The 269,729-nt window shown below is 39.1% G+C and overlaps 1 protein-coding gene across 1 annotated transcript; it reads left to right on the forward strand.

Annotated features, from left to right (window-relative positions):
* The first annotated feature begins 96,471 nt into the window (after positions 1-96,471).
* On the forward strand, positions 96,472-215,003 carry MEGF10 (multiple EGF like domains 10). Its single transcript, XM_061188116.1, has 24 exons — positions 96,472-96,587; positions 103,963-104,064; positions 104,407-104,507; positions 133,521-133,613; positions 157,847-158,093; positions 159,753-159,873; positions 163,684-163,820; positions 170,767-170,979; positions 177,285-177,459; positions 178,755-178,875; positions 179,682-179,845; positions 182,151-182,253; positions 194,801-194,947; positions 196,135-196,269; positions 196,796-196,924; positions 198,292-198,420; positions 200,600-200,728; positions 202,924-203,052; positions 205,146-205,382; positions 206,468-206,595; positions 207,961-208,084; positions 211,825-211,869; positions 212,703-212,909; positions 214,819-215,003. The coding sequence occupies exons 1-24, from the start codon at positions 96,472-96,474 to the stop codon at positions 215,001-215,003; spliced, it is 3,417 nt and encodes a 1,138-aa protein (XP_061044099.1).
* The last annotated feature ends 54,726 nt before the right edge of the window (positions 215,004-269,729 follow it).

Genomic DNA, 269,729 nt, shown 5'->3' on the forward strand with positions numbered 1-269,729 from the left:
CAAGAGGGTGCATACAAGAAAGGAAACCATCAACAAAATAAAAAGACAATGTACTGAATGGGAGAAAGTATTTGCATATGATATGACAGATAAGGGATTAATATCTAACACATATAAGCAGCTCATACAACTCAACATCAAAAAACAAACAACCTGATTAAAAAATGGCAGAAGAACCGAATACACATTTTTCCAAAGAGGAAATGCAGATGGCTAACAGGCACTTGAAAAGATGCTCAACATTGCTAATCATCAGGAAAATGCAAATCAAAACCAATGAGATATCACCTCACACCTGTCAGAATGGCTGTCATCAAAGAATACAGATAACATATGTTGGCGAGGATGTGGAGAAAAGGGAGCCCTCCTACACTGTTGATGGGAATGTAAATTGGTACAGCCACTGTGGAAAACAGTATGGGGGTTTCTCAAAAAACTAAAAATAGAACTACCACATGACCCAGCAATTCCACTCCTGGATATATATCCAAAAAAAAAGCAAAAGCACTAATTCAAAAAGCTACGTGGAGATGTGGAGGAGGGGAGGGGCAAGATGGCGGAAGAGTAAGACGCGGAGATCACCTTCCTCCCCACAGATATATGAGAAATACATCTACACGTGGAACTGCTCCTACAGAACACCCACTGAACGCTGGCAGAAGACGTCAGACCTCCCAAAAGGCAAGAAAATCCCCACGTACTTGGGTAGGGCAAAAGAAAAAAGAAATAACAGAGACAAAAGAATAGGGACGGGACCTGCACCAGTGGGAGGGAGCTGTGAAGGAGGAAAGGTTTCCACACACTAGGAAGCCCCTTCGTGGGCAGAGACTGCGGGTAGCAGAGGGGGGAAGCTTCGGAGCCACGGAGGAGAGCGCAGCCACAGTGGTGCGGAGGGCAAAGCGGAGATTCCCGCACAGAGGAGCGGTGCCGACCAGCACTCACCAGCCCGAGAGGCTTGTCTGCTCAGCCGCCGGGGCGGGCGGGGCCTGGGAGCTGGGGCTCGGGCTTCGGTGCTAGCTGGGAGGGAGTCCGGGAAAAAGACTGCAGCTGCCAAAGAGGCAAGAGAATTTTTCTTGCCTCTTTGTTTCGCGGTGCGCAAGGAGAGGGGATTCAGAGCGCCGCCTAAACGAGCTCCAGAGACGGGCGCGAGCCGCGGCTATCAGCGCGGATCCCACAGCAACAGGGACGCAGAGGGAAAAACGGAGAGATTCCCGCACAGAGGCTCGGCGCCGAGCAGCACTCACCAGCCCGAGAGGCTTGTCTGCTCACCCGCCGGGGCGGGCGGGGGCTGGGAGCTGAGGCGCGGGCTTCGGTCGGATCCCAGGGAGAGGACTGGGGTTGGCTGCGTGAACACAGCCTGAAGGGTCTAGCGCACCACAACTAGCTGGGAGGGTGCACGAGAAAAAGTCTGCAGCTGCCGAAGAGGCAGGAGACTTTTTCTTGCCTCTTTGTTTCGCGGCGTGCAAGGAGAGGGGATTCAGAGCACCACTTAAACGAACTCCAGAGACGGGCGCGAGCCGCGGCTATCAGCGCGGACCCCAGAGACGGGCATGAGACGCTAAGGCTGCTGCTGCCGCCACCAAACAGCCTGTGGGCGAGCACAGGTCATTCTCCACACCGCCCCTCCCGGGAGCCTGTGCAGCCCGCCACGGCCAGGCTCCCGTAATCCGGGGACAACTTCCCCGGGAGAGCGCACGGCGCGCCTCAGGCTGCTGCAACGTCACGCCGGCTTCTGCCGCCGCAGGCTCGCCCCGCCTCCTCCTTACCGCTCCCTCCCCCCGCCTGAGTGAGCCAGAGCCCCCGAATCAGCTGCTCCTTTAACCCCGTTCTGTCTGGGCGGGGAACAGACGCCCTCAGGCGACCTACATGCAGAGGCGGGTCCAAATCCAAAGCTGAACCCCGGGAGCTGTACGAACAAAGAAGAGAAAGGGAAATCTCTCCCAGCAGCCTCAGAAGCAGCGGATTAAAGCTCCACAAACAACTTGATGTGCCTGCATCTGTTGAATACCTGAATAGACAACGAATCATCCCAAATTTAGGAGATGGACTTTGGGAGCAGGATATATTAACTTTTCCCCTTTTCCTTTTTTTTTGTGAGTGTAGATGTGTATGCTTCTGGGTGAGATTTTGTCTGTATAGCTTTGCTCTCACCCTTAGTCCTAGGGTTAGGTCCGTCCTTTTTTTTTTTTTTTTTTTTTTTTTTGGCTTAAAAAAATTTTTTTTCCCCTAATAAATGTTTTCTTAATAATTTTTTCCTTATTTTCTATTTTTAAAAAAATTTTTAATAAGTTTTTTCATATTTTTTATTTTAAAAAATTAAAAAATTTTTTTTCTTAATAAATTTTTTCTAAATAATTTTTTTCTTATTTTTAGTATAAAAAATTAATAAATCTATTTTTAAAAATTAAAAAAAATTTTTTTTCTTAATAAATTTACTCTTAATAATTTTTTTTCTTATTTTTTATTATAATTGCTTTATTTTATTTTATTTTATCCTCTTTTTTTCTTTCTTTCCATTTTTTCTCCCTATTATTCTGAGCCGTGTGGATGAAAGGCTCTTGGTGCTCCAGCCAGGCATCAGGGCTGTGCCTCTGAGGTGGGAGAGCCAACTTCAGGACACTGGTCCACAAGAGACCTCCCAGCTCCACGTAATACCAAACGGCGAAAATCTCTCACAGATCTCCATCTCAACATCAAGACCCAGCTTCACTCAACGACCAGCAAGCTACAGTGCTGGACACCCTATGCCAAACAACTAGCAAGAGAGGAACACAGCCCCATCCATTAACAGAGAGGCTGCCTAAAATCATAATAAGGCCACAGACACCCCAAAACACACCACCAGACGTGGACGAACCCACCAGAAAGACAACATCCAGCCTCATCCACCAGAACACAGGCACTAGTTCCCTTCACCAGGAAACCTACATAACCCACTGAACCAACCTTAGCCACTGGGGACAGATACCAAAAACAACGGGAACTACGAACCTGCAGCCTGTGAAAAGGAGACCCCAAACACAGTAAGATAAGCAAAATGAGAAGACAGAAAAACACACAGCAGATGAAGGAGCAGGGTCAAAACACACCAGACCTAACAAATGAAGAGGAAATAGGTAGTCTACCTGAAAAAGAATTCAGAATAATGATAGTAAGGATGATCCAAAGTCTTGGAAATAGAATAGACAAAATGCAAGAAACATTTAACAAGGACGTAGAAGAACTAAAGAGGAACCAAGAAACGATGACAAGCACAATAAATGAAATTAAAAATACTCTAGATGGGATCAATAGCAGAATAACTGAGGCAGAAGAACGGATAAGTGACCTGGAAGATAAAATGGTGGAAATAACTACGGCAGACCAGAATAAAGAAAAAAGAATGAAAAGAACTGAGGACAGTCTCAGAGACCTCTGGGACAACATTAAACGCACCAACATTCGAATTATAGGGGTCCCAGAAGAAGAAGAGAAAAAGAAAGGGACTGAGAAAATATTTGAAGAGATTATAGTTGAAAACTTCCCTAATATGGGAAAGGAAATAGTTAATCAAGTCCTGGAAGCACAGAGAGTCCCATACAGGATAAATCCAAGGAGAAACACACCAAGACACATATTAATCAAACTATCAAAAATTAAATATAAAGAAAACATATTAAAAGCAGCAAGGGAAAAACAACAGATAACACACAAGGGCATCCCCATAAGGTTAACAGCTGATCTTTCAGCAGAAACGCTGCAAGCCAGAAGGGAGTGGCAGGATATACTTAAAGTGATGAAGGAGAAAAACCTACAACCAAGATTACTCTACCCAGCAAGGATCTCATTCAGATTTGATGGAGAAATGAAAACCTTTACAGACAAGCAAAAGCTGAGAGAGTTCAGCACCACCAAACCAGCTTTACAACAAATGCTAAAGGAACTTCTCTAGGCAAGAAACACAAGAGAAGGAAAACACCTACAATAACAAACCCAAAACATTTAAGAAAATGGGAATAGGAACATACATATCGATAATTACCTTAAATGTAAATGGATTAAATGCTCCCACCAAAAGACACAGACTGGCTGAATGGATACAAAAACAAGACCCATATATATGCTGTCTACAAGAGACCCACTTCAGACCTAGAGACACATACAGACTGAAAGTGAGGGGATGGAAAAAGATATTCCATGCAAATGGAAATCAAAAGAAAGCTGGAGTAGCAATTCTCATATCAGACAAAATAGACTTTAAAATAAAGACTATTACAAGAGACAAAGACGGACACTATATAATGATCAAGGGATCGATCCAAGAGGAAGGTATAACAATTGTAAATATTTATGCACCCAACATAGGAGCACCTCAATACATAAGGCAAATACTAACAGCCATAAAAGGGGAAATCGACAGTAACACAATCATAGTAGGGGACTTTAACACCCCACTTTCACCAATGGACAGATCATCCAAAATGAAAATAAATAAGGAAACACAAGCTTTAAATGATACATTAAACAAGATGGACTTAATTGATATTTATAGGACATTCCACCCAAAAACAACAGAATACACATTTTTCTCAAGTGCTCATGGAACATTCTCCAGGATAGATCATATCTTGGGTCACAAATCAAGCCTTGGTAAATTTAAAAAAATTGAAATCGTATCAAGTATCTTTTCCGACCACAACGCTATGAGACTAGATATCAATTACAGGAAAAGATCTGTAAAAAATACAAACACATGGAGGCTACACAATACACTACTTAATAACGAAGTGATCACTGAAGAAATCAAAGGGGAAATCAAAAAATACCTAGAAACAAATGACAATGCAGACACGACGATCCAAAACCTATGGGATGCAGCAAAAGCAGTTCTAAGAGGGAAGTTTATAGCAATACAAGCCTACATCAAGAAACAGGAAACATCTCGAATAAACAACCTAACCTTGCACCTAAAGCAATTAGAGAAAGAAGAACAAAAAAACCCCAAAGCTAGCAGAAGGAAAGAAATCATAAAGATCAGATCAGAAATAAATGAAAAAGAAATGAAGGAAACAATAGCAAAAATCAATGAAACTAAAAGCTGGTTCTTTGAGAAGATAAACAAAATTGATAAACCATTAGCCAGACTCATCAAGAGAAAAAAGGAGAAGACTCAAATTAATAGAATTAGAAATGAAAAAGGAGAAGTAACCACTGACACTGCAGAAATACAAACGATCATAAGAGATTACTACAAGCAACTCTATGCTAATAAAATGGACAACCTGGAAGAAATGGACAGATTCTTAGAAATGCACAACCTGCCGAGACTGAACCAGGAAGAAATAGAAAATATGAACAGACCAATCACAAGCACTGAAATTGAAACTGTGATTAAAAATCTTCCAACACACAAAAGCCCAGGACCAGATGGCTTCACAGGCGAATTCTATCAAACATTTAGAGAAGAGCTAACACCTATCCTTCTCAAACTCTTCCAAAATATAGCAGAGGGAGGAACACTCCCCAACTCATTCTACGAGGCCACCATCACCCTGATACCAAAACCAGACAAAGATGTCACAAAGAGAGAAAACTACAGGCCAATATCACTGATGAACATAGATGCAAAAATCCTCAACAAAATACTAGCAAACAGAATCCAACAGCACATTAAAAAGATTATACACCATGATCAAGTGGGGTTTATTCCAGGAATGCAAGGATTCTTCAATATACGCAAATCAATCAACGTGATACATCATATTAACAAATTGAAGGAGAAAAACCATATGATCATCTCAATAGATGCAGAGAAAGCTTTCGACAAAATTCAACACCCATTTATGATAAAAGTCCTGCAGAAAGTAGGCATAGAGGGAACTTTCCTCAACATAATAAAGGCCGTATATGACAAACCCACAGCCAACATTGTCCTCAATGGTGAAAAACTGAAACCATTTCCACTAAGATCAGGAACAAGACAAGGTTGCCCACTCTCACCACTATTATTCAACATAGTTTTGGAAGTGTTAGCCACAGCAATCAGAGACGAAAAAGAAATAAAAGGAATCCAAATCGGAAAAGAAGAAGTAAAGCTGTCACTGTTTGCAGATGACATGATACTATACATAGAGAATCCAAAAGATGCTACCAGAAAACTACTAGAGCTAATCAATGAATTTGGTAAAGTAGCAGGATACAAAATTAATGCACAGAAATCTCTTGCATTCCTGTATACTAATGATGAAAAATCTGAAAGTGAAATTAAGAAAACACTCCCGTTTACCATTGCAACAAAAAGAATAAAATACCTAGGAATAAACCTACCTAAGGAGACAAAAGACCTGTATGCAGAAAATTATAGGACACTGATGAAAGAAATTAAAGATGATACAAATAGATGGAGAGATATATCATGTTCTTGGATTGGAAGAATAAACATTGTGAAAATGACTCTGCTACCCAAAGCAATCTACAGAGTCAATGCAATCCCTATCAAACTACCACTGGCATTTTTCACAGAACTAGAACAAAAAATTTCACAATTTGTATGGAAACACAAAAGACCCCGAATAGCCAAAGCAATCTTGAGAACGAAAAATGGAGCTGGAGGAATCAGGCTCCCTGACTTCAGACTATATTACAAAGCTACAGTAATCAAGACAGTTTGGTACTGGCGCAAAAACAGAAATATAGATCAATGGAACAGGATAGAAAGCCCAGAGATAAGCCCACGCACATATGGTCACCTTATCTTTGATAAAGGAGGCAAGCATATACAGTGGAGAAAAGACAGCCTCTTCAATAAGTGGTGCTGGGAAAATTGGACAGGTACATGTAAAAGTATGAAATTAGAACACTCCCTAACACCATACACAAAAATAAACTCAAAATGGATTAAAGACCTAAGTGTAAGGCCAGACACTATCAAACTCTTAGAGGAAAACATAGGCAGAACACTGTATGACATAAGTCACAGCAAGATCCTTTTTGACCCAGGTCCTAGAGAAATGGAAATAAAAACACAAATAAACAAATGGGACCTAATGAAACTTAAAAGCTTTTGCACAGCAAAGGAAACCATAAACAAGACCAAAAGACAACCCTCAGAATGGGAGAAAATATTTGCAAATGAAGCAACTGACAAAGGATTAATCTCCAAGATTTACAAGCAGCTCATGCAGCTCAATAACAAAAAAACAAACAACCCAATCCAAAAATGGGCAGAAGACCTAAATAGACATTTCTCCAAAGAAGAGATACAGATTGCCAACAGACACATGAAAGAATGCTCAACATCATTAATCATTAGAGAAATGCAAATCAAAACTACAATGAGGTATCATCTCACACCGGTCAGAATGGCCATCATCAAAAAATCTAGAAACAATAAATGCTGGAGAGGGTGTGGAGAAAAGGGAACACTCTTGCACTGTTGGTGGGAATGTAAATTGATACAGCCACTATGGAGAACAGTATGGAGGTTCCTTAAAAAACTAAAAATAGAACTACCATATGACCCAGCAATCCCACTACTGGGCATATTCCCTGAGAAAACCATAATTCAGAAAGAGTCATGTACCAAAATATTCATTGCAGCTCTGTTTACAATAGCCAGGACATGGAAGCAACCTAGGTGTCCATCATCGGATGAATGGATAAAGAAGATGTGGCACATATATACAATGGAATATTACTCAGCCATAAAAAGAAATGAAATGGAGGTGTTTGTAATGAGGTGGATGGAGTTAGAGTCTGTCATACAGAGTGAAGTAAGTCAGAAAGAGAAAAACAAATACAGTATGCTAACACATATATATGGAATCTAAGAAAAAAAAAAAAAAAAAAGAGGTCATGAAGAACCTAGTGGCAAGATGGGAATAAAGACACAGACCTACTAGAGAATGGACTTGAGGATATGGGGAGGGGGAGGGGTGAGATGTGACAGGGTGAGAGAGTGTCATGGACATATATACACTACCAAATGTAAAATAGATAACTAGTGGGAAGCAGCCGCATAGCACAGGGAGATCAGCTCGGTGCTTTGTGACCACCTAGAGGGGTGGGATAGGGAGGGTGGGAGGGAGGGAGATGCAAGAGGGAAGAGATATGGCAACATATGTATATGTGTAACTGATTCACTTTGTTGTAAAGCAGAAGCTAGCACACCATTGTAAAGCAATTATACTTCAATAAAGATGTTTAAAAAAAAAAAAAAAAAAAAAAGCTACGTGCACCCCAATGTTCATAGCAGCATTATTTACAATTGCCAAGATGTGGAAGCAACCTAAGTGTCCATGAACAGATGAATGGATAAAGAAGATGTGGTATAGCTATATACAATGGAATACTACTCAGCCATAAAAAAGAATGAAACTTTGCCATTTGCATCAACATGGATGGCCTTGGAGGGCATTATGCTAAGTGAAATAAGTCAGTCAGAGAAAGACAAATACTGTATGATACCACTTATATGTGGAATTTAAAAAATACAACATACTAGTGAATATAACAAAAAATAAGCAGACTCACAGATAGAACAAACTAGTGGTTACCAATGGGGAGAGGGGCAGGGGGAGGGGCAAGAAAGGTGTAAGGGAGTAAGAGGTACAAGGTATTAGGTATAAAGTAAGCTACAAGGATATATTGTACAATATGGGAATATAACCAATATTTTATAATAACTATAAATGGAGTACAACCTTTAAAAATTGTGAATCACTGTATTGTACAACTGTAACTTATGTAATATTGTACAACTATACTTCAATAAAAGAATAAAAAATGTGTGCAAAAAAAGAGGATGCATATATTTCTCAAGTGGGTTGCAGAAGGGTCAGCAAAACTTTTATGTAAAGGGATGGAGAATAAATATTTTAGGCCTTGATGGCCATACATTGTCAGAAATCCTTGACTCTGATGGTATAGCATGAAAGCATCATAAATATTATGTAAAGAAATGAGCACGGCTGAGTCCAGTAAAACTTTGTTTACAAAACCAGGCAGCAGGCCAATCTGGACTTCACGTGCAGTTTGCCAACTCCTGGCTTAGACAATACGATCCCACCCAGTTCCTTGGCTTGATGTACACCTCTGTTCACCTCTCTAGACTCATCTTCTACCCACTCCTCCAAACCTTCCCTGTGCTCCAGCCACAGGGAGCTGCTTGCATTTCCCAAGCATGTCACAGTTTCCCTGATTCCATGCCTTAGCAAATGGTCCCTGTGACTTCCTTACCCATCTTCTTAAACTGACTAACTCCTACTCACCCTTGACTTAAAAATCACTTCCTCTCAGAAGCTGTCTCTGGCCCCTTGTGGCTGAGTTTTTGTTCTGTCTTCTCCCTCTGATCTTTTTTATATTCACTCTGCTCCCCTGACACTCTCATTGGTCTTGTGATTGGGCACTTACTGGACTATTTCACTGTCTTCTCTTTTAGACTGAACTCCCTCTTCTCTGTAGTATGTGCTGCTCCACCCTTATAATTATGGGTTCCTACCCCCACATTTAGAGGATCAATGGAAGGAACAGAAGGAAATAAGAGTGTGAATTTCTTATTGACTTTGTATTTATCCAAAGAAAGTGAGAAGAACCAGAAATGTCTGAGTTTTCCTTAAATTGGCAAAGTTAGGTATTCTTCCATCTATGGAAATGGGGGCTTGTGAGCTAAGTCAGTTTTGAGGAAATGAAGATTTATGTACATCTAGGTTTTGTGACTGTTAAATTTATGCCTGTGATGGAAGTTATTTAACTTTGACAAATGGAAGGAATCAGATGAAAAATAAAAGACGACAATGAAGAAAAAGAAGACATACGGTGTATGTTTGGGGTATTGGTAGGTGGAGTGGGTTGGAGGTGTAATAGTCGAGGTTTGGGGGCAGGAGGACACCCAGAGCGGGTGTTGAGGGAAGCAAGCCCAAGAGTGGTCTTAAAGGGTAGGGCTGGGGCAGTTACCTTGAGCCCTGGGAAGGGTGAAATTTTAGGAGTCAGGGACCAGCCATATTGGACTTTCCCTCCCTCTGTCTCTTTACTTCTCCCTGCTCCCTTCCTCTATTTCTGTTTTCTCTAGATGTTTTCACCCTGCCTGTCTTTTCCTGAGCCATCCAGGATATGGTACTAAAGTCAATGCTTTGTTACTTACATTTTCTTTTCTTTTCCCTATTCTAAAATTTTAAGGTAGGTCAGTTGACTCCTTTGTTCCTAAACGAAATAGTAACAATTCAAGTCACTTCTAACTTTTAGAAATTTTCATTTTTGTCTATATCACTTGCAAGGGAAAACAAAAAGATTTCCACTATGGCTACACATTTTAGGAAAAACTCAAATCATAAAAATGCAAAGTTAAGGATTACTCTTTTGTTCTACTTGATATTATAATTATTTCACTTAAGGGAAACGAAAGTCCATATATTAAAAATTGGATAATTTTATTAAGCCATGAATGACTAACAGTGATATTCCCATAGGGAAAAGAAAGTTATTGTTTCAAAAAAGGGTAATGGGATACAATCAGGGAAAACAACTAGGGCTGCCATCACTGTCAACACCACACAGACAAATACAAATACAAGACAGTGGGTAAGCATACTGTAGCTGAGTTCCCTAAGCAGAAAAATATCTTAGAAAATTTAAAACCACATTGTAATTGTAAGGTTTAAGAAGTGATTCTGAGACTAGGCTAGATCTTTGACTAGACCTCTGAGCAGACCTTTTTCTAGTTGTGATTTAGATCTTTCCATGAGAGTGTAAATACTATATGTACACTTACTCACCAGACAGATCACATACATATCACTAATGAACAGGAGGTAATAAAATCCTCAATGGGAAATGTCACTGGACACATTTTGTTGTTAAGATTACCATTTATTATTTGGGAAATACAAGTGCTTGTTATCGGATGTGAAAATCAAACTCTTTTGCCCTAAGTAGTCCTCACTAGATGATGATGTTAGTGATTTTATGCAAACATGTTGGCATTTTACCACATTATATTTCTAACAGGGTCCAAATTTCAGACAATATTTTTATAAAGAAGACCTAGGTTCTTCTTTTAGTCAACACATGGAGTTTAGTGGTCCTTCACTACAAACATCATCATTATCGCACCACTGAGAGATTGTTGTGTGCATTGCATGTGTAGTACTCAAACCAGACATATGAGTGCTATAGATTACCCATGTCACAGATGTGGAAGCAGATCCAGAAAGGGCAGGTAACTTGTCTAAGGTCACACAGGTGGTGAGCAGCAGGGCCAGGATGACATCCCCGACAGTCTGGTTCCTGAGGCCACAAGCTTCACCTTCACACTTTACTTCTTAGGATTCTAATTCCCAAGTGTGCCAATTTCTAATTGCTGCAGGATATTCATTCCCAGTCCGTGTCTATTTATGATCTATATCCACCTTCCGTGAATAAAACCGACAAAGCTTTGTCTGTGTAAATGACCTATGTTAATGTCTCTTGGCATCAAGATGCTCATGGGGAAATAGAAATTATATTTTGCAGTCCTTGTCTGGTTTCCTTATTAATGGATTATGTCTATAGGATATGAATTCAAGCAGTTGAAAAAGTGAAAGAATCATCATTAATAGCGGTACGACTGACATCATATGGCTCCCGATGTGATACACGGAGAGGGACACAATACCCTCTATGTGATGGTACTGCCAGATGTTTCACCTGAATCTAATCATGAGGAAACAGACAAACCCACATTAAAGGACATCCTGCAAAGTAGCTGGCCTGGACTCTTCAAAGGCATCCATGTCATGTCAGACAAAAAGTCTGAGGAACTCTTTAAGATTGGAGGATAAAGAGGCAGGACCAAAAAATGCAATGCATAATCCTTGTTTGGATTCTGGATCAGGGGGAAAACCACCTATAGAGGACATTATTGGGACAAATGGGAAGTTTTTGAATATGAACTGTATATTAGATATTACTTTTCCTGAGTGTGATAATTGTGTCGTGGTTGTTCAGGAGAATGCCTTTGCTTTTAGGAGATAGATGATGAAATACATATATTTACACACACAAACACATATGTAGAACAAGTTAACAAAATGTTAACAACTAGTGAATCTAGATTAATGATAAATTGGTGGTGGTGTACTATTCTCACAACGTTTCTGAAGGTTTGAAATATTCATAATTAAAAAAATATATATATGTATATGGGAGTAGGGAAATGAGTGGAGATATAGATAAAACAAGATTAGCTGAGTCGGACATGGTTAAAGCTAAGTGTTGAGTACAGAGAAGCTCATTATATTATTCTGTCTACTTTTTTAATATATTTGAAACCTTCCCTAATGTTTCAGTCAGATTTCATGGTGCTGATTCTCAATACATGATGTGTGTAAACTGCCATGACAGATTCTGTCTCTCCCTTTCTGTGTCTTGGCCTCACCCCCATTCCTACCTAGCCCAGCTACTGTTTTCCCTTGCCAGCATCCTGACTCCACTTCCCATTTATTATCCAGACTGAAGCCAAAGGGTTGTTTTTTTTTTTTTTAATGCAAAGTTGATCTTCCCAGGCTCCACTTAAAACCCTTCAAGGTCTGCCCATTGCTTTAGGAGAAAACTTACCACCCCTGCACAGCCTGCCCCGAGAAAACTTACCACCCCTGCACAGCCTGCCCCTCCTTACTCTCCACCTCCTTTCCCTAGGTCCGGGGCGCACAGTCCTTTCAGGTTTCTGATTTTTACCCCATGCTTCTCTACTCCCATGGAGAGGCTCGTCCCTCTCACCAGAATGCGCTTTTCCCTCTTTACCTCCTTAGTGCTTATTTGTTCTTCAAATATCACTTCTTCACAAAATCCTTCCTTCATCTATCTGTTTAGAGTAAAGCCCCCAGTATTGTCTTCTATGGTGGTAGGCATATTTCTCTGGTGACCTTTATCCCAATTGGAATTATAATTCTCTGTGATTGGATTAATGCTTCCTCTCTCACTAGGTTGCAAGCTCTCTCGTGTATTTGTTTTGCTTACCATTTGTTCTGCTTACCATTGTGTCCAAAATAGGTGCTTGGTATTGATACATAACTTTTATACATATTTTTTAAAATAAGGTTTTTCCACTAAAAATATTTAGAATTTTTGTCATTATAGAATTCTGGTGTGCTTATCTTCAAAAGGATAGGAGATTGTCTCCTAAAGTTTAATTTCAGTTCTTAATTTGTTGTGATCCCTCTGACAATATAGAAACATTACTGTCATAATGCTCCTTGAAAAATTGGTTGTCACTTGGCCTCTGTTTCCTTTCACAATCAATATGACTTCATGCAAAACGATGCAGCAGTTCACATCATTCTGTCGGTCCCCATCAAAGAAATACTGCTTTCCAAAATTAAAATTGCGAATCAACTCACAGGAGGATGTCGTCAAATAAACAAAGAATCATTACTTATATTACACTGCCAAGTGTTTGATAAGCTTAATTCCTCTAAATGCATTTAACTTTAATGAAGGGTCATACAATTTAATAACAACATAAAATGGAATCATTTATCTTTCCAGTCCTAGACATTGGGCACATGTCTTCTCCTTAATACATTGTTTCAAAATGCGAAAGTTTTCTTTTCTGTCTCCTTCAGATTCGTCTCTCCTTATTTCTATGTATGTAGCTTGGGGAGTGATCTATATGTACGTGTTTAATTAAATCACTCATCAGGCTGTAGTTTTCACGGTTGGAAATCCCAGGGATTTGTTGTTTCAAGTTCCCGAGGCAATGATATTTACATAACCCAATAAAATTTGGTAATTATTAGTATATTAGTCAAGATTATTTCAGTCGCAAGTGATATAAAACCAAATTTGAACTGACTAGCAAAAAGGGAAATTTACTGGCACGTGCAACTAGGGAGACCAAAGGTGATTGCTGGTTTTGGGCTAAGATGAGGAGGATGGGGGCTCTCCTCATCTCCTCGCTTGCTTTCCTCTCTGCTAGCTTCATTCTCAGGTAAGCATGGCAATAGGATATTCATGGAGCAATAGTAGGTTATTCATTGATAAGAGGTGATCTTTGAATATTTATAAATGGGGCAAGGGGCTCCAGCTGAGCAGAAGCTGGGAGTCGGAGTCTGCCTGGGTGTCTGTGTGATTTGTACTTTTTCTTTTCTTTTTCTTTTTTTGGTTTAAAGAGAGGTTGTGTTAAAGGCCCCTGGGAAAGGGACAGGTGGGGAGGCATTACTTGGTGCTGTCTCTCACATGGCCCAAGGACTAGTTTTTGATCCCTGTGGAAAGTAGAATTACAACAGATGATGAAGTCATTGTTTTTATAAAGAATTTTGTAAACTATGAAGGGAATGCAGCATGGTTTTTTGGTGTATTAAGGGCGTGATAGCTTTGAAATGCTCCCAGGAGGCAACATTAGTGCAAGATAGGACAGCATCTCACAGAGAAACAGTGATGAGTCGAAAGTTTCTTTTCTGAACACCCTCTGGAGGCTTCCAGAGCTACTTAGGCGTCTGGTGCACAGAGGCAGAGCAATGCAAATTACAGTGACAATAAATTCAGCCCCTTGTTTTGTGGAGGATGTTTCTAATAAGTTTTATACGGATAGATTACTTGACCTCAAAAAGTTTCTTATAGAGAAGAAATAGTGCAGAAGATATTGTCAGAATTAAAACAGTGAGTGAATGTGAAGGTACAAAGAAATAGGGTATTATGTGTTGACAAATAATTTGATAATTCAATAAAAATGCAACTTATGTAGCAAGTCAGTGGCATTATCCAGGGGTGTTTTTCACTTATTGCTTCTACGAAGGTCATGTTATTGCTCTGTATGGGCTTTCAAAGACAGAACCAGTGTTAGAAGAGCCATTTCAGACATGCGGCAAATAACTGAGCAACATCGAGATTCCTCACATGGAGAACACTCTTCCTGTATAACCTCTTCTCTGGTTAAAAGCATTCAAATTTTTAAGAAACATGTATAATGGAATTGTAGGGATTTATACATTCAAATCAGTCATGTGGTCTGCAAAAGTTAACTCTAAATTGTAATCTAGGTAAAAGCCTTTGTTACTTTTGTTTGTATAAGCTCGGATCCTAAATAAAACAGCTGCCAGCAGAATGCTCATTAAAGTGGATTTAAGATCCCAAACGAAAAGTTATTGATTTCAAAAAGGATAAATACCTCTAAACCATCTGAAGTTATTAAATTACCAATCATCTGAAGTTATTAAATTACCAATTTAGTTATTTTTGTTTTTTTTGTTTTTTTTACTATCTTGGTTGTTTCGTAAGTAAACAGTATAAGGTGTTATGCTTGAAATGAAACTGAAAGATATCAGTCAATAGTTATTTTCCACAGACATTTAGAAATTAATGATCTGCTGAAAAATGGTGATCAGTTTTGGTCTCCTTTGCTCCAAATTCCTGGCTCTAATAAAAAATATAGCCTACTTCATGTCTATGAGAAGGAAACATTAGGATGAGGTTAGATGATAAATTTTTAGCCACCAGCATGTAGCCAAAAGAGCCTGGCTTGGTCCTATCACATTTCCCATGTATATTTAATTACTGTACCATTTGGGTATTATAATAAAAATTTTTATCTGTCCCTGGAGGCAAAATTGAGTTATATATTAAATGGTTATTTTCTTTGTTTTCTGCTTAGGTATGCATGTAATGTGGTAGCATAATATATATTCCACACTTGTTTCATTCCTGCAGAGAGATAATATTTTCGCAGCTGACAGAGGAAAGACAACCTGTGCCTCCAGAATAAGAGAGAACATATTGGCAGTATAAAATACAGATGTTCCCTGTGTTTTTTCTACTTCATGGTTGTATTCAGCAGGGGTTAACTTTCATGGGCGTATTTCCCTATTTCTTGTTTAGGCAGTTGGACACAGAAGTCCACAGTAAATTCAAGATTGCAAAGGTGGTTTCAAGGAAAGTATTTCAAAATGTTTTCAGTGGGAGGAAAGTAACTTAAAAATGTGTTCCCCCTTCCTCCTCACAAGAGACTTTTCATAAGATTGTTGGAACCAGAACAACCTTCCTACTTCTCTATAAGGAAGGAACTTGAAGTATATCCAATTTTTCTTTTAAAGAATTTTAAGTGGGAAACAAATGTAAAATTTTCTTGTCACAGTCTAGGGAAAATAAGTGGAAACTGCTGTGACAAATATGGTATCCTAATCACATGTTTGATGCCTTCTTCTTTCCAGTTTCAGAAAGAAACAACCCAAGGAATGTAAAAGGAATATAGAAAGATCATTTATGCATCATAATCAGAAACTTCTCATCTGCATCCCTGAACCTAAAGAGTTAGAGATGGAAATGGCACAGGTAGGAGTAAATGAAGGGGACACTGATGAGCCACTATTCACATTTTGGGTGTTCATCTTGGAAAAACTAATTCTTACTCTAAGAATAAGAGAAAAATTGCCAGGTAAATTGAGAAATTCAGTGGTTCACATGAGGGGGATCAAATGTTGAGTATTCAGATTAAATAACCTCTAGTAAAACAGTTGCTATAGAATAAAGGGAAGAACTTGGGGGTGGGGAAGCTAATTTTCTTAGGTTCAAAAGCATCATATATTAATTTTGTTTGAAAAGTAAAGTAAAAATCGAGAACCAAAAAATAGATCTTAGAGGTAAAAAGAAGAGTAACTATGGGACATTCTTCTAGAACTCTGAGAGTTGGGAATTAAGAGAAAAGTTGAGAGGCAGAAAAGATTGAAGCAGGAGAAGCAATATTGTTGTTACAGAAGTTCCAGAAGGAGAAAATAGTATGAATGAATGTCAAGCAATAATTAAAGAAAAAACATTTCAGAGTGGAAGGATTCATTGTTTACATGGAGAAAGCTTACCAAAGACTAGGCAGTATAATGAAAAGGAATCATACCCAGATGGTTTTCCATGGCCTGGATAAAGAACAAACACTGGAAGCAGCCAACTGTGAAAAAAAAAGGTCACTAAAAAACGTCATTAGACTTTTTATTTGCAGCACTAATGCCAGAAAACCTCAGAGAAAATGTAAAGACTTCTGAAGAAAAAGCATTATGTTCCAAGAATTATAGACTGAACCAAGCTGTTACCTAAATGCAAGGACAAATGAAAACCTGGTTCAGATTTGTAAGAATTCAGAAATTATATGACTCATGTATGCCTTTTAAAAAATGTAACTTAAAGTAGACCTTCAAGCAAAAACTAATCAAAATACAGAATTTAATAAAGATAAAGCTATGTTTTTAGAAAAAAGAGTAGTGAGAAATAAAACCTTAGATTTAACACTAAAGAATTGTTTTTAATGTGCTTGTGAAACTAAGTTCAATTTATAACAAAGAATTTTAGAAAGAAAAATGTATGCTATAAACGTTCCCTAGAGATGTCAGGTGAGGAGAGAGGTGGAAAAGAGGAAGTAAAATATGATAAAGGTTTAATGTCAAACAAGGAGGATCCATATTTGTAACTATGAATTTGACATTGACATTGATAGAGAATAAATTAAAACATGTATAAAAATTTTTTCTAAAACAAAACCAATTTTAAGTGAGACCATGAGAGAAAAAAACACATAGCCCCATTATTCGAAAAGGTGCCAGAGTGTGTGTGTGTGTGTGTGTGTGTGTGTGTGTGTGTGTGTGCGGTTAGTGGGCGAGCAGCAAGAAAATACAGTGAAATGAACCAATGAAGTAAGATGCAAGGATTAAAAAGATAATAGTTTCCTCTATTAGATGTTTACTTCCAGGCTGTCATGGAGTAACTGCTACTGAATTTACTCTTCCATTTTAAAACTGAACAAAATACGTGGTGACAATTTTTAGGCATTGGATAATAGGCAGTACAGGATTAGAGTCCTGGAAAGTCTGTAAATATGAGATAAGCACCACATTCAACCTTATTTTATGTCTGGGGGCACTTCCCAGGATGTGGCACAAGGAGGTGAAGCCCAAGTGAAGAATATCAGTCTCACTGAGCTGAGGAGGCAGAAATTAAAACAGAGGGTTTGTAAAGGAGGAGCTGGAATTAGCAGAATAGGATTCCAGAGAGGAGTAAGCTGTACAGATGAAGGTCTCAGAAGTCAGTGTGCAGATTCTCCTTAGCTCTTTGGCTGAGCGCTGGTCTGGGATTTACATCTATAGGTTAAGATTCTATAAGAACCTGAGATCCAGCAAGACAGCAGCTGCAGTGGAGCTAAGAAATAAATGGAAATGCCAGAGGTTAAGATGTTGAAGTTTTGGTCCAGTCATAGTGGAAAGACTTCACTGAGCATATCAGTCATTAAATTGAGACCTCAGAAAGGTCACTTTTTAGGAGCCAGGAGTAAGACCATATCCCATGGTTAAGGTGAAAATTAATATACACTTGCCCAAACAAAGCATAAAATGAAGCCCAAGGAATCAAGAGAATTACCCAGCTATGTAGTTGTTGGCCAGAACAAATGCTACACCTTTAAAGGAGAGACAGCAAAATCCAGATGCTCTACAATATGTTATCCATAACATACAACATTCAATAAAAGCACTACTACATATGCACAGAAGTAGGAAATTGGGACCCATAATCAAGACAAAAAAGCAAGCAATAGAAAGAGATCCTGAGATAATTCAGATTTTAGAGTCAGGACATAATTTTTTAAATGGTAGTTATAAACGTGTTCAAGAATTTAAAGGAAAACATGGACATAATGAGCAAAGAGGTGGGAAATCTCAAAAGAGAAATATAAACTATAAAAAAGTATCAATTAAAAATACTAGAAATGACAATTTCCCTCGATGCCTTGAGATTAGACACTGCAGAATAAAAAGTTTGAAAACAGATCAATAGAAAATATCAAAACTGGAAAACAGAAAATAGATTTTAACAAATGAGCAGAGGCTCAATATCTTATGGAATAGTATCACTTGTCCCACATGTAATTGACATCTCAGAAGAAAAGGAAAAGGAGAATGGGTCAGAACTATTTAGAGAAATAATAACCAAAAGTATTAAAAACTTGGTGAAAAAAATCATTATGCAGATCTAAGAAACTCATAAAACCCTAAGTGGCATATATTTCAAAATATTCTTCTAGAATGGAGGCTAAAAATATTTTAAGATGAATGTAAACTGAAGGAATTTGTTTATAATAGTCACGGCACTAAGAGAAGTGCTAAAGAAAGTTCACTGGCTTGAATATAAAACTTAGAATTATAAGAAGAAATAAAGATTGTTGAAAATTGTAAATATAAATAAATTTTATTTTCTTATCTTTAAAATTTTTGAAAAGATAATTGACTGATTTGAGCAAAAATAATAACTGTGTTGTGGCATTTCTAACATATGTGATGGGAAACTATGACAATAGCATTAAGAGTTGGGTGGGATAAATGGAGTTCGACTGTTGGAAGATTCTTATATTTTACATGAAATGGTATAATATTAATTAGAGGTAGACTGTGATAAGTTAAGGACGTGTACTGTAACCCTAAGAGCAGTCACTAATACACACACCCACATACAGAAAGAAAGGGAGAGAGAGAAAGAAAAGGAGGCAATAAAATCGAGTATTCAAAAGTATTTTATTGACCCAAGAAAGCAGAAAGAACCAACAAAGAAACAAACATGAGACGGGACAAATAAAAAACAAATTGCAAGATGGTAGAATTAAATCCATTAAACCATATTAATAATTATATTCAATGTAAATGCACTAGATGTTCCTATTAATATTAATAAGTTTCACAATAAAAAGGTCAGTTTGTCAAGAGGATACAACAATCTTAAATGTGTATTCATAGCTCCTGGCACGCCTAAATATTATTAATTCAAGGATGACTCAACACAAGGAAATCCATTAATGTAATTCACTACATAAATAGATCAAAGGAGGAAAACCTCATGACATTTCAATATGAGCAAAAAATGCATTTGCTAAAATTCAATAATCACTCGATTAAAAACAAGTAAACAATAAATCTTGGCAAGCTAGCAATAGAAGGAAACTTCCTTAAGCTGATAAAGGTTAGCATATACCAAGAGCAAATATCATATTTAATATAAAACATAAGAAGCATTACTATTAACATTAGAAACAAGATAAATTTGCTCCTAGCATTGTTGCTCTTTAACCTTAAATGGAATCTGACTCTAACTAATGCAATAAGACAAAAAGAATAATATATATATGTGTACATATATATAAATGCTATAAAAGAAAGATACAAATATAATTATTTGCATAAGATTGCCTTGAAAATCCAAGGAAAAAATTATTAGAATCAATAAAGAGTTCAGTGTGGCTAGATACAAAATTAGCATAGAAAAAATAAATGCTTTCCTATATATTATCGACAATATATTAAAGAATAAAACAGAGAAATGGAATCCATTCTCAGTAATGATAAAAACCATAAAGTGCCTAACAAAAATATAAGATTCATATGTTGAAACCTATAAAACTATAGGAAAAAAGATATAAGAAGATCCAATAGATGCAGATACATAGCCCCTTCCTAAATAGACAATATTTTGAGATATTAATCCTTCCCAAGTTAATTTAGAAATGTAATACAATCCTAATCATTTTTATAAGACTTAACAAGTTCATTCTATAGGTCAAATGGTAGAGAAAATAATAAGTAATTGCCTGGAAAATTCTGAGAAGAAAAAAAATGGGGGAAACTTCTCTTTCAGAAATTAAAACATATTTGAAAATATAACTGTAAAAGTATAGGGTTGGTGCAGGTAAAGGCAAATTATTATAATAATTACTAAGATTGAATAGAACTTAGAAGTATACACTGCTATTTCACATAATAGTTAAAAAGCTCTGAATCACAAGCCAGGCCACATAGTAGCTGTGCATTCTTGGGCAAGTTAAATAAACTTTCTGTGCCTTAGTTTCCTTACTTGTAAAATAGGGACCATTATATCATCTATATCTTAGGATTGTTGTGAAGATTAAATAGGTTAATACACATAAAACCCTTAGAAGAGTGCTTGGAATATGGTCAGAACTATGTAAGTGCCAGCTGCTATCAATGACAACAATGGTAAACAAATCAGTTGGAAGACATTGAATTACTTCTCAAATCAAGGTGAAGTTCAGTTACCTATTTTGAAAGAAATACAGTTGGGGTAACTGGTTGTCCATTTTGAGAGATATATAGTTAGACACATACCATACACCATACTCAAAGAACTAAACATAAAATTATCAGATGAAAATATAGAAAAAACATTCATAAGCATGGGGTGAAGAAATCGTATCAAAGATATAAAATATTAAAGTCATAAATGAAAATCGTCACATATTTAAATATATAAAAACTAAAAACAAAACAATGTACACAAAAAACAACATTAATAGACAACCCACAGCCTGGGAATATATTTGTATTATATTAATAAAGGATTAATATAAATACAAATCAATAGGAAAAAGACAAACACTCCAGTAGAAAAATTAACAATACATATGAAAAGCAATTTACAGAAAAAGAAATACAAATGTTCAATAAACTCTACAAAATGTGCAAACTCATTGGTAAATTAATGTGATGCATTTTCATCAATTTTCATGTGATTAGCGAACATATAAAAGCTTGGTAATACCCAGGGTTGATAAGGATGTGGCAAAGGGGCACTTTGTTACTTTGTTGGCAGGAGGGTAAGAGGACAAACATATTTTGGAGGGAAATTTTTCAGTATCTACTAAGATAAAAACTACCCATTTTTGTTGACTTAGCAATCCCATGTTTAGGAGTTTATTCTAAAGACTACCTCACATGCACATGGACCTAAAGTTTTATGTATAGGAATGATCACAGCAGGAGTGTTTATTATAGTGAAAAATGGGAAAAAGCCAAATATCATCAGAAGAGCAGTTAAATAAATTATGGTAAAGTCATAATGTTGAATAACACACAATTATTAAAAAGGATGTAAAACATGAGTTTCATATATTTTTAAAAGATTTATTTATTTATTTTTATTTATGTTGTTTTTGGCTGCGTTGGGTCTTTGTTGCTGCACGCGAGCTTTCTCTAGTTGTAGCGAGTGGGGCCTACCCTTCGTTGCAGTGCGCGGGCTTCTCATTGCGGTGTCTTCTCTTGTTGCAGAGCACGGGCTCTAGGCGTGCGGGCTTCAGTAGTTGCAGCATGCTGGCTCAGTAGTTGTGGCTCGTGGGCTCTAGAGCGCAGGCTCAGTAGTTGTGGCGCACGGGCTTAGTTGCTCCGCGGCATGTGGGATTTTCCCAGACCAGGGCTTGAACCCGTGTCCCCTGCATTGGCAGGTGGATTCTTAACTGCACCACCAGGGGAGCCCAAATTTCATATTTTTATTATATATTAGTGGAAAGTGAAAAAAAGTAAGTTTCAGGATAATTCCTCTTATTTTTTACACACACATGCACACACACGTGTGTGGGAAGGCATAGGAAAAATACTGAAATGAAAGTATTATACTAAACTGTTAATCATGGTTAACTCTGGGATGGGGTGAGGGAGATAGAGCCTCACATTTTTAGTCTTTATTCGTAGGTACAGTTTTAACTTTTTTAAATGAAAGCATGCTCATACACATCTCGTGTAATAAAGAACAATGAAACATAATAGAAGAATAATGACTTGAGAAGTTGAAGAATCACCAGGATGCAGATTATTTTCTCAGTGAATGCTCTTAACTTAGCAGCTAATTCATGTAACCTTAAAACTGTTACAGAGCAAACATATGAAATATTTTAGTTCACTTAATATGGCTAACATAATCCTGAAACCAAACTTGACAAAGATAACACATAACAAAGCTACAGTTCAAGCTCATAACCTCAGATGCAAACATTTAAAGTAAAACACTAGGAAATACAGGTAACACACGACATTGAACTAATATTTATTCCATAAATGCAGAAGCGTTTTAAGACTATGACAGTTCTTAATGTTTTTCACGGGTTAAAAGAGACAGGACATCTGACTGTCTAGAGGTGACCTACCCATCACTGATCCATTCATTCATTCATTTAACAAATTTCTGTTGAGCCAGGCATTCTTTTCAGTTCTGGCATAAGACCAAACACTGATCCATACCACTAGGAACATACATTGTAAAGAGAATAATAGATAACTAGACAAATGCTAAATGGTAAATAATAAAGTATGAAGAAGTATTTAGATAGGAGAAGTACTAGAAATAGGAGAAAGAGATGGTCAAATTTTTACCTGTAATCAATAAAAATAATATTCATGTTGGAGAAACCTAGGATTATTTCCATTCAAGTTGAAAGCAGTACAGCCACTCACTCCCACTCTTAGAGCTGTATTCAACAAGTTCTAACCAATGCAATGGGATAGCTGAAAGAAATGTCATACATGTTTGAAAGAAAAATTATAATACACAATTATAATTGTACCTTTATATGATTATCTACCTAGAAAACTGAAGACAATCAGTTAAAAAAAATTAGAAGTGTTCAGTAAGGTGGCAGGTTACAAGAAAAATATAGAAATAAATAAATATTGTAAATAATTAATATAAATAAATAAAATAAATATAGAAAAATTGTTATATACTAGTAATAATCAGTTATAATACATAATGGAAAAAGATGTCATCATAATAGCAAAGAATAATATAGCATGCTTTGGCACAAACAATGGAAAATGCACAGGACATATAAAAAGATGATAAAGCTCTATCTGAGGATAGAAAAGAAGTCTTAACCATATTTTTAGAGAGAAATAATCAGAATGATAAAGGTGTCAGTTCTCCCTACATTATTTATCTATAAACTCAATGAAATTCTAATGAAAATAGTGATGGAATTTGGGGGGGAATTTAGAAATTATTTTTCTTTAAAATTCTAATCTTTATTTTTGTCCAAGTTACACATACTCACTTTAAATATGATGAATTCTGCTATCTTATAATAACAGTTCTCGGCTTTACTCTTTCCAGCTTCTGATTGCCACTCCCAAAGTCAACAGTTTCCAACGCTTTGAGTAGTTTTTACTAGAAGAAGATTTTTCTGATACTTAAGTTTTGCTTATTTCTTTCAGTTTTGAAGATTATCAATCCACTTCCTATTGTGAAAAGTAAGGTTTAGTTTTCTGACCTACTCCTCAAACCCCAGCAACACTTGCCCCACACAAATACACACCACACAAACGAGCACATGCTTCACCTTCTTCTCTTTACCCTGACAATATTTTTGACTCTATCAGTATCTAAGGTTAAAATTAGTATGTCTATGTAAATATTATATACACAGTGTCTACAATTTCCTATCATATACAACTTGCTTTTGGGGGGAGTTAATAATTGCTCACTTTTAAATTTGCTTTGTTTTTAATACAGTTGACAGAGAGGGGGAAGGAAGGAGGGATAGAGAGAGGAGAGAAGGAGGGAGCGAGGAAGGAAGGAAGGAAGGAAGGGAAGGAGGAAGGAGAGAAAAAGAAAACCAAAAGAATGAACCTCTAATTTCAGTCAAGCACTCAGAAAAAAATAAAATCTAAGAATTCAGTTCTTGAAAATATGCATTTGGACCATCTTTGTACTTCACACTGGACTTGGTTACTCTCCAGACTTGCTGCCCCACTTTTTCAGGACCTTCCCTTCATTGTCATCCTGGGCACATTCCTCTTCCTTTTCCTCATGTTGGAGCTTCCATTTGCTGGGTCCCTTGTCTCTTTCATGGTTACACACTGGTTTGTGGGGAGCACTTCATCCAGTAGATTCCAGGAAACTGTGACATGCAACTGGCCTAGGAGGAAATGCTACTGCCACCGCCCCACCGGACACTAGAGAGAACTGCTGTCACCTCTGCCACTCTATCTCAAACCAACCACTGGGAAGACTCTGGGAAGTCTGCGCTGCCATCACTGCCCCCCATGATGCCCATGACGTCTGTGCCTGCCAGTTCAAAACTCTACTGGAACAGTGTTTTAAAATTAATCTGCAGCCGCATAGCACAGGGAGATCAGCTCGGTGCTTTGTGACCACCTAGAGGGGTGGGATATGGAGGGTGGGAGGGAGGGAGACACAAGAGGGAAGAGATATGGGAACATATGTATATGTATAACTGATTCACTTTGTTATAAAGCAGAAACTAACACACCATTGTAAAGCAATTATACTCCAATAAAGATGTTAAAAAAATCTGTTAGAACCTTTAAATACATCTTTATAGGTCATGTTTATAAATGTTAAGAAAGGTTAATGTTAAGAAAATCTCCTGGGACTTCCCTGGTGGCGCAGTGGTTAAGAATCCGCCTGCCAGTGCAGGGGACACGGGTTCGAGCCCTGGTCCGGGAAGATCCCACATGCTGCGGAGCAACTAAGCCCCTGCGCCACAGCTACAGAGCCTGCGCTCTAGAGCTCACAAGCCACAACTACTGAGCCCGTGTGCTGCAACTACTGAAGCCTGCGGGCCTAGAGCCTGTGCTCTGCAACAAGAGAAGCCACCGCAGTGAGAAGCCCGCGAACCACAAGGAAGAGTAGCCCCTGCTCGCCGCAACTAGAGAAAGCCCGTGCGCAGCAACGAAGACCCAACACAGCCAAAACTAAATACATTAATTAATTAATAAAAAAGAAGAGAAAATCTCCTTCATTCCTCCTACTCAGGTTGGAATAATTTGAGATAGATCAAATTCAAATGGTGGTGGTGCCCAAATGGGTTTATTCTCATCAACTTGGTGGGTAACACCAACCTCTTAGGAAAAATATAGTTTATAATTTTAAGTAAACATATACAGCGAACATTTCAACAAAGTACTCCATAGCACATGGTCTAATTGCAAGGTTGTAAGTCAACATTTGGTAGAAATATTAAAAATAAACCTTCAAATATTATAAGAAAGCGTTGTCCGTAGCAAACAGACTTATGCAGAAGCTCAGCTTTTCGGTGACAAGATATAGAATGTCCAGTTTTCATTTAAATTTCTTTGTAATAGGTATGTACATAATTGCTAAATATTATTTATTTATAAAGCTGTAAGAGCTAGCACAAGGAATAAAAAGTTTTATTTTTTCACATTCATGAAAAATTAAGGTCTGCTTCTACTACTTCAGTAGTATTTTCTATCAAATGCTAAATAATATGTTTAACATAGTGGTGAAATATAGAAATTAACTTATTTTCTGCACATGCAAAGGTTTAGCTTTTTTTTTTTTAATAGAAGGATGATAACAGGAATCAGATAGAGACCCATCAATCTGATATTTAACTTTACTTTTCCAGTTATGTTCAGTATTCTTGGTTTGTGCAGTAAATTCTCTTCCCTATGGAATAAAAATGGAAAAATTTTCTTAATTTCAGAGTAGAGACCAAATGACATATGTGCTAGCATCAGTTGTCTCTAGAGACACCACTGAGGAAGTGAGATTGGTTTTAAGGGATTGGGACACAAATGAAGAAGAAGAAAATTAAGAAATAAATTATATGATGATTAACAGTTGTTTTCAAGCACTGTGCCACTTAAGTTCTACAAACTTAATCAGAGAAAAGAGTTGTAAGTACTTTCACATTCCAAGTTAGATCAACTTTGGGTTGCATATTATCCATCAGTAATGATTTAAAATCTATTCTCTGCTTCAGATTTGGAACAACATGACTTTGGAAGACATGGAAGGAAAGAGGCATACGGTTGCAGAATAGAATTTATAAGCATTTTTCTGAGTTTCTCTTACCTAATTGTATATCATTTTTTGATCAAGAAGACAGTGGTGGCGAGAGTCATTGCAGTGGTTGAAGGGCGGCAGTTCTACACTGAGCCCTCTAATCGGGATTGCACCCAAGAGCCTCTTGTAATATAAATTCCATTCGTGAGATAGTTTGAGCCTGAACTTTTAACAATTCCAGATGAGAATAGGTTGCAGAGGAAAATTTGACAAGGCTGACTGTGATTCTCCATGACGACAAGATTGATAAATGTGGGGTGGGGCTGGGAATCAGGGTGATCATACCTCCCCTGCCACCCAGTGGCCAAAGAATGAGTTCTGCGTAATTGGGATGTACACTCCTAGGATTATGATTTTCTCAGTCTATAATGTTTTTCATTTTCCCATGATCCAACAATCTTTATTTTGAACTTCCATTCTATTTGGTGGTGGGAAATTAATCCAGTCAATTCATCCTCCTCCTAAGGCTTGAGGGATGCGGGTGCGGGGAGGGGAGGGTGTTAAGTTGCCTTGAGGTGTCACGTGGAGAGGGTGTGGCCCAGGTCATCATCTGTCCTGTGTGGCATTTGCTGTGATGTAGGAGGCCATCTGGTTCCTGGTTGTCATTACCCTTCTGTCCTGATGTCTGCATTCCTACCTCATCTCTGGTTTTGCGTGGTTCTTGCCGCTGTGTCCCTCATCATGGCTGCAAGTCCCCTCCAGGTCCATCAGTCCCCTCTTGGCTAAATTTCTCAGTTTTCAGAGGTACATTTTGCATGATATTTCATGCCCCTCTGGGACTGTGGGAAACTGAGGAGTTATCTCATGCCCTGTCTGCCTGGAGGGGCTGCCATTTCAAAGTGGCTCAGGGCATAAATTAAGATGTTTCCAGCTGTAATAGGAAACTTATCTCAAACTGCCTTAAGGCAAGTTATTAGCTCACAGAAGAAGTCAAGAGGTGAGGTGAGCTTCAGAGTGTGTAGATTCAACAGTTAAAGAGTTGGGTTCGCTCTGCCCTGCCTTCTGCCTGTCATCTTCATTCTAAGGTGGGCTGCTGTCTTGGTTGTATGATAGCTGCCTGCAGAAATTAGGGCTTTCTCTTTTATATAATTGGTTTTTCATGCTTCTTTCTTAAGAATGAAGAGGAATGTTCCTAGAAGTCTCCGGCAAGCCCCTCTTTATCTGTTGTTGGCATAACCTGGCCATAGGCCTATTTCTAAACCAATTTTTAGTAAGAGGAATGGGATTACCCTTAGACCAAAATCAGGCTGAACCCTGAAGCTGAGGGGGGGCTCACCATCTCCTCAGGCATTTGTCTGTGTGTGGGAGGAGTGAGGACCTGAATGAAATATGGAATTTGTTAGGAAAAGAACAAGGAGGACAGATATTCTCTAGGCAATAATAACAGCCAAGATTTAGTTAGGAAAACAAATCACTCTAGGAATTTCAAACAGAGTGAGATTTAACCCAGGGAATTAAGCTACAAATCTGTTGAAAGGAATGAACGAGAAAAAAGGAAGGGGAGGAAATTGATGTTAGTCAATGTTCAGGAACTCCAGGAAGCTGCTGTAGCCCCTGTAGGAGACTGCACCTGTCTAACCCTGAATTGCTCTGAGCCAGTGCTCTTATGCCCCTGCAGAGACAGTGCAGTTGCTAGAGGGGTGCACTGCTGCCACACTCAAGGCCAGAAGATGTGGCTCTGCCTTTCTTCTTCCCTTTAATCTTTTTTTAAAAACAGATTTATTGAGATATAATTTATATACCATGCTATTCAACCATTTAAAGTGTATAATTCACTGGCTTTAGTATATTCAGAGTTGTGCATCCATCACCACAGTCAATTCTGGAACATTTTCATTAGCCCCAAAAGAAACCCATTCTCCTTAGATGTCACCCCTCAAGCCCCCATCCCCCTCCCCAACCCCAGGAAAACACTAATTGATTTTTTGTCTCTGTAGATTTGCCTATTCTGGACTTTTCGTATAAATAGAATCTTAAAATATATCGTCCTTTGTGATTGGATTCTTTTGCTTAGCATATTTCCAAGGTTCATGCATGTTGTAGCACGTGTCAGTATTTGCTTTTATTGATGAATAATATTCCATTGTATGAATATACCACATTTTATTTATCCATTCATCAGTTAATGGGCATTTGGGTTATTTCAGCTTTTTGGCTATTACTGATAATGCTGATATGAACATTCATGTATAAGCTTTTGTGTGGATGTATATATGTTTGGTATATACTTAGGAGCTGAATTGCTGGGTCATATGGTAACTTTAAGTTTAACCTTTTGAAGAAATGCTAAACCGATTTCCAAAGATGCTGCACCATTTTACATCCCACCAGCAGTGTATAAGGGTTCCAATTTCTATACATCCTCACCAACACTTGTTGTTATCTTATTTTTTTATTATAACCTTCCTAGTGGGTATGAAATAGTACCCCATTGTGCTTTTGATTTACATTTCCCTGATGGCTAATGATATTGAGCATCTTTTCTTGTGATTATTCATCATTTGTATATACCTTTTTTGAGAAATGTCTGTTCGGATACTTTGCCCATTTTTTAATTGGATAATTTGTCTTTATTATTGAGTTGTAATGTTTCTTAATATATTCTAGATACAAGTTCCTTATCATATATGTGATTTACAAATATTTTCTCCCATACTGTGGGCTGTCTTTTCACTTTTTGATAATGTCCATTGGTATATGAAAGTTTTTGATTTTGATAAAGTCTAATTTATCTGTTTCTTTTTCTTTTGCTGCCTGTACTTTTGGTATCATATTTAAGAATCCATTGCAAAATCAGAGATCATGAAGATTTACTCCTATGTATTCTACTAAGAATTTTATAGTTTTACTTCATGGATTTAGGTCTTAGATCCATTTTGAGCTAATTTTTGTATATGATTTGAGGTAGAGGTCCAAATTCAGTCTTGTGCATGTGAGTATCCAGTTATCCCAGCATTTCACTTTAATCTTGTGCAAGTCCTTTCCACTAGCAGGTCCTGAACTGAAACCTGCCCAGCAAGGGGAATTGGGAAATGTAGTTTCCAGCCTTCTAGCCCCTGTGATACAAGGGAGAGATTAGATGGGTGGGAACCAGCCTGTAGTATCCAGCAAACAACTAACACATCAGCCTTCTGTGGGGATTTGCTCTCTCTTTGTTGTCTAGACCAGCAGTCCCCAACATTTTTGACACCAGGGACTGGTTTCGTGGAAGACAATTTTTCCGCGGATGGGTGGGGCGGGGGAGGGGATGGTTCAGGCGGTAATGCGAGTGACGGGCCACTCACCTCCTCCTGTGCGGCCTTCTTCCTAAAAGGCTGCTGACTGGTCCCGGTCCGTGGCCCGGGGGTTGGGGACCCCCGGTCTAGACAGAAAGCAGGCCACAAGTCTCCTTTTATTCAAAGATCCTAAACCTGTCTAGGATCAGTTCATCACCCTCAGGTCTTCGGAGGGGTACAGGATATAGGGCCCCAACTCCCTTTATTCTATTTCTCTCCTTTCTGTTCTTCCCTCTCCCCAGTTAAGAGAATTCTTAAATTGAGTATAAGAAAAACTCTGTCATATATCTTTCCAGATATTTCTGTTTTACATGCTTTTGTTCTCTAGTTTTATCTCTTTCCTCTCCTAGGTTGAGCCTTCAAGCCAAACTGCCTGTACTAAAAAGTAGGGTCTTGATAGAGATGGGGACAATTTTGGATCAATACTTTGAAGTTTTATCCTGCCACATATGGTCATACTGCTGATGGGGTGAAAATAGAGGTGAGGCGGGGCAAATCCTCATAATAGTTGCTAAAAATAACAAAGTAAGGGCCATGCTAAGACAAAAGAGCAACAATAAAAATTTTCTACTGCTTTAAGAAGTATATATGGTACTGGGTATTGCCTACCTTTAAAGACGTATTGCATTGCTTTTCTGAATTTTGAAACAGTTTGAAACATACTATGATGAGCTTTTTTAAAAGAATGAAAAAAATCTTAAAGATGTATGAGATTATTTTAGATAGATTATTAGACAATAGAAAGTGGCATTTTGCCTGACAGATTGGGATATGGTTTCGTGACTGTGATGCAATGCTCCAGAGACAAGGATAAGACTTTGGGGAAGGGAGAGAGATTCTCAAGGAGGAGATGAACAATTACAGATAAAGAGCTAAAACTAATGGGTAAGCAAGACACTGATACTTTTGCTAGAGATTTCCAGTTATGACCATGCAGGTATTAGGGGTAACTTAGCAATGATTTTACAACTGTATTTTATAATAAACCATAGCATACTACTATAGACTGAACTGTTTAAACGTCTTGGAGACTTAAATTTATTTAGCTTAAGAGCTTAGTTGAAAGGAAAAAAATAATGGAAACTAAGCTGTAGGATTGCTTTTCCTGAATTCTAAATTTAGCTTAAACATATTTCTAATCATCTGTGCCAGGAATATTTTCCTGAAAATCATTTGAATTGTATAATCTGATCACCTTTATTAATACAGGGATGTAGATGGGCATAAACATACTCACTGTATTTTACTGTGCTGATTTTTAGCCTAGGTAATCCTGTAAATGATTAATTATATTCCATCTGATTATCAAACTACTTAACTTAAATCCAGTGTGATCATAAAAGATGAGTAAATCTTTAGTGCCAATAGAGGAGATTCTACACATGGTTACATTTAAGAAGGCAAAAGAAACTGCGCCATGTGACCAGTGCCTGAATAAGATTAAATCCCTATTACACTGGTGTCATAAACCAAAAAGGTATAGACTGTGTGAAGAGCAATACAAATTCACAGCCATCGTTTTGGGTCTGTATAACAGAATACAAATGTTCTTGCTCCCTAAACTGATTCTCTTATGAAACTAGATGGGGAACGTTACATTGCCAACTATATGAAATGTCCTTCTCCATTTTTAATTTAGGTTCAGATGACTTCACATTACATGTGGGTATAAATGGGGAACTTTTAAATGAGCAATAGAAAAGGAAAACGTTGTGTGAGAACTCAAGGGTGTGATATCAATATAGCTCCCAGGGAAAAGGGAACCCTCCTACACTGTTGGTGGGAATGTAAATTGGTGCAGCCACTATGGAAAACAGTATGGAAGTTCCTTAAAAAACTAAAAGTAGAGTTACCATATGATCCAGCAATTCCACTCCTGGACACATATCCAGAAAAGATGAAAACTTTAATTCAAAAAGATACCTGCACCCTAATGTTCATAGGAGCGCTATTTACGATAGCCAAGATATGGAAGCAAGCTAAATGTCCATCAACAGATGAATGGATAAAGAAGATGTGGTGTATATATACAGTGGAATATCACCCAGCCATAAAAAAAAAATGAAATAATGCCATTTGCAGCAACATGGATAGACCTAGAGATTATCCTACTAAGTGAAGTAAGTCAGACAGATAAAGACAAATATATGATTTCACTTATATATGAAATCTAAAAAAATTATGCAAATGAATTTATTTACAAAACAGAAATAGACCCAAAGGTATAGAAAACAAACTTATGGTTACCAAAGGGGAAAGGGGGGGGAGGGATAAATTAGGAATTTGGGATTAACAGATACACACTACTAAATATAAAATAGATAAACAACAAAGATCTACTCTATGGCACAGGGAACTATATTTAATATCTTGTAATAACCTATAATGGAAAAGAATATGAAAAAGAATAGATATATATGTATGTATATAAATGAATCACTTTGCTGTACACCTGAAACATTGTAAATCAACTATACTTCAACTAAAAAATACAGCTCCCAGGGGAAATTCAAAAAGGGAACCAGTATATTCAGTGTCTCTCACATGCAGATCATACTATTTCATTTAGTCCTCGTGGCAGGCCTAAGAGGAAGGCGTTATTATCTCTAGATGTGGAAACTAGAGCAGAGATATGTCAGAATCTAGTTTGTCTGATTCCAAATTGTATGCTCTTGTGGTTGTTACATTTTGACAGCACTCTTTCAGGTCCAAAGACAGAAAGAAACACAATTCAAATTAGCTTAGGAAAAACAAGGAATTTCTTGGCTTGTGAAACTGAAAAGTGTGGACATGATCCTCCTCATTCAAAATTGTCTGCTGCAGGCATGGTTGGATCCAGGGGCCAAGTGGATCTGTGTCTCAGTTATACTTTCCTCTGTGTTGTATTCACTATCAGGCAGGCTCTCAGGAGCTCCTGCTTCAATCCCATGGAAAAAGAGATCCTTTTTCTAAGTTGGAATAAAAGTCACAGTATTAAATCTCATTACCCTAGCTTGTTCTAAGTAATCCTAACCACACACTATAAGCAATTTGAAAGAAAAGTGAATGTGCAGGGCCAGCTATTTCAGAAAATGTGAATTCTAACTCTTAAACCTTATGTATATATGTTAAAGATGTGAATATAGACTGCAGAATAACTGCACTATTTCTGAGATATTTTTGCATACGGATCATGGATATAACCTGATAACTATAGCAATTGGTGCTGATCATAAGGATTCCAGAAGTAAACAGATGGCCTTTACTTCTCTACTGTTGGAAAGGTCTTAATCACACTATAAGGTCATACATACAGCTTCATTGGATATTCAATATATGAAAATACATTGCATAACATGCTTTAAAAAATACATTTAAAAGAGAGATGGGCCAACATTTATCAAATACCTGCTACATACACGCAGAATGTAGGCACTTTATATTCACTTTTGTGTTACACAAATGATTCAGTAGGCACTAGCCACATGTAGCTATTCAAACTTAAAACTTAAATTAATTAAAATTAAATTACAATTTAGTTCTTTGGTCGCACTAGCTACACTTTGAGTGCTGAATAGCAATGTGACTAGTGGCTGCCATGATGAATGGCATAGATGTAAAACATTTCCATCATTGTAGAAAGTTCTATGGGACAGCTCTGGATGTCTGTCTCAACTCTTTCCTTTTTTAGAATGAAATCTATCAATCTTAAATCATGGTAAATAACACCATGAAGAAATAATCAGTCCAGAATGTGGCATTTTCTCTAAGAAAACTGATCTGAGCTCTTAGAAGAGTCAGCGCCATGGGCAAATAAAGTTGGGGTAGAGGGTACTGTTCTAGATTTCAAAAGGCTTCAGAGAGATAACCACCAAATGTAATGTTTGATCCTGGTCTGAACAGAAACAGTTAATTTCTTGTTTGTTTCAATGAGGAAATTTGATAATGGACTAGATATTAAATGATAGTACGGAATAATTGTCAATTTTGTAGGTGTCATAAAGGTATTGTGGTATTTTGGAGTATGTTCCAGCTTTTTGGACATCTGTGCTGAAGCATTTAGAAGTGAAATATCTCAGTACTTTTCATTTATTTTGGAATGATATAATAAAAATAGAGGCATGAAGTGGCTATGGCACAATGTAAATGATTGTTAAAACTAGGTGGTGAGTACTATGTTTCTAATTTTGATATATCTTTAAACTTCTGAAATGAAAATATTATTGAAAAACCTATTTTTAAATTTCTTTTTTTTGCCTTTGGTGTCACACATAGAAAATGTTTTCATAGGAGTTAGAAAAATTAGTTACTGGGATTATCTTCCAGTATTTAATGGGTCATTTCTTTTAATACAATTATTTTTATCTGTTTGAAATTTATTTTGGTGTAGTGTACAAGAAAAATTACTTCTATTATTTTTGGGTAGGTAGATGGTAGTGAATATTTGCTGTTTGCTTCTCTAAATTCATTCACCATTTTTTTCTAGAAAGAGCCCTGTATTTTCATTTAGGGATCTACATTCCTTTCGTTTTCTGGTCATGTATTTTGGGTAATACAGAAACAAGACATTACAAGCCTGATATTTTAAAAATTACTCTTGACTGAAAAATAACTGGAGCAGAAGCCATAGTCCTTTTTGGTAGTTTAATGGGAAATTTAAAGAATGGGAGTCAGTTGAGATGTGAGCAGATAAACCCCATGCTAGCCATTACATCCTATTCATAGATAGGAAAACAGTTTAGAGAGTATTCACATATCTGTTACTATAAAATGAAAGTTAAAGCTCTATGTTTATTATATGTCTTATATTAAAAAGTAGAGTTTCTATGTCTCTTTCCTAAGAAGAATGTCTCAGTCACGGCTTAGACAAGAACATAAAAAGCATTGTAGGTGTTTCAGGCAGAGGCTTTAATACAAGAAATCAGGTGCTTACAGAACCATTACAGGGGCTGAAGGAGGAAAGGCAAAGGACTACCGCTAGCTTTTAGGTGTACCACTGCAGAAAGTTACAGAACCTCTGTTGGTAGAGTTAGGAACATGCAAGAAACTTGTACTCATCTCCTGGTACTTTGTAGCTTCAGGATGGGTGGAATACCAGGGGAGATAGAAGCCATTCCAGAAACTCGCATTTAGAAGGCTCCTGCTATGCCTTCTACTGTTGCCAGAAGGCAAAGAAAAATGACGCCACCCTCCTGCTGCCTTTCAAGTATCATGCAAGTTTATCTGTAAGATGGAGCCTAAAAATGCATCCCCAAATTTGCTGGCTAGGGTATCAGAGAAATATACTTCTCAGGCCTCCAGACTCTGCAATATAAGGAAGAGATAGAAAAGTTTTTCAAGTGGGCTGGATGTCAAATAGACAAATCCAGCAGAAGGAGTGAGGAGCTTTCCTATAATATTCAAATTCTTGTTTTAAAAATTCAAAGGATTGTTGACTTGAAAATTTGAAGTAAGCTATGTAAGAAAATATATTTGTTAGAATATTTGATGAAGAAAACAATTTGAAGTTATAAATTATGTTTGTCCTAGAGAATTGGTTTCACCCACAAATTGGTAAGAATTAACTTCCTATGACATCATCTAATCTAGCAAGAGCTTCTCAACAGGTGGGTCAACCAGCCGTAGGGGTGGCCAAGCAGGGCTGGGTGGCCACAGAAGCCTTGCCAAGGGCTCCAATTCCCTTGTGTATCCCAGTATGCTGTATAAACATAACTGTCACTTTAGTGTATTGTGAGAAAGGCTGCAAGGCACTGTATTTTAGTAAAGCAATCCTCTGTTGTTTTAATGTGAATGATATTCCTGAATATGAAGGCTCCAAAGTGAATTAATGTACAAGAAGTATAAGGAAAGACTCTTTCAGGGCACTTGCTCTTCACTTGTGTGAATACATCATGGCAATATAAGGCTGTAAATCTCAGGATATAATATTAATATTCCAGAGAGTAATGTTAGGTAAATAACAAAGCAGACTGATAAAAATTCCCTGGGTTTTCAGAAAAGTTAAAGGCTTGATTAATTAATTCTTTATCTGCATCTCCTCCTCCCTTTCTTTACTTTTATAGCAAGAGTGAGATAATTATTATAATCTGAGAGATAAGACTAAATCTACTGAGAGCAATATTTGTGCAACTCTGTGGTTTGGGTAAATGTATTAAATGAATTAAAGAAATTCATGTTCAGAAGCCTCTGATCTTAAAATAATTTTCTACTTAGAAGAGATAATTTCCAAGTAGAAAGTAAAAATCCTCTACTGAGTTATAAAATTTTTGCTTAAAATATATTCACTATTTTTGAGAAATTACTGTGCACAAGGACTCCACCTGGTGCTTGAGATATATCAGTAAACAAAACAGACAAAGATGCCTGCCCTTGAGAAGTTTATATTTGAATATGTAAAATATAAGTGAATTATATAGGATATTAGAAGGTGAAAAGCAATATGTAAAAAAAGAAAAAGTAGAGCATTTTAAAGGGGATTGGGTGTGCTGGGGGAGCAGGGATGAGTTATGATACTTGATAGGGAGGCTCACTGAGAAGGCACAATTTGGGTTAGACATGAGGAGATGAGGGAGCAAGCCACACATTCCAGGCAGAGGGAATAGCAAGGGCTCTAACGGGGAAACATGGCTGGGGTTTGAGGAAAAGAAAGGATACCAATGTGTCCAGAGTGGAGTGGGCAAGAAGACAGCAGAATATATAAAGAATTCTTACAAGTTAAAAACAACCCAATTAAAAAATGGGCAAAAGACTAGAATAGACATTTCTCCAAAGAAGGTATATGAATGACCAACAACCTGCAAAAATACTCAATATAACCAATCATTAGGGAAATGCAAATCAAAACCCCAGTGAGATATCATCTCACACCTATTAGAATGGCTACTATTAAAAAAAAAAGGGGGGGGGAAATAAGTGTCGCAGGATGTGGAGAAATTGGAACCCTTGTGCACTGTTGGCGGAGATGTAAAGTGGTGCAGCCACATGGAGAACAGTATGGCAGTTCTTAGAAAAGTTAAAAATAGGACTGCCATATGATCCAGCAATTCCACTTTTGGGTATTTATCCCCCCAGATTGAAAGCAGGGTCTCTAAGTGATATTTGTAAATCCATGGTCATAGTAGCATTATTTACAAAAGCCAAAAGGTGGAAGCAACCTAAGTGTCCATCCACAGATGAATGGTTAGCAAAATATGGTAGATACATACAATGCAATATTATTCAGACTTAAAAAGGAAGGACATTCAGGCACATCCTACAAGACGATAAACCTTGAAGACAATTGTGCTAAGTGAAATAAGCCAGTCACAAAAAGACAAATACCACATGATTCCACCTATGTGAGGTACCTAGAGTAGTCACATTCATAGAGGCAGAAAGAATGCCCAAGGGCTAGGGGCAAAGAGGAATGGGGAGTTATTGTTCAATAGGTATAGAGTTTTCATTTTGCAAGATGAAGGAATTCTGGCCATGGATGGTGGCTAAAACTAGCGAGAAACTCTCAGAAATAGTGTTAGAGTGACAGAGAGCAATTTTCCCAACCACACCGGCTCTCTACTGGGTCATTCCCAAGAGGATACAAACACATAGTAATTCCTTCCCTCAGAAAACCCTCCTTTGATCCTACATTCCTAAATAATTACTGCCTCATTTTTCTGCTGCAGTTTAGAGCAAAATTTGAAAGAGTTGTCAATAGTCTGTGTCAAATACCTCTTTTTCCTTTCTCTCTTCAGCTGCCTCCAAATAGACTTTCAATCCATTACTCCACTGTAGAAAGAAACTCCAGACATAGCATCTGTAAAATCAACCAACCTAGAAGCACTGACTGTGTAGTACATGCACAATAGAATTGATCTGATGCAGGAGGGTGTTACGTTGTTTCATTAAATCGAGTTACATTTTCCCCCTCAATTAGTCAAAATGGAATGATCTGGTCAATTTGCTTGCCTTCGCTATTTCTACTATTTTCAGAATAAAAATGGGAATAACTTACTAGTGTTTACTTTTAATTTTATAATGCATCTTTGGGCAAGAGAGATTTTATGTAATTATTAAACCATATTAAAATAATATGTACCTTTTCTTTCACAAATACTTGACTGAATTATTGTAGCCACTGTGAACAAATGATTGTTCATTTTAACATGAAAATATATAAACATTTTCATAAATCTCCTTTTTTGTTAAGCATGAGAAATTTACTTCATGAACTAGGAAGGGAGTTGATGTAAATCTTAGCATAGTGTACTTATTTAAACTTTTAATGGTTCCAACTAATTCTGCATGATGATTTGGATGTGCCTACCCTGGGTCAGTACCTCCATTCATTGGAGGCCAAATTCCACATGTGATGCAAGAAGAGAGACTTTCCTACTGATGGTGGTTGTTTTACACTAAGTGATTACTCAAGAAGGTCCAATTTTTGCCTAGCTTTTATTTACTTGTCTGGGTTCCATGATAACATTTCTTTACTGGTCTTCATCAAGCTATGTGCTCATTATCTGTTAACTGTATTTCTCCCTAAGATGGACATCTTCTTCTATATATCTGTCATCTCAGCCACATCCCCTTCTGTTTTTGAGAACTGTTCCCCTTATGAGCAGGGCTACTGCATAAAGTTGTGTAGTCTGTGCTCTACATAAAGGCTCCCAGCAGAGAGGGCAAGAGAGGCTAAAATCCAGGCATGCTCTGTCCCCTAAGCCCTGACAGTGGCCTGTAAGCACTGGAGAAAGGAAAGACTCTTTCTAACTTTGTCAATTAGAGGCATGCATTTTCTTCATTTGCACAAAGCACTGTAGAGGCTAATAATAATCCTGCTTATGAGACTTGATCAGAGGAAGAGCCTTTCTTTGGGGACAGAAGCACAAAGGACAAATATTTGCTTCTTTTTTAAAAAAAATATTTTCTTTTTTTTGTTTGTTTGAATATTTGAATTTTATTTTATTTATTTTTTTATACAGCAGGTTCTTATTAGTTATCCATTTTATACATATTAGCATATATATGTCAATCCCAATCTCCCAATTCATCCCACTACCACCACCCCACCCCCCTCCACTTTCCCCGCTTGGTGTCCATACATTTGTTCTCTACATCTGTGTCTCTATTTCTGCCCTGCAAACCGGTCCATCTACCATTTTTCTAGGTTCCACATATATGTGTTAATATATAATATTTGTTTTTCTCTTTCTGACTTACTTCACTCTGTATGACACTCTCTAGATCCATCCACGTCTCTCCAAATGACCCAATTTTGTTCCTTTTTATGGCTGAGTAATATTCCATTGTATACATGTACCACATTTTCTTTATCCATTCGTCTGTTGATGGGCATTTAGGTTGCTTCCGTGACCTGGCTACTGTAAATAGTGCTGCAATGAACATTGGGGTGCATGTGTCTTTTTGAATTATGGTTTTCTCTGGGTATATGCCCAGCAGTGGGATTGCTGGGTCATATGGTAATTCTATTTTTAGTTTTTTAAGGAACCTCCATACTGTTCTCCATAGCAGCTGTATCAAATTACATTCCCACCAACAGTGCAAGAGGGTTCCCTTTTCTCCACACCCTCTCCAGCATTTGTTGTTTGTAGATTTTTTGATGATGCCCATTCTAACTGGTGTGTGGTGATAACCTCATTGTAGTTTTGATTTGCATTTCTCTAATAATTAGTGATGTTGAGCAGCTTTTCATGTGCTTCTCGGCCATCTTATGTCTTCTTTGGAGAAATGTCTATTTAGGTCTTCTGCCCATTTTTGGATTGGGTTGTTTGTTTTTTTAATATAGAGCTGCATGAACTGTTTATATATTTTGGAGATTAATCCTTTGTCCATTGATTTGTTTGCAAATATTTCCTCCGATTCTGAGGGTTGTCTTTTTGTCTTGTTTGTAGTTTCCTTTGCTGTGCAAAAGCTTTAAAGCTTCATTAGGTTCCATTTGTTTATTTTTGTTCTTATTTCCATTTCTCTAGGAGGTGGATCAAAAAAGATCTTGCTGTGATTTATGTCAAAGAGTGTTCTTCCTATGTTTTCCTCTAAGAGTTTTATAGTGTCCAGTCTTACATTTAGGTCTCCAATCAATTTTGAGTTTATTTTTGTGTATGGTGTTAGGGAGTGTTCTAATTTCATTCTTTTACATGTGGCCGTCCAGTTTTTCCAGCACCACTTATTGAAGAGACTGTCTTTTCTCCCTTGTATACCCTTGCCTCCTTTGTCATAGATTAGTTGACCATAGGTGCCTGGGTTTATCTCTGAGCTTTTTATCCTGTTCCATTGATCTATATTTCTGTTTTTGTGCCAGTACCATATTGTCTTGATTACTGTAGCTTTGTAGTATAGTCTGAAGTCAGGGAGTCTGATTCCTCCAGCTACGTTTTTTGCCCTCAAGACTGCTTTGGCTATTTGGGGTCTTTTGTGTCTCCATACAAATTTTAAGATTTTTTGTTCTAGTTCTGTAAAAAATGTCACTGGTAATTTGATAGGGATTGCATTGAATCTGTGGATTGCATTGAATCTGTAGATTGCTTTGGGTAGTATAGTCATTTTCACAATATTGATTCTTCCAATCCAAGAACATGGTAAATCTCTCCATCTGTTTGTGTCATCTTCTATTTCTTTCATCAGTGTCTTGTAGTTTTCTGAGTACAGGTCTTTTACCTCCTTAGGTAGGTTTATTCCTAGGTATTTTATTCTTTTTGTTACAATGGTGAATGGGATTGTTTCCTTAATTTCTCTTTGTGATCTTTCATTGTTAGTGTATAGGAATGCAAGAGATTTCTGTGCATTAATTTTGTATCCTGCAACTTTACCAAATTCATTGATTAGCTCTAGTAGTTTTCTGGTGGCATCTTTAGGATTCTCTATGTATAGTATCATGTCATCTGCAAACAGTGACAGTTTTACTTCTTCTTTTCCAATTTGTATTCCTTTTATTTCTTTTTCTTCTCTGATTGCTGTGGCTAGGACTTCCAAAACTATGTTGAATAATAGTGGTGAGAGTGGACATCCTTTTCTTGTTCTTGATCTTAGAGTGAATGCTTTCAGTTTTTCACCATTGAGAATGATGTTTGCTGTGGGTTTGTCGTATATGGCCTTTATTATGTTGTGGTAGTTTCCCTCTATGCCCACTTTCTGGAGAGTTTTTATCATAAATGGGTGTTGAATTTTGTCAGAAGCTTTTTCTGCATCTATTGAGATGATCATATGGTTGTTATTCTTCAATTTGTTAATATGGTATATCACATTGATTGATTTGTGTATATTGAAGAATCCTTGCATCCCTGGGATAAATCCCACTTGATCATGGTGTATGATCCTTTTTATGTGTTGTTGGATTCTGTTTGCAAGTATGTTGTTGAGGATTTTTGCATCTATATTCATCAGTGATATTGGTCTGTAATTTTCTTTTTTTGTAGTATCTTTGTCTGGTTTTAGTATCAGGGTGATGGTGGCTTCATAGAATGAGTTTGGGACTGTTCCTTCCTCTGAAATTTTTAGAAGAGTTTGAGAAGGATGGGTGTTAGCTCTTCTCTACTTGTTTGATAGAAATCACCTGTGAAGCCATCTGGTCCTGGACTTTTGTTTGTTGAAAGATTTGTAATCACAGTTTCAATTTCAGTGCTTGTGATTGGTCTGTTCATATTTTCTATTTCTTCCTGGTTCAGTCTTGGAAGGTTATACCTTTCTAAGAATTTATCCATTTCTTCCAGGTTGTCCATTTTATTGGCATAGAGTTGTCTGTAGTAGTCTCTTATGATGCTTTGTATTTCTGTGGTGTCTGTTGTTACTTCTCCTTTTTCATTTCTAATTTTATTGATATGAGTCCTCTCCCTCTTTTTCTTGATGAGTCTGGCTAAAGGTTTATCAATTTTGTTTATCTTCTCAAAGAACCAGCTTTTAGTTTTATTTATCTTTGCTATTGTTTTCTTTGTTTCTATTTCATTTATTTCTGCTCTGATCTTTATGATTTCTTTCCTTCTACTAACTTTGGGTTTTGTTTGTTCTTCTTTCTCTAGTTCCTTTAGGTGTAAAGTTAGATTGTTTATTTGAGATTTTTCTTGTTTCTGAGGTAGGCTTGTATTGCTGTAAACTTCCCTCTTAGAACTGCTTTTGCTGTATCCCATAGGTTTTGGATCATCGTGTTTTCATTGTCATTTGTCTCTAGGTATTTTTTGATTTCCTCTTTGATTTCTTCAGTGATCTCTTGGTTATTTAGTAACGTGTTGTTTAGCCTCCATGTGTTTTTGTTTTTTACGTTTTTTCCCTGTAACTGATCTCTAATCTCATAGGGTTGTGGTCAGCAAAGATGCTTGATATGATTTCAATTTTATTAAATTCACTGAGGCTTGATTTCTGACCCAAGATGTGATCAATCCTGGAGAATGTTCCATGTGCACTTGAGAAGAAAGTGTAATCTGCTGTTTTTGGATGGAACGTCCTATAAATATCAGTTAAATCTATCTGGTCTATTGTGTCATTTAAAGCTTGTGTTTCCTTATTAGTTTTCTGTGTGGATGATCTGTCCATTAGTGTAAGTGAGGTGTTAAACTCCACCACTATTATTGTGTTACTGTCTATTTCCTCTTTTATAGCTGTTAACATTCGCCGTATGTATTGAGGTGCTCCTATGTTGGATGCATATATATTTATATTTGTTATATGTTCTTCTTGGATTGATCCCTTGATCATTAGGTAGTGTCCTTCCTTGTCTCTTGTAACATTCTTTATTTTAAAGTCTATTTTATGTGATATGAGAATTGCTACTCCAGCTTTCTTTTGATTTCCATTTCCATGGAATATCTTTTTCCATCCCCTCACTTTCAGTCTGTATGTGTCCCTAGGTCTGAAGTGGGTCTCTTGTAGACAGCATATATATGGGTCTTGTTTTTGTATCCATTCAGCGAGCTTGTGTCTTTTGGTTGGGGCATCTAATCCATTCACGTTTAAGGTAATTATCGATATGTATGTTTCTATTACAATTTTCTTAGTTGTTATGAGTTTGTTTTCGTAGGTCCTTTTCTTCTCTTGTGTTTCCCACTTAGAGAAGTTCCTTTAGCATTTGTTGTAAAGCTGGTTTGGTGGTGCTGAATTCTCTTAGCTTTTGCTTGTCTGTAAAACTTTTGATTTCTCCATCGAATCTGAACGAGATCCTTGCTGGGTAGAGTAATCTTTGTTGTAGGTTCTTCCCTATCATCACTTTAAATATATTGTGACACTCCCTTCTGGCTTGTAGAGTTTCTGCTGAGAAATCAGCTGTTAACCTTATGGGAGTTCCCTTGTATGTTATTTGTCATTTTCCCCTTGTTGCTTTCAATAATTTTTCTTTGTCTTTAATGTCTGTCAATTTGATTACTATGTGTCTTGGCATGTTTCTCCTCGAGTTTATCCTGCCTAGGACTCTCTGCGCTTCATGGACTTGGGTGGCTCTTCTCCTTCTGGGACGCCTATAATGTGAATATTGTTGTGATTAATGTTGTCCCAGAGGTCTCTTAGGCTGCCTTCATTTCTTTTCATTCTTTTTTCTTTTTTTTCTTTTTTCTTTTTTAACATCTTTATTGGAGTATAATTGCTTTACAATGGTGTGTTTGTTTTCTGCTTTATAACAAAGTGAATCAGTCATATATATACATATGTCCCCATATCTCTTCCCTCTTGCATCTCCCTCCCTCCCACCCTCCCTATCCCACCCCTCTAGGTGGTCACAAAGCACTGAGCTGATCTCCCTGTGCTATGGGGCTGCTTCCCACTAGCTATCTATTTTACGTTTGGTAGTGTATATATGTCCATGCCATGCTCTCACTTTGTCCCAGCTTACCATTCCCCCTCCCCATATCCTCAAGTCCATTCTCTAGTAGGTCTGCATCTTTATTCTTGTCTTGCCTCTAGGTTCTTCATGACAATTTTTTTTTTTTTTTTAAGATTCCATATGTATGTGTTAGCATACGGTATTTGTTTTTCTCTTTCTGACTTACTTCACTCTGTATGACAGACTCTAGGTCCATCCACCTCACTACAAATAACTCAATTTCGTTTCTTTTTATGGCTGAGTAATATTCCATTGTATATATGTGCCACATCTTCTTTATCCATTCATCTGTTGATGGACACTTAGGTTGCTTCCATGTCCTGGCTATTGTAAATAGAGCTGCAATGAACATTTTGGTACATGACTCTTTTTGAATTATGGTTTTCTCAGGGTATATGCCCAGTAGTGGGATTGCTGGGTCGTATGGTAGTTCTATTTTTAGTTTTTTAAGGAACCTCCATACTGTTCTCCATAGTGGCTGTATCAATTTACATTCCCACCAACAGTGCAAGAGGGTTCCCTTTTCTCCACCCCCTCTCCAGCATTTATTGTTTCTAGATTTTTTGCTGATGGCCCTTCTGACTGGTGTGAGATGATATCTCATTGTAGTTTTGATTTGCATTTCTCTAATGATTAATGATGTTGAGCATTCTTTCACGTGTTTGTTGGCAATCTGTGTATCTTCTTCAGAGAAATGTCTATTTAGGTCTTCTGCCCATTATTGGATTGGGTTGTTTGTTTTTTTTTGATATTGAGCTGCATGAGCTGCTTGTAAATTTTGGAGATTAAGCCTTTGTCAGTTGCTTCATTTGCAAATATTTTCTCCCATTCTGAGGACTGTCTTTTCGTCTTGTTTATGGTTTCCTTTGCTGTGCAAAAGCTTTTAAGTTTCCTTAGGTCTCATTTGTTTATTTTTGGTTTTATTTCCATTTCTCTAGGAGGTGGGTCAAAAAGGATCTTGCTGTGATTTATGTCATAGAGTGTTCTGCCTATGTTTTCCTCTAACAGTTTTATAGTGTCTGGCCTTACACTTAGGTCTTTAATCCATTTTGAGTTTATTTTTGTGTATGGTGTTAGGGAGTGTTCTAATTTCATTCTTTTACATGTAGCTGTCCAGTTTCCCCAGCACCACTTATTGAAGAGGCTGTCTTTTCCCCGTTGTATATTCTTGCCTCCTTTATCAAAGATAAGGTGACCATATGTGCATGGGTTTATCTCTGGGCTTGCTATCTTGTATATCCTTGCCTCCTTTGTCATAGATTAGTCAACCATTGCTGCGTGGGTTTATCTCTGGGCTTTCTATCCTGTTCCATTGATCTATGTTTCTGTTTTTGTGCCAGTACCATACTGTCTTGATTACTGTAGCTTTGTAGTATAGTCTGAACTCAGGGACCCTGATCCCTCCAGGTCCGTTTTTCTTTCCCAAGATTGCTTTGGCTATTCAGGGTCTTTTGTGTTTCCATACAAATTGTGAAATTTTTTGTTCTAGCTCTGTGAAAAATTCCAGTGGTAGTTTGATAGGGATTGCATTGAATCTGTATATTGCTTTGGGTAGTAGAGTCATTTTCACAATGTTGATTCTTCCAATCCAAGAACATGGTATATCTCTCCATCTATTTGTATCATCTTTAATTTCTTTCATCAGTGTCTTATAATTTTCTGCATACAGGTCTTTTGTCTCCTTATGTAGGTTTATTCTGAGATATTTTATTCTTTTTGTTGCAATGGTAAATGGGAGTGTTTTCTTAATTTCACTTTCAGGTTTTTCATCATTAGTGTATAGGAATGCTAGAGATTTCTGTGCATTAATTTTGTATCCTGCTACTTTACCAAATTCATTGATTAGCTCTAGTAGTTTTCTGGTAGCATCTTTAGGATTCTCTATGTATTGTATCATGTCATCTGCAAACAGTGACAGCTTTATTTCTTCTTTTCTGATTTGGATTCCTTTTATTTATTTTTCTACTCTGATTGCTGTGGCTAAAACTTCCAAAACTATTTTGAATAATAGTGGTGAGAGTGGGCAATCTTGTCTTGTTCCTGATCTTAGTGGAAATGGTTTCAGTTTTTCACCATTGAGGACGATGTTGGCTCTGGGTTTGTCATATATGGCCTTTATTATGTTGAGGAAAGTTCCCTCTGTGCCTACTTTCTGGAGGGTTTTTATCATAAATAGGTGTTGAATTTTGTCGAAAGCTTTCTCTGCATCTATTGAGATGATCATATGGTTTTTCTCCTTCAATTTGTTAATATGGTATATCACATTGATTGATTTGCGTATATTGAAGAAGCCTTGCATTCCTGGGATAAACCCCACTTGATCATTGGTGTATGATCCTTTTAATGTGCTGTTGGATTCTGTTTGCTAGTATTTTGTTGAGGATTTTTGCATCTATGTTCATCAGTGATATTGGCCTGTAGTTTTCTTTCTTTGTGACAGCTTTGTCTGGTTTTGGTATCAGGGTGATGGTGGTCTCGTAGAATGAGTTTGGGAGTGTTCCTCCCTCTGCTATATTTTGGAAGAGTTTGAGAAGGATAGGTGTTAGCTCATCTCTAAATGTTTGATAGAATTCGCCTGTGAAGCCATCTGGTTCTGGACTTTTGTGTGTTGGAAGAATTTTAATCACAGTTTCAATTTCAGTGCTTGTGATTGGTCTGTTTATATTTTCTATTTTTTCCTGGTTCAGTCTCAGAAGGTTGTGCATTTCTAAGAATTTGTCCATTTCTTCCAGGTTGTCCATTTTATTGGCATATGGTTGCTTCTAGTAATCTCTCATGATCCTTTGTATTTCTGCAGTGTCTGTTCTTACTTCTCCTTTTTCATTTCTAGTTCTATTGATTTGAGTCTTCTCCCTTTTTTTCTTGATGAGTCTGGCTAATGGTTTATCAATTTTGTTTATCTTCTCAAAGAACCAGCTTATAGTTTTATTCATCTTTGCTATCGTTTCCTTAATTTCTTTTTCATTTATTTCTGATCTGATCTTTATGATTTCTTTCCTTCTGCTAACTTTGGGGTAGTTTTGTTCTTCTTTCTCTAATTGCTTTAGGTGTAAGGTTAGGTTTTTTATTTGAGATGTTTCTTGTTTCTTAAGGTACGATTGTATTGCTATAAACTTCCCTCTTAGAACTGATTTTTCTGCATCCCATAGGTTTTGGGTTGTTGTGTTTTCATTGTCATTTGTTTCTAGGTATTTTTTGATTTCCTCTTTCATTTCTTCATTGATCTCTTGGTTATTAAGTAGTGTGTTGTTTAGCCTCCACGTGTTTGTATTTTTTACAGATTTTTTCCTGTAATTGATATCTAGACTTATAGCATTGTGGTCGGAAAAGATACTTGATAGGATTTCAATTTTCTTAAATTTACCAAGGCTTGATTTGTGACCCAAGATATGATCTATCCTGGAGAATGTTCCATGAGCACTTGAGAAGAATGTGTATTCTGCTTTTGGATGGAATGTCCTATAAATATCAATTAAGTCCATCTTGTTTAATGTATAATTTAAAGCTTGTGTTTCCTTATTTATTTTCATTTTGAATGACCTGTCCATTGGTGAAAGTGGGGTGTTAAAGTCCCCTACTATGATTGTGTTCCTGTTGATTTCCCCTTTTATGGCTGTTAGCATTTGCCTTATGTATTGAGGTACTCCTATGTTGGGTGCATAAATATTTACAATTGTTATATCTTCTTCTTGGATTGATCCCTTGATCATTATGTAGTGTCCTTCTTTGTCTCTTATGATAATCTTTATTTTAAAGTCATTTTGTCTGATATGAGAGTTGCTACTCCAGCTTTCTTTTGATTTCCATTTGCATGGAATATCTTTTTCCATCCCCTCACTTTCAGTCTGTATGTGTCCCTAGGTCTGAAGTGGGTCTCTTGTAGACAGCATATATATGGGTCTTGTTTTTGTATCTATTCAGCAAACATGTGTCTTTTCGTTGGAGCATTTAATCCATTTACATTTAAGGTAATTATCCATATGTATGTTCCTATTACCATTTTCTTAATTGTTTTGGATTTCTTATTGTAGGTCTTTTCCTTCCCTTGTGTTTCCTGCCTAAGGAAATTCCTTTAGCATTTGTTGTAAAGCTGGTTTGGTGGTGCTGAATTCTCTTAGCTTTTGCTTGTCTGTAGAGGTTTTAATTTCTCTGTCAAATCTGAATGAGTTCCTTGCTGGGTAGAGTAATCTTGATTGTAGGTTTTTCTCCTTCATGACTTTAAATATGTCCTGCCACTCCCTTCTGTCTTGCAGAGTTTCTGCTGAACGATCAGCTGTTAACCTTATGAGGATTCCCTTGTGTGTCATTTGTTGTTTTTCCCTTGCTGCTTTTAATATTTTTTCTTTGTATTTAATTTTTGATAGTTTGATTAATATATGTCTTGGCGTGTTTCTCCTTGGATTTATCCTGTATGGGACTCTCTGTGCTTCCAGGACTTGATTAACTATTTCCTTTCCCATATTAGGGAAGTTTTCAAGTATAATCTCTTCAAATATTTTCTCAGTCCCTTTCTTTTTCCCTCCTTCTTCTGGGACCCCTATAATTCGAATGTTGTTGCATTTAATGTTGTCCCAGAGATCTCTGAGACTGTCCTCAGTTCTTTTCATTCTTTTTTCTTTATTCTGCTCTGCAGTAGTTATTTCCACTATGTTATCTTCCAGGTCACTTATCCGTTTTTCTGCCTCAGTTATTCTGCTATTGATCCCTTCTAGAAAATTTTTAATTTCATTTATTGTGTTGTTCATCACTGTTTGTTTGCTCTTTAGTTCTTCTAGGTCCTTGTTAGACATTTCTTGTATTTTCTCCATTCTATTTCTAAGATTTTGGATCATCTTTACTATCATTATTCTGAATTCTTTTTCACGTAGACTGCCTATTTCCTCTTCATTTGTTAGGTCTGGTGAGTTTTTGCCTTGCTCCTTCATCTGCTGTGTGTTTCTCTGTCTTCTCATTTTGCCTACCTTACTGTGTTTGGGGTCTCCTTTTCGCAGGCTGCAGGTTCGTAGTTCCCGTTGTTTTTGGTGTCTGTCCCCAGTGGCTAAGGTTGGTTCAGTGGGTTGTGTAGGCTTCCTGGTGGAGGGGACTAGTGCCTTTGTTCTGGTGGATGAGGCTGGATCTTGTCTTTCTGTTGGGCAGGTCCACGTCTGGTGGTGTGTTTTGGGGTGTTTGTGGCCTTATTATGATTTTAGGCAGCCTCTCTGCTAGTAGATGGTGTTGTGTTCCTGTCTTGCTAGTTGTTTGGCATAGGTTGTCCAGCACTGTAGCTTGCTGTTCGTGGAGTGAAGCTGGGTCTTGGCGTTGAGACGGAGATCTCTGGAAGATTTTTGCTGTTTGATATTACGTGGAGCTGGGAGGTCTCTTGTGGACCAGTGTCCTGAACTTGGCTCTCCCACCTCAGAGGCACAGCCTTGAGTCCTGGCTGGAGCACCAAGAGCCTGTCATCCACACAGCTCAGAATAAAAGGGAGAAAAAGAAAGAAAGAAAGAAAGAAGATAAAATAAATAAAGTAAAATAAAATTTTAAAAAGGTATTAAAATAAAAAATAATTATTAAGAAAAAAAATTTTTTAAGTAATTAAAAAGAAAAAAACAATGGACAGACAGAACCCTAGGACAAATGGTAAAAGCAAAGCTATACAGACAAAATCACACACAGAAGCATACACATACACACTCACAAAAAGAGAATAAGGGAAAAATATTTATATATCATTGCTCCCAAAGTCCACCTCCTCAATTTGGGATGATTCCTTGTCTATTCAGGTATTCCACCGATGCAGGGTACATCAAGTTGATTGTGGAGATTTAATCCACTGCTCCTGAGACTGCTGGGAGAAAATTTCCCTTTCTCTTCTTTGTTCGCACAGCTCCTGGGGTTCAGCTTTGGATTTGGCCCCGCCTCTGCATGTAGGTGGCCTGAGGGCGTCTGTTCTTCGCTCAGATGGGATGGGGTTAAAGTAGCAGCTGATTTGGGGGCTCTGGCTCACTCAGGCCAGTGGGAGGGAGGCGTACGGATGCGGGGCGAGCCTGCAACGGCAGAGGCTGGCATGACGTTGCAACAGCCTGAGGCGCGCCGTGTGTTCTCCTGGGGAAGTTGTCCCTGGATCACGGGACCCTGTCAGTGGCGGGCTGCACAGGCTCCTGGTAGGGGAGGTGTGAAGAGTGACCTGTGCTTGCACACAGGCTTCTTGGTGGCTGCAACAGCAGCAGCCTTAGTGCCCCATGCCTGTCTCTGGGCTCCGCGCTGATAGCCGTGGCTCACGCCCGTCTCTGGAGCTCCTTTAAGCGGCGCTCTTAATCCCCTCTCCTCGCGCACCAGGAAACAAAGAGGCAAGAAAAAGTCTCTTTCCTCTTCGGCAGCCCCAGACTTTTTCCCGGACTCCATCCCGGCTAGCTGTGGTGCTCTAGCCCCTTCAGGCTGTGTTCACACAGCTAACCCCAGTCCTCTCCCTGGGATCCGACCGGAGCCGGAGCCTCAGCTCCCAGCCCCCGCCCACCCCGGCGGGTGAGCAGACAAGCCTCTCGGGCTGGTGAGTGCTGGTCGGCACCGATCCTCCGTGCGGGAATCTCTCCGCTTTGCCCTCCGCACCCCTGTGGCTGCGCTCTCCTCCGTGGCTGCGAAGCTTCCCCCCTCCGCCACCTGCAGTCTCCGCCCGCGAAGGGGCTTCCTAGTGTGTGGAAACCTTTCCTCCTTCACAGCTCCCTCCCACTGGTGCAGGTCCCATCCCTATTCTTTTGTCTCTGTGTTTTCTTTTTTCTTTTGCCCTACCCAGGTACGTGGGGAGTTTCTTGCCTTTTGGGAGGTCTGAGGTCTTCTGCCAGCATTCAGTAGGTGTTCTGTAGGAGTTGTTCCCCATGTAGATGTATTTCTGATGTATTTGTGGGGAGGAAGATGATCTCTGCATCTTACTGTTCCGCCATCTTGAAGCTCCTCCGACTTATTCTTTTTTCTTTATTCTGTTCCGTGGCAGTGAATTCCACCATTCTGTCTTCCTGGTCACTTTTTCTTTCTTCTGCCTCAGTTATTCTGCTATTGATTCCTTCTAGTGCTTTTTTCATTTCAGTTATTGTATTGTTCATCTCTGTTTGTTTGTTCTTTAGTTCTTCTAGGTCTTTGTTAAACATTTCTTGCATCTTCTCGATCTTTGTCTCCATTCTTTTTCCGAGGTCCTGGATCATCTTCACTATCATTATTCTGAATTCTTTTTCTGGAAGGTTGCCTATCTCCACTTCATTTAGTTGTTTTTCTGGGGTTTTATCTTGTTCCTTCATCTGGTACATAGCCCTCTGCCTTTTCATCTTGTCTCTCTTTCTGTGAATGTGGTTTTTGTTCCACAGGCTGCAGGTTTGTAGTTCCTCTTGCTTCTCAGAGCTCAGTAAAACTTTATTCTGCTCCTCTGCTGATGGGTGGGGCTGGTTTCTCTCCCTGTTGGTTGTTTGGCCTGAGGCGACCCAACACTGGAGCCTACCTGGCTCTTTGATGGGGCTAATGGCAGACTCTGGGAGAGTTCACGCCAAGGAGCACATCCCAGTACTTCTGCTGCCAGTGTCCTTGTCCCCACGGTGAGCCACAGCCACACCCCACCTCTGCAGGAGACCCTCCATCACCAGCAGGTAGATCTGGTTCAGTCTCCTATGGGGTCACTACTCCTTCCCCTGGGTCCTGATGCGCACACTACTTTGTGTGTGCTCTCCAAGAGTGTAGTCTCTCTTTTCCCAGTCCTGTCAAAGTCCTGCAATCAAATCCTGCTAGCCTTCAAAGTCTGATTCTCTAGGAATTCCTCCTCCCGTTGCCAGACCCCCAGGTTGGGAAGCCTGATGTGGGGCTCAGAACCTGCACTCCAGTGCATGCACTTCTGTGGTATAAGTGTTCTCCAGTTTGTGAGTCAGCCACCCAGCAGTTATGGGATTTTATTTTATTGTGATTGTGCCCCTCCTACCATCTCATTGTGGCTTCTCCTTTGTCTTTGGATGTGGGGTATCTTTTTTGGTGAGTTCCTGTCAATGATTGTTCAGCAGTTAGTTGTGATTCCAGTGCTCTCACAAAAGGGAGTGAGCGCACATCCTTCTACTCCGCCCTCTTGAACCAATCCTCCAAATATTTGCTTCTTTAGACTCCTTTTCCACTGGGTCTTGGCCCAGCCAATTGGATGTATTTGCCCTGGGCTTTGATTTGAGAACTGAGACAAAGGAGAATTCTTGTGGCAGCTCAGGAGAGGCAGCAACATCCCATTCCTAGAGGGAGTGGTTGCCTCAGTCAGGATCCAGGGTAGATGGTTTTGTTGGTGAGACATCTACCATCCCATATCCACTGGTGGGGCAGGGCTTCCCCAGAACAATTCCAAGGAGTGATTTTAGCTTTTAGTACGGAACCTCACCATCCCTGTGCGCTTTCCCAAGCCAGTCCTCTGGACTTCCTGGCATCTCACCAAGCACCCAGTAGCTTCTCAATAAATTCCTTTTCTGCTTAAACTACTCAGAGTCAGTTTCTTTTGCTATGTAACCAGTTTATTGGAGAGTCTGAACTCAGTGGGATCCTAACATGAAGCCCCTTTATTTTATTTCTCCAATAGTGTTTTCAGGTGTGCTTTGATGGAGACTTGTTTTCTGTCCCTTCACAATATCTCGGGTAGCTCCTGTAGCATTCCAGAGACTCTCAGCTTTTGAAACATCAAGGACAGTATAATCCACTGTACAGCTTGAATCTCACATCCAGTTTGACACTCTTCCCCTCCCCCCAAGCCCAGGTTTGACCAGTGGTGCGAATGGTCCCACCCTGGGGTATTTGGTGTGCTTTGCTTCTCTCTCCCTCCTCTACTTCCTTCTCTTTCTTCATCTTTTGGGTCCATCTTTTCCATCTCTTTCAGAGTGTTGGGTTCTGGAGGCAGAACTGAGGAAGGGATTGATGTCTCCTGCTGAGCTGCTGTGGTCCACATAGGATGGTCAGTGCCCCCTGCAGAGGAGATATCTGGATCCTGCTGAAGTGCAGTGCATGTGTGGGCTATTCAGGAGGGCCTGCAGGGTCCTCGGCTGCACAGGCCTCTGACATGGATGATTCTTCACAACCTGAGTTCTTCTGCACCCTGCCCTTTCAGCTCCTGCTCCTTGGCCACATACCCCCACTAGCAGGCAACCTTCTTAGGCTAGATTGTGACAAAATTGCTTAAGCCCAGATACCCTCCAGTGGTGTCCATTTGGCCTTAAGGAAACCCAGGTGTTCTTTTTTTTTTTTTAATTAAAAAATTTTTTTCCCAGGCATTCTTGTGTCACCAAGCAGTGGGAATAGAAGCTACACACTGTTGTCTCTTGACAGTTCCTTTCCTCCTCTTCTAATGTGTGAGAAGATATTCCTGTTCTACATAAGCAGAAGTCTGCCTAGGGGTGGCAATGCCAGATTCCACCTCTGGCCAGCTCTCCTCATTTTGTGATTGTTTTCCTTGTCTTCCCCTACATCTTAAGTTAACTTACCATAGGAGGGAAGACATATTCCCCTTCCCTCTAATATGGGAAGGAGAAAAGTCACCGGTTGGGTGACAGCTTCCATACAGCAGGAATTCTGCCAACTCTTCTGGAATTCTTTAGTTTTTTCCTAGGGGGGGTAAAGGGATAGAGATTGTGTGTGTGTGGTGGGGATGTGTGTAGCAGTACTTGATGGTGCTATCAGAGCTTGTTTTGTTTACTTCTTATTAAGTTCTGCAAGGGTTGTGTGTGCATGCATTCTTTAAAATGTGGGCCAATTAGCGTCTATGCTCTTTGGCTGTGAGACTATAGCCACAATTCCCAAACAATTGGAAAACCCCATTCACCATCCTGTTATACTTGCAATAACAAGTATAATAAGGGCCCTTACTGATTCACAGTGCTCTGTCATGTATAGTTTATTGGTGGTTTAGCATCTATTTCCTCTTCCCGGTGGCACTCCAATTTACTTCTGGGACATTTCCTCTCCCCACTTTTCTATGCTCTTAGAGGGATGGTGTATCAGGCACCTGCTCCCCTATAGAAGTTTGAAGGGACAAATACTTCATGTTGCCACAGGTCTGGCAAGAGGGAATGCAAAACCCAAGTTCAGCCAATGGATGTTCTCTCCTGTGACTTTGATCTTGAGAACATGTTGTGAGGACTAAGGAGAGAAATTGTTCAAGTTCATTAGTCTCAATGGAGACAGCACGACCAGGCTGTTTCCACTCTGAATCTTTGGTACCCTCTAGAGGAGTTCCTTCTTATATTCAACTTTAGTACCACAGCTTCCCACCTCTTTTGGAGTCCCTCAATAGCCTCCCCAGTTTTGTTTTTATTAAGTTAGTCAGAGTTGACATTTGTTACTTGAAACAAGAACCTTGACTGACGTAGTAAGCACTGATACTGCAGACAAAAGGAGATCACACCACAGGAATTTTTTTTTTTCTGATACTCGTCTCATTGCCATGGTCACTTTTGGTCATCTCTAACTTTCTTTTCACATACAGTTATGAAAATCCTTATTATGCAGAATGCTTAGACTTGTATATTCCAAAATGGAATAGATTTATTTATGTCAAATGTTACAATTTTAAGAAGGAAGGTGAGGAAGATATCAGTCTCTTTACTTCTATCATTTTCTGACCTTGGTATATGGAAGAGGAAGCTTGTTTCCTGTTGAAACTCTTCTAAGCATGATACCACATCACATGTAGACTTTTACACGAACATCCTAGATAGGCATGTTGTTGATTCAAGAGCTTCTCCAAGCATAGTGTTACACCAGGAAATATACTAGTAGTACTTTTACAAACTGACAGTCCAGATACATTTGAAAGTCAGAAGAGTAATTTAGCGATTAAATAAAACGAAATAAAATAGAACTTAGCTACTCAAGATGCAGTCTGAGAGACACGCATGCCACCTTAGGAGTTTGTTAAAATGTAGGCTCCATCCCAGATACTGAATCAGAATCACATATTAACAAAATCCCAGGCTGTTTAACATGTACATTGACGTTTGAGGAGCACTGGAATAGAAAAATATTAGAGGACATGACATAACAGTAAGTGTTGTTTGATGAAACTTGTTCCAATCACATACCTATGAAGATGTGAATTTGGTCATGATGAAAAATGTACTTCTTACTGTGGGTCACAGTAAAAAAACAACTGGAGAGAGTGACACAAGCAAGATGGCCCAATAAGATGCCCCTCATTATATTCCCACCTCCCAACAAAAATCTGGCATCAGTTCATAGACAAAGGTGACTGTGGGAAATGTGGGATCCAGCATCATATGCCAACGGATCTAGGAGGAGTCTCTAGAAGCCAAACTTGCTTGCTAAGAGTTAGACCTGCTAGGCTGACTTCATTTTCTGTATTAGAAATCTTATCAGACAGGTAAATTGAAGGAATGAGAATACATCTGGATTTATAAGGTAATTGAAAAAAATATCCCATGAAATCCTTTTGGATCAGATGAAGAGTGTGGGCTGATGTAATAGAGTTGTAGTATTTATAAGTGGTTGAATGACCATACTACAGGATGTGAATAAATTTAAATGGAGAATAAAGTCCCTGTCAGAATATGCCTTTGACTTTCACCTGCCTCCACATGTTTAATAAGTATTTGCTCAAGAGCATTGTGGCTTGCTGATCAAACTTCAGATATCTTGAGCTCCTTAGCCAATATACTAGGACAAGAATTAGCTCCTCCAAGATCTCAACAAGTTCTAAAATGGACTGCATATAGAAAAATGGAATTTCATGGGCTAAATTAATAGTTCTGTAAAATTACTATGAAAGTCACACCTAATTATATAAATAATATCTTTAAAAGCCAGATTTAATAACAAATATGAAAAATAATTGGAGTTTTAGTAGATTATAAATTCTATGTTAACAGAATAGTATAGTTATCCACAAAAAAGCCCATTTAATCTTATACTATATGAATAATGCTTATAGTATTCAGAATAAAGGTAGTAAAAGTCTCACTCTAATCCAGATTGTTCAGGCTTTATCTGAAATGCTTTATGTGTTCATTCTGGGTACCACATGTGTATCGTCCAGAGTTCTTTGGATAAAAGCAATAAAAACCAAGTCTACCCAACTCAAGGAAAACAAATACAAACATACCAAAAAATGTGATGGAATTTGTTCAAAGAGTAGCTCCTAAAAATCAAAGGGAAAAAACTTCTTTTTCTGGCCATAAAGGATTAACTGGACTGGACTTAGGATCCTGCCCTAAGCAACCAATATTGAAACAACTTTTTTCAGATATTGGGCAAGAAGATTGTGGTCCCAAAGAAAAAGTAAGCAAATGAGGTGAACCCTAGAATCACTCAGGCTTTCTGACCAGAGGTACTTCCTGGACCACAGTGCAGGTGAGCACAGGAGACAGACACTGGAATTCAGAGAGGCTGAGGTGGCTGGAATTTGGAGAGCAGTGTACCAAAGAGGAGAGAATTACACGAGGAAAAACCTCTATAAATTTGCATAGGGTCCTTCTGTTGCAGAATAGTAAGCCACAATGAACAGGGTGAAACTGTACAACACAGGTACACACCCGTCAAGAAGCTGTAAGCTGAACAATTCCCAGAGATCTTGAGGGACTGATAAACCGAGTGAAGAGTGAATAGTCTTCAGTGAACATCTAGGGACATTCAGTAGAGATCTCAGAAAGGTCACACCTTATTATAATGTATCAGTTTGGGTCTAATCAGGAGACAGAAACCACATAGATTAAACAGGAGGGTTTTCATATAAAGAATTATTAACTCTGGTAAAAAGCAACTGTAAGATATGACAGTTTTGTATGGTGTTCTAGGGTGGAGAAAGTGCTTAAGAAAGGACAAAACTGGAAGGGGTTCAGAACTTATAGACGCTATAGTTCAGTTCACCGGAGAGCACAGAAGTTTGCTGGTTTACCTAGGCTGGAGCTGTTCTGCCGTCTCTAAGCCATCAGAAAGCAACCCTCTGCAGTGCAGGTAAAACACTGGTAGTTAGTAAGGTAGTATGGGCATGCAGGGAGAGTAGTAGCTCTATGGGAACCCTCTGGACCACAGACGAGCTCCCTGAAGAGGGAGCAGCAGCTTGGTAGATACTCTTCAGTTCAGAAACAAGCAGTACAGGGAGTTGTAGAGGGTGCAGGGACTCAATGGCAAACCTCTCGGTGCAGGTAAGCCATGACTGTGGGACTAAAGAGGGAATTGGGGTACCAACGGGGGCAGGAGGCTTTGGAGTGATGACGTAAGCAGAAGACCTTCAGGGCACTATCTTTATGGAGAGGGCTGCAGGACATTTATCACTGTGCCAGAATGGGGCTACGAGGTCTGTTGAATAGATAAAAAAATTAATGAACCTCTGGCCAGACAAAGAGTCACAAGAAAATGAAAATACAGCCCAATATTCCTCCTGAATATAGACATACCTGAGCAAAATTTTAGCAAATCAAATCCAATAGTACATAAAATCTGTAATACACATTGGCCAAGTAGGCTTTAAACCAGGAATGCAAGGCAGTTTTAACAATCAATTCAATCAATTAACAAAATAAAGGAAAAAACCCATGCAATCATTTCAATTGATGCAGAAAAACATTTGACAAAATTCAACAGTCATTTATGGTAAAAACTTTTAATGAAGGGACTTTTTCAAACAATAAAGGGTGTCTATGAAAAGTCTACAGCTAACATCCTACTTCCTGGTGAAAGACTGTTTATTTTTGCTCTAAGATGGAGAACAAGGCAAAGATTTTAACTTTTACCAACATTAACATTTTATTCAACATTGTCCTGGGCATCCTATCCAGAGCAATAAAGCAAAACAGAGAAATAAAAGTAGCAAAACTGTATTTATTTGCATGTAGGAAATCCTAAAGGAAATTTAGAAAAACTGCTAGGACTAATAAGTAAATTTAGTCAGGCTGCAAAATATGAAGCTATTGTACAAAATTCCATTGTATTTTTCTATATTAGCAACAAAAAGTTAAAAGCTAAAATTCAAAAATAATTCTGTTGACAGTAGCATCAAAAGTTAAAAAGTACTTAGGAATAAATTTTTTAAAATATGTGAAAAACTGGCATGCTGAAAACTATAAAATATTGCTGAGAGACATTAAAAATGATCTAAATTAATGGAGAGATACAACATGTTTATAGATGGGAGGATTCAATTAACATGTCAGTTCTTCTTGAAGTTATCAATATATTCAAGGCATTCTCAATCAAAGTGAGCTTTTTAAACATTGACAAGCTAATTCTGTAATTCATATGGAAGATTTAAAAAAAACCTCAAATCTTGAAAAGCTGAACAAATTTTGAAAAAAAAAAGGAACAAAGTTAGAAATTGAAGTCTTATTATAAAGCTACAGTAATCAAGATAGCATGGTATTGGCAAAAGAATAGAAATATGGATCAAATGAAAGGAATAGTGAGTTCAGAAAAAGACCCATTCTCATATGGCCAATTGATTTTTAATAAAAGTGTCAAGGTTATTCAATGGATAACCCTGATAATGTTTCAATAATTATTTCCATAATTATTCATTGGAAAAGATAATCTTATCAACAAATGGTGCTGAAACAAATGGATATCTATATGAAAAATAATGAACTTCAGCCCTTGTCTCAAACCATACACAAAAATTAACTCCAGGTGGATCACAGACCTAAACATAACAGCTAAAACTAGAAACTTCTGGAAGAAATCATGGGAGAAAATCTTCATGACCTTGGGGTAAGCAAAGATCTCTTAGATAAAACATGAAAAGCAAAGCTGTAAAAGAAAAAATTGATAAATTAGACTCTGAAAATAAAAAACCTTTTTTTTGAGAGACAACATTGAGAAATTAAAAGGCAAGAGACAAACTGAAGGAATATATCTGCTATACACATATCTGACAAAGCCCTGGTATTCAAAATATGTAAAGAATTCCTACAACCCAATAACAACACAACAAGAACACAAATGATCTGATTAAAAATTGGGCAAAAAACTTTGGATGCTTCATCAAAAAACAAATGGAATGCAAGTACACGAAAAGGTGGTTAACATCTTTGATGGTCACCATCATTAGTAATTAGGGAAATGCAAATTAAAACCATAATGAGATACCACTATATACCCAATGGAATGGCTAAAATAAAAAGACAGAAAATACCAAGTGTTGATAATAATGTGGAGCAACTGTCATACATTGCTGGTGGGAATGTAAAGTGATGCATTAACTTTGGAAAACAGTTAATCTGTATTATATATCTGAACACACACTTACTGTATAATCCAGTAATTCCACTCCTGTGAAATAAGAGATGTAACAACATATGTCCAAAAAAGGGCTTTTACAAGAAAGTTCCTAGCTGCTTTATTCATTATAAGCCTAAATTGGAAACAACATAAACATTTGGTGAATGGGCAAATTGTGGTATATCCATACAATGGAATAATACTCACCAATAAAGAGAAAGCAAACAGCTTACACAAACAACTTTGACGAAACTCAGAAACATTATGCTTAGCGAAGGAAGTCAGACACAAAGGAATACATACTCTATGATTCCATAGTAGAAACTCTAGGAAAGACAAATCTAATCTATAGCTACAGAAGGCAGCTCAGTGGGCCAGGGATAGTGAGGTGGGGAACTGACTTCAAAGGGGTACAAGGGAACTTCCTGGGAATGGAATTGTTCATTATCTTGATTGTGGTAGTGGTTACATAGGTGTATACATTATTCAAAACTCACCAAACTGTATCCTTCATATGAGTGCAATACATTGAGTGCAAATCATGTCTCAATAATGTTAATTAAAAAATCAAAGGAAGTGGAGCAACCAGGTTTCATAAAGCATAAAGCAGGGTAGCTTTGGGGAATAAATGCCGTGACCTAATGGCCAATCTCTAGAACACTGTCAAATGGATCAATCAACTCTAGATTTATTCCTCCTTGTGTTGCTCTGATCAAACTTAGGATTCGTGGCAGAGAAGGTCTGAGGGGACTAGCTTAGCTCAGGTGCCCACTCTTGGATCCGGAAAAGCTGGACCATCCTGACTGACTTTCCCATCCAGACCGCCCTGAGTGTGGCAGGGTGGTCCCCCAAGAAAAATGAAGGTACTGTTAACCAGAAGAAAGGGTGATGATACCTGGTAAACAAACAAGCAAACAAACAGAAACAGTCTCCCCTTGTTTGTGTCCAGGGGTGAAAACTTACCCCAAGGTCATGAAGAGGATGGTGAGGGGCTTCAAACATATATGTTCATTCATTCCATTCAAGCGTAACTTTGAGCATGGACTGTTTGCCAGGTGCTGTTATTGACTGGGGTCGCATATGCATTTGAGGTCTCTCTAAAAAGAAAGAGTTCGTATTAATGTAAGGAACAGAAGCCTGGTAGGAGTGGCTTATCTGGCGTGAATATGGAGCACTAGCCTTTTGGGGAGGATGGGGGAGGATAGAATTCAGCTTAACATTAAAAAAAACCAACAACAACAACTTTCCACGAATAAGAAGTTTGTATCTTCTTGGGTGGTTCGCACGCAGGGTAATTCGTAAGTAAGAGGAAGGTGATCAGCCAGAGAAGTAGATTCTAGAATTCACGTCTCGCCCAACACACAGATGGGGAAAAAGCCTTTTCATCCATCATTTTAACTTTGCGTCTTTGGGTTTCCCGGGGCCTCCCCGGCGAGTCGGCAGAGGGAGCCATTCCCCAACAGATCTCCGCGCGGGGCCTGCGCGGGTCTGGAGGGCTTTTCCTGCGGGTCCTTGGAGTTCTCTCTCTGCCCAGCCTCGGTGAAGTGGGCCCCCTCCGTCCCCCGCCCCCCAACTCCTCGCCCCACCTCTCCAACCACTTTGTTGCCGCAGCACACACTCTTCTACCGCTAGGTCACTCCTCCCTTCTCTGTCCCATGGTTTCGCTCCTTCCCTGGCACCGCTGGGGCGTGCCGTCCACTCCATCTGGTCGCTCGGGTGCTGTCCCCAACCCTCCACTCCTCGTAGAGGGTCTAGAACACCTCCGGGGACTTTGACACTGGGGCATTGAGAGTGAGTCGGGACGCAGACGGGCACTCCCTCCGCCACCTCTAGGTTCACCCCCACGCGGTGACCCCAAGGTTTGCCAATTTAGTAGCCAGACTATTGGCGGAGTCGCCTCGGCGCGGTGGAAGCCTCTCAGGACAGGGGCGACCCGCGATCGGGCGCAGGAGTCGGGCCAGGAGGATCCTGCCGGTCACACTAGGGACTGCGCGCGGCGCCGAGGACGCCCCCCTCCAGCGGTCACTGCCCCGGCGGCAGCAGCTGCAGCAGCGGCAACTGCTCGCATCCCGGGCCCGGGTCGGGTTACTCCCCTCCTCCTTCAGCATCTCTGGCCAGACGGAGAAAACCTTACTTAAGTTTGCAACGAGTACTTTCCCCGTGCGCAAAACTGGGGGTCTGGAAACGCGCAGAGACCCGCCTCCTTTCCCTTGCGTCTCCCTCTTTGAGCCTTAACCAAGACTTCCAAGTATCGCTCTCTTCTGGGACGCTGCTTGGAGGCTAACTGCGCTGTTTGGAACAGATTTTGCTTCTCCGCTGGCGTTGCGTGAAAACCAGGGGAAAAGGGTTGCACTGCGAATCTCAGGATCTCGGGTAAGAGTTGGGCAAACTCCGTTCTGGCAGCCGCTGGACCTTGGCCGGACGCTGGATGGTTTCTTATGGGTGGGGGCACATTTTCCTTAACCAGGATACCCCGGGTGCCCCGTGAGGTGGGATGAGACGGGCTCAGTCTGACTTGTTTACTTGTCTCAAGGGTTTATTGTTAGTGTTTGGATTTGGTCTTGTTACTTGGGGCTGGGTAGGAACTTCTTGGAGTATTTTTGATGAGGAAATGCCCCCGTTACGCATTTTATTTTGCATAATTTCTGCCCTTGTATTTCCTTGTTTGTGTTGCTTCTGTGTTGACCGGTGTCATAGCTGGGTGTAGGGAGGTTTGGGGAGAATGCGACTGAGAATGAAAAGCAGTTTCGGCGGGGCTCTTGCTTTCAGATCGGCTTTACTTCTCTGGGATCTTGTTTTCTAAACTTCTCTTTCTACGGGACTTGATATTCAGATTGTGCTGTTAGACGCGGGGAGGCTTCCTCTTACTGCGCTCTCAGCGTCCTTTAGGGGCGTCAGGATCACAGGCTGGGTGACTTAAACTGAAGGAGTCTCTTATTTGTTTGAACACCTGGCACCTCAGGGAATGTTGGGAAGGGCGGTTCTTCCAGCCATAGTTACCATGGAAAGATCTATCTCCTATTGGTCTTTTAAAGTCCTTTCATCTAGAACTTTTACCCCTGGTTTAGGGAAATATTTTGTCTTTATTTTTCTTTCTGGAAATAAGAATGATACCACGGAGTAGATGAAATGTAGTGATATCTTTGATACTTCTTTAGAAAATATCCCCACACGAGGACCCAGATTCTTCAGCGGAAAGTTAAAGTTTGAGATTTTGTTAGCCCTAAAGTTCTCAGGCAGTGATATCCATGCTATCCCAAGGCAGAGGAAAATGCCATTTCTTCTTGGCTCTCCTGGCCTTTCTCCTTTATATTCTGAGTCTCACTTTGTGTATGGTCTTCCCAACTAAAGATGCTTCATTCCTTATGGATGAAAAGACTGGGACCGGATCATTTTCCTGATGTGAATGCTCCAAGAGGTCCACTTGCACGGTACTTTTTGCTGTGCTGCTCTGAGGTCAAAGAGTTCAACAGAGGGGTTGCTCTGGGACCAGGGGGCCTGGGGGCAACTGTCAACTCTGCCACTTTCCAGTTGTGTGATTTTGGATGTTACTTAACCTCTCTCTCCTCATCTACAAAATCAGAATAATAACAATGCTTACACCAGAAGGTCGTCCAAAGGATTAAATGAGTGGATGTGTGTGGAGTGCTAAAAAGCCTGGCAGATAGTAAGCACGTATTAGCTATTATTATTATTATTAGCATCATCATCATTATTATTCTAACATTATTAACATGTTGTATCGTGATGATATAGTTTTTGTTAGCTGTCATTAAGTGTTAGCTATTCTTCCTATTTGAATGGACTTTGAAAGCTGTGCTCATGTGGGCTTCACTCCCACCTAGAATGTGATGCATTGTCAAACTTTGCTCAGACGTGGTCTTTGTATTGCTTTCTGCTGGGGACCCTTCAGAGGAAAGAACAGTGCATGTGGCAGGGCTGGGATTTGTAGAGGAGGGGTCATGGTTGGGTGCCAAATGGTGCCTGGGACAGGCTAGCAGGTGGGAAATCTACACTCAGTTTACAGCCTGTAAACTACATTGCCTTAGAAACTCCTTGCATTACTATACCTCCTTTAACCTATTTTTTTTAGAGGTTAATCATTTGTTCAATAAATGTTTATTAAGCATCTATTACAGTTCAAGCACTGTTCTAGGTTCTATATTATTTAAATTCGTTGGCTTCATTTTAGAAATGGATATGCACAAGTATTTGCTTTATGCCCATCCCTCTCCCCAGACACACACACACATCAAGTTTAGGGCTTCACGTGGCACTAGCACTCTATAAATTAAATCCCCAACACTTTTTAGCTCTAATGATTTCAATACCTGTTAAAATGAAAAGCATGTATCACTGAGGAATTGAACAAAATATTCAGTATAACCTCTAGCAGGGCACTTCTCCTATCAGCTTCATCATGTGTGGGGAGGTAGGGAAAGAGCTGGATAATCTCTGGTGTTCCTTCCGGCTCTAACATCCTTAAATTAGCCTTAGTTCATTGATGGTTGTTTTTGAATGTCATTTTTTTCTTTTAACATTTGTTTTAGGTACATATATTATGTCACATCATTGCATGTCAGTCAAAGTGAGTAATGACACTGATAATTAATAAAAAAGGAAAGGCATTTAGCTCTGCTTGTGTTTCATCAGCTATTCTGAGACTTTGATGTATATCAGAAATATGGAGCGGGGCTTATTAAAAGTATTAGATGAAGCTGTGAGAAACTGCCAAAATTTGACCATTTCTGACCTAGGTAAAATGGTGATTTCATGTATAATAGTTCTACCTAATATAAATCCTAGCCACCTCCGCTTGGATTCAGGTGCAATAAGTCTTGGGCGAGATGTGAAAAGTCTGCAGTTTTACAAGTTCCCCAGATGGTTCTAATGCAAACCCAAGTCACAAGCTCGTTTAGCAGCAGCGGATTTACCTTCCTTGTGATTGTTTAATAGCATATATCTAAAACACAAATCTGATTGTGTCATTCCCTTATTTGATAATCTTTGGCGGCTCCCCAGATGGTAAGCATCAGTGTCACCTGGGTGCTTATTGAAAATGCAGATTCTGGAGCTTCATCCCAGATGTAAGGGCCAGAAATCTGCACTTGAGCAGATCCCCAAATGAATCTGAGGTGACTTCAAATCACATTTGGAGAAACACTGGCTTACAGCATAAAGCCAAACCTCCTAACATGATACACAAGACCAGCTTCACATATAATCTTCTCTGGGTTGTTTCTCTGCTTCCCTGTTCTCCAGCCTTTCAGCCCCACTGACGTTGATCTTGTTACTGTTCCTTAAAGAATACACTGCCTCTTTCACTCCTCCCGGACCTGGCTGTGTACGCTGTTCCCTCTGCAGGAAATGTCTTTGTTCCTCATTTTGGTCTAACCAACTTCTTACTACCTAGTCATCCTTCAAGATGCAGTTCAGTTAAGACCTCCCCTGTGAAGCTTTTCCTAGTTCGCTCACATAAACGGTGGTGTCTCATGTGATTCCTATTCTGCTTTGTGGCTAGCTTTAATATAGCATCTCTCATACTGTTATCAACTATGTTATGTTACATGAATTTTTCTCGAACTGATTGGTGAGTTTATCATTCCTTATTCTGAGCCTTTATTCCAATGGCTGGCACACGGTAGTTACATAATAAATGCCTAAAGAATGTGGAGGAAGAATGAATGAATGAATGCAGTTGACTTTTTCTTAGCACACCAAGTGTTTGGGACAGTCACTATGTACATACTAAGGGTTGTGGAGAAGCCATTCAAGAATTTACAATTTGGCTAGACAGAGTCTACAAAGTTAATAACACAGAGTGAAAAAGGACAAAATAGAATATCCTAAGAAGACTTATGAAACACCAGATGCCACTGAATTAATGTTACACGTTCAACACTGTGGCAGCACTACAGTACAAGAGCTGAGTTTATCATACCTTTGGGATAGTTTTGGTTGTGAATGACAGTATCAGGGCACTGTAATGGTTTACCCTGTGCTTTTTAGTTTATAAAACATCTTTGCATCTTTTTTTGTATTTGATCAGAGACATGGTGACTGGTTCAATATTGTTTTTCCTACTTGAGTACAGGATGCAGTCCTAAAAATAGGTCCAAAGATGGTCCAAAAGCCTACATGTTACAGGGAATGCTGGTCCTAGAGAGACAAGTGTATTATAAATTTATAATTATATCTTGCCATTTAGACACAGTATTCAGTATTTACTTCTTTCTTTAATTTTTCTTTCTTTAAATGTTCTATAATTTTGATATTTCTTCCTATTTGAACCCCAGTTGACCTGTTCAAGTTGAATAAGTGTCTGGTTCAGGCTAAAGATTTGCCATTTTGGCATGTCTAATAAATTCCATCTTTGTTTCACATATTAAGTTTATGAGACAAAGTCTTCTTATAATTATGATTAGGTTTTTAATTTTTTCATTTTCCACTTACTGTTTTTTTGTAATCATGGAAATATGCAATACTATTTGAACAAGTGAACAAATTGCAGGGTAATGACAAAGATAGTGATGCTTCAAAAATTGAACTTTTAGCTCATGGGCAGCTCCACCGTAAAATAAACAACAAAACAATGTTCTTTCATAGGCTGAAGTAAGAGAGTTCCAATGACATAGAGCAGAAAGGTAGCAGTATCAGTGAATGAAGTACAAACATCCAGTTTGTTTGGACTTCAAACAAAGCAATATTAAGAACAAACTCTGCTCTCATTTTCTCAAGGATGTGTACCCAGTATTTCATTTTAAAAATTAGCTTAGCTTTAAGAATTAACACAAGATTCATTGGGTTCTGTTGATTTGTCTTCTTTTTCAATTGTTTCCAGTATGAACTTTTTCTAGCTTAATTTAAGCTTGCATCTGGCTGTACTTTTGTTGTCTCTTAACTAATTTCCTAATCTCTTGATTTACTCATTCATTCGTTTATTCTCTCTCTCTGAATTTCCTAAGATTTTATATTTGTCTCTTGTCTCTCTTTTTTTCCCAATTTGATTATTTTTCACTGTAATCATTCTAACTCTTTTAAAAAATAGTTATTGCAGAAGATTAATTTATATCAATTAATAAAAGGATTACTCATATTATGATGAAAAAATAAGATGCAAACCAATGTTATTTTCCTTGATACAACTTTATTTGTAAAACTGCAGGTCACCATCTGGATGCTGTTTGATGATGCATACTTTGTGCAATTAGCCAGTCTGGAAAGTGTGAATGTGATAATATATACTGTTATTATAGATGTTCATTACTAGTGATTTTTCTTGTTTCAGTTCCAGTGATTTATACTCTTAGATAAAGAAACTATGTAAAGCACTTTAACCACCTCAATTTCCTGCTTAGAGAGCAAAAAATTGTACCCTTTCCCTCATCCAAGACAAAGAAAACAGTATTTTAGTATAGAAAGCCTCATCTTGATACATACATGTGAAGGATATCAGCATCTGTTAAAAACCTCTTATCTTTGGGAGCAAGGAGGCCCCATCTAGAGGGTGACTGAGTGCCTTGTCCTTAACATCCTGGCCAAGCCAGCTGAGCTGCACAGATTGGGTTTGTTCTAAAACCTCACCACAGGTGATCATTCTCATGATGGAACTTTTAAATACCTTTGGTAAAGAGTCATGTTTGTCTGTCTTTTTTTTTAAAAAAAATAATTTTTGGTGACAAATTGAAAATCACACCCCACAAATTCAGTTTGTTTCACACAGAACAAAATAAAAGTATGAAATCTTTGTTTTGGGTCCAGGGGATTAATTCTACAATCAAAATGAAAAATTTCAAATATCTACCCCCACTGATATTTTGAGAAGGTTACTTTATTATTTTTTCGGACAAGGAATCGTGACAAGATGTGACTTTTGCTCTTTAAGAAAGTAATTGGTGTGAGTTTTATTTTGGCTCCATCAGATATGTATTTGGTGTATAGGGCATAGGGATAAATACTGTGTGGAATTACCAAGATACTTGCCTTAAAAAAACAGATTAAAAAAAAAAATACAAGTGACTGTGTAAGGCTGAGTGTAGCCAGGGCCAGGTGGATAGTTCTGAGAGCGCTCTGAGGGCTCATCCTAGAGAGAGGTCTGTGTTCACCAGAGGTTTCCTGGCAGTGTAGGGCCTTGAAGGAGAGAGGATTTGAGTACATGAGGCATTTAAGACAGGGGAATGCAAACACATGGCTGCAGGAATTTGCAAGACATCTTTAAGCAACAGTTACTAAACCATTCCATGGGAGTAATGAGTTAACATTTGAGAATTGTTTTATGACAGCCACACCCGGGGCTATAGAACTAGATTCTGCCTGTGCCCACAGCACTAGTGTGTTTTAAAGGAGCCCCTCATATTACACTGCTATTATTCTATTATATAAACCCAATGTGGTTTGGGGAACCCAACTGAGAGTCAAGTAAAAAATTGAGTCCCCGTTCCATGAGAAGGTGTGAAATGAGAAAACTGTTATTTCTTTCAACCACTATGGTGCTTCTTAGCGGTGTGGATGGAGACAGGACTCCTGTTTCTTCTAGCATCATCTGAATCTGAATTCATATTTTCCTTTAAGAGGTTTAGAGATGATCTTGCCATGCTACTCTACCGTCTTTTTTAGCGTAAGGTCATCCGTCCAACCATGGATTTCGCTTCATTTCTCCTTCACTTCATACACTATCATCAAACATTCAACTCTGAGTGGCTTTTAAGGCTTAGGACAATGAAGTTCACATCTTGAAACTTAGCGCTAAATATTCAACATGCTTGTTTTTTGACAGCCATCTGTCCATCCCACCACTGGAACTTTCTCACCGTCCATCGTTTTCTGAAGCCTCTGCCAGGTTGCTACAGCACCTCCTTTTATTCTCCCTGTACCTCCCTCTTTTTGCTCACTGCTGACCCCACCCCCAAATTCCTATTATCTTCTCAACAGCCATTATTATTTAAAAAAAATTTCCTGTCTCATTCCCCACATTCCTTGGTGCCCTCATCTTTCTCACCTCTCTTCTCCCAGATGTTTTCCCTCACACGAAGATTGGATAACCACGGTATAACGTATTTGCCCTTTCAATATCCCCCCACCTCCTGTACATCCCTTGAACAGATAGGTGTGCAAAATCGGGCCATCAGCAAGGTTAAAAATGCTCGAGGCCTCTGCTTTCAAACTTCAGGGGCATAAGAATCACCGGCAGATACTGGCTCACCTCTAATGATTTTGATTCAGTAGGTGTGCAGTGGGGACCAGGGATGTATATTTTTTAGTATATGTGCTGCTGAAGTGAGCACTGGGGATGGGTATTTTTGACAAGGTATTATTCTGACACAGATGGTCCATGGTTGCACTAATAATTCTTGTTAGGGCTATATCGCTCCGTTCAGAAGGCATGAATTTTGTTTCCTTTTCTTTTCTCTTTTCCTTTCCTTTCGTTTCTAATTTTTAGTAACTTGGTCGGAGGGGGTCAGAGAGAATAGCTGGTCTGTGAGAAACTGTGCCTCTGCTTGGAGGGACAATGGCTGTAACACAACGCTGTTCATGTGACAGCCGGAGAAAGGGGCCCATTGTTCGGGGCTTGGCTGATGCTCCATTCCACTGCGGTCAGTCATCCAACTGAGCTTGGTAGCCCCAAGGAAACAGACACACTTGAATCAGAGAGACAAAGAAAGGAGGTCAAGGCCTTTCACAGTTAAACTACTTGCAGCAATGTGTCAGAGGTAGGATTTCGGAAGGAAAAAAGTAATTTTGTGGAAGCATCACTAATCTGCTGGTTTTGGGGAGCATGAGACACGGCATTAAAGGGACACAAGTCTGTTAGAACTCCCAGTTGATCTTTGGCCAAAGAAGAGTTGTTTCCTACTATGCCCAGTGACTTATCTTATGGAAAGGCTTTACTATTGATTTTAAAAATAAAAAAGATCTCCCTCAGTCCATGATAGGCAAAGGTACCTTTCTCAGCCTCTTTTCCCCAGGTTCATCAAAAACAAGTATCTGATCTGAAAGCTGGCCTAAATCAAGGCCTGTGATCTCAGAGAACGATTCTTTGTTCCGTGGTGTGGTCGCCAGGTATACGATATATTAAAAATTTCCTTCCAAATCTAGACTCAGGTATCAGTTTAGAAGCTGAGAATTTTTTGAGGTTGTAATACAGTTAAATGCATTAGAAAGTTATTGATATATTTGGACAGTTATAAGGTTGGGGGACTCCCCAGGTGTCATGTAGATACCAATCCTCACCCCCAACTTCCAAACTGGATTCTAGCCCTGGAGGGAAAAGGTTGTAAACTTTCTGTAAAGATCTAATCCAGAACCCAACAATTGGCTACACTCTTTGCATCAGAAGAAGATTCAAATTCAAGGTCATAGCCTCAGTAAAGGTCACAGACTTTTCACACAGGATTGTTCTTTTAGCCTGATTACTCCCTTTATGAAAAAGTTTGCCATTCATTCAGCCGTTGCCTCTGGGTTCCTTTTAAAGGGAAACTTAGTCCCTTGTTCCTGTGGATATTTGTAGGTGGCTATGTTTTGTGTTTTTTTTTCTGCAAATTAGGCACAGAGTGCAGCCTTGGGTTAAGCCAAATGGGAAAAGCCTTCCCTGGATGTAATGGGTTATGGAGAGCCCATTTACACAGTGTCAGGCAGCTAGTGCTTATTGGCCGTAGGAATCCTTTTGTCTCTGAGGTAAGAGGTTTTCTGACTGGGCGTATCAGGCTAAAGGAGGTTTGTACCCAGGAGAAGACGATATATGATTCGCTTGAGGTCACTTAGAGCTTCTTGTCATTGAGTCCGTCACTGCACCTTGATTACAGACTATCATTGTAAGTCCATTAAGGGAGGAGAAGCAAGTGGATTGCAGAGAGGCAAGTGGCTTATTTATTCATATGTTTCCACTCCCCCTGCCCCCTTGCAGTTTGTTTATACTTTACTAAGTGGATATTTGGTTTTACCAGTGATAGAGATGCCTTTGAAGTGGAGAAGGGCAGGTGGCAGAAGAATTGTGTTCAACAGGCTCCTGATTAGTTCATTAATTTTCAATTCGTTGTCATTAGGCCTGTTCATTTGGCTCCATTCCTGTGATTTGGAGAGGCTTGCCCCTCAGTGCTGTGAGGGATGAGTACTGTGTTCTGCCTAAAGTTCTGTGTAGATGCAGCTTGTGTTGAAAAAATAGGGCAGGGATATGATGTCTTTCACTGTGGTCGTTCAGGTCCCACATTTAATGCTAAATGCACTTTTAGGCATAGGATGCTTGCTGGGACTTATTTTTGTGTCAAGGTTAAAGCCCTGGCCAAGGAGGGTTTCTGGGATGCTTATATTGTTCTGTTTAATCTGGGGGCTGATTAAATGGGTGTGTTCATCTGATGAAAATGTATTGAGCTGTTTAATTTTGATGTGTATACATTTTTGGTATATATTTTATACTTCAATGAAAAGTTTGAAAAAAAATTTAAAGCATGATGTTTAATATAGAATTAAAACTGTAGCAGTGATGGAAAACAATAAACTCTGAGCATCCCAACTGTCACAAAATTTGGGTCTTGCTGGGGCTAAGAGGGCCTGGAGCTTTAAATATCTTTGAATTTGCCCTTACTTCCATAGCCAGAAGAGCTGCGTGTCAGAAAGCAATGGACCAGCACCATCATATTTGATTGTTCTACTTTTCCAGGCAGCAAATCCAGTGCCTAAAAGGTCAGCGGTGTCAGCAGAGCCCCACTCTTCAGAATCTAAAACAAAAATGCCCCTCCAAGTTGATCAACTAGTGAATTTTCTCCTTCCCACTCTCCACCCTCCTCCTGTTCACTGTAATCTGTCAGGAAAAATCAGAGAACAACTCTGGGTCATGGATGTTTTTCTGAATCTTTAGATGACAACTCTCCTGAAGTCTAATATTGGACTGCTATTATTTTCTTTTTTCTTTCATTTTTCTAACTGGGAGAAAGTGAGATGAGGTGTGGAGTCTTTGTCTCATCTCTCTCACTTATTTCAGCCATCACTTCCTGAGCTCCACAATGAGCTCCAGGAGCAATACCTGTGAAGGTGGAACGGCCCTATAAGCAAAAACAATGCTTCTGACACATGGGCGACCTGTGATCCTTTTTCTATCTAGAGGACATCGTTCATCATCAGTGTGGGTCATTGTACCTATAGAACATCCTAGCTTGCTGTTGCCATATGGAGCTGGTAGACTCAAATGGAGACAATAGGAGCATTTTTTGGTTTCCTACAGGAAAATTTGGAGATCTTCACTTTGAAATGGTCTAGCACAGCTGTGAGAGGTCTGAGTAACCTTCTGTACACTTCCTTTGGGCGTTGGGCTTAAAGGTTAACTGTTGATTTACACAAACACATGTGATTTAAAGTCATGAGCTAGGAGACAAGATTTTGATGGTCTGGGTCTACTCCTGGCTGGCCGTGTCATTTACTGTGTGAAATGTGACACCCTGGGTCAGGATCTAGTCACCCCTAACCCTCTTGACGTTGGGCAGGCTACTTACGCTCTCTAAGCATCTTTTCATCCCCTGTGAAATGATAACAGTATATATTTCAAAGAGTGTTACATTTAGCATAGTGGTAGGTACATAGTAAGCTCTCAATAAACATGTTATCATTATTTAACACCAAATAATATTAAAATGGGGAAGAATAATTAACACGGTTAGGAATAAGTTTTGCTTATGATTTTTATGAATGAATTATTCATGTGCTTAAGTAAGATTCTATTAATTAAATACAGAAGTTAGGAAATCTGATCTCTGATATACTCTGATATAATCAATAAGGAATTTAAAATATTCTGGAATACAACAACAGTTAAATTTACTCATGGGCCTGAATATTTTTTAATGATGATAGTATCTTATTAAAAGAAAAGTTATTTATCTCTAGTACAGAATTAGAATGAGGCTTTTTTTTTTGTAATTAATTAATTTGTCTTTGGCTGCATTGGGTCTTTGTTGCTGCGCGTGGGCTTTCTCTAGTTGCGGCGAGCGGGGGCTACTCTTCATTGCGGTGCGCAGGCTTCTCATTGCGGTGACTTCTCTTGTTGCAGAGCACAGGCTCTGGACGCGCGGGCTTCAGTAGTTGTGGCACGTGGGCTCAGTAGTTGTGGCACATGGGCTCAGTAGTTGTGGATCGCGGGCTCTAGAGCGCACTTTCTGGGAATTAGGGTAAAATAGCCAACCCCCTGATCAAGAAGTACGTTCTTGGAATGTATCTAGAAGTAATCCTTGGAACTTGTGGGAAGAGACTGCATAAAGTGTGAGGGCCCTTCTACTTTTAGCATAAATTGATTCTAGAATATAAACTTCTTGAGCACATAGGATATATATTGTTTATCTCGCAGCCCCCAGATAGTCAAGCATAGTGCTATGGACTGAATTGTGTCCCCCAAATTCATATTTTGAAGTCTTATCCCCCCAGTGTGCCTGGATATGGGACCTGTGAGGATGCGATAAAGATTAAATGAGGTCATAATGTGGGGCCCTAATCGAGTAGAGCTGGTGCCCTTATAAGAAGAGGAAGAGACCCCAGAACTTTCTCTTTCCATCATATAAGGACACAATGAGAAGGGGGCCATCTGCAAGCCAGGAAGAGAGCTCTCACCTGAAACTAAATTGGCCAGCACCTTGATCTTGGACTTCTCAGCCTCCAGACCTGTGAGAAATAAATTTCTGTTGTTAAGTCACCCAGTCTGTGGTATTTTTTTTATGGCAGCCCTAGCAGATCAAGACATATAAACTTTTTCTTTTTTCTTTCATTCTTCCCTTTTCCTTCCTTCCTGCCTTCCTTCCTTCCTTCCTTCTTTCCTCCCTCCCTTCCGTCCTTCCTTCCTTCCTTCCTTCCTTCTCTCTCTCTCTTTCTTTTCATAGAATAGGAACTTAAGCATTTGTGGACCTAATTTCGAGATTATTCAGAACTATAGGGACAGAAGAATAACATGAAGAGGAGAACCTGACCCACAATCCTAATCCTCATTTGAATGGATAATTTTGACCTTGTCTCCCACTGTACACCAGTGAGGCCACCAGGTATCATCATTGCTTAATGGAAACTTCCTCAGGACCCCATCTTTCCTCTAGTGGAGATGCTAAAAATTGGTGAACAGTCAGTAACGAGTGAGGACCATTGTCCAGAGGATGCAAGGTGAGGGAATGGGTGGACAATTTATGCTTTGGACTTTCAGGTTTTGAACAATTGACCTCTTAGCTATTCTTTCATAGGGGGCAGAGGAATTGAAGTGGTGAGAGTGTGAGGGGAGGGTGAGTAATGGAGGCCATGCCAGCCAGGAAGCACCTCACCTGGGCCAGGAGAGGTCAGGCGGTTCTTCCCACTGAGAAGAAGACATCCTCCTTCAAGAAGGGTGAGGACTGTGCCCGAGCCCAGCCAAGGACTCAGCTGCAGAGAGTTCCTCAGGAGAGCTAACCAGATGGTCTACTTTTTTTTGGTGAAGACCAGCCTGGGGCAAAGGCACTTTTCTTCCGCCGTTCAAAAACAAAAACAAAAAGCTTATGACGTGGAGCTCTGCCAAGCTAGGGAAGGAAAAAGAAATCCTGGCTTTTTTTTCAAGGCAGGATGTAAATGATGCTTTGTAGTTTTGTTTGTGCAGCCACTGGGGACTGTTTGGAGGGCCTCCCCGCAGCCCATCACTGCTGTAGGGTTTAATTTTTATGATCGTGATCATCATCCTATAAGCTAACCCTCTAGGTTCAGCTGTCACCTTCCAGTGTAATTGTCTTTGATTGAGGGTATTGTGTTGTTATGACATCCAGAGAGCTTCTGGAAGAGATCCCCCAAATTTGCCTTTAGAATTTTAAGTGTGTGCTTATGGGTTGCCTTCTCCCTAAAGGACAAAACTCTGCTCCTTCTGAATTTGCAGAGTTAAAGTGTGGCAGACAGAGACATTACCTCTCTCTCTATCCACAGAGGATTTCTTATAGCTTGATCTAAGGAAACTCTTGTCTAGTTGGGGAACTTGGAAGAGCATTTTTCATTTCTTGGCTAGGTTGTATTCTTTGTGAAAACGAGGCTATGTCATTAAGGCCCCAATGACATGTAGATTCATTCCCTGGCACATAAGGGAGACCACAGTGTTTTCATGGGTTAGTGGCTGATGTGCCCTGCCTGCTTCCTTTGATGGGGAATGTTGTCAGGCTCCACTGCTGAGGAGGATGGCAACCACGGCCTGACAGGCAGATCTTCAGAACAAAGTGTCAGTCAGTAAATACAGGGCTTCGGAAGCCAGGTGAGTTTTTCACTGAGTTCTAAGAACGAGTTCGTTAAAACAAAAGCAGCTTCCCAGTCTCTGTCTAGGAGTTGGATCCATCACAAGTAAGACCCCAGGCAGAGCAAACCTCTTCAGTGTCTACTGGGAACCAGAGTGCACTTTCTTCCATGGTGTGCTCCCTGAGACGTGAGGAGATGACCTCTGCCAGGCTTTGACCACTGTGCCCACAAAGAAAAAGCCGTGTGCAGTGACTGTCCCACCCATTCTTTGTGTCCCAGCAGTTGTTGGCAGCTGAGCAGCTAGGGAGAGTGAAGATGCCTGCGGGTGGTCAGTGTCAGGCTTCAGGATCATTGTTGAAGGCCCAGTGGGGACCCCATGTTTAGAGGAAAGAAGTCCAGATGAAGCAAAATTGCTTAAGGAGAGACTGACTTTTGGGACGTTTCACTTCATTGACGTGGTTCAAGTTTTACCTTAAATGTACTTTATGCTGACTTGTGAGAGATGGTGGAATCACCCAAGTTTGAAATTCCAGCATTACTCATGAGCGTAGCTGCCCACTTTTAGAACTGTATCATTTTGAGGTAGTTTTTTGTGTTTTCTCATCTTGGTGCCAATGAAAAGCATAAACAGTGATGTTAATCTCAAGGTCATGTCACTAATCCATATATATACATACTCGCATGGCCTTGGGTGAAACAAATAAATGCTTCTAGAGTGAGGGAGTGTACCTCCCCTTAGAGCTCTACTAGGTGGCCCAGATTGGTGGGATGAGCCATGCATCTGGAGCCAAAAGCTCTTGATCTGAGATCCACGTCTGCCACCGTTTGATCTTAGACACCTGAAAAACTCTTTCATGCCTTATTCCTTATTTATGAGATGAAGAGGTCAAAAAGGCCCTTTGCCACCCCATGGCCTCAACCGGGAAGCCTCTGGGGTGTGTCTGGAGGGCAGGGTGTGGCTGAGCGGGTGGGTGAGGCTCACTGCCGGCAGCACCCTGAGCGGAGCTGCAGCTTCGCAGTGGCCACGGGGCTCGACACCAAATGGAGGAAGCACAGCCATGTGACCTACAGAGCCTGCCCCTTCTGCACCTTCTCTGCCCTGGAGAAGCCGAGTGTGAGTTTGGGGACAGCTGCCTTTGGAGGCTCTTCCTCTGCACTGGCTCCTGGTTTTGGTGCAGCCTGGCTGCAACATGTGGAACTTAAAGCACAACTTTAGCAAAGTCCCCGGTTATAGCTAACTTCAGGTCAAATCTAAACTACCTTTTTCTATCCATGATGGATACATTTTCTTCTACTCCATCTTCAGGAAAACGGGTAGAAATGAATTGTTCTCTCTGTGTGTGTCTCTTTTAAAAATTTACACACAAATTAAAAAAAAAAAAAAGAAAAGGAATTGTTAGCCTTTAAAACCTGATATTTGCTACTGTTCCCCAAGAGACCCTGAAAAGAGCGTCCGGTGATGGCACAGAGCCCCAGTTCGGGAGCGTGGTGTGGAAAGCCCAGTCCTGCCCCTCTGGGTAACAGAGAGCCAGGATTCTCTAATCCACGCCACATGCGGTGACCTGAGCAGACCCGACAGGACAACAGAAGGCTTGCTGTCTCCTTGCCGACCAGTTGCTCGGAAGCCCTGGTACAGCTGTGGCCGGCTTTGTGGGGAAGTGCAGCGGGACTTGATCTTTTAATCTCTTTTCTCCCTTATAGGTATTATAAATAACAACTGGTCTGTAGGAGTACCTGCCAGAAGGGATTGAGATCTGCATTCTGTACTCAAAAAAGCATTGTTTTGTGTCATCTTAACTTCATTAGCCATTAGAGGAGTGGAGAGGGGGGGAGAATAAAACCCCAAAGCAGAGCTACTTTGATTTGACCCAGAAAGTCCAAGTTGAGGAATTTAGAATTGAAATCGAGGAAGGCAAGGTACTCCAAAACCTCAAATTCCTTAGAACTTCTCTGAGAAAGTAAATAGTGCACACAAGTCCACATCCCTAAGCTCATTCCAAGTTAAACAAGCGAATTGGAGTTTTGAATTCAGGCAGACAGTGAAGAGCTGGGATTCTGACAGGCAGGGTGGCTTCAAAATGTTGGATGCTCTTTGGTTTCCATTTGCTTAAAGTTGAGAGGGAGCTAAATTGTCCATTTTGGCTTCTGTTTGTTGGTTCTGGAGGAATTGTCATCTGTTTTAGAGCTCTCTAGGAGGGCAGAGAGGTTACATTCTGCCACCTCCCCCCACGCCCCGCCCCCGGCAGAGAAGGCAGTGGTGGCACTTGGCTGACACAGGATCACACAGATGTTATTATGTTTACTGATGTTTGCCTCCTTCCACCCTTGAGTTCTAGAGACTAGATTACAGGTCCCTGCGTGATCCATGGAAGAAGGCGTGATGTGTGTTGTAATCATGCAGACAGGTAAAAAAAGAAGCAAACAGGAAGTCCCTAACTATTGGGCAGATATTTGTTACTTACTCCTTAGCATTTGGCTTATTTCTAGTTATTTCTTTTTTAAAACTGTGGTAACATAGGCATAACGTTTGCCATTTTAACCATTTTTAAGTGTACTGTTCTGTGGCATTAAATATACTCATATTGTTGTGCAACCATCACCACCATCCATCTGCAGAACTTTTTCATCTTCCCAAACTGAAACTCTGCACCCATTAAACAGCAACTCCCCGTTTTCCTGTGTCCCCAGCCCCTGGCAACCACCCTTCTACTGATACTTTCTGACTATGGATGTGACTACTCTAGGTACCTCATATAAGGGAAATCGTACAATATTTATGCTTTTGTGTCTGCTTTATTTTACTTAGCATAATGTCTTCAAGTTTCATTCATGTTGTAGCATGTTTCAGAATATCCTTCTTTTTTAAGGCTGAATAATATTCTATTGTATAGATATACCACGTTTTGTTTATCCATTTATCCATTAATATACATTTGTGTTACTACCACTTTTTGGGTATTGTGAATAATGCTGCTATGACACTGGTATACAAATCTGTTTGAGTCCGTGCTTTCAATTCTTTTAGAGTATATACCCAGAAGTGGAATTTTTGCATCATATGGTAATTCCATGTTTAATTTTTTAGTTAATGGAAACTCCCATACTCTTTTCTACAGCAGCACAGTGTTTTACTTTCCCATCAACAATGCACAAGGTTCCAAATTCTCCTCATCCTCACCAACACTTGTTATTTTCTGGGTTTTTTTTTTTGCTAATAGCAATCCTCATGGGTGTGGAGGGGTATCTCGTTTTGATTTGCATTTTCCTAGTGATTAGTGACGCTGAACACCTTTTCCTATGCATATTGGCCAATAGTGTATTTTCTTTAAAGAAATGTCTATTCAAGTTCTTTGCCCATTTTTAATTAGGTTGATTATCTTATTGTTGCTGAGTTGTAGGAGTTTTTGTTTTTCAATATTCTGGATATTGATCCCTTATCAGATGTATGATTTGCAAGTACTTTTTCCCATTGTGTGGGTTGCCTTTTCACTCTGTTGATAGTGTCCTTTGATGCACAAAAGTTTTAAATTTTTATGAAATCCAGTTTATCTGGTTTTTCTTTTGTTGTTTGTGCTTTTGGTGTCATATCCAAGAAATCACCGCTAAATTGCTTTTAGATATTTTAACGTATAGCTCCTTTCTCTGTAATACCACAAAAACCATTACTTGTGTAATTTTATCTTTTGAAGGAATTTTGCTTTGAAATAGCTCTTTTTTGTTGTTGTTGGCAGATGGACTTGATATAATTTCAGAATTGGTTGATTTCACTTTCACCCTGCTCTATCATCTCTCTTCTCTTCGTAAGGGATCACAAAGGCTCATTGTGGATAAAGAGAAAAGAGAGAGTAAGGGAAAGGCTTAGTTAGAAAAGAGCCTCAATCATTTGTATTATAGGGGCTGAGGAGAGAAAGACCATATTTCAGAAGTCTGGGGAATATGAGAGGGCCCTTTAGCAATCACGACTTGCAGGAAGTGTATGACACCAAACTGGACTGCCATTTGTCTGAGAAGTCTGAGATTTATTTCCTAAAGCTCATCTTTTCCCCTCAGGCTGGAAAGATTGTTGAAAAGTGGGCAGATCTTAGCTGCAAACCTCTAGGGAATTGACACTCAGTCTCCACCCCAAGGACAGAAAAAGTTGTTCCATATCTGAAATGCCTCCAGTGTACAGACAATGACTTTTTAAAATTTTCATTCCTTTTTAGAAAACACCATACATTCCTTTTATTTTTATTAAATGCTGCCCTGGTTCTTCTAATAGCGTAGAAAATCCTTTTCCTGCTTGCCAAATTCTCATACTTTACTCTCTGTTATTTCTGGGTTATATTCTATGCACAAAGCACCATTGATAGTAACCACACATCCAAAACACCATGGATATTGCTTGGTATAAAAATCCAACTGGTGAGTGCATCATAAATTTATACAGTCTCATCCTCGAAGAGCAAATTAAACACAGAGAGAGAGAAGGCCTCAAGGACATTCTTCTTTACACTTGATTGTTCCACAAGAATATTTACAAGGTATATATGTTGTAGTCTTTTCTCATTTCTTATGTTACAACCATATGTCACGACTTCTGTAACACTGGGCCTCTGTTTACTTGAAACAACTCTGGTTAGGTAAGTATTGGTTTGTTTCCCTACCTGGCATGTGTTCAGATAAGAGATTTCCTGCTTGTACGTCTGGTCTAAAGAATGGTTTTCTGTGCTACTGCCTGCACAGGGATACAGAGAGCTGTGGGTGTCTGGATTTTTGCAGTTTTAAAAAGTTGAATGATGGCGTACTTTTTAAAGGCAACTCTTTTCAAATGAACTGCAGTTTAATTGGTAGATCCCCACTGGCCTCCATACACAGACTTGAAGGAATCAGTGAACAGCTTTACTGGGGACAGGAGCAATGGCAATAAGTTTCTCTAATATGTATGTTATAGAATGAGATGTTAAGTTCCTAAATCCAATTTGGTGGTTAGTTCATAGAGCCCAAGGCATCCAAGGAACTGGTATCCTGAGAAAGCACCTTCCCGGTGTTGCATATTAGCTGCATAGTTTAAAGTCATAATTAGCTTGGGAGCTAGCAATTGCGTCTCATCTGCAGCATCCCATCGTAACTCCTAATTTGAATGTCTGCAAGTAGGCACCACAACAAAGCCAGAACTGGGCCCCTCCTGGTCTTGCCCTGCTCCTTCCTCTCCCCATTGTGCCTGTTTATCATGGGCTGCAGGCAAGTGTGGTGGAGCCTGAAGGAGAGAGAAGCAGAATTCAGAGCCAGCGGCCCAGGCCCTGCTCCCAGCTTAACTGGCCCCAGGAAAAATGCCTTCAGCTGGCTCGGGGGCTTGTGCACTCCAGGCTTTGCTTGTTTGCCATGGAAATCCTGGTTGTAACAGAGGCCGCTGCCATTCAGACAGCGAGAGGGAAGCTGCTTTCATGGGGAGGCTTTTTTGGCACCGTGTCCGACATACACTCCAGTCAATCATGGTAAAGTGCCTAATAACAGATGTGGTAATTAAGCCTGAAGAACTCTGTCTCTATTTTTTATTGCAGGGAATAACAAAGTGCCTCATTAAACCTCCAATCACGCTGATTTTTGAATTGGGCATCCTGATGTCATCAAAAATGACATCTCTGCAAGAGCTTTCTTCCTAAGTCCTTATCAGCCTAGGGTGCTGCCAGGCACAGGGTGGGTCCGTTTCGGTGAGGACAGCTCTGTTCTTTCTGGTCTGCCCTTTGCACTCCAATACTGAAGCATATGCAGATTCCTGGGGCACCATCACATTCCTTTAAGTACCTTGGATAAAAATAGACAGTTTTAGCTTTTATGTGCTTGTGTGAATATAAAATGCTCCCTGAATCTCTTTGGTCCAAATTATACTGCTTGTAGCAAGACATTAACTTCAGCTTTCAATCCTAGAAAGGTTTCAAATAACCTGAAACCATGGTAAATTACCATATTTTAATAAGATAAATTATCTTGGAAAAAGATTTAATTGCATCTGAAAAGATCTGTCTTTGATTGTGGCAGTTTTTAAGGCAAATGTCTTCATTAAGGTTGTTTTCCCTTCTTTCTTTTTTAATGATGAACGTGAGTCTGGCTCATCATGGAGAAAATGAATCTAAGAATTTAATAACTTGGGCAAGGTAGAAAAAGTGTATGTCCTCAATAGTAAGAGAACATGGCTTGAAACTTTCTCTGGAGCACTTCCTGGATTGTTTAGAGCTGGGTCTATGTGACCGTTGGTGCTCTTGGGAAAGACAGCCAAGTGCTCTGCCCATTTTTGATATGTCTCTACATGACTCTATTGGATAGTGTAGATTTGGAAACAGCATTTATATCATGGAGATGATTTTTTATTTGTTTCTAATCCAGTGTGGCCATAAGCATAGAGATGTTTAAGTATTTTGAAAAGGCCCTAGATCCCATTTTATAAAATTATTGACTCATACCCTTGTCTCCTAATGCATAATTTTGAGTTTTTCAGGATATTGCCAAGAGAATTTGTAGTTGATTATATTCTTAAATTTAGCTCTCTTAATCTAATCCAATGAAGCAGATGATTCATAGAGCATAATCAAGATTTAATTTAATTTCAACCCAGGTATTAATAAAGCATAAACTCATCTAATTAGCCTTGAACAAGCAGTTTGTATGTATTTAACATTTGTACACACACATACATGGAAAGGGATACTAATGTTAATAGCACTCCGTATTTGTTTACTCAAATGACACCTAATATTTATAAATCACTTTTTTACTACTTTTATCCATTTAGACATTTTCTGCCATTGATGTCTTGCCAAATATGAAAGTAGGCACGTGCACACAGACCTTACCACATTAAAATTTATTTTAAGAAACTATCTCTATGTACACCTTGCATCAAGAAGTGAGACCTCCTAGGTACAGTAGGAAAGACCTGTGGTTCAAGAGAAGACTGTTGCTAGGATTATTCAGTTGCTGGAAAAGCAAAGCTTTTCTTTAAATAAGATTCCTATTAGTTTTCTTATATTTTCCTTAACAATAGCAAGATCTTCTGGGATGATACAGCTCATGTTTTAGTTCCCGTTCCATTGCTGGGGAAATGTTTCTATAAATTCAGAGAGACACCTTTCGGATGAAGTGGAAACTTGGCCAGCAGAGTGGTCCTGAGCTAAAGCGCCACCTCCTGGTGGAACAGATCACTTCAGGGATGGTTTCTCAAAGTTACTCGGGCGTTTTCCCCAGGTATGGATCCCGTTCTCAGTTATTAATCTGTCACCTCAAGCCTCTAGACTCATATCAACTGTCTGTGACTCACAGGATACAATCCCCTGACTACTCTTCAGCCTCTCAGATCACTGCTGAAAACCATGTGGATGTTGCATGCCCCACAGCCCCAAGTTTTGACCTATCTCAATTAACAGCCGTTTATTGAACATCTGTTATATTCTTACCAATGGGGAGAGAAGTAGAGATCAAAGAGGAGTGGAATGAAAGACAAGACAAAGACATGGACTCTGCTTTCAAGGAGCTTGTAGTCTAGTTGAGGAGAGGGGGTTGGTTATGTGAAAAGATGACCAGCAGCACAAGGTAACATACAGATGAAGGATGTGGAGAGTTGGTTCCATCAGAGATTTCTATGCAGCCTTTAGTGAAAAGACCAAAGAATATTTTTACTTATGTCCTGAAAACATCATTAATTAGATATGGAATGAGAGAATAAATTATTGCAAAGAGAGAAATAAGTTGACAGGAAGCTTATGTAATGGTTTGAATTTCAAACAGTTAGGGGAGGCGTACATGTTGACCCAAGGGAATCATAGAAATTAATCATAAACCCTTTCAAATTAGCAGAGCAAGAAAAATATAATCCATGCAGGAAACTTTTTCCATCCTCCATAGATTCTTCAATTGAGATAGGCTTCATGTATAGTTTAAATCCATTATATTTTATTTTTCCTTTTAAAATTAAATGATTAGAAAGTTTAAAACCTTGAACAAATGACAGTAATATAGTTTATAGGGACTTATTCATAGGAAGGAAATTAAGGTATTCAGTATGATGGGGTCAACTTAATCTTGAATTCTTTGTGCTGCCTGTAGTTTCCAATATTTATGATAAAATGAAGATACTACTATTAGAAATTTTGAAATTAAAAAAAGAGTCAAGGAAGGGTATTTATAATAAAGGCAAAAGAAAAATGACATTTAAAAGATCAAGAACGGAGGAAGGGAAGAGATTAAAAAAAATGTCATAAATTGCAAAGCCTGTGGCCCTGCAGAGTTCAGAACTCATGGCTTCAGTTCAAATACCTTTAGCTTTTTTGGTTCAAATTGCCCTTAAAGAGTTATTAGAATCTGCTTGAAAGTAAAGGTATTAATCACCATGAAACCTATAACTATATTGATGTTAATGTTACAGTTTATTTATTTATTCTTAGCATTATACTTGGTGTGCATTTATGCCCACCTGTGCTTTTCATTTTCTTTCCTTATTTGGGTAGTGTATGACACTTATGTACATTCGGGGTCCATTAAAATCTTCTTTTGCTTGTATCACAATGTGACCTTCATCAAAGACTATCAAAGGCCTTAGGTAGTTCTCAAAATGAGCCTAAAGTTCTTTTCCTTTCTATATTTCAAGGATATATTTAAAATGACTTTATAATATAAACTTTCCCTTTTCTAAACTATATTTATATTGCACTTCATGAACGCGTTGAAGCAGGGTGGTCCTTCAGTTACAGTAGACTGTAATAATCTGCTAATTATTGAGAGTTTGTTCTGGTGTGTTCCCAGACATTGTTTTTATGATGAAGTTTGCTGGGATGGGTCCCTCTACCAGCCCACACAGAAAGGCCCTAGGAATTGTGCTCTTCAGCCATAGGGACTCAACTCTTCCCAAGAGTTCTTAGCACAGCAAAAGGCTGCCATTGAGAGTTTGGTTCCATTGCTCCTTTGCCCCTGACTCCTATACCTTTCTTTGTTACTTATATTGCGTGAATCCCAGCGCATCCTGGTCCCTCCCTTTGCTGCTCCCAAATGTATACTCATGGTCACCTCACTTTGCCCACAGCTGAGATGAATATAGGTCTACAAAAATCATGACCAAATGTAGCCATGTTTGAGCAGGGGTGCTTACTGAGAATAAAGGAATGCCAATGAAAAGAAAACCTTTAGCTTTTAAATGAATTTACAGAATAACTATTAATTAAGCCCTTGAAAGTGTCCATAGGTTCTCTATAGAAACAACATAATTTTTTTCTCTAATTTTGAACAACTATTTTTCTAGCAAAGGTTTAATTGCTTTTCTATGTTTATATTCACTAGTATTGTAATCATTTTATTTCAACTCCAGGATTTCCCTTTGTAGTAGTATAGTTTAGCAATTAAATGGGATAAAATCTTGAAATATTATTGAGCCCTCCATATATGGTAAGAATATGTAGAGATGAACAGTGTACCCTTTTGACATCAGGGAGTTTACCAGCTAGTGGAGAGATGAGTAAGAAAATGGTGAATAAAATAGTGTGTGTTATTACTCTGACAAAGTCCACATCATCTACTCCCTGGATGCCCCAGGGGTTATGAGGGCAAAGAAGAAGGATGTCTAGGTTGTCCCGGGAGCTCTTCTAAGAGGAAGTAACCTTTGATTCTTGAGGAACTAGTGAGAATTAAGTTGACCAGATAGTTAAGGGCATTCCAAGAAGAAAGAACAGCATGGGGAAAGACATAGAGGAGTGAGAACTTGTAATATTTTGGGAAATTCAAGTAGCAAGGATTGCTCAAGTGATATTTAGAGGTGATATATACCTGTGGGAATTTGCTGGGTGATAAGGCTCACTTTGGGCTTTACCACAAAGGCAAGCTCTCAAAAGCTTTTAAGTATGAAAGTGTGATGTTCTGATATGTGTTTTGAGAGGATTGGTGGCAGCATGGAGGATGAATTGGAGGTTAATTGGAAAAAGGATAAATTGATCAAACTGAAAAACTAGTCAAAAGTTAGTGGTTCTTTGATGTGTATAAAATTGATGACTGATAAGAACCTGCAGTACAAACAAACAAACAAACAACTAATACTAAAAAAAAAAAAAAAGTTAGTGGTTCTAGGTCTTGGTTTTAAAACCTACTTTATCTTTACAACAAAAGGTCAAACTAAAGGACCAATACCACAGAACTGTTTATTGCTGTAGTTAGAATGAGGAATGAAACTAAGTTAATAATAAATGATAGAGGCATATATTTCTCAACTCTTTATTTTGTATTCCAGTGTTAAAATAAAATTAAAAACTTAATGACTCAGGAAGAGCCCCCCCCCCAAAAAAAAATACTGGCCATTTCCTCATTCCTGATAGAAGTTTTTGATAAGATATAAAAGTGATAACCGATTTAAAATTCTGGGACCATACTAAGTAGATACAGTTGGACTGAAAATGAATTTAAAAGTACATTGGAAAGCAGATAAAAATTGCCAAATGCTATGTTAAAAAATAATTATAAAATCATCCTAGAGTATACAAAGCTTATAAATACTTGCAGTAAGAGATAACGACTCTTGCAGTGATTTTGCCATTGGAAAATTGCCTTAAGCCCTAAAAAATAATGAAAAATAAATTAATGAGAAACATTTCCCATAAGAAGATCAAGCATATTTGGCTGAGAATGAGAGAGAAAAATTAAAATGCCCATAAGAGTTGTAAAATTATGCCCTATTTCAAAGTAACAAAGTCCTCCCCCAGAATTTTTTAAAAATAAAAGGTACTTTAAGTTATGTAAGAGATGTACAATGGACTCATAGTACATAAAAATTATTAGTTCTTGAAAAACCCATAATTTGAAATATATGTATTTTCAACAGATTTTTATTTGTTCAATTTACCAACTCCAAATCTTGCTGGAGAAGTTCTACCAGACCCAAACCTTTTTCTTCTTTAAACTAGTTTTCTTTACTTAAATTCTTTATTCAAGTCTACATACTTGACTCTTCTCTATACTTTATTATTCTTTAAAGTTATTTATTCATTCATTTGTTCTTCATTCATTCTTTTGCCCTCCTCTCTGTGAGGTGCTGTTCTAAGTACCAAGGATATCACAAAGAACCAAAAAGGCATCATGGCGCTGAGGAATTGGGAGAATGTCCATTTATCTTTCATCAACTCCTTTGCCTCAGCCATTAGCAAAACTTTTATGAGGCTCTGTCTACTCTGCTCCTTCTATGCAGAGATTGGGTGGACATAACTCATGGTGAACTCCTCCTCCTTGGAATGAGAAAGCACATTCACGAGTTACCTGATTCAAGTCTTGGCCATTTGTCAATATTTTAGAGTTAAACTTTTATAAGAACCCCAGGGCCTATAACTTGTATATTTGTGTTCTGTTAAGACTGGCATCAGCTGCAGAAAAAAAAAGTAATTTCGTCTTTATTATCTTTGTGTGTAGCAATTCATAATATTGTACAAGACAAACTGATAGGATCTTGCATTTTGGTCCAGTATTAGGCTAAGGAGAAGCTATTTATGAAATAGGTTTGTGACTTTGGGCATACACGTAATTTCTCTGGATCACAGCATCATCATCTGTGAAATTAGGGTACTGGACCAGCTTCCTGCTAACGGTCATCTTCACACAAAAGTCGATGAATCATAGGCATTCTGGAGGTTTATAAGAAAGGCAAATGGAAAATACAACTCTCATTTTAAGTTTCCTTGCCATTAAACCTGCTTTCCTGGCTGATATTTCTGAACAGGAAGTAAAGCGAGAGAGACCCATCAGTGATCAAAGTGATCAAAGTGATCATCAGTGATCAAAGTTTGACACTGAGCCAGACTAGAACGTCAGTCGCTATACCTTCCTGTCCCCATGGCATCCAGATCCTGGATTTTCCTAAAAATGGCAGAGAAGGACAAATAAGATACAGGGAAATCAGAAGAGAGTGTTATGGATAATGTGAATGAAGGAAGTAGTATGGAGAATGGCTCTTAACTTTCCTATCAATATGAGATTGTTCTCAAACTATTATTCAGGGTCAGACAGGGTCAATTCTTGAATAAAAGATCTGTCTCGATACCACAGGAAGTGGTGCTGCTGCTTCAGCATGTGGCACTTCATCTACTAAAACAAAGCCCTATTTTTAAGAGTCATAAAGTTGGGGTTTGGGTTGTGGCTTCTTATATTTGCACATAGATGCTGTTGGTGAGGAAGCGGAAGTGGGAGAGATGGCAGCCCCAGCATTTTCTCCAGAATGTCCTGCCAAGTGCAGCTTTGAGTAATTACCTTCTGCCTACTTACACTTCCTCAGCAATTTCCTCACATTTTTTCTCAAATCTTCAAAGCTTTTGCCCATGTGGGCTTAAAACCATGTGGATAAAAGTGTCCAGACTCTTTTGTGGCAATGCCTGCAGCTAGAGATGTCTGTGGTCACTCTGCATCCTGGTCTGGATTAGTGGTTCAGAACTGAGTAACCCTGGGAAGAATGGCAGTGGAGTTCTGCTGTCATTGATTATTTGAACCATCTGTACAGTCTAAACATGGAAATACCTTATGTACTTTCTAATTCACATTTTCAGTTTTGACGAGGAAGTTGCTTGGTCACTTGAAGAATCTAACTTTGAATGAATTTGCATTTCAGGAGGCTCCAATGCACAGATGGAGTATTATTTTAGGAAGACTATGACTGTTATACCTGATGGAGCGGTATTAATAATTTGACTAGAGTTAAGAAACCTGAGTTCTGTGATCTACTCTCAGACTACCCACAGACTAGCTCCGTGATCATGGTCAGGTCATCCTAACTTGGGCCTTCAGTTATTCCGTTCATAAAATGAAAGGATTTTGACTGGATTCCATGAAACCATAAACTATAACTTTCTGTTCTATTTTTTAGCACAAACGCTCTGTGGAACCCAGGATATGTGTAGTGCTCTGGAAAATTTGGGGGAGCGAAATGAATGTTAAAAACTTCAATTATATGGCCTGTTATGAAGTATTAAAAATAGAGGAGTGGTATGTGTGTAAGACACATGTGTGTGTGTGTGTGTGTGTTTGCCTTAATAGAATCTAGATAGATGCAACTGACAGGAGACTTTTCTAAAATCTTGGTTCCATAGAAATTCTTTTCCTCATGGGGTTTGTGTTCCTCTGTTGTCTTCTCTAAGAAATTATCTTTGAGGAAAGTAAGGCTTGACTTGGATTGCTCAGCTGTGCCTAATGGTGAGTGTCTCAGGAATTGAGGGTTAACACAATGACCTAGAGTTGGACGAGCAGGTTCCCCTTGTCATGCCAGTGATGGGGGCAGATGAACGTCGTCATCTTTCCTACTATAGCAGCATGCACCATTGAAACGGACCTGCCTGAGAGGAGAGGGACCGTGCAAATACTTAGGCTTCCTGTTATCGTTCTGTCCTCCCCCCAGCCCTGTGTGCAAGGAAAAACCTAAGATGCTGATGACACTCAAAGTATCCTGCTGCACATCAGAGAATTCTACTGATATTTTCTCCTCTTACCCTTTAATTTGACTTTTCCTTTCTAAAGGAAATTGCCTTATTTTGTCATTCATTCTGTTTCCGTTGGATTTTTTCCTGCTTGTACTGTGTCAGGGGATTGGTCAAACCTGAAATGTCCAGCTTCTTTAATTAGTATTGTTGGTTGAAAGAAAACAAAAAACAATAGTCTCCCTTTCTTTCTGGGCTGATCAAGTTCTATTTTCTAGTTCATTTTTCTTATGCACATTTATTCCTGGACTGCCTGAGGTCTCATGAAGTGTTTGGATATTTTACCTTGAGTAAATCTTAAACCGTGATATTCAATGCCATTCCTGACCTGGCTCTAAAATTCCTTTTCTACTCACTTGATTTTCTACTCTGTGCTCCAGACAGCCTTGCCCATTTGCTTTTCCCTCTGGGAAGCTGCTTTCTCTTGCTTTTGCTCCTATTCGTTCCTTTGGGTGCAACCTGCCCTGCTCCATCTTCCCAGCACAGCCCTCAATATGCTCTTATCCCGACTCTCCAGCTGGAAATACTTTCTTAACTTCCATACTTATTTTGTAACCTCTTTTGACCCTAATCATAATTTTTATTGCCTTGTTATTACTATGCACATGATACAGCTCTCACATTAGATTAGAAACTCTTGGAGGGCAGAAATGTCCCTGACCAATGTCTGCTGATTGAGAAAACAAATGTTTGTTCTTCAGCAAAGGCTTTGAACAATGTCTATGTGAAACATTGTTAAAATAATTACATTATTAGGACAGTTGATGAAATTTGAATTAGGTCTATAGGTTAGATGGTAGTTTAGCATCAGTGTTAAATTTCCTCAGACAGTTGGGTTATATATAGGTGAATGTTCTTCTTTTTAGAAAATGTAAATTGAAGTATTTAGAAGTATTTGCATATGTACAAATTACTCTCAAATGGTTAAAGAGTATGTATATATATTGCCTATATATGTGTATGTAGATAGAGAGTGATAAAGTAAATGTGGCAGAGTGTTAGCAACTAGTGAGTCAGGGTGAAGGGCACTCTTTGTTCTATTTTTGTAGCTTTCAAATCTATTTGAAACTGTTTTAAAATAAAGAGTTAACAAAATGAAATAATTAAATTTTATATGCCATCTAATCAAAGATAATCACAGAAGACTAGGAATAAAGGAACATGTATTTGTAGATGAAAAATTAACTTATGGAAAAGTCTAGAATCCATTCATTTAATATTTTACAAATGACATTGCACAGAGCACGTGATGAACTCTCCAAGTTGTGAAGCAGATCAACTCTTCTGGATAGTCAGATGTTAGATGGTTAAGGATAAATGGCAGGATAATTTGGGACAGTGCTTTGTGTGGAAAAGCAGCAGATGCACCTTAAAACACAGGTATTGTGAGGTCATGCCTCTAGGGATGCAATAAGTCAAAGTGCAATTAGAAGTTGATGGGCTCTTGCCAGGAGTTCTAATGTAGAGAAAAGATTTCAGAAGCACTGCAGGTGGTTTCTTTTGTGTACAACTGATACTGAAGATACCAACTAAATGGCGGGCATTTTTGAGAGCTATTTTGGAAGTCAAAATATTTTTGGTATAGACATATTGAAATATAGGCATATTGGATATCTATTGCTGTGTAACAAATTACCTCAAAACTTAGTGGCTTAAAACAACAAACATTTATTATCTCACAGTTTATGTGGGTCAGGAATTTGGGAGAAGCTTAGTTGGTGGGTCTGGCTCAGGGTCTCATGAGGTTGTAGCCGGTATTTCAGCAGGGACTACCGTCTTCTGAAGGTTTGACAGGGGCTGGAGGATCCACTCACATGGCTGTTGGCAGGAGGCCTCAGTTCCTCACTATGTCCATCTCTCTACAGGGCTGCTTGAGTGTCTTAATGACATGGCAGCTGGCTTCCTGCAGAATGGTGATCCAAAAAGCAAGATGGAAACTGCAACGCCTTTGATGACCTAGGTTTGGAAGTTATACTCTGTCAGTTTTGCAATATCCTATTGGTTACATAGGTCTATTCATTGTGAGAAGGGTTTACACAAGACAGAATTCATCAGAGGCCATCTGGGAGACTGGCTACAACAATAGGGTATAATTAGTGCTGCCAAATCATAGCTGTTGAAAAAGGGAAAGAAGGAGTGTATCTTATAAAAGGGATAAAGGGCTTTTTTGTTGTTGTTGTTGGATGGGCCAAAAAAATTAGAGATCTTCATGTTGGGAAGAATAGGTAGGAATATTACTGAGGAATATTAAATTGTGAGAGTTTAGGAAAATAAATATAATTTTATTTACTGAATTCTGGAATGAGAAGTAGTGTTTGAAGTTTTGAAGTTTGAAGTCTTTTTCTAATAAAGAAGAGATGTATTGTTTTCCCAGTAGGAGATAAAAATAGACTGAACCAAGAAAATATAACTGGGATTGAGAATGGTTTAAACCCCAAACAGCCGTCCCAGATATCAACCCTATTTTCTAGTATGTCTCCCAATCCTGCCAATTCTTTCTTTCATTGTTTTCTCACATACTTCCCATTCCTGAGGCTACCACCCTGGGGCAGGCGAGCCCACGTCACACCCGAAGACACTAACCTCCACTCACTTTCTTTGCCACCAGGAGGCAATCCTTTGGTTGGATTTTGAACACCTACTCTGTGTTAATCTTCAAAACACCTCTTTCATCAAATAATGCACCCTGCTCATAGACTTAAGTGTATTCCACTGCAGACAGAATAAAACCATCTGAACTCCTTAGCTTGGGGCTCCAGACCCTTCATCAAGAAGCTCTACCTTCCTTTCTAGAACTGCTTCTCATGATTCCTTACAAGACCTCCTGCTCTCCACTCTCAGGGCTTGACTCACACTTTTCTCTCTGCCTCGTGGCCCTTCCCCATTATATTCATTTACCCAAAGGCTTCCTTTAATCCTGATGTGATGCTGAGGGCAGATCGCAGATGTTGCAGTCATCAGCCAGCCATGTTCGAATCACTGCTCTGTTTTAATTGATTTCAAGTGAAACATTTAATCTCAGCCAATGAGATTATGCATGTGAGGTGCAAGGTATGAGGTAGGCACTCAGTGATTTCTAGTTTTTCTCCTTTTGAAAACTTTCTTTTCAAGTTTGACCTCTTTCATGAGCCTTCACTGCTCACATCGATTTTTCTATCTTCTTAAAACTCTGGCAATTCTTTCTACATTGAGTCATTTGACAAATAATTATATTTTATTTATAATCTTCCTCCCTAGTAGATTTTGAACTACTGAAGCTAGAGACCATGCTTTATAAGTCATAATACTCCCCACAGTTGCTTGCACTTAGATCCTCAGTGAGTACTGTTTGTGGACTTTTTTCCATATGTTGTAGGAGATGGATTTACAGGGATGTTGTAGAGTACTTTCCAAAGTTGATGATGAGCGGGTGACCATGGCCTCCCCAAAACTCTCCCTTAATGCCACCTAGATTACACCTGTGGGGCGGCTGGTTAAGTAGGTGAGGCTGTACCTCTATGTTACCCCAGCAGCTCTTTCAGTCTTAATCCTTAATTGTGGCTGCATCCTGCTGCGTTGAGATGGCCAACGGTTGTGGCCGTTCTCCGTGTGGTGTGAGCCCCTCAGGGTATCTCAGTGCCTGGCAGCCTCAGGGGTTTGCCCAGTTTTTGCTTGATGTGAAGTGCTCAGTGAATGCCAGAACTGATATTAAACACCCACTTCGTGCTAATGTGTTGGGATTTTTTTTGGTGTTTATAAAATCCTTATAAGTTTATAAAATAGGATTTGAGAATATTTTTCTTTTTTTAAATGTTTATAGCCACACTCATTTAACTTTTATTATTAGAAGCTTCCAAGGAATGCTGGGGGGCTGCCATTACAACATGATTTAGTTTGACTTAGAAGCATATCTTGGTTGTGGTATTTGATGTTAGCAAAATGATGTGAGGATCCCCAGATGAAAATAGATAGCATTGTACTGCTTCCAATGTGTAGTTATGCTTGCGTAAATTAATACGCTATTAGAATAACTAGCTTTGGGTGGTGAAAATAGAAATCAGGACAGTGCCTCAGGGATTCCTTTTATCGGTGAAGTAGTATTTCCCATGGAAGTCCTCGTCTGAGGTTGTTCTTGGGGCAACCAGCAAGCGTTACTCTTTTGACATCTTGACTACCCTGAAGCTGGACCTTTGATACTCTATTCACAGGTTCAGAGCTCCAGGAAGCATACAGCACATCTGGGCAGCCTTTCTGAGTGATTCAAGGTAAAGCTAGTACATCCTTTATAGGTAACGTGATAGAGTGATCAGTAGACTAGGTGACTCTTGGTATCCAGGGGGGAAATTGTGAGAATGTGGCTGTTCTTAAGCAATAAATCACTTTTCATCGAGAGAACTGTGAGAGGATTTTAGAGTAGTGAGCTTGAAAAAACAATGGGTAAGGGCATCCAAGTTATTTCTATGTGTGCACTTAATGATTCTAGTAAGGAAATAGATTTTAGAGCCAGAAAGAATTGTCTGGAATCATTTATCCTTCTGTTGTTGCAAAAATAAATTAGCAAGTCAACGCCCCATTATTTATTTCTCCCTAACACACTGATAAAGAAACTACTCCCTGTCATCACAACGCGGACTCATCCATTGTAAGGATTTTATTCAACCTGATTGTTTATTGAGGTTTTTGTAGTAGAACAAGCAAAGCCTGCCTTCCCAGTAGGCGGTAAGAGTTAACTCTGCCTGCTGTGTTTCCTCTTTCTAATAGGAGCACTTTAGCAATGCTAATCAGTTCTACTGATTTTCTGTTTTGATTTTTCCATAATAATTAAGTGAATGATATGGAATGCAATCAAGTTTGGCACTAGGGGGTTCATGCAAATGTCTCTTTATTTTTTTACATTTAAAATTTTGTTGAACGTAACCATGAGGAAAATTATTTGAAGGCAAAGACTGGGTGGGTAGGGGTAGCTCAATATCCAATTTAGAGTTTTGAATATTTTCAAAATGTCTGTTTCAAGGAAGCATATCACCACTGTGTTGCCTTTTTTTTTCAGTTGAAATAATGCTATTTTTTAAAGATTGTATTTTGTTTTCATTTGCGCTCTAAGATTATAGTGTCAGACAAGATGGCACAGCTTAAAAGAGAAATGAGGAAGAAAAATGTTTATTGAAGTTTTTTCCTCCAGGACAGACACAAAGGAAAAAAGTACACACATTTACTCATCAAAACCTATAGAAGAAAACAAATCAAAAAGGGAAAAGTTATATGAAATGCCTTACCCACTTGTTTTGATTGCCTATCAGTGACAAGACAAACAAAAGGAAGGACCACCCATGTTTCTGAATATAGGGAAATGTTGCATTTCTATACTCCTTTACAGCTCATTGGCACATTTGTGAAATGTCTTCTCCCCCTACCATGTATCAATATAACATATGAATTATTTTCTCAAATGGTTTTAATCAATTCATGTGAGTTTGCACGATCCCTTCTTCTTGATTTAGCAATTCTTTTTGCTTTGAACATTTTATACTTTAATGTAGATTATTCTAGAACTCAGTTAATTTTCTAATTTTGATTTGGAAAATGCTTTGGGAATAAGAGACCGAGTGGCATATATACAAATTTAAATGTACTGATATTTTCCCTTCCATGAATGCCGCCGGCAACTTTGCAGTGCAGTTTGATTTTTCTGTATGCTGAATTTCAGAAGCAATAAGGAGGTGACCAAATTCTGCTTTTTCTTTTTTTTCTGCCATCCCCTTCGTGAGGTTAAACCCTTCACAGGGCCATGCATCAAGTGCAAAACAAAAAGAGATACCAAATTAATGCTAAAATTTTTACATTAAAAGAGAACACAGGGACTTCCCTGGTGACTCAGTGGTTAAGAATCCGCCTGCCAATGCAGGGGACACGGGTTCGAGCCGTGGTCCGGGAAGATCCCACATGCCGCGGAGCAACTAAGCCCATGAGCCACAACTACTGAGCCTGCGTGCTGCAACTACTGAAGCCCACGAACCTAGAGCCTGTGCTCCGCAACAAGCAAAGCCACCTCAGTGAGAAGCCCGAGCACCGCAACGAAGAGTAGCCCCCACTGGCTGCAACCAGAGAAAGCCCGCAGGCAGCAACGAAGACCCAACGCAACCAAAAATAAAATAAATAAATAAATTTATTTTAAAAAAAAAGAGAGAGAACACAGCCTCATCCTTTTTCTTGGCAGTTTGATTCATTGCTTCCAGCAATTTCCAACTTTACAGACTAAACATTTCTAATTGGGAAATGGATGGTTTGAGTCTGAGTTGGTCACTCAGGATATAAACTTTCCAATTTGGGGTAATTGTTTGTGAGTAGTTGGCAGATTACTGCTGACCAGCTCTTGTTTTGTCTTTAGGAAAGAATGAAAGTTAAGATACATATTTCACACTTCATTGAAACAGAACACTTACCTGACATAGATAAGGCAATGAGACAGAGAGATATTTGCCATGCTTATTTGTTACAACCAAAATATAAAAGGTTTACTTTTTTTGATGGATGAGGAAACCATCACAGTATATTACATGTCCTTAACTGTGAAATGGGAATGATAAAAATACCTACGTAAGTTACTCTGCAGATTAAATAGGTAATTCACGTAAAAGGTTCAGCACTGTGCCTGGCACAGAGTAATAGGTCAGGAAATGTTAGCTGTTACTGTTTATCATCATCATCATCATCATTACGTTGTATTTATTTCTGTTAAGTAGCATAGCTTCTTTAATTATATAATGTTAAGCTTCAGATCTTACAACTTCATGATGGTTAGCCTGTGAGAAACATCAGTAATTTGAATTAATTTATAAGCAATATTTTGGCTACTCATTTATGCTTTATATGTTGGAATTATTTCATGATGATTGAAATCTCCCTCTTAAAGATTTCACTACCTCTCATAGTGGCTTACACTATCTTTTAATTATCCTACAAATCCATGGCGTTTATTCCTTATTCCAAATCAAACATTTTCTTTTGTTTTAGCCTTTGTGGATTTAGAGGTAGGTAACTTGTCATAATATACTTAATATACTTGTGCTTATAACAATCTTGATTTTAAAGAACTTAATACTTCCTCATTTAATCTATTGTCTGGAATCTGAAGGATAAACTATTTCCTAAGGTTAGGTGTTTGCCCATATTGTTGTTTATTATTTGTTTGTTTTAAGATAAACTTACCTTTTAAAACCACAAGATTATTATTCAATGAATTTGGTTCCCAGATACCAAAAACTGGTAACCTCATGGTGTGGAAAGTTAGTACAACTTCTCAAAATGCCAGCTCTCACCCAGAAAATAACTGCTTAGTTCCATAATCTGACCAGTTGTTACTAGTTTCACTAGTTTACCAACAGGCAGGCTAATGCTTGTTTTCTTTTTAATTAGTAAATGGATCTTTTTTTTTTTTTTTTTGGCCTCGCGGCATGTGGGATCTTAGTTCCCTGACCAGGGATTGAACCCGCATCTCTTGCATTGGAAGCGATGAGTCTTAACCACTGGACCGCCAGGGAAATCCTGGATCAGCTATTTCTATGTCCATTTTTATAATGATTATATAAAATCATTTTATATAGTGTGACAAACTTTTCCTCCTTACTAAGGGCCAAGTTCCCCACACCCCTGCCCTCCCTTGCCTCCCAGGAGGAGGGCTTCTGTGCTTCCATCTCCATGAGGGGCTCACCCTCCACCCAAGGGGCCTTATCAGGCATCCCTCCTCGCTCTTACTCCCACATCAATCACCAAGTCCTGTCTATTTCACCTCCTGAAAAACTCCCAGAGTCACTCAGTTCCCTGCACCCCCAGTGTTACTTCCTTATTTCACTTGCAGTCGTGTCTCACCTGACCTCCCTCTAATAGTCTCCTCCTGCAGGTTCCTCACCCCCTGAAGCCAGTGATCTTTCGAATGTCACCCTGTAGCCTTTCCTAGCTCTCTGTAGTCCTCGGATGAGGTTCACATACTTTGCAATGTCTTATAAAACCCATGGTGATATGCCCCATATCTTTCTCCAGCTGAGCTAGTTTGAGCTCCCTAAGTGTGCCTGACCTTCCCTCACCTCCGTTCCCTCTGTCTGGAACATCTCCTCCCTCTTCTTCTGTCTCCTTTGCAGGCCTAACTCTTCTGAAGATATGTTGCTAATTGTTTTTCCTTTTTGGTCTTTCTTCCTCTCAATAGTAATACCAGGTTCATTTTTTCTAACACTGACCGCCAAACACCTTTACACTTTTTTCTATACACCTATGTAGAAACCTCTATAAAACAGCTGGTTTTGTCTCTGTTCAGCAGATGGGGAGACAGAAGCACTAAATATAAGAAATGTAAATCACGATTATTAAATTATAAAGATCTTGATGGGCTGGGACAGGAACTAGATCTGTGTTTTATGTCCAGTGTTTGCACGGTGCCTAGGATAGAGTGGGCATTCAGTGTACATTGAATGAATTATTGAATGACTCTCAGTTTAAGCCTGAGGTGCCTCTCTCTTGAGTCAATGGAGCTTCTGTTTCATTATTTATCCTCTAGGACAAATGAGGCCAGATTCCTCTGTGTGCCCTCTTCTTCCAGAAGGGAAATATGCCTGGTGAGAGAATCTGGAAGACTGTATTGCTCTGAGCTGTTTGGGTAGATTCCTTTAATGTTGGCTGGCATGGATGAGAAGGTCTTTTGTTATGGTGGCAATTAATGATGATTTGCAGTTTTTAGTAATTTACAAAATGGTGGCCATCCTGACAACATAAGAAGTATCTCTCTCTCCTGGACCATGAAAGCTGGTGACCCATCTTAAATCCAAGACTCGTTATGCATGTTTCAGCCCTAGTAACAACTGGTACTGAATAGTTGATGTACTCAGAAGAATTCTGTTTGGGTCATTTTAACGCATCTTTAATTTGGATTTTTTTTCTTGTAGGCTGTTCTTCAGAAACAATGGTTATTTCTTTGAACTCATGCCTGGGCTTTATCTGTATACTGTTATGCCACTGGATCAGGACAGCATCATCTCTGAACCTTGAAGACCCTAATGTGTGTAGCCACTGGGAAAGGTAATGGTTTTGAAAGTAGTCTGAGAAATAATTTCTGATAGATTCCTTTATATACTATCATTATCAGTACGATATATAAAATTAGAATTTGAGAAGAGATTATAAAATTACTTTTATGTAAAAATCATTCGTTATATGTAATAATTAGATGGTATAATTCACCTTGGTCTTAGAGAATATATATTATGTGAAGAAAACTTGATATACTGATTCTAACACAGGTGCAGTTGTAAGACCAAGGAAAACATTAATAGATCGATTAAAATGACCTCCCTAAGGTCTTCTCCCTGCTCTGTATCTATTTGCAATAATTTGGTGGAACTGGACTTATGCATGGGAACCAATGAGCGAGCAGTGGAAGACAGTGTGGAATAATATCCTAGAGTGTTGAAATGAATGGCATAAAAAATTGTGCAGTAGGTGGCCTGAAAGGGAGACATGATTTCTGGAGGAACTGGCAAGGCTGCATGGAAGTATTGTCCCCTGAGATGTCTTTGAAGACCTGAATAAGACGAGTAGATGGCAGTGATTAGGTGGGGTTCTAGGATGGAAGGTAGTTTGAAACCAGTGCCATGCAGACCACTAAGGGCTGTGCGCAGTAAAACTAGAGTCAGTACAGGATTGAGGAGGGCAAGATTGAATAGATTATATGAAAGCAGATGATGTAGTATCCAGATCTGGGTGATTTGCAGTAGGAAATACAGAGGAAGTACAAAATAATAGGTCATCTTATAGTCCCTTTTGGAACACAGAAACAGCACAAACCATTTAGTCATACTGCAGTGCAGTCAAATGCAGTTTACTTGCTCTCACGTGCTACTTGCATTCCTAGGAAAGTGTGTATCTTTATCCAAAATTAACATTGCACTTGCAAGTTTTTCAAGCAAATAGAAGGTGTCAAGTACTAGAGATTAATACATATTTGTAATAGCTGTAAGTTCAATGACATCAAACTCTTGGTCTCTTTTTCCTGTCACCCTCAGCATCATGATGAGTACACCACAGAGTAAACATTCTAATCGCTGTGTCACCCACTGGTAGGATGCAGAAAGCTCAGAGTCTTTCAAGCACAGCAGCTGTATTATTCTAGGGGCACACTGGTTCCTCACTCATAGCGTTATTTTTCGGTGAGGGCTCGTCCCCATCTCCATTGGCAGTATTACATTCAGGGTAACAAAAACATATTTTCCTGATCGATCAATAGAGTTATGTAGCCTTATGAAACTTTAAGCTGTAGAGGAAATATGTATGTGTAATAAAGTTCTATATATTTGTGCTATTCACTATGTTATATAGAATTTAAGGGAAGGGACCTCCTATTAATTATCTTTATAATTTTCACAGAACCACTCATAAAACATTTCACCAATAAAGTACATAATAAATATGATTAAAGTAATAAAAATGAATTGATGAATACATGAATAAGAACATATCAAATTTAGAAGAGGGAGAGTCCATTGGTGGTTGAACTTCTTGGAGGATGATAGCTTTGGAATGGGAGGAAAAATCAAATTTGTTAGGTACTGTGAGATAAGAATCGAGAGATCTTGGTAATACATTAACTATGGATGTGAAAGAGGCAGAAAAGGCTGAGATTTAGAACCTGCTGTGAAAGAGTGGAGGTGTCATTGCGCATATGGAAAAATAAAAAGAAGAGAGGTGATTTGACAGGGAAGAGATTATTGTGGTTTTATCATGTTGTATTGATATGATCAGTTTGAAATATGGGCCTGGATGAATGTTTAACTTTTCATTTAAACAAAACATTAAAAAGATATTTCCCCCAGTGTTGTTTGTTGTTGTTTTTTTTTTATTTATTGGCTGTGTTGGGTCTTCGTTGCTGCACGCGGGCTTTCTCTAGTTGCCGCGAGCAGGGGCTACTCTTCGTTGCGGTGCGAGGGCTTCTCATTGCTGTGGCTTCTTTTGTTGCAGAGCACAGGCTTTCGGCGCGCAGCCTTCAGTAGTTGTGGCTCGAGGGCTCTAGAGCGCAGGCTCAGTAGTTGTGGCGCACGGGCTTAGTTGCTCCGCGGCATGTGGGATCTTCCCAGACCAGGTCTCGAACCTGTGTCCGCTGCATTGGCAGGCTGATTCTTAACCACTGCGCCACCAGGGAAGCCTTCCTCCCACCCCCAGTTTGTTTTGACATTGTCCTATCTTATAATCGTCATGGACAAAAAGGCCTTATGAAATATAAGAAAGATTATTGGCTTAGCCCTGTTTTTTTCACTTAAGAAGTCCAATGATCTTGGATGAGTCTCTTAACATCATCCAATTCAAAGATTTATTGTGAAACTTGCATCAAATAATGTATGAACGATGTTTTGTAAAATAAAAAGTGCTGGATGAATGTAAAAAAAAAAAGAGAAATATGGGCCTGAAAGTGTTTGGGAATATAGATTTGGGAGTCTCCAGCATGATGAGAGAACAGATGAGCTCTCCGAGGGAAAGGCTACAAAGAGAAAAGAATCCAAGACTTCAAGTAATCCAGCACCCACTCAGATGTACACATTTTGTCCTGATTTCTTGCTCAATATTTAACCATACTTACCAACACATAATTGCATTGTTCTGTTCACCATTTTAAATTCCCAATGTCTAAAACACTGCCTTGCATATGGCATGTGCTCAGTGAATAATTGTTGAGGAGTAAACTCACCTTCTGGTAGGAAAGGAAATGACTAAATATGGACATCAGTAGTGGGGGTGGGGAGGGGGGGAGAGATAGAGAAGGGGCACATTAATCTCTAAACCTAATATAATTCCACTGTTGTACAGGTGATTAGAGTAACCGCTAAAATACTCACTAATGGGGAAGAAATTCAGTGTGGAAAAATAGGAAAATGATGGAGATTTTTTTCCTCTCTATATTTTTCCTATAAACTGCTAGAAAGAAAAATTGACAGCTGCAATCTTCTTATTGATAAATTTTCTGTTATAAGGCTAGATAATGATTCTTTGAAGAAAGGTTAAAAAAAAAGTGGAATTGTTTTGGCAAGAATGGAGAAAAGGAGTATAAATTAAAATGATCAAATAAAGGTGCAGCTGACAGGTTCTCCTGTATTTTCAAAAACTGAAATGAGCTTGAATTGAAACAGGGAGAGGAAGATCAGCTTCAAGGACAAAATTCCTGGTGGTAGGGCCAAGTAGTGCTCATTTTAGGTTTTCCTTACACTAAAACCCACCTGTCACCAATGGTTCCAAGCCACGGAATCACCTGCAGCCTTGCTTCTCAGTGTGGTCTGTGGAGCTGCAGCGGCAGGAACCTCAGCTGGGAGCTTGTTGGAAATGCAGACTCTCAGGTCCCTCCCCAGACCTACTGAATCATTTATTTTCAAATAAAAGTATGCCTCATTTTAACGCAGCAATTGTGATTCTTAGAAGCTGTACATGAAAGGAAATGAAGGAAAATTAAATCATTTAAAATACACAAGGGATGCTTGTTATTAAAGGAATTCTGCACAGCATCCTTTTGGAAAATGAATAACTCCATGAATCATCTGTTCCTTCTCCCCATCTCCTTTCCCTGTTGTGTGAGTTTAAGTATTTCCATCTAATGGGGTTTCTTCTAAAGAAGGCACAAATGAAGAGAAGCCATTCTCTGCCCAACCCCTTGGGGGTGGGACACAGGAGTGGTAACAATTGAAGCTGCATTCCTGAAGCGAGCAGAGATAAGAAATGATAATTATTACCATATTTGATTAAAGTAACAAGATAATTTAGGCAGATGAAATGTAATTAACCACTTTGGAATGTGTCCAAGTGATGATGGCTTTTCCCGCCTGTTCTTTGACCTTAAATTAAATCTTGTTGGAGTTCCTCCCTGGACAATACTTAATAGTTTAAAATCACAGTGATGATATGTTTTCAGTGTGTTTGAGAAGATTAAACAAACAAGCAGGAGATAAAGGGTTTTGCATCTTGATGCTGAAAATAGTGTAGAATTGGGACCAGATTCCTTTTATACCACAGTTTGCCACTCACTGTCTGCTTTAGAAGCTTTCAATATTCTACATCTGAGAGGGGACAGAGGTACAGGATGCTGTCTGGGAGTCTTGGTGTTAGTACCGGCTCTAGACTGACCACTAGCACTGGGAGCTTGGTGTGGCTTATTTGTGATGAAAATGGGATTGGACTAGACAATCGAGAAGGTTGCTTCCCATTCTGTGACTTTAAGAGCAGCTGTGGATGAACAGGGAGGTGTGGACTATCAAGAGGTACTAATTAAGTTCAAACAGCAGCCCTAAGGACCAGAGGAAGTCATCCAGTTCTCAGAGACATTTCCCTTCATGATGCGGGCGCACAGCTTCCAGCAAGTGGCCCCTTGAAAAGTGACAACAACTTAATTGTCTAATGATAGGTGGGTATTGAGCAAATTAGGTGTAGTCGTGAGTATTTGGTAGTCATAATTTGAAAACTATTTACTAACATGGAAAAATACTTATAATAGTCTTAAATTTAAAAAGTAGGTTTAAAATTATGTATATAGCATGAGTATGAAAATATAAAAACAAAAAAACAAAACTATAAAAACTAAAAACCCTAGGGATGGTAAAAGAAGTACAGCAAAATGCTATGTGTGGTTAGGTAAGAGTTATACAATTCTCTCCCTCTCTTCTTAAAAATTTGTTTTCCAAATTTTCTAGTGTGATTATAATATCATTAAAAATGAAAAGTAAAAAAGAGAGATTGTTTAGAAAAGAAGAAGAGTGTATGAAAAAGAACAGAAAAGAAATTTGGGTTGAAAAGGCTTAGAACCCTTCTCCCGTAAACTTAAGTGGAAGCCTCAGTAGCTGATCAATGTGAAAAGTAATTTATATTCGGTCTGTTCTTCATTGAGTTTGAGACTGAATAATTCTAATGAGAAGCGTCAAGACTGAAGAGAAATGCTCAACCATAGTGAATTTTACACTTCGATTTTCCCCAAACTCTATATATTTCTCTATTAAAGTAAGAGCAGGTTATTTTTAGCATTTACATGCTGGCCTCTCTTGAGAGCAGTTTGAGGGCAGGAATTGCATAGAATTTATTCAATAAACATTTGTTGAATTGGAATCCTTAATGGTTTGATTATCCTTTTATAGAGAAGAGCTTTTTTATATCCTAAAAGCAGAGAAGCATCCTGCAAATTAAGCTATTGGTGAGCAGCAAATGTCCAGAAGAGGAAACTCATGTACTTTAACATTTTCTCTTACTGAAGAAACCTTCCAGGCTGCTAGAAATTAGTGAAAACACTTTTCACGTTTGCTTGTGGAGTCAGCTCCCCCATCACATCCAATGGCGTGTGTTTGGCCAGGGTCCCTTAGTTGATTATCACTTTTGCTCTCCAAGGCATTCAGATCTTAACACTTAACATGGCCTGTGAAATTTTGTGGGAATACTGCATCAGGCCTAGTTCTAACAAACCAATTTAGTTCAGCTAAATTAGTACTATAGAGCCTGGTAGATTACATTTTTTCACCCAAGCAGCATTAATTTAGGGTGGTTTCTTTTTCATTCCCATAGCACATGTGGAAAGTTGTTCTGTTTTGCTCATGGGAATGTAGGACTGCCTAGATGGCAGTTCCACACACAGAGGACATTCATTCGCTTTGCTCTCCACTAGAAATGGAATGGAGAAATAATGCTGCAGGCCTTTACAAGCTGCTGGATAGGGAGGGAAAAGAATTGGCGAGGAAGTCTTAGAAATTGCAACAACCTGAACCTCAGGACACTGCTAGGGGTCTGAAGAAAATCTGAATAGCTTCATGTGATATTTCATTACAAGAACATTTATATTTTAACGCAGGCCTCTCGCTTTACCCCAAAGGAGTTATATCCGAGATGTAGGCAATGGCATACTCGATGCTCGTCTGAACCTGTTCCTGCAGGTGTTGTCTGCTGGAGTAGAAGGAAGTAATCATCTGAAATGTATGTTAGAAATGCAGAATGCCAAGTAAGAAGGGATCTCCAAGAACATCCCTGAACCCCTGGTTTTACGATGTGATTGTCAAAACCCAGGGAAGTGAGGTTACCTGCTGAAGGTCAGCCAGGTGCTCAGTGTCAGATCAGGATGGTAACCCTGCCTTCTTCTAATCCAGTGATCTTTTCACGAGGACCTATTGCATCTGCCTCAGGTTTGTGGAGGACCCCTAAATTTACTGAGAAATCAAGTTGCAATGTCCCAAAGAATCAAGTACAAACAGTATGAATAGTATGATTAATTCATGGATGTCTCATAATGACTGAGAGAGACCACTTGGAGAAAGAAATCAGTCTGTTTGTGAGGCCAATGCTGCTTAGCTTTTCAAATTAGAAGTTTCTGCTCTCTATCTAACCTGAATTCTTCAGGCTGAAATTTTAACCTCATTCCTTCCGTACCTTCTGTAGTTGATAGTTCCTATTAATGAACTTGGGCTATTGATCTACACCAAGTGAGTCCATGATTGAGGCCCATTTTGTCCTTGTTGTCATTGTTGTTAGCATGAATTAAAGATTTTAGTGGAAATCTTTAAGAGACTGTTAAAGAAAATAGAATAAATTGTTTTGAAAAGAAGATTCTCCAGATTTTCCTATAGGCAAGAAATCTGAGCTCTTGAGCATGTAATAGATTGCTTTGAAATGAAGAAATATAGGATTGAACATTGAATATTCTTTATATTTCATGGGTGTTTTTCAGCCACATTCTTAGGCCCATAGGAGTGCATGCTTTTACTCTAACAAGAAGTTGTTAGTGAAAATATGTTGGAAAACAGACTGTTTAAGTAGCAGCAGGTTGTTCGTATGATTATTTCAGGCTAACTGTCTCAGCCATATGTTTAGAATTAGGTTTAAAGACTTCTTTGTAGCTTCTATGTAGAGGTTGTATATATTCTTCCATTGCCTAAGAAGTAGGGCAGGCACAAGAAAGAAAATTATTACAAGTTCCAATCAGAGAAATATAGTCTTTCTGATTTTCCAAAATCAGTAGCAAAATGTACTTGGATTGTCTTTTTTGCTGATTACCATTATTATTTGCATGAGGCCTAGATTGAAAACAATTTGTGAAAGGTCTTGATATCCCTGGACTCTGGGGGAGGGGATGGGATTAAATACAGAAAAATATGTGGTGATACGTTTTTAAATTTAGGAATATCAGAGTTTTGGGTGAATAGTAAATGAGATTTTTTTTGAAATGTATAGCATGAACTCTTGTCTTTAAAATATATTATTAATGTTGGATCTTTTAGGGTTCTAGTACAAATAGAAACCTGAAAAAACCTGAAGATTCTCTGTTAAAGGTCAGTGTGGAGTTGCAAGTGGAGATAATTTAGCCAATGACTGTTTTTTGGTACGTAGCCTATCAGTAATGTAAGAAAGAGAAATACTGATTCCTTCTCTTTCCTCTTCTTTTCAGCTACTCCGTGACTGTGCAAGAGTCATACCCACATCCCTTTGATCAAATTTACTACACTAGCTGCACTGACATTCTGAACTGGTTTAAATGCACGCGGCACAGGTAATGGAAGCTCAGATGTATTTATGTGTTTGGCAAACTGGGAAGGAGTCTGATATGAGATATCTCGAGATAAGTGAAGTAGGGAAGTCATGAAACTTGATTCCTTGAAATAAAGTGTAGGTTGGCTTAAATGGACAATCAGTATATTCTTAGCAAATTAGTGAGTTAGCATAGTATTGGTCAAAACATATATCCCATGTTTCTTCTTAATTATTTTGGAGTACTTTGCTTTTTATACCTTTATTGTATTTAATAGCTTTTTGTATTAAAATATAAAGTCTTGATTTCTAATCAAATTGCAGGTCCAAAAAAGTAACAATGTGATTTTTCCCCTTTCTGTAGAATCAGTTATCGGACAGCCTATCGACATGGAGAAAAAACTATGTATAGGCGCAAATCCCAGTGTTGTCCTGGATTTTATGAGAGCAGGGAAATGTGTGTCCGTAAGTAAGACTTGCATCTCTTGGAGGTTCATTTATTTTTTGCAGTGTTGGTTTGCATTTAAGGGAGGCTGAAACAGAGGCCTGGGGAGATGGGGCATCTCGGATCATTCCCTTTCATTCACTGCTGCTTTCTTGGCCTGTGTAAGGAGGGAAGCATTAACTGTGTCCCTCTGTCCTATGAAAAATCTCCAAATGAATGTCACTTGAGAAAGCAGATGTTGTAGAAAGATGATTCAAGGCTGGATGTTGCGATGTTCATTACAGTCCTTCAATAAATGTCTGTTTGGAAATTGGTCAGGGAGTCATTGAACTTAGGTCACAGAAGAGAACAGAGATATAACCTTCCTGCAGCAGCTCAACAGAGTCCCGAGTCAACTTCTGAGAGGCCAGCATGTTCTTTTCTGGTACATAGAATGATAAGCTTATTAAAAGTAGAGGAGCTTTCGCAGTAAGAAATGACTGTAAGTCTGGGTTACAAAGTAGACCTTCTTTTTTCATTGTCATTTCTCTCCTCCCTCCCCTCCCCATCTCACCAATTCATTTTGTGATGTCTTTTTTTTTTTTTAACATCTTTAATGGAGTATAATTGCCTTACAGTGTTGTGTTAGTTTCTGCTGTATAACAAAGTGAATCAGCTATGCATATACATATATCCCCATATCTCCTCCCTCTTGCATCTCCCTCCCTCCCACCCTCCCTATCCCACCCCTCTAGGTGGTCACAAAGCACCGAGCTGATCTCCCTGTGTTATGCAGCTGCTTCCCACTAGCTAGCTATTTTACATTTGGTAGTGTATATATGTCAATGCCACTCTCTCACTTCGTCCCAGCTTACCCTTCCCCCTCCCCGTGTCTTCAAGTCCATTCTCTACATCTTTGAGATGTCTTAAGAGAAGTTTGATGTTTTATGATACACTTCAGGAAATCCTAGAATATCATGTGACATGCAGTTTGCAACTGGGGTTTCTTACCATTGTGTGTAGGACACTTAGAAGAGAGCAGTAAAAACAATTTTATTCAAATATTTTGGCTCAACACAAAGTTAGAGGGACACCTTTGCTTTCTGAGCTGAGATGCTGGTGTTGAGTAGCATAGAGAGAGACAAAGTTCTGCTCTAATTTGGAGGCACTAGGAGTGATTGGACACATCTGGGCTTAAAACTCTGCAGAGCTGAGTGATAGCACTGGCTTGGCCACCACTCATCTGGGTGGCCCTGGATAAACCATTTATAACTCTTTGAGGCTAATTTGCACTCAAGCAGCAAGGGGGCTTGGACCAGTGTATGTGTCATCTTCCTTCCAATCCCTGGAGTTTATTCTTTATTTATATAGACCGGGGTGATTTCTCAAATTTTTATTCAAAACCAAGGCTATATACATTATAAATGTTCGTTGAAGAGAAATTATAAAATGTAACTAAGTGAAAAGAAGAAAATACAAATATGTTGTGAATGTCTTTCCTGGTCAGTAAATGAACTTCTATAACATTTAACAAATGTCAGTATGTTATTGCATTATAGATGTTTATTTGACTGATCTCAACTCTTGAATATTTACATGATTTCCAAGTTTTAACTATTATGTACTGCTTTAGAAGACATCATTGTGGTTAAATCTTTGTTCATATCCATAATTAATAGGTAAGGATAACTTCCTAGTAGTAGAATTGCTGGGTCAGAGGCATACACATATTTCTAAGATGTTTGGTGTTTTTCCAATTTATACCACCACCAGCAGTATAGAATGTCTTTTTGCTTATACCCTGTGGCAATTTTCCCTTCGCTATTTTTTTTCTTTATTTGCATGTGTTTGATTAATAATGATGCTGAATAAGAAAAATTACATGTTTATAATCAAACATCTTAGAGAATAATCATGAAGTGATCTCTGTGGCCCAGGCTGATGGGAAATTTTCAAAGGAAAGCCCTGAATACACACAGTGAAGAGTGGAGAGGCTTGGCTGGTTGGGCTGGCCACTTTACAGAAGCTTCGGGGTGACATTATCTTGGTGCACTTACCAGGGTTCAAACTTACAAATACAATTGTCAGCACACTGAGAAAATAGTTCTATCTCCTAGGATTCTCTTCTGTTAACCCAAGTCATAGGAATCATCTATAAAGCCAGGATGCTAATTCATTGTTACACAGCACCTGGAGAGGTGCTTACAGTCTTCTGGTCATACCTTTTCTCCTTGAAAGTCTGGCATGTGGGAAACTAGATTTTATTGGCAGCTGATGTGGGGAGTGTGGATCCGAGCAAGGTCAGCTAGAGAGAAAATTTTTAGTGCTTCGTGGTTCCAGCCTTCCATAGCCCAACACCGCCATCATTTTATTCAGTAGTGCAGCCTGCCTCAGAAAGCAAGGCGATCCCACAGCACCATCACACCTGCTAAAAATTATTGCCGTCATATGATGGTAAAGATAACTCTTCCTTGATCTCACGCAAAACAGGTTGCAAGGTGTCCTCCTGATCGCTTGGATGGACATCTCTAGAATTTGCCTCTAAAATTCTCCTTTTCTAAGCCTTCTTGGCTGACCAACTGTTCCTGGAGACTGAAATATTTTTTCTTTAGATATGTTAATATATTTAATCAGCTTACTGTCTAGTCTCAGAGGCCTGGAAGCTATTTGATCTCTTTAAGGGTATTTTGCATCTCTCCACTCTGATGTCTCGATTTCACAGCTTAACCCCAGAGGACAGTCATGCTTCCCTGATTTCCTTGTTCTTGGGGATGCCACTGGTAAATCTTCTGTTCTCTCAACAGCTGACACTAGTGAGGCACCCTTGTGGATAGAGAAGGAAGAGAGAACACATGATTCTTTGTTCTGCTTTCATAATCATTTTTTCAACTAGGTTTTGCTGCCAGGCACCTAGCACAGTCACCATTTTAACTGTTTCCAGCAAGTTATCCAAAGGAATTGAAACACAAGAATTGGTAATAATTTTAGTTTAATTTTGGTAATCAGTTTACCTAGAAGGCAAAAAAAGGATGGTTTCACATAACCACCTGTATTAGAAAAATAGTTTCTTTTAGGTATCTGGCGTATCTCCCCTGGAGAGTAAGTTCCGTCCTCCCATCCCTCCCCACCCCTGATGCATCCTGCCCAAGATTATGCATCTCTGCTAAATTCTCAGGCTGTGCAGAAGCTGCTGGTCCACAGAGCACACTTTGGGTAACAAGGGTCTGTGTTCAGAAGACAGACATGTACCATCAGGCAGGAAGAGCCAAAATGGAGAGTTCAGGGAATAACGTGGTTAGAAGCCTTTCCTAAGAATCTGGTCGGAAAAAAAGAATGAATTGGAAAATCTTCCAAGGAGAAAATATTACTAGACATGAAGATGTCTATGATTCCTTCATGAGGTTTTAACCTGTTCATAAAATTAATTAAGCTTGTAAGTGTATTCATTTTTCAGGGTCACTATTATTGCCTAATTGTGTGTTTCATTGCTTTTTTAAAAACTGGAATGTCCTTACTTTCTTGACTTTTTAAAAAAATTGAAATAGAGTTGTCATACACTATCATGTTAGTTTCAGGTTACTACATAGTGATTTGACATTTGTATATATGAAGAAATGATCTCCAGGATAAGCCTAGTAACTATGTGTCCCCATACAGAGTTATTACAACATCATTGACCATATTCCTTATGCTGTATATTACTTACATACCTGTGGTTTATTTATTTTATAACTGGAGAGTTTTACTTCTTAATCGCCTTCACCTATTTCACCCCCACCCCCTCCTCCCAGAAACCACTCATTTGTTCTTTGTATCTATGATTCTGTTTTCATTTTATTTTGTTTTTAGATTCCACATATAATTGACATCATACAGTATGTCTTTTCTGTCTGACTTATTTTGCTTAGCATAATACCGTCTATTCATTTTGTTGCAAATGGCAAGATTTCATTCTCTTTTATGGCTGAATAGTATTCCACTATATACGTATATCACATCTTCTTTATCCATTTATCCATTGATGGACACTAGGTTGTTTCCACATGTTGGCCTTTGTAAATAATGCTGCAGCGAGCATGGGGTGGCAGATACCTTTTTGTGTTAATGTTTTGTTTCCTTCAGATAAATATGCAGAAGTGGAATTGCTAGATCACATTGTAGTTCTATTTTGAATTTTCTGAGGAACCTCCATATTTCCATAGTGGCTGTACTAATTTATGTTCCCACCAGCATTGCTTTTCTCCACATCCTTGCCAACACTTGTTATATCTTGTTTTTTTGATGATAGCTATCCTAACAGATGTGAGGTGATGTCTCATTGTGGTTTTGATATGCATTTCCCTGATGATTAGTGATGATGAGCACCTTTTCACATACCTGTTGGCCATCTGTATATCTTCTTTAGAAAAATGTATATTCAAATCCTCTGCCCATTTTTTAATCAGATTTTTTGGTTTATTTTTGCTTGTTGATGGTTTTGTTGGTATTTGCTTTGCAATGGCTTTTTAGTTTGATGGAGTCTCAGTTGTTTATTTTTGCTTTTGTTGTCTTTGCTTTTGGTGCCAAATCCAAAAAATCATCACCACGACCCATGTCAAGGAGCTTACCACCTATGTTTTCTTCTAAGAGTTTTATCGTTTCAGGTCTTGTGCTCAAGTCTTTAATCCATTTTGAGTTGATTTTTGTGTATGGTGTAAGATATGGTCCAGTTTCATTTTTGCATGGGGCTGTCCAGTTTTTCCAACATCATTTATTGAATAGACTGTTCTTTCCCTCTTGTATGTTCTTGGCTCTTTTGTTGTAAATTAATTGACCACACATATATGCATGGGTTTGTTTCTGGACTCTCTATCTGTTTCATTGATCTATGTGCCTGTTTTTATGCCAGTACCATGCTGTCTTGATTAATATAGCTTTGTAATAAAGTTTGAAATCACGGAGTGTGATACCTCTAGCTTTGTTCTTTTTTCTCAAGGTTGCTTTAGCTCTTTGGGGTCTTTTGTGGTTCCACACAAATTTTAGGATTGATTTTTCTATTTCTGTGAAAAATGCCATTGGAATTTTGATAGGGATTGAATTGAATCTGTAGATGGCTTTGGGTAGTATGGACATTTTAACAATATTAATTCTTCCAAACATGAGCATGGAATGTATCAAATATATTTGAGTCAGTTTTTATGTATTTGTGTCTTCTTCAGTTTCTTTCATCAATGTCTTATAGTTTTTAGCATGCAGGTCTTTCACCTCTTTGGTTAAATTGTTCCTAGATTTTTTATTCTTTTTGATGCCATTATAAATGGGATTTTTTTCTTAATTTCTTTTAAAGTTAGTGTTCATAATTAATTTTGATTTACTAAAGTTATAAATCTAAAACCTAGTTGTTTCTTGACATAGAAACCAAACTTACAGTTCCCAAAAGGGAAAGGGAGGGTGGGAGGATAGATTAGGAGTATGGGATTAACAGATACAAACTACTATACATAAAATAGATAAGCAACAAAGATTTACTGTATAACACAGGGAACTATATTCAGTATCTTATAACAACCTATAATGGAAAATAATCTGAAAAAAATATATATGTAGCTGAATCACTTTGCCGTACACCTGAAACTAACACAATATTGTAAATCAACTATAGGTCAATAAAAAAAAATAAACAACAGCAACAACAACAAAACCTAGTTGTTTCTTAAGCTAAAATCACCTTACAGGTGTTTCATTCATCAGTCTACCAAACTTTAACAAACACATAAACATAAAAGGGCCTTTGACTAATGTTTTACATATTTAAACACCATCAAGTTTTTAAAATGGAATTTGTATATTTAATAAATTTGAATCCTATTTTAAATAATCCAGCTTTTAGGCTGACAAACCATCCCATGTGCCTAAATAATTTTTGTAAATCTAATAAGTTCAACTTATTAATAAGGTGGAATCTTAAATTCTCTTAAATGTTCTAATATTGTATTTGTAAAATTTCAACTTTAACATTTCTAATCAATTATTTCACTACACTTTTAAAAAATGAAATTAGAAGACCAGCCTCTTGTTGCAATAGACCACATTCTTTTCTGTATTACAATTATCTTCTTAAAACAAAAGTTATAAACACTATAGATTTTGATTCTCACACACATTTCTATATTAAATTAAAAATATTCACACAGCTGACACATACCCCCTAAGCAAATAATTATATCATCTCATTTTTTTTTTTTTTTGGTTTATTTTAAAATAGTATTCTGGTGGTCTCTTTTCAGTTTGCTAATATTATTTATTTAGTTAGTTAATTGTAGTAAAAAATACATAACATTAAATTTGCCATCTTAATCATTTTTAAATGTACAGTTCAGTGGTGTTTAGTGTATTCACATTGTCTTGCAACAGACCTCTAGAACATTTTCAGTTTTCAAAACAGAAACTCTATACCCATTAAAACTTAATTTCCCCTCTCCCCTACCTTCAGCTCTTGGAGACCACATTTTTACTTCTACTTTATATTTCTAGGATTTTGACTACTTTAGATACTTTATATGAGTGGAATCATGGATTTATTTCACTTAGTGTAATGTCCCCAAGATTTATCCGTGTTGTAGCCTGTGATAGGATTTCCTTTTTGTTTTAAGGCTACATAATATTCTTTTGTATTGTTTTCTGAAGTTTCTTAAATACCAAAGAACATGTTCTTTGATTAACTGCCTTGACCAAACATACTGAGCCCTTTATCTACTCTAGATGTTGTATCCTGTATTCCTTAGATTTAAGACATATGATTTAATAGTCCTAGTTTTCAAGTTAGATTACAACCCTCAACCCAGTTGGCTATACCAATTGATTGAATTTTGTGTATCTTTAGTCATTAAGATATATAAATGTATTTTTTTGGCCTAACTTTAACTACCATGATAATTGCTACAATTATGTTTTCTTTTTATATAATTCTTATCTTTTATGACCACACATCTCTTGTAAATATTGGTATCTGGTTGCATTTTGCAAATCTCATAGCTGTGTTTGAATGTGAAATCGCAACCTCTAAGGTCATCTTGTTCATCCTCTTCCACCTTGCCTTGGTGCTGATCCCATGTATTGTCTGAAGTCATAAGAGTGCCAGTTGTCTGGCTTTTCCTCCAGGGTATTAATTTCCTCCACAAGATCACCAATCTCCAGACACTTCTCATCTTCCATCTTCTCAGCCCCCATACCCCAAGATTTCATATAGTTCTCTAATTTAGAATTTTGATCTTGTTCCCAAAATGAAAAGATGCATAACACAAACTGGCTTAAACATGGTGCTTTCCAGAATTATCTGTTAACATCTATTTCCTCCTTACTGTTTTGCCTGCCTCACTTACATTTTCTTCCTTTCTTCTTTCTTTCCTTTCTGCATTCCCTCCTACCTACCTACCTGCTTATTCTAATGTTTGACACTTAAAGATGCTCACTGCAGCCACTAAACTATTTTGTATCTCTTTGCACACATGAAAGATTAATAAGACAAATTTAGTGGGATTTCTGGGACAAAGAGTATGCATGTTGTAACAGTAAGATTAGGTTTGGCTATGAGTAAAACTTTGTTTCTTTCTCACATGAGTCCAGAGGTTGGTAAACCAATAAGGAACCCAGGCCATTTCCACCTTTCTGCTTCACCACTTCTAGGGTGGAGCCTTCATCTTCATGTGCCATTATTGATCTCCCCACATCAATCTAGGTCCCAAGCAATGGATGGAAGAGGCAGGAGAAAGAGGCAAATGACAATGCCAGCTGTTTCCTGAGGAGAGTTTCTAGAAGTGATCACATTCCATTTCTACTTTGACTAGACCTTAGTCATATGACCTCACCAAGCTATAAGGGCATCTTTATTCTGGGTGGTCAGGGGCCCAGTAAAAAATATATTTCTATAGGAAGGGAATAATGGATATTGGGAGAAAGGAGAAATCTGAGTCACATTTTAAGACTTTTTGATACAAACTTCCAAATTGCTGTCTAGACAGGTTCTAATAACTTGCATGCCCACAAGGAGTACATGAGGGTGCCCACTTCCCCATATCCTCACCAACATTAGGCATTATTATTTCTTTCAACCTGTTGGGTGACAAAAATGGTACCTTGCTTTACTTTGCATTTCCTTAATTATTATGCTGTTCTCTTAAGAAATATATGTTTGTTAGCCACTTGTATTTTGGTTTCAAAGGGGATAAAGTGAGAGTGCTTTGTCTCTAAAGAGCCATAGAAATGCTGGGTAGAAACAACAGGTGGCAGTGGAGAGAGAAATGTGCTGATTTCCAGGCTGGTAAAAGAGATAGTTTGAGACTGAGACTTGAATAACAAATGCCAGGGGCCAAGCCAGCAAAAGGCCCAGGCCCTTCAGGGCTGCTTACCCTCCCCACCATCACTGGGATCCATTCTCTCCTCACCCCAAAGTCCACAGGTCCCTCTCTCCCAAGGCCTCAACTGTTTGTAGCTCTGGGAATGGCTTGGAGCCAGGGCAGCCCCTTGTCTTCTCCCACGGCCCCCACCATGAGCCCTGAGGAGAGAAGCATGATCCCTGCCACCATGGCAGCAAGGGGAGCTCTAGGAAGCCCTAGACAGTGACATGCAAACTCCCAGGTCCGCGGAAAGGAGCTGAGACCCAGACTCGTGATCTCCACACTCCTGTACTTGAGGAGTAAATAAGGATTTGAGGCTGCCCTAGGCATCCAAACCATTATTTAGAACACTAGAACTTTAGGAAGATGTGTTTGGCCGTACACACAACTGATTTCCAAACACATCTTTGGAACCTGACCTCTTAGCAAGTGGGAGTTGCCTGTAAATTTGGTTTCATGGGACTAGGAAAAGCTCACAGGACAACAGCAGAGTGGGAAGTTGGCAGCTATCCCTCCGTGGGAAGGATTGGTTAATCCCGAGCTGAAGCTAGCAATACATTCTCCCTCCCATGTCCTTTACTGATGGCAGAGAAAGCAGATCACTGGAAGCAAGGCTGCTTGCCGCAGAATCGTGAATGGACAAAGGGCATGGCCTGGGGTCCCTTCTCTGGTGCAGCTCCCATCCTTTTGCCCAGATGCCCAGTCCTCTGCTGCTGGATGCTGCTGCAGAGGAAAGGACTGTTGTGATGAATGTTTCCTTTGTGGTGGACTTGACTCTGTTGCCCTGTTTTTGTTAGATTGTGGAGGTCAAATGCTAACTTCAAATTAAAGCTGTAATGGGGGCATTCTGGGCAGTGTGGCTTACAGGGAAGATGCAGGAAGAGGTTTGGAGCCTGGGTCGCCACCCTATTGCCTTGTAGGCCAGCCCTGGTGGTAGAGGATCAGTTCCCATGGATGTGCCCTGGCTGTCTTTGGCAATCATTAAGAGAACTTTGGAACTGTAAATAAGAAGGCTTCACTCCCACACACTGAACTGTATATGATTTCCTGTGTTTAGCAGAGAGGAGTGTGACAATTGATTACCATAGCACTGAATGAATATTCACAGCTGATTTTTAACTTGGCCACTTTTGTGAAAAAACTGAACTGGCTAGAACTCTGGTCAGTGTTTATATAAAAAATAATTCCTGCGGATGAACTTTACTCTTGTTTGAATGCCATGTTTCAATAAGCAATGGGTTTTAAACCCAAGTTTTGGGTTAAGGACTTAAAGACATCTGCAGCTCACTTGCCCAGGACTATTTTCCTTCCAGAAGACTGAAATGCCACACAAGGGGCACATTAGGGACGCAGTTAGGCTATTTGCCACATAACTCATACATTTCCACCTATTTCTTCTTTTTATATTGGAATATTATGTTGTATTAGACTGGAATTAACAAAGAGCTTCCCTTTTGGGAGAGAGGGTAACATTTCTTAGAAGCGGCTACCTAGAACATTGTGTTTGGAAGGATTTTGAGGCCATGTCTGTGCTAAGAGAGAAAACAGAGTGACTCATTAATGATTTCTGTCATGGTCATTGGGTGGCCTGAGTGCCCCACATTTGCAATCCCTGTATTAGACTCTGTCTGGCATCCTATGACATTTTGGACCTCTTGAGTCATGGAGATATCAATTGAGATTCCTGAATCATGCACCTGGTCATAGGCTCCTGTTATACCTAACTTCTCCATTTAACTGGGAAGTTACATGTACTATTCCTGTTCTTGTCTCCAGGCAGAATGCATTTCCTCTTTGTGAGCTGGAATATTTAGCAAGCTAACTCAGGATAATATTGTAAGCAATTTTGTTTAGGGAATGGAAAAAGATTTTCAATGGCCACATTTTGCCTCAGTGTCAGCCATCGGAGGGTCCGATGGAGGGGGATCGCAGGCTTGAGGAACTGGCCAAATGGTCAAGGCTTTTGGGAAGAGCTGCCCTGCAGGTACTTGTTTCCCCCACCTGGAGATGATGGAGGGACACCTTTAATTCTTTATCCAGGCTTCATGTTATTTTGGTCTTCTGCTGCTGAAAAGTCTTGGGCTCAGACTTTTCAGGATGAGAAGAGCTAGAGTGCAGCCTTGTTTTGGGGGGCTGTGAAGATTCAGTCTTTGGTAGAGGGCTGTCTTGGGGTGAGCTGGGCTTCCCTGGGGGATTCCGGGGAGCATGGTGAGAATTTAGGGGAGGAGGGGCACCTCTGAAGTTGGAGGCAATCGGAGCCTTCTGCTCTGGATTTGTTTGAGTCTCACACTCACAAGCTCGTTTAGTAATAAAGCTGTGATCTTGTCAAATATTTCCAAACAACCTTAGTGTGTAGATTCTTTTAAGCAGACCCTTTTGAGTATAGATAGAAGTGAGACAATCCTGTTAAGCTATCCAGAGAAACCCTGAACTGGCAGCAAAATCAGATGGTATTCCTAAGTACACCTACCCATGATGCCCTTTCTGCCACTGGCAGTGGAATTTTTCATGTTTCCATAGGGACCCTGTATTCTGTTGCCATGGACCCCGACTTGGTTCAGAGGAATGTACCAGTAAATACTGGGAAAGATTCTTTGTCAACATACTGCACCAGCGGAAAACCCAATTTTCCCACACATCTATTGGAATCTAACTTATGTTTTCTGGTTTTGGTCATTGGTGTCTGCTAGTAGTGAAGACTGGAAATCTGATAATCAATGCAGGGAACCTTTTTTGCTTTATTGATTATAAACGCTTGCTCACTACTTAGGGTTTTATAGATAGAAATCATGAATTTAATAATGATAATAAAAACCACTATGAATTCAAGATAGCCTCCATCTAAACAGATGGAAATCTTGTCTGCTGCCTGTTTTTTCCTTAAGGAAACCTGACTTTAGAGTCCCATGGAGACAGGGCCAAAGGGAAACAATGGAAAGCTTTACCTTATCTCTAGAAAATGAGTTTCTGCAATTTCAGTCTGTGTAGGACAAGTAGAATTTTTACAGTCCTAATAATGTATGCAGTCTCCTTACAGGGATAGATAATAGCTAATATAAAAGCTCAGAACTGAGAAGCAATTTTTTATTGCACTGTGGTTCAAATATTGTTAGAGAAAACTAAAAGTAACTGAAAAATTACACTTTGATCTAAGTGACCAACCACAAAACATTAACAAGACCAGGTGATGACAGAACTTGCATTTTTTAGTCTGGGATAGCACTTTTACAGGAAATCCAGTGGTAAACCTAGTACATCCCTCCAACCACACACACAGATGCTAAGAGGAGAGGGAGACTGACGCACAGATACAGGCAATGCTCCATGGGCACTGTTCTTTTCTTAAGCTACAGTAGTATCCCAAGTTCCAGATGTAGTTTTTTTCTTGATGAATAATTCTTAAAAAGATTTAAAGGAAATCATCTAGAGCTCCAAGAGAACTATCATATAGAAAAGCAGTCTTCTTAGTTAGGTCACAGAAGGCAGCATGATCTGAAGGTGGACCTCCCTGACCAGCTGGGCTCATTGGAGGGGCAAAAGCTGTATGGCAAGTCTAAAGATATGTCACCCAAACTGAGGTTTAAGCTTTAAAAACAACTGAGTTAATTTATTGAACTCAGCATGTAATCGAGGGACAGAAAAAGAAATGTGCTACCTCAAATGAAATCCATCTGTTGATCCACGGAGGAGAATGGGTTTCCATAAACTTGGACCCTGGGTATTATCTGAAGCTGTGTGCCCCAAGTGTGAGCTACTGAGTACTCTTCTTGAAGAATTCACTGTTGCATTATCCAGTAAAATTGGGAAATGCCTTGTGCTGGATCCCCTTTCTCAAAAATTTATATTTGACATGTAAATTTTTATTGAAGACTTTGGGAATAATTGGAGTAAACGCATGTCTCAAACTTATTTGGCCATAAAATTCCCTACTCCTCCACCCCTCTTTTCTATTTCTTCTAAGAACATGATGGAACAAATAGTCTCCAGCGTCTACTTATTTGGGAAACAATGCTGTAAGGCATTTGGTTTGCTTTTATATAACCTTAGGCTGATAATTATAAATATTTAACTTTATCAGAGACTCTTTGGATCTTTATTTTCTTGTTTTTTTTCCATCTTTATGGAGATATTATTGACATATAACATTGCGTAAGTTTAAGGTATACAATGTGATGATTTGATAGACTTACATGTTGCAAAATGATTACCATAATAGGGTTAGTTAACACCTCCTTCATCTTACATAATTACCACTTCTTTTTCCGTGGTGAGAATATTTAAAATTTACTCTCTTAACAGCTTTCAAGTATTGATATATAATACAATATTGTTATCTGTAGTCACCCTGCAGTACATTAGATCCCAAGAACTTATTCATTGTACATCTGGAAGTTTGTGCCATTGGATAAACATCTCCCCATTTCCCTCACCCCTGCCCCCTGACACCCAGCCCTGGCAACCACCGTTCTACTCTCTGTTTCTATTAGTTCAGCTTTTTCAGATTCCACATATAAGTGGTATCATACAGTATTTGTCTTTCTCTGTCTGACTTATTTCACTTAGAATAATGCCTTCACAGCCATCCATGTTGTCACAAGTGGCAGGATTTCCTTCTTTTTTATGGATGAATAATAGTTCATTGAACATGTGTGTGTATGTGTATGTATGTATGTGTGTATATATATATATATATATATATATATATATATATATATATATATAATCTCACATTTTCTTTATCTACTCATCAGCCAAAGGACATTTGGATTATTTTCATATCTTGGCTATTATGAATGCTGCTGCAATGAACAGGGGAGTGCAGGTATCCCTTTGAGACACTGATTTTATTTCCTTTGGATATGTACCCAGATATAGGATTGTGGAATCATATGGTAGTTCAATTTTTGATCTTTTGAGTAGCCTCCATACTGTTTTCCATAGTGGCTATATCAATTTTCATTCCCACTAACAGTGCACAAGGGTTCCCTTTTCTCTATATCCTCACCAACACTTGTTATCTCTTGTTTTTGATGATTGCCATCCTAACAGGTGTGAGATGAGGTGATATCTCATTGTGGTTTTGATTTGCGTTTTCCTGATGATTGGTGATGACAAGCACCTTTTCATGTACCTGTTGGTGTGTGCTCCTTTTATATATTGTTGAATTCAGTTTGCTAGTATTTTGTTGAGGATTTTTGTATCTCTATTCATCAGAGATATTGGCCTGTAATTTTTTTTTTTTTTGTAGTGTCTTTGTCTGGTTTTGGCATCAGGGTAATGATGGCCTCGTAGAATGAGTTTGGGAGTTTTAGCATAGTTTGAGAAGGATGGGTATTAACTCTTCTATATATTTTTGGTAATGTTTTCATGTGAAACTGTCCAGTCCTGGACTTTTGTTTGTTGGAAGTTTTTTGGTTACTGAGTCAAATTAACTGCTACTAATTGGTCTGCTCAGATTATCTACTTCTTGATTCAGTCTTGGAAGACTGTATATTTCTAGGAATGTTTCCATTTCTTCTAGGTTGTCGAATTAGTTGACATATAACTGTTTGTAGTATTCTCTTATGATTGTTTGTATTTCTGTGGTATCAGTTGTAATTTCTCCTTTTTCATTTTTTATTTTATTTATTTGGGTCCTCTCTCTCTTTTAATGAGGCTGACTAAAGGCTTATCAAATTTTTTAATCTTTTCAAAAAACCAGCTCTTGGCTTCATTGACTTTTTCTATTATTTTGGGGACTATTTTATTTATTTCTGCTCTGATCTTTATTATTTCCTTTCTTCCGCTAAGTTTAGGCTTTGTTTGTTCTTCTTCTTCTAATTCCTTAGTTAGGTTATTTATTTGCGATTGTTCTTATTTCTTGAGGTAGACCTGTATTGCTATAAACTTCCCTCTTAGAATTGCTGTTGCTGTGTCCCATAGATTTTGGAAAGTTGTGTTTTTATTTTCATTAGTCTCAAGGTATTTTCTGATTTCGTCTTTGATTTCTTCATTGATCCATTGTTTTTTTTTAGTAGCATGTTGTATGGTATCCGTGTATTTGTGTTTTTTCCCATTTTTCTTATTGTAATCGATTTCTAGTTTCATTTATGTTGTGGTTGGAAAAGGTGCTTGATATAATTTCTGTTCTAAATTTGTTGAGGCTTGTTTTGTGACCTAGCATGTGATCTATCCTGGAGAACATTCCATGTGCCCTTGAGAGAATGTGTATTCTGCTCCTTTTGGGTGGAATGTCCTGTAGCTATCTATTAAGTCCAACTAGCCTAGTAAATCATTAAGGTCACTGTTTTCTTATTGATTTTCTGTCTGGATGTTCTTTCCATTGATGTGAGTGGGGTGTTAAAGTCCCCTAGTCCTCCCAAGTTGATTTGTACATATAAGTGATATTATATAATATTTGTCTCTGTCTGACTTACTTCACTTAATATGATAATCTCTAGTTCCATCTATGTTGCCGCAAATGGCATTATTTCCTTCTTTTTTATGGCTGAGTAATATTCTATTGTATATATATTCCACATCTTCTTTATCCATTCATCTGTCAATGGACATTTAGGTTGCTTCCATGTCTTGGCTATTGTAAATAGTGCTGCTATGAACATTGGGTTGCATGTATCTTTTTGATTTAGAGTTTTCATCTTTTCTAGATATATGTCCAGGAGTGAGATTAGTAGATCATATGGTAACTCTATTTTTAGTTTTTTAAGGAACCTCCATACTGTTTTCCATAGTGACTGCACTGTTTCCCACTAACAGTGTAGGAGGGTTCCCTTTTCTCCACACCCTCTCCAGCATTTATTATTTGTAGACTTTTTGATGATGGCCATTCTGACCAGTGTGAGATGATACCTCATTGTAGTTTTGGTTTGCATTTCTCTAATAATTTGCAATGTTGAGCATCTTTTCATTGCACACATCTTTTGTATCCATTCATCTACTGGTGGGCATTTGGCTTGTTTTCATATCTTAGCTAATGTGAATAATGCTGCAATAAACATGGGAGTGTGTATATCTTGTTGACATCCTGTTCATATCAGAATATTCTAAATTTGACTATATACTTACCTTTACCAGTGTGTTGTATTTTTCATATTTTTATGTTAATTAGCATCCTTTTATTTCAGCTTGAAGAACTCCTTTTAGCATTTCTTAAAGGCAGTTATGGTGGTGATGAAGTCCCTCAGCTTTTGTTTGTCTGGAAGAGTTTTTATTTCTCCTGCATTTTGAAGGGCAACTTCACTGGATAGAGTGTTCTTGCTTGGCAGTTGTTGTCTTTCGAAACTTTAAATACATCATTCCATTATCTCCAGGCCTCTAAGGTTTCTGCTGAGACATCTGCCCATAGTTTTATGAGGGCTCCCTTGTAAGTCACAAGCTTCTTTTCTCCTGCTGCTTTTAAGATTCTCTCTTTGTCTTCAACATTTGACAGCCTTATTATAATGTGTCTTAGAGAAGATGTCTTTAAGTTAAATTTGTTTGGTGACTTATGAGGGTCATGTACTTAAATATCCAAATCTCTCCCACATTTGGGAAATTCTCAGCCATTATTTATTTAAATAAGCTTTCTGCCTCCTTTTCCCTCTCTTTTCTTTCATTACTTGCTGTTGACTTCCTTTATGATACCCCAAAGTTTATATAGGCTTTCTTCACTCTTTTTTATTCTTCTTTGTTCTCCTCTGACAAGATAATATTAAAATATCTGTCTTCCTCTTCACAGATTCTTTTTTCTGTTTGATAAATTCTTCTGTTGATGCTCTTTATTGCATTTTTCATTTCATTCATTATATTCTTCAGATCCAGAATTTGTTTGGTTCTTTTTTATGATTTCTATCTCTTTGTTAAACTTATTGTATTGTGTATTATATTCCTGATCTTATTGAATTGTCCTTCTGCATTTTCTTGTAACTTATTGAAATTCCTTTTGAAAAAATCTATTTTGAATGCTTTATTGGGTAAATCACAGATCTCCATGTCTTTGATGTTGGTTACTGGAGGATTATTGTGCTCCTTTGGTGGTGTCATGTTTCCTTGATATTTAGTGTTCCTTGAATTCTTTCGTTTCTGTTTTCACATTTTCAGTAGCAGTCACCTCCTCAGTCTTTACTGACTGACTTTGGCAGATAAAATATCTTCTGTCAGCTCTGCTAGGGATTCTGAGGCTTTTTCAGACCTTCTATTGATATGCCTGCTCCATGCTTCTTGCTCCCTCTTGTATGAGAATTCTCAAACTTGTATGCCTCCTCTACATCCTGCAATGCACCAGGCCAGTACTAACAGCCTGCCTTTTGCCTTCCCAAGGGCAGAGCTAAAACTCAAGTTGGTGGTCTCTCCCTGGTCTGCAGATTGGGACCAGCTTTCTTCATGTGTTCAGTAGCAATTTGCCAAAACTCATTCTCACCACTGTTGGGAGCATGAACAGAAAGCTGGACAAAAAGTAGGGGGTGGTGTTGGGTGAGGTACACTGAGTACTGGGAATGCCCACGGGCCAGTTGGGGGTATCCACAGGCTAGACATCCCTTCTTTCTCATGGGTGGGCTCATGGGTGTGACACAGGTAGTAGGATCCACATTCCTTTAATGCCCTCTGAGATTTCTATCTGTTTCTCTCCCAGACTCTTCCCTCCCCCCAGTCATGCAGCTCACGACTCCATACTGTGGATGTGGAGAGGGAGAAACAGGCCTCTTTGGCAAAGTCCTACACAGCTGGGGAAGCTGTCCACTCACTCACATGCACTAGCTTTCCCCCACATGAGAAATCACAGGCCGAGAAGGACTCTCTTGGCATGAACTATGCTGCCTTGGTAGGAGGGGTAATGTGTATAAAGTCTAACTGTTCCTCTTACCTTCTCCAGTGTGTACAAACTTGTATTTTTTTGCTCCAGTGATGTGCTGGAGCTTCTCCACTGGAAACCTGTACTTCTACAGAGGCTTTCTCATCCATGGGTGATTGTCTAAGACATTGTTCTCCAGGGGCTTCTGGGCCATGGTCAAGATGGACTGGAGACAGTTCACAGGCCACTCAGTGTCCACAGCTGGGACTGAGATCTGTACGCTTATTACCTGAAGCACAGGTGGGTGAGGCTGCTTCTGGGTCCCTTAGTGTATGGTGCTGGATTCCATAGCTCCCACAAAGGCACTTTTATCTATGCTGAATTATTGTTCTCGAGGAGGGATACCATGATAGATATGTCAGGCGTGTTGGCTGTGTCACTCTGTAATTCTTCTAAGGACAGTGATGTCTGTTTTAACAACTGAAAAAAGGGAAATATTTAGTTGAGTCATGACAGAATATAGCAGGCACTTCCTTCCCTTCACCATTGCATAGATGATGTACCTGTTTACTATCTACATCAATTGGTACAGCATTGGCTGGGCCTCTCCTCCAAATATTGAGCTATTGGTAACAGCTATTTCATGGCAAACAGATGTTTACCAGAAGTGATGTTGTCAATGAGTCAATGCATATGAAGCAGATCTTGATGTTAAATTCAAAATAGCTGTATAAATGATTTGCAGCAGTTACGGGGCTAAATACTAAAATTAAGAGAAAAGGACAGTTAAGTGTAAAATGTGATCTGTCAAAGAACTTAAAAGCTTTTTATTCTGAACATTTTAGGACCTTCACTGATTTTTTTATAAAGCAGACCAATAGTCTTTGCTGGAGGTGGCAAACTAGCAGGCTGGATGATTTGATACATAATCATGTTTTGTTTGGTCTACATAGTATTTACATTTAAAGAACTTTTAACATAAAACCTAGGACTTTCATCTTCCACAGAAAAATCAGCATATTGGTAACACTGGCTCGACATTCTTATGTGGCAATAGGCAGGAGATACTGAAGGGGAGCCTACCCTTTTATTTATTTATTTTTAATTAAGGTGTAATTGACATATAATATTACATTAGTTTCAGGGGTACTGCATAATGATTCAATATTTGTATATACTGTGAAATGGTCACCACAATAAGTCTAGTTAACACTTGTCACCACACATAGTTACAAAATGTTTTTTTCTTGTGATGAGGACTTTTATGATCTATTCTCTTAGCAACTTTCAAATATGCAATACAGGATTATTAACTATAGTCACCATCCTGTACATTACATTCCCATGACCTATTTATTTTATAACTGGAAGTTTGTACCTTTGACCCCCTGGAGCTGCCCTTTTTAGATGAGCACAGGCTCTCTGAGTTTCCCAGACCTTACCTGACCTACTTACTCTTCTCATTGATCCCCCCCTGGCTCCTGCAGGCATTTGAGTTTGTGTTCCCTGGTTTTTATGAGGCATTCTAGTAGCAAAGTTTCTGCTGCCAGCTTTCTCTTAGACGTTTGATCCTCCCCTTTTTGAAGAAATTCTGCCACTTAATTTATACATTTGGTTTAAGTCTTTCATACTGAAATGCAAATGTCCCTGACGAAGGAAATAACCCCTTAGCTGTTATAACTAGCTGTTGATTCTTGGGTATGAGGACTCTGTTTATTCTCAAGCTAGCGTAGACAGGGAAGGAGAGCAGAAAGAACATTAGGGCACCAGAGTCCAAAAGGAAATGTCCAGGGACCACCACCTAGGAGGGAGGAGGGGCAGGTATACTGAATGGGAAAATGGTAACTATGACTGTCACTGCCCTCTTCACTTTCCCTAGGACTGGCCTTTATTATTAACGTGTGATTCAGACGTACTGGATAGCTGGAAGCAAAGTGTCTAGAAGCAAGTATCAGCAAGATGAAATAGGGCAGAGGAGGAAATGCCATGGGGTGCAAAACGTGCTGTGGGAAAGAATATTTGTCAAAAAAGTCCATGGCTCCGTAGAGAGTTGGTCGGGCCAAGAGGAATGCCAGTAAAAAAACAGAAGAGCCTGGTATGGCACTCCCTGTAGAATTGCCATGCTTTCCTAGTAGACATAAACATGACAGGACTGGGAGGGAAATAATTTGTCGCAAATGAAGGTACCTTCCTTCTGGTTTCTTCTCTAAACTGTCTGCTGATGATTTTGAAATCCTTCTCAAATTGAATCAGTTTGCAGTCGTATCAACAGACCAGTTGTAGGCTGAGTTGTTAGGAATTTGTGCTTAGGAAAATTATAGTTTATTCCAGCACTCCTTAACTTTTTGAAACTGTGGTCCATTAGGATCATGTTACTAATGTTACTTAAATCTGATTTAACTTAGAGACACAATGTGGGAGTTGTGGCCAGAATAGATAATGCCTGTGTATGTGTGGAATTAAGCTGAAAACTCTTTCCATTTTTAAATAAATGAATAGGATTATGTGCTCCACAGTTGGTATTACAATCCCTTGTGTGGAATCCATTACAATAGTGAATTTCAACACAAACTTTTTTTTCCTGTGTATGTCATTTATTTTGTAGAGGAAAAGCTTAGTGTAGAACTTTGCATTGTGAGTTTGTAGTATTAGCATTTCCCCAAGTAAATGTCTTGGGAGGCTCTAAAGCCAATATCTTCATAAACATTTGGAGAGCCCACCCACCAATGACCAGACTCTTACTGAAATTGCAAAGTGTGTTCAGTGTTTTAGTGTTAGCTCAGATTTTTTTTAATATGTCTTATTTGTATAGAGAGAGGTCTCTGACCCTTGGTGGAAGTTCTCACATTCTACCTTTCTTTTTTTAAAATAGCTTTACTGAGGTAAAATTGACATAAAATATACTGCACAGATTTAAGTGTACAATTTGATAGGTACTGACATATGTCTACAACCATGAAATCATCATGTCAATCATGATAGTGAACTTGTTCATCACATACAGATATTTGCTTACATTCCTTTGCAATTCCTCCCAGCCATTCCTACCTGCATCCTTCACCCCCTGGTAACCACTGATCTGCTTTCAGTAACTTCAGGTTAGTTTGCATTTGCTAGAGCTTTATACAAATGGAATCACAGTGTGTTCTCTTTTATGTCTGGTCTCTTTCACTCAGCATAATCACTTTTGGATTCATCCATATTGTCATGTGTATCATTGATTTGTTCCTTTTTATGGCTGAGTAGTAATCTGTTGTATAGATATCCCATAACTTATTTATTCTTTCATCTGTTTATGGACACTTTTATTATTTCCAGATTTTGGCAACTACAAATAAAGCTGCTCTGAGAACTTGTGTACAAGTCTTTGTATGGACTTATGCTTTTATTTCTTTTGGGTAATACCTAGGAGTGGGATAGCTGAATCATTTGGTACTTGTACATAGTGTTTAGAGATGCTTTATTTGTAATAGCCCAAAACTGGAAGTAATCCAAATGTCCATAAACAATTTAAGAAACTGACAAAATTTTCCAGAGTAGTTGTCCACTAACGATGTATGAGAGTTCCAATTCCTCTAATCCTTGCCAATACTTGGTACAGTCAGTCTTTAATTTCAGTCATTTGAATAGATATGTAATATTATCTTATTGCAGTTTTAATTCATCCTGTTCTAGTGACTAATGATATTGAGCATCTTTTCATGAGCTTATGTGCCATTAGTACATCTTCTTTGGTGAAGTGTGCAAATCTTTTGCCTATTTATTTATTTGTAATTGAGCTGTTTATCTTCTTATTTAGTATTTTTGTATATTCTGAATACAAGTTCTTTATCAGCTAATTTTTTTTATAAATACTTCTTCCATTCTGTGACTTATCTTTTCATTCTCTTAATGGTATTTTTTGAAGAGCAGAAGTTTTTAATTTTGATGGATAAATTTATTAATTTGTTCTTTTGCAAGTTATATTTTTTGGTGGCATATCTAAGAAATCCTTGCCCAGCTCAAGGTCACAAAGGTTTTCTCCTATGTTTTTTTCTAGAGGTTGTATACTTTTAGGTTTTATGTTTAGGTTTATGATTCATTTTGAGTTAATGTTTGTATATGGTGCAAAATTATATATCTATATTTATTTATTTGCCTATGGATATCCAAATTTTCCAGCATTGTTGAAAAGACTGTTCTTTCTTCACTGAATTGCCTTTGTGCCTCTATCAAAGTATAATTGTCCATACATGTTTGGATTTATTTCTGGACTCTCTATTCCATTCCATTGATCTATTTGTCTATATTTACATCAATATCACACTGTCCTGATTACTGTAGTTTTTAAGTCTTTAAATCAAGTAGTATTAGCCTTTATCTTTTTCAAAGTTATTTTGGCTATTGTAGGTACTTTGTATTTACATATGAATTTTAAAATCTGGTTGTCAATTTCTACCAAAGAAGCTGCTGGGATTTGGACTTATATTGCATTGAATCTGTCGATCTATTTGGGAGAAAATTGATCTTAACAATAGTGAGTCATCTGATTCATAAATAATGTCTCTCTCTCTATTTAGAGAGAATATCCCATATATTCTGCTGTTGTTGGGTGGAGTGTTCTGTAAATGTCAAATGGGTCACTTTCGTTGATAGTTTTGTTTAATTCTTTAATTTCTCTCAGCAATGTTGCTAGTTCTTAGTGTATAGGTCTTTCACATCTGTAGTCAGATTTATCCCTAAGTTTTTCATATTTTTGGTGTTATTATAAATGGCTTGTAAAATTTCCATTGCTGATTGTTTCTTGCCAGTATATAGAAGTATAATTAAGTTTTTTATATTGGTTTTTATCTGCAAACTTGTTAAACTCTCATTATTTTAGTAGCTTTTTTTGTAGATTTCCATCAGACTCTCTATACATACATACATATATTTCAATAATCTATAAATAAAGGCAATTTTACTTCTTCCTACCCAATCTGGATGTCTTTTACTTCTTTTTTCTTGCATTATTACCTTGCTAGAACCTTCAGTACAATGCTGACTAGAAATTATAAGAGTAGACATCCTTGTCTTGTACCTAATCTAAGGGGTCAAGAGAATTTTTTTCAGGAATGGATGTTGGATTTTTCCAAGTGCTTTTTGGACATTTTTTGAGATAATTATTTTCTGCTATTATATATATATATATTTCAATTTAGGAACTGACTCACCAGAAAGATCTTCCAAAGGGGCAGTGTATGTTAGGAATCATGTTTGGCTGTGATAAGTAGATATCTGAAAAATAGAAACATATATACAGGAATTTTTAATTTTTATGTAATGAAAAGTCTGGAAGTGAGTGGTTTATGGCATTTATTCATCCATGCAAGAAATTCAGAGCAAAATGTTCCATGATTCCCTGGGCCCTTCCCTCAGATCTGCAGATTCAGCCTTTTTGTCTACATACCTGGCATCAGGAAGAAGAAAGAGATGGGGGATTGCTCTTACCATTGATCTCTCCCCCTATACTGTTTCCACATGGACACATGAATCCAGAAAGAGGGATGGAAATGTGGTTTATTGCTGGTCACACCATTGTCCCTGGTGAAAGTGGCATTCTGTTAATAAAGGTGGAAGGAAGACTAGACATTATGTATACAATTAGAGATGTCTGCCAAAGACACTGCTGGTAATCACTCTTTGTACTTGTCCTTCACAGCCATGAAAGCTCCATCAAGAATGGAAGGAAAGGAATTTTAGATATGGATTTTTAAAAATACATTTACCAAGTGCAACTTTCTAGACTTCCAGTGTTTTCTCACTCTCCATGACTGATCAGCAATCTATGCACGTCACATATATGGACCACTGGTGGCTGTGGGGTGAGAGCCCCTGACCCTATGCAGTGGGTTATGTAACCTTGGGGATGGGATGAAAAGAGGATGGAGTATGAGGCAGCTGCTTTTGGCACCTCTTTCCTGCAGCTTTATTACAAAGGTGTCTACTTCCTCAGCTCAGATGTTCTCTCTTTCCTGAGACCCTCCTTGATCTCACACTAGTTGGAATCAATTGCTCCCTTTCCTCAGCTGCCACAGTATTTTTATGATGACTTTTTGAGTTGTAATTCACATACCATACAATTCAACTATTTAATGTGTATAATCCAGTGGGGTTTTAACAGCATATTTACAAAGTTGTACAATCACACAATCAACTTTAGAGTATTTTTATTTCCTCAGTAAAACCCTGTATCTGTTAGCCATCACCCCACATTCACCCTCAGTCCCTCCCAGCCCTAGACAACCACTAGTACACTTTCTGTCTCTATAGTTTTGCCTATTTAGACTTTTCATATAAATGGAATTGTTGAATATGGTTCAGAGTATTTGTTCATAATTCTGTATTACATCTGCATTCTGCTCTGCAGTTAGGTTTTGTGGAACCTATATTTGACCTCCTCTGCAGACTAAGAGTTCCCGGTCTGCCATCTTTGTATCCATAGTAGTGCCTAGTAATGTGCCTGCTACCTCAGTAAATATTAAATTGAAGGAAAAGGGAATTCTCTTCCTTTTTATAAACAAACACAATAAGGTAGGCTACAATGTAATGTCTGCAAATATGAAAACAAAATGATTCCTGTCTGTAGTGAATACTGTAGTAGCAATTAGATTTTTGTAAAGACTTTGCATGTAATTGGCCTCAAACAAAAGTATGTAGTGGGTAAAGTTTATCTTAGGAGTCAACTCTCTGCTTTCTTTCTCTTCCTCATTTGAATCTTCTAACTCCCGACTCGCAGTTGTCCAGTACACCTGCCCTAATATCTGACCCAGCACAGCTACTACCATCCTTTTCCCTCCTGCCTCCCCATTGCCATCAAAACTCATCAGAAGTTTTGGTCCACTGGGATTCAGGCACCTGGGTTCACTCCTACTTCTGCCTCTAATGCCAGCTGCAAATATTGGGAAAATCATTCCATTTTCCCAGTCCCCATTTTCTTGCCTGAAAAATGCAGAAATGACGTTCAGTAAAGGCACCTTTAACTCTAAAAATCTATGTTCCTCCGTAGCAACTCTGAATAAAATATGAGCAAAAATAAGATTTGTCGCTTATGCTCTTTATTCATGACATCAAGATAAAAGACACTTCTGGGGAAAGATGGATTAGGTGGAAGGTGTGTGTTTCTATTGGACAGTTATTTTCAAGAGATACTTTGATCATGGAAACATTTTTCAAATTAACTTAAATGCATTGATTATAATATATCCTCTAGGACACAGTAGGTACTGTGTTTAGAGATACAATTGGTTTAAAGGAGTCTTTAGTCTGCCCACTCTTACTTTCACCTTTCTGCCATACTCTAGGTGTAAATCCAAAGGGAAATGTATATGGCAGAAGAGAAAACTATTGAGTATAGTTAGTAGCTCTCAGTATTAAAGGCAAATATTTACAAGTGAAAGGAATGAGATCCATGTCACTGGTAATGGGATTTAGGAGCTAAGGCTGAAATAGGAGCCTAATTAGAGAAGATTCCAGGGTCATCGGGTCAGTCCTCACCTGTCCATCAGGCAGACAGGCTGTCCACAGCTTTCAATTCATAGATGTGGCATGTTCTTCTCATCAGTGTCTCTTGCTCCCCAGTTCCTGAGGGAGAAGATGCCTTGGCTGCTCCTTGCAACTTGATGTGTCTGCAGCAGTGTACCAAGTATGGGTCCACATATTCAGCTTACATCTGGTCTCTATAAAAGATTACTGAAAACTCAGAATGTGATATTAATGATTTTCTTAAAGAGAGATGTGAAAAAGAATCATATTGGATAGATTGTCTTTGCTAGCATTTTCCTGGTTTTAATTGCCCTTTTAAAAATAAGAATAGGATAGGGAATAAAATGACAGTTTCCATGGATGAGAAAGCCATACTTAAGATAGTTCTTTTGTGCTTGTCCTTGAAATCTAAGCTATTGAACATTTGCTACAGGAGACCTCTGTTCCCTTTCTCGTTTCCAGCTGACTTTGGAATTTTCTATATGACAAATTCATGTCTTTAACCCACCTTGGGTTCTCACGTGGAGTTTGTTAGTCATAAAACTCAGCACCCAGAGTAGGTGGCATTTGAGGCTAAAAGAGGAAAGATGAAGCTAGGGTAGGGATCTAGCTCAGTCAGTTTCCTAGAGGCAGGCTCTGTGTTTGTCACCACATATGCCATGGTTAGTGTTACTGCAACTTGGAGAGTTGGGACATCAGAGAATACAGAGTTTTCTAGCTTGCTCTCTTCTCCTCTGTTGTCTCTCTTTGCTCCCACTGGTCTTGTGGGTGCTTGGTGAGAGCTGCTGCTAAATGTGGAGAGTCCCAAGCTGTGGGATAGGGCATGGAACAGAGATGGCACTTGTGTGACAGTCTAATGTCATGTGGAGATTCTGCACCACGGCAGGAGAATTTTGTGTTCTTTCCTTTGAGAATCCGTACCAGTAATATTTTCCATTACTTAGATCATTATTTGACTTTAGGCTTCAATGCTTCAAGTTGATTCCTTTGACTCTAGCTTTAATTAAGAAAAAAAATCATTAGGAAAGCAGATTGCCCCTTCCAATTCCTAATTAACTTACAGACTAATTTGTTTTCTGCTAACTATCTATTTACATTTTGCTTCAGACTTTAGCCAAATGTTATTATTTCAAGGTTTTCATAGAAATAATCTAGATTTTTAAATTACCATGATAGGATATTTTTCCATCTATTACAGTTGACTGGACTTCTTGGTGTTTATTTCATAAAACACAAAGTTCATATCATCAGGAATCAAACATGAGTGTATTCGTATGATTATTCAGCAATCTCAAAGCGTTTTGAAGCAGATCTCCTTTGATTTTTACATATAGAAATTCACTTAATATCCTTTTTTGTAATCAACAAAACAAGAGTAACAAAAAACAGTCAATTGGTATCCAAGCATAAGCAATTCTGATTCCTAATCTTCTGGGACCCAGGTTTAGCTTATCATGCATTTCTTTACCCATTTTAGTGAAGGCCATCTTGATATTGGAGGAAAGGTTCTAGACCTGTTTGCTCTGTCTTACCTTTCTTTCTGGTTGATTCAGGTGGGTACAGTGGAAATCTTTTGGTGTTACTCAGGGACTAAGAGCCAACACAACTACAACTAAAACCACAGTTTAATCTGCATTCTGTATGGTGACTGTGCATATCAAGGAAGTAGTTTAGGGGAGAGAAAGATGTGTAGTAAAAGAAGGTGAAAAGGAAGATAAGGAGTGAGAAAATGAAAGGAGACAGAAAAAAGGGGAGGAGCAAATTGAGACCTTCCCATGGAACACCCCCCAAAACCTTCCTCTCCTGGCCACCCGCTCTTTGTAGATAGGAAACCCCAGGTTGCTGTCATCCAATCTAGTGTCCTGGGAACCCAGAGATTTTCCAAGTTTCAAATAGTGAAACTGATTTTTCTGTCAAATGAAATTATGTGTATGCCTAAGATATAAAGACAAAGTAGTGTTTTATTAATATACATATACCTTATAAGTTAACATTTATAACATTTTCTTAGTGTAAAATTAATGGGTGAGACCAACAAGAGTATTTTAAATAAACACAAAAATTTGAAATTTGGGGATATGAATGATACTTCTTTTCATCAACCATCATATCCAATTTCTGTGTTTTCTTTTAGATGCACACTATCAGAAAACTCTGGTTTCATATTAAAGAGATCTAGTATCTGATTTTTAAAACTTCTCAAAATATACAAACAGAATTTTAAATAGTTTTAGTATCTTGACGCAGGATAAATTGGGAATTTGATGTCTGAAGGCTGATCACTAACAGTATGTTGCAAGCATAGATGCCATCAGTACATAAGACAAGTTAGACCAAGCACGGTCAAATTTATGTATTTACAGTGGGTGCCAGCACTCTCTGTAAGATGGGGGTGTCCTGGCTACCATAAAACAGTGTGATACAGGGTCCAGAACATGCCCTACACAATTAGAACTGGGCCTTCTGTGGCATTTAGTTGAACCTTGCATACTCTAGTTATGGTATTTTGCTGGCTTATACATGTATAGCTAAATTTTAAGAAATAACAGTACAGAGCTATGGCCTTTTGAATGAATGACCCATCTGCAATATCAAACATGCATAGAAATGGCTGGAGGCACTGAACCCTGAGATTAGCACATGTCGACTTAACCTGGCAGCAGAAGTCAACATGTTGTAGGGCAGTGTGTTCATATGTTACAGGCAGATTTTGCTTTTCATTATAATTAAATACGTAATTGTATCAAGTATTATGAGGTTGCTAAGCATCTCCTTGGAACTCTAGTGTCAAAATCTCTAGCTCATCTGGCCTGATACCCCTCACCAAATTGCCTAGATGCTAAAGAATTATTCTAGTAATAGGACATAAATGTGTATTTCCTGAAATTTTGGTCACTTCATTTTGTTGCAGTGTCCTCATCAGGTGACCTACCTGATAGTTTCTTTCTTATAACAAATTTATATCTTTCATTAGAATATTCCCAGCTAATTTTCAGAATAAAGTCCTGACACCTTAGTTTGGTTTTCAAAGTGTCTCTCTCTTTGCAAAGCTATTGCTCCAAACACTGCACCCAAACAGATCTTCTCATTTCCATTTGTTTTTCTTTCTACTGCTTGCTTTTGCTTTCTCTTCATCTAAAATGCCTTTCATTTATATCTCTTCATGTCTAAATCTTTTTGATAAAAACCTTAGAAGTGATTATCACTTTTGGTCCAGCAATATATATATTATAAACGTATATCCTGTACTATATATACATATATATACACAACATATATAAATATATATATGACATATATAAATATATATACACAATATAGACTTACACACAGTATATAAATCACACAAAAGAATATTTAATGACATAGATTTTTTTCTTATTATATTAAGTGGGAAGGCAAATGGAAAAATATTATGATTCTCTTTTTTTTTTCCTTAAGAGAGAGGTTTATTTTGCTTATTGGTATTTTATGTTCGGACAGTAGACCCGTTTTACTTTTGTAGTAAGACATGAATTAATAAAACTTATCTCTAAAGCATAGGATACCTTAGCCCATCCTTAAATGAAATTCTGGAACATCTGAAATCCAAACTCTTCCAAGTTGTTCTCACAATTACTCATATATCCAGGTATTCTAAAGAAGATTTAACCAACCTGAGTGGCACTAATGTTGAGGATAATGCTGATGTTCAACACAGCATATTTTGGATCCCTTCCTATCGGCCCACTGAGCTTTCCTTTGGAAATCATCAGACTACTCATCCACTCATGTTTGCAATGATACCCCTTATTTTCATGGGTTGGGTCACACCAGTGATATTCACTAACAAAAGAGGAATTGAGATTTACTATTTCCTAAAGACCTGGGTGATATTTTTCGGATATTCTCCTCAACAGAAAAAGGGCATCTAAGTCTGCTGTGTCATGGTTGTGAATAACATGTGCACAAAGAAATTTGACTATTGTTTCTAGTGAAGGTATTATGTAAAGGGAATACCTTTCAGACTACTCTTGTCGCCCTGGAGTCTTGAGATCTTGCTTTGTGGTTTGTTTGTGCATCCATATACGCTCCTCCTGAAACAAAGAGGATATATTTGGTAGTCACTGATAATTTTTTTAAAAAGTGGATTAGGCAATTTTCCTTGAAACTTCTTTGCTAATTTAGCATGAAGTAGAATTATATAGTAGAAATGAAGGAATTTATTTGGAGGTATCAAAATAAGAAGGGGAATTGTTTGGTTACACAGAGGACTGTAAGAGGGCTGAGGAACGGATTGAAGAAAATTATCAAGCATGCATGTTGTTTTTAAGTGATACTTGAGACTGAGATGTGAAACAGCTGTGTTGTTGTGGTTTTTTTCTTGTGCCAACTTTCCTTATTTGATTGATTTTTCTCTCTGACAGCCCATTGTGCTGATAAATGTGTCCATGGTCGCTGCATTGCTCCAAACACCTGTCAGTGTGAGCCTGGCTGGGGTGGGACCAACTGCTCCAGTGGTAAGTTTCCACCTGCTGTTGTCTGTCTCCGGATGTTTTTGCTGTATGGGCCTCTTGTCTGCAGATTACATGACCCACAGGTTTCCCTCTTCATCCCAATGCAGAACGTGGTGTAGATTCCCAGTCCAACTCATGAATACTGTTTCTTTTAAATCTCTACATGTATTATACACAGAACTGTTATGAATAGAGTATAAAGAAAGGTACTTGGAAAGAAGATTTCAATCATCTGATTCTGGTACTTCTGTGAATATCAATGCATCTTCCAGGGTAGGGTCCAGAAGTTAAGATTCCTTAACTCAGTAAGGCAGTTGTGGTAACACAGCTACTGTATTCCTGCGTCTGGTTTTACTTGTTCGTTTATCTAATATATTTTCTTGGTGATGAAAACTTACTGCTTGTTGGTTCTAAAGCAGAAGTAAAATTGATATTTTCAATGCTTAACATATTAATCTTTGAATTCTGAGGTGCAAATAATAAGTACTTGCTCAGATTACTGGGGAGAATTATTGGTAATAAATGAAAATTCATGAACATTTAGGTATTAAATCAATTCATAATATAGTATATAATTTTTCTCCATTATGTTAGAATTATAATTGTAAAATGATGGTGTTTTGGACTATAAGCAGATTGCACTTAAAATCCTGTATTCATTATTATGAGGATTAAATGATGGAATGTCATGTAATACAGTTGCTTTTCTAAATTTCACAGTTAAAACTTAGGTCTTCTGGCTAACTCCTTGCTGTGCATGTAATTGTGCACTCTTCCTGTTCCTTTATACTTCGTTTTGCCTTGAAAAATGTGAGAAGGAATTGAAGTGCAACTAAATTGTAATGCATGAAACATTTACATTTAGAGAAAGGGAAAAATAGTTTTAAAAATTAGCAGACTCTCGTGACAACACAACTTTGTCCTCCCTGCTACCAAAGAATTTTCTGAAACTAGTCCAAAAGAACTTCAAGCTATGTAGATAAGCTGGTTTTAAGAATTTTTACTTGCTTCCATTTGGAATTGGAGAGATTACTCTTTATCTTGTTAGAACTACTTGTTTTAGACTTGTGATCTCTTGATTGCCTCTAAAACAGCATCTTCAGGGGAGGTCCTCATGCTGTCTGTGCATAGAACATTCCATGTGAAAGAGCCTTTTTATCGTGTCCTAAACAGGGAGTGTGTGTGTGTGTGTGTGTGTGTGTGTGTGTGTGTGTGCGCGCGCGCACGCGCGCGCGTGCATGCGTCTTTCTGCCCCGACAGGCTTCCCATTCCAATGGGTAACTGTCTTGCAAGGTTTTGTTAGCCTTCTGTTAGAGATCAGGAGGAGAGAGGGCACTTCGTTCACATGCCATTGAGGCAAAATGTTTGGGATGTGGGATCTGGCTCATGTCCATTTTTCTGGCCGACTGACCTCAAATGCATTGTTGCTTTCATTGACTTTTCCAACTTAAAGATCAGTTGTGCCTACACATTTGGAAGAAAAATAACATTATTATATAAACCATTGGGAAAGAGAAGAGTGGCTATATTCTTCATTTGAGAAATGAGATTTGTTACTAATTTCAGGGCGAGAATACTGTGGAATAATTTTAGTTGCAGTCATACTTTGTCCCCTAAGAACTGCAGCCTACCTCAAACTAAGAGATCAGACTAAAGAGTATGTAAACAAAACAAAAGGTCTACATGGGTTTCAGACTCTCTAGAACTGATTTAGGTCTTCTAGAAAACAAACTGTTGCTTTATTTCGGAGTTGACTGACTTTTGAATGAAGCCTCTAGAATTCTGACTACACATGTTCTTTCAATCCTGGATGATGATATTGAGGTGACTTTTAGTTTATTCTCCACAGCTTATGTTTTGGCTTTATCATGAACAGAAGCATAAATAAATGTGGACAGATATCTGAAGGCTTTAAAGATGTTCTTAGAAAACATTTCTGACACCTTTTTTAAGCACCTAAGAAAATGCTATTCTGAGCCAGAGCACTGAATTTTGTTACCTGGGTTTTGTCTATAGCTGTTACCCTAATATCACTCATTAGGAGGTGTGTAATTTAGTTACTCTTGGCCAGATAATTCTTGAAGCAAATGCACACTCTAGTAATCTACTAAGTAGCAGAGTTAAAATGGCCTAATTCCCAAGGATTTTTCTCTCTCTGCCCCCTCCTCTCTGGTTATTGTTATGCATATATTTGATAATATATGTTAGATCCAGAAAATGATTGCTTTTTTAATGACACCAGTTCCTTGTATTAGTCAGGGTCCAATCAAGAGACAGAAACTGCAATAATTTTTTTGAGTAAACCTTTCATTTTGGAACAATTTTAGAAGAGTTACAAAGAGAGTTGACAGTTTCCATACACTTGCATCCAGTTTTTCCCTTGACATATTAAGTTACCATTAGCTTGGCAAAACTAATTGCCAAAAGAAATTGACATGAATACACTACCAGTTAGTTCCTTACTAGTATATTACTATTAAACAAACTCTAGACTTTATTTGGATTTTATTATTTTTTCCATTAATGTCCTCTTTCTGTTCCAGGATCTAGTCCTGAGCACTGCACTGCATTTTCACATCTCCCCAGTCCCCTCTGGTCTGTGACAATTGCTCAGTCTTTGTTTTTCATAACCTTGACAACCTTGACGAGAACTGGCCAGATATCCCGCAAAATGTCCCCCAGTCTGTGTTTTCCTCCTGACTAGACTAGGGGTACAGGTTATGAAAATACCACAGAGTTGAAGTGCCTGTCTCATTATATCGTATCAGGGGTATGATGATATTCACACGACGGCACTGATGGTGTCATCACTCGGTTAACCTTCATCATTTGGTGATGTGTAGTGTTTGCCAGATTTCTCCACATAAAGTTACTATTTTTCCTTTTCCTTTTTCTCTGAGAATACGTCACTAAGTCTAGCCTACCCTCAAGGATGAAGGGTAGAGATTAAGCTCCATGGTTTTGAGGGGGAGAATATCTACATATGTTATCTGGACATATTCTATAAGGAAGATTTATTTATTCTCTCCCATTTAATCAATTATTTATATCAGTGTGGACTTATATATATTTACATGAGAAGTCAATATTATATTGTTTATTTTGTTGCTTAAATTGTTCCAGCTTTGGCAACTGGGAGTTCTTTTAGGTGGCTTCTGTGTCCTTTTCACACACCATTGTCCTTTTGTTTGGTCGTTTTGTTTTGTTTGGTCTTTTGAGCAGTTCCTTACTTTCTGCTACTGTAGGATACTCCAAGCTCACGTTGTGTTTTTCCTGCTTCAGTCCTAGAATGAGCCATTGGAGAATGGTATTTAGAAACCAAGATCTGGGTGCTGGTGTGCTCGTTGCTCCTGGAACACATAGTAACTTGAGCAGGGAAAGTTTATTAAAAAGAATCATTAGCTATAACATGAATTTGGTGTAGAGATTGGCTAGTAGAAAGTAGATAACACTCAAAAGAATACAGGAATGGCAGAAATAAGGAGCATCCCCTACTCCTAGGGCTGAGACAGAACACCCAAAGAGGAAGCCCCACTAACGGTGTGATGCAGACCTTGTTAGAGCACAGCCACAGCTCACTGAATGGCAGAGAGACTGCCATGGTACACCCCTAGTGAAACTTGCTAGAAATCTGCTTTCTGGAACTTGCTAGAAATCTGTTCTATAGGATGCTTGAGAAAGCTGTTCTGGAGAAGTGTCTTACCAGAAGCACTCTGCTACAAAAAAGCCCAAGGGGGAATGCCAGGGGAAGTTGCTGGCTGATGGGTGCTGCTAGCCACAGTGCACTGTAGGAGCTGGATGCTGAAGAAGCTGCCTGTGCTGGAGAAGCCACCCGCACTGTGCTGACAGGGCAGGGGCTGGGTGCTGGAAGAGCCACGGGCACTTCCGGATTCAGTTGAGCTGGCACACTAGAACCATGATGGGCAACACCTTCCTCCTACAGTGTCTCTCCGGCACCCTACAGAGAATGCTTAACAGTCAGCCAGCTGGCAAAGGAAGAGTACTTAAAGGGCCCACATCCATCTTTGTAGATAAAAATGAAGGATAAATTTAGCCCTGAGAGACAATAAAGTGATAACTGGTCCAGTCCACTCCTTTGTTTACTCAGCTCTTCTGTGCACCTTTCTACACACATTTGAATTCTTGTACATCAACAAAACGACTCTGCATTTCCATCTAATAAAATACAGCCTGACATCTTACAAGTTAAGATGTTCTCACTCTTTTCCCAAAATGAGGAGATGCAAGTCCCAACAGTCATGGTATCCGTTGCTGGTTATATTAATTTTTCCTGAAATTCAGATGAAGTACCACACAATATTTTGCTACCTAGATACTAAAGTTATCTTCCAACAACTTTTATTTTATATAAAATTAAATAAAAATGCAAAGAGCAGAAAAAAAGAAAATAGCTTCTACAGATAAACACATAGATGTAGCAAGCAAAGAGAAATGTCAAAAACTACTACAGGCCTCTTTTCTGTAATTAGTCACATGCTGTACTTGTATGTATGGCCTCCTTCTTCCCCATTTCATATTTCTCCCTCTCAGCCCAAACCTCAGCTACTTAGGGTTCTTCATCTGGAGGAGTGACTCAAACCTCCATTCCTGAAGGATCTGAATTCTCAGTTGTCCTGCCTTTTATTGGTTGTTGACATTTTCCATTAACCTTTACTACCGGGCATGGAAGTACCAAGAGGTGCCCCACAGAATCCCTTGGGTTCCAGACATAGTTCAGCTTTCTCCCGTTACGCAGCAGCAGCCCAATTTCCCTGTGATAATCAGGATCAATCATTCCAGCCAGAAGAGTAACTCGTTTTCATAGCTATCTCTCTGTATATTTTTTCCTTCCCAATATACATGGGAAATAAGAATCTGACAGTACCTTCACAAGCACAAATTTAAAAAGGCTTCCCTTGGAGGTTTAGTATGACTGTTTACCTTGTCAGTGGATGGACAGATTCCTATATATGGTATACAGTCAGTGTTCCTGGGTCTCAATGTATTTTCTGTATGAAAAACCAGGTGTGTCAGAGAACTGAACATGGTTTGTTTGCTTGAAGTGAAATCATGATTTATTTGACTGACTTGGGCATATTACCTCTTCTTAGGTTTGATTAAATGATTTTTTTTAAAAAAGCATGCATGTATTTTACTTCTATTGGCATCCTAAAGAATACCCTAGCCTGTGTGACATTATCTTAGCTCCACTTCTCTCTTTCCTGTTCTCTCTCTGTTCCTCCCCCATCAATATCTCTTGTCTGTTCATCAGTCCTGTATTTCTCTTCCTCCCTCACTGGATGATAAACAACTCCTGGAGGGCAGGGGCTGTGTATTATTAATGTCTTTAGCCTCCACTGTGCCTGGCATGTGATTGGAGAGCAGTAAATGTTTGTTTCATTTAATGAGATTGAATGCATGCTTCTGAGAAGGTCATTCATGTGTTCATAGTTTGAACTTTCATTGATTACTGTGTGCAAGGAACTGTGCTGGATGCTGCAGATAAAGAAACCAATGAGGAATAGTTGTTGGTCCCACAGAGCTCGCAGCCTGGAGAAAAGTAGACAGACTTGTAAATGTCTCGTCCTGAGGAAGAGAACAGCCTCAGGAGAAGAGGTGGATTGAGGAAGCTAGAAATGGTGGTGGGTAAAGTAGTGAGAGGTTTTCTGGCTGGACTAGAAAGAAGGGCCTAATGTTGTGCTGGGGACAGAAGGCAGACTGCTGTGGTGTGAGGGGTGATGCAAAGATGCTAAAGCATAGACTCCTCTTCCAGAAACTTAACTGGGAAGTCAACAAGGAAGGGCAAAGAGATAGGGAGTTAGTAAAAGACAAATGTAGGCTCAAGAGAAAGTTTGGTGTTTGTTTGTTTGCTTTTGATTGTGTTTTAAGGTGAAAGAGGCTGAGAGGATGGTGACAGAAAAGACCGAGTCTGGAGATTGAATTGAGAGGTCATTTAATCGAGGGAACACAGCTCCTGAGAAGACGGATGGGATCCTGACACTGATGGAAGGATTAGCGTGAAGTACTTCCCATTCCCAACAAAACGAGGGAGGAAAGAGTGGCAGGCAGGATGTCGATAGGTTTCTGGGCTCAGGAGCTCACGGGCAGTGGGGAGGAGGATCTGAGTGAGTTCATACTTGATGACCTTTCTTCTCTTGGTAAACTGGGGAAGAGAAAATCTGCTGATATCAAGGGGAGCAGAAGTTGGGCACGTTGATAATGATGATGACAGCAATAGTTCTCCTCTATCGAGCGCTTAGTATGTGCCAAGCATCTTTGTAAGGGCTTTACGGCTTTACAGGAACTACCTCATTTAATGCTCAACAGACGAGATTGTTACAATTCTTGTTCCTATTATACAGATGAGAAAATGAAGGCACAGAAAAATTAAGTGTCTTGCCTAAGTTTATACTTCTGGTAAATAGTGGAACCAGACTCGCATCTCATTCACAGCCAGTAATTTTAATAAGGATCTGGTGCCTCCTGGAGCTGGAAAGGAGATTTGGTGAAAGTGACAAAGGTCAGTGAATAAGAGCAGGAGGCAGGACTGATACCACCAGACAAAATAGCAAAACAAAATTTCCTGAGAGGTGTTGAGGGCACACTAACATGTCATTTAAAATGACACCAATTTGGTTGGATGCGTTTGTAATTTGTAATTTCCTCATTTGTAACATTAAGAATGTTGGGCCAGATTATATTTACGATCCCTTTCAAACCTATGATTCTATGTGTGATTTACTCTCATAAGTATGTGTCTGCAATCCCCGAGATCTTTCTTTGTTTTGGAAACCCTTTAAACCTTTTGTATGAGTAGCAATAATACATTTGTTCACTCAACCCATATAATTCTATTTATGATTTTCTAAGGGTCTATAGAGAAATTTATTTCTCCTCTGGCTATAGGGCACATCCAAAAACACATGGAGAGTCCTAAATCAGCCAGCAGCCAGCAAATAGTTTTCAAATGCTTGTTCCCTAGGCTTTTGACATTAGTACCAATTAGAAACAAAAAATGGAAATTAATTTTGGTCTAGAAAATCCAAACTGGCGTTTATTTAGTCACCAATAGCATTTCTGGTTAAATGTACTTGGAAGTAGTGAAAACATGCCTAGGAGGCCAGACTAGCTCAAACATTTTCAGATGCAACATTAAGAATACTGATAACCTTTCAGATAAAGCAAGCACGCTGTGCTGCTCGGAATAAGTAATAAGAATTTGCCTGCAGGATATTCGAATGGGGGAATCCATTTGAAGGGTATTACAAGCCAGAAATTGTAAGGCACAAAAAGCTGACTTGTTCGCCAGCAAAGTCTGCTGTAAAGCTCTATCGACTGGATACAATAGAGGATCGATGTTGTCTGGGGAGAGAAGTCACCGGAGCCCAGTCCTCGCGGCAAGTCGTTAACATACCCATCACCCTGTCAGAACTACTTTCGAAGTCAGGTTGATGGAACAGCAGAATAAGAGTGGATCATTTGGGTTCACTGGCATGGGGGCTGGACACTGATGACAGGTGGGGAGGACTGAGCTCGGGATGAATGGTTCATCGGAACTGCCCGAAAGCTATTTCACTGATGGACTGCCCAAGTATCTTGATAGAGGTCACACACAGAAACAGCTGATTTTGCCTTTGTGAAGGAGTCTGAAACCTGGGCTTCTGTTGGTTCCTCTCTGGAGGGGCAGACAATCTCTTCCACCTCCACCCACGCAACTCCCTGTTAGAACTGAATGACAGTAGACTTAGTGCCTCTCCATTCTGTGCTGTGTCTATGCCTCACTTTCCTTAGCTTAAAATAAGGTTCAAAGTATCTATGTCAGATGCTTGTGAGAATTAAATGACACAATACCTGCTGAGTACTCAGCACTCAGCACTGTGCCTGGTGGCATGATAATGGCTCAGTAAATGGTACTTACTTACAATTCCTTGTGTGACAACTGTGCCTTCCACCAGACTTCGCATCAGACCGGTCTGTGGACTGGAGAATGGGTGGAGGGGCTCTTTGTGGACATCTCGTTTTGCCCTGCAGGCCACACCTTTCTTGAGCAGGAGCCTCTCTTTGTCCACAGTTGTTTGCCAGGAGGCTCCCCAGACAGAGCCCTGGTGCAGTTTTTTGCATTATCTCCAACCTCTGACCATTAATGTCCTTACCAGATGAATTCACGTCTGGTTCATATTGCTCGGGGCATGGTGAGAACACTATAGATGTTTATGTTACTTGCGCTAGTTGGTTCACATGCTGTAAAGACAAGGCTGGGCTGTCATTTTATTTAACTCCACTCCACACACATCATTTATTGATATTTTTTCCTTTTTTTTTTTTTAACTTTGTGTAATCTCCCTCTACATCTGTTTATCAGAAAATCTTGGTTCAACCTCAAAATAGAAGATAATCTAACCTTTTCCTACTCTCTAGTCCTGCCACTCAAATCCAAGCCACCGTCCTCTCTTAATTGGTCATCACAGTAGTCTCCCTGCTGTTGCATCTACTTGAGCCCCACTCCAGTCAGTTCTCTGTATTGAGACCAGAGTGATCTTGTAAAAATGCACTTCAGAGCACGCTGCTCCCCTTCCCCAAACTCCCCAGTATTTCCCATTATAGTTAGAATAAACGCCAGAGCCCTGACGTGACCCACCAAGCCCTGTTTGATCTGTCCCTCCCTACCTTCCCGGCCCCTTCTCATCCCACTGTTCACTCAGGGTCCCACACTGCTCAGCCTCTGCCTACCTTTCTTGGAACACAGTAGCTTCCTTTCTGCCTCTGCACTTGATATTTCCTCCGCCTAGAATACTCTCCTCCCTGGAACTTTATGTGGCTGGCTTCTAATTTAGGTCAACGAACTTTCAACCTAAGTGTCACCACCAGGAGAGGCTTTCCCTGACTACATAAAGAATATTCTCCCATAACTATCTATTACGTCGTCTTTTTAATGTTTTTTTATGGCACTGTTTGAAAATACTTCATTTGTTTTTTTGTTTGTTTAGTTGGTTTTGTTTTTTTGTCTGTATTCCCCTCCAGGATAGAAGGCCCATAGAAACGTGAATTTTGTCTGTTTTATTCACTGCTGCCTAGCTAATTTATTCACCTAATGTCTAGCACAGTGCTGAGCACCCAGTGATTCTCAATAACTATTTGTGGAAGGAAGGAATGAAGGCATAAATGTTCCAGGAGCAGTAATGGATATAAACATGAGATATGAGAGATGAAAGACTCTGCCTCTTCTTTCAAATGCTTTCAGTTTAATAGAGGGATTGGAAGTCCATCTACAAATATATAAGCAAAGCATCTAGAGAAGTCAAGGAGGACGTGGTCAAAGGTCTTCTAGAGAAAGGGCATGACCTAAAGTCCTTCCTTCAGTGGCCTTAAGGGAGCTCAGGCTCCAGTGGCTTCAGGATCCACCTTGGCTGTGTGCAATGCAGGCTCATTCATCCTTGGTGAATTCCCATAAGCTAGCAGCTGCAGTGAGATTGTAGAAGCCAGGCAAGATGAACTAGGTGTCGTTTCCATAAACTTTGAAGAAGTTGTGTACGTAGAGAGCTCCTCACCCTCAAAAGAGGAAGGGTTTTACCTTACCTGTAAAATCAAGGAGACTAATACCTGATTTTAGTAAAGCCATGTACATTTCCTCTCATAAGGTTATGCTGTTAATTGGCTAAAATTAAGTGCTCTGGTTTAACATATAGTCCGGTATTTTTCATGACTATATCAAATTTCTTATTGTTTGTGATTGTGTCAAAGAATTTTTTTAAATACTTGAAAACTTCCTCAGGGCAGATAAGAAAAAAACCGTTTTTTCCTTCTTTGGTCAAAATATCTTCTAATTCATTGACAACCGAGTTGACTTTAAAAAGTTTGAATATTTGTACATATATGTTAGAGCAAAGTAATCATGTTTGACATGTGTAAATTAATAAAGTGTAGAAAGTAATAAAACAATAACATTTATACTACTTATAAAGACTGTTTCAATAGGGTAAGTAGTAGAGGTTATAAGTGCCCTGCCTCTGGGCCATAAATGGTGTCTTAAAATTCTGTGAAAACCTAATGGTTTTACTACTCACTACTCTTGCACAAAATAAGTGGAAGTAACTTCCAAAGAAAGTTTAAATTTTAATGGAATTGATTTGAACTTGATATTAGTATATAGCTGTGAATTTTTGTTCATGTATTAAAGAAAAGCCCCTTTATCCTTACAAATAAAAATAGCCTCATGTTGTAAAATTAGTATTACACAAACCAGATTTATCCATGCTGTAAATTAGTTCTTAGAATAATTAGACTGCATCGAATTTAAACAGTTCTTTAAGACACCATAAGCAAAGTTAAAAGAGAAAGAAGAGAATGGAGAAAGATTTCTGCAACGTATAAAACAAATGATTAGTATATAGGATATGTAAAGAACTCCCACAAATCAATAAGGAAAAAACCCCCTCAACTTTAGATTAGGCAAAGGATACAATAAGGTAATTCAAGGCAAGGAAACCTGATTGGCTAATAAGCATATGAGAATATTTATCTTCGTAATAACTGAGGAAGTGCATAATGAAGGAACACGATGTCATTTTTCACCATCTGATTGGCAAACGTCTAGAAGTCTGACAATATCAAGTGTTAATGAAGATGTGAAAGGAAGCTTGCACACACTGCTCTCAGGAGGGTAAATTGGCAGAGTAACTTTGGAGAGCAGTTTGGCTGTCTCTAGAATAAAATGTTGATTTGTGTACACCATAGGATTAGGTAATTTTATTTTTACTTCTTTATAATCTGTCTGTATACCTTGGAGAAACCTTTGCATACATGTATAGGGGATATAGTCTTTGCATCTTTGTAACAGTGAAAATTTGGAGACAAGTAAAAATGGCCTTGAATATGAGAAAAGATAGATTCATTGGAGGTTGTTAATACAGTGTAATGCTGTGTAGCCATTCATTCCTATAAATTTCTATGTAGTAATACACTGCATTAAAAGATGTGTCAACATTAGTGGATCTCAATATCGTAATATTGGATGAAAACAAGATACACAGTGATATAAACATTTTAATAGAAAACTAATAAATTCATAAAATTTATGCAATATATTATTATTAATATATTAATAATATATTAATACATGCAATATATAATTTTTGGGCACACAAGCAGACTAGAATGATACACATTAAAATCATGACAGTGGGGACTTCCCTGGTGCCACAGTGGTTAAGAATCCGCCTGCCAATGCAGGGGACACGGGTTCGAGCCCTAGTCCGGGAAGATCCCACATGCCGCGGAACAACTAAGCCCGTGTGCCACAACTACTGAGCCTGAGCTCTACAGCCCAGAGGCACAACTACTGAAACTCACGTGCCTAGAGCCAGTGCTCTGCAACAAAGAGAAGCCACTGCAATGAGAAGCCCACGCACTACAACAAAGGGTAGCCCCCGCTCACCGTGACTACAGAAAGCCCACGCGCAGCAACAAAGACCCAACGCAGCCCAAAATAAATAAATAAATTTTTTTATTAAAAAAAAAATCATGACAGTGGTTCCCTCTGAGGAAGGAGTAGGGAAAGAACTGAAAACCAGGTACAAAGGAGATAAGGGACTTTAACTGTAACGTGTTATTTCTTGCATTAAATGATGAAGCAAATGTGATGCAATGGTCACAACAGTTAATTCTAGGTTGTGAGAACGTGGGCCTTTGCTATAGTAGTACTTGTCTTCTGTGGTTAAATTTTTTTTTTTACTCAAGAAAACTTAAATTTTTCAGACCATCCTGTTAGCATTGAGGGTTTGGGACCTGATTTTCCTTACTGTTGGGTTTTAAGCAAATCATTTAAGGCTTCCGCCTTTTGGCCTCTCACATCCAGGATGAAGATAATAAGTACTTGCACAGTGGTGGTCCTGAGTACATATCCTTCAGTGCTCACCTCCAGCCCACCTCTTCTGGAAACCTTCTCCCCTCCCTGCTCTCCTCTGCCCAGAGGCGCAGTGGGTGTAAGTCCTCTGTGTTCGAGTGTCCTGTGCACTGCAAGGGTTAGCACATTCTTTTCTGATAAGTCTCACTGTCGGCCAGTCTCTTCCAGTAGACAAAGAAATCTTAGCTATAGGACAGGTCTTAGGGAGGAGCAATAGTAAGTACTCAACAAACAGAACTTAGTAACCATAGATGCTGCTTTGTACATTTTTAATGCAAGAATAAATGAGCAAAAGAGCAAAAATATGGCAAGACTTTATAAAGCAAGATATCCCGTAATGGCTCCCAAGGTCGTTGTTATTCTTTTGACTTCAGTGAATAAATGTAATCCCCCCAAATCCCTTACTTAATCCCAGCCTACAATTTATATCCTTGAGATTTCCCTCCACTGTGAATAGAGTCATCAATGTGCTCTCGTTGAGAGACATCAACATTTGTATTTAGAAACATTAAAGAATAAACATTTCACACCCTTTTTTCTGGTTCATAATTTGGGATAAGCATGCACTGATGTTATAAAATGACAGTTCATGCTTCGAAAATTCATTTAATAAACATTTTTTAAAGAAGAAGAATAAAGGTTCTCTCTCAGCCACTGAATAATATTAATATAAACAGCACTGGGTAGTTGTCCATAGTGATTGCTGGCACCCTGTCAGCTCTCCAGCCGGCTTTTTGACATGTGAAGGACATGAGGTTTTAGTGCTTTCAGAGGATCTGGAAAATACATTTTTATTGTTCTTCTTCATGGATGGAGAAGCTTTACAAACTTGTTTTATTTTTAAAGCACTTGATGTTTTGAATGAGGATCTTTTCTTCTACATTAACAAAGGGAATGACACACCATAGCCTTGTTAGCCGGAGGCACAAGGAATGAAATCACAGGGAGATAAAAGACCCTGAGGGAACCAAGGCTTGGGAAGAAAGTGTGTATATTTCAGGAAGAATCATGTTTTTCTATCCTTTGAGACAGCAGAAAATTATTTTGGTCTCTTTTGAAAGCCACGCACTCTGTAGAGATATTTTCTTGAAAGTGACTTATTTGTGCTTTGTCTATATATGAGAGTATGAAGGGCTGAATTTTCTTTCCTATTAAATTCTCTCATAATCACAGATTTTCCTACATTTAAAGTCAATGGAGAACATCACGGTCAAACTCCATGTAAAAATATATTTTTAAGTCCGTATAGCTGACTGATGTAACCTAATAGATGCTTGACATTTAGATGTTAAGGGCACTTACAGTCTTAGTTACTTCAAACAACAACCCTGGTGAGGGTAGTTATATATTATAAACTGATGTCACTTTCCCTATGATAAACATGAGTTCCAAGATTCAACACATTATCCCGTTGTAAGTATCTGGTAGAGATGTATCCACAAAGTTCTTGAACCCCATATAGTTCTACAGTTTTACCTCTTCGATCCCAGAGGTGTTAAACCAAGATAAAACAAAAACAAAAAAATGGACTACTCAGTTCATCTAAGGTTTCTTTATACCGAACACAAGCACACAGAATTGGGCCCTTTTGGTTTTCGCTGTAATTCAGAACCAATTGCTTTAAAAAAAGCATCTTATACTTCAAAATGTGTTTCAAGGCTGTTTCTGTGGTCTTGGTGGGTGTAGATAAGCTGGGGAAAAATCAAGTCCTGGAATTGATGCCTTCTAATATGGCAGGATTCTTTAGATTTTATTTATGACCATCTACTTCTTTATGCTAAGGGGAGGATTATTAAGAAGTTCACATGTTTGTTTCTAAGTTTCTCCTTTTATATTTCTGGGCTCCATGTATGAGCCTACACCTCTGAACACGTTAATCATCAGCAAGTGAGAAATTTCTAAATCCAGTTTTTAATTAACAATTAAGAATAGGATGTAAATTAACGCTGGTTTTCATCCCAGGCCCGAGCTTTTTCCAATTGGCTTTATAAAAATGGATGAAAAGGGTGATACACCAGGGCTTGTTTTTACTTTATGGAGTTACTGGGCAATTTGTTTTTGGAATTCACATTGTGAGAACCAAGTTGTCCTTTTTGGCATGAATGATTCATGCAAGACAAACAAATAATGCAAACCACTGACAGGCCTGTTATTCCAGCCTCATATACAGCTGGAGGATGTTTTTCTAGGGGTGGGACGCTCCACTGTGCCAACCACGGAATAAAATTTCTGCTGCTACCAGATCTGTGCTGTGTCACACATAGCAACAAGTACTTTTGATGTAATTAGTACATTTCACCATCCCCATTTTACAAAAAGAAAATTAAGTATAATAAAGGTCAGGGACTTGCTCAAGTTTCCATTCCTATGAAGTTGCAGTGTCCCTGCTAAGGTCCAGGCCTGTCTAATGCTAAGTGATTGTACCCATTTCTTGAGCCAGCTAGTGATTGATGAATTTTGTAACAAGGTGAATTTGATGGTAACCGTCACTTCTTTATCTAAGAGAGAAATGATTTCATCCTTTTTTTTTTTTTTTTTTTTTTTTTCTGCTGAGGGAGTCCTTTGGATGAGACAATGTATTAATGTGCCCTTGTTCTTTCCTCTGGAGTATCTCTCCATTTGGCATTTCTCTGTATCTCTAATTGTTCTCCTTTCTTTATTCTTGGTCTACACAAAAACAAGAGATTTACTAAACCGTCTCTCATTTGTTCAAAGATTTTTCCTAATGCCTTGTTTTTGTCAATACATACATGGCTATGGACATGTTGGAACATTTCTTATCAAACCATTCTGATGAACCTGCTACTAACACTTTGAAGCCTAGGAACTGTCATTTTAGGCAAACAAGTATTACTTCTCAAATATCTGTGACACTTTTGTCCCAGAAGGTTCCCCTTTGAAAAGCAGGCAGAAGCCAGTAATGAGCACTGATATCAGACCCGGTAATTGATGAGCATTGCTCGCTTGGGATGGTCCACAGGGTGTGTGGAAGAGTGCAGATACGGAAGCATTGATGGGTTTGGGTTGAACCCTTGCTTTTGCCACCTGAATGCTAAGTGACTGAGCAAATTATCATCTGAGTCCTTTTTCCACATGAAATGTTGGAGTAATTATACCCATCTCATCGAGTTATTGTGAGGTTAAAATAAAGTAGCTGCATAATGCTGACACATGTTCAAAACTCAGTGTATCTTGGAACCTATTCTCTCTCTCCCTGTCCTTTGCATGGAAAACTGGACTGCTTGAAGTGAATTAGGAGAGGAGGATGTACCTAGAATTGCGATGATGGTTTTAAGGTTTCTCTGCTTGTCCAAGTTAGTTATCCTGCTCTGCATGCACAGTCACTTTCATTCACTCACCAAATATATATTGAGAGCCAGCCATGTGCAGGCCTAGTTTTCAGGTTAGTGTACTCCTTAGCAGGCCATCTAATGGCATCAGTACTGTTTTCACAGTGAGTTCACTGCCCTTTCTGTTTGCATAGAATCATTTTCAACTTACAGAAGCTCTTCAGATTTAACCATCTCCTTAATTTTATTTTCTCTTTGAGAAACGCCCTATGTTCTCACTACTGAGATAATTTCCTATTTTCAGTGCCCCTGAATATTGAGTCACTGGCTGACCCCATAGGCTCGCTCAGTGAAAGGTCTTATCATTGGCTTCTCTGCCTTAATGGATCATATTAGATGAAAAACATAATTGTGGGATATTATGTTTAACCAAAATATGTAATTTCACTACTTAAGGAGCAGAATGGACTTGTGAAAAGTGCTTGGACTTTTGTTTGCAGACAACCTTGGGTTTAAGTACTGATACCACAGTCTGGTGTTCTGTTGGACATTTTACCTAGATGTTTTCATCCTAAATATCCTCCGTGTGCTGAAGGTAATAATGACACCCACCTTGTCAGTGCTGTGAGGACTGGAGAGAGGTGTGTAAAGCGTGGAGCACAGAACATAGCACAGTACAAATGCTCAGCAGATTGAACTATTTAAAAATGTAACTTTTTGCTTGCTTTTCTCCTCCTGCCAAAAGGATACATTCAATTGCAGAACATCTAGAAAATCTAGTTAATTTAAATGAATAAAAAAAAATCACGCACAGTTTTAAGACCCAGAGTTACCCAGTGGTCCCATTGGCCCACAGAGTCTTTCAATATCTGTCTCTCTGTCTGTGTCTTTCTCATTCTCCCTCTTCTCCTCCCTTCCCCACATATTAGGTTCAACCATATACAGTTGCTGATATTAGGCCATTTTTGACCTAAGTTAATGACAATTTCATCTAGTTTATTCTAATCTGTTGCTAAAATTGGATCATGTGCTACATATTTTTAATCTACTTTTTACAGTTACAATATTATAAACATCTTTCAAGTTCATTAAATATTCTTCTATAATTTCACTTTTAATTGATGCATGGTATTCCGTTGTATGATTATACCAAAATTTTTTTCACCAGTCCTTTATTGCTAGAAAATTAGGTTGTTTCTAATTTTTTTGTTGTTATAAACAGTGCTGGGATAAGCATCCTTAAAGCTTGGGGGGGGGTGTAGAATATAGTGGTTTAGAAGCCAAAGTGAAGACGGGAGGTCTCTTCTTCACCCCTTTTTACCTGTGTAACTTGAAGCACGTCACCTGGATCTCAGTTTCTTCTTCTATAAAATAGGGGTAACTGTAGTCCCTGCTTCATAGGGACACTATGGTCATTCATCTATTTCAGGTGCTTAGAACAATGTCTGTGGGCACAATGTAAGTATTACTAATTGTCTTTACACACTTATGTTTGTTTCTTTTGGAAAAATCCCCAAAGAGGAATTTATAAGTAAAGGGCTTTTGATACACTTTCCCAGACTAATCTCTAAACTAGATATGGTATCTGCTATCCCATAATAGTGCATAAGAATGCTGATTTTCCCAAAAAGGGAGAGATAATCATCCTCACTGTAAGTATCAGTCTCATCATTATTATTACACTACTTCATGACTCAGTTGCACAGTTTTTCACAGCTTAATATCTCTGAATAAGAATGCTTCTCACCATCATTGTCAGCCAGGTGACTGCCAGGACATGATTGTATGAAACCTTCTGTTGATAACTGCTAAGATCTAGAAGGGTGTCCGTGTGTCTTAACACCTATGAAATTCAATTTTATTTGAGAGATATGAGAGAAGGCAAACATATATAAAAACTGTGATCTAAGTGCAAAGTGAGTGTCATGGAAAATATATTGCCTTTTTCAGAGAGCATCTCAGATTGGGTTGTAAAATGTACCTGAAGCACAGAGGTTTCTGAGCTGAGCTTGGCAGGCTGGGGAGGACTGATGGAGGGAGAGGACATGTCTAATATCTCTTCTTCTCTGCTTATTTCTATACTTCTTTTTGTTGTGCACACAGCTAAGAAAGATGACAGTGGCCATGATACAGTAGTGTAGAAGCCCAAGAGGGCATTCATGGATGTTTGTCATGTAAAAGGCTTTTGGCCATTGCATGTATCATTTTTCTGAATGTAATACCCCTGCAACCTCCCTCTCCTTGCAGTCCCCCTTTTTCCTATGTACAAATCCTCTGCCCTTTACCTAAATATGGCACCCTCTGCCTTTAGGTCTTCGCTTAGACATCATTTTATCAGGGAAGACTTTCCCGACTCACCAACATTGGTTAAGTGTCATCCCTGTGTTTTCCGTTGTACCCAGTCCCTATCCTTACCTCACTACCTGTCACAGGTTATTCTCTTGCCTAGTAACTTGACGCCTTGCCATTAAACTGTAAGCTTGTAGAAGCATGAGCTTTATTGTTCTTGTTTGAAGTCAAGGCCTGGTACCATGGCTGGCACAAGGCAGGTACTTAAGAGATATCACTTGAGTGAATTTCAGCCCCCAGCCCCTGAACATAACCTGTGGTTACAGATGTCATTGGAAGTTACAGCCATTAGAGCTCCAGGGTGAGTCCATTGTCTTGAGAGGAGCCAGTGCTCTGCTAAGCTGTCCCTAAGAGCTGTAGCATGGCCTATATACTCCTGACATTACACAGTAGTTTAAAATCCCTTTTATTTCCAACTTATTATGAGAGCTTCTTAGAGCAAGCTGTCTGTGCTGAGACCCTCGTTAAGCTGTCTCCTGAAACATCGGCATGATTCTGGGGACATGGCCTCTGAAAGCCCATTTCTAGCTGTTCGCACAATAAGAGCTGAAACCAGAAGCTGAAAAGGAGGCATCACTTCCTTATTAGCATCTGGGTTCTTTTCAATTTAATCTGAAACAAAATTTTGTTCATTTACCTTTTCCTATTAGGATATTCAAGTTATTTCCATGTTAACTACATTTAAAAAAAATTTATTTTATTGAAGTATAGTTGATTTACAATGTTGTGTTAATTTCTACTGTACAGCACAGTGATTCAGTTATACATATTACATTCTTTAAAAAAGTTGTCAGTGGGAGTAACCAACCCAGTCCCTTTTTCTTGAGGAGTGAAATACTTGCCCCTTGAAATTTGAGTGAGGTGTTAACTAAAAGATGTCAGATGATTTGAGTTCAGACTCTCTCCAAACTGTCTTTCTAAATACAGTACTTGAATTCAGGATAATTGGTCAAGCTTGGCACTAAATGTAAGGAACAAATTCTCCCTCTTGTACTAGACAGTCAACATACTCTTGTATTTGTAGTAATCAGGGAAGAAAGCTGGCTTTTGTGCAATAAACTGTGTAACTCACTAGTATACATTTAAAAGTGGATATGTTGAAGCAGTTAAATATGACAAATGAAGAAAGGAAAGGAAGTCACATTGATGGCTACATTCAAGCCAGGCTTCTGTATCTTACTTGTCCTACTTCCTGTCTATTTGTCTGTAGACTTCTGTATGTGGATTTTCTTCCCAGTAGAGTCCATGTTGGTGCTTAGTATTCACATTGTGAGGCCCATGTATCAGTGGCTTTTTAGAGAAATACAACCCCAAGGGGAGAAGCTGTCACTTCAAAGCATGCCACAGTGCTTAGATATAGGCAGGAAATTAACCATGTCGGCACGATAATATTTCTTTAAAAGCCTGAAACCCTTTCTTTAATGCTGATAGTTATCAATGTCTGGTATAAACTTGTTTCTACCATGAGGAGATATCTTAAGGGTTTTTTTTGTTTTTATTTTTATCTAATCCCAAGAAAATAGAACTGGTCTCTGCGTGACTGCTCTGCTGGGAGAGAAGCTGTTGAATGGGATGTAGAAATAAATGGGTTATGAGGGAGAGGAGAGACCAGTTCTGTCCCCTCAATACCTGAATTCTTCCTACCACTCTCCTCTTGTTGTAAAATATACTCTATAAAACATATGTGCTCCAGCTCACTCTTACCCCAATATCACAGTGAGGGAAAAGAACTCTAAGTCATCATGATGTTTTTTTTAATGCTTTCGACATGATCTTGATGTCCTTATCAAGGTAATTTTATTACCTACATTGTTTTTCTGTGTCAATCAATTAATCCCCCATTATACATAAGGAAAAATGGATCTTTAATTTAGCATCTGAGGCTCGCAGAAGTTGAGAGGGATATGGACATTCTGGAGAGGATTCAGCAAAGAAAATGAGTGAAATTGAATAAACTTTTAAAAATACATAAAAGTATTGAGATTGTAGTATTTAGTATAGCAAAGAGCAGTGTCAAGGATGTATTCATGTTTAAGGAATAAAATCATTTACAATATAGAGAACAGTGATGTACAGGATTGACTATACTATTAAGAGGAGGGGGGGATCAAGTTATAGGATAATGGGTTTGGCTTACATGGAATGAAGATTTTCCGTACTCTTAGGATTGATGAACCAGGGAACAAGTTACAAAGGACTATGTAATTTACCTTGGGGGACCTTCAAAACAGGACAGATTCTTCTCCAACTGGGATAGCTGAGGGGGCTTAAAGGAACATACCATGTAATTATTATTTTTTTAAGAATAAATCTTAGATTGAAAGAATTAAAATTGAAAAAAAACCCCAACTTTGTCCGTATCCATAGGCAATAAAAGAAACTACTCATGAATAACAATTAGGCTGAAATCTCATCTTGGAACTACCACTTAATCTTATTTTGTGAAAGAATATTGTGAGTTCTTCGGTAATTGCTTTCTTGATCTGCTTTAGGTTCGATAATTCTCTTCCACTGCTTTTAATTGTGTGAAAGTATGTTTATTAAAGTACTAATGAGACCAAAGCCATACTGATTAAAAACAGAATTATTCATTTAAACCTTTTGAAATTATGAAATGAAAGGTAGGTTCTAATAATGTAAGATAAATCCTGCATGTCTAATAGTCTAATAAGTTGTTTGCTGTGTGCCTAGTTTTCTTTTTTTCAGTAGTTCATTTCAGATCTGTTGATGTTACAAAATTTTTATGAAATGAAACTTTTTTTTTTATCATAAAAGCAATTTATCCTAAGAGCTCTAGGCAGGGTGCTTCCTCCCTAGTGATTTTTATAGCATCTAATTAATAAATGCACCGCTGCCTAGGCAATGCATATTGAGAGTAGGCTTTGCTTATTGTCACCCTTCATAAATTTTAGAATGTTTGCGATTGAGGTTTTTTTCTTCCCTGCTCTCTTTTTCCTGCTCACTGACTTGAATCATGGCCATCTTCCTTTCCTTTGGAACTGCATTTTAAAATCTGACTTTTAGCCCAGGACCAGATGGCTTCACAGGTGAATTCTATCAAACATTTAGAGAACAGCTAACACCTATCCTTCTCAAACTCTTCCAAAATATAGCAGAAGGAGGAACACTCCCAAACTCATTGTACGAGGCCACCATCACCCTGATACCAAAACCAGACAAAGATGTCACAAAGAAAGAAAACTACAGGCCAATATCACTGATGAACATACATGCAAAAATCCTCAACAAAATAGTAGCAAACAGAATCCAACAACACATTAAAAGGATCATACACCATGATCAAGTGGGGTTTATCCCAGGAATGCAAGGATTCTTCAATATATGCAAGTCAATCAATGTGATACACCATATTAACAAATTGAAGAATAAAAACCATATGGTCATCTCAATAGATGCAGAAAAAGCTTTTGACAAAATTCAACACCCATTTATGATAAAAACCCTCGCGAAAGTAGGCATAGAGGGAACTTACCTCAACATAATAAAGGCCATATATGACAAACCCACAGCCAACATTGTTCTCAATGGTGAAAAACTGAAAACATTTCCTCTAAGATCAGGAACAAGACAAGGTTGTCCACTGTCACCACTATTATTCAACATAGTTTTGGAAGTTTTAGCCACAGCAATCAGAGAAGAAGAAGAAATAAAAGGAATCCAAATCGGAAAAGAAGAAGTAAAGCTGTCACTGTTTGCAGATGATATGATACTATATATACAGAATCCTAAAGATGCTACCAGAAAACTACTAGAGCTAATCAATGAACCTGGTAAAGTAGCAGGATACAAAATTAATGCACAGAAATCTCTTGCATTCCTATACACTAATGATGAAAAATCTGAAAGTGAAATTAAGGAAACACTCCCATTTACCATTGCAACAAAAAGAATAAAATACCTAGGAATAAATCTACGTAAGGAGACAAAAGACCTGTATGCAGAAAACTATAAGACACTGATGTAAGAAAATAAAGACGATACAAACAGATGGAGAGATATACTATGTTCTTGGATTGGAAGAATCAACATTGTGAAAATGACTATACTACCCAAAGCAATCTACAGATTCAATGCAATCCCTATCAAACTACCACTGGCATTTTTCACAGAACTAGAACAAAAAATTTCACAATTTGTATGCAAACACAAAAGACCCCAAATAGCCAAAGCAATCTTGAGAAAGAAAAATGGAGCCGGAGGAATCAGGCTCCCTGACTTCAGAGTATACTACAAAGCTACAGTAATCAAAACAGTATGGTACTGGCACAAAAACAGAAATACAGATCAATGGAACAGGATAGAAAGCCCAGAGAGAAACAGACACACCTATGGTCACCTTATTTTTGATAAAGGAGGTAAGAATATACAATGGAGAAAAGACAGCCTCTTCAATAAGTGGTTTTGGGAAAACTGGACAGCCACATGTAAAAGAATGAAATTAGAACACTCCCTAACACCATACACAAAAATAAACTCAAAATGGATTAAAGACCTAAATGTAAGGCCAGACACTATAAAACTCTGAGAGGAAAACATAGGCAGAACAGTCTATGACATAAATCACAGCAAGATCCTTTTTGACCCACCTCCTAGAGAAATGGAAATAAAAACAAAAGTAAACAAATGGGACCTAATGAAACTTAAAAGCTTTGCACAACAAAGGAAACCATAAACAAGATGAAAAGACAACCCTCAGAATGGGAGAGAATATTTGCAAATGAAGCAACTGACAAAGGATTAATCTCCAAAATTTACAAGCAGCTCATGCAGCTCAATATCCAAAAAACAAACAACCCAATCCAAAAATGGGCAGAAGGCCTAAATAGACATTTCTCCAAAGAAGATGTACAGATTGCCAACAAACACATGAAAGGATGCTCAACATCACTAATCATTAGAGAAGCGCAGATCAAAACTACAATGAGATATCACCCCACACCAGTCAGAATGGCCATCATCAAAAAAACCTACAAACGTTAAATGCTGAATAGGGTTTGGAGAAAAGGGAACCCTCTTGCACTGTTGGTGGGAATGTAAATTGATACAGCCACTATGGAGAACAGTATGGAGGTTCCTTAAAAAACTAAAAAAAGAACTACTGTATGCCCCAGCAATCCCACTACTGGGCATATACCCTGAGAAAACCATAATTCAGAAAGAGTCATGTACCACCATGTTCATTGCAGCTCTATTTACAGTAGCCAGGGCATGGAAGCAACCTAAGTGTCCATCGACAGATGAATGGATAAAGAAGATGTGGCACATATATACAATGGAATATTACTCAGCCATAAAAGGAAATAAAGTTGAGTTATTTGTAGTGAGGTGGATGGACCTAGAGTCTGTCATACAGAGTGAAGTCAGAAAGAGAAAAACAAATACCGTATGCTAACACATATATATGGAATCTAAAAAAAAAAAAAAAAGGTTCTGAAGAACCTGGGGCAGGACAGGAATAAAGACACAGACATAGAGAATGGACTTGAGGACACGGGGAGGGGGAAGGGTAAGCTGGGACGAAGTGAGAGAGTGGCATGAACATATATATATTACCAAATGTAAAATAGATAGCTAGTGGGAAGCAGCCGCATAGCACAGGGAGATCTGCTCAGTGCTTTGTGACCACCTAGAGGGGTGGGATAGGGAGGGTGGGAGGGAGGGAGATGCAAAAGGGAGGAGATATGGGGATATATGTATATGCATAGCTGATTCACTTTGTTATAAAGCAGAAACACACCATTGTAAAGCAATTATACTCCAATAAAGATGTTAAAAACAAAATATGTCTTTTAAATGCTTTTTTCTGCCTTTGTATTACTTGGTTTCATGTACCTCTTATCTTTTTATTTGCTGTCCATATCAGTTTCAGGTTTGTTGTATTTTAAAGTCAGTGACTTTAAACATTTAGTCAATTTTTTTCCTACCTTTTCTGGTTACCTCCCAATCACATGTATTTTGATTGATTACTTTGAAAGCACAGCAGCAGTTTCCTTTTCGAGAGCTCGGCGCGTACCTGTAGCAAGGCCAGCCCACTCCTCAGTGGACTGCCTGTGGGTCGCCTCTTTGTCCCTCTCATCATTGCCTGAGGCGAGGTCCCCTCACTGATCCCCTGAGTACTATGCTTCTTGCCCCCAACTCCCGCCTCTCCTTGTCAGCTCCTTCCTGCCCTCCTCATGCTGTAGCCAGCTGATCTTACTAGAAGGCAAATCTCCACTGTCCCTCAGTGCTTAAAATCCTTTACTACCAATCCCTTGTCCACCAGATGCAATCCAAACTTCTTGGTGTGCATAAAAACCCCTGCATAAGCTGACCATTCCCACCTGCCTAGCCAGCCTCCTCTCTCCCTACAACTGCTCACACCCTCCCCTAGCCAATGACTCCGGCCACATCAAACGCAACATTCCAGGTGCAGGGAACAGGCTGAGCACAGGCATGGAGTTGAACAGTATAGCAATGCTTTAGCAACGGAGTGATAGGAAGTGGTCCACTGCGGAGCACCAGTGAAATATTGCCATGGATGTGTGCCCGAGCCCTGCTGCTCGGTTGAGGAATGGTGATGAAGGGATCATCAAGCCACTCTCTCTCCAAAGGGAGAGGAAAGCTGCTTCTAAAGAGCTTGCCATTACCCACACCTGTACTCTGATGCCCTCCACTGTTTCTTTCCCCAACCTCAGCCTGCGACGGTGATCACTGGGGGCCTCACTGCAGCAGCCGGTGCCAGTGTAAAAACGGGGCTCTGTGCAACCCCATCACGGGGGCTTGCCACTGCGCTGCGGGCTTCCGGGGCTGGCGCTGCGAGGAGCGCTGTGAGCAGGGCACGTATGGTAACGACTGTCACCAGAGATGCCAGTGCCAGAACGGAGCTACCTGCGATCACGTCACGGGGGAGTGCCGCTGCCCACCCGGCTACACTGGAGCCTTGTAAGTGACTTGCTGCTGAGCAGCATAGCAGAGCCCACCCACCCTCTCTGTTCATGCTGCTGGTATATTCCTGCGCCTCTGTTTCTATTGCTGCCTGAAGAGTTACTGAGGGAATAGGACCCCAGGCCCAGATGTGAAGATGAGCAGTGATGGCCACTAGGCGCTCCTGCTGTTTGCTGTAGAGCATCAGAGCCCAGCCAGAGCCTCAGAGCCAGCTTCCATGCCTTCTTTTGGCAGAGCAGAGGCAGAGAGGGCCCGGATGCTGTGCTGAATGGCAATATTTGGGGTTGTTGGGGCAGGTTTGGGTTCCGCTTTGATACTCCCTCAATTGCATTCATTTTACACTGCCGGCTGTTAACGGTCCACGTTGTTCTGCTCTGTTAATTAGCTGGATAAAGCTGGGTGGGTTCAGTGCCTTAGAGAAGAAGGAAGGCGAAAGACGTCAGAAGTAGTCCATGATGAAAGGTTAGCTGGGTTATTTAATGCCCATAGATATGTATGTTGCTTTGTGAATATGAAAGTACATCTATCACATCTGTGCAGGATAAGTGCACACAGTTTAATTCTTTCTGGAGAACACTAAAGCAGTTACTTAATCTCTACTACTTTATTTTGTGGGAAGGGCATTCTTCGGTTTGCTTGTATTAGCAAACAGACTAAGAGGCAGAATTTGCCCAAAAAAAGTAGGAGATAAAAAAATTTTCTTCCCTTAATGAGAAAATTACACTTGTAAGTCACAGAATTAGAACTTGAAAAAAATGTGGCTGACTAGGTAAATACTTCCTGCTGATAGTGTTAGGGCTATACAAGTAGAGCTAAGGAAAAAATTGCATTAGCCGAGAAAGCCCTGATTTTCAGAAGAATGGATGATCATCTCAGACTATTTAATTGTTAATTAAATTTATTTAATTGCTTTTATGGGTTTTTATCAAGGCCACAGTTGAATAGGGCTTTGGGAAACTTGCAGCGATTTTACAGGAGAGTAAAAAAGACAAAGGCTTAGGGAAGAAGGTGTATTCATACAGTATGGGGTGGGGGCTTGTCATTCTGAAGAAGAGAACGCTGAAAATTGATTATGAAGATTTTGTACACTAATGGGGTGATGTGTAGACATTTCAGTCTCCTTTGAGGTTAGAACAAACACACCAAATAGACTTCCAATGTAACCCATGAGCTTTATAAAAGTTACATGGAAAGTTCCTGTCACCAGGGAGCGTGTGGCCCACGAGAGTCATCCTTGGTGCTCTCTGATAGGACAGATTCTCCTCAAATTGAAATGGTTTCATTAGAAAATATCCCAAAACATGGGAATTCCTTGGTGGTCCAGTGGTTAGGACTCCGTGCTCTTACTGCCGAGGGCCTGTGTTCAATCCCTGGTCAGGGAACTAAGATCCCACAAGCCTAGCATCGTTCCCCACCCCCCCCCAATCAAAAAAGCTAATCACTCAGAAGATATCCCCAAACAAAGGGAAGGGCTAGGTGACCCCTCAAAGACCCTTCCAGCCAATATGATTAATGCCCTTGATGTTAATGAAACGAACAGTACTGGACAGAGAAACCTGGTCTATTTTAGGGCCGTGGGTGCTGCTGTGTCTGTGAACCTAAGGGTTGTGTGGTTGGGTAAATCATGGTGTCCTTTGTCACATGTTAATCCCTCAGCTGTGAGGATCTTTGTCCCCCTGGCAAGCACGGGCCACAGTGTGAGCAGCGATGCCCCTGCCAAAATGGAGGTGTATGTCATCACGTCACTGGAGAATGCTCGTGTCCTTCTGGCTGGCTGGTAAGCTCACTTCCACCCTCCCACAGCACCCTGTTCCAGGATACTCAAGTGAAAACGCATGTGGAGGACTTTGGTACAAAAGAAAGTTACATTGATGGTTAAAGATTCCAAAATTGGAAATACATGACCATTTCAAAGCTGGAATTTTTCAGTCCAGAGAAGGCAGAAGGTGATTAAATCCTGAACTTGAAGTGTACTAAGGGTCCTCATGGAAAAGATAGTAGGCCATCTGTCCTGCATTTCCCCTCAGGATATAAAAAGGGAATATCTTGCCTTACACATGACAGCAAGAGCTGTCAAACCCTGCAAATATTTAAATAAGCATTTTCATAATTATGCTCTATGGATCATTAATATTCTTTGGGAACATTATTCTCAACAGGTTAAGTGTTATGTGAAAAAGTTATTCGGTCTTATGAATCTGGAGACACATTGAGGAAAGCCAAGTTTTCCAAGTATTGCAGAACTTCTCAGAGGTTTTAGTATGATACTTTAAGAGGAAGCTATATCTCACCACACTTCCCAAACTTTGACTGTGATACTCTGTCTTTTTTTTTTCATAATTAATTTATTTTTATTATTTATTTATTTATTTATTCTTTTTGGCTGCGTTGGGTCTTTGTTGCTGTGTGCGGGCTTTCGCTAGTTGCAGCGAGCGGGGGCTACTCTTCGTTGTGGTGCGTGGGCTTCTCATTACTCTTTATGTAGTGTCTCACAGGCTTAATGTTATGTGGAATAAAAAATGTCAAAGCTGGTTTACTAAGTAGATTACTCTGAAATCAGGAAATAACATTGGTTCGTATTTCTCTGAGTTGGTTTGTGTGTAAATCTGCTTGAAGGCAGAAGAGTGAATGACCAATGTCTATTTCCTTCGTTAACATACAGAAAATAAAAGAACAATTTACTTGATGATTACCTTCCATCTCCATGAACTGTAGTGAAGCTGTTCTTGCAGGGGTTCAAGTGACTTAATTGCCAAATCCAGTAACAACTCCTCTCTTCTCATTCCACTTCACTTCTTTTGACTCTGTTGCTCATCCACCTCCCTTTCCTAATCTCATTTCCCTCCACTTCTTTGATAATCCTTTGTCCTACCTCTCTTACTAAAAATCTCTTTTCCTAATCCCCCTTCTTTTACATACTGCTTTCTTACAGTATTTCCTTGGTTCCAGTCTTATCTTTCTCTTTTGTCACTATAAATCTTTTCTGGAAAGCTCATTAGGATCCATGGCTTTAACAATCATCTGCTGATTTTCCCAAACCTTGACTTTCCCTCACTCGACCACAGATGTGTATTTGATGTGTCTGCCTTAGGAGCCAGACATGGGATGGGACTGGTTTGGGATTGCCCTTGTTGTAGGCATGAAGCAAAGGAGACCTAGAGTCCACTTCCTGGTGAGAATCACGGGAAGTAAGGTTGAGTTCAAGATGTTAAGACCACTGGGACAAGTGGAAAAGAAATATGAGAACCAAGGCGAGAGCTGGAAATGGTAAGTGGTCAAGACAAGGAAGCAGAGCCTGGGGAAACTCTATGAAGCAATGGAGTCAGTGCAAGGGGGCCTTTTATTGATGCCTCATGGTGAGGTGAACAGGGGAGCTATTGAAGGACTACTGAGCTGGAAGCAGGCCCATCAAAGTCAGTGTTCATAGAACCAAATTTGTTGTACCCCTAATCCTTTGTTGTACCACAATTCCTTTTTTACCTTTTTTATCCTCATTAAAACCAACACTTCTTTTTTAGTTGCCCAAGGTAGAAATGCTGAATTATCTTTGACTCCTTCTCTTCTTTTATTTCTTATATTCAACCTTTTGCCAACACTTGTCGTTGCTTGGTCCTTGGCAAGGGATGGATTTTGCTGGGATAGCAGAGTGTCCAGGGAGCTCCGTGTTCTTTGGATGAGGAGCTATAGGCATGTTACTCCTAGGATTTTTGTGTAGACATTGTCTGTAGAGTTGCCTCATCTTGAGATAGAAGCTTTGTTCTTCTTCTGGGTAGGGGTGGTCATGATGTGGGATAGTGGTAACCAAAACTTGGGCCATGAGTCCCAGTAGGTGGGCAGATGGCCCTCTCCATCAGCCCAGTGGAGCCTCCCCAATACTCTGGGGCCCCTACCTTGATAGATGTTTCTTACTGAATGTTTCAGGTCATTTTTTTATGTGCATAGCTGAGCTTCCAACTTATACTTCTCTTTATAACATTTTCTTTGTGCAATCATCCTAGGTACTTTTCATGATGAATATATATTCCTATCACACATACACATGTATGTATTTCAACTAATAGGAATAATGTGAGCAAATAGCTTTAAGTAGGACATTAATCCTTATTTATAAACAATATTTCAATAGCATCTCTGAAGCTTATGTGGGACCATTACAAAATGTGAGTAGTTAGTCCCTGAGAGAGTGAGAATTTTCACCAGAACCCCTGCTTATCATGGATTAACACTTGGCGTGTTATTCCTTTAGTCATGTTAATATGTTGTGCTAGAATGGAGGGGTCAGAGCTATTTTTACATCTTTCCCCCTCACCATGTTGTGAGCTAATTAAAGGTTGTGACTTCATCTTTGATTCTCAGAGCTTAGCATGATGCCTGGCACATAGATGATTCTCAGTTAAGCATTGATTTGAATCACCTCTCAAAGGCTTTTTCAGTTCCAAGATTCTGGAAGAACTTTCCTCATTGGTAGATAACTAGAAACCACCAGAGGAGACTTAATTAGCACACCAACTGCCTTTGTAGATAGCCAGGAGTTAGAGGAAATGTATTTTCTTACACTACCCAGAATAAACATTTACAAAACCATCTGGTGTTCGCTAGCCTCCAATATCAGAGTGCCCACAGTCTGTCTTTTTTATAGAGAAGGAGGACAAAGCAACAGCTTCCAACAGTTAAAAACATTATAACAATTCCTGTTACTTGGGATATGTTGTTTGCTGAAACAGTAACTCCAGTAAATAGATGATAAGCTACAAGCCCAAGTTATGTAGACGAGTGAAGTAGAAAATAGTAGAATATTTCATTGACTTATTGGCAAAGTATCTTATGCTTCTCCACATAGTACTGGAATAAATATGACAGTGTCTGACAAGACAGACAGCCTCTAGGGTGAGGAGATGTGTCCAAGTTACTCTCTCAATTTTTCTCCCCATGATATAGGCTTTCCTATTGATCTTGGCCCAACAATGTTTGTTGAACCTGCTGAAAATAAAAGTGTATTTTCTTCTGAAATAAAATGTCTAGGTTCATTTCTGCTGAAGTATTTCTTAGGCAATGTTATCATTAATTCAGGTACAAAAAATGTCAGTCTTTTCTTATGCTTCCTTATAAGAAATAAAACCAATGATAAAGTGTATTTTCTCTAGAACATATGGTGAAGCATTTGGATATTCCATGTGGGCCAGATGTTGTCATTTATGTAATGGATGCTCAATAAGTATTGTTGACTTACTGTACATGTAAGACACAAGGAAGAACACTTAGGAGGATTTGTAAATTCCTTAGGTTTCCATAATAATTTGATGTAACTTTATTTTTTTAATATAGGTATTTCTTAAGATTACTATTCTGCCACCTATGAGTATATCTTGAGATTTAGGCTTACTAAGCAAATAAGTCAATTTAGAATTTCTAACACTTTTGAGATGATGAACAGAGTGTATGTGTTCTAAAATCTCCTTTATCTAATCTTCTTGCAGCCCTGTTCCTATATCCCTCCTCCCTTTTTTTTCCCCCTCTTTTCTCCCTTCTCCTTTGGCCCTTCCCTGGCTGGAGGCCCATCTAATTTCCCAAGTCTCTTTGAATGCAGGGCACAGTGTGTGGTCAGCCTTGCCCCGAGGGTCGCTTTGGAAAGAACTGTTCACAAGAATGTCAGTGCCATAATGGAGGGACGTGTGATGCCACCACGGGCCAATGTCACTGCAGTCCCGGATACACGGGGGAACGGTAAGGGACATCCTTGTGCTTCTCTGACTGTTTGTAATGGTGTGAAAGGAGAGCTTGGAGCATCCAGGGAACACGTGTACTACCATTTGTCTGTGACTATTCTGTAATCATCCAAGAAGCATCTGTAAGGTATCAGTGTGTTTGACAGATTCCTTCCCAACTCAGTGCATAGAAACTGGATCATAGACAGCAATGGTGAATTGAAGATACAGCAATGGTGAATTGAAGATATTATATTATATTTTTAAGAAATAATAAAATATCAGAACCCATGATGGATGAGTTCTATACAGTTAAGTGTTTAGGACAGCCACTTCAAGCACCAATACTTTTTACATTTTAAAGATTTTTGGATAGATGTATTTTAAAATGGGATGTGTACTTAGGTATCTTTAAAAAGTATGTCAGGCATAAAGTTACCTTCTTATAATGCTGTGTGCTCTTAAGAATAGCAGTCGTTTGTTTTTTTTGATATTGAACTGCATGAGCTGCTTGTGTATTTTGGAGATTAATCCTTTGTCAGTTGCTTCGTTTGCAAATATTTTCTCCCATTCTGAGAGTTGTCTTTTCGTCTTGCTTGTGGTTTCCTTTGCTGTGCAAAAGCTTTTAAGTTTCATTAGGTCCCATTTGTTTATTTTTGTTTTTATTTCCATTTCTCTAGGAGGTGGGACGAAGTGAGAGGGTGGCATCGACATATATACACTACCAAACGTAAAATAGATAGCTAGTGGGAAGCAGCCACATAACACAGGGAGATCAGCTCAGTGCTTTGTGACCACCTAGAGGGGTGGGGTAGGGAGGGTGGGAGGGAGATGCAAGAGGGAGGGGATATGGGGATATATGTATACATATAGCTGATTCACTTTGTTGTACAGCAGAATCTAACACAACATTGTAAAGCAATTATACTCCAATAAAGATGTTAAAAAAAAAAAAGGATAAAAAAAAAAAAGAAGAACAGCAGTCGTTTCATTGTGCAGTGCTGATAGAGTAAGACCCTGTGGGACTCACAGGGCTCTCTGGTCGCACGTGATGCTCATGTGGTGCGTGGTTTTTACACCCACTGCTGGTCATTTTTTGTGTTAGGTGGTAAGGTGTTACCCAGAGTGCTTTTACGGCTTCTAATTAGCTCTTTAATCAATAACCAAGCTTGCTAGATGTGTGTGTAAAATTAGAGAAAGAGGCTTGAGAGGCAGAAGAGTATAATAGCCAAAAACAAAGATTTTGGAACCTGTGTCCTTGGAAACATCCTAATCTATAATGTTCAAATAAATAACTGTATTTTCCTCTAGGGTTGTTATAAGGATTAAATGAGTACATTAAAGCATTTAGAACAGTGCTGAACTTGCAGATATTAGCTATTATTGTAGTGGAGTGATTTCTATGAGCTGTATAAATACTAGCGATTATTAATTTGAGTGATGTCTAGAAACTATATAGATACTAGGTATCATTATTTTTTTGGTGATATCTGTGAATTAAGAATTCCTTTAACCTTCCTCTCTAATTTTTTTCTTTCTAAAATTCTGGTCTAATTTTATGACTTTTAATAAGATACTGTGGGGTGTTTCCCCCCCACACACACACTTAGACTCTGCACTTCCTTATTAAATTTATTTATAAGTATTTTGTAATTTTTGAAAAATCCCATTTAAGTTTTTAATTGGATATTTCTGGATAAAGAAGAACTTGCCTTTGAATAATTTTTTATTTAGCCACTCTACCAAACTTCTTAGTTAATTCTCATGTTATTTTTAGCAAATACTATGGTTATTTTATCATCTACAAATAAAGACAAGTTAGGCTCTTCTTTTCAAGATTTGTAATGATTATTTCGTTTTCTTGAGTTGTTGCATTAATTTAAACCTCTGAATGAATGTTGACAAATAGAGGTAATAGTGGGAATTCCTGTCTTCTTCCTAATTTTATTGGAAATGGCTCCAGTATAGTTTCATGTTTGTTACTGTCTTTTTCATGCTTCAGTAGTTTTTTTTCTTAAGATTTTTTTTGATGTGGACCATTTTTTAAATCTTTATTGCACTTGTTACAATGTTGCTTCTGTTTTATGTTTTGGTTTTTTGGCCGGGAGGCACGTGGGATCTTAGCTCCCCAACCAGGGATCGAACCCGCACCCCCTGCATTGGAAGGTGAAGTCTTAACCACTGGACCACCAGGGAAGTCCCCTTGAGTAGTTTTTTTTTTTTAATTCCTATTTTTATTAGGAACTTTTGTTAGTAGTATCTGTTTCATTTCATTAAAGACTTTTTCATCTTTTGTTAATATAACTACATATTTTCCTTAGTTTTTTGATGTTATGCATTATTGACACCTTTAGCACATGGTTTTTACAACATGTAATTGGGCTACTCAGAAAGTTTTTGTGCCCTACATCCTGGTTTATGATTGTATTTTGGAAAATGATGTTGTTAGATGAGTTCTGGATCCATGTGGCATTAACATCTTAATATAGAAAGATGAGTCAGGAAAGGAGAGGCATGGGACCAAGCAGAACCCTAAATAATAGTTCTGTGTAATATTTTTGGACCATAAAAATTTAAATATAATGGTTTTCTTGCCCTGTAGGAATTTAAGTCTCAAATTCAAGGAAACACAAAATCAACAAACATGCAGGCTTATACTTACCTTATTTAGAATACAGGGAAAGGGGATAACAGCTAATTTTCAGGTGAGTTTTAGATTTGGGGCAAAGCTGGCAAAGAGCTAGAGAAAGAGAAGGAAAGTGAAGAGGGAACTTGCTTCTTGACTTGTTTTTATAACTGTTGTTTTTCCGATGAACTGATGACATGACTCCTGTTTTCAATTCTGCTCTCACTATCTGGGTTCAAGAGTTAACACACATGCAGACACACACACACACAACACAATGACAACAAGCACATCCGTCATCGTGAAAGGGAAACAATAAGTGGTTATAGAATGATCTGTGGCAGGAGGTTTGGGGAAAGCAGGCCGAAGGCCTGGGGACTTGCCATTTCCCCTGTTTTGAGAAGTCAGCGAAACTTGATCACTGAGGTCAGGCCAGAGGGAAGCAGGTACCACAGCAGACAGCTGGCCCAGAGCGTACCCAGGATGTGGGGACGGCCCTCCCAGCCAGAGAGAAAACAGAACAAACAAAATGGGCACCTTGTAAGCAGGCAGAGCAGATCAGGGGATGCCCCCATAATAGGCTGTAGGGTTTGTGGGACAGTTGAGAGGACAGCGTGGTGAGGAAACCTCATGCGGCACAGCCAAGTATGAGTGGAGAGAGCATGGCTTTCAGATCCTCACAAAAATTCTTCTGAAGGGGTTAAAAGAGTGTTCTTAATGCTGATGTGTTGTCATGGCATCATCGCACTGGGGCCTTTGATGGACTAGCATGAGTCCATGTACATAATTGGTGCTCCTTACGCGTAAGCTGAGTGGAGAGATCCGTGGATCAATTATGGACTCTGTTAAGGTGAAGCCCGAGATAGTTCTGCCACGCTGTCTTCTGTACCACCCTGAGAGTGAAGAAGAATGTGGGCCAAAGGAGGTGAAGTCCAAAATTGGAGACAGGAATTGGGGGGATACAGAACTGGCCTTCAATGGAGGAACTCTTTCCTGCTTCTGGGATTGTGGAAAAGTTGGCTCTTTCCCAGTGTTCTTTATATTTCCCCAGAGCAGCAGTTCTAGACGTTTGAAAGGTAGGCAGCCGATCTATTGATCCCAGTTTAATGAGGAATGTGATTCTTTCACACTAAATCATGGTTTGGCCCAATTATTCAGGTCACTCTTGGAGGGCCATGCTCAAAAGGACAAAGGAGAAAAAGGAAGCTGGCACCCCTTATGTGCTAACTCACTTCCTTTTCCATAAGTTCACAGTGAGATGCAATATGATAATCGAAATGATATTCAAACAAGCCTGTGACCCTCATTGGTTTGGATATTGGTGTCATGTTTTATTAGGTTATCTCTACTTAATGCTTGTCCATTTTCCCCAATTCCAGGGTATTATTCAAAATCTAAAAAAATAAAATAGGAACTTCACATTTTCATATTTCTACTATGGCCAATATTTATTGCTATATTTTTATTTTATTTATATTTATTGCCTCTCTGCCATCTCTCCTAAGAAAATATTTCCTCTTTTAATGACTTCTAAGATTACTTTTCTTATTCCACATGGGACCACAAAAGCAACATTAAGGGCATAAAATTCATTGGGAAATGAGGCTTCTTTTAGAAAAAGGAGCCCAAAAGGGAGATAAGACTGCTTGACAAAGACTTAATTCAGCCAGTGAGAAGGGTGTAAGCTACTTCATGATTGCATTTATTTTTAAGGTGGAAAATACCTACTTCTAGAAAGATATCCTACCATTTTGGTGTGGTAGGTGGAAGCAGACATAACTATTATTAACAGAATTCTCTTACAAGTACAACATTGACAAAAAAGAAGTGGGAAGGTAAACCAAACTTTACTGGCTACTTTAGTAAGTAAAATTCAAATGGCTTTTTGCCATTTAAAACAGAAACTCAGTATGTTTAAGTATATATTAGAAAGGTAAATATGGGTCAGGCCCAGCTATTATGGATTTTGTTTTCTCAGAGAGAAGGAAGTCCATGCCAAAATAGGACAGAATAGACACACTGCTCCCCTGTCATTTGGTGGCAGACGTTTTTCCATGCTTCACGTTTCTATCCTGTTCCCCACTTTTAGAGCTGTGCTTTTTCCTGAGTTAAAATCCTGGAGTCCAAAGCGTAACATTTGGGTTTCTTTTAGTAATATTATTTACCTTGAGCATAACTTTTTGTTTTTTTCTGGTACTGCCTTGCAAGGACGTCTGGACAGACAGGTTGCCAAGCTGTCTTGCCAGCCTTTAGTGGAGCCATGAGGAGGCCCAATGATTGTCCTATAGCATTTCGTTCTCCAAAGTTTACATCTTTAAGGAGTAAACTAAGTGACTTGGCTTAGTAAAGCTTCTTACAAGTTAAAAATAGAGTACCTTTAAAAAATACTCTGGTCTAAAAATAGGTTTACTCATGTGTAACTTTGCAGCACACATCTGATTTTATGCTAAATAAACTTGGTTCAATTACTCCAGAACTTTTCTAATGCTTTGTTGAGTGGTTGATTTGAAGACTTTGCCATTGACAAGCCTGAAGATGTCTAGAGTCTGTGAAACCAAATTTGCAAGAGGCCCTTTTCCCTAAATATATGCCAGAACCAGAGTTAACGAGAAAAATATCAAAGGGTTCTCAAGATTTAGCCTCTGCACTTAAATAGAATCCCATCCAGCCTTGATATTGTTAGTCCTCACACCCTATCATTAAAACTATGCAAAGCCTTGTGGAAAATGTTTGCTTTTCAGCCTCTTTGCTGTTGCTTTGAAGTCTGCTTGGATTCATTATCATGCACTTGCCCTTGCCCTGTACCCATTTGAAAAAATACAGTGCTGACCTACATTTTGGACTCTGGGTCTGGCATGACTTGAGAGCCACATGGGAAGTGGCTTCTGAGACTCACAGAGGGTACCCTGCTTGTGGCAGCGCTCTGGGTAGGCGAGACCCCGGCTTCCTCTCCCTTGGCAGAAAGGGCTCCTTCTGCTACAGAAAGTCCCATCAAGTCACCTTGCCTGGTCAAAAAGAAACTTGGCTGGCCCGATAGCTAGTCTTGCGTTCCATGGAGCCATGATGATTTTCTCTTCTCGATTCCCTCCAGCAACTCAGCTTCCCACCAGATCCAACTTACCTAGAGCGTATCCTTATGCCGAGACCACACTGTTAGGCCATTTTTTAAAAGACAATAAAGTGAATTTTTTTTCTTACTATTTAGTAGCCCTTCTTCCCAACAGAGGACAAAACCCCATTTAATGAAAATTTTATGTTCGAGAACTCCCAGAATCTCTACCGTCTCCTGGCAGGAGTTCCCCAGGTTGAAATTGAGGACACCTGATTTCAGTAGCTCAGACGTTCCCAAATCTAAGGAGGACTTTATTTAGTTACATAACTTTCTAAATGAGGAGCAATGATTGCCATTCAGCTTTGAAAAGAGCAGACACATGGCTGAAATTAAAAATTAATGTCAAAGTGAAAGCCAAGATAATTAATATTTTGTTTCAAGTTTGCTACAAAGTTTTCTCTTTGAAATGGGGAAAGCATATATCTTATTTTATTTTAATTGAAGATAGGTAATTTACAATGTTGTATTAGTTTCAGGTGTACAGCAATGTGATTATACATATTCTTTTTCAGATTCTTTTCCATTTTAGGTTATTAAAAGATATTAAGTATAGTTCCCTGTGCTATACAGGAGGTCCTTGTTGTTTACCTATTTTGTATATAGTGGTGTGTACCTGTTAATCCCAAACTCCTAATTTATCTCCGCCTGCCCACTACCCCCTTTGGTAACTGTAAGTTTGTTTTCTATGTCTGTGAGTCTGTTTCTGTTTTGTAAATGAGTTCATTTGTGTCATTTGTTTAGATTCCACATATAAGTGGTGTATGATGTTTGTCATTCTCTGTCTGACTTACTTAATGTGATAATATCTATGTCCATCCATGTTGCTGCAAATGGTATTATTTCATTCTTTTTTAGAGAAAGCATATATTTTAATTCCCTAATGATGGGCTGGGACTCACATTAGGGCAGTTCATTTTCTCCCTTTCCTGGTATCTTCTAAAGTGCTATGTATGCCTTTAGCAAGGACTAGGTGTAAAACATGCTTTTCATCCCAAGCTCATAATTTTATTTTGTTTTTGTTTTTGCTATTTCTTTAAACAGGTCATACTACTGTTACTACTATAATTTATCTTAATGCTTTTCATATCTGTAATTGTACAATTACCAAATAAATGTCAAATCCAAAAATGATATCATTGTAAACATAACAAAGCCTATCTGAATCAACTGTTTATTTTCACAAGGCACTGACTAATCTATCTTACGCTCCCGCCTCCTGCATGACAGGTGCCAGGATGAGTGTCCCGTTGGCACCTACGGAGTTCGCTGTGCAGAGACCTGCCAATGTGTCAATGGAGGGAAGTGTTACCATGTGAGCGGCTCCTGCCTCTGCGAAGCAGGCTTTGCTGGCGACCGCTGTGAGGCGCGCCTGTGTCCAGAAGGGCTCTACGGCATCAAATGTGACAAGTGGTGTCCCTGCCACCTGGACAACACTCATAGGTGAGGGTCAGCTGCCCCTGGAATGATGTGTCCTATTAAAGTTTTCACCGCAGTGTCCACTATTTAGAAGGAGGGATCGGCAGAGAAATTTCCACCCTGAGACCCTTCTTGCTTCTGGGTCATCCAGGGCAGGAACCACTAAGTAAATGGAAGTCTTTTCCACTTAATGGTCCAAGTAAGAAGTGCTAAAATTGTTAGATGGCCGTGGATGGATATGAAACCCTATTCTCTATTAATGGCCACCAGAAAATATTAAACTTGCTGAGGTTAGTAGAATGTATCCCTAAGAGAGGGATTTTGTGACATTCCCTTAGAAGCAAAGATACAATGAGAGACATAGGTTAAGCCCAGTTTAGTACGTAAAACTATCACAAAATGATTCTCACTGCAGCCTCTTTTACTTGACATCTGCCTAGCCAGGAAGTGTACTGGTGGAAGTTTTGTGACAGTGTGTCACGAGTCGTTGTCACATGTGAGATATGTGTTCAGAATTGATTACTTGGACATAGAATTCACAGGGGTCTTTTGGCTCAAAAATTTCTCGAAGAATTTATGAACAGAAAACCAAGATCCCACCCACTTTTCTGTACCTTGTCTGCCCCTGAAAATATCTATGCAACCGTTTCTTCCTCTCCCTCCCCCAAAGACCAGATACATATCACTTAAAGTTCTGGGCCTCGTTTGCATACTGCTGGAAAAGTTGAGTTTGACAAAAATGCAGTGCATTATATAGCAGTTCAGATGATACCAGAATTACCTTTATTTGCATTCAGCACAACTGTTACTTCATTTATGCTTCTAAAAGGTAACTTGTGACCACATCAAATCTCAAATGCACAAAGGTTAAAAGTAAATAGAAGCCTGTAGTTGGTCTCTTCTTTAAACCATTGTTGGGAGCCAAAAAAAAAAAAAAAGGACTTTGCACTGTGTGTGCGTGTGTGCTGAAATACATTTTAGTGGGACATATCAAAGAAGTGCATTCTTAATGTGTCTCAAGCAACTTAGTAAGCTACTTTAGCCAACTTCTGGTTTTCTTCATTGGAAAATATTGCCACTCTTTACATGACAGTTTGGGGAGTAAAAATGAATAATCTCTGCAGGATTTTGTTTTTGTTTTTCAACTCTTTAATGTTGAAGGAGCTGGCAGGATTAGGGACAAGTCATGAGTTTGGCTCATTAGTTTGGCTCAAGTCATTAGTAATGGCTAAGGACTTTTTAATGCCAGTGTGCTGTTTCATTGTATACAGATGCAGCCTGAAATCAAATGGATTAATAAACCTATACAAAGGATCTCTGCTATGAGAAGAATTGGGGAAGCAGAGGAAATGTTGATTTTGTTGGAATTAGTTACCATATTAATAGCTGCAAGGTGCAAGTGGACAGTTATTAGGTTGACGTCAGTACCATATAATTTTGACATAGGTCATGTGTACCTAAGCACGTATGCTTTAACAAACAAGTACATGAACTTATTTGATAGTCACATAGATCAAAAGAACACTAAAATCTGTCTAATAATGTATAACAAATAATCAGAAGATTAAAAAACAATTAGCCTATGAAGTGGCTTCCCTAAATAATGAGAGCTATTTTTTAAAATTAACTTGTACAAATTTCTGTTAAGACCAGTTGAATGTTGATTATATGACTCTGTCGTTTTGAATTCACAGTTGAAGCCACCCATCTATTCTTATATCTTGAACTTCTATGTAAAATTCCTAGAAACACAAGGTTCCCTTTGAACCAAAAGGCATAGAATCTTTGTATTAATTGGAAGTCTAACTTACCATTTAATCAGGCAAGAGTGTAGCTTGCTATTGCATAATACATGATGTATATTTATCCTAAAAGTCTTTGTCATAATTAGTGAAATAACTAATGCAACGCACACTATCAGTTTACAGTGTCTTTAGGTAAATTTTTAGTTCTGCGGATATGTATGTATTGACATATATTGAAGCCATATATTTGAGTAAGGGTTTGTATCAGTTAGTTTTGCTGCATAAAAAAAAAAAAACCTACCCTAAACTTAGTGGTCTAAAACAACAATTATTTGTTAACTGATGATTTTTTGCTTGATTCTTTGGGCTGGGCTCAGCTTGGTGGTTGTTCTGCTGGTCTGCCTATGTTCAGCTGGAAGATCAACTAGAATTCCTGGAATTCCTCACTGGAATTCCTCACTCACATGTCTAGCATTTAGCTGGGTAATGGGAGTGACTGAGCCGTATGTCCCCAGCATCTAGCAGGTTAGCCTGGGCTTCTGTAAGTGGTGACTGGCTTCCAACAGCAGCAAGAGACAGGGCAAGCCCCAACATGCAAACACTTTTCAAACCTTTGGTTATGTCATGTTTGCTAATGTCCTTTTAGACAAAGCAGGTAACACAACCAAGTCCAGATTTGTTACACTCCACCTCTTAGTGGGAGGAGTTACAAAGCGTTTGTAGCCATTTTTATTTTGCAAGCTATCGTAAGGTTGAAATGAATTTAAATATATTTATAAGTGATATTAGTATTTTAAATTACAGCACTGTTATAGAGCCTAAGGACACTCTCTGTGAACTGGACTTCTTAAAACTAACTTTTATAGTGGAAATGATTTTGAACAGGAAAACAAAATTCACATTCACTGAGATTCCACATGGGATATGTATATTAGCTCTTGTTAATAAGGACATTTAATAGCTGTGGGCAATCAGGGTGTGCCTATTTGCAAATGCCACCTAATTGTCATATATTTGAGCATGAATAATATCTAAGGAAATGAATAAAAGGAAGTTCAATGATTCATTCTATTTTAGCCAATATTATATGGGATACCTGTAATTAACTCTTAAACTGGAAAACTTTACTAGAATATTTTTATCTAGTTATATATGTGTATAAAATGGTAGATATTCCTATCTGTGTTTAATCCAATTTTCATATTACACAAAGCAATCTGTTCTTTAGAAAGAAATCAGGTAGGAGGATATGACCCTTCAACCTCCACTCTGCTGCTCTAACAACAACATGTAAATCTCATTACCAATTAAGCTGCCTGCATGAGAACCCATCAAATGCCTCCAAAGTGCTCTGGCTTCCTACATATAATTACAAATTGCAGAATACTAATTTTGGTGTCAATCAATTTGAGAACCAGTGTGCTGCACTAATACTCAGTGGGGGGCATTGAATATCAATTTCTCTGCCTGCCTCTAGCTTAGTTCAATTCCCTGTCCCCGAATTGTCTATTCTGCTTAACATTTATATCTATACCATGAATATTATTTTCTACTTTTTAATGTAAAGTAATATTTTCTACCAAAAGATGTCCTTTTTTTAAATAGTATCTTAAGGTGAACTACTTTAACCAATCCATCACTTGGAATATTTCTTTTCTTTTTGTCATATGTAGGGCCTTTCTAAAATAAACTTAAATTTGTCCATGCTTCTTGCACAATACAAGCTTTTATTGGTCCTGCTAACCCTTTTATCCTTGCAGTTTTAAAATTTAAATTTTAGCAATTCTTTTTCATATATAGCCCTCCTAGCAGGCTGCTATCAAACTTCCTTTTCCTTTGGTGTGAAAACAAAGAAAGAAATCTGGGTTCAAGTTTGATTCTGCCACTACCTGTGCAAGACTTTGAATAAATTCCTCTTTCCAGGTCTCTCTTCCCTCATTTATAAAATGGAATCATACCTAACACTGTGAGCATTAAATGAAATCATGCACATGGATTGCTTAGCATGGTGTTAGCATACATTCAGTGCTAGTCTGTGCATCCGCTTACAGTATCACCATAAATGTCACTTAAGTGACTGTCTCCTGCAATTAATGGTGATTCCTTTTAAGTCATAAATTTGACATTTAAAAAACTTATTTTAGGGGAAATCTGGCCTTTGTATGCAGACATGCAGATTATAATTTAACATTGCTGGATGACTTGGAGAGATCAGGGGAAGCAGGTTTGTGTGGGAAAGCACGATCCCTGGAGTCAGACCCCGCCACACATCAACTGTGACAGTTTCACTTGTTCACTCAATCAGTGCTTACCGTGGGCTACTGTGTCCACGGCCAGGTGACAAAACACCCTGAATTCTTGTCCTCATGGAGCTGGAAGTCTAGAGGGGAAAGAAGACAGGGGAAGGATTATAAAAATAAACATAAGATTACAGATTGTGATAAGTGAGATGAGCAGGGTGCAATGAAAGAGGATAATAGGAGAGACCTAACTGAAACATGAGTGGTCAGGGAAGGCCTCTCTAAGTAAGAGAGATTTAAACTGAGCCTGGAAGGAGAAGACGGAGAGAGCTAGGCCAGGAGCGGGGAGATAGCATTCCTGGCATATGGAATAGCCCATGTGAAGCCCTTAAGTTGAAAAACCTCAATGCTCTTACAAACTAAAAGAAATCTATTGCGGTTGAACATAGTAATAAAGAGAGAATAACGATGAAAGAAGAGGTCGGAAAGAAGGCGGTAGCCAAATGATGAAGGCCTATGGGCTATATTTAGGGTCATAATATATCTGGTGTCACAGGAACTGTTTGGTTTAGGCCTATTGCCCTAATGTAATTATTAGTAACTCCCTCTTCACTCTTAAAAATGTCCTGGTTTAGACAATCAATAATCTTCACTCTAGCTGTATTAAACAGTATGGATTTTATTCTGAGTGTAGGCTTCAAAGGGAGTCTTTGAAGAGTTTTAAGGAAAATGATACCATATGATCTACTTTTTAGGTGATGAGGCATGAGTGAATGCAGGGAAGAAAGTCGGAAGGCTATTCAGGAGTGTAGGAGACAGATGACCTTGCCTTGGAGTAAGATGGTGACACTGAAGATGGAGCGATGTGGATAGATTCAAGACATATTTTGGAGTTAGAATGGTTAGGTCCTAGTGATGAAGTCAATATGGGAGATGAGGAAGAAGGAGTTATCAAGAATAACTATGAGGTTTTTAGCTTAAACCACTGAGTGGCTGGTGGTGCCATTACTTCAGTGGAAAGCAGTTGAAAGGAAACACTGAGTGAGGAATGAAGAAAGGGAAGAACCAGAGCTCCGTGTTTGATGGTTAAATTTGAGAAGCCATGGAGATGCCAGGTATTTTGCCCAAGGATAAATAGCAGATAAGTAGATCTGAGTAGTTCTAAGTTGATTTGAGATTCAAACTCTTGTCTTATGAGTCCAAACCTTATATACCCAAGAAACCATCTTAAATGTAGAGTTGTGCTTGAATATTTCTTCCTGCCATGTTTCCTGAGTAATGCTTGTGACGAATGCTAGGCCTTTGCTTCTGGGCACTTAGTTACAATAGGGGCCTAAAAGTATATTTAAATAAATTTCCAAAAATGAGTAACAAACGGTCTAACCCACAGACCTTTTCTTTAAGAAAAAGAGATAGGAAATGAGATTATGGGGTGTGGCTGAGACCCTCACTTGACAGATTAGGATGTCAGGCACAGGGAGGTTATGTGTTTTCACTAATGTTGACCAGGTAGTGGGAGAGCTGGAATTTACAGCCTCAGTCTTCATCCCTTCCAGGTCATGGTTCTTTGCAGAAAGCCTATGAACAATCCTCTGGTGAGAGGTCATTTAGCAAATGTCTGGATGAAACGGTGGGTTTTGTTGTTGGCCTGAGTTAAGGGGAGGGTTTTATCTCCATCAGGAGAGGAAGACCATCTTCAACAGTCTTCCAGTTGTGAGCAGAGCTAGTTTGATTGTTCAGATTTTCCTTTGGCGAGAAGCACATGTGTTTTGAGCGTTACAGAGCACCCTGTTGTGTGAGCCTCGCTAACCCGTGCCTCTTGGCGCAGCTGATGTGTCCATTTGCTATGGAGTGACAGCTGGCTGCCTGGCCCATCAATGCGACTGCTGTTTCAGGTAGAGACAGCTGCTCCGCCACCAGGTATGGGGAGCCGAGAGAAGAAATAGACTGAAAAGGTCGCTGCTTCTGGAGTTCCTTGGACATCACTCTGGTGAACTGACTTGGTAGTGTTCATTGGATGGGGTTCTTTAGATAGTCTCATCTAGTTGGCGTCTTATCAGATTAGTGCTTTCACTTTACAAAAATTAAAGTGAGTTTCAGACAAAAGGACACAGTTGTTTAGTGTCATCCTGCTAGAACATGATGCTGATTTCATGCAACATTTGTGGTACCAATCAGGTTTCAGCCGATTAATTAAATCATACCAAGACTGGGAATGAAGTTTAAATTATCGTGCATGGAATTACCCACACATTTAATGATCATGGCTAAAGCAACATTTGCACGGGCCTTGGGTGTCATGTTTACCCGAGAGTGACTTGCTCCTTTCATCCACGTCTCTCAGCTGTCACCCCATGTCTGGAGAGTGTGCCTGCAAGCCAGGCTGGTCAGGACTCTACTGTAATGAGACATGTTCTCCTGGATTCTACGGGGAAGCTTGCCAACAGATCTGCAGCTGCCAAAACGGGGCTGACTGTGACAGTGTGACAGGAAAGTGCACCTGTGCCCCAGGATTCAAAGTGAGTGGCTTGGGCTGTGGAGGAAGGAGATAAGGGGTGCAACTTGGAGCATATTGATACCACGATTTATATGACCTTTTCTGAAGTCCAATGAATGTGCTAAAAATCAATTGCATCATTAACAAGAAAGAAAATAAAGAGAAAAGTAACGATAAGAGATATAAGTAATTACCTGAGAGTGATGACTGGGCAAGCCGGTGAAACTATAAAGTGGCATTAATATTTAATTATTTAATTAATATATGTCATGAAGTAAGATGTATTTTAATTATTCCTTACGTAATTATTTTGTCATGTTTTATAGGTAGCAAAGAAATTTTCCAAGTAGGATATGTATTATTGTCAACCGTTTTTGTTTTAATTCCATGCAATTTGAAGGCGCATACTACAGCAAGTTAGCATTTATTATATATTAATATCCAAGAATTAGTAATATATAAGTTTTTCAGTCCCTTTGAGAATCTAGACCTTTCAAATATGCCTATAAGCTAACAGAGAAGAATTTTGCCTAGTTTCCAGGATTTCTTAGCAACAGATTAGAAATTTTTGTTTTGAAGGAAAATGGGTTGTTCTTGAGTTATTTTCTCCCCTTTTAAAGAGAACATTAAACTGTGAAGAATGTTGATGATTACTCCAGAACACATAATATAGAATGAGTGGGTCATAAAGTCTCAGAGCTGAGATCTTTACAGGATTTTCTAACCTGTGTCACAATTCTTTGGTTGAGCCCTTGAATTATCCTTAAGAGTCTTTTCTGTTTTTAAAGGAGGGTGACCTCCAGTCACCTTTGGTAACCAACTTCTATGTTTAACACTCCCTGTCAGATAATAAATTGAATCATGCTGCTGGCTGAGAGTGTCCTATTCCTTTGCCTCACCCACTAATCATATTACATATTATACAAGGCAGTCTAGGAAGCATTGCAATTTAATGTATAGTTCATATTTATGTTTATTGACAGTAATTGTACAGCTACAGTTTGTTGTTCTATATCTACTTGTCTGAGCAAGGACAGAGGGTTTTGAATTATATTTGCTACCAAGGAAAACTAATGAAGGCAGCAGGCTTTTTTTGTGTCCTATTCAATATTATATCCTAAATATAGGCCAGCTAGCATTGCCCTTGAATCCGTACAATTAGTATAGTGGTGACGTTATAACAACTCTTAAAAATACAATGTGTTACAATTAGAGAGGGACTGTAATTAGCATGGACAAGATATATTTTTGTTTATTTGTGTTGGCCTTATTTCATGTGGTAAAATTGCGTGCATTTTCCTATTTGCGCCCATCTAGGGAATTGACTGCTCTACCCCATGCCCTCTGGGAACCTACGGGATAAATTGTTCCTCTCTCTGCGGCTGTAAAAACGATGCTGTCTGCTCTCCTGTGGACGGCTCTTGTACTTGCAAAGCAGGTGAGTGGGTGAATGAGTCTGTTACCTGATCCTAGTCCTGTTAGCTCCTAAAGGCACAGGAAAGAAACTTTAACTAGGATTCTAGCTCCAGCTGTGCAGAAATACGGTGCCTGGACTCAGCAAGACCCTTATCCAGGGAGAGCTCTCCTGCTTTCCTGAGTCAAAGGGAGAGGCTCACATGAGATGATCTCTGAAGTCGCTGACAGCTCCAAAAGTCTGTGAGTCTCTGTGCTTTGGTGAAGAGTAAGCAAGCAGACATGTGTCCATTCCCCTAAATTGATTGGCCTGGAGTCCTGACAAGAAATGTAGCCAAGCACCTGACTGTACGTGGGGGCCGGCTCATGTTTATTCACAGTTGCTGCAGCAGCCGGGATCCTGGATACTCACTGTTCATGGTTCATGGGCTCCTGCTTTAAAGATGGGGTTGTTCTTTCAAACACAAACTTTCCTTCTCCCTCCCATATAAATGTTTCATTTGCTGACCTGAACAAAACTCAGCACCCCACAATGTGCATCACTGCACATTAGACAGTGAGTGATGTACGTTGTGCATCTTCACTTCATCTCTCTCCCCCCAGTAGCCCGGTAGTGCTTCTCAGTGTTGGCATCCTTGACAGCTGTGCGGGTGCTTTAGTTCATTTCTGGTAGAGGCTTTACATGGCAGAGCCAATGCTCCCTGAGCTGTGGCAGGGGCACTTCTGTGCACCTCTGAGATGTCTCTAAGGTGAAGAGTGGCTTGGAAAGGCTGGGCAGAGCTCCCTGCTGCCTTTGTTTGCTCATGTGCCCTGGCACTCTTGTCGTGGCAGGCTGGCACGGGGTGGACTGCTCCATCAGCTGTCCCAGTGGCACATGGGGCTTTGGCTGTAACTTAACATGCCAGTGCCTCAACGGCGGAGCCTGCAACACCCTGGATGGGACCTGCACCTGTGCACCTGGATGGCGCGGGGAGAAATGTGAATTTCCCTGCCAGGTATGACCCAACTGGGAGGGCCGGGAGGAGCTGATGCCAGAGGGTTAGCTTATTTTTGCGGACTTCATGATTTAAAGTGCCTGATTGTGAACCAAACCATAGTGACTACTAGAAGAGTTGAGGTGTTTCAACTCAGATTGGATACAGGATAGGAAAAGGAATAGATGTGGAAATTAGTTAGGCAGCTTTGTGAGAATCCCTTCCTTCCTCTCTCTCCTGGTTCGTGCCACCATTCCCCTCTGTTTTCTCTATTCTAATATACCCATATCTTCATGGCAGCCAGTCACCAGCATTTGTCAAACACCCAGTGTATGCCTGTCAACTCTCCAAATATCGTGTTTCCATTATAATGGAAATCCTCCAGCCTTTGGGGTGGAAAGTGGCAGGACATTGAAAGGGGGGTGATGATGGTGTCACAGAAAGCCTCAGTGAGGTGGTGAAAGGTTTGGAAACAGCCGCCTTTTGACACAAATATCTCTGAAGTCACACAAATCTCCATAGATTTCCATGGTTCAAGGCTGACTCTGTTCCCTTGACCTACTTTGGAGACACCCATCATCAGAACCCCTGTGCCGAGTCTGCCGCAGGCCAACAGGGTGGGCAATGGGCAGTGCATTCTGTAGTAACAGCCCATTTCGCTTGCTTCCTCTCACGCACGGGGCCAGTTTCCTTCCCTCTTTTCCATCACTCTTTCTCCCTATGCTCCCGAGCCATTAAGCATTCTCTCAGCGGTGTGTTTTCTCTGCCTCCCGGGGATCATCTGATGGTGAGGTGACACCATGACCCCCTGAACTGTCCCCCTCGAGGGGGGCCTTCCACAGATTGCTTTTCTCCCTGGGCTTCCTCCTCATTAAGTGCAGCCCATTTGGCAGCTAGAGAGCATCTCACTGGGGGCTATTCCATGCCCTCCAAAGCCCTAGGACAAAGTTAGCTTAGCTTTGCCTCCTGTCATCCACCAGTGAACAGATTATCAGTGCTCTGAGATGGGCTTGAAGATCACCCTTCACTCCCAGTCTGAGTGTGGACAAAGCAAAGCCCCCAGCACAATCTTGTCCTTTTTTTGGTATATTATTAGATGCATTAATAAATCAGCAAAGGCTGAAGATGGTTTAGTGGCTCACACTGTAGCAAAGCTAAATCCTATAAGCCCGAACAAACATTAGTAGAACCTAAAAATGTTTTTTTAATATTTTACTTTAGTAATCACTAGACAAATGATTATGCCATCTAACACCCACTACCTGTTTAATGCTGGTTCTCGGTGCCTCCCTCTTGGTAATTTTGCAGCTTGGTGCTGTGGGAGGTTTGTAGTGCTCTCCCTCAGTCAGAACCTGGCAAAAGAGCAGAGCTTATAAATGCAGAACTTTCATTCCTCTCCCACAAACTAAATGATCACGTCCGTGAAGAGTCTCATCTCTGCTGGACCACCAACGCGATGTGCATGTGAAAACATTAAGGTCTGGGAGAGGATGAGGGCGGTGGCGGGGGGCGGTGGCGGGGGGCGGGGGGGGGGCGTTGCCGACACACACTGCATCCTCGCTCAGGAGGTTGAATCAGAATGTTTCATGTGGTTTAGATGGCATCATGGAGCGGAGGATGCTAATTAGGAAAAGTGACAAAAGATGTTAATTTCTCCTAGTTCTATGTATCTCATTGGCAATTTATGGAAATGATCTTCATCATTAGAGCTGTTATTTTTAAAATTTTAGGCTTTCTTTATGTGAGTCAGGGACTTCCCTTTTCACTAATGAATAGAATGCCTTGTAGGAGAATAAAATTCTGGAACCGTGTATGGTGGCAGATGTTAACTTATTGTGGTGATCATTTCACAATATAAACAAGTATTGAATCATTATGTTTTAAACCTGAAACTAATAAAATGTATGTCAATTATACCTCAATGGGGAAAAAAATGCCCTGTAAGGAGTACTGAAATATTTTATAAAAATCTTTAAGAACAAAAAGACAATATGTTTATGAGTTGTGGCTCACGGTAAGATAAAGATTCTTTTAATTAATTGGCATGTTTACCTATATTTGCCTGTATGCACATCAGCATATTGGCATAGTTGGTTCACCATTCGTATGGTAGACATAAACTAAGGTTTGAGCAATTTAAAAACTCTTACCTCTTGCAGCCTAGCCTATATTTGGGGGGACCAAAAAGACATGGGAAGAGGTGATTGTAATGCATGCTGCTGAGAGGTGTTTGGGAGGGGAGGGTGCTGTTTCTGAAACGGCTGACTGAGGTCCCTCTCATCTCCCACCATGGGATTCCCATCCCTCATTGCTATCTTCCATGCAGGATGGCACGTATGGGCTGAACTGTGCCGAGCGCTGTGACTGCAGCCATGCGGATGGCTGCCACCCCACCACGGGCCATTGCCGCTGCCTCCCCGGATGGTCAGGTGAGACCCAAGGGCCACTACTTGAAATGGGAAACACGCCAACTTGTGCCTACCGCTGTTCCTTGCTACTTCAGAGAAACATGCACAGGTCAACTTTTCAGAAAAAATTGAAAATATGGTAAAGTCTCCAGGAAGCTGACAAATTTTTACCCAAGAAATATTACTGCTCGGCCTAATTAATCTGTAATCCAGGGATGACTTTTTGTTGAATCAGGCAAGGGCAGTTCTCTTGAGCCTTCTGGTATGGATGTTACGGAAAAACCTGAACGAACTTTTTGGCCAACCCAATACAACTATCAGAATTCACGTCATCAAGAGGGGAAAATTGTGAATTGCTGTGAAGAGTTTAGCAAGACCTCTGTGGTATTTTTGAGCATTGAGGAAAGAATGATTGATATAAACCATAAGAAAATAAGTTCGCCTCAGTGAGGCAAAACTATTAAATAGTTTTATGGTTAATATGCAAATATTAAAATATTTATTACTAGGAATATTTCTTACAATAATATTTGTCTTAAAAATTCATAATATGATTGAGGACAAATTTTCTAACCACAAGGTAGAAGTTTCTCCGTATTTATATGGCTTCTTGGTTTCAGCCAGGAAGTTTATCAAACTAACAGTGGTCTTGGGAGAAGAACCATGTTTTCGCTTAGGATATATAGACTTGGGAGATGGCACTAAATGCCCAAGCAAATTGGGATCTTGCTGTTCTTTTTGATACATCAATTCAAGGGTGTTCTAAGAAGACAAAAGAAACCAAAAAATAGAATTTTAAACACTCATTAAGAAAAATTACTAATGGGAATGCAATAGGAAAGTTATCGGATATTGGAAAGAATGAACTGAATATATTGATGAACATTTCTTCTGTAAGTAAATTGAAATGTTAAATGCTTATTGCCAACTTAGAGTGAAATCCTGTTAAACTGGAGACAGGATTAGAGGTAGATAAATGAACCAAAACGTTCATTTAAAATTATATTCTCATTGGAAGTCATTTGTGTGTGCTTTTGTATATATTTGTGTCTAAATATATTTGTATATATATTTAGAGAAGAGAGAGGGATTTGTAAGACAGAGCTGTTTCCATATTGGTGATTCTTCAGTATCCTCCAGAATAGTTTTTTAACTTGTCCTCTAAAAGAGAAATTGATAGTAAAAAGCCCAGCATTCTCTTCAGTGATGGTTCATATTTTCAGAAGATGGGTCTTTCAGAGAAGACTCTTATGCCTCCATACCAGAGTTGTCATGTTGAGGAAATTATGGAGTGGCCTTACCTTTTAGCAAAAATGCACACAAAGAAGACTCTAGAGAAATAATAGTAAGTAATGCTTATTGAGCGCTTACGGCAGGCTTACAACAACTCTATGAGGTAGAAAATATTATTTTCTCCTTTTTACAGATGAGGAAACTTAGGCAAAGAGAAGTTAAGTGGCCTGACCCAGAGTCCCAGAGTCAGTAATCATGAGAAATGGGATTTGCACCAATCCTGTCCCACCATGTAGCCAGCTCTCTTAACTTTTACACCCTACTGCCATGCGTGGACTTAGTCTAAGAAGTGCTGGGGGGAGGGGGAAGTTACGCTGAGATTTATTTTCAACATGGATGAAGACTTCTGAGAATTATATGAGAGGACCATGGTGCTCAGTGCTGATAACTAGCAACCTTTTTATAGATAGGTAGGTAGGTAGGTAGGTAGATAGATAGATAGATGGATAGATAGACTCACATATCATAGAATTCACCTATTTAAAGTGTAGAATTCAGTGGTTTTTAGTGTATTCAAACAATTGTACTGCCATTACCACTATCAATTTTGGAAGATCTTCATTACCACCCCACAACAAAAACCCTATTAGTACTTATTAGCAGTCATTCTCCATTTACTCCCAACTCACCCTCTCACCCCCTTCTCTCTACTCTAGGCAACCACTAATCTACTTTCTGTTTCTGTAAACTTGCCTATTCTGGATATTGTATAGATTCATATAATATGTGGTATCTTGTAACTGGATTCCTTCTCTTAGCATATGTTTTTAATGTTCATCCATATTGGAGCATATATCAATACTTCATTCCTTTTGACTGGCAAATAATATTCCATTGTGTGGATAGGCAACATTTTATTTACCCATTCATCAGTTGATAGACATTTGGGTTGTTTCCACCTTTTTGGCTATTATGAAAAATACTGTTATGAACATTCTTGTACAATTTTTGTGTGGATGTATATATTTTAGGTATACACTTAGGAGTGGAATTGCTGGGTTGTATGGTAACTCTAAGTTTAACCTTTTTAAGAACTACTGCACTTGTTTTCCAAAGCATCTGTACCATTTTGCATTCCTACCAGCAGTGTATGAAGTTTCCATATCCTCACCACACTTGTTATCTTTTTGATTATAGCCATCCTGATGGGTGTGAAATCTTATCTCATTGTGTTTTTGATTTGCATTCTCTCAGTAAGTAATGATGTTGAGCATCTTTTCATGTATTTATTGGCCATCTGTGTATCTTCTTTGTAGAAATATCTCTTCAGATACTTTGCTCATTTTTTAACTTGGGTTATTTGTCTTTTTATTATTGAGTTGTAATATCTCTTTATATATTCTAGCTCTATGTCCCTTTTCAGATATATAATTTGCAAATATTTTCCCTCTGTGATTATTTTTTCACTTTCTTGATGGTGTCTTTTGCCACAGAAAAGTTTTTATATTTATAAAGTTCAGTTTATCTATTTTTTTCTTTTGTTGCTTGTACTTTTGGTGTCAAATCTAAGAAACCATTGCCTAATCCTAGATAACAGTGATTTATGCCTGAGTATTCTTCTAAGCATTTTATAATTTTAGCTTTTATATTCTGGTCTTTGATACATTTTGAGTTTGTTTCTATATATGGTGTGAGGTAGGGGTCCAAGTTTATTCATTTGTATGTCAATATCCTGTTGTCCCAGCACCATTTGTTGAGAAGAACATTCTTTCCCCCACTGTATTGTCTTGATATCCTTGTCAGAAAGCAGTCTACCATAAATGTGACAGCATTTATTTCTGGACTCTCATTTCTATTCCATTGATATATATGTCTATCCTTATGTCAGTAACATACTCTTTTGATTGCTGTAGCTTTGTAGAAAGTTTTAAAATTGGGACATGTGAGTCTTCCAACTTTGGTCTTCTTTATCCAGATTGTTTGGCTATCCTGGGCCCTTTGAACTTCCGTATGTATTTTAGGATCAGCATGTTAACTCCTGCAAAGAAACAAGGTATAAAATTAAAGAGGATTGAATAAATAGATCCATGAGAGTAATATTACCAACTTATCAATATTATGTCTTCAGATCCTTGAACGTAGGAGGCCAACAGTAACCTCTGCAGTGGTGTCTCTCAGCCCTTTGGAATTTGTTGAGAGCTTCTTTGGCTTCTGGCAGGAGTAAACTGAGAAAAACTGTAGTGTGCTTGATTTCTAGTGTGTGAGAGCTACCTTGGGAAACAGGTCAAGGCTTGTGTAATAGACTTCATTTTCTGTCAATAGGAGCTACCCACAGAAACAAGGACTCCCTAGCCCTCTAATTCCTCCTTGACTTGCAAAGGCTGAGATAACTGACTTCCCAATGTGAAATTCCACCTTCCCATGTTTCTGTTTGGCTCTTAATTACTAAATGTTAAAACTACATCCCTCCAGGGATTAAACCAGATTTTGTGACTTCACAGCGTTCTTGAAGTTCTCAAATATAGTGACCAGTACTAAGTTCTCAAAGACCACAGTGAAGCAAATAGCATTTTAGCCCCCTGGCAAATTCAGAACTTAACTAACAGAGAAGTCACATCATTTGTTTTGGGCCATACTCCACCAAATCTACTTTTGTCTTATGAATATAGAGGAAATGTGAGATGTTCCTGAACACACCAGTCATTGATCAAGTATCCACCTGCTTTGATGATTTAGAACCAGCCTGTGAAAAGCATGTGCTAGTATACATGAGAAAAGCAGGAGATATGATTTGGCCTGAAGCCAGTTAGAAAATGTGTTAGTTGCATTCCATAGTCTGGGTCATGGGGTAAGACAAATGATCCCATCTGGCCTTAGACCTGTGGAGCTCCTTTGGGAATGCAGTGGCTTTGTCACACAACATAATCTTGTAATCCTCTGTCCATCTGTGACTGGTCTGCTTCTCCAAAGGGGAGGAAGTTTTGCTGCTTCATTTGTTCTATCACTTGTTGCCCACCATCTCTTTGCTTCATGGTTCCAATGTCTAATTCCTGTGGGTCTTCTGCATGGGCTGTTGGTCTGTAAGTATCTAAGACTGCTGGGAGACATTTTTTAGAGCAGTCATCCCCTGCACTCAACAGAACACACTTGTATAAGCAAACATATGTAGAGGAAAAGAAAGTTCCTGAAGTTTTGAAAAACACCCTACAGTTGGATCAAGAATTGGCTTGTTTTTCTAAAAGGAAAGAAGAGTAGACTCTGTATTATGTACACAGAACACCATTTCATTGTCAAAACTGGGTAGACTCATCATTTTTCATCACATACTTGTTTTGAGTAAGTACCTCATAAGGACATTTCAAAATATGAAGAAAGCTTTGCTTTTCCTTTAGATATTAGGTTTGGGGCAAAATAAGTAACCTCAGTCCAGGGAAGCAAGTGATTCTGTTTCCTTCCTCCTTATTGTGCAGATTGCTCTAGGTGAAATGTTGAGAATCGCTGGAGAGGGTAGCAAGTATGTGGGATGACAGTGAGGCTTTTGTGAAGGAATCAATGAAATCTAACACAGGGACCTGGACTCTTCCCTCGACCAAATCATCAAGATACTGTAGAGGCACCAACTGTGCTCAGCCGCTGAGGATGGGGAGAGGCTGATCTGGCCTAGGAGTATGGAGCCAGAAAGAAGGGTCAAGAGACCTTTATCCCTCTTTGCAAAGAAACTGACATACCCACATTGAGGAAGTCAGGCACTGACATGATATACTGAGGAAGTCAGCTTGCTTTTTCACCAAGGGGCTCATCACCATCCTTGTAACTTCACTCTCTTTTCTAATGTTTGACAGTCTCTTTTCTTAAAGGAAACAAGACTCTTATTTATTTCTACTATAATTGATAGTCCCATTTTTACCTAGTCATAAAATAAGTTTTCAAAATGTACTACCATAAATATTAACCAAAAGTTGCATCTGACATCCCAGATACTATTTCCAAAAGAAATGTAGCATTTTTCAAAAGAAGAGACATGCACTTTTATTATATGTTGTTAATTAAAAGCTTAATTTATTGATGTGTTTAGCCAATAGGTTACTTTATCAAACAGAGGCAAATTGCAATAAAAAAATGGGAAAAAATGAAACATCAACAAGATATAGGCTGTGTCCTGGGATCCTTCTCCCACACCTCTGCTACACACACACACACACACACACACACACAGACACACACACACAGTCTAATAAAATGAGACTGACTCTTCAAAACCATTATTCTGAAATTCCAGGTGTCAGTGAAATATAATTAGGTGTATGTGTGTGTGTGTATGTGCGTTTCCAGAGTAGTGGAGTGATATGCTTTATAAAGTTTTTCCCCAAAATAGTAGAAACACGCTGATGTTTTTTTTCCCTTCCTTTCTGCTCTGACTTCAGTCAGCCAGATCACCTCTTTGCTGAGTGTTACAGCTAATCAAGATTTCATTCCAGCTGTCTGGGAGGATATGCAGTCTCCAGGCTGGTTCCTGACCCTGGCTAAGATCACTGTCACCTGGGAACTCCTTTAACTCATATAACTCATATATTCCTGATCCCCACTTCACACCTACTAAATGACAATCTGGAGGGTGCATGAGGAGGAGGATGGAGCCATTGCCAGCCCATAAAGTACCATTTGGACAAATTTGGAAAAGGTTTGGAATTCCCTCAGGGTGTGCTTCTTGGTGGTAGAATACAACGAGCTGGATTTCTGCTCTAACTTAGCCCTTTAGCCAGGGGCTCTTGTGCAGTGTACAACCTGCACAACCTTACTTGTTGGCCCTGTCTGTTATTTAAAAAGTTACCCCGGTAATTGCAGGGGCAATTACCCATCTGTGGGTTGACTTCTGCTCTACCTTGCTACTGTAGTGATTGAAGAGGTTGGAGTCCAGAGGAGCATTTCTGCGACAGAAAACCTCATAGCCAGTGGCAAAAGACTAGAGGAGGCTTAGAGATACATTCATTCCAGAACAAAAAAGTTAAATGCTAAACTGAGAGAAAAGAGATTAAGATGCCAAAGCAAAGTCTAGGAGTCTTAGGAAAGACAGTGGGACTAGCAAGGCGTGGATAATGATGAGGAGGGGAAAGGAGAGTAGGGAGAGGTGGGGTGCTCGTCTGAGCCCAGCCAGGAAGGGGGGCACTGGAAAGAGGAAACACTGCAGGCAACTTCATGAGAAGAGGCCAGCTTTTCTACTCTTCCCAGCAAGCAGAACCAGGCCTGCAGTGGTCCCAGCCCCTCTCCAGAAGGACAACCCCCCTTTCTAAGTTTCCCCACACACACCGAGTTTGACCAGCTGAGGAAGGGAGCTGCTGCTTCGGACACTGATCAGTGATGCCTGAATTGTCATAGTAAGGGGAGACCCACCTTTCTTTGTCAAGTGACATAGAAGTGCAAATTCAAGTGCACATGAGTTTTAATCAACGTGCTTTGCACCCAATCAGCCACAAGTGCAAATGACTCGTTATTTGACCCTTTAAGATATTGGGGCAGGAGGGTGGGAAATGTGTAGCACATGCATATGTCTGTCTGTCACATGGTCCTGGGGGAGGGAGTAATTTAAAAGCAGAACATGGGATCCCTAAAGTGAGGGTGGAGGGAGGGGCTCGCCCTCCCAAAAGAAAGGCTGTTGTAAAAGCCAAGCTTCCAGATCCCTAATCTGCCTGGCATTCCGTTCTGTTTGCTTTTATCTGGGCCCGGACTAAGGCAGGCCATGCTCTCTGGTGTTTTGTGTTGTCACTGCAAATACAAACATCTCTGATTTACATTATTTATTTATCAAGATTTTTTTTCAACTTGGCTACCAATATAGCAGTTCCTTCTTCCTTTAACATTTATGGTATCGAAAGAGAAAAATTTGATTTAACAACCATTTATTGAGTATCTCCACGTTGTATGCAACTGCAGTGCTTCGGTGCTAGGAACAGGATGAGGAGGTGGCACCGGCTCCTGGCCGTCAGGAAGACACTCATGACTCTCAGGGAAGGCGTTGTGTGGGCAGAGGTGGATAGGCCAGGGAGTCACTTGTCTACACTGCCATACGCCTCCGCTTCAGGTGTCCAGAGGATTAGAAAAGCAGAGACAATGTTATGACTAAATAATTTAGTTCCTCTCTCCTATAATCACCGGGCCCAGTGATTATTAACAAATCTCACTCTTTGCTCTAATAGATATTTAGTAGCTCGTTGCTCAGGAACAAGACATCAAATCAAAATCATTTCCTTCATTGATTAACGCCCCAAATATTGCAATACTTGCATAAGGAATATAAACAATTAAGCAAGACAAGGAGTTTGGGTTAGATCTCTGAGAGGGAAAATAATGACACCCCAGATGATTTATTTACTGCATTCATGCAATCACAAATGCCTAGTGAATGCTGATTTCACGTGGAGGCCGTGGGCATAATGCATCAGGCATTAAATGCACGAACATTTCTTTGGAGCTGCTTAGCTGAAGTTTATCACAATCACTCAGCCATTGCCTAGCAACTCGTGAAGGCTATCAAAGAGCTCTTTGTCCTCCGTCCTGGCAAAAACAGCCCTGCACAGACCTCCTTATCAGTGTTAGAACATTTATCAGGAAAAAATGCTTCCATTGAACCAGAGAGTCCTGCAAATTTAAAGATATCCCCTTCCGATTTTGTCCCTTCTTCCAAATAGTGTAGGAAGTTGTTTCCTGAAGTAACTCGTTTTAAAGCCTCTATCTGTACTTTGATAAACATTCCAAAAGAATTTCCTTAAGATGTCCCATAATTCTTCTATTGCTTTATAATCTGGACTAACATTTAAAATCACAGACCTGAGCTCATCAAAGTCTGTCTTGCCCAAAATAAGCAGGGCAGACATTTTCACCCCCTTAGCTGGGAAGAGTCCCCATTTTAAGTACACAAAACATTAACGTGTTGGGCTTCCTGGTTTGAGTGCTCTTCTTGTAACTTCTTCAGAGAAGCAAAGAACAATATGGTTGCTCCATACAGTTGGAAAATGGTTCTGAATATTATGTTGGAAAGAGGAACTGTGCTTATTGACTCACTCAACAAACATTTATTTAACACCCTCCATGTGCTGGGTACTGCAGTGAACAAAATCAGGCATCATCCGTCTCTCCCTCACAGAGCTGCCAGAATTCCTAAACTACCCTGGATGGAATATGGGCGGGGGGATGGTCTTTCATCTGCATTCTCTCCTGCACCTCTATGGAATTCATCTTGCCCCCAGGTGCCATTGATTTCATTCAAGACCTTGTCATTTTTATCACTTTTTACTTGGGTAACCCAAAATAGCGACCTGACATGTCTTCTTTCTTCCAGGCTCATCGTCTTCAAACCATCATCTTCCCTCCTACAAAGCACAAATCTAACTATGCCTCTCTCCTACTTAATTGTCCATCTGGTCCCTGTTAACACCAGGAGGAAGCTCATACTCCATAGCATGGCATCCTTGGCTCTTCCCTACGTGACCACTGCCTGCTGCCCCGCTGCCTTTCCTGCTTTTCCCAGCACCAATTTCAGCTGTCCCCAACACTTGTGATTTCTGAAGGATAGACACATACTTCTTAGGGCCTGAGCCTTGCACCCACCATTCTGTTAGCCTGGGACCCTCCTCCACCTTCACAAGCTAACTCCTTCCCTAATCATGATCCCCAGACAGGGTTGGATATGCCTGTTCTGGGGCCATTATCACTCTAGAATTGGAGGTCTTTCTTAGAGAACCTTTCAAGAGCAAGCCAGCAGTTTCTAGACCCCTTGAATGTTTATTGAGCTGAATTCTCTTTTCTGTCTTTGACAAACAAGGTAAGAAAAAGATGTCTTATAGCACTCCAGCAAGGTTGGCAAAGAGTAGGATGAGAACAATGGAAATAATTAAGGAATAAAACACATACACAAATACACACACACACACAAAACACACAGCCCCTCCCCCCCAAAAAATGGTTAAAGCAAACTTACAATTCCCTATCCTGGAGAAAGTTTCATTGCAGGGTTAACCCTATATGGAGGTCACATCAGTGGCCATATACCAAGTGTGACCTAGAGAAGCACTTACCCCAGTACTACCTCCTGAATTTCAGTCAGCCTCACTGCCTGAAATTCCACAGCTAGAGATTTATTTCTTAGGCTTCTAACATGTATGCTGTCTTAAAATACTAATATTTTCTAGAGAAGATAACACCTCAGCAATAATACATTTATCTTATCTTTTTCTGACTGTAAGATGAAACGAAAGATAACAGGAGGGCGCAGAGGTCCAGAGGGGAGGAATAGCAATAGAAGAAAATGGTGCAGCAAGAGGAAAAAAGACAGCTTCATGCTTTTTTCCTGGAGTTGCCCCTTGACTGAAACATGCTTTATATTTGTCTCCAAATAGATTTGGCATTAATATCTGCAAAATGATGACTCACTTTTACTAGTGATAGAGTGAAAAAAAAAGGAATTGAATTTTTAAAGGGAGTTGGTAATAGAATTGTTATAATTTACTTGCCAAGGAAAGACTTCTTTGCAGCCCTAAAATAAAAGTTACTTAAACGTAAGCTTGGTTCTATTGAAATATGCTCATATGATTGGAGACAGAAGGCTTGATAGATGATCTCTAGAATTCCCTGTGATTCTCTGGAAATGAAATGATGGGTAAATCATGTGAAAAAAAGCTTATCTTTGCAATGGATCTCCTTGCTATATCGGGGGCCTTGTTACTTCTATGAAAATTACCTCGATAAAGTTGATTGTAACTGATGGTTATGTTAACCAGCTGGACAAACCTACTAGAGAAGAGGAAACAGATATGAAATAAAGGATCACTTTATTCTGATTTGCCAATCTGCCCTGGCGTCATTTTTCTTGACATGCTTTGATTGAGAATGTGCTAATTAATACATAAATCATGATAATCTCTAATGTGAAAAAGCAGCATATGCTTTTTGATCTAAAGTGTATTCCATCTTAACTGCATTTATTGTCATGTGGAGATTTGGTAAGTAGTTGATAAACTAAATCACCATAAATGGCTAAATCTCCACCTCCCGCAAACTCCTATCCCACAAAAAAAGTGTCAAAAATCAGGACTAATTTTCAGGATGATTTTCAGATTAACCAGATAATCATTCAGCTTCCACTTCTTTAAAATCCTAACTCGGATTTGCCTGGGTAGCTCCAGACCAAAATGGCCGGGGTCATCTGGATCTCTATGAAGCAGGTGTCCCATATTAGCTGCTGCTAAATAGGAGTCCTGGCTCACCATCAGAGCTCAGAACTTGAACTTGAATAGAGAGTGAAGCCTGTAGCGGGTTACCTTTATGGGTACTTCTTTCAAATTTGGAAAACAAACTTTAGATTTGCAGCCTCTTTCTTTTTTTTTTTTTAAACTAAATATTTCAGCTTACTTTTTTTTTTTTTAAACTTTGGGTTTATTTTATTTATTTATTTATTTATTTTTGGCTGCGTTGGGTCTTCGTTTCTGCGCGAGGGCTTTCTCTAGTTGTGGCAAGCGGGGGCCACTCTTCATTGCGGTGCGCGGGCCTCTCACTATCGCGGCCTCTCTTGTTGCGCAGCACAGGCTCCAGACGCGCAGGCTCAGTAATTGTGGCTCATGGGCCCAGTTGCTCCGCGGCATGTGGGATCTTCCCAGACCAGGGCTCGAACCCGTGTCCCCTGCATTGGCAGGCAGATTCTCAACCACTGCGCCACCAGGGAAGCCCCTGCAGCCTCTTTCAAAGTGGCTTGCTCCTCAATCCGTTTGATGCTTCTGCCTAGTAGAGCTATGAGTCAAAACACCAGCTAAGACTCTGGGGCAGCTTTAGCACACTTGGGGAGCGTAGCATTTGCAATTCCATCTCAGTTTTTCGAAAGAGATTTGGAAGAAAGATCAAATATTTGTGAACTCAAGAAAGAAAATATCATAGTAGGCCAAAATTCCGCATTTTATTTTATGGGGAACACTTAAACCCCAATTGGCTTCTAACAGGCCTGCTTGCCTTTCTTCAGCTAGCAGCCAAGCTAAAATAACAGTCTGTTGTAAGTTCAAGCAAAACACAATGAGGTCTGTGCTTTTTCATGCCTACTTAACAGCCTGTACCATGCAGAAGACTTTCAGATGGAGAAAAACAGGAACAGTCAAAAGTGGAGCTATTTCAGCAGAAATGACTGGCCACCAATTAGCAACGTTCACTTTATGGTTTGGGGCTGCTTCTGTGTTAAGGTTTGGGCCATGGTAACTTTTCTCCTAATCAATTTAGGAGCAAAAACTTTAATACGAAACAGGGCCTTGTCAGCCTCCTTGGTGCGGGCGGAGTTCGTGTTCTGGAATCATCAGAGTGGGAGTGGGCTTGTTCCTACTGTGTTTTCACTTGGTCTGAGGCCAGCAGTCGCCAGTTCGCTCCTAATTATAACTCATTCTTCTTGCCTCTCAATGCAAGGAGCATTTCTTTGAGTTGTGAAGTATTCTGACTTACAAGAAAGAGCCCCCTGTGGCATTTCGAATACAGATTTACAAAAGAAACTTCCATTTATCTCAAATAAAACCTGGTTTTATTTTTATTTTTTGCAACTTTGGATTTTCTTTGTTTCCTTTAGGCATTTGTTCACTCGAAACTGACTCTAAAGTTTCTCTATTTCCAGATTGAGAGTTAAACACCTGCATATGAGTTCATAATAATCAATAGCTTAGACAACAGCTATGAGTAACATCATTTGTGATATTCTGCCTGTGTCTGCCCAATGGCAGATTAAATGTTTAAAGAGGAATTTGGTGGCACAGATTAGTATATCTTTCTGTCTTGCACACTGTATTTTCAAAATATTTTAAGACTGTGTTTATTTGTTTGCTCCAGGGGAAGATTTTCTTTATGTAAAACAATTTAACCACCTTTTGCTTCACCTTATCTTTTTACACTTTGTCCATTTCTCCATCAAAACAAAGAATGGGGAAGGGAGGAAGTTGCCGGAGGCTAAAGGATATAGTATTTTTGATAAATTTTGCCTTCAATAGACAGAGCCCTTGGGCTTCTCCTCTGCTCTCTCCTCCTAAAGAAGAAAAATCAGTATAACAAAGATGTTCTATTCCTTCTCCTTTATGACACAACAGAAAACAGTTCTGGGATTATTTTAATGTTATGACGATATGATATACGATCCAATATATGATGATGTATTGATGTGTATAAGTGGATTTTAAGCCTTGTATCATCCCCACTCACTGCTGCCCGTGATACCTCAGAGTCGATATGGTGACCTTGGTCCTGGTCTCTGACTTAGCATCCCAGGTGCCTGCCCCAACGGCTTCTCACTCAGCCTTGCCTGTGTGCCTTGTTTCAGGTGTCCACTGTGACAGCGTGTGCGCTGAGGGACGCTGGGGCCCCAACTGCTCCCTGCCCTGCTACTGTAAAAACGGGGCTTCGTGCTCCCCTGACGACGGCATCTGTGAGTGTGCGCCAGGGTTCCGAGGCACCACTTGTCAGAGAAGTAAGTGTCTCGTTAGACGGCAGTTTCCATCTTCCCTTCTCAGATCGCCGTGTACAGAATCCTGATCTCTGTCCCACCCCTCAACTCATAGAAGTGTTCTGTTGCAGTCGAGGGCAGGGGAGAGTGGCGAGGTCACCCTGTCCTTTGCAGAGCTGTCCTCACTCGATAGCCCTTCCCCAAAGGCTTCATTCTTTCCAACCTTCAGGACTAACCTAACAGATGGGGCTTTAGCCATTTCTTCTCAGTAATGCTTTCATTGCCTCGTTGGCATCATCACCAGTTTCTTGATCCTGCCTTAAATTTTGCAAATGGTGTTCCAGAAATCCATTGACCTGTAAATATTTTATTCAACCATTTTGGCATTGGCCTTACCTCAATTACCAGAAGTCAACACCAGCTAAACTTTGCGGCAAATCATACATCCTTCTAGTAGTCTGAAAGCCAGTGCTCAGGGAAAAATAGGATTGCGGAGCTTAAAATGGGGGCTGACGACATTGGTCAATAGAATTTTTGAGTTAGGGAGTGATCCATAAGATTTCCCTCAATCTTTTAGTAAATGTAATCAAGAAAGGAATATATGACTAATTGTAAGATACATTATTCTATTTTTTTAATTATGATTTTTTGCATTAAGGGTTCTATGCTGTCATTCTATACTTAAATCCAAATAATGTCTTGGGAAGAACCTAATTATAAAGCATTTTGCTCTTTCACTTTTCAATCACAGTCATTAACCTGGACCATTTTGAGGAGGAACAATCTTTTAATTCTGACTGTAGATCTATTTATTGCCAGAAATGACTCTTAAAGAATAAAGGATTAACGTGTGGCTTGAAAGTATTTATTTGGGCCTTGTTCGTATTTAGAATTTTATTTCTTTAATTTATTTGCTCAACAAAAATTCCTCAAGCCCCTGCTCTATGCCAAGCTTTGAGCTAATTGGGGCCATAAATGGGAAAATAAAGAGAACTAAGACATTTTGCCTGCCCTGAAGCAATTCAGAGTTTACTGGCTTCTTTTCATTATTAAAGAGTGCCCTCGTTCCTTTTGTTGTTGTTTTATACTTGGAAAATTCTCAGTATCATTAAAAAGAATTTTTTTTTTACCTCAAACTTGAACTAGATCCTTATGTGGAATAAGAGAGAAGCACATCTCCGGGAAGATAACTATTTCCTTTCTGTTTTCAGTCTGCTCCCCTGGTTTTTATGGGCATCGCTGCAGCCAGACGTGTCCACAGTGTGTGCACAGCAGTGGGCCCTGCCACCACATCACAGGCCTGTGTGACTGCTTGCCTGGCTTCACAGGCGCCCTCTGCAATGAAGGTAGGGTGCGCAGGCTTTGGGAGAAATACGTGGTGGTGAGCAGGCCGCATGCAGCCTGTCCTCAGGCTTCCCGAAGGACACGTACGTCTTCAGCTAGCAGCTAGCGATGCCTTCTGGTATGCTGTGGCTGCAGCTTCTGTAAATATGACTTTGAGCTTTGGAAAAGCTGGCTTGCCAGTCCAGCACAATCTCTTTATTCTCTGAGCTGTGCTACTTTTCAGTTTTAATTGGAAACAGCCTTCCATGAAAAATCAATATGAGGAAGGATTTTGACTCCTTGAGCAAGGAGCCAGGAAGATTTCTAGAAATGTGGTGATGTCTCCTGATTTTTGTTGCCTTAATGAGGGTCTTTGGCTTCAGATGTTTGTAAAAATGAGCTCATTCAGGATGAGAGATGCTCTTGAGTGGAGGCAGCTACCAAATGGACGGCTGGGTTGATGACCTTTAAAGTCATTTCCTATCCTGAGTCTAGGGTTCTGTGAGATGAGAGGTAATTGTGAGTTTCTGACCTATGATTTATTCACAGTGTGTCCCAGTGGCAGATTTGGGAAAAACTGTGCAGGAATTTGCACCTGTACCAACAATGGAACCTGTAACCCCATTGACAGATCTTGTCAGTGTTACCCAGGTTGGATCGGCAGTGACTGCTCTCAACGTAAGTCTTGTTTGGGAACAACTGATCAACCATTTATTTACATTTGTTTTCAAATTCTTTAGGATTGAAGTATGAGTATTTAAATAATCAAGAAAGACTATATGAATAATTATAAGATATGTTATTTAATTTTTAAGTGGCTTTTTTCCCCTCAGTAAGAATTCTATGCAGTGGTCCTGAATTTAAATCCAACTCATGTCTCGGAAAGAACCTAAATAGGTAGCACTTTGCTTATTCACTAAAATGATTCTTCATTTGTAAAATGAGGGTCTTGTACTCAGAAAATCCATTCAGAAGTTCATTCCAGACTTCAAGTGTCAGCTATGATTTTTCCCTTGCTCTTGGGCAAAAATGGTACACACAATTACAGGAGAAAATTTTTTCATTTTTTAATTACTTCATATTTATTTATTATCTTCTTGGGGCCATATTCCCTACTGGATAACCATATAGAAATTGTGTTTCTTCTTTTAAGTAGTTCTTGAAGTGTTAGTATGAATAAAAAGTACTTCTTTGGTAAATCAAATCATTTTACCCCATAATTTTAAACGTTATTTCACAGATACTTTATCTGAGGTTCTGATTGCTCTTCAGTGGGCGATGACCCCTAATGATTTAATTTGATTATTTTCCGCTTTGTCCAATTAAGAGTTTTTACAGTAAACCAAGTCTTACAAACAAATGGGAACCTTCACGTTTAAAACAAGCCTCTAGGGACAGCTCTAGAGTAGAGTGACACGTGCAGGTTTAGACATCACAGACGTGAATTATATGACCTTGGGTTCCTTAACTTCTCTCGAGTCACACCATCTTGCCCATATGGTCTCTGCTCAAATGTCCTCTCCTCAGAGAGGCCTTCCGTAAAGGAGTAGCCCCCATAATTCTTGTCCCCCTTTCCCTATTTTATTTTTTCTTATAGTCCTTACTGCCCTTATTTTTTTGGCCGGCTGGGTGGTTGGGTGGTTGGTTGGTTTGCCTGCCTCCCCTACTAAAATACAAGCTTTCAGAGGGTGGTCTGGACCTTGTCTTGTTCTCTGCTATCTCCTCTGGGCCTAGAACAGTGCTGGGCATATATAGGTCTCAATGTGCATTTGTTAAATAACTAAATCTGTAAATTTGGAATGAGTTTACTCTGCCCACCTCGCCCTGCAGTCTGTGTACGAATACCATGTCCGTCATGATGGCTGCTGTCGCCATCAGCATTACCATCTGGAATTGAGACAGATGTGGAGCACGGTCTTTCTCAGTCCTGATGCTCACTGCTGACCTGTCACACGCGAGGAGCTGTGTAAGGCGGGTGGGATCCTCTCTTCGGGGTACTGGCCTCAGGACTCTCACAGAGCTCTCCATGCGTGCTGTGCTTTCAGCTTGCCCACCTGCGCACTGGGGTCCCAACTGCATCCACACGTGCAACTGCCACAACGGGGCCTTCTGCAGCGCCTACGACGGGGAATGCAAATGTACTCCGGGCTGGACGGGGCTCTACTGCACTCAGAGTAAGTGGCATGCCTTTGGAGGCTCACCAAGGGGGGGCCCACCCCAGGGGACACGGCCCCGCCCTGCGCATGCATGAGCTGAGCTCCCCGAGGTTCCTGGCATTGGAGGGTTTCATCACCCAGTGACCCTGAGACATCTAAATTCCTCTAGGCAGTTAAGAGATACCACGTTCCAGGTTTGCTGTCCCTGTGTCATATCAGGACACTGAGGTGGAGTGATGCTATAAGTGACGGTGTGCAGCTTCTTTCACTTCTCTCCTTTCACCAGGCCCTATTTACATGGCTCAGATCCCCTGTCATTTATTCTAGCAGCACAAAGATTAGGATAAGTGGCAGTGATTAGAAAGGAAGTGAAGACAACAAGCCTCACTGCCTGACCTAATGTGTGTTCCTGGAGAAGACCAATTCTGTGGTTCTCGAATTTTAGCGAGCTCCAGAATCACCCGGCTGGCTGGATAAACACAACTGCTGGCCTCGCTCCCAGAGTGTCTGATTCATTAGGTATGGGGTGGGACCTGAGGATTCACATTGCTAACAGCCTTCCAAGGGGTGATGTCAGTCTGGGATCATGCTTTAAGAACCACTAGTTCTTTTTCTCCATTTTATGTCACACAATGTCTTCACTGTCTCGTCTTCTATGAGGTTTTTAGCGTCATAGGGTATAATGTACAAAGTACTCCACAGCTCAGCACTGTTGGGATAAGAAGACTGATCTCTGCCCTCTTGTCTTCAGTGGAATAAAGGAGGCAAGACAGGAAAGCATGTATTATGGTGATCAGTAATAACAATATATAATTTTAAATCACGGAAATGAGCTGAGGAAGAAAGATGGGTCAGAAATCAGTCAACTCTTATTTAATACTAATTAGAGAACATAATTAGAGAACAGGCTGAACAAGTCTTTTGGAAGTTTCTAGAAGGGGTTGTAGACCTTGAGCCATGATTTGAAAGGAAAAATTGACGAGGAGGGAGGTTGTCTCAAGCGTATTCTGCCAAGATTGTATGTATAGAAAGTTTTTCAGCTCTTCGGAGAAAAGAAAAAGGAAAAGTTATTGTGCATAATTCTAAAATTAGGACCTGCTTCAATCAGAGGACCTTTTGAAGTAAAAGCACAGCACAGTGGGAAGAACATGGGGTCTGGAGCCAGACCTCCCTGTGTTTGTATCGTGGCCCTGCCATCCTGCCATTTGCTGGCTGTGTGACTTGGGCTCAGTTTCCATCCATAGGGTGAGAATATCTATCCCTGTGTTTCTGGGTTATTGAAAAGATTCAATGAGAGGATGCAGGAAAAGAATCTGTCACAGAGTAGGTGCTAAATAAATATGTGGAAGTGATGTCATTGCATGCTGGCATCCATGCTCTGCCTCTGTTTCTTGAAAGTTGAGCTTTCGTTAAAACTTCTATAAGAAAAAGGGAAGATTAAAAAGCACATGTGATGCTTGGAAGCAGCCGTCGAGCAGCCCTCATTGAAGTTTTCATGATGGCAGAGAGCCCTGAAACACTCTTGCAGGGCAGCTGCTGGCCCAGGAAAGCCAATAGGACTTGTGCATGTCCTCAGCCCAAAGGCCTCAGTAGTCTGGGTCTTGAAAATTGTGCAGCAGTAAGAAGGCTTATTGCTTTTTTTAACAATGCACCTATGAAGTGCAGGTTTTTTTTAAGATCAGAATTCTACCACACATCTTTTGCTGAAGAAGATACTATTACATAAGAGAGTAACAGATAGGGAGGACAGGGCCAGTAGCAGACTTGGAGACATTCTGTACTATAAGTAAAAGCATGTAGGTAATTTTAGCAAAGTACTCATTTCAGTCCATGGAATTTGAGTCCAGGATTCTAGTAGTCGAGTGAAACAAATGAAAGGAAATGTGCCCGGACTTCCATGGGGTTGATGGAATGCTTTGTAAGAAGACACCAGCTTGCCTCCAGGGATACCAGTGATGGTTAAACCGCCCCAGGCGTGGAACTGCTCTTCCGCCTGCTCGTGAAGTACAAGTTCCTCCCAAGAGCTCCATCTTGGGACTTCAAAGAAGCCGTTGTGAGATGCTGCGATGCGCATTATTATCTTTATTCTCGCTCTACTGGCTCAGCGTCCTTCAGGTTCAAACACAAACATGTTGGAGGCGGAGCTGGGTTTCTCCTCAGCGGGCTCCTGACTCTGCTGTCCTTCCTTCTCGCACAGGATGTCCCCTGGGCTTCTATGGAAAGGACTGTGCGTTGATATGCCGGTGTCAAAACGGAGCCGACTGCGACCACATCTCCGGACAGTGTACTTGCCGCACCGGGTTCATGGGGAAGCGGTGTGAGCAGAGTGAGTGTGAGAGCGAGGCACCTCTAGGCGCTGTTATTTCCCCTCCAACTCCTGACGATGCGAAGGCAGGACCCACAGCTTTGAGGCTGTTCCGCCTGATGGCTGGTCCCTTAACAGCGCGGTTGACTTCCTTCCCCTCCCAGAGACCCCGCTACCTTGGGATTCTTGCTGGCTGTCCTTGTCCTCAAAATTCTTCTTCTGAGGAACTGATCAGGGCTCTGGGTGGAGGGGCTGTGGCTACAAGGATGAAGACAAATTTCAAGTTTTCCATCTGTTCATCCTGGCTCTTTCTTCCTCCCCTTCTTATTTTTGGAACGTGGCTGCCCAGAGCTTTAAAAGAGCCAGTCAGGCTTGCCCCACGGCAGAGGCAGTGCCAGGGTCTCGCAGCGGAGGGCTGTGCGTTCGGTAGGGCCAGGTTGGGTGCGCGGGGGCAGAGGGGCTGGGAGCCCAGTGCCAGCCCCGCCGTGGGGGAGGGGTGAGTCCGTGCAAACACGGCCACGCTTTGGACAACCTTCTCTTGATAGTGCTTTTATACCGTTTCCACTAACTACTCCTCATCTGAGTATTAACAACTTTCCAGACAATATGTTGCCTTCAATTTTTTTGTTGTAAAAATCCCACTCAGGGAGTATATACTCTATTGGAATTCCCCGTCCTTCTGGTTCCATTTCTACCCCAGCAGCTATGCATCTGCTCACAGGACTGTAAGAGCATGAGCCTTAGACTGAGTATTTCAAAGTAGTTTATTGTTCCTTTCCTCTGTGACTTTCATTCAGTGTTCAAGATGAATAATCAGGTCTTAGGGCCGTATGAGGCTCACTCTTTCACCATAAATGACAGGAAAGGTGCAGGACGTTTCCTGCTTACAGAGGGTGTGCTCTTGAGAAGGATGCAAAAAAGATTACATGGCTGTAGGAGCAATGTGGCCTGGAAAGGTTGATCAGCATAGTAGGACTTGGGCAACAAAGCAATACTCTCCCTCCACGACCCCTCCCCAGAACCTCACAGCACCACTGGGCAGCCAGGTTTGCCTGGCTGTCTATGTGCCAAACTCTAGAATATATCTGCATATCCTCCCATCTAGTAAATAACAAGGGTGACATCCAGGAATCAGCCTGGACAGAGATGGCCCCATTTTAGCTTTGCACTGCTAGTTCATTTAATCATGAAACAGATACTGAGTCCCACAGTTGCCTGCACACTGCTTTGTGTATATAAATATTATGTGTATGTGTATAAATGTCTAAACATATATACACATACATATATGCCTAGAAACCAGAATAGGCTCTAAACTGACTTTCACTTGAATGCCAGCATGGTTATGGGCTTATTAAATAAAAACATCTTAAGTGCTTCCATGATTACTCTGAACATCAAATTAAAATGTTCCTATTTTTGGAGACTTTTCCTAATGCTCATGTGTAAATAGAAACCCTGTGTCTGACAGAGAGCTCTGATAGTAATAGCACATTGCCCCCTGCTGCTCACTTTACAAAAAACATCAGTATTTTGTCATGATAATTTTTACATTTAACATGCCTAGTATATTCTTTGAAATTCATGCCCAACTCTTATACGACTACATTGTAAAAATCTCACTATTTTAATCTCTCGGTCTTCAACCTGCAAATCCAAATTTTGAGCCTTTCTGTGGTAAATGAAGTTCTTACCTAGAAAATTAACAAAGCTTGCCCTCTCCCTCTTCCCCTGCTCCCAGCTAATCCAAGTCAGAATGTGCCTTCAGGAGGATCCTACAGCCTACAGTAAAATATACATGTTCTCAAAGAAGCATCTCTAGTTTATACTTTTCAGCGTAGTCCCCTTCCATCCCATAGTTTTGCCTGGTGGAGTCATCTCAGATTGCCCTTAGTGATGATCTTCATCAGTTCCACTGGGGTTCCACAGACTCTCTACAAACCTCCATCAGGGAGGTGGGTACATACAATAGAATCTGAAAGCGCCCAGAGCTGTGATGAGGGCCTCAGTCTCTGGCCCTGTGCTGCCTGGCCTGTGAGTCCCAGCATGACTCAAGGAACACCAGCCAGCTCTAGGACACCCTAGGTGGTACAAGTCTCCCTGAACAGGGATGCCCTGGAAGGGCTGGCCTCCAGGCACACCAGATCATACAGTAAGACCCTTGCCCCAGGTTCCCAAGGCTGGAGAGCTACATTGGACTCTCATCTTCTCCTCAGAGTGCCCTGCAGGAACATATGGCTATGGCTGTCGCCAGATATGTGACTGTCTGAACAACTCCACCTGTGACCACATCACCGGGACCTGTTACTGCAGCCCAGGATGGAAGGGGGCACGATGTGATCAAGGTAAGGATGCTAGTAAAGCATACTTACTCAGATGAGGACACTCAAGCTGAAAGAAGTTGAGTGATTTGCCCAAGGTTAGATATATCTAGAATATGTTAGTGTTTTGATAGCAGGTTTGTCTGATTCCAAAGCTCATGAGTTTTCTACTGTGCCTACAATTTTTTCAGCTTTATTGAAATATAATTAACCTGTAAAAAGCAACACATATATATATATATAATTATACTGTATATATGTATACACATACACACATATATATAACACATATGTACAACACAAAGTATACAACTTGATAAAATCTGACGTATGTATACACCCATGAAACTATCACCACAATAAAAATAGTGAATACATCCATCACCCCCCAAAGTTCCCTCCCTGCCACCACTAGGTCCCAGGCAATCACTGATCTACTTTCTGTCACTATAGATTAGTTTGCATTTCCTAGAATTTCATATACGTGGAACCATACTGTACTCTTTTTTGTCTGACTTTGTTTATTCGGCATAATTATTTTTGAACCATGTTGCTGTGTGTATCAATACTTCAGTTCTTTTTATTGCTGAGTAGTATTCTATTGCGTGGATATACTGTAATTTGTTGACCCATTCATTCTCCTGTGATGGACATTTGGATTGTTTCCAGTTTTTGGCTACTGCAGATAAAGCTATTGTGAACAGTAGTGTGTCAAGTCTTTGGGGACATAGGCTTTCATTTCTCTTGGGTAAGTTCATAGGAATAGAAGGATTGGGTCATATGGTATGTGCATGTTTAACCTTTCAAGAAACTTGTGCCTGTGGTTTTTAACTAGGGTGTATATCACAGTCACCTGGGACTACCTGCAATATACATAGTCAGTCCTACTTGGGCAATTCTGATTCTGGGGTGGATGGCTCCCTTGAGAAAGATGGTCCTGAAGCATGGCCTTCAGAGAGCTCCTAGCGCATGTGGTGCTTTCTCAATGTCATAAACACATGGGCTGTAAAGGCTTCAGAAAATTCATATAGTGATGTAAGTGAAGTCATCTTAAACAGTAAACTATGTGGGCATTCCTATTTAACTTTCTCTCGTAAAATAACTTTGACATGCTCATGATTTGTATTTGACCATCATAATAATACAATGTTATATTCCACAATAACATTGTTGTTACAAATACATTGTAATCACAGTACACTGGCCTTGGTGCCTGCCTTTTGGGGCAGGCTGTCTTATAAGAAGGTCTAGCATTTAGAATCATAAAGTCATAGGGACATTTGAGCTGGAAGTACCTTCATGGAGGCCATGAAGGATGTATTCATTATTTCCTCTTTTACAGATGATGAAACTGCAGCCTAAGAGCTTAAGGGAAAAGTTCAGAATGTATGGATCAATTTTTTTAGATGCCAGGTTTCTTGATTGTCAGCCCCACTTGTGCCTTCACTTGATGGAACTCAAGGAAGAACTATGTAAAATGAAATTTTGAATTTTAATGAGTAAGGTTTTAGGGTGATGTTACCAGGTATTATTGGGACAGACCTTTCTGTCATAGAAAATACCTCATAGAACATATCTTCTGAGGTAAAAGGCTCATTGAAATTAGAACAAGACAGATCCTGATCTTGGGCCAGATTTCTAATGGACTTATTCTTGACTGGAAGGAAAATTACTTTCCTCTTAGAAATGCTAAGGATAGACATAAAATAAAGTTAGGCACTTGAGTTAGCCATTCATAAGCTTAATGCTGGATAATAAATAAAGAACAATAAAAATTAGATAAATTATTACCCCCAAGTAACTGCTGATCTAAGCGTTTAATTGGAAATCTGTGAGAAGCTCTCAAACCTTACTGTTGAGTCTTTGGGATCAGGAAATCCTGTCTCTTTTTTGAGGCTTAGAGAAGCCCTCTTCTGGGCACGGACAAGCCAACAACATCTGAACGTGAGGAATGTTTGTTTTTCCTTCCTTCTCTGTTTCCAAAAGTTTCTAAATTGACATTTCGTGAACTGAAAATATCCAGGCATTAGCACAGTGGGAGATTTTTGTAAATAGAGACCAGATATTTATCCAGCACATTGTCATCCTTACTCACGTCTCTTTTTCTCCTTTTCTAGCTGGTGTTATAATAGTCGGAAATCTGAACAGCTTAAGCAGAACCAGTACAGCTCTCCCCACTGATTCCTACCAGATCGGGGCCATCGCGGGCATCATCATTCTTGTCCTAGTTGTTCTGTTCCTCCTGGCGTTGTTCATTATTTATAGACACAAGCAGAAGGGGAAGGAATCGAGCATGCCAGCAGTCACCTACACCCCCGCTATGAGGGTCATGAATGCAGACTATGCCATTTCAGGTGAGACTGGACTCACTAGAGGCATTTTACTCCTTGAAAAATGAGGCTTCATCCTGGTTCTTTGAAACTGAGCATTTTGGGCTGTGCTGCCCGTTGTTATTGTCAATCAGCCTTGAGAAAATTTTATGTTTGGAGAAGATGCATTGTTAAAAATGCGTTTTATGTGACAACAGTGGTGAAATCATCACTGTTGTCTTCTATGAGGGATTTAAAATTGGATTCATTATATGGTTGCTTTAAATGTTGGGAATTTCAACCTGGAAGGAGCTTTGGTGGGCACCCAGTCCCAAGCTGTTGTCATATGTGGGGGACAGGGTGGGGAGAGGAGGAGGTGGCCATAATTTTATCGAGGTCATGGAGCAGGTCAGGGATGAGGACCCGGTCTTCTGTCTCTGGCCTTGCGTTCTTCCAAGGTGCCTTCCAGCCTGTCCTGGGGCCCATGGGAATCATTAGCTGCACAGCAACCAAGTTATATAAGAAACAGTTTGGGGGGATTAGCAAGAACCAAGGCTGTTCTTTAAGAAAACTCTTTTGAATCTTCCTTTCTGTCATGAAACCCCGTAAAAAGTAAATTTTTAAGTGACATGCTCGATCCTGAGAAGAAGTAACCACGTAAGTGAAGAATTTGGAAACTTAAGGTATTTATTAATTTGGGGGCAATCACTGAAGGATTTCAGGTGGGTTACATGTTTATAAATTAAGCGATTCTGGGGGAATCCATAAAGTAGCTGATTTACTTAGTAGTGCATTTCTAGTGTGGAATATTGTGTCAAGAATTCGAGTGTTTAAAAAAAAGAGGAAAGTTACAGCAGAAGTAGCTTCAAAGTGATGCCTTCCCAGCTTGTACAAGCTCCAAAGCAAAGAGCAGTTGTTGGCGGATACTTTCACACTTTTCCAGGAGGCAGGTAGGAAGGCAGATGCCTGCTGCTTCTAGAGGCTTTGCTGCGTATGCAGGGCAGGAGGGGATTCTGTCCCGCCTGTGATATGGAAGCAGTCCAAACATTTGTTCTTGTTATTTTGCTTCCCTCTTTCCCACGGGCATTTAGGGAGCCTGCCATCTTAACCATTTCCTTCTCTTCTGGCAGAAACCCTTCCTCACAGCAATGGTGGAAATGCTAACAGCCATTACTTCACCAATCCCAGTTACCACACACTCACCCAGTGTGCCACATCCCCTCACGTCAACAACAGGGACAGGATGACCATCGCAAAGGTGAGAGGAAATGGTCTAAGCCAGTGAGGGTGGGCAGGGGAGAGAGGAACGAACAAGCGTGTATGAGGGCTACTGTTTGCCAGCTGCCGTTCTACGTACATACATCTATTATCTCATTTATTCCTCTAAACAATCCCGTGGGTGTGTATTAGGATCTCTGGTTTACTGACAAAAACCCCTAAGTAATGGGGAATTTAAGTCACTTCCAAACATCGCTTGTGAGTGAGGCTGCCGCGAGGTGAGTCAGTCTCGCTGTCTCTACAACTTGTACTGTTTTCATTGCACTTCTTTGGAAAAATGTTTCTAACAATGCATGCGGTTCTAAAGTAATGTCTCAGACCAAACCTATAGCGGACTCAGGCCTGGGTAAAATTGCCAAGTTTGACTTTTGTGACCACCTGTCTTCTAGTGCCCTTTCCTGGCCACCCGTACTTGAATAATGACAACAACAATAATATGCATTTATTTCACTTGAACCACATGAAATTGAATTTTTGTGGGTCAAAAATTATCAAATAGAAACAACCTGATACTATGTGCCAAGCAATTCTAATCATTTTACAAATATAAATTTGTAAAATGATTAGAATGATTTAATCTTCACACCAACCCTATGAATCAAGAGTCATTATCCCATTTTACAGATGCCCACAGAGGGTGGAGGCCCCAGAGTGGCTCCTCTGGTACCACCCAGTTCACCCCCAGGTCTCTTCCACAGTGCTCTGAAATCCCAAACATTTCTCCCTTCCAAACTGCGCCTGAATTATATTTCCAGTCTCCGTTGTCTAATTCCAGCTCTCTATTAGAAGAAAACCAAGCTAATTAAATTAATTCAGTTGCAATTAAATTAATGCAGCTGGATTTTAATTATAGTGCCTCATAGTTAAATAGCACTTCACATTCTCCAGAGACTTTGATATTTGTCATACCATTTGTTCTTTTTCCCATTCAGGGAGGGAGCAAAGTAGATCATCTTATCCTCATGCTTATGGCTAAGAAAACTGCTAAGAGTGACTCGTACAAGATCATACAGTGTTTGATGGGAAAGCTCAGACCAAGAATTTGGTTTTTTCAGTTCAAAGTTCCATGTATGTAAACCCAAGTAAGGTCTAACTGGCACAGAGCGACAGCAGGAAATGGAGAAGTTGCGGCAGTGGAGGGAAGGGTTGGGGCCGAGGGACACATACTCCTGCTGCCTCTAAGTCCTGCCAGGTCGGAAGCGGTCACCTTGGCCTCTTGGTGCATCCTCATGTAAGGACCAGTCCTTGATACATGCCATGGACTTGCTTTCCCCAGATGGGTAACACTTCACTATGCCATATTGTATTTTCTCTTTAAATCTTTTGTTGTTTATATTTTTAACAGTCAAAAAACAATCAGCTGTTTGTGAACCTGAAAAATGTGAATCCTGGGAAGAGGGGCCCTGTGGTGGACTACACAGGCACGCTGCCTGCGGACTGGAAACACGGGGGCTACCTCAACGAGCTTGGCAAGTCCCCCGCTTTCCCCACCTTCACAAGCATCTTTGTCTTTTAGTCACCGCAAACAGTCGCAGATTCATGACAGTGCCAAAGTGATCTATTGAAAACATGCATGGAAAAACAAAGTCATAGGATTATACCTAATCCCTGTATGGGGCTTTTACTGTCCTAAGGGCTTTATTTATTCAACATTTATTGAGTTCTTACTATGAGCCAGGAATTGATAAAAAGAGACAAGGATCTCTGCCTGCTCGTAGCTTACATCCCACCTCTCCATGTATTAACTCACCTAATTCTCACAAGTACTGTTATAGGTACCATTATTATCATCATCATCTCCCTGTTACAGTTGTGAAACTCAGTCATAAAGAGGTTAAGTAACTTGTGTAAGTTCTCAAAGCCTATTAAATGGTGGAGCTGGGATTTGAACCTAGTCAGCTTGGTTCCAGGGTGTGTGCTTCTCTTTGCTCTCTGTTAATCTGAGGCACCCTCACTAGAGGCCCTTCCTCTTTTAGGTGAGGAAATAGAGATATCAATTAGATATCTAATAGTAAGTCAGTGGTTCTGAAAATAGTTAGTCAGTGGTTCTCAAACGTCTGGGAATCAGGACCCTTTCACACACCCTTAAAAGTAATCGAGGAGCCCAAAGAACCCCTACTGACATGGGTTATATCTGCTGATATTTACCATATTACAAATAAAATCTGAGAACATCTGAAAGAGCTATTTATTAATTTATAATAACACCACATTTCATGATAACATAAAATGCATTTTTATGAAAAACAACTACATTTTCCAAAATGAAACAAAAAAAATTAGTGAGAAGAGTGGCACTGTTTAACACTTTTATACATCTCTTTACCACCTGGCTTAACAGAGGACAGCTAGATTTTCATATCTGCTTCTGTGTTTGATCAGTAGTGATCTTACACTTGGTGTGGCTCCTGGAAAACTCCAACATACACCTGAGAGAGAATGAGAGTGGAAAGGACAAATAGTGTTATATTATGATGAGAACACAACATTTAATCTCGGGGCCCTCCTGCAAAGGGGCTGGGGATTCCTGGACCACACTTAAAGAACTGCTCTGATACCCCATTGAGCATGTGATGCAGCCCCTTCTTTTCAGGGAGGAGCGGAATGATATAGTAACTAACATGTGTACAGTGTCTGAGGGGCAGCAAACCCTTTCATATGTATTTATTTGGTGGTAAGGTTGCCAGGAAGTCCCATTAAATTGGAATTTCAGATAAGAAACAAATAAGTTTTGTATAAATATATCCCAAATATTGTACGAGGCAAACTTATATGAAAAATTATTTGTTGTTTCTCTAAAATTCAAATTTAACTGGACCTCCTGTGTTTTTATTTACTAAATCTGGCACCCCCTACTGTGTGGGTCCTTCCACAAATCTTGTTTTATAGAGGAATAAGCAAAGAGGTGAACTCTTTTGTCCAAGATTTCATAGAAGGAAGGGGGTAAAATTGGCTCTCACAGTTGGTCTTCTGTCCCCCCTCACTCCGATCCTTCTGTGAATACCGTATATGTCAATTCACCTGAGCCACACGGAGGAACCAACCCCTGTGGGCTCTGGAATCCCCTCTTACTATGGAAATGGAAATGTTTAAGTAGCAAATGAGTACAAATTCTTAACTTTTATCTGCATTCTTCAATTGATAACCAACATTATCACTAGGATGTGTATTTCTACATACTTAGAGTAAAATTACTTATATACCAGATTCACATTATACTTACTGGTGAAATCACTTAACTTTAGGGAGGTTAATAATCTAGCTCAAAGAAGTACATGAATTGATAATAGTAAAATACCACCCAGCACTAATGAGGGAAAAGTTCTCTCATTCCATCTCCACTTAATGGAGTTTGTCCTGATTCCAGAACACAACACACAGTCACTGTAATTGTCACCTATAAATTTCTCCGCTTTCTGTCTCAGTGAGACCCAAGGGACTGATTATTAGTAACATAAAATCTTCATTGGAAATTCTGGATCTCCTTGGTTTGTTCCCATCCAAAAGTAATTCTGCATTTAATATCCCTGTAAAGTTGTTGCATCGAAAAAGTCTTTTCTTACAAAGAACAGAATAAGACACATTATGGATAATGAAGTGTGTAGTAGTTTTAAATGATGGGAAAGTTGTGATGCTGTCTGAAAGAGCCCTGAACTTGACACACAAGCTGTGAGATCAATTCCTGGTTCTGTGATATGACACTGTGCCAGTCATCCTCTCAAGACTGATTTGTTCATTTGTAAAATAGAGATAAGGATCACGTTCTGGCTCATTGTATGAAGTAGATTAACTGGAGCATTTGAAAGTGCCTGTTCAGGGATTGGGACAGACAGGAGTTTATGAGGAAGCCCACCTGCTTCCTTGTTAAACCTGCACCCTGATCTTCCAGGGCAGGGAAGAGGGAATCTGCCATGAGTGGCTGGTCTCATAGCCCTGCTCTTGTTCCCTGATTTACTATCCACCCCATGTTGCTCCTCTCTTTAACCCCTTGGGGAAGGCTAGCCATTGCACAGCTAAGATCAAGGCGGACACTTAACAAGACTTTGCCACAGTTTGGAGATGGCCAAGGGAATTAGGCAAAGAATAACATAGAGTTCTTTGATTAGGCTGCTGTCAGGCCACAGGCTGCCTGTCTTCACCGGGTCCCTTTAAAAAGTCCAGAATCTCTAAGACCACCCTCACTTCTGGTACCAACTACAAGTTCAAGGGTCCTCAAGACCACCCACAGGATCAGTAATTTGCTAGAAAGACAGAACTCACTAAGAGCTGTTATACTCATGGTTACAGTTTATCACAGCAAAAAGGTACAGATTAAAATTAGCGAGGGAAGAGACACGGGGCAGAGTCCAGGAAAGTTCAAGTGTGGAACTTCCAGTTGTCCTTTCCCAGTGGAATCATAGAAACTGCTAACTTTTCCTAGCAACAATGTGTGACAAACTATTACATATATAGAATAGATAAACAACAAGGTCCTACTGTATAGCACAGGGAACTATATTCAATATCTTGTAATAAACCATAATTGAAAAGAATATGAAAAAGAATATATATATATATATATAACTGAATCACTTTGCTGTAGCTCAGGAACTGACACATTTTAAATCAACTGTACTTCAGTAAAATAAATTTTTTAAAAAAGTGTTACAGTAACTGAAACACCATTCATTTATATGGCGCTTCAGAGTTTGCAATGCCTTTCCCTATGGTCTATTTCACTTCATGTTCACGACAACCCTGTAAGACTTAGAAGGTGGGTTGTGTTTTCCCCATTTTAGAGATAAGAAAATTGAGGCTCAGCAAGTTGAACATCTTGTGTAAAGTCATGTAGCCAACAAGTGATGAGATCCCAGTCCTTTGTCTCAGTTCTAGCCTGACTGTGTCCTTTCCACCGAGCAACCTTGAATCAAGTCTACTGATTCATCTGTGCCTCAGTTTCTACCCCATATTGACCAGCCTTTCCCAAAGTCACTGAAAGGAGCAGGAGAATGCTCAGAATGCTATATAACATTTTTTTAAACTCTTAAGTACTGAAACATCTGGCGCGAGTGATCTGGTGTCGAGGTTTGGAAAGCAGCATCCTTGGCTATTACCTGCAGTGGGGAGACAGTGGGTGCCCAAGCCATCTTCTCCAAGGACCTGAGAATATTAGACGAGTTTTCTCTTTCTTTCAGTCCTCACTGGATATTTTTTTCTTCCTTTGTTACAGGTGCTTTTGGACTTGACAGAAGTTATATGGGAAAATCCTTGAAAGGTATAGTGTAAATTTGAGGAAGAAATACATTTATCAGAACACAAGTAAAAATTTTTTTTACCTCAGAGACAGAAATAATTTGTTAAACCAGCGAAAGTGGCACTGTAGGGAAAGTGTAGCATTGTTAGCGGGTTTAATTACTCCAGCAAAGACATGAGCACGTTTGACTGCCAGCAAGAGAGTGAACATAGGTGGATCTTGTTAGAGCAGAAGTCTTGGAGAACCAAGGCTTTGATGTGCTGGGAAAACACTCATAATTCCTTTCAAAGAAATATAGCTTGTGGGGAGAGAGAAATATGAAAAAGGAAATAGTAGGGAAAAGAGGAAGCGATCAGCTTGGTTACATGTTCACTGAAGCCTGCTTTTTGGAAGGAATTTGAGGAGTAACTTCAGGTGCACAGACCTGAGGTTTTACAAAGAAGCCTCACAGCATAGTTGCCTTCCTTACCATGATAATAGTATCTTCTTATGCTCCTGGGGTCAGCAACAGATGGGGTCTTGACTGAAGCCTTTGAGGATTCAGAGACTATTAGTAAAATAGAGTGGAATTAATTTTATTTGAGTGTGATAATAAAAATGAAATCAAATCCATGATGTTTACATTGGTGCTCACCTTAGAGAGGAGCCAAAATTACTTTGTGGATGGGTAATTTTATAGCAGATTCTCTCCAAAATACGTAAGAAATGGATGCCATTATTTTCATTGTTAAAAATTATTAGATAACTACGAAGAAAAATAAGTAATTTGCCCAAGTCAGTTATCGCCAAGAAAATAAATGATGTTGCCCATGAAATAGCATTTGCTTTCCCCCCTGCCCCATCTCTCTTCACAGACCTGGGAAAGCATTCTGAATATAATTCAAGTAACTGCTCCCTAAGCAGTTCTGAAAACCCATATGCCACTATTAAAGACCCACCCATCCTTATTCCCAAACACTCAGAGTGTGGTTATGTGGAGATGAAGTCACCGGCGCGGAGAGATTCCCCATATGCAGAGATCAATAACTCAACTTCAGCCCACAAGAATGTCTATGAAGTTGGTAAGTTTTCCTAACCAAAGAAAGAACCTAGTGAGTGGGAATATTCTTTTCAAACAATTTTAAAGTCCTTGAGAATACAATAGTTGCAGTTCATATACACTGTATTGAAACTAATGGTCTGTATTTTAAATGTTAACCTGTGTTTACGGTGATCATATTAGTTGGTGTCAAATGAACTTTTCAGGGAAAATACCATTTAGAAAATTCAAAGTAAGTTGTTTTTTTTTTTTTTTTTTTTACCTCCCACCCGGTCATCCATCTTTTGTTTTGTAACCATAGTGAATATTTTAGCACGCTTGTGGAATAGAATATGTATCATATTAGCTAATATGTCAAGTTAGCCAAAACAAATGGTTCAAGTGGATTAAACAGATGGTTCCATTTCCTGGTTGCATTCATTATATTAATATAATGCTTTTAGCAGAATTGGAACATTTTACTTTTAAATTTGTCTATTAGATTAGTAATACTCTCTGATGTGAATCTGATACAAATTGATAAGAATTCAGTTAGTATTAGAGTTATTTTGATTGCCCCTTGCAAATACCATTTGAGGAAAGTTAAAACATACCAGAGCTATCCTGGGCAGAGCTATCCTGGGCTAGATAGTAGAGCTTTATATTTTCATTTTTCTTTCTCCATATCTTTCTCAATGTTTATGATTTAAGCCTGAAAAAAATTCTCTACTACAGTTGACCCTTGAGCAACATGGGTTGGAACTGCACGGGTCCACTTATACACGGATTTTTTTCAATGGTAAATGCTACAGTTCTATGTGATCTGCAGTTGGTTCAATCCAAGGATGTGAGACCATGGATAGGAGGGCCAATTGTGAAGTTACGTGTGGATTTTCAGCTGCAGCGGGTTGGGGGAGGGTGTGGAGCACCCCAACCTTGCGTTGTTCAAGGGTCAACTGTACTTGTAAATGAAGTGACTTATTTAATTCTAGTCATTTGTCATTCATTTTAGGCCATAGACATGTCATAGAAAGATACGTAATTCTTTTTAAAGTATTAAGACAGCTTTTTAAAATGGAAGCCATAATGAACTACATTTATTTCTAAAAAGTCAGTAACAGTTCCCTTTTGAACTGTCCCCTAAGCCCACCACTGTGAGATGGGAACTCAACTGAGAGCCTGAGTTCTAAAGCTGTGCACTTGTTATGTGTTTCCATGAATCAAGTGACCCCCAGAGGACCTCGTTGTTTTACCTGTAGAGGAAGGGGTTTGGACTAGATTATCTCCAGGTTTTTGCAGACAGTGATTCATGTCCAGGGTTTCTGTATATTCCCTTGATGTCTTCATCCCAACCATACAGTCACCCTTTGTTCTGAGCATCGTTGTGAGCGTCAGTGGGTCTACCAACCACAGGGTAGCCACCTCTATGTGATTATAAAAGGATCATTTGTTTGAAAAAATAATATTTTCTTATATATTTTTTAAATTAATTAATTAATTAATTTATTGGCTGTGTTGGGTCTTTGTTGCTGTGCACAGGCTTTCTCTAGTTGTGGCAAGCAGGGGCTACTCTTCGTTGCGGTGCGCGGGCTTCTCATTGCAGTGGCTTCTTTTGTTGCGGAGCACGGGCTCTAGGCACGCGGGCTTCAGTAATTGTGGCATGCAGGCTCAGTAGTTGTGGCTCGTGGGCTCTAGAGCACAGGCTCAGTAGTTGTGGTGCACGGGCTTAGTTGCTCTGCAGCATGTGGGATCTTCCTGGACCAGGGCTCGAACCCGTGCCCCCTGCATTGGCAGGCGGATTCTTAACCACTGCGCCACCAGGGAAGTCCCTTCTTATATTTTTATAAAAGCTCCTCTGGTGTGTTTGATATTTGCAAGGAATGCCATATTCTTTTTTTTTTTTTTTTTTAATTTCCATTGCTGATCAGTTAATGTGTCCCTGGTTGTCACAGAACCTACAGTGAGTGTTGTCCAAGGAATATTCAGCAATAATGGGCATCTCACCCAGGATCCATATGACCTCCCAAAGAACAGTCACATCCCTTGCCATTATGACCTGCTGCCAGTCCGAGACAGTTCATCCTCCCCCAAGCAAGAGGATGGCGGCGGCAGCAGCAGCAGCAGCAGCAGTGAATGACACCAAAGGACCACTGGGTAGCCGCTGGAACCCTTTCCAGAACTACAGTTCGGTTCTTCTCCATCCTCAAGTTTGCCACCCTATGTGAATGTTAATCTGCTCAGTAGGCAATAGTTGGACATGAACCAGAAAGCTCAAAACTGAGGGTGACTGACTGTAGGTCCTTTTTGTACAGGTGACTCAGAAGGAGATAGCAATGTGATTTCCCATTCTTGTTAGTTTTAGAACTGCACCCATGAAGCAAGACTTATTGTAAAATCTTGGCTAAAAGCATGACCATGCAGGACTCTTTCAGCGACATGGGTTGCAGTGGACGTTGGTATTGTTGCTTGAAAAATTTAAATTTAAATGTTTTCTTTCTCATTTGCATTATAGAGCTGTACCTAGGATTGTGCGGTTTACCATAAAATTTACTTCATAAAAGTGTGAATCACTCAACGTGTAGAAGAAAAAGGGCCATCTTATTGAGTCCTTACTGTTTAACTTCTTTCAGCTGGACTCGGAATTGTAAGGATAATATGAGCCCAGCAGGAACCATTCTGCCAAGTGGCGTTACTGGATAGACTCTGAATAAACTCTAGAGGTGGATAGCAAATTTAAATATGAGAACTTTAGACTTGTTTTAGAATGAGGAAGTGTACCGTTAGAATTACTTTAGAAATGCTAGAATAATTGCAGGAATCAATACGCAAATGTGCCAGGCGGAAGTGCTTCTCTCTATTTGATCCTTGGTCCACTTTAGATACATGACATTATTCTGATTACTGTCCCCATCATACACATTCACCACTTGAGATCCATAACATATCAATAATTATTTCATGAATATAGAAATGAAATAATTTTATTTTTGACAGATTGGATTGAATGAGTGTATAATGATTGGAAAAAGTTGTAAATTTTAGGTGTACGATGATGCTTAAGTTTTGTAAACCATTAGTAATACAGGCTGTAATATAGAATTAGCAGAAAGTTTTGATTAATTTTTCCCTAGAAGTGACCGAAATATTTTTGTGCATATTTGAGAAAGGGGCACTTTCCTTTTATTAATTGTTGATTTAGAGAAACTATGCTTAAGCTGGTCTTTTGCATTGCTAATATGACACGTACCCCATTTTTCATCAGTTTGTATTTCCATTTTTAAGTTGTATATTCTATGTTTTGTAGTGTTTGGATTGTTAATGAAAAAATATTATATGTTTATTGTTTCTTGTGTTATGGCTACTTTTGTTTTTGCTTGAGAAAAATGCACTGTTCTTGTTTCTTTTGGAGGGAGGAGATGAAAATATGTAAATCAAATCCATTAAAATTGGTCATTACTAAAATAGTACAATAACCACAAGTGAATGGCTTATAATGGAAATAGAGAAGCTTTTTAATATTCTGAAATGGGGTTCCTTTAGATCCTGAGTCTTGGTTAAACCAAAGGGAAGGGGAGCAGGGAGATACTGTTGCTGAGAAAGTACCACAGACTGGTCTTACTAAAGGCCTTCATTAGGGTGATCATATGATTGATCATCCAAACTGGAACACTTCTGAGGGTAAATGAGGGCATTATGAACAAGTATCCTGCAATGGGCTTAAATTTGGACTGTTACAGGCAAACCAGAAGAGGTGTTCATCCTGTGCATACTTATGCATAACATTTTTCACTCCAAGATAGTTATCTCAAGAGGATGCTGATACATGATGCAAGAAAACCAGTTTCTCTTTGACCTCCCTGAGCAAGCTGAAGGGCTGAAAGGCTGAATGAGGAAGCAACTTCATAAGAGAAAACAGTGGTCATCAATCTTGTAAAGACATGAAACGCTACTTGGTGTCCTACCTCAGTGAGTCAAGACACAAATATGTACTGCACCCCTGTTCTGCCATTAGTATACACATGGCATTGCACCCGCCAGCTACTGAGTTGGGATATCCAGTGCTTTCCTGTCGCACACCTGCACCTGTGATGTTCGTTTGGTCAGGTGGATGAGAGAACAAACACACTTAGAACATTCACTCCTTTGATGGCTGTTTCTTTCAGGGAACTCCAAAGTTAATTCAAGGAAATGGGGAATCGCCCGGAACACACCTTAGAAACAATTGATTTATTCCAACAGTTACCTGCTGGTTGGCCCTTTGTTCTAGGGGATAGATTTCTAATTGAGACACTTGTGGGTCAATAGCCACAAAGAGTCCTTTTTGGTTAGAAAAAAAGAAGACATCTTTCCCCTTCTTTTTTAAGATTCATCTCTTCAGAGCTCCATGGTAAGTTGAGTTTCCCCATTACTCCTTGGAGATAAGTTAAAAAACAAAAAACAAAAAACAAAAAAACCAGTTTCTTTTCTCATTCCACTATTAAAAAAAAGAAAAAATGAAAGCTTCATGTCCAAAGGCAACAGCAATGTAAGCAGAAAACCTGGGCAGCAGATGTGGATCCAAAAGGGGCACTGCCGTCCCTCCCTGTGCAATCTTTCTGACAGATCTCTTGCTCAGGATGGCTGCTGTCCTGAGACAACATTTGTACCTAAGGCAATTCTTACTTGTTAGGGTTCACTCGGGACTTTTCAAACATCAGAACACACATAGCATGTTGGATGTCGTAAAACTACATGTTATATTTGGAGAGGTCTAGTTGAGAGATCAAAATTTTCTAGATACTTTGATATAGACTTGGGTAAAGAGAGAAATACTTTTGTCAGAATGAGAATTAAAGACAAAAAGACCTGACAGTTTTTCCCCCTGAAATTACAACCTTTTGGACTTTTCCAGATATATCAAATTTAATTTAATGGTGATGTTATTCGTCGTACATAGTGAATCTATTCTCATGACCTTTGAACCCATATTAATTTGGAATCCTAAAAATAATCTCTTCCCTATACCCTATAGTGGTCAAAGCAGTGAATGAGCTTGGCGACATGCAGCAAAAGCCATTCATGTAGGGATGTCAGCCAAACTATTATACTTTCCCTAGAGGTTGATATATCAGAAAATTTATAAACTATTTGTATTTCTATATAAATACATCAAAACTGGCCCAAATGATAGTTTGTGTGCTTGCTTTAATAGAGAGAAAGTTATTTGTAGTTAATTATATGATAAGGAATATTTCATAACTATTTACAATGTTTGATATAGATTCCTCTCCCATGCTATATAGTAATGTTAACAGGGAGCTTAATGTGTTTATCATTATCTCTATGGAAAATTATTCACCAATTTCAGGAAAACCAACATAGAATTTTATAATAGGACAGTTGTAACCTGTCCCATCCAAATCCGTTAGCACAGTAACTATGTGCTGTGAGAAATGCAAACAACTTTATGAAAATGTGATCATGTTGACCCCAAAGAGCCACAATAGTAGTTATCAATTATTGGGATTTTTAAACTATAAATATTGCAAGAGTTACGCAAGAGTATTGCAATACCAGTTAGAATTCATGTCAATGTTAGAAGTCCACTTACCACTTAAAATGAGATGAAATCATAAAAAAAGTGAGTTTTAAGGTTATGTTTTTAAAATAATGGATTTTCTCTCTTTGAGTAACATGTCTCAATTATTCACATTAAGTATTTAAGAGGTATGTTGGTCTTAAAAACTTTATGTCATGGAAGTGTACCTAGATGTGTAAGTGTGAATCACATGGTGTGGATGGGTGCTTGTCTAGTAACTAAAGATGTATGGCCAGCTGCCCTTTTAGGGTCCTCTTAATACTGGTGTCCTTACACTGGGTCTGTTTATTCTAGTTCTGTATTTAGTCCAGGCTTCCTTTTGATATGAACAAATCACAATATATATTTTTAAAAGGAAAAAAATTAAAACACGTTAGGATTTTCATGATTGTAGCAAACAAAAAATGCTTTCAGTATTAAAATATCTCTTTTCCAAAGATGATTAAACTTTCAGCAGTATTAGCCTACATTGTCACTTATATGACCAAATGAGTTTATAGATTAATGCAATAAACTTTCTAATAAAAAACTTTAAAGTGGTGTTTATTTCTACGTTTGATTCTATTGTTAATTAAAGAGAAGAAAAAACTTTTCCTACTGGAAAAATGAATATTTTTTCATGTGTGGCCCCATAGCACTTTATATATACATTTAAAAAACAATTATATTTTATTATATGTAATTGCTTGTGTACATGTTTTTTCTCCTGATCACTTGTTCTTTAAGGACAGAGGCAACATTTTATTCATATTCGGATCCCTGGAACCCAGGTTAGTGCCTGAGAGTCGGGTCTCTGTAAAAAACTTCAGGTTATCTTATGTGGATTTGCTTTTTAAATCGCAGTAGCCTGTTAGTGCTTCATTTTATAATTAAAAATTTTTTTGAAACTCTCACTTTATAACACTGTGTTCTAGGGATCAGATATGAATAAAACATTGCTGCTTCTCTCAATAACTGTTTATTTTACGGAGGACCTGGGTGCCAAGCACAGTTGGGGATGCAGAGAAATAGAAGACATGATCTCAAGTAGCTCATTATTTCGTTAAGGGAATAAAGCATCTTATTAGCTGCATGACCTTGGTAAGTTACTTGACTTCTCAGGACCTTGGTTTCTATATTGTAATATGTTGGAAATAATAGTACTTATTTCAAGGGGTTTTGTGAGAATTTAATAAATTTATACATACAAAACACTACTATGTATCAGTGCCCGATACATAGGAGATAGCTGGTAAATGTTAGTTATCATAACTATTATGAAAAATTAGCTAATATGAGCCAGTTTGCAATAACCAGATAAGTGATGAGGCTGGTAAATCAGAAGTGAGCATTTAATGAATATTATAAAAGCTACATGTTTGTGGGACCATATCCTGATCTATTTTTGTACTGCAAAAAAATTCCATACATATTTTATTTCTAGAGGTATAACTTAGGAAAACAATAATAACATAATTTCATCTTCCAGTAATATGCTATCTTCCTAGAATTTGAGACTGATTTTTTTTTTTAACATCTTTTTTGGAGTATAATTGCTCTATAGTGTTGTGTCAGCCTCTGCTGTATAACAAAGTGAATCAGCCATATGCATACATACATCCCCATATCCCTTCCCTCTTGAGTCTCCCTCCCACACTCCTTATCCCACCCCTCTAGGTGGTCTCAAAGCACTGAGCTGATCTCCCTGTGCCATGCAGCTGCTTCCCACTAGCTATCTATTTTAATCAACACTGTGAAAATGACTATACTACCCAAAGCAATCTACAGATTCAGTGCAATCCCTATCAAACTACCAATGGCATTTTTCACAGAACTAGAACAAACAATTTCACAATTTTAATGGAAACACAAAAGACCCTGAATAGCCAAAGCAATCTTGAGAAAGAAAAACGGAGCTGGAGGAATCAGGCTCCTGGACTTCAGACTATACTACAAAGCTACAGTAATCAAGAGAATGATTTTTAAACTTTGGATGTGGGTTTGTGGGAAAATGGTGACCTGGCCTCGTATTCCCATCCTGGAGAATACAGCCATCCAAAAAAGTCAAGGGCTGACCTTGGCAACCTGAAGAGGTTCTACACACAGTGAGACATCAAGTGCTTGAAAGAAGGTGCAGGTTGAAGGCAAAATGTAAATGGGAGTGGCTGGGAATTGATGGGGCTGCACTATGGGGAAGGGAGTGTGGGGAGAGCCAGCTGACCTGGGGGATACACAGAAAGTAAGGGAAGAATGTCTCTGCAGTTCACATTATTCAGCAGTGAGAGAGACTGACTGTTTCCGCATGATGGCATCTCAGGAGGGATAGTTTCCATGTTGGGCTAAGGTCAGCCTATCCCATCTTGGACTTGTGAACTGGAAGGTCTTCTGTCACTTATATCAACAGGGATTACTAGCTGCCAATGAAGGAAAAATCCCTACTCTGATTGTCAATACACAAGAAAGAACCAGAGAGATCCACAGAATTGTTGAAAACCAGCACACTATCAACATGAATAGGCAGAGAAAGATCACATGCCACTTCGTGGGAACACGCAGCCCAGGCAGAAGGAAAAGAAGCTGACCTGGAAAACTATGATAAACCTCTATTATGGAGATGGAACTAATGTGGAAAATGGAAGAAAACCTAGATTAAAAATGGTTTAAACTCTTAAAGGGATATAATTATAGGACCAGAGTGAGTTTCCTGGAACTGAAATGAATGATTTACCAATTTGAAAATTTAATAGAGGAATGTAAGAACAAAAAGTATGGTAACCGCTGAGGCTGAATTCATGTTTTGGAAGACGAAATGCGATCAAGAGAAAATTTCAAAAATGGTAAATATGGGTGAGGGAACCAGGAAAGACTCGTCCAAGAGACCCAATATTGAACCAGCTGCTGATCCAGAAGGAAAAAAAAAACTTGGAGAAGTAGTAACCAAAGAAATAATACAAGAAAAATTCCATAATCTATGCCCTTGCATACTGTGAATCTTTCAGACTTTTAGATCTTTCTTTCGAATATGAAAGGATCTACTGGGCTAATGAAAGAATTAATGAAAAAAATATGGAGACACAAATCCTAGTGAAATTTCTGAACTCTAAGGCTAGAAAAAAAATTAAAATGGTACAAGTAGAATTAACAGTGTTTACAAAGGAAAGATAATTCTATTGAATAGAGAGAGTGTAGGGTGGGAGCAGACATGGGAAGTAGGCCAAGGTGGGAAAGGGCAAAAGACTGCCTGACAAGTTCTCCTGCTGCAACAGCAGCTACCCTCTTCCTAGGACAACATGGCTACTTGACAGCAGATTGTTAAATAGCCCCCATTCCATTCTGTTTGAAACCTCTGACCCAGTTAGTATAGACCAGGAAGAGACAGTGACAACAGGAAGAGGAAAGGGAGCCTATGTGACAGACTGGCACAGGATAAGCTGAAAATACCAAAGCACCAGCTAATCATCCTTTACTGAATTCCTATTAAGGAATCAGCAAAAGTATACATGACCATTGGCTTATGGTGGGTTGTACTTTCTCCTATATTGATGTCCTGGACTTCTTTACTAATGATAAAGCAATAGAAAAATCCATATATGCCAACAAGTGGCCAATCTGCCATGGTATATTGATGATTGGCATATGATTGAGAAGTTTATGAGACAAGTGATCTTTCAATACCTAAGGGCAGAACTTGAAGTCCATTTATTTCTTATAACCTCCACTAAATACTCCACAAAACAGAGAAAATACTGCTGAAATAACGCTTGAGCCTTTCCATTTTCTAGGCTTCTACCTAACCGTACAGGCTAGTTTTCCTTTAGCTGCATCTTGTACATTAGGACAATTAGGAGAATAGATAGGAACACTGTCTTCTCTGAAGGTCCAGCCATGATTAGGGACTTGAGACATTGCTTCCCAAGTGTTTAGAATAGAATTTTAGATGCCCTACTGAAATTAAGGTAAAGAATTCAGTGATTGTGGACAATATCCAAAGTTCATTTACATAGACATCATTTTATATCCCATGCAGGTTTGGAGGCTCATGCTAGCATCCATGCTTGAGTTCTACCAAGTATGCCACGCCACAAAGGATTACGAAGAAAGCAGAGCTAGTACGTGTCATCATGTTCCAATATTTGGAGTCATGTCTTAAGACTGATTTTATAGTTAATGAGAAAGAGACTTTCTTATAACCTATTTCATACAGATGGCTGGAAAACCCGGCTTGACAATAATATAGTATTTTTTATTACGTAATAATATAATCAGTATATCCACATGCAACTGTAGAGGAAAGCCACAAAGATTAAGTATTTTGCTTCAGATTAAATATCTACATCTTGTGTATAACCAAAAAAAGAGGCTTTTTGTTCTCTCTGTGCCCCTGATGTTTTGTATGTTAACAAATTATTCAAAATTGGATGGAACTTAATAATTCAAGATAATGCTTTCAGTTTTATCCAGCTAAATATGCAAGAATTTTTAATTTTGCATACTTATTTCTTGAGAAAATACAAAAGGAACAACTGTTGTTTTTAAAGAAAAAAGTTTAAAAAGTGTAAATATCCCTATGGTCTTGCTGACACATTCATGGGATTCTAGTTATTCTTTTTTAAAATTTGCTCTCATACCCCCAAATATTGGGGAGACTTTTTTTAAACAAATGCTTTTGGAACTAAGAAACTAGTATAGACTATTCTGCTTCAACATGTTTATAACATCTATTAGCTCTTGAGCAGGTGGTAAATAGAGGATGAGGTCAATATAAAGGGGAGGGTTGTTAGTTCACATGCAACTTTTCTTAGGCAGAGGGGGCTAGAATAATGGGAATTAAATGATAGTCTTCAACAGGAAAGGGGAAAACTCTAATCTTGGCTGCTGCTCAGCCATCACTTCTTGAGAAAGACCTTTCCTGACCACCTGTGTGGGATAGACCCACCATCCTATATGCTTTTGCCTGCTTGATTGTCTTCCTGAGGCTTAGTCTCTGAAGTTAAATTATTCAATCTCTTTGTTTATTCATTTCTTGTTTGTCTTTCCAACTAGAATGTAAGCTCCATGAGGGCATGATCTTTTCGGTATGGTCCACTGCCATATCACCAGAACACTCAACAGTGTCTGGCCCATGCCAGGGTTATCAATAAATATTGATTGGGGCTTCCCTGGTGGCTCAGTGGTTAAGAATCCGCCTGCCAATGCAGGAGACACGGGTTTGAGCCCTGGTCCGGGAAGATCCCACATGCTGCAGAGCAACTAAGCCAGTGCGCCACAACTACTGAGCCTGCACTCTAGAGCCCGTGAGCCATAACTACTGAAGCCCACGCACCTAGAGCCTGTGCTCCACAACAAGAGAAGCCACCGCAATGACAAGCCTGCGCACCTCAACGAAGAGTAGCCCCCGCTCGCCGCAACTAGAGAGGGCCCATGCACAACAACGAAGACCCAACACAGCCAAAAATAAATAAATTAAATAAATTTTTTAAAAAAATTAAAAATATATATATATTGATTGAATGAATGAATAATGGCTTGTGCTTACTTTGGCAATGCCAGATTTGGCTTTGTTATTCCTCAGCATTTTTCTTAGGTGACTTGGAAATGTTGCTCCTTCCATCCCATCCTACAATTGCAATAATCCATGATGAGAGCTGCAAGTTCAGGAAGCTGGTAACATAAAAGTATATAGGACATATGGTAGTTCTATTTTTAGTTTTTGAAGGAACCTCCATACTGTTCTCCATAGTGGCTGTATCAATTTACATTCCCACCAACAGTGCAGGAGGGTTCCCTTTTCACCACACCCTTTCCAGCATTTATTGTTTCTAGATTTTTTGATAATGGCCATTCTGACCAGTGTGAGGTGATACCTCATTGTAGTTTTGATTCTCATTTCTCTAATAATTAGTGATGTTGAGCATCTTTTCATGTGCCTCTTGGCCATCTGTATGTCTTCCTTGGTGAAATGTCTATTTAGGTCTTCTGTCCATTTTTTAATTGGATTGTTTGGTTTTTTTGATATTGAGCTCCATGAGCTGTTTGTATATTTAGTCTGTCATACAGAGTGAAGTAAGTCAGAAAAAGAAAAACAAATACCATATGCTAACGCATGTATATGGAATCTTAAAAAAAAAAAAAAAATGATACTGACGAACCTAGTTGCAGGGCAGGAATAAAGACGTAGACATAGAGAATGGACTTGAGGACACGGGGTGGGTGGGGGAAGCTGGGGCTAAGTGAGAGTAGCATGGACATATATACACTACCGAATGTAAAATAGTTAGCTAGTGGGAAGCAGCAGCATAGCACAGGGAGATCGGCCCGGTGCTTTGCGATGACCTAGAGGGGTGGGATAGGGAGGATGGGAGGGAGGCTCAAGAGGGAGGGGATGTGGGGACATATGTATGCATATGGCTGATTCACTTTGGTGTACAACAGAAACTAACACAGTACTGTGAAGCAATTATACTCCAATAAAGATTTATTTAAAAAATGTATATAGGACAGCAATAGCCTGTCTGTTTAGCAAAATTTTTAAAAATTTTATTTCAAAGCTCAGGTCAGGTCTTTGATATTTTACCCACAATGCTGAGAGCCCCATCTCCAGAGGTTTTAGATGTCAAGAGCATTTCCACTGAATTTTTCAGCAGGTATTGCTAGGGAGTATATTTTAATGGGAAATGTTACACTCAGCCTCACCCACTCCTTGCTTCCGTGAGCCCTCTATTAGAGTTGAGTTGTGCCACATGCTGGTCTCCATTCTCTGCCCAGCCCCCCCCGCCACTGTCTTCTTCCCTTTCCCTGCACTTCCCCCCATCTCTCCCTTTGTCCCTGTGGCTACCTGCACAACATTTGCTCCAAGGCTATGCTTTCCATAGGCTGCTCTCAGGCAATGATTGAGTGCAGGAGGGAAACCAAGGAAAGCCCTTTTCTGTGAAATGAGGGATTCCTTTGACGGGTGACTTTGGCTCAAAGACTCCCCATTGGCCCGACCTAAAGTTTCTTAAAACTGTGCTTGTACTCCAGGATCTTCCTTCTCTCTCTACTTCACAGGACCAGACTTGCAACAGCCTAAGGGGAATATATGACCCAGGTGTACCGAGGTAAAAATATGCCTTGTGAAATCTGCCCTGTGCAAACGTCTGTATGGTCTGCTTTATGGTGGCACTCTGTTCTGTTACTTAAATTCACGGCTCCTTCCTTTCCTTGGTCTCAGCCTGGTGACCCCAGTGGTGTGCTGGTAAGTGTTTAACAATCAGCTCTCTGAAAGAATGAAAAGGCAGTGATTTATAGCATTTTCCCATTTCTATGGTGTAAATACTCTCCTACCATGGCTAATCTGAAAATACCATCATGACATCACTGAATGTGGAGTTAGGAAGAGATACTCAGTAGCAGGCCATTATATAGTATTTCCACAGTAGATGCAAGTGACTTCAAGGGCATAACTAATAGTAAAAGGTAGTAAAAGAATTAAAATTGCTGAATTTTGAGTATTTATTACTTTCAAAAATATAATATATTAAATTGTAAGTCTATATGTTTTAATTTTAATAATGGCTATGTTTAACAACTGGCTCACAAAATTACTGAAAATTTAACAATTGGCTCTCACAAGCCCATATGAGCTGCTTCAGCACATCTCTAGGTTACCACGACCCTGATTTCTGATCATCCAAGCAGGGGGCCACAATCTTTACCCAAAACACAGCCACTGATTCATACAGCGTAGGGGCTGGAAGGGAGCTCAGAGCACATCTTCTCCTACGTTTTCACTTTACATCCAGAAAAATGAAAGTCCAGAAGATTTATACATTCAAGCAAGCACTTATTTACTGAAAATACCATGGGCTGGGTCTCCTTGAATATATATATTTCTCTTGTGCTCATTTTACCAGAAAAAAGATGATAGGAACCGGATTCCGTCATTCTTAGGAGATCACCAGTCTAATTATTTGGCCATGAAGGAGTCCCCCTCATTAGTGGCTTTCCTGTGAAGCGCTGAATTGGCTGACTTTACTCAAGGGTCGTAGGCTCCGTGTAACATATAAACTCTTAGCACAAGGATTTATTTATGAATTGCCATTCAGAAAAAAAAATGCACTTATGCAGGAAAAAACGCCCTTGATTACACCATTGTTTATAACTATACATAGAGTTCCCTAACCCTGTAAGTGAGTAATAGAACCCACTTGAGACTTTTTCCAGGATGGATGCCCAACTAATAGAGACCTTTAAAAATACGTGACTATGTTATAAGAACTGGATTAACTGTTTTATTCATACTGCACTAATTTTTAAAAGATTCACTTATTTTTTGAATGATCAAGAGGTTTTTTAAAAATTTCTTTTCATTAGTGGATATTCAGGAATTTATAGGTAACTTTCCTAATGTAAACACATATGTTTAAAATTAAAAGAATTCTGAACTTAAAAAGGTTCACTTTAGTATTTCTGCTCACTAAATAGCTGGACATTGATAAATATCAATTGCTGTCCTTTATGTTTGAATTTTGGCTACATATTTATTAAGTTAAAAAAATGTTCTGAATATTTTATTTGTATTGTAGGTAAATTTTCTTTTCTGGCAGAAAACAAACTGGAGCGGAGTCACTTGACAAAGATAATTTTAAAACACCAGAATTAAAGGCAGGATTTTTTTTTACTTGCCTGAGATGTTAAAAGAGAACCTTGAGGGGCTAAGCTGAAATGTTGATCTCCAGAATGTATTATTTTAAAAGGAGAAAAGGAGGGGGGAAAGCTAGGAAAACAGATGCAGAGGCTGAAAATATTGTTATTTTCCCTCACAAAGTATAAGGTGATTGCCAATGGATACCCTTAAACCTAGAATGGGGAACCGTGGGGCCATATTAATCACTAGAAAATGCTTTTTGGTTATAAAAAGAGTACTATTTCCCTTACTAGGGTAATTGATTCTTCTAGGAGCTCAGCATCTGGTATAAATAAAATAGGCTTCCATTAAATAATATTGATTGAACAAACAAGTATAAGAACATTATGTGCTTCATTAATGCTTTAGGCACTTTTAAATCACAAGTCAGTATTAAAATCATGAATAGTAAAAAGCCACAATGCCATTAAACAAAAGTTTAAAGACTAAGCATGGCATATTAAAACATTGTCATGTAACTCTATATATTACATAATACAAATTTCCCCTTTGGCTGTTACTGGTTCTAAAGGCAGACTGATTTAAGCCAAGACAGCATCTCTAAGAAAAACTGTGTCACCGCCCAAGGTGATTACTTTAAGGAAAACATTTGCTTGGTGTTTACATCCTGAATTATTCATTTTTTTAAAAAAACACTTTATAGTCAGTATAACTCTTATACTGTTAGAAATTGGTTCAGAGGCTAAGGGAAAATAAGTTCTCCCAGGAAAACCTCAGAGGAATTTTGGAAAACCAGCAACTGCTCTGAGAAGCAGGGAGTGCAGTGGCCCTTACCCAATGACAGAGCTGGCTGGTGACCTCAGCTCTTATGGGTGTGATCAGCCAGTACCAAAATCCTCTGGTCGCAGTGAATTTCTTCTTGACATTTTTACTCACAGCTGTTCTCAGCATCTTGTTACCTAAAGTATGCAAAAGTGGAGACCGTTGCTTGTATGTAGCCATTACATTGTTGATTAGAATAGAAGGCCTACAGCATTCCTTAATAGAGCTGGAAGATGTTGCTTTGATTTCTCTCTGCTAGTCTACAGAGGATCATCTTACCCTTCTTTGAACTCCCTCCCCACTTTCATCCCACCACATACAGACCACATCATCTCTTCCAAGTGACATTGTTTTATGTTGCAAAAAAGATTTTGCTAGTGTATTTAAGGGATTCTGACCTCAATTTTATGGTTAGTCACGGTTGAATTATTAAGTCTCCATATTTATTTTACCTTCTCTCTCTATATACCTTACTATCTTCATTGTACATATTTGCAGTGCTTTAGAAGTGGCTTTTATTGTGACTACTTCAAATTCTTTCTAGGACTGAGAGGAACATACTCTAAAGCAATATCATTTGAGAATGATAGAAAAGTGAAGAAATATGGAGTGGCAGGATTGGTGATCTTCAGTTTTTCAGTTTTGACACCTTCTGTGATCTTGATCAGGGAAATTCATTTCACTTGACTCTAGTTTATTCGCCTGAAAAAATACTGACACTGTTCCTCACAGAATTGGCATAATGTGTAAAGTATATATTTGAAATCTCCTAATGAATGTGCCACTTACTGGAAAATAATATAAAATAACTTTAAGGGACACTGAAATATTTTGTTGAAGCTCGAATTTACCGAAATTATCATTGTAGAAGGATCAAGAAGGAAGGGATATAAATGTGATTTTCTAGAATCAATAGACTCTTACAGGATGGTGTCATGGGTGTAACTATGGAAAGGATAAATCAGTAGTCCCAAATCCTGATTTAACCTGTTCATCTCTAAGATGAACCTTCTGTGTAGCGCTGTTTAAATCACTTTACCTTCCACCATATGAGTGACATCTGGTGTTTCCAGCAGCTGACCACATCGGAGAAATAAGGATGGGAAAAAAATGTCCATGAGATAAGTTGTGGAAAAGTCCTAACCTTTATGGAATAATGCTGCTGTGAAAACAGCAAATATTATTTTTAATACAGGGATAATCTCATGTTAGTAAAATATTTTTAAATAGATTAATGAACTACATTTTTTTAGAGCAGTTTTAGGTTTACATCAAAATTGATCAGAAACTACAGGGTGGGGCTTCCCTGGTGGCGCAGAGGTTGAGAGTCTGCCTGCCAATGCAGGGTTCGAGCCCTGGTCTGGGAAGATCCCACATGCCGCGGAGCAACTAGGCCCGTGAGCCACAATTACTGAGCCTGCGCGCCTGGAGCCTGTGCTCCGCAAAGGGAGAGGCCGCGATAGTGAGAGGCCCGCGCACCGCGATGAAGAGTGGCCCCCACTTGCCACAACTAGAGAAAGCCCTCGCACAGACACGAAGACCCAACACAGCCATAAATAAATAAATAAATAAATAAATAAATAAATAAATAAATAAATAAATAAATAAATAAATAAATAAATAAATAAATAAATAAATAAATAAATAAATAAATAAATAAATAAATAAATAAATAAAATAAAATAAAATGAAATGCAGTAATTTAAAAAAAAAAAAAAAAAAAGAAAGTACAGGGTGTTCCCAAATACCACTGCCCCTACATGTACAACCTCCCCAATACCAACATCCTGCACCAAAGTGGTACATTTGTTACAATCGGTGAACCTACATTGGCACATCATTATGACCCAAAGTCCATAGTTTACATTAGGAGTCGCTCTCGGTGCTGTACATTTTATGGGTTTTGACTCGTGTATAATGACATGTATCTAACATTGTAGTATCGTACAGAGTAGTCTCACTGCCCTCCAAATCCTCTGTGCTCCACCTACTCATCCCTCCCTACTAATGCCTGGCAACCACTGATCCTTTTACTGCCTCCATTGTTTTGTACTTTCTAGAATGTCATATAGCTGGAATCATACAGTATGTAACTTTTGCAGATTGCCTTGTTCCTGGGCTATGAATTTCCCAAGTGCTTCTCGGGTTTTAGGTGGGACAAGTTGATTAGAGAGGACTGGAGTTGGGTATTTCCCTCCCCCAAGGTCAGTTAGGCTCTGATAAAAGCCCAGCAGGTTAGGCTCTGGTTAACTAGTTTTTCCTGAGATCAAGCTTCTTAGGAAGACAGTGTTCTGTCATATTTCAAAATGGTTCATTTACCCCTTGCCCCACTAGAAGCATGTGGGGATTTTTCTATGATATTCACTGTGAGAACCTGGTCTGAGCTCCTGGAGATAAAACTCACTAAAGCACGGAGGTCCTGCATTACTGGGTCCCCCTGGAGTTTTGTTTTTTAATTTTTGAATTTTATTTTATTTATTTTTTTCTACAGCAGGTTCTTATGAGTTATCTATTTTATACATATTAGCATATATATGTCCGTCCCAATCTCCCAGTTCTTCCCACCACCACCAACACCCCCTCCCTTGCCATTTTCCCCCCTTTGTGTCCATACATTTGTTCTCTACATCTGTGTCTCTATTTCTGCCCTGCAAACTGGTTCATCTGTACCATTTTTCTAGGTTCCACTTATATGCATTAATATACGATATTTGTTTTTCTCTTTCTGACTTACTTCACTCTGTATGATAGTCTCTAGATCCATCCACATCTCTACATATGACCCAATTTCATTCCTTTTTATGGCTGAGCAATATTCCATTGTATATATGTGCCACACCTTCTTTATCCATTCTTCTGTCGATGGACACATAGGTTGCTTCCATGTCCTGGCTATTGTAAATAGAGCTGCAATGAACATTGTGGTACATGACTCTTTTTGAATTATGGTTTTCTCAGGGTATATGCCCAGTAGTGGGATTGCTGGGTCATATGGTAATTCTATTTTTAGTTTTTTAAGGAACCTCCATACTGTTCTCCATAGTGGCTGTATCAATTTACATTCCCACTCACAGTGCAAGAGGGTTCCCTTTTCTCCACACCCTCTCCAGCATTTATTGTTTGTAGATTTTCTGATTATGCCCATTCTAACTGGTGTGTGGTGATACCTCATTGTAGTTTTGATTTTCATTTCTCTAATAATTAGTGATGTTGAGCAGCTTTTCATGTGCTTCTCGGCCATCTGTATGTCTCCTTTGGAGATACGTCTATTTAGGTCTTCAGCCCATTTTTTGATTGGGTTGTTTGTTTTTTATTATTGAGATGCATGAGCTGTTTATATATTTTGGAGATTAATCCTTTGTCCATTGATTCGTTTGCAAATATTTTCTCCCATTCTGAGGGTTGTCTTTTTGTCTTGTTTGTAGTTTCCTTTGCTTTGCAAAAGCTTTGAAGTTTCATTAGGTCCCATTTGTTTATTTTTGTTTTTATTTCCATTACTCCAGGAGGTGGATCAAAAAAGATCTTGCTGTGATTTATGTTAAAGAGTGTTCTTCCTGTGTTTTCCTCTAAGAGTTTTATAGTGTCTGGTCTTACATTTAGGTCTCTAATCCATTTTGAGTTTATTTTTGTGTATGGTGTTAGGGAGTGTTCTAATTGCATTCTTTTACATGTAGCTGTCCAGTTTTCCCAGCACCACTTATTGAAGAGGCTGTCTTTTCTCCATTGTATATCCTTGCCTCCTTTGTCATAGATTAGTTGACCATAGGTGCGTGGTTTTATCTCTGGGTTTTCTATCCTGTTCCATTGATATATGTCTGTTTTTGTGCCAGTACCATATTGTCTTGATTACTGTACCTTTGTAGTATAGTCTGAAGTCAGGGAGTCTGATTCCTCCAGCTCCGTTTTTTCCCCTCAAGACTGCTTTGGCTATTCAGGATTTTTTGTGTCTCCTACAAATTTTAAGATTTTTTGTTCTAGTTCTGTAAAAAATGTCACTGGTAATTTGATAGGGATTGCATTGAATCTGTAGATTGCTTTGGGTAGTATAGTCATTTTCACAATATTGATTCTTCCAATCCAAGAACATGGTATATCTCTCCATCTGTGTCATCTTTGATTTCTTTCATCAATGTCTTGTAGTTTTCTGAGTACAGGTCTTTTACCTCCTTAGGTAGGTTTATTCCTAGGTATTTTATTCTTTTTGTTGCAATGGTGAATGGGATTGTTTCCTTAATTTCTCTTTCTGATCTTTCATTGTTAGTGTATAGGAATGCAAGAGATTTCTGTGCATTAATTTTGTATCCTGCAACTTTACCAAATTCATTGATTAGCTCTAGTAGTTTTCTGGTGGCATCTTTAGGATTCTCTATGTATAGTATCATGTCATCTGCAAACAGTTTTACTTCTTCTTTTCCAATTTATATTCCTTTTATTTCTTTTTCTTCTCTGATTGCTGTGGCTAGGACTTCCAAAACTATGCTGAATAATAGTGGTGAGAGTGGACATCCTTGTCTTGTTCCTGATCTTAGAGGAAATGCTTTCAGTTTTTCACCATTGAGAATGATGTTTGCTGTGGGTTTGTTGTATATGGCCTTTATTATGTTGAGGTAGGTTCTCTCTATGCCCATTTTCTGGAGAGTTTTTATCATAAATAGGTGTTGAATTTTGTCAAAAGCTTTTTCTGCATCTGTTGAGATGACCATATGGTTTTTATTCTTCAGTTTGTTAATATGGTGTATCACATTGATTGATTTGCATATATTGAAGAATCCTTGCATCCCTGGGATAAATCCCACTTGATCATGGTGTATGATCCTTTTAATGTGTTGTTGGATTCTGTTTGCTAGTATTTTGCTGAGGATTTTTGTGTCTATATTCACCAGTGATATTGGTCTGTAATTTTCTTTTTTTGTAGTATCTTTGTCTGGTTTTGGTATCAGGGTGATGGTGGCCTCATAGAATGAGTTTGGGAGTGTTCCTTCCTCTGCAGTTTTTTGGACCCCCTGGAGTTTTTAATTCTCAGATTTGTCCACACTGAGCCTCCAGCAGTTTGTTAACTGAAGTTCAGCTTTTCCTGCCTTGGCACTGGTTCCAGCAGGGGTTTCTGCTCTGGTAAGTTGTGACTCTCTTTATCAGTCTGTCTGTCTCTTCAGTTTTGAAAGCAGTGGTTTGCCCTGTGACCTCACTTCTCTGATGGATTTAAGAAGCGTTGCTGATTTTTTTAGTCTGTTCAGCTTTTTACTGGTTGTTAGGGTGGAGTGGCGACTTCTAAGCTCCTTACATGCAGGACTGGAAACTGGAAGTCTGAAATACCATTTTTATATCAAGTAAATGATGACTTCCTAAAATTATGACTGTGAAATTGTGTTGCAGAACAAATGCCAAATTTTTCTTTCCTCTTGAATATGTCAAAGATCCTTATTTCTTGGTTCAATACCACACTAAGAAGGGCCTACTTTATATTACTGGAAATTTTCAATGATTATCATTTCTGCTGTTTTCTTTTAATAACAGGAGAAATGTGCATTTTGAAAGTTTCATTTTTAGCATTTCATGTAATGGTTTTCATGTGTATAGTGCAGAGTTTTGAAATGTATGTTAAAAAAATTTTACCCTTTGGGAGCTTCTAGTCTAAATTGAATTTTCTTCCTTTTACGTAGCAACCATTCTCTCTGGTGTATGATGGCAAAGCCAGGAGAAAAAGTATTAATGTGTTTCCTCAGTACCTGGTACTCTGTGAATGCATAAAAAGTTCTAAGATATTAAAATGCAACTATGCATCCTAAGAATAAGGTTTACAATATTTATTAAAACAGTCACTAAAATCACTGTGATCAGACATTTCTTTCACTGCTTGAGTCAGTTATTATTTAAGTTGTTATTTAGGTAATAAGTTATTACTTTTCATTTGAATGAGTCGAAAACTCATTCAAATTGTCCAGTTCGTCACTTTTTTTCCTTCTGTTTTTCTCATCCAAACATGTATGAAATAATGAATGAATCCTTTCCTGTCAAGATCCTGCTGGGCAATAAATCACTTTCTATTTTAATCAGTAAGTGATTTCATTTATCTCTGATCAGTGCATCCAAATATTTGCGTAAATTGGTAAGACAAACCCAAGAAAAATAGGGCTTGGATACCACTGTTAAACTTTTATTTCTCTGCAGTTATTTTCAGTTACCTTGTTCAGTGGTCACATTACTTTTTGATACTTGCTATCATCTCTGTTTCTGCTATCAGCAGTGTTTTGCCCAGATTCAGCAACATATGTGATCTATCCTAAGTTTTTTTTTTTTTTTAAGTATTTCCATGGCTTAAATGAAAATGGAGTAGGGTCATTTATCACTTTTGAAAGCTAAAGATTTTTTCACAATCCTTCAGCACATCAATAAGGTGGGGCTAGGCTTTTTCACAACTAGGACACAGCTCACAGCTTTCATTGGAGTGTAATGCATTACCATGTCCACACAGATATAATGTCCCGGAGCTTTGATATTTGTTTTTTCTTAGCATCATAAAGTTTCTGTGAGGCAGCTGATATGAAATGCAGGAAGTCCAAACTCATGATAACTTGGCAGTTTCCATTGAAGGGCTTTGAATTCTCCCGGTCAGTCAGAAACCAAATGAGTTGGTTTGGTTGCAAAGCAAGAAGTGGAATTCTGCCTTAATACAAACTCAGGGAGGAGTAGAAATCTTTCCAAATGTGGAATGAAGAACCTAAGTTCCTATCATAGGTTTGTGTCTAATCAGAAGAGACACTCAGCATGGATTAATAACCCAATGTGCACAGGTATCCCATGAACATCTGGTGTGTGTTCTCTAATCTAGCAACCATTCCTATGTGTGGCTGTCCAGGTCAGAGGAGACTCAAAGAGGAAAACGGCAGTTTGCCTTGAGCTTAGCTCAGGTCACTTCTGGCTTAGTGACAAGCATGTATGTCTGAACTGGGATGGGTTATGAAGATATGCTTGGATCTGAAGAGTTTCTTAGATATCTGGCCTTGAGATAGTTGCAAATTTTTAGTAAAAGGCAATTAATTTGTCAGGTTCTAACACTCACTTTTTTTATTTTTATTTTTTCTGTCTCATCTTTCTTTCACTTTTTTCATTTAATTTTTATTTTATATTGCAATATAGTTGATTTGCAACATTGAGTTAGTTTCAGGTGTACAGCTAAATGATTCAGTTATACATATACATATATCCATTCTTTTTCAGATTCTTTTCTCATAAAGGTTAACCCAGAATACTGAGTAGAGTTCCCTGTGCTATACAGGCCTTTGCTGATTATCCATTTTATATACAGTAGGGTGTATATGTTAATCCCAAACTCCTCATTTATCCCTCTGCCCCACATTTCCCCTTTGGTAACCGTAAGTTTGTTTTCAAAGTCTGTGGGTCTGTTTCTGTGCTGTAAATAAGTTCATTTGTATCATTTTTTTAGATTCCACATATAAGTGATATCACATGATATTTGTCTTTCTCTGTCTGACTTACTTCACTTAGTATGATAATCTCGGGTCCATCCATGTTGCTGCAAATGGCATTATTTCATTCTTTTTTTAATGGCTGAGTAATATTGCACTGTATATATGTACCACATCTTCTTTATCCATTCATCTGTCGATGGACATTTAGGTTGCTTCCGTGTCTTAGCTATTGTAGATATTGCTGCAATGAACACTGGGGTGCATGTATCTTTTCGAAGTATGTTTTCCTCTGGATATATGCCCAGGAGTGGGATTACTGGATTGTATGATAGCTCTATTTTTAGTTTTTTAAGGAATTTACATACTGATCTCCATAGTGGCTGTACCAATTTACATTCCCACCGACAGTGTAGGAGGGTTCCCATTTCTCCACACCCTCTCCAGCATTTATTGTTTGTAGACTTTTTGATGATGACCATTCTGACTGGTGTGAGGTGATACCTCATTGTAGTTTCAATTTGCATGTCTCTAACAATTAACGATGTTGAGCATCTTTTCATGTGCTTTCTGGCCATCTATATGTCTTCTCTGGAGAAATGTCTGTTTGGGTCTTCTGCCCATTTATTGACTGGGTAGTTTGGGTTTTTTTGATATAGAGCTGCATGAGCTGTTTGTGTATTTTGGAGATTAATCCCTTGTCAGTCGCTTCGTTTGCAAATATTTTCTCCCATTCTCTGTGTTGTTTTTTCGTTTTGTTTACGGTTTCCTTTGCTGTGCAAAAGCTTTTAAGTTTACTTAGGTCCCATTTGTTTATTTTTGTTTTTATTTTCATTATTCTAGGAGGTGGATCCAAAAGGATATTGCTGTGATTTATGTCAGACTGTGTTCTGCCTATGTTTTCCTCTAAAAGTTTTATAGTATCAGGCCTTACATTTAAGTCTTTAATCCATTTTGAGTTTATTTCTGTGAATGGTGTTGTAGAATGTTCTAATTTTATTCTTTTACATGTAGCTGTCCAGTCTTCCAGAGCCACTTATTGAAGAGACTGTCTTTTCTCCATTGTATATTCTTGCCTCCTTTGTCATAGATTAGGTGACCATGGGTGCGGGGGTTTATTTCTGGGCTTTCTCTCCTGTTCCATTGATCTATGTGTCTGTTTTTGTGCCTGTACCACACAGTTTTGATGACTGTAGCTTTGTAGCATAGTCTGAAGTCAAGAAGCCTGATTCCTCTAGCTCCACTTTTTTTCCCCCTCAGAATTGCTTTGGCTCTTAGGGGTCTTTTGTGTTTCCACACAAATTGTAAAATTTTTTGTTCTAGTTCTGTGAAAAGTGCCATTGGTAATTTCATAGGGATTGCACTGAATCTGTAGATTGCTTTGGGTAGTATAGTCATTTTCACAATGTTGATTCTTCCACCCCAAGAACATGGTATATCTTTCCATCTGTTTCTGTCATCTTGATTTCTTTCATCAGTGTCTTATAGTTTTCAGAGTACAGGTCTTTTGCCTCCTTAGGTAGGTTTATTCCTAGGTACTTTATTCTTTTTGATGGGATGGTAAATGAGATTGTTTCCTTAATTTCTCTTTCTGATCTTTTGTTGTTAGTGCATAGGAATTCAAGAGATTTCTGTACGTTAATTTTGTATCCTACTACTTTACTAAATTCATTGATTAGCTCTAGTAGTTTTATGGTAGCATCTTTAGGATTTTCTATGTATAGTATCATGTGATCTGCAAACAATGACAGTTTTACTTCTTCTTTTCCAATTTGGATTCCTTTTATTTCTTTCTCTTCTCTAATTGCCCTGGCTAGAACTTCAAAAATTATATTGAATAAAAGTGGCGAGAGTGGACATCCTTGTCTTGTTCCTGATCTTAGAGGAAATGCTTTCAGCTTTTCACCATTGAGAATGATGTTTGCTGTGGTTTTGTCATACATGGCCTTTATTATGTTGAGATAGGTTCCCTCTATGCCCACTTTCTGGAGAATTTTTGTCATAAATGGGTGTTGAATTTTGTCAAAAGCTTTTTCTGCATCTATTGAGATGATCATATGGTTTTGTTTTGTTTTTTTAACATCTTTATTGGAGTATAATTGCTTTACAATGGTGTGTTAGTTTCTGCTTTATAACAAGGTGAAGCAGTTATACATATACATATGTCCCCATATCCCTTCCCTCTTGCGTCTCCCTCCCTCCCACCCTCCCTATCCCACCCCTATAGGTGGTCACAAAGCACCGAGCTGATCTCCCTGTGCTATGGGGCTGCTTCCCACTAGCTATCTATTTTACGTTTGGTAGTGTCTATATGTCCATGTCACTGTCTCACTTTGTCCCAGCTTACCCTTCCCCCTCCCCATATCCTCAAGTCCATTCTCTAATAGGTCTGCATCTTTATTCCCGTCTTGCCCCTAGGTTCTTCTGATTGATCATATGGTTTTTATTCTTCAATTTGTTAATATGATGTATCACATTGATTGATTTGCATATATTGAAGAATCCTTGCATCCCTGGTATAAATCCCACTTTATCACAGTGTATGATCCTTTTAACGTACTGTTGGATACTGTTTGCTAGTATTTTAACACTCACTTTTCAGAAGCAAAGGTTCAAGTTTAGATTTTGTAGCAACTATCTCCATTTTATATTCCCACGGGAATATAAAAGTTAATATTCATCTCTAAACCTACTAATCTCTTTTCATCCTGAGAGAAATAACCCAATAGGCCTGAATGGAGATTCTCTAAAAGGGGCTCAGAGATACTCATTTCATGGACTTGACAAAGAATTTATTCAGCTCTCAAGAAGGTAATCGCAGGGTCAGGAATGAAAAGAGGACCTTAAGTCATTTAAAGAGAGGTTACAACTCCTAAGTGTTGATATGACACTGATTCTGTGTTCCCATGACATTTACAACTGAAGATGTCTCACAGGAGTTGTAACTTAGAGCATAAACCCTCAAATCAATTGTAAGATGGGTAAACATTTGTTGAGGGTGATAAACTGGTAAAAAATATCAGAGAAAATTATTTACCTGGGCTTACAATATGTTTTAAGCACAAACTCTTTCATCTTATTTTTTTCTATGACTATAATTATTTTTATTTACTAATTTGTTCTGGCTCATTGTGAATTATTTCAATCCAGAAATAGGTTTTGTAACATGCTATCAGATTACAAACATTTGTATGTGCACAGAAAGGTTCTGGAAGGACATGCACACAAAAACCAGTTTTGGTTGCTTCTGGTGAAAAGAAGCAGGAAGGGAAGTTGCTTTTCATTATATATACTCTGTAGTGATTTTTGTTAACTATGTCCAAATATTAGGTTTTCAAATTTTAAAAAAAGAGTAGAAAACAATGACTGAGAGGGACATCATGTGTGTGCATGAGGAGGGGACAAACATTTACTTCAAAACTATAGTGCAGTGTGAGAAATGATAAAACAGATTCATGCAGATGGGATGAAGAGGAAGTGCCTAACTGTAGTAGCTATTTTTTTGAAGTATAGTTGATTTACAATATTATATTAGTTTCAAGTGTACAGCATAGGTATTTGATATTTTTAAATTATACTCCAAAGTTATTACAAAATATTGACTATATTCCCTGTATTGTACATTACATCCTTGTAACTTATTTATTTTGTACCTAGTGGTTTGTTCCTCTTAATCCCCTTCTCCTATTTTGCCTCTCCCCCAACCTCTCCCCCCTCTGGTTACCACTAGTTTGTTCTTTGTATCTGTGAGGCAGTAGTTATTTTCTTGTAAAAGTAGGAGAAATGGGGCCCCCTTTTCTTCTTACACAGTTACCATCGAACTTTTTTGTAAAATAATCTTCATTTACCAGTTAGAAACATGGAATTCTGTTGTGCCTAAAACAGTCAGATTCTCATGAAAAAAGGAAGCAAATGCAAGCGGAAACCCAAGAGGAATGGTTTCAAAATAGAATACAACATTCTCGCTGTGGGGAAGAATCATTCTTTAATACGGTCTTCTCTGATTATTTTTCCCCTTTCTTTCCTTTTATTTCTAGTCATGATTCAGGCAGGTCCAAGAATCATGTTCATGGTTTGCTGCTATCAATAGTAAAGTAAAATATGTCCATGGGTTTGGTCATGGACTGTTTTTGTATTTTAAGTGAATTCTTCCATCCTAGATGATGGCCTGACCCGATGGCTCTATATCTGTGGCACTGGGTTTGCCAGCATGTGACACAATGGTGACAGTGCCATCTCAGTCAAGCTGAAGGCCATTTGCACAGTGTGACATACCTCCTTGCTTTGTGCACTTGCAGGGATTTTGATGATGTGATCCATTGTTAGAAACAAGGGACCACTTCATCTTGACATGGACAAAAGGGGTGAATTACTGAAAAGCTTGAAGGAGTTAAGTTTCTCACAATAAACCAACAGTCTGGGAAGCATTGGCAGCAATATAATCCTTTAGAAACACATTGCTTTGGGTTTCTGTTCATTGTCTGCTAGAGTTCAGAATTCCATGCTTCTGGCAGAAAAAAATGGAATGTTTTAAATGTATGAAACAAAATAGTTTATTATAACGGGGAGGGTATTGTGTTTGTAGGCCCCTGTTTGGCAGATTTTCCTTGAAAGTTTCAGATATCTCATGTTGAACTTTAATGCCTCTAATTCTAAAATGTTCTTCAACCCCCAAGTCGCTGCATCTCTGCACTGTGACAAAAAGATGCTGATTGGTTTTTATTTTTCTGCATGTCTCATTGCTCTTTTTCTTTTCTTATAGTCTAAGAAATACTTGAAAATAAATTTATTTTCTATATGTAGAGTTTATCTCAGTTGTTACTAAGAAAAATAATTCCATTAATTAATATAGTCAAAATGAATAGGAAAAAAAATCCTCTGTCTGTTAGATGAGTCCTCCTGTGACCCCTTTAAGCTTTCTAGTTGATAAAAGTGGAAAATACCTACAACAAGCCATTCAGACAATGTTTCACAATGTTTATTTAACAGCCAGTTTGCAACAAAAGCCAAAGGAAAAAGGGAAATAAAGTAAATAGGGATTTACAAAGCTTCTGAATAAAGGTGAGAATTAGATCAATATTATATTCTACACTTCCAAAAAAGATTTTTCACTTAAAGATTCTAAAAATTACAATTAAACACAATTTAGAATTATTCACTGACCTTTCATACTACTATTTCTAGTAGTAGAAAACTTCCATTTCAGTATGAAACTATAGCTGTTTCTGCATTCCACAGCAGATAGTGTTTAAATGGTGCCAAGTTATTGTAACATAATTTTATCAACATTTCAACTACCTAAAAGCACATACTATAACAGTACAAAGAATGTCACCTAACCTGTGTTAATAAAGATGAATTTTAGCTTCATTCACATCAAGAATTTTGCTTACAACAATAGTAGGACAGGTTCTTAGATTTTAACCCTTCTCTCTATAAAAATGATTTTACACTGGTGTTGAACACCTGTTTCATTTGAGAGAGTTTACTGATTCTGACTGTCCTCTGTCTGTATTATGTGCTTTGTGAATTGTCCGCAACCAATTAATGATCTAGATTGGCTTTCCCTCGCCAAGCCATGAGCTGATTCCTTCTATAATGGACTGTTATCGTCATAAAATGAAAAATCATTTAATATTGACTTCAATAAGACACACGGAAGACAAGTTGGCCCCTAATGATAACATCATGCTTCAAAGCCAAATGGAAATGAATTTCAGATCATGGGCACCACTGCTCCTTCCCTTATCACTAGAGGTAATGAGAGCTAAACGTACTTTCCTTAAATGTATCAAAGGTAATTTGATAGTTTACATGAAGATTGTCGCCAAGTGTGTTTGGTTTCTGTTCCTACCCAACCATTAATCTATTAATCGATGTTCTCTGACAAATGCTGAGCTCAAGATCAGTTTCCTGTCTTCTTGTTATAAGAACCCTCTTCAGCTTCATAGTCCCAATTCTTAACCCAGCGCCTGACCAGTAGTAGTTTATCTTGTAGCTACTGGAATACATGCCAAATGTTGTTCAAAATTCCACATGTATTAACTCATTTAATCTTCAAAATAAGGAGTATTTATAAGAAGTATTATTATCACCATTTTACAGATAACAAAACAGAGAGGTTAAGTAACTTGCCCAAGTCATCTCACTAGAAAATGGAGGAGCAAGCCTTTAAACTCAGGCAGTCTGGTTCCAGATCCTGCATTCTTAACCACTAAGCTATGCCTACCCAAGCAATATTGATTTCACCAAACTGACTGATTTTGCTAAGTACTTTCACAGATACCCTGACCAAAATGCTGAAAGGAAGATGAGGAAACTTGCTTGTCCAATGAGATCTGATGACTCAGCAGAGGTAGGAGCTAAATTATGTTTTCTTCACCTTCTGATTTATTTTATTCTACTTTAAATTAAATACCAAGGCAATGTTTCTTTTGTATGTGTGTGAAGTGCTCTCAGTTTATGAGTTCTCCTAGAATGTCACATGCAACTTAGGTTCACTATTTTCATCATTAAGTTTATTTCTCTTTAAATGAAAGATTCATTTTAATTAGAATGTAAGTTCATTAAGACTGAGTGTGTAATTCATTTTATGAGTAGGTAAAGTGAAAAGAAGTTCAGGCACTTAGCAGGTGTGTAACATTTAATGTAGTATTTTTTTTCCACTACACTCTGTATTTATAGATAATACTGTGTTGAGTGTTTGGCTATGGATACATGTCCTTTTCCTCAAAATCCTAGGTAATCCAATAACTATTTTGAAAGGGGACCATGCTATGCCATACAGCAGATACTAAATAATGTAGTATTGTTGTTCAGAGGTGGGAATGATTACTTCTGGCTAAAGGAGTAGGGTGTGGGAAGAAAGATGCAGAAGAACATCTCCCAGGATGGGTGATTGAAGGATGAATAGAATACGGACTTATAAAAAAGATGCAGAAGACCATTCCAGGTAGAAAGAATAATCAAAGGAGGACAACACCGGTTCCCAAACCGTGGTAGACTCAACTAACATGGACACTCTCCTGCTACAAACACCTGAAGATTCTGGAAAAAAATAATAGGAAAAATAATGTAAATACATGGCTGATGTTGCAAGAGAAAAAAAAAGTGGGAGGGGACAATCCTTGTGGTATCGGACAAAAAGAGTTACTGGAAACACAGAGCAGTAGAAGTAGAGACTATTACTGCTGTGGTCAGGAGGTGGGATATCAGACCCACAGTTAGGTCTTATAGGCCTAGAAGCTGAAAATTTAATGTCTGCCTAGAAACAGGAGTCTTGTCCTCCATGAAGATATGAGGTCTTGTCCCCCATGAAGATAGGAAAGGCTGCTCCTCCATGACAGGAAGCTAGAAAAATGATATCTATAGGACCAAGGATGGGGAAGAATATCTAGAGCAATGTGTAGGAAAAAATATCTCCAGAAAAAAATATATATAGTTCATTGGGTAAAGCAATCATCTAAGATGAAAATTTGACATAAAAATTATTCAGTGACTAGTGATATCCTTAGGGTAACCAGATATTGTAAAAATCAATCCCATTCCTAAATGTCACTTCTACAACCCAAGCTGCATAGGATTAAAGATAAAACAATTAAATATTAGGTATCAAAGATACAACAATTCCTGCTAAAGGTGAGCTTACAACAAACATTACCAAACAAATAAGGACATGGTATCATAGGTGAAAATCGACAAATACAGTAAAAAGAAGAGTAACACCTCCACGAATTTGAGATAATAAATCCATCTGAAAAGGAAAGCAAAACAATTATGTGTATATTAAACAGAGGGATAAACAAAGGAATGGAATCCATACGGAGAACCAAGACATCAAGACAAAAGAACAAGCGGCTTTGAGAAAGAATAAAATGAAATTTCTGGAAATGAAATATACAGTCATTTAAACTGTCAGGGTTAAACAGCAGATTACACACAGTTGAACAGGAATCTGTGGCAGCCATGAAACTGTGCTGGTCAGCTCTGCGGTGGGGAATGCAACTGATGGGTGGCCCCAGGTGCTTTGCTCTGAATCTATCCCCACTGTCAGGTGGAGGCAACGCTTCCAATAGCCTGATCCAGACAAATGACTGAGTGCGCTAGGGATAGGCAGACCGAGTCCTTTGAGGCTCAGGATTCCTCTAATGAGTGACTGTGCCCCAAGGCTTCCCATTGGCCTGGCTGAAACTTTCTTAGACAGTTTAAGACGCTGCTTATCCATCATTCCTTCCTTCCTCTCTCCTTTGCAGGAGTCAGACCTGCATCCCAGTCTGACAGCTCCCTACCTCCTCCAGCTCCCTCCCTTTCTTCTTTACCATCATTTCCCTCAATAAATCTCTTGTTGTCTAAACCCATCTTGAATCAGCCTGCTTCTCAGGGGACCAAACAAATGAAGAACAAGATCTGAAATACAGATCTGAGAAAAATTGTCAAGAATGCAAGACTGTGATATAAACTACCATGTAAAAGTGAGGGCAAAATTAAACATTCTAGTTTAAAAAAGACAACAAACAAGACATTTTACTTACAGATCCTGCCTGCTAACATAATTCAGGAAAAAGAACATTGGACCCAAAATGAAGGAATGGGTCCTAGAATCAATAGTGGTAAATATACGGATATTTGAAAATGAAAATTAAATATAAAAACAACAACAACAAATGATATAATTAACGAGATTTTTTAAACAACCCAAAATACTAGGTCATAATAACATGGAATATGGGAGAATAGACAGAGTTAAATCATTGTATGGAACTTTTATTGTTCAGGAAGAAGATAAATATATTTGAATAAATTTATCCTTTTTAAGTCAAGTAGGCACAAAAAAACAAAGGCAGGGTCTCTTATAAACATGCTAGTTTGAACATATGTGTTTAGCACCACTTATTTCCCAAATCCCATTAAAATGGCAATAAATAAATAAGAAAGAAGTAAGCCCACAAAGAAAAGGAAAACAGAAGGTGGGATAACAACAGCCAGCCTGTGTTTTAAAAAAAAATTGAAGACATAAAGTGTATGAACTAGAAAAACACATTATAGCAGGGAAAAAGGAAATATAATACAAGAGGCTTTAATGGGTAAAGCCTATAAGAAACAATCTGATTCATGTCACAGAGTGAGGAAAGGCCAAAGAATTGGAGGTAACAGGCTTTGCTAAAGTGCAGGTTGGGGGTGGGGGCAGGTAGAATTGGACGATTGATTGAAAGCATAAAAAGCAGTTCGAACCTCAAACCACCTCCATGCTGCAAACAAAGTGGCTGCCCTTCCCCCACCACAGCAAAAAACAGAAAGTTTATTTTCTGCAGACAGTGACCTCGAGAAGCTCTAGTGTTATGGATGCTGGTATGACCAAGAGCAGGGGTGAGGTGCCAAACTAAAATGAGGGAGTCAAGTCAAGCCCTGCAAGCTCCCTCCTCAGCTCTCTCCTTTTCCTGCCTGGGGTCTCAGAGCGCTGAAACCCAGGCTGAGAGTCTCAGGTAGACGTTACAAAGACTCCTCATTGATGAAACTGACCAGCCTAAGAGCACAAAACAAAACAAAAAGCAGAACACAAAAAACAAAAACAGCTCTGGATCCTCTATCATTGGGGGATATCAGTAAGAGAGTTAGAAATTTCAGTTAGCTTTTAAGGGCCTTGTTCTTAAATATGAATAGGGAGTCCATGATCACTAGACATTAAAGGAAAACTTCCAAAGTGAAAGAGAGCAATAAAAATAACTGAATAAACAGAAAAAAAAGGAACTTGGAAGATGGAGCAAATAATTTGAATATAACTAATTAATAGTCTATGAAAAATAAAAGTTCTTACACCTTTGAAATAATACTAAAAATTTCCATTGAAAAATTAGAGAATAAAAAAGCTTTGGAAATGAAAACTATGACTGTAGAAACAAAATTTTTAACAGAAGAATTAGAATACAAAGTTCAAAAATGTTGCCAGAAAGTAGAACAAAAATCTAATGGATCGGCAATAGGAGAGAAATGAAGAAATTAGAGGACCATTTCAAGAGCTCCATCATACAAATAATAGGAGCTTTAGAAAAAGGGAACAGAAAACCTAGGAAAGGAAAGTATCAAAGACATAACACAGAAAAATGTGAGGACCCAAAGACATGAGATTCCAGACTGAAGTTACCCCACTGACTGCAGAGCAGAATGAATGGAAAAAAAAACAAAAGTCTGTTAAGAAAGTACATCACTGTGAAATACCAGTACATGAGTGTTTAAGAGACAAACTTGAAAGTTTCCAGGAGAAATCACAGAATCTCATAGAGAATAACATTGTACTTGTCAGCAGAAATATTGGAATGTATAAGGCAATGGGAAGATGCTTTTGAGATTCTAAGGGATAATGATTGTCAGTTTAGATTTCATACCCCCATATCAAGTCAAATAATCAAGTGTGAGAGTAGGATAAATATATTTTTAGACATGCAAGTTCAGAGAAAAATCTGCCTCCCAGGCACCCCTTTTTAGTAATCTTCAGAAGGAAGTGTTCTCTCAAAACAGGCTGGTGAACTAAGAAACAAGAAGTCATGGAGTGTGGGTGCAGTAGAGCCAATATAGCAATAGCAGGATGATTGTAAAGAGGAAATCCCAGGAAAATAGTCATAGTAGTTAGTCAATAGATAGTGTCTAGAATTAACATTTTATTTTATTTTATTTTATTTCTTTTTGGCTGTGTTGGTTCTTCGTTGCTGCGCGGGCTTTCTCTAGTTGCGGCAAGCAGGGGCTACTCTTCATTGCAGGCTTCTCATTGCGGTGGCTTCTCCTATTTCAGAGCACAGGCTCTAGGTGCACGGGCTTCAGTAGGTGCGGCACACGGGCCCTAGAGCACGCAGGCTTCAGTAGTTACGGCGTGTGGGTTCAGTAGTTGTAGCTCGCGGGCTCTAGAGAGCAGGCTCGGTAGCTGTGGCGCATGGGCTTAGTTGCTCCACAGCATGTGGGATCTTCCCGGACCAGGGATTGAACCCGTGTCCCCTGCATTGGCAGGTAGATTCTTAACAACTGCGCCACCAGGGAAGTCCCTAGAATAAACATTTTAAAACATAGCATAAAATGCTATTTAAAAATACAAAGATAAATATTCAAAGAAAGAGCTGAAAGTGTTCAAAGAGATTGCTTCTGGGGAGTGGGATTTAAGAATAGGAAGGCTGGCCTGTTCCTTTTCATCCTAAGCCTAAACACTAAAGCTTTGATTTTCTAACCTTTTTGTATTACTTTAAGAAAATTAATCTTTTGGATTAAGTGAACCTACAAAGTACAGAAAGAAAGTCAGTATGGGGGGCAGTCAGTGAAGTGGAGGAAAGGAAATGTGAAAATTGTTTTTTGCATATACATATATCCATTCTTTTTCAGATTGTTCTCCCACATAGGTTATTACAGATTATTGAATATAGTTCCCTGTGCTATACAGTAGTTCCTTGTTCATTATCTATTTTATATATAGTAGTGTGTATATGTCAATTCCAATCTCCCAGTTTATTCTTCCCCCCCTTTCCGCTTTGGTAACCATAAGTTTGTTTTCTATGTCTGTGAGTCTGCTTCTGTTTTGTAAATAAGTTCATTTGTATCATTTTTTAAGATTCCACATATAAATGATATCATATGATATTTGTCTTTCTCTATCTGACTCACTTCACTTAGTATGATAATCTCTAGGTCCATCCATGTTGCTGCAAATGGCATTATTTCATTCTTTTTTATGGCTTAGTAATATTCCATTGTATATTATGTACCACATCTTTATCATTCATTCATCTGTTGATGGACAAGGAAATGTGGAAATTTTGATTAATCTATTTTATCATAAGAAAGGAGGAAAAAAAGGAAGCATAGCAAAATCATAAAAATAAAAGCACAAACTAAGATCATAGAAACAAATCTAAAATATAAATAAAAAATAATAAAATGGATTACACCTGTCAGATGAAAGTCAAAGGTCTCATATAAGATAACAGATCCATCTCTGTTTTGTTTAAATAAGACATACTTAAAGCATGATAATGTAGGAAGGTAGAAATTTCAAAAATGGGAAAAGATATACCAAACACTCATCAAAAGAAAGTTGTCATCATTATATTATGTCAAACAAAATAGACTGTAAGGCAAAAGATTTATTAGGGACAACTAATTCCTGCATGTGGATAAAAGAATTTACCTGGAAGCCATGATTCTGAATCCATGTGGGCCTAACAATGTGGCCTCTATCTATATAAAGAAATACTGAAAGAATTTCAAGGAAAAGTGGAAAATGGCAAAAGTTGGGAAAAGAATAGCATGTTTTAAAAAATGTAACAATCTTGCACTAAATTTATATGAGTGTATGTGTGTGTAAGGTACTGTATACATAATATAGATATAGGTATAGACATGGATAAAGATATAGATATATTTGTGTCTTTACATATGATTTATTGAACTATCAAACTGGTTTTCATAAAGTGCAAGGAGAAACCAGGAAATCTTTCAGCTTCTAAGGACTTTGCTCCTAAATATAATCCTGGCAAGTTCAGCTTTTCCAGTCATTTTCAGGAAATGAAAGTCTAGTCCAGTCCAATATAAACAACTCTACACTCGCACAATTTTAGATGGTCTCCTTCCCCAGCTCAACTGTCATAGGTGTAAAATCCCGCCGTGGGGAAGCAGGATATAGCTGGCTTCTTTCCTCTTGCTTGGAAAACTCCTGTCTTCACTTCCTAGATGTGTTTGGCCAATGGGGAGAGGAGGTGGGGCATAAAAGAGGATTAAGGAAAAGGGAACAATTTTTCAAGGCTCACAATGTTACACTCTGGTATGAAGCTTTGCTTTGTGGCCACACCCAAATTCTGGCTCTTTCTTTTAAGAGACACTTTCGTGAAAATTTTTTTAGAGACCTTTTATTGTTGGCAGTTTATAAATCCCTCGATTGGCTAACTTCTGACAGTCCACTCTTCTGTTTTAGTCACCTTATCCCTCCTAAATCATGAGTATCTCCCTCCCAAGCAGCCATAAAATCTTGAGAGAACTATGCATCCTTTTTTGCTGACAGATTCTGAAAGTGCAGTCCAAATCCAGGCAGACCTCCAGCCAGGCTCTCACCTTTACTTATAAATCAGGTACCAATTACAGTGTCCCCCAATTCTAGGAAGCACCTGTCTAGCTCTCTGATTGGTTCTTTTGAAATGTGCTCCTTGATTAAAATGATATTAGCATTAGCACAAATCTGGAAGGAGAGGAGAAACACCATGGCTCTCCAACATTTCTTCCCTGACCTCTTCATCAACACATAACCAATCCCCTAGACTAGTCTAATGCACCTTTGAAGTGAGTGATGATCTAAGGGTTGTAAAGCCCATCTCACGCTCTCTTAGAATGTAGAGCAAAGATGTACATTGACAGCTATGCAACTTCTGGAAAACACTGAGACAACAATAAAAAGTCAGTTAACATCTTGTTTCACATACACACCACCTCGCACTCATGATTTAAATCCTTTAAAAAACCACAGTGCAAGTCTCAACACATATCAAAGAACTGACATGATACAGTCTGAGTTCTTGTATCTCAGTGCAATAAAATTAGATGTCAATCAATGAAAAGACAACACCTTCATAGACTAGAAAATTTAAAACACAATTCTAAATGAGTCATGGGTCAAAGAACAATAATGAAGTGAGAAAATAATTAGAACAGAATTACAAAGAAAGTCCCTATGTACCAAAACTTGTGCACCTAAAATCTAACTTAAAGGGAAGTTTAAATGTATACAGTAGGGAAAAAATTTACCTGTAGAGACTAAGGATTTTAACTTTTACTAGATGTCAATAGGATGTTGCTTATAGATTTTATTGTATTAGACAACTTATACTATTTGTAACTTTTAAAAAAGCAATTCTTATTTTTTCATTTTAGTTTTGAGGATATCTCAAGTAATTTCTTTAAAAAAAAAAATCTAGGAAAAATCAGGGTCTTAAAGATGAAGAGTCTTCAATGGCAATGGCAATTAAGTGCTGAAAGCACAGAAAGAAAAAAAAATTTTAAGGCTTTGAGCTCCCTCTACAGGCCCAAAGGAAAAATTCCCAGGAAAAATAAGAAACTTCAATTAGGTAGTAAATCCCATGTAAAGTTGTTTAAAAATTCTCGGAACTATTCACATTGCTGCTTCACTTTAAGTGGAGAACCCATGGTGGTGAAAAATTGATGTGTACCCAAATGTTGCTGCCGGGAGACTCTATCCATTTCACCTACATTACTGACGAGAGACACATTATCTCGCCCCCTAGTGGATGTTTTCAAAAATGACACAAAGATATTTTCTAACTAAGAGATTAAACTATTAAATTATACAATTTAGATAACCCTGGTTGAGGCTCTCAATATTATTTAGTCCAATTGGTCATTTTGTGCTTGAGGAAATGTAACAAACTTACTTATAACAAGAAGAGAAAGTCTTCTCAATTTGTATATTATTTTTGTTTGTTTTTCCTGGTAGTTTTTTTTTTTTAATTTTATTGGAGTGTAGTTAATTTACAATGTTGTGTTAGTTTCGGGTGTAGAGCAAAGTGATTCAGTTATACATATACATATATTCATTCTTTTTCAGATTCTTTTTTCAGATAACTTATCACAGAATACTGAGCAGAGTTCCTTGTGCTGTAGAGTAGGTCCTTGTTGGTTATCTAATGTATAGCAGTATATGTATATTAATCCCAAACTCCTGATTTATCCCTCTCCCCAGCATTTCCCCTTTGGTAACCATAAGTTTGTTTTCGAAGTCTGTAAGTCTGTTTCTGTTTTGCAAATAAGTTCATTTGTATCTTTTTTTTTTTAGATTCCATATATAAGTGATATTATATGATATTTGTCTTTCTCTGACTTACTTCACTTAATATGATAATCTCTAGGTCCATCCATGTTGCTGCTAATGTCATTACTTCATACTTTTTTATGGCTGAGTAGTATTCCATTGTATATATATACTACATCTGCTTTATCTATTCCTCTGTTGATGGACATTTATGTTGCTTCCATGTCTTGGCTATTGTAAATAGTGCTGCAGTGAACATTGGGATACATGTACCTTTCCGAATTATGGTTTTCTCTGGATATATGCCCAGGAGTGAGATTGCAGGATCATATGGTAGCTCTATTTTCAGTTTTTAAGGAACTTCCATACTGTTCTCCATAGTGGTTGTACCAATTTACATTCCCACCAACAGTGTAGGAGGGTTCCCTTTTCTCCACACCCTCTCCAGCATTTACTGTTTGTAGACTTTTTGATGATGGCCATTCTGACTGGTGTGAGGTGATACTTCATTGTAGTTTTGATTTGCATTTCTCTGATACACAGTGATGTTGAGCATCTTTTCATGTGCTTTTTACCCATCTGTATGTCTTCTTTGGAGAAATGTCTATTTAGATCTTCTGCCCATTTTTTGATAGGGTTGTTTTTTTTTTGATATTGAGCTGCATGAGCTGTCTGTATATTTTGGAGATTAATCTCCTGTTTGTCACTTCCTTTGCAAATATTTTCTCCCATTCTATGGGTTGTCTTTTCATTTTGTTTATGGTTTCCTTTGCTGTGCAAAAGCTTTTAAGTTTACTTAGGTCCCATTTGTTTAGTTTTGTTTTTATTTTCATTACTCTAGGAGGTGGATCCAAAAAGATTTACTGCAATTTATGTCAAAGAGTGTTCTGCCTATGTTTTCTGCTAAGAGTTCTATAGTACCCATTCTTACATTTAGGTCTTTAATCTATTTTGAGTTTACTTTTGTTAGAGAATGTTCTAATTTCATTCTTTTACATGTAGCTGTCTAGTTTTTCCAGCACCACTTATTGAAGAGACTATCTTTTCTCCATTGCATAGTCTTGACCTTTTTTTTTTTTACATCTTTATTGGAGTATAATTGCTTTACAATGGTGTGTTAGTTTCTGCTTTATAACAAAGTGAATCAGCTATACATATACATACATCACCATATCTCTTCCCACTTACAACTCTGTCCCTCCCACCCTCCCTATCCCACCCCTCTAGGTGGTCACAAAGCACCAAGCTGATCTCCCTGTGCCATGCAGCTGCTTCCCATTAGCTATCAGTTTTACATTTGGTAGTGTATATATGTCCATGCCACTCTCTCACTTTGTCACAGCTTACCCTTCCCCCTCCCCATATCCTCAAGTCCATTCTCTAGTAGGTCTGCGTCTTTATTCCCAACCTGCCCCTAGGTTCTTCATGACCTTTTTATTTTTTTTTAGATGCCATATATATGTGTTAGCATACAGTATTTGTTTTTCTCTTTCTGACTTACTTCACTCTGTAGGACAGACTCTAGGTCCATCCACCTCACTACAAAAAATTCAATTTTGGGTTTTTTTATGGCTGAGTAATATTCCATTGTATATACGTGCCACATCTTCTTTATCCATTCATCTGTCGATGGACACTTAGGTTGCTTCCATGTCCTGGCTATTGTAACTAGAGCAGCAATGAACACTGTGGTACATGACTCTTTCAGAATTATGGTTTTCTCAGGGTATATGCTCAGTAGCGGGATTCCTGGGTCGCATGGTAGTTCTATTTTAAGTTTTTTAAGGAACCTCCATACTGTTTTCCATAGTGGTTGTATCAATTTACATTCCCACCAACACTGTAGGAGGGTTCCCTTTCACCACACCCTTTCCAGCATTTACTGTTTCTAGCTTTTTTGATAATGGCCATTCTGACTGGTGTGAGGTAATATCTCATTGTAGTTTTGATTTGCATTTCTCTAATGATTAATGATGTTGAGCATTCTTTCATGTGTTTGTTGGCAATCTGTATATCTTCTTTGGAGAAATGTCTATTTAGGTCTTCTGCCCATTTTTGGATTGGGTTGTTTGTTTTTTTGACATTGAGCTGTGTGAGCTGCTTGTAAATTTTGGAGATTAATCCTTTGTTAGTTGCTTCATTTGCAAATATTTTCTCCCATTCTGAGGGTTGTCTTTTCATCTTGTTTAAGGTTTCCTTTGCTGTGCAAAAGGTTTTAAATTTCATAAGGTCCCATTTGTTTATTTTTGCGTTTTTTTCCATTTCTATAGGAGGTGGGTCAAAAAGGATCTTGCTGTGATTTATGTCATAGAGTGTTCTGCCTATGTTTTCCTCTAAGAGTTTTATCATGTCTGGCCTTACATTTAGGTGTTTAACCCATTCTGAATTTATTTTTGTGTATGGTGTTAGGGAGTGTTCTAATTTCATTCTTTTACATGTAGCTGTCCAGTTTTCCCAGCACCACTTATTGAAGAGGCTGTCTTTTCTCGATTGTATATTCTTGCCTCCTTTATCAAAAATAAGGTGACCATATGTGCGTGGGTTTATCTCTGGGCTTTCTATCCTATTCCACTGATCTATATTTGTGTTTTTGTGCCAGTACCATAGTGTCTTGATTACTGTAGCTTTGTAGTATAGTCTGAAGTCAAGGAGCCTGATTCCACCAGCTCCATTTTTCTTTCTCAGGATTGCTTTTGCTATTCAGGGTCTTTTGTGTTTCTATAAAAATTGTGAAATTTTTTGTTCTAGTTCTGTGAAAAATGCCAGTGGTAGTTTGATAGGGATTGCATTGAATTTGTAGATTGCTTTAGGTAGTAGAGTCATTTTCACAATGTTGATTCTTCCAGTCCAAGAACATGGTATATCTCTCCATCTGTTTCTATCATCTTTAATTTCTTTCATCAGTGTCTTATAGTTTTCTGCATACAGGTCTTTTGTCTCCTTAGGTAGGTTTATTCCTAGGTATTTTATTCTTTTTGTTGCAATGGTAAATGGGAATGTTTCCTTAATTTCACTTTCAGATTTTTCATCATTAGTGTATAGGAATGCAAGAGATTTCTTTGCATTAATTTTGTATCCTGCTACTTTACCAAATTCATTGATTAGCTATAGTAGTTTTCTGGTAGCATCTTTAGGATTCTCTATGTATAGTATCATGTCATCTGCAAACAGTGACAGCTTTACTTCTTTTCCGATTTGGATTCCTTTTCTTTTTCTTCTCTGATTGCTGTGGCTAAAACTTCCAAAACTATGTTGAATAATAGTGGTGAGAGTGGGCAACCTTGTCTTGTTCCTGATCTTAGTGGAAATGGTTTCAGTTTTTCACCACTGAGGATGATGTTGGCTGTGGGTTTGTCATATATGGCCTTTATCATGTTGAGGTAAGTTCCCTCTATGCCTACATTCTGGAGGGTTTTTATCATAAATGGGTGTTGAATTTTGTCGAAAGCTTTTTCTGCATCTATTGAGATTATCATATGGTTTTTATTCTTCAATTTGTTAATATGGTATATCACAATGATTGATTTGCATATATGAAGAATCCTTGCATTCCTGGGATAAACCCCACTCAATTATGGTGTATGATCCTTTTAATGTGCTGTTGGCTTCTCTTTGCTGGTATTTTGTTGAGGATTTTTGCATCTATGTTCATCAGTGATATTGGCCTGTATTTTTCTCTCTTTGTCACATCTTTGTCTGGTTTTGGTATCAGGGTGATGGTGGTCTCGTAGAATGAGTTTGGGAGTGTTCCTCCCTCTGCTATATTTTGGAAGAGTTTGAGAAGGATAGGTGTTAGCTCTTCTCTAAATGTTTGATAGAATTCGCCTATGAAGCCATCTGGTCCTGGGCTTTTGTTTGTTGGAACGTTTTAATCACAGTTTCAATTTCAGTGCTTGTGATTGGTCTGTTTATATTTTCTATTTCTTCTTGGTTCTGTCTCAGAAGGTTGTGCTTTTCTACGAATTTGTCCATTTCTTTCAGGTTGTCCATTTTATTGGCATATAGTTGTTTGTAGTAATCTCTCATGATCCTTTGTATTTCTGCAGTGTCAGTTGTTACTTCTCCTTTTTCATTTCTAATTCTATTGATTTGGGATTTCTCCCTTTTTATCTTGTTGAGTCTGGCTAATGGTTTATCAATTTTTGTTTATCTTCTCAAAGAACCAGCTTTTAGTTTTATTGATCTTTGCTATTGTTTGCTTCATTTCTTTTTCATTTATTTCTGATCTGATCTTTATGATTTCTTTCCTTTAGCTAACTTTGGGGTTTTTTTGTTCTTCTTTCTCTAATTGCTTTAGGTGTAAAGTTAAGTTGTTTATTTGAGATATTTCTTGTTTCTTAAGGTAGGATTGTATTGCTATAAACTTCTCTCTTAGCACTGCTTTTGCTGCATCCCATAGGTTTTGGGTTGTCGTGTTTTCATTGTCATTTGTTTCTAGGTATTTTTTGATTTCCTCTTTGATTTCTTCAGGGATCTATTGGTTATTAAGTAGTGTACTGTTTAGCCTCCATGTGTTTGTATTTTTTACAGATTTTTTTCCTGTAATTTTTATCTAGTTTCATAGCATTGTGGTCGGAAAAAATACTTGATAGGATTTCAATTTTCTTAAATTTACCAAGGCTTGATTTGTGACCCAAGATATGATCTATCCTGGAGAATGTTCCATGAGCACTTGAGAATAATGTGTATTCTGTTGTTTCTGGATGGAATGTCCTATAAATATCAATTAAGTCCGTTTGTTTAATGTGTCATTTAAAGCTTGTGTTTCCTTATTTATTTTCATTTTGGATGATCTGTCCATTGGTGAAAGTGGGGTGTTAAGGTCCCCTACTATGATTGTGTTACTGTCGATTTCCCCTTTTATGGCTGTTAGCATTTGCCTTATGTATTGAGGTGCTCCTATGCTAGGTGCATAAATATTTACAATTGTTATATCTTCTTCTTGGATTGATCCCTTGATCATTATGTAGTGTCCTTCTTTGTCTCTTGTAATAGTCTTTGTTTTAAAGTCTCTTTTGTCTGATATGAGAATTGCTACTCCAGCTTTCTTCTGATTTCCATTTGCATGGAATATCTTTTTCCTTCCCCTCACTTTCAGTGTGTATGTGTCCCTAGGTCTGAAGTGGGTCTCTTGTAGACAGCATATATACGGGTCTTGTTTTTGTATCCATTCAGCCAGTTTATATCTTTTGGTTGGAGCATTTAATGCATTTACATTTAAGGTAATTATCGATATGTATGTTCCTGTTACCATTTTCTTAATTGTTTTGGGTTTGTTATTGTAGGTCTTTTCCTTCTCTTGTGTTTCCTGCCTAGAGAAGTTCCTTTAGCATTTGTTGTAAAGCAGGTTTGGTTGTGCTGAATTCTCTTAACTTTTGCTTGTCTGTAAAGGTTTTAATTTCTCTGTTGAATCTGAATGAGATCCTTGCTGGGTAGAGTAATCTTGGTGTAGGTTTTTCCCTTTCATCACTTTAAATATGTCCCAACACTACCTTCTGGCTTGCAGACTTTCTGCAGAAAGATCAGCTGTTAACCTTAAGGGGATTCCCTTGTATGTTATTTGTTGTTTTTCCCTTGCTGCTTTTAATATTTTTTCTTTGAATTTAATTTTTGATAGTTTGATTAATATGTGTCTTGGTGTGTTTCTCCTTGGATTTATCCTGTATGGGACTCTCTGCGCTTCCTGGGCTTGATTAGCTATTTCCTTTCCCATATTAGGGAAGTTTTCAACTATAATCTCTTCAAATATTTTCTCAGTCCTTTCTTTTTGTCTTCTTCTTCTGGGACCCCTATAATTCGATTGTTGGTGTGTTTAATGCTGTCCCAGATGTCTCTGAGACTGTCCTCAATTCTTTTCATTCTTTTTTCTTTATTGTGCTCTGCAGTCGTTATTTCCACTCTTTTATCTTCCAGGTCACTTATCCGTTCTTCTGCCTCAGTTATTCTGCTATTGATTCCTTCTAGAGAATTTTTAATTTCATTTATTGTGTTGTTCATCACTGTTTGTTTGTTCTTTAGTTCTTCTAGTTCTTCTAGTTCTTCTCCTTGTTAAACGTTTCTTGTATTTTCTCCATTCTATTTCCAAGATTTTGGATCATCTTTACTATCATTATTCTGAATTCTTTTTCAGGTAGACTGCCTATTTCCTCTTCATTTGTTTGGTCTGGTGGGTTTTTACCTTGCTCCTTCATCTGATGTGTATTTCTCTGTCTTCTCATTTTGCTTACCTTACTGTGTTTGGGGTCTCCTTTTCACAGTCTTCAGGTTCATACTTCCTGTTGTTTTTAGTGTCTGCCCCCAGTGGCTAAGGTTGGTTCAGTGGGTTGTATAGGCTTCCTGGTGGAGGGGACTAGTGCCTGTGTTCTGGTCAATGAGGCTGGATCTTGTCTTTCTGGTGGGCAGCTCCGCATCCGGTGGTGTGTTTTGGGGTGTCTGTGACCTTATTATGATTGTAGGCAGCCTTTCTGCTAGTGCGTGGGGTTGTGTTCCTGTCTTGTTAGTTGTTTGGCATAGGGTGTCCAGCATTGTAGCTTGCTGGTTGTTGAGTGGAGCTGGGTCTTGGCATTGAGATGGAGATCTCTGGGAGATTTTTGCTGTTTGATATTCTGTGGACCTGGGAGGCCTCTGGTGGACCAATGTCCTGAGCTCGGCTCTCCCACCTCAGAGGCACAGGCCTGATGCCCGGCCAGAGCACCAAGACCCTGTCATCCACACGGCTCAGAATAAAAGGGAGTAAAAAAGAAAGAAAGAGAAAAATAAAGTAAATTAAAATAAATTTAATAAAATAAAAAATAAAAAATCATTATTAAAAATAAAAAAATTTAAAAAGTAATAAAAAAAAAAGAAAGAAAGAAGAGAGCAACCAGCCAAAAAACAAATCCACCAATGTTAACAAGCGCTAAAAACTATATTTAAAAAAAAAAAACAGACATACAGAACCCAGGACAAATGGTAAAAGCAAAGCTATACAGACAAAATCACACACAGAAGCATACACATACACACTCACAAAAAGAGAAAAAGGGAAAAAAATATATATATCATTGCTCCCAAAGTCCACCACCTCAATTTGGTATGATTCCTTGTCTATTTAGGTATTCCACCGATGCAGGGTACATCAAGTTGATTGTGGAGATTTAATCCGCTGCTCCTGAGGCTGCTGGGAGAGATTTCCCTTTCTCTTCTTTGTTCGCACAGCTCCTGGGGTTCAGCTTTGGATTTGGCCCCGCCTCTGCGTGTAGGTTGCCTGAGGGCGTCTGTTCTTCGCTCAGACAGGACGGGGTTAAAGGAGCAGCTGATTCGGGGCCTCTGGCTCACTCAGGCCGGGGGGAGGGAGGGATACGGATGCGGGGCGAGCCTGCGGCGGCAGAGGCCGGCATGACATTGCACCAGCCTGAGGCGCGCCGTGCGCTCTCCCGGGGAAGTTGTCCCTGGATCACAGGACCCTAGCAGTGGTGGGCTGCACAGGCTCCCGGGAGGGGAGGTGTGGATAGTGACCTGTGTTTGCTCACAGGCTTCTTGGTGGCTGCAGCAGCAGCCTTAGTGTCTCATGCCCGTCTCTGGGACCCGCGTTGATAGCCGCGGCTCACGTCCGTCTCTGGAGCTCATTTAGGTGGCGCTCTTAATCTCCTCTCCTCTGCACTGCGAAACAAAGAGGCAAGAAAAAGTCTCTTGCCTCTTCGGCAGCTCCAGACTTTTTCCCAGACTCCCTCCTGGCTAGCTGTGGCACACTAGCCCCCTTCATTCTGTGTTCACGCAGCCAACCCCAGTCCTCTCCCTGGGATCTGACCTCTGAAGCCTGAGCCTCAGCTCCCAGCCCCCACCTGTCCCGGCGGCTGAGCAGACAAGCCTCTCGGGCTGGTGAGTGCTGGTCGGCACCGCTCCTCTGTGCGGGAATCTTTCCACTTTGCCCTCCACACCCCTGTTGCTGCGCTCTCCTCCGCAGCTCCGAAGCTTCCCCCCTGTGCCACCCACAGTCTCCGCCTGTGAAGGGGCTTCCTAGTGTGTGGAAACCTTTCCTCCTTCACAGCTCCCTCCCAGAGGTGCAGGTCCCATCCCTATTCTTTTGTCTCTGTTTTTTCTTTTTTCCTTTTGCCCTACCCAGGTACGTGGGGAGTTTCTTGCCTTTTGGGAGGTCTGAGGTCTTCTGCCAGCATTCAGTAGGTTTTCTGTAAGGGTTGTTCCACATGTAGATGTATTTCTGATTTATTTGTGGGAGGAAGGTGGTCTCCACTTCTTACTCTTCTGCCATCTTGAAGCTCCTCCTCCAATAATCACTTTAAACTTTACTGGTCTAAATGTAACACTTAAAAGAGGCTATCAGAGTGGATAAAAAACAGGACCGAACTATATGTTGTCTATGAAAACAACCCACTTTAAATATAAAGACACATATAGATTAAAACTAAATGGATGGGGAAAGACATACCATGCTAATATTAATTAAAAAAAAGTAGGATTAACTCTATTAATTTCTCAGACAACAGACTTCAGAGCAGGGAAAATTATCAAGGATAAAGCAAGAAAGCACATATGATAAAAGGGTCACTTCTCAAAGAAGACATAACAATCCTTACTGTGTATGCATCTATCAATAGAGTGTCAAAATATATAAGGCAAAAATTGATAGAAATTTGAGGAGAAATAAATGAATCCACTATTATAATTAGTGACTTTAGTAATTGGCAGATCCAGCAGGCAGAAAATCAGTAAGGACTTAGTTGAACTGAACAGTGCCTTCAATCAGCTGAATATAATTGACATCTATGGACTGCTTCAACAACAGCAGAATACACAGTCTTCTCAAGCTCACATGGAACATTTATCAAGATAGACCACATTCTATGCCATAAAACACACCTTAACAAATTTAAAGAACGGAAATCATAAAAAGTGTGCTCTCAAACCACAGTAAAATTAGGCTAGAAATCAACAACAGACAGAAAGCTGGAAAATTCTCAAATGCTTGAGACTAAACAATACACTTCTAAGTAACACCAGGGTCAAAGAAATTTTAAGAGATATTTTAAAATATTTTGAACTAAATGAAAATAATAAAAATTATAACAGAAATCAGTGAAATTGAAAACAAGAAATTAATAGAGAAAAATCAATGAAACCAAAATCTGGTTCTTTGAAAAGATTAATAAAATGATAAACTTCTAGCAAGGCCAACTAAGAATAAAAGAAAGAAGATACAAATTACTAACACCAGAAATCGAATAGGGGCCATCACCACAATTTCATGGATATTAAAAAGGATAATAAAAAATATTATTAAAAACTCTATGTCCACAACATTGATGAAATGGAATAATTTCTTGAAAGACAATCTACTGCTTAAAAATCTAACTTCTAAAATCAAGAATAAGAAACAAACAACCTGAATAAGAAAATTGCTAAAAGATCTAAACAGACACATCACCAAAGAAGATATACAGATAGAAAATAAGCAAATGAAAGGATGCTCAACATCATATGTTATTAAGGAATTGCTAATTAAAACAATAATTAGATTCCACTATCACCCTATTAGAATGGCTAAAATCCATAACACTGACAACACCAAATACTGACAAGGACATGGAGCAAAAGGAATTCTCATTCACTGCTGGTGGGAATGCAAAATGGCACAGCCATTTTGGAAGACAGTTTGGCAGTTTCTTGCAAACCTAAACATGATTTTACCATACAATCTAGCAATCATGCTCCTGGGTATTTACCCAAATAAGTTGAAAACTTATGTCCCTACAAAAATGAATGTTTACAGTAGCATTATTCATAATTGTCAAAACTTGGAAGCAGCCAAGACATCCTTTGTTAGATGAATGGATAAACAAACTGTGGTATATCCATATAATGGGCTATTATTATATAGTGATTTAAAAAAAATGAGCCATCAGGCCATGAAAAGACATGGAGGAACCCAAAATACACATTGCAGAGTAAAAGAAACCAAGTCTGAAAAGACTATGTACTGTATGACTCCAACTTTGTAACATTCTGAAAAAGGCAAAACTATGGAGATAGAAAAAGATCAGCAGTTGCCAGGGGTTGGGTGAAGGAGGAAGGGCTGAATAGGTGGAGCATTGGGGAATTTGGGGGCAGTGAAATTATACCATCAATACTGATTCATCAATTGTAACAAATGTACTATACTAATGCAAGATATTAATAACATGAAGAACTCTGGTTAGGGGGCAATATATGGGAACTGTCTGTACTTTCCATTCAAATTTTCTGTAAATGTAAAACTTTTCTAAAAAATAGAGTCTATTAATTAAAAAAAAAAAAGAGAGTGTTTTAGAATATGACAAGGATTTTAATCCTGCCACTTATAATTTGTGTGGGCTTCAGCTCTTACATTCTAGAGATTCATTTTTCTCATCAGAAAATAAAGATAATAATATTAACCTCCTAGTATTGTTTTGGGATTGAGTGAGCTAGCACATGAAAAGCTCCAGACAGAGCCTGGCACACAGTAGGCATTCAGCATTTATTAACTCTTTACCCTTTTCTTTCTTTTGTGGATATTAGTACTTAATAGTTACTAAATGTTGCAGGACAGAATGGGGCAAGAAATTCCAGGAGCAGTGCAGAATCAAAAGTACAGCTGAAGTAGAAAATCATCTAACAAGGAGATCAACCTTTGGCATTGTAAAGAAACAAAGCTCATATTTCCTTCTAATCTTCAAGTACAATATATTGAGCTTTACAACCAGAAGCAGCCTCTTTTCTTTAGATAATAGAAGCTGAAACCCCATGTTCAGAACATGATCTTTGTTTCACTGACCCCCTTCACAGGCTCCAATTTCACAAATTCCATAGAGTACTTCATTTTCATGAATTTTCTCAAAAAAAAAGCCCATTTAATTTTGCTTCTCCAAACTTAATTGAAAAGCATTGCTTCCCATAATGCCTGCTTGCTCCTCTTTCCCCAAATTTCTGCAACTATAAGATCTCAGAATTGCCCACAGCCACTGGTTGCTGTACAATATTTTCCCTGCTCCAATGTTCTGCTGCATGGGCTGGGTTTCTGGCTTGTCCTAGACTCTGATTTTGCCTCTCAGATTGAGTGTAAGGGTTTGAGGTTGGAGATACAGACTGGAAGACTAGGAAGGGTCTTGGGAATTGTATTAAGCCAATAAATCAAGTAATGTGTGTGATTTAAAAATACAAAGGTAGTTACTATCAAAAATATATAATCAACTAAAAGTGGACGGTAGCAATAAGAAAAGGCCAAGGGCTTATACTGGTTTCATCTTTATTCACAGTAGGCAGTCAATAGGTGTTACATAGAGGGTCAAATATGTCACATAAATAATAATTATAAAGGTAATTATTAGAACAAAAACATAAACTCTAAATTATCAGGCATTACACACATGTACAAAACATTATAGGCAATATAATGAAAAATTATAAAAAAGAAAATCAATATAACAGAAAACATAACATGATAATATACTGGATGAAAACTAAACATTTATGTCACATAAATAAAAGTAAGTTGATTAACTCCTCATTGAAAGAAAAGAATCTCAAACTGAATCATAAAACAAAGCCTAATTATATTTTCAAATTCAGGAGATATACCTAAGATAAAATAACTCATAAAAATTGAAAATTAAAGGACGAGCAAAGGCCTATCAGGCAAATGTGAAGAAAATGATAAAGGATACAATCCACCTCGATGATCTCATCATTAGGAATACCTATTAATCAAACAACATTGTATTAAAATAATTAAAGCAAAAATTACAGGAAACAAAGAGACTATAGAGACACTTTAGTTACAGGAGATTTTAATTCCAATATCTCAATCCATGACATAGCAAGTGAATAAGAAATGTTTGTCAATGGAATACATAAATAATGTAAATAATAGGTAGTTATAAGTGTTTTGCATGGAATTAAGTTCCATGACTTCACATTCTTTTTACATACCCATAAAACATTGGAGTTAACTGGACATTTTTTAGGACACAAATAAAACCTTAGTCAATTTAAGAAAGTTAGATGATAGAAATAAATAAGAAGTATAAATATCATACAGAACTGGTAAACGAAAGCAAATGAATTCATTGGCTGTTGGAAACAAGCCAATTCAGTAAGGTGACTGGTGACAAAATTAATATGATGAAATAAATAGCCTTCTTATATAAAAGCAGTAAGCAATTAGAAAATGCAATAGAAGAAAAGACTATTGAAAATGGCAAGAAAAAGATAAAATACTTAAGAAAAAATTATGAAGAAATATTTAAGTTCCATTATATATTTTTAAAAAATAAAATGTTGTCAGGGCACATAAAAAGAGTTTGGATAAGAAGACAAAGCATTATAAAGATGCCAGTTTTCTTTAATGCAATCTATTTGATAGGATCTCAATTAAAACGTCATCTGAGTTTTACTGTAATATAGAAGAACTGATCGTAAAGATCTAATAAATTTGATTCTAGAAAGATAAAAAAATTTCTGCATGGCAAAACTCACATACACACACAAAGTCAGAACCCAAATGACAAAGAAGGCAAAATATTTGCAATATGTATTATATATAAAGGTCTAATTTCTTTATTGTATAAAGAACTCCTATAAACTAATTTTTAAAAATCAATAATATAATGTAAGCCCGAGATCACATCAAAAGAAATCCAAATGACTTTTACAAAAAACAACGTGCTTAACCTTACTCTTCATAAGATAAATGCAAAGGGATATATTTTCTACCTGTAAATCAGCAAAGATTCAAATATTTGATAACAAACCTTAGCTGGAGAAGAAGAAGGTAAGCAGGCCTCATACCTTACTGGTGAGGGTATAAATCGATACATCCCCAATGAAGAGCAATTTGGCAATATCTCTCAAAATTCCAAAGATATATCACTTGATCAAGTAACTCTACTTTTGGGAATTTATTCTACAGCTATGCTTGTACATGTGTAAAATGACATGTATCCAAATAGAATCAACATAGCATTGCTGGTATTAGCAGAAGATTGAAATGAACTACATGTTCAGGAATTGGTACAAGTTAAATTATTGGCAATCTAATCCGTTCAATAGAAGCATATCTAGCTCTTTATAAATGAAGTAGCGGAAATGAGTGATGTGGAAATAGCTCCAAGGTGCGTGTGTGTGTGCGCGCGCGCGCGTGCACATGCACGTGTTACCGAGCAGGGTTCTTGGCCTCCTTAATCAATAGAAATTGATCAGAGACCAGACAAGAAATTCAGGCGAGGCTTTACTGGGACCCATGCTGCAGCAGGGAGGAGCGAGAACAAATAACAGTTTCCCTTACTCACCTGCTCTCTTGGTTGGGGGGGGCAGGCTGGTTCCTTATATGGGCTGAGGGTAGGGGTGTGTCCAGGGGGTCTGGCTGGAAGGGTGGCTTAGGTGGGTTGCCACACTTTTGTGGTGTTGTGTGCAGGGGGCATGCACAGTACCCTGCTTTTGCTCCTGACCCCCCTGCTTTTGCTCCCGGCTCTTCAGAAGTGGCAGTTGGGCTTTTGGGGCTTTTTTGTGTCTTGTTGTCCATAATTTTCCCCAGCTGCACATGCATGCAGTTATTTTTAGTCCCTTACAGTTTCTTTGTATTTTGTTGCTCGAAGAGAGATTTGTCCAGGTGCAAGCACTGCAGCACTGCAGCAAAGGGTCCCAGGTCCCAGACTTGTCTTATTCCCCCAAGAGACTCTACACCCTTATTTTTAAGCAGTAAGGGGCCAAAGTTCTCTTCTTCTGAAACTTCTTCCTGCTGGACAGGGGCCACAGACCCTAGCCTACCCTGGAGGTGTAGAAGTCCCTCACTGACTGTTCCAAGAAACTGTAGGGACCCGGGCCACTCTCTGCTGGAATGGGTTGAATTCCTTGAGCCATCATGAGCCTTACTTCAAACTGTTGGAGCCAAGAAAACACAAACTTAACCAGAAGGTTAAACAAACAAGGGCTAAAAAGGGGAAGAGCAACAATAGCCATTAAAGGGCCCAGAAAGGGAAGGAACCAGGTTCACTTTGGGCTTCCTTACCTGTTGACCAGGCAGTGGACGCGATACCGCCCCTGCCAAAATTGTGAAGCTGCTCTGCCCCGGGCGTATCTCTCCCTCATATTAACTTCTACCCGTCCTGTCTCGTTGACTTGGCTGCAGCAGGAAGTATTAGTTATCACACAAACTATCTGTCGATGGGGCCTGTCTTTTGAATAGGTATCTCAGGTTTTCCACTGGCTCACAGGTGTATTGTTCTTCCGTTGTGACCTGTGAAGGTAAAAGCTTTAGTCTAGACAAATGTACCCAACCAGATATCCCTTGCAGTCTGACAGCAGTGAGGGTAGCTAAAATTACTTTACAGGGGCCCTTCCATCTTGGCAATAGTTGGTCTTCAGGGAACCCCTCTTTCCAGGTTTTAAGAAGAAGTTGGTCCCCGGGGTTTATTTGTGAAGGAACTGCTCCTTCCTCTGTATTTTTAGTGGGAGCCAGCAGTGCCTTGTGGGCCTAGTCCTGGATTGCCTTCTGAACTTGTCCTAGATTAAGAATATATCTCAGGGCCTGGTTCACGTCCTCATCCAGTAGAACGTCAGTAGTAAGAAAAGGCCCCCCATAGGTCATTTCAAATGGGCTAAGCCTCAGGCCACTCCTGGGGGCTACACAGACCCTGAGGAGTGCAAGAGGAAGCAAGTTGGTCCAGGGTGCATGAGTTTCTTGGCAGGGCTTTGCTAAGGTTTTCTTTAAAGTATGGTTCATTTTCTCTACCTTCCCTGAAGACTGGGGGTGCCAAGAGGTGTGTGGCATGTAGTCTATCCCCAGGGCCGTTGTGAGCCCCTGTATGATTTTGTCTATAAAAGAGGGCCGTTATCGCTCTGGAGGGACATTGGAAGTCCAAACTGAGGAATTCTTTCTTTTTTTAAAAAAGACTTACAGACTTCCATGGCCTTTTCAGATTGGGTGGGGAAGGCTACAACCCATCTCGTGGGAGTATCAACAAACACCAGAAGGTATTTATATCCTGATCATGGGGGCATTTGGGGTGAAGTCTAACAGCCAGTCTTCCCCTGGGCTTGTCCCCTCGGCACTGAATTGACCTGAGTAATGAAGGGAGGATTGGATGGGCCTATGGGTTATTATGGGCACATAAATCACAGGCAAGTTTTACTTGTTTTACTGTCCTTTTAAGCCCCATCCCTGAAAAAGCCTTTTGCATCAAGTCCCATAATGCATCCCTCCCATAGTGGGTGGCATCATGTAAGCTCTTAGTGAGTTTCCACTGTTGGGCCTCAGGGATTAGAACATTATCCTCCTTTTTATACCAGCCTGTGCTTCCTTTCTCATAGCCCCATTTCTCAGCATTTTCTTGTTCCTGTGGCGAATACTGGGGAAGGCTAGGGAGCTCGGGGGGGCCAGCCACTAGGGCTATAACTTGCTCAGGCTCCTGCAGTCGAGCTGCCTGTTTTGCAATTTGATCGGTTTTGCTGTTCCCTTGGCTCACAAAAGATCCATCCCTCTGACGGCCCCTACAGTGGGTTACTGCCACCTGGGTCGGGAGCTGCACTGCTTCTAAAAGAGCCAGAATCAAATCTGTGTTTTATGGGGGAATTTCTAGCGATTAACATTCTTCTTTCTTTCCAAATGGTGGCATGAGCTTATAGCATGTGGAACCCATACTTAGAGTCAGTAAAAATATTTAATTTCTTATCCTTCCCTGATTGCAAAGCTCTCATTTATGCAATTAGTTCAGCCTTCTGGGCTGATGTCTGGGGTGAAAGGGCCTTGGCTTCTATGACTTCATCTAGACTAACTATGGCATACCCTGCCTTTCGGGTTCCCATTTCTACAAAACTGCTCCCATCAGTAAACCTTCGACCTCAGGGCTGTCAAGAGGCTCATCTAGAAGATCAGACCTGCTGGAGTAAGTTTGTTCTATGGTCTCTATACACTGATGCACTAAGCTTCCACTCTTGGCCACTGGAAGCAGAGTTGCTGGGTTCAGGGTTTGGCACACCTTTAAGTGAATGGCGGGGGTGTCCATTAGGAGGGCCTGCTATTTTGTTAACCATCCTCCAGTTAACCAATGATGTCTTTTGTACCTGATGAGGGGTTAACACATCTAAGTGTTGTCCCAGGATAAGCTTGGAAGCCTCATTAACCAACAGGGCTGTGGCTGCTACTGCCCTCAGGCAGCTTGGCCATCCCAGGGACACTGAGTCTAGTTGTTTTGGAAAGTTAGCCACTGGTCTCTGATCTATTCCCAGCTTTTGGAACCCCTAGTGCTCTCCCTGACCTCTCGTGAATGTATAGGGTGAAGGGCTGTCCAAATTTGGAAGCCCCAGTGCTGGTGCTTTACTCAACTCAGTCTTGAGAGTCTCAAAGGCCCCTGGTGGTCCTATTCCATTGAAGGGGTTCCCTTTCATCTCCCTTTAGAGCCTCATATAGGGGTTTTGCTATAAGGCCATAATTTGGAATCCAGATACGATAGAACCCAGCTATCCCAAGAAAGCCTCAGAGTTGCCTCTTTGTGGTTGGAGATGGTAATGCAGTAATTGCTGTTTTTCGATCTATGGCCAGGGCTGATGCCCCTGGGGTCAAAACAAATCCTAAATATTGAACCCGTTGCTGTGAGATCTGAGCCTTGGTTGGAGAGACTTCATATCCCCTTTTTGCCAGAAAACTTAGGACCCTAACAGTATTTTGATCTGAATCTTTTTGGTCTTACTACTTATCAATAAATTGTCAACATATTGGGTTTTTTTTTTAAGATTTTTAAAAGTAAATAAATTTATTTATTTATGTATTTATTTATGGCTGTGTTGGGTCTTTGTGCACCAGCTTTCTTTAGTTGCGGCAAGCAGGGGCTACTCTTCACTGCGGTGCACGAGCTTCTCATTGTGGTGGCTTCTCTTTTCTTGTTGCGGAGCATGGGCTCTAGGCGCGCGGGCTTCAGTAGTTGTGGCACGTGGTCTCAGTCGTTGTGGCTCGCGGGCTCTAGAGCGCAGGCTCAGTAGTTGTGGTGCACGGGCTTAGTTGCTCCGCAGCATGTGGGATCTTCCCAGCAGGGCTCGAACCCGTGTCCCCTGCATTGGCAGGAAGATTCTTAAACACTGCTCCACCAGGGAAGCCCCAAATTGTCAACATATTGTAACAGAGTTCCCTTCTCAAGGCCCAGTTCCCTCAGTTCCCTTGCTAACACGTTTCCAAAAAGATGGGTGCTGTCCCAAAAGCCCTGCGGAAGCACTGTCCAGCTATATTGGGTAGCCTGCAGGGTGTCAGGGTCCCTCCATTCAAAGGCAAAAGGGTATTGAGAGTCCGGATGTAGGGGAATACAGAAAAATGCATCTTTGAGGTACAAAACAGAGAAATACTGAATGCTCCCTGGCACTTGGGTGACAAGGGTGTGTGGATTTGGCACCGATGTGTGAATAGGGACGCCTGCCTCATGCGCTGCTTGTAAGTCTTGCACAGAGCGATACTCCCCATTATGCTTCTGAACGGGGAGGATCGGGGTGTTGCAAAGGGATTGGCAGGGCCTAATGAGTCCGTGTTTTAGGAATTTGCTGAGCAGCAGTTGGTTCCCCTCAGGGCCTCAGACTTTTAATGGATATTGTTTTTTCCAGGGGTATTTTTCCCCAGGCCTTAACCTTACTTTTACTGAGGGAAGACGTTTTACCCTTCCTGGCACCAAGGTATCCCAAAATGCAGGATCTACTGGTTCTCTAATTTCTTGGGGGATGTCTTGGGGAATATTTTGATGACCAGCAGGTGGGTCACCTGGGGCTATCAATCGATGCATTCTCTGTTTGAATTCTCTATCTCCTTGGACTTCACCCTGTCCTAAGAATACACTGGCTCCTAATTTATTTAGCAAATCTCTTCCGAGGAGTGGGACAGGGCATTCTGGCATATACAAAAGAGAGTGAGTAATGATAATGGACCTGATTCCGCAGGCAAGGGGAGACGTAAATCGCCCTGCCTTTGGCTGTCCATCAAATCCCTCCACAATACCGTCATGGTTGGAGAGGGGGCCAGCTGACCGAGTCAGAACAGAGCAGGTGGCTCCAGTGTCTACAAGAAATTTGGTTTTCCTACCTGCCAAATTGAGGGTGACCCGAGGTGCCACTGGAGTGATGAGGATGGATCGAGTGGGATTTGGAGCCGGGCAGGCGCTTGGGCCCCATCAGTCAGTGTGCGGGCATCTCTCATCCGAGAGGTTTGCAAGGAACTGGGGCCAGCTGGCATTGCCCCTCGGGTATCCCACAGGAGGGTGCTCAGGACATTCTCCCCTCCAGTGCCCCCTCGAGGGGCACTGACAAAAGGCAGATTGGTTCAGGCCCAGGCAGCTTCTTTGGTGGTCTGTCCAGCCTTCTTGGCCCTCCAGGGTCCTCTCGAGGTGGTGGGTGGATTAGAGCAGCCAAAAGCTGCGTTTTCTTTATTAGCCTCTTATCCTTATTGACCTCCTCCATTAAGTCTCAGTTGTTATAGATCTTGAAGGCCTCCTCTACCAAGGTTGACAACGGGGTTTGGAGCCCAGCCTCAAGCTTTTGTAATTTTCTCCTGATATCAGGAGTAGCCTGGCTGATAAAATGCACGGCCAATAGTGTCCTCCCCTCCGCAGACCTAGGGTCTGTATTGGTGTACTTCCTGAATGCTTCTGTCACTCGGCTCAGGAAGACTGCTGGGTTTTCACTTTTTCCTGTGTAACCTCTTGGACCTTATCGCAATTTACAGGCTTCACCATGCACCTTTTCATTCCTTCTGATAGGCTAGTAATGTAATGTCTCATCCTAGCCTGGAGATCTTCATATTCCCAGGGCAGGTCACGTTCTGGGATTGCATCCCCACCTGCCAGATAAATTGTCGACGGTGTGGATTGGTGACCAGTAGGCCATCTGTGTATTCCCTGGCCTTTCTCAGTATATGCTCCTTTTCATCCAGGGTGCAGCAGTGGGCTAGAATAACCATGATGTCCTGCCAGGTGAGAGAGAATGTCAACCCCAGCCTGATAACTTTGTCCCTAAACTTGTCAGGGTTCTCTGTGAATCTGTCAGACTTCTCCTTACAGATTCCTAAGTCTCCCATTGAGAAGGGGACATGCACTCTAGTAATCCCTCCATTCCCATCAGGTACTTCCCGAAGAGGGTAAAGACCTTGTAGGGCAGAGATGGGGGCTAACTTTGAACCTGATCCTAGGTGACAGGAAGTTCCACTACAAGTTACCCTGGAGGGACTAGTCTCTCCCTCCTGGGGCAAGAGAGGATATAAAGGGACATAGGGAGGCAGAGTTTGGGATTGGTCAGAGGGACCGGGAGAAGTAGGTGGCTCCAGGGAAGTAGGTGGGGCTTGGTTTCCCTCCTGAGAGCTGGGGAAGGTTAGAAGGGGATCACCTAAAACATCGGGAGTGTTTTCTGATTCCTCAGGCTTTTGATTACAGGAGCCGCATAGAACGGGGTTTTGGTAAAGGACCATGAACGCTTGAATGTAGGGAACCTCAGTCCATTTTCCCATCTTGTGACAGTAAAGATCCAATTGCAAGATGGTATTATAATTTAGAGACCTATTTTCAGGCCATTTTTCTCCATTCCCCGACTTATATAAGGGCCAGGCAATGTTACAGTAGAGTTTAAGTTTTTCCCTTTTCAGCACATCTATTTTG

This window comes from Eubalaena glacialis, chromosome 4 (genome assembly GCF_028564815.1).
Source record: "Eubalaena glacialis isolate mEubGla1 chromosome 4, mEubGla1.1.hap2.+ XY, whole genome shotgun sequence".
Taxonomy (NCBI): domain Eukaryota; kingdom Metazoa; phylum Chordata; class Mammalia; order Artiodactyla; family Balaenidae; genus Eubalaena; species Eubalaena glacialis.

Bases quoted from the DNA above. Each gene is read 5' to 3' on its own strand.
- MEGF10 (XM_061188116.1), top strand. From the start codon at position 96,472: ATGGTTATTTCTTTGAACTCATGCCTGGGCTTTATCTGTATACTGTTA. The intron at 159,874-163,683 runs GTAAGCTCACTT...CTTTGAATGCAG, and splicing joins CGTGTCCTTCTGGCTGGCTG to GGCACAGTGTGTGGTCAGCC. The intron at 177,460-178,754 runs GTGAGTGGCTTG...GCGCCCATCTAG, and splicing joins CCTGTGCCCCAGGATTCAAA to GGAATTGACTGCTCTACCCC.